The sequence below is a fragment of the Podarcis erhardii genome (genome assembly GCF_964252035.2).
Source record: "Podarcis erhardii genome assembly, chromosome: 11".
Lineage (NCBI taxonomy): Eukaryota > Metazoa > Chordata > Lepidosauria > Squamata > Lacertidae > Podarcis > Podarcis erhardii.
In genome coordinates, this window is record NC_138501.1 from 47,616,182 (window position 1) to 47,904,539 (window position 288,358).

A 288,358-nucleotide genomic window follows, 5' to 3' on the forward strand; every position below is an offset into this window, starting at 1 on the left:
CATGATGTGCTGCAGCCAGGCTTTGTCCATGGAGTTTTCTTGGCAGGGATACTGGAGTGGCTTGCCAGTTCCTGCTCCAGGTGGATCATGTTTGGTCAAAACTCTCCACTATAACCTGTCCATCTTGGGTGGCCCTGCAAGGCATAGCTCATAGCTTTTCTGAGTTATTCAAGCCCCTTCACCACGGCAAGGCAGTGATCCATGAAGGGTGGGGTGGGGAGCAGAGACATCACCTTGCCATATACTGTAGTTAAAGCTATGGTTTTCCCACTAGTGATGTATGGAAGTGAGAGCTGGACCATAAAGAAGGCTGATCGCTGAAGAATTGATGCTTTTGAATTATGGTGCTGGAGGAGACTCTTGAGAGTCCCATGGACTGCAAGAAGATCTAACCTCTCCATTCTTAAGGAAATCAGCCCTGAGTGCTCACTGGAAGGACAGATCCTGAAGCTGAGGCTCCAGTACTTTGGCCATCTCATGAGAAGAGAAGATTCCCTGGAAAAGACCCTGATGTTGGGAAAGATGGAGGGCACAAGGAGAAGGGGACAACAGAGGACGAGATGGTTGGACAGTGTTCTCGAAGCTACCAGCATGAGTTTGACCAAACTGCGGGAGGCAGTGGAAGACAGGAGTGCCTGGCGTGCTCTGGTCCATGGAGTCACGAAGAGTCGGACACGACTAAACGACTAAACAACAACAAAGCCAGGCTTTCCAGGTCCACAGAGTGCGTTGCAGTAGTAATCCAACCAGCAATACAGTGGTACCTCGGGTTACATATGCTTCAGGTTACAGACGCTTCAGGTTACAGACTCCGCTAACCCCGAAATATTGCTTCAGGTTAAGAACTTTGCTTTAGGATGAGAACAGAAATCATGCTCCGGCGGCGCAGCAGCAGCAGGAGGCCCCATTAGGTAAAGTGGTGCTTCAAGTTAAGAACAGTTTCAGATTAAGTATGGACCTCCGGAACGAATTAAGTACTTAACTTGAGGTACCACTGTATAAGGAGAGGGAGGGGCGGGGCTTCGCGGAGAAATAGGACTTCGGTCACACCTCGCTCTGCCTCTAGTGTCATGGCCCCCTCGGTGGAACGTAAGGAGGGAGCGTGCGACGTCAGCGCGCCACGTGCTTTCCCATTGGAGCTTGCGGAGTGACGTCGCGTTCCTTTTCCGGAAGTGAAGAGCTCCCTCGGCCGGCACTCAGTTGGACGTTGGAGATCCGCGCAGGTAGGTCGGTTCGATGTCGGCGCTGGACGCGGCTCTCGCGGGCGGGCAAAGCGGGGAGGAGGCGGCCGCTGGTTTTTCCCTTTCCTGCCTTTCTCTCCTTGCTTCCTTCTCCTCCCTTAAACGTCCCCGTTTTCTTAGATCGAAAACAAGTGGCTCATTTGCATATGCTAATTCACTTATTGATTTTTAATTGGTTGCTTTCAATCGCGTGAGTTTCCTCTCTCTCTTTAAGGACAGGCTTTCTATTTTTTATTTAATAAAAGAAAACAGCGTTAAGAAAAATGCAGCGCAAGTGTTTTTAAACGACCCCTTTCTGTGAAAATACTTAATTGATTGATTTTGTGTTCATATACTGTACAATGCGTCGCTTGCTTGAAAAACCAGAACAACCACAGCTCCAAATGGCTTGCGAAAAAGGTAAAACAAGAAAAATCCAGGGGAAATTCGCAGACCTCCTTTGAAAGACAAAGGTTAAAACACCGAAACATTTAAAAAAATCAACTCAGCTGTCTAAGTATCTGGGTAGGCTTGTCAAAAGAAGAACGTTTTCAGCATTAAAAGAATGTGCAGGTAGGGAAAAATGTGTTTATTTGCAGTATCTGAGTACTGTCCAATAACTGCATCCTCTGGGCTTTAAACCATAGGACTTGGCATGTTTTCGTTTTTATGCAAGCAGACAAATAGTGCTAAGAGAAACCGATGATTTTAAAAATTGTCATTTGTGTGTTTTGGCAGATCTGTCCCCAGTCCTGTAAACTAACTTCAGGGTCTTCTGCCTCCACTAAATTAAAAGCTGTACCTTTGTGTTTGTTTAAGCTTTGAATTATAAACGTAGTAGGTATGTTCTTGGCTGATTTGTCTGTTTATGGATAGGTTCACTAATTCAGGCCACAGTGTCAGTACCCTATTTGAAAGCGAGTCCCTTTGAACAAATTGGGACTTAATTTAGAACAAACAACATGCATTGAAGGTCATTCTTCTTAACTAAATAAAGCAAATATGTTCTAGTATTTTGCAACAGCAAAATCCTAACCTCACTTACCTGGGAGTAAGCCCCATTTAATTTGATGGGATTTATAAAATGTGTGATTTTTGTATCATTAGCGAAAACCTGTGGGCAGATCAAGCCTACTGAGGTAGGGTGGGGGTTTAGGAAGAACATTTGTGGGAGGAAGCACACCAAATCTAGATTGCTGCTGGGCTTTTTCCTTCTGGAAAACTCTGATTGGTAAAAAAGTGTAAAGTAGTGAACACTTAACCCAAAAGGGCAGAGGGTCTCCCAGAATCCAGCTTCTTGGTCCATTTGGAGAGCAACACCTGTTTGCTTCACTCTAGGAACAATATTTTTGCTTTATCAATAATATATTATTGTAATTTAGACTATTGGTTTGGAGTTGCCAGCTCTATGAGACAACTTAATGGTAAGCTGCCCCCTAGATGAGCCAACTACTTGCTGTGCCTTCTCTCAGACCTTTTCCTGCTAACTCCTCATTTAATTTGTCCTGAAAAGTTTGCTTTCACAGTAACAAGTTCTGAAATTTCCCTGAGTCTACTGAGCAGGAAATCCTGTTTAAAATCCCATGAGATGGATAGACTGTGCTTAATCCGAGTCCTTCTCATTTTGGCAGTCTACCTGATCCAGTTCTGCAACTGGTCCAGTGGACATCTAAGTGACATCATTGCATAGATCCATCAAAGCTTTCTTTTTGGTTAGCTAATCATTTGCACCATTTTCCCCAGTAGACCCTTCCTCCTTCTCTCCACCTCACCCCTGAGAGCACCACATTGCAATACTAGGGCCAATTGCTTAGAAAAATGAAACTTTATGGTATCTGGGAGTGTTGGTATAGCTTATGTAGCCGCACTCACACCCGTTCTTGCTGATTGTCTGTTAAGAATAGTAGGCAGAGAGAGGTTTTGGTGTGTTGCTGCTCATTTTGCAGTACCTGGATTTTTCAGAATTGCTTTATGAACTGATAACTTCCAAAATTTCTAGTGTCCCGGCTGCTTTTGTCATTTAAGGCTGTAACTGTTTTCCTATCTAAACTGAGACTGACATGTAACTTGAAGGACTGTTCAAGGTACTGTTCTGAATTAGATTTACACTGTCAAATTGGTACAGCATATATATTAATTTGCACACATTCCCAGATCCACTTATTTTCATACGAAGAAAAAGCCCCGTGCTTTGCTTTCCTATTTGTTTCCCACCATTCTTTACTGCCTGCTAACAAAACCGAACTGCCGGGAAAGGAGAATGCAGTATTTACAGACTCGTCGTTCCATGCCAAATTGTGTTGATTGTGCAGTTCTGTGCTTTGTTTGTTTGCTTGGAAGTATGTCCCACTGAGTTGAGTGTGCACAGGACTGAATGTGCACAGGACTGGAGTTTTAAGCTCCTCGCAAGGTGCAGGAGCCACGGAATATGTTCCCCATTTGCTAATTATTTTTCCTGCTGTGTTTAAGCCTTCCAGGACGTTTCTGCCGCAGGACCTGAAAAGAACAATGGTGTGCATTCCCTGTATAGTCATTCCTGTTCTGCTGTGGGTCTATAAAAGGTTCCTTGAGCCGTATCTTTATCCCATCATCTCACCTTTCATCAAGCGCATTTGGCCAAAGAGAGCAGTGCAGGAAGCAGCAAAGAAAGACCAAAAAGGCAGCACTGAAAATAGGCGTGAGTTGTACGACTCCATGGATGATTCTAAAGTAAGCACTGGCAAAACTCTGTATGTGTGTTGTTTGTGTACGCCATATGAAGGACAAGTTGATCATGTGGTTCTGCTAGCTGAAACATTTCTAGGACACCAGTTTCTAGGATGCCTCATTCTAGATCGTACAGCAGAAACAGCTGCTGATCTGTTTTCTATACCACAGCTGTAGCCATGCATTCCCTAGAGGGAACTTCTGTGTCCCAGAATAGTAATGGGAAGTAAATATACTATTCATTTTGAAGTTAAAACTTGTTGACTCAGTCAAAATTTAAAACTTGTTGCCTCAAAGGTTTTAATGTTTTAATAATAATAATAATTTTTTATTTATACCCCGCCCTCCCCAGCCAAGGCCGGGCTCAGGGTGGCTAACAAGCAATAATAAAAACAAGTTGAATGGATACAACTTAAAAACAAGATTAAAATATTGAAACATTAAAATATTGAAACATTAAAATATTAAAATGCAGCCTCATCGCAGGAGGAGAAGGAAAAGGGGGGGGGGAGAGAGAGAGGGAGGGAGGGAATCAAATTGGCGCCAAGCCAAAGGCCAGGCAGAACAACTCTGTCTTACAGGTTCTGCGGAAAGAAATCAGATCCTGCAAGGCCCTGGTCTCATGAGACAGAGCGTTCCACCAGGCCGGAGCCAGAGTTGAAAAGGCCCTGGCTCTGGTTGAAGCTAATCAAACTTTCTTAGGGCCCGGGACCACTAGAGTGTTGCTATTTATGGACCTTGAGGCTCTCCGTGGGGCATACCAGGAGAGGCTGTCCCGTAGGTACAAGGGTCCTAGGCCATGAAGGGACAGGTAAACTGGTAAAGGACCCCTGACAGTTAAGTCCAGTCGCGTATGACTCTGGGGTTGCGGCACTCATCTTGGTTTACTGGCTGAGGAAGCCGATGTTTGTCCGCAGACAGTTTTTCTGGGTCTTGTGGCCAGCATGACTAAGCCGCTTCTGGGGAAACCAGAGCAGCGCACAGAAACGCCGTTTACCTTCCTGCCAGGGTGGTACCTATTTATCTACTTGCACTTTGATGTGCTCTCAAACTGCTAGGTTGGCAGGAGCAGGGAGCGAGCAACAGGAGCTCACCCCGTCGCGGGGATTCGAACCGCCGACCTTCTGATCGGCAAGCCCTAGGCTCAATGGTTTTAGACCCTCGCCACCCGCGTCCCTCTGAACAAATATTTAAATGTATTTTCTCTCTGTGTGTGTTTCAGACTGAAAGCAACGGCATCGCAAATGGATTTGCTGAAAGTGATCCACCAGGGGTTTCAGAGAAAAAGACTGATTAAGTAAGCTTATGCTGTGGGATCGTGGTGGCTTTAAGAAAATGAGCTGATGATGGTGTTCCCACTTGGAAATTTAATTGCACTTTTTTTTCTGAAAGGAAACTTGGAACCGGCATACACACAGGCAGACACCTAGGAAAATTTAGGATACTATTTTCTTTGTAGCTGGAAAAGATTTAACATGTTGTCTTGCTCTGCTTGACTTTCTCAGTACAGGAGAACCTTTTCCAATGCAGTGCAGTTTATGGTGTTAGCATTTTAGGCTCCAGTTTTTTACACTGCTGTGTAACTGTCAAAATTGTGACTTGTTTCAAAGAACTTCCTGGAACTCAACTTCCACACAACTTCTTATACACTTGTCTTTAAAAAGCTAGATGAGTTATGTATTATAGCTGAAGAGAACAGCACTGTAAATACTCAAGACACTAATAATTAATATTAATAGCTGTTCACTCACTTTTTCTCAAACCATCCCTGCAAAACTATGCGTTGTTTGGCATTCCTCCTGATTTTGCAGATACAATAAAGCAAACTTTGTGTGAGGTAGCCCTGATATGGGAAATATAATCGTATTCCCTGCCATTAATTAAGACCAGGCAATTTGCCCTTATTTCTGAAGGTGGAAAAAGAATGTTTTTCTTAAAATAATAACAATATTAAAAATACATCTGTGTGCAAACTGCTGTGTTTTGGTTGGCAACATTGACATTGGATTCAGAATTACTCTAAATAAAATCTAAAGGTTTTGCTTTTACAACTGAAGGCTGGCATTCTTATTAAGACATGTTTCCTATGTTCGTGGATCTAGTTTTGCCCTTCTTAGAGTTGTGTGAATGGGAGATCAGGGACTTAATGACACACGTCAAGAGAACCAAAGAGTCGCATTGCAACTACAATGCACCATAAAAATAAAAACTGAAATAGTTATATTACTGGGGGCGGCAAGGGGCAGGCAAGATGGGCTTTAGATGACTTCTCCTTAAGTGGCTCCTGCAAAAGGCCATATGGGTCTTGAGCCTGGCAGACATGGGCCCAAATCCTAATTCGGCCCTGAATCCATAAATCAGGGTTGACTAACCTTTGGCCTGCCATACGTTGTTGGACTGAAATTCCCATCATACCTGACCATTGGCCATGTTTGGTAGAGGTGATGGGAGCCCTGGTCCAACAACATCTGGAGCAACATAGGTTTCCCATCCCTGTTCTAATAGGTAAGGTTGGCATCAGCAGAGAAACAGTATGTTCACTGTTGCTGATTTTCTCCACAATGCAGAGTTATCTAAGAGGGTGTTAGGTCTGTTCCGGAGCCTGTATTTGAGTTATGTGAAATAATAGCAATGCTAGAATAGTCCTGGGCATGGACTTGAGAGGGGGTTTTAGAACATGTTCCAGATTTCTCTGTAGTGTGTAGAAATTTCTCAGCAGACTGAAGTGGAAAGGAGGTACTCGAATCTGTATTTCACTCCCTGTGTTGGGTATTAAGGAGATGAGGATTTGAAGCCCTATGCCCAGTAAGGAGGTAATAGTGTATTCAGTTTTTGCACGAGTCAGTAAGTTCAGAAATTGCAGTCTTAAGTTCTGCAAGTAAAGACCTTCCTTTCTCTTTTGGTAAAGTAAAAGTTGTTTCTTTTATGCAACCAAATTAAGCCCTCAATTTAGGTTACTGAAAAGGTTATGAGGGTCAGTATTGGGACTAAATTACACAGCTCTGGCTGGAGAATTCTTTCAACCTGTATTTATTTGATTTGCTGTAAGCACAAATGACAGTTCAGTAGGCCCTTCTAATAGGAGTTGAGAGGTGGCAGGCAAAATAGTATTGTGAGAGTTTGATAACTTGTCACATGCATAGTATAGCCCAAGTTAGAATTGCAAGTGTTTGGTCTCATACAGGGGTTGAGTAAAATGGAACTCTGAGACCCAGGAAGGAATGAGAAGGTCTTCAGAGTATACGTAATCGCAAGTGTCAGGGAACTGCCATCAATACTGGAGGGAGAGCACAAAAGCCAGAGGGATTCCAGAGAGCGTCCAGAGATCGAGAGAAGCAGCCCATCTTCTGGGGAAGAGAATCAGCGTAGCACCAGTGGAGAAGGGGGGCAGATGGGGGAAGTGGCGAGTCGGTCCCATGACTCCTTGCCTGGGACCAGTGGGGAGAGTAGGGGTCCTCCGTTGCCCACGCCCTCCCTGCGCAGAAGGCTTTCGCGCAGAGAGGGTAGGCGGAGACTAGGCGTCAAAGAGCTTCTTTGCTGGAAGAAGTTTAAGAAATGCCCACTGACGGATTCTGCCAGCGACTGAGTCAGCCACGGGCGAGTGGCGGTCAGGACAGATGAGGTTCACTTTGGCAGCCCAGCCAGGTGTTTGCACCAAGCCAGGGAGATAGGCACCTGCTTACGCACGAGCAACCCCTTAGAAACCATTACAGCAAGTCAAAGATGTTCTAACATAATTCCACACAGCTTCCATACTGGAGAAGGAGGTGGGCTTTGGGGGGGGGGCGTATGTGTGTGTTTAATCAGCCTCTGAAGGTGGCAACTGGACCTCTGAAGCATCTGTAAACTCAGATTGTGAAGTGGGAACCCTTTCAACAAAACGTTCTTCCATGAAGTGAGCTCATATCGGATCCATGTAACAACCAGAGGGAAGGGGAGAAATCAAAGGCCTGTGTGGAAATGAAAGGAAGGCCTGAGCTTTCCCAGTGCCTGGAGTAGCACTTGCAGGTCTCATTTAAATCCCCATTCAGACCACGATCAGGATACTTGGGCTGCAATTCCAAAACATGGTATTTATTAAAGCTTGCATATCCCACCTTTTGTGCCACAAGCGCTCCAAGGTAGCCACAATTCAAGCATACGATCCAAGAGAGTCAAATAAGCAACAGAACAACACCGAAGAAGAAGAGAAGAGTTTGGATTTGATATCCCGCTTTATCACTACCCGAAGGAGTCTCAAAGCGGCTAACATTCTCCTTTCCCTTCCTCCCCCACAACAAACACTCTGTGAGGTGAGTGGGGCTGAGAGACTTCAGAGAAGTGTGACTGGCCTAAGGTCATCCAGCAGCTGCATGTGGAGGAGCGGAGACGCGAACCCGGTTCACCAGATTACGAGTCACCACTCTTAACCACCACACCACACCGAAAGCAGCATCACGGATAAAAAGAGAGAGGTCTTGTCCTTACTCCAAGGGTTTCAGAAGGTCAAGCAACAACACTGTCTGCCTGGTGACAGACGTTTTGACAGATAAGGGCTGGAAGAAGTATCCTTAGGAAACAGAATTCAGCTGGTAAGAGTGTTACTACCAATTCTGGACTGTGATAGTCTGCCCAATGTCGTTCAAGCGCTGGTGACTTTGAGATTACTGCAATAATTCACCTGGAAACTGCAGGTAGTGTGAAATGTGGCAGCTTGGCTACTATGCTATGTTATGGTACTGCTAAAAGAATTGTACATGCTGCCAGTTGGCTACTGGGTTCAGCTCACAGTGCTAGTACTGGTGCATGAAGTCTTACATGAGTTGGGACCAGGACAGCTAAAAGAACATCTCGCCTTTTATATACCCAACGTATCACTGTACTTAGCAAAGAAAGGGCCCACTGCAGATGGACCTTCTCATCAAGAGGTCCATTCCGTACAATGTTGGAATTGGACCTTTACTGTGGTGGCCCCTCTGCTTTGGAACTCCTTCCTGTTCCTGCATATCAGGCGCTGCCTCTCTTGTCTTTTCAGTGCCTTTTCTCTTTCACCAAACCTGCGAAGGTCAGATCTTTATCTCGGTGTCAGCCTTGGATTTGAAATTGTGTGTGTCTGTGTGTATACATGCAGTTTTACATGTGACACAGTCAAACCTTGGCTCCTGAATGCCTCCGTTTCGGAACATTTCGGTTTCCGAACACCAAAAACCCAGAAGTAAATGCTCCAGTTTTCGAACGTTTTTCGGAAGCCGAACATCCGACACAGCTTCCACTTGAGTGCAGGAAGCTCCTGCAACCAATCAGAAGCTGCGCCTCAGTTGTCGAACATTTTGGAAGCCGAATGGGCTTCTGGAACAGATTACGTTCAGCAACCGAGGTTTGACTGTATTGTGAAATGCTTCATAGGAGGTTCATAAACAGCAATAGTATTAATACAGTACTATGCCTAGGATCCGTTACTGAAACTACCATCATGAAACTAACCTTTGCTCATAAGCAAGAATCTCAGAATTTGTTTGTTGATTAGCATTCACAACTTCAGAGATGGGTGACAGTGTGGACACATGCATCCTTTTATGACAGGACTGGCATGAGAAGTAATATTGAGAGTATAGTTTTTAATTAAGTCTAGTTGATGCAACTGCCTTTTTTGGGTAGACTTGGCCCATTGTCAACATTTTGTTACAAACTGGTAGCAGCAGTAGCACGTTCTTCACAAACCGCAGCTGCTGTTTTTCTTTCCTTTTTGCATACATTTGCATACGATTAAAATTTGACTACTTTAATATTAGAATAGTTCTGTTTCCACCCAGAGGCTATTTTGATTATCTCATAAAAAAGGAGGGCAGAATTATCCAATTCCAATTCCAATTCAAACCTTTATTAGGCATTATGCAAATAAAACCATAAAAGAGAAAATAACATATAAAAACCTTGAAATGTATATAAAAAAGGCAGCAGATGACTACATACATATATATATATATACATATAAAATCAGTGGTTTTCCTTGTTAACCTGCTCCTTGGAGGACTGCTGCCAAAAACTCAGCTACCCCCGCCGTTACCCTTTGGTCAGCGTCGGATAGGTAAAGTCCCACACATTTACCTTGCTGGGGTTCCAGACCACCCGAAAGAGGGGACAGCACGCGTTGACGGAGCGTACTGTGCAATGGGCAATGAAGGAGAATATGCTCTACAGTGTCCGGGACATTCATAGAGCATCTGCAGAATCTCTTGTTTCTAGGAACGTTTTGATATCTTCCCCTGACAAATGCTGAGGGAAAAACATTTAAACGGGCCAGCATAAAAGCCCTACGTTGGGCTGGGATTATTAATTTAGTGACGTAATTGGCTCTACTATCTAAGATATTTAAATCATAGAATGTGGGGGAGCAAATTTTGTTTACAGCTGCCATAATATTTTGTCTCTCGACATCCTTTAGTCTAGTTAGGATATTATGAAAAATGTACTGCTCATTAGAATTGTACAGGGGCTCCAGCTCGAATTATTCATGCTTTGGTTTAATTTAATTTTCCCTTAATGTAGCCATTTGAATTAATGGAAACTTGATAAAACTGTAAGATGCAGGGTAAAAGGCACAGAATTATTAAGTATGTTGAAGCTCAGAACAAAGTACTACACTTAATAAGGCCTGTGATCTATCTTGACACTTACGGTAAATTCAGGCCTTTCAGACTCCGGTGCAGAAGAACCTACTCTCCAAAGCTAGGATTGTCTGCAGTGCACTTAGAAGCCCATCCTACTACATAGAATCATAGAATCATAGAGTTGGAAGAGACCACAAGGGCCATCAAGTCCAACCCCCTGCCAAGCAGGAAACACCATCAGAGCACTCCTGACATATGGTTGTCAAGCCTCTGCTTAAAGACCTCCAAAGAAGGAGACTCCACCACACTCCTTGGCAGCAAATTCCACTGTCGAACAGCTCTTACTGTCAGGAAGTTCTTCCTAATGTTTAGGTGGAATCTTCTTTCTTGTAGTTTGGATCCATTGCTCCGTGTCCGCTTCTCTGGAGCAGCAGAAAACAACCTTTCTCCCTCCTCTATATGACATCCTTTTATATATTTGAACATGGCTATCATATCACCCCTTAACCTCCTCTTCTCCAGGCTAAACATGCCCAGCTCCCTTAGCCGTTCCTCATAAGGCATCGTTTCCAGGCCTTTGACCATTTTGGTTGCCCTCCTCTGGACCTGTTCCAGTTTGTCAGTGTCCTTCTTGAACTGTGGTGCCCAGAACTGGACACAGTACTCCAGGTGAGGTCTGACCAGAGCAGAATACAGTGGCACTATTACTTCCCTTGATCTAGATGCTATACTCCTATTGATGCAGCCCAGAATTGCATTGGCTTTTTTAGTTGCCGCGTCACACTGTTGGCTCATGTCAAGTTTGCGGTCAACCAAGACTCCTAGATCCTTTTCACATGTACTGCTCTCAAGCCAGGTGTCACCCATCTTGTATTTGTGCCTCTCATTTTTTTTGCCCAAGTGCAATACTTTACATTTCTCCCTGTTACAATTCATCTTGTTTGTTTTGGCCCAGTTCTCTAATCTGTCAAGGTCGTTTTGAAGTGTGATCCTGTCCTCTGGGGTGTTAGCCACCCCACCCACCCCCAGTTTGGTGTCATCTGCAAATTTGATCAGGATGCCCTTGAGTCCATCATCCAAGTCGTTGATAAAGATGTTGAATAAGACCGGGCCCAAGAAAAGAACCCTGTGGCACCCCACTAGTCACTCTTCTCCAGGATGAAGAGGAACCATTGATGAGCACCCTTTGGGTTCGGTCAGACAGCCAGTTACAAATCCACTGAGTGGTTGCATAGTCAAGTCCGCATTTTACCAGCTTCTTTACAAGAATATCATCTTTTCCTGAAAGTAAATCTCACTATGATGTTTACAGTATTTGAATATATTGTACATGAAAAATCCAGGATAAAAGCCACTGCACCCCACTGCCACCAAGGAGTCACTCAAGAATCATACAAATATAGAAGCTCACATAAAAACAATTATTCAAGTAAATGAATAGAAACCATCAGATTGCTACTTAACAGCAACCCAAACATCTGGCAGCGTACTGAAGGGGTACAGTTAGGGTTACCCCAGAAAGCCCTGAAAAAACCTGTTTGTGAATCCCCCCCCCCCCGCCAGGCCTCGGCGTACGCATTTTGAAAACTGCATTTTCCTCTAAGACAAAAAGCGCGAGCTAAGCAGTCCTCTGTAACAAAAACGCTGTAACAAACCCATAGCTGAGAACAGTAAAAGCTTTCGCTTCCCAGATCCCAGATAACCTGGTCCTGGTACATTGATTTGCAACATACTTCCGGGAACAGAGCCAGAGAACGAAAAGCGACATTTCTATGTAAGAATCTGTGAAGGGGGAGAGGAAAAAAAGGGGTTTGAAAAAAGGATAAAACCTGCTTGTAAAATGTTTTCGCTGCGGCCTGTCTTTTGTGAACTGAATCACACAGGTGCCTTCTGCCCCCCCCCCCCCATGGCAGAATAAAAGGCTCTTTCTCTGGATTAACCCCTTGGTGTTGTTTGACTCCTTTTGTCTCTGCTCGGGTGCAACAATTATTCCTACCCATGGATTAAAAAGGCTACAGTACAAAAAACCAGGAAGAAATGGCATAGGGGTGGCATCATTGTGGCGGTATATTTCCCATCAGGGAAAAAGGTAAGGTATAAATAAATATTTTATTTTATTATTAACAACATTTATACGCTTCTTTATTGTAAAAAGCAAGCGGCGTACAAAAAGATAAAAACGGGGGCGGGGAAACAATACGCTAAAGCCTGACAAATTGTAAAAAATACCGAAACGGATTAAAATTCACACCAGCATTTCTAAGCAAGCAAGCACGCCTTCAGCAGGCTCTCAAAACAAAACAGCGGAAGTGCCTGCTTGATGTATCAAGAGGCAGGGAGTTCCAAAGCCTAGGGGGCGGCCACAACCTCCCCTTCCTAGAGCTCATACCTAGAACTAACTTAGTTGGTCTTTAAGGTGCTACTGGAAGGAATTTTTTTATTTTTGTTTCCCCTTCCTAGAGTCGCCTGCGTAGACTCCTACTTAGGGGTGGGACTACATCTCCCAGCATGCACTTCGGTCGCCTCCAAGCCCTCTTTCGCTTCTTCGCCGCTTTGCAAAAACGAAGCGGGCGGGGCGGAACTCGGGGAGAGGCGTGGCCAGCGCACGTGACCCATTCCGTCTCCTCCCCCCGCTTCTCTCAGGCGACGGCTGCGACGACGTGGAAAGATGGAGGCGGTTTGAGTTCCGAGCGGCTGACTGACTGAAAGGTTCGCTCGCGGGCGCGCGCCCGACTGCGTACGTAGCCCGCCCCCTCCCACAAATGTAGAAGAGGCGGGGCCGCGCTTTCTCTCTCCCCCCCCCCTCACGCGAGCGAGCCGCGGAGGCGCGCAAGCAAAAGAGTCCCTGAGGAGAATCCCGCGGGGCGCCGGAGGGGAGCGTCAGTTTCCGTCCCCGCACTCCCCCTCCCCACCCAGCCCACCCCTTTCTCGGAGCCCGGAGCCGGGTGAGTCCCCGTCGCCGCCTCCTCCCTCAGCTTCATGCAGGGCTTCCCTGCTTAGCATCCCCTCTCTGAGGCCCTTCGTGTGTCGCAGGGATGAGGGGAGGGGCCCCTGTTTGTAGCCATGACAGTTGGTGGGGAGGTCAGGTGAGTTTGGGGGCACGAGGGGTCAGGGGGGGAGGGGAGAGAGGTGGCTTATTGATATAGTTAGATGCTGCTATATAGATAGACATTTGCCTCTACAGTGGATCCCAACCTTTGGGGGGGGGCTGTACCCCACCCAGTGGCGTAGCGTGGGTTGTCAGCACCCGGGGCAAGGCAAGTAATTTGCGCCCCCTAACCCATGGATTTGCGCCCCCTAACCCGTGGATTTGCGCCCCCTAACCCTAACCCCCAGATGTTGTGACCAGTGCAGCCGGCCCCCCCTGCACCCCCCACGCTACGCCACTGACCCCACCTAAGCATCTCTAAAATCCTGGTCCCCACCCCCAGTGCCAAATTTACATATCAGCTAAAACAAGCTGTAGCTTAGGCCCCCACACTCTTGAGGGCCCCAGAAAAAAATTAACGGGGGGAAAAAAGTGTTTCTAAAGGAACTTTTGTTATTGCCAAATGTCAATGTGTTTGCATTATTAATAAAATAATAATAACATGTTATTTATATCCTGCACTCCCCAGCCAAAGCCAGGCTCAGAGAGGTTAACAACAGTAAAATGACACAACATTCTAAAATCATTTCATTATAAAGTTTGTTATGAATAAAAAATCATTTTAAGTTGGAGCTTAATAATTATTTCATTATTAATATACTTCTTAATTGCATTTCACTGTTAATATACTTCTTCTTAATTGTATTTCATTTCAACAATTACTTTGATAAAATACATATTTTGTTATGTGCAAATGGCTTTAGATACCTATTAAGTCCATAAATTACCATATAGCATATATTCAACACACAAAACAGCTACAATTTGTTGCTGACAAAGGACAGCTGGACATATAAAGGGCCCCATTACCTTCAGTAGCTGAGGGCCTCATCAAATCTAAATCCGGCCCTGATGCCCCCTCCACTGTGACATACAGTTCTTATTATTCAAAAAGTGAACTCCTATTCACGTGGAGGAAGCCTAAGAAGCCATTAACTGATAATAAGTCATTCTCGAATTGCCCCCCCCCCCCCACCATCAAACTGCCCCACATTGGGAAACATGGCTCTCTACAGGAAGTGTTCAAGCTACCAGTAATTTAAAGAAGAAGAAATGCACAGTTGAAAATGAGCAATTAAGGGCATTCAACGTTTAAAGGTTGGAAACATGCCTGCAGCTGCGTGCCTAAAGAAGGCTGTTGTTTTAAGGGATAGCTTGGTCAATAAAGCACGGGGCTCTGTCGCTCTGAATCTCAGGATTGTGGATCGAACCCCATGTTGGGCAAAATATTCCTGTGCTGAAGGGGGTTGGACTAGATGACACTTGTGGTCCCTCACAACTCTACAACAGATGTGGATTTAGGGCAGCGTGACTGATTCCGCCGTTGCACAGAGTGCTGAGCCTAGTGGGCGCTGCTATGACATAGAGAATTGAGAGGCAGGGGGATGCCGAGTTTTTTGACTCTCACAGGACGCTGCTGAAATTTGAAAGACCAAAGCCTGTCCCTGTCTACAATTTCTATGGATTGGTGCTGAGGAATCAGAATTGTAGAGTTGGAAGTTACCACTAGGATCATCTATTCCAACCCCCCTGCAATGCGGGAATATTTTGAACCCACGGCCCTGAGATTAAGAGTCTCATGCTCTACCAACTAAGCTATCCCAGAACTTCTGATGGCGGTGATGGCTAGGGAATACCCAACTCAAGAAGGGGAACTGAATAAGTTTCCCCTGCACACACATATATACCTCCTCCCACTTTATATAGTGCACACAGCATGTTTCTCTCACACACTGATAGTCTTATGCAGGCTTACTCAGGAGTGAGGTCCTCCAGTGTTAAGTGAGTCTAGCTCTTGGGTAAATGTGCACCGGCTTGTGTCCTGTGTTAAACTAGAGTTTTGTAGGCTTCTCTTGTATGATTCTTTGCTTTAGAAAGAAGAAGTATCTGCTTTTGTAGCCATTCTTATTGTAAATATAACAAGGTGGTTAAATAGACTGTATCTGTACTAACTGCTATTGATCTATCCTCTGACCATCTGGGTAGATAGAGCATTAAAAAAAAAAAATCCCTTTGTCAGCTTTAACATGTATATGAGCAAGGTGAGTGGTGGGTTAATTAATAGGGAGTGCAGTGGGTTGGTTTGCTTTTTTAAAGTACAGTGGTACCTCGGGTTAAGTACTTAATTTGTTCCAAAGGTCCCTTCTTAACCTGAAACTGTTATTAACCTGAAGCACCACTTTAACTAATGGGGCCTCCTGCTGCTGCCGCGCCGCCAGAGCACAATTTCTGTTCTCATCCTGAAGCAAAGTTCTTAACCCGAGGTACTATTTCTGGGTTAGCGGAGTCTGTAACCTGAAGCGTATGTAACCCAAGGTACCACTGTGTACCTCATTTCTTTCATCGTGAAGGGCAAGCATAAATGGTGTTCTTAGGTGGTTGCCCATCCAGACGCTAGCTAAACTGCAGACCTAGCAGTTCAAAAGCACACCAGGTACCGCTGTGTCAGGAAGGTAAATGGCGTTTCCGTGTGCTCTGGCTTCCGTCACAGTGTTCTGTTGTGCCTGAAGCGGTTTAGTCATGTTGGCCACATGACTCGGACAGCTGGCCACATGCTGGCTCCCTCGGTCTGAAAGTGAGATGAGTGCCGCACTCCATAATCACATTTGACTGGACTTAACCGTCCAGATAGAGACCTGTTTTGCTTCAGCAAGGTATCTCCTTCAGGTACCTTCTGACCATACCTTGGGTGTATCCTTGATTATGCCTGCAGGACATGGTACTGTAATCTAGCATAATTGTAGAAACGTTTATGAGGCAGAGAAAATGGGGCTGATAGCAAACTGCTTTCTTTTGGAAGAAATAAATTTAATGGTATCAATGATAGTTGGTTCACTGCTAAATCTGGAGTCTGAGTAAGGTAGGGAGTGTGGACCTAGGGGAAAACCTTATTGAGGTGCCAAATATGATGAAGTTTGAGAGTTTTTCAAATGCTGCTTCCTCATCACAACATGCAGTTAAATGGAAAAGCATCAGTCTGGAGATGGAGGCTGGTATAACAACTCCTAAAATAGAATAACTGCTATTGGGTTCATAATCTTGATTTATGATAATTTCTCTCACGCATCCCACTTGCAGATGAAAATAGACCTTCATGACATTGTGTTCTTTAGACATGGGTGTGCAAAACCTAGTTTCCAATCCTAGTTGTAGAAAGGTTTGCTTAACTGCAGTTAACATTGCTACCAGTATGAAGTTTAACCATGATTAGGTTTAGACCATGTCTAAAAATATTGTAACATTTCAGGTTATTCTATTTTCACCTAGGTGTGTTGATGTGAAGGGCAATGGGTGTAGAAGTGCTAATCACATAACAACACTCCTTAGTATTTCCTTGCCTGAGTAAGATACATCTCATTCCATGGTCTGCTTGGGTTGTGACCTGTGTTCCAGCTATCTTATTTTACAGCTTCTGTTCCAGATAACCTTACAGAGCCATCATACTGATAAGAACAGACCGTTACTTACTGTGACTCTAAAAGTGAATGGATTCAGAGTGGTGTTCTAGAGCACTGTTCATGTTAAAGTTCTGTTGTCTATAGTGTGCTTGATATGACAGAAGAAGAGACTGCAAGACACGTTTGCAGCAACTGTTTGGTCGTGGAGCTTAGGTTCTTGACCTTGGACCAGACTTAGTCTCTCCATATCCCCTACTTACTAGGACATTTGTGAGAACGTGTGCAAAATATTCCACCATATATATTTCCCTGAGTTTCCGGGAGGAAGGGCATTTTGTAAACATGGTAAATTATGAGAGAGAAACTATGACCATTCTATACAAAGTTCTTGAATCCCTGGCTTTAATTTCCAGCACCACCACAGTAGAGAAGTTCCAGTTATGGTGATAGAGTTGTTACTGGATTTGGGATTTCAGTGCTTTGTAGACAGTGAACACATTGTGAGTTGTGCATATGGAATGGTCATTGTACACAGCTTGTACACTGAGTAAGGAGCATCTAAACTGGCCTACTGTTTTAGAACTGGTGTATACTGGGGTGAATGTCCACAGCAAGCTGTATTATTTGCCTCAGTCTTTCCTTCCTTGTGGGTGCTTATTCTGAGATTTTGCACTTGAGCTTGCATTTGCTTCTTTCAGAATGTTTACTATGCCAGTGCTAGTCCCCACAGTGTTTCCTCAGAGACTTAAGCAGTGTTAGAAACTCAGATATGTAAGCTAATCAGCAAATGGCATCTTAAACCTAAGTTACAGTCGCCACAACAGTATGTCTAGGCACCTTTATATTTTTCACAATGACATTTTTAAATTATCATTATTCATTTTCATTTCTATACTTTTATATTTTAAAGAAAAAACATCTCAAAGTGGTTTACAACACATTAGAACATCAAATAAAACAATCCAGGATTAAAACAAATGAAAGCTTCAAGGAAAATATTTCAGATCCTTCTCCAAGTGGCATTTTGCTTTCCCCATATTTGTTTAACTAGTTAATTTATATAGCTGCCCCATAGTAGAAGAAGTCTAGGAAGCCAGTGTGGTGTCGTGGTTAGTGTGTCATGAAGCTCACTGGGTGACAGTCAGTCACAGCCTCTTAACCTACCTCGCAGGGCCGTTGTAGGGATTAACTTGTGAGGCGGGTGAACCATGTACCCATTGGAGGAAAAGGTGGGGTATAAATGCAATAAATAAGCTCTTCTGCTTAACTGCATAAGAAAGCTGATGGGGCCAGCCAGATGGAGATGTCAGGTGCCAACCTGGCATCCAGAAATGCCCATGTGGTCGCAATTGGACCCGTCCCAGTAGCAAAACACACCTGGACATAAGATATCCTGGTAGGGTGGCTGTCTTGCAACTTTCTTTTTTTCCTTAGAGTAAATCTCTTTCTGGAGAATAAGATCATAAAGAACCATTTTCAGTTTGAGAGTGCTTCATAATGTTTATGAGTACTGTAGTCTTTTTTGTGCCTTTTCTAGTTTTGTAGTTTACTAGCAATGTGACTGAGGAGATAGTGACATCTATTTCCAGTTCTTTTCTACATCCAGATTAATTTATTGTACACATTCTCAGCAGGGAAAGGAAACAGTTTAATGCATCTTAAATACACCTTTCCTGAACAGTTTGTATAAACTTGCTGGATACTTGTATCCTTTACTAGTCCATAAAATACTCAAAGCATACACTTGCTCATTATGGAGGCATACTGTGTATATGGTGTCCTGTAGCACTATGGTAATATGACTACGTAATTCACAATTTCTGTTCAGGCTCCCAGTAACTTGGTAGCTTATATTTCCATTGTCGCTCACGGTGCTCTTAATAGGTTATCTTGCTAGCTCATTTCCAGATAGCAGAACTAACAGTTTATTGCCAAAGGCCAGCTGGTAAAATGTGTATACCGCTGTGAAAGGCTTTACAATTTCTGCATTTTTGTAGCCTGAGGTGCTCTTCATAGTTTTTTAATTCGGCAGAGAAGATTTGATGGTGTGTCTTGCCTTTTCCTCTAGGGCTATATATGCTACAGTGAGCTTGACTCTCTGAGTCTGTGATGGTCTTCTAATTGCTTAACTTGTTCCATTCCTGCAGACTTGCTACTGGAAGAATCAGAAACTATTTGACTTCACTATTCCTTTATGCACTTGGGAGCAAAAGTGTTGCATCTGCTTTGTAGTGTTGGCGTAATGGTTTTATTTGCTTTGCATTGCTTGACAAATTATATTTTTTAACTTTGGTATTCAGGGCTCAAGGAAAAAGGGTAGTAAATAAAAGATGCTTAGAATGAAACCCTCATAAGCAGCAGCAGCATTCACACTCATAACCCAAAGGTAAAATGTATATTAAGTCTGAGAATCCCACAAGCTTAGAATGTGTCAGGTTGCTTTTGCCCAGTACAGTACTTATTTCCAGAATTTTAGGGCCTGTTCATGTTCTTCTCCTTAGGGCAACATCCTCCCTTGTTCCCCTTATTATGTGTCAAAGTTGTAAACTAAACCATGGAATCCCTGTACGGTGGTACCTCGGGTTACATACGCTTCAGGTTACAGACTCCGCTAACCAAGAAATAGTACCTTGGGTTAAGAACTTTGCTTCAGGATGAGAACAGAAATCACACAACGGTGGCGCGGTGGCAGTGGAGGCCCCATTAGCTAAAGTGGTACCTCAGGTTAAGAACAGTTTCAGGTTACGAACAGACCTCTGGAACAAATTAAGTTCTTAACCTGAGGTACCACTGTATTTATCGGAATGTGGGATCTCTCAGTGCCCTTATTTTTTTCTACCTGTGGTGAGGGTAGCAAGTGTAGGTATACAATCCTAAAGGCACAATCCTACTTGCTGCAGATAAAATTTGAGGGCTCAACTAACTGGCAAAGGCTGCCATATATCAGTCTGAGAACCATATCTACCTTCGTTTCCAGGGATACTGCACTTGCCTTTAAGCTGCTTTCCAGCCAAATTACGCTGAAAAATTTGTGGATACAACAGTTTGCTTTCCATACTGAAGAGATAACACTCCAAAGGAAAGGAGGTGGACAGTTGTGTTGCTTCTGTGTCCTACTTTCTTCCATATGTTTTATTCAGGAACAGCATGCAATCTTATTTTCTCACCGCCAGAATCTTAACAGTCCTTATAAGCAATTTCTAGTAAGGTAGCTGTCTTAGTTTGTTGCAGCAAAAAGAACAAAGAACCTTGTGGCACTTTAAAGACTAACAAATTTATTATGGCGTGAATCATAGAATTGTAGAGTTGGAAGGTACCCTGAGGATCATCTAGTCCAATCCCCTGCAATGCAGGAATATGCAGCTGTCCCACATGGCGATCAAACCTGCAACCTTGGTGTTATCAGCACCATGCTTTAACCAACTGAGCTATCCATAGGAGGCCTTGAAACTTCACTGGGCAGCCTAGACTCAGTTTGTATCCTGGTTTCTCTACACCAAACCTTGTTGAGAAGATAAAATGTGGGGTGGGGAGGGATCCTTGTTCATGCCACCTGAAGGTCCTTGCAAGAAGGAAGGCAGAGTAATAGACATTGGACAGATACTGAGAAATACCTTGCACAATTACAGTTGATAGGACAAAGTAGAATAGCATTTTGGAAGTGGTTGTTCTATGAGCATCTGTTGCCTGATTTCCATTAAAATCCTTTTTTTACATGGCAGATGTCATTATTTTTGTGTTCCTTTCTACTGCCAGGCCCCCTGTTGCTCAGTCTGGTTTACAAATAAGTGTATTTTGTAGTATTTCTTCAGCTGTTCTCTATATAACACCACTTAAGTTCTTCAGGTCTGCTTAGTCAGAGATGTATGTCTGGTGAAAACACTTCAGGGTGTTCCTGATGTTAGGTGATCAAGTCAAGCTGAATATTATCTAGAGATATGTACAATACAGTTCTCAAATGTTCTGTCACACTCTTAAGAGAACAGTCCTATTTAATACTGGGGAGGAAGGCTGGATCTACACTGATATACAAAAAATGCTAAGAAGAAAAGTTATATAGCTCACAATGCAATTTTCCGTTTACTGCTGTACAGCGCCCCCAGTGTCACATTTTTTTATAATGTATTTATAATGTTCTACAGTAGAACCTCTACTTATGACCGCGTCTACTTGGGCCTGATCCAAGTTGCAACCGCGGCAAACCCGGAAGTAAATATCGGGTTTGCCACGATTCACGCTAGTGCAGAAGTGTCTTCTGCCATTTGCGCACGTGCAGAAGTGGTTGCCACTGTCTGCACATGCGCAGAAGCACACTGCTACCAAATGCACCTGTGCACAACGGTGCTTCTGCCAGCAACCCAGATCGACTTATGGATGGACCTCCGGAACTGATTACATCCGTAAGTAGAGGTTCCACAGTAACTCACCAGTACTGTATATATTAGTTCTAAGTCTCATTGAACTCAGTGGGACTTTCTGCTGAGCAATCATGTATAGGATTGCCCTGTAATATTATCAAGAAGCAGAACCTAGCATTGAGTTATGTGTTAAAGAGTAGGTTTTGTTGGTAGTGACCTGGAGCCAGTTTAGCCCCATAACTCCAGTGGTGTGTCTTGAGTGCACCCCTTAGTTTCTTCCCATTCCCCACCATGGGGGCGAGGCAGGCAAAGTACTACATTTGGGAGTGGGGGCACTGTTGCATGAGGGTCCATAATTCAGTGCTGGAGCATGGGCTTTGTATGCAGAGGTCCCTTGCTTCAGTCCCATCTCCAGTGCAAAGAATTTCAGCAGGGTCAGGAATGACCTGTGCACGAGTCTTAGGAGAGACTCTACCAGAATAGATAGAACAAATTTAAATGGAGCATGCTAGGCAACTTCATAGGAAGGTGAAAGCTGCCTGCATCATGAAAATGGATGGCCTGATCCTGTGTGATAGGTATACCACAGGTACATGTGCCCCTCTTCCCAGAAGACCTTGCAATGTAGAAACCCTCCCTCCTTGTGCATCCGTCTCATCATGATGATCAGTATTTTCCTGTCAAGTCATAAACATATCAAAAGCAAAAGGATCCATATAACTGGGATATTGTATGTCTGTGTGCATGTGCCAAGATATTTAATAGGTATTCTGGAAAAGTAGTAGCAGCCACAGGGCATGTCATGGTGGATTTGCTCAAGTTTGACTTTAATGATTTTTGACTATGGATTTGGAAGTTTACCATTTGTTGTAACTTGTCTTCCTAGCTTATGCCCTGACAGTGAGCAGAAAGCAAATAGGATGGGCAGCTTTCTAACTTGTATGGCTGAAAGTCAAAGTGATATTGTTAAGAGTTTTACATGGCAATGATCCCTTTCTACTCATGACTTTTTCCTGCTATGTCATAATGATTAACTTTTAGGGTAGCTCATAAAGCAGTGCAGAAACCTGAATTTAAAGATGTATATGTAGGTGAATTCCTAAGGTGTAGGAAAACAGGATAGTTTGTCAGTCAATGGAGATGCATAAAATGAAGGCATCTGGCTTGAACATTTTTGCTACTCTAGTGCAGCATCAAAATAATGAAATCTCAGAATATCCAAGTAGACCTTACATAGAAGCTAAACATTAAACAAACAAACAAAAACAACAGCAAAGGCACCACCCTGGATTAAAATTTCAGATAAAATGTATTCTAACATCATGCCATAGTATTCTGTGACAACTGCTACACTTTGCAAACTTGCAAAAATGTGGTACTGGTTCATGGTAATTTAAAATAGGTAGTGATGCATATGGCAGGGTGAACTTAAATGAATTGATAGGGAATTTAAATTACTGTAAATATACAGTGGTGCCCCGCAAGACGAATGCCTCGCAAGACGGAAAACTTGCTAGACGAAAGAGTTTTCCGTTTTGGAGGTGCTTCGCAAAACGAATTTCCTATGGGCTTGCTTCGCAAGATGAAAATGTCTTGCGAGTTCCTGCGGGTTTTTTCCCCTCCCCCCCTTTTTCTAAGCCGCTAAGCCGCTAAAAGCCGCTAAACCGCTAATAGCGCTAATCCGCTAAGCCGTCAATGGGCTTGCTTTGCAAGACGAAAAAACCGCTAGACGAAGAGACTCACGGAACGGATTCTTTTCGTCTTGCGAGGCACCACTGTACTTTGTAATGTAGAAGTGGATGGGCAGCCACCATCCCCAAGCAACATTGTCTTTGCAGAAGACTTGCATTATAACTGTAAGCATTTGTGGCAGACTTTAGGCAGTCATTTGGTTGCGGAATAGTGTGTTGCAAAACATTAGGTTAGAGTTTCAGTTAGTGTTGGAAATGTCAGTTTCAACTCCACTTATGCTGTAGACTGCTGTAACTGCATGAGAAGTGTAGATAGAGCGGGGCCACCGAGTTTCCTACACTATCCTGGTGCTGACTCGTTGACCCATTGAACTTCCTTCAGTGTTAGACTGATTCTCTTAGGGTTGCTGAGCTGACCTCCCTTCCTCCCTTCCCTCCTTCCTCCATGCTTCTCTGCAGAACAGACATACTTGAAATGAAACAGCAAGCATGGCTTTTTGCATATGCTAGATAGGAAAGACCTATCAAACATGTATTTTCTGTAATAAATGTAGTTTTCTTATTTTCCAAACTCTAGAGTCTCAGTGGTATTGCATCCAGAAAGTGTGCTGCTCCAATAGGAAATCTGGGTTAAGTTCAACTTCTGCCAAGCATTTAAACCCCAAGTGCCATCAATCGTAGCCATTCAGCAGCCAGTACAGCAGTTTTTGGATGTAATGTTTGTATAGACTTAACAATTCTCGAAGTGTTGTTTCAAGAAAAAATATAAAAAGAAGAAAATTCCTGGAGGCCAAGATCCAAGTTACGGGCAAGTACTATTTGTTGAGAGAACTCCAGCAGAGATTTAAAATCACAAAATAAGCAGCAAGTTAAAGTGTGGAAATATAGGCTGTAAAACCTTCTATGTAAGTTTCACAATTTCTCCCTTTAAAAGTTCCTTCCAGACTTTCCCTCTTCCCCCAGCAAATGAAAAGACTACATGTTTGATAGGTTTACTTACAAACCCTGAGGATCATCTAGTCCAACCCCTGCCATGCAGGAATGGCCATCCAGTCTTTGCTAAAAAACCTCCAAGGAAGGAGAGTCCACCACTGTCTGAAGAAGTCTGTTCCACTGTCAAATAGCTCTTGCCTTCAGAAAGTTATTCCTGATGGAATCTCCTTTCTTGTGACTTAAAGCTTCCCAAGCAGGAGAAAACAAGCTTGCTTCCTCTTCCATGGGACAGCCCTTTAGATATTTGAAGATATTTATTTTCTAGGCTAAACATACCCAGCTCCTTCAACCATTCCTTATAAGGCTTAGTTTCCAAACCCTAGATCATTTTGGCTGCCCTCCTCTGCACATGTTTCAGTTTGTCAATATCCTTCTTAAATTGTGGTGTACAGAACTGGAAACAGTATTCTAGGTGTGGTGTGATCAAGGCAGACTGGAGCGGTACTATGACTTCATTGACCTGAACACTTTCTGTTGATGCAGCCTAGAATAGTGTTACCTTTTTTTTGCTGCTGCACCACTCTGTTGACTCATGTTAAGCTTGTGGTCTATTAATATTCCTATATTCTTTTCACATGTACTGTTGGCAAGCCAGTAGTGAGATTCCTGTGTCTTTCCATATATCACTCACAAAAGCTGCACAGGCAGTAAAACCTAGCTTAGTTCTAGAGTGGTAAAAGTTCCTAAACTATTGCTGTAGGAATGTGAGAGAGGCTTGCAAAAGCCATGTGGCTGGAGCACTGAGCTTAGACCTCCTCACACATTGAGTTCACGGGTAGACTGGGAGGGAATAAAGGCTTGATTACCTGTTTCTAGAGCTGGACAATATATTGGTAAATTGTCAGAAACTTGTGTGGCGTCCAGATCGTGAGAGCGTTTTCAGACATTTTGAGCTGGCAATACATTGCTCCAGCTGAAATTGCCTGCAGAGACTTCCTGCCCCCGAGCTGAGTAGTTTAACGAAGACTCTATGGCCCTCTGGCTCACAGTTAAAAACAATTTTTCGGTTTTTTTGAAAGGCAATTAAAATCAAGAATTGCTGAAAAGAAATAAAGCGCACATAACCTCTATATGTCTGGATGGGTTTGTTAGAACAAAAATATTTTAAGGATGTGCTAAAAAAGAGTAGAGTGAAGGTGCTTGCCTGGTGTTAGTAGCCAAGGAGTACCAAAGTGTGAGTGCTAGCATTCTAAAACAAATTATTACAAGTGTGAAATGAGAATTATGTGGCATCCATAACAGTTTCAGTTCTGTACATCAAAGTGGTTGTGTGGGCATATATTGGGCAAGATGATCCCACAAATAACCTGGTTCCAAGCTGTTAAGGGCTTTGTATAATAAATGTAACAATTTGACCTTCTGGGTTCACATTCTGGGAAAATAAAGATAGTGGGCAGCCGCTGGCAAGTACAGTCGTACCTTGGATCCTGAACGCCTTCTGAGTCTAACGTTTTGGCTCCTGAATACCACAAACCCGGAAGTGAGTGCGAATGTTCTTTGGAAGCCAAACGTCCGACGCAACTCCCGCAGTTTCTGAATGTTTTGGAAGCCAAACGGACTTCCGGAATGGATTCCGTTCGACTTGCAAGGTACCACTGTACTTTATTTTGAAGCAAGCCTTGCCAGGATTAAAAAAACAGAACAAAAACGCAGCAGAGGCACAATTGTCTGGGGATATTCTGGCACCAATGGGCACAGCGTAAGGGACTGCAACTTTAGACAGTGAAATATAAGTAAGTAAGTAGTGAAATATAAGTAAGTAGAGGGTAATATGGGGGAGGGAATTAAATATTGCCATTAATAACTTTCAGATCTTCTAGTGTGCTTTCCCACCGCTGAGAGAAAGTTCTTTGACACCTGCATAACAGTGGCTTGATGGTGATGTTTGCACTAGTTATTAAATTGCCATGAAACAGGATGCATTAGTGAGTAAGAAAGGGTTACAAATTAACTTCCTAGTAACTTACTGGATGAGGTGTGTTCCATGAGGACTGATTCTCTGTGTGTAAATATGCCATATGAGTGAGCAAAAAAGGAAATCTTGTCACTGCTGCTTGAATAACTTTGTATTTTCTATATCTTTCATTTTGTAGCGGCTGTTGTGCCCTATCTAAAGGGAACATGAGATTTGCTCAGCAAGACAATCAGAAATTCTAAAAGTAAGTAGGTCTTTTGGCACACAGAAACTTTAATGATATTCAAATGCTACCTTTTTTAGCAGAGGGTTTCTGTGTACATGTCAGGAAGGACTTTCTGAAGGTAAGAGCTATTTGACAGCAGAAAAGTTAAATTGGAAAAGATTTTGTTGTCCCCTTTTAGATTAAAGTACAGTGGTACCTCAGGTTAAGAACTTAATTCGTTCTGGAGGTCTTTTCTTAACCTGAAACTGTTCTTAATCTGAAGACCACTTTAGCTAATGGGGCCTCCTGTTGCTGCTGCGCCACCGCCGCACGATTTCTGTTCTCATCCTGAAGCAAAGTTCTTAACCTGAGGTAATATTTCTGGGTTAGCGGAGTCTGTAATCTGAAGCGTATGTAACCTGAAGCGCATGTAAGCCAAGGTACCACTGTATTCATAATTGACAGCCAAGAATCTGAGCTGCCTGTTCCTTGTTCAAAACTACTGCAACACTGATGGTGAAAAGGCAGCACATTGATTTCTGTCAACATAATGCTAAGTACATTTGGCATGTTCCACCTCTGAACATAATGTGGTCCTCTTGCATCTTTGTTTCATTCAATAAGAGTGAAGTCCTATGCATGTCTTCTTAGAAATGTGTCCCACTAAGTTCAATAGGACCTACTTTCAGGTAATAGGATTGTGTATGCTTACAGCTGGAGACAAGGATTCAAAGTTCAGCATGTTCAAGTGGGCTTTAGGATTGTGCTTCTTGGTAGCAGCCCTTGCACTGCAAACCTCCTTTGAAATGAAGAAGGCCTTCCATAAAAGGTTTCCTATATGGGTTCAGTTTTTTGTTTTGGACATCATTAAAAAGATTCAGCAAAACTATTTTATTTTCTGTAGCACTATCTCCATACAATATCAGATTATTACAATTCCTGAACAGTTGCATTTTCTGATCATTCATTTCACAAATCAATAACTTTTGGTCTGGTTTAATTCTCCAGTTTTGTGGGTGGGGTGGCATGAAATTAGTATTTTATTTCTCTCTCATATTATTTTGTGTATTCTTTGCAAAATAGAAGTGTGCTATTAGTGCATTTTAACCCCCCCTCCATTCTTTTCATAGGTTTTCCTTCAGTGACATGAAATCTTAAAGTGCAGACCAAATAATAATAAAATGGGAGCAACTAGCAGCAGCGTCAATGAGCTTCCGGAAAACGAATACTTAAAAAAATTGTCAGGACGAGAGAGAATCTCTGAGAATGACCCATTCTGGAATCAACTGCTCTCTTTTAGCTTTAATACCCCAACAAACAGGTAAGGCGTTTAGTAAATGTGTAAAAGATTTTAAGTAGTCTGAAGCTCTTGGGTGGTTGTGACTTTCATTTGCTTGTATTTTGCAGCTAGGTGTTTCTAGCCCTCTGCCTGCAGATGGTGCCTCTTTATTTGAAAAGCTCTTCAGCCCAGATACAGTATGCAGCCACTGTGCTTTTTGCCTACCCTCATTCCTTATCTGCTGTAGCAAGCAGGATTTTGCCTTTCAGCAGGTGAAAAAAAGGGATTGGGTGAAGGGAGTGATAGAATAGTGGAAGGAGGGGAGACACAAGTGCCGCATTTCAGTGATTTAGCAGCCCTACCTAGTGACAGTAATCGCCATTCTTCTTTCTGTTATTTGTGGATCAAGGTACTTCCAGGTGTCACGAAGGGAGTTGAGGTAAGTTAAGATGCTTGTCATGAACTCATTCACTAATTTGTGGATGTCTTCTTAGACGCTCAGATGAAAAAGCATATTCCTGTTCATTCTTTACAATAACTATCGGTGTAAATATAGAAGATCTAAAGAGCTTAAAGTGTATTTATTTAATTGTTGAAGTCTTTCTATGAATTCAGCCATATTACTGTATTATTTGTGTATGCCAAGTTCATTTTCAACTGAGAGTTACTTGAGTGTCGTGATTTTGGGTTCCCAAGTGGTGTTTTTTAATCAAAACCATTATTCATTTGCAACTGAGAATGGATTAAAAATGCACTATGTTGTGCTTAGCACTAGATGGTGCTGCTGCATGAGAGGAGAGCAATTGAGAGAGCATGCAAACACTGTAGCTTAATGGACACTTCAGATGTAAAGTGTTTTTTACATAAATAGAATTTCCAGGCAGAAAATGGATGCAAATCACATAGACATTATCAAGTGTGTGATGATATCTCACCTGTCTTGTTTTACTATTTGTTCTTACATGAAGAAGCTGTGTTTGGGTGCAGCTTCCCAGCACACACAAATAGATATCCACGCACACTCTCCTCTCCTCTTCCTTTCACACACTCTGATTTTCCTTTAACAGATATGACCATAGTTTTCTGTGACTTCTGAATTGACAAACCATGGTTTGCATAAACATTTGCTTGCCTGCAAGCCAGTTCAGACTGGTTTGCAGGCAAGCTATAGTTTACCACAAAATACCCTGTGTATCAGTGTTTGCACAAGCCTAACTCTCCTAGCAGTAAATCATGGTTGAACCAGCCAGATTTTATTTTAATGTCTGCATTAATACATTCTGCTCTTCTGCAGCTCTTTACCAGTGAAATAACTTAGCCTACAAAACTTGAGTGCTTGAGTGCTTCACAAGTTAAAAATAAGGTTGAACTCTTACTCATTTAACAATAGTAATGCATGATTTGCTTTACAAACTCCTTCCCCCCATCAGTTCTGATAAATACCACAATTAATCGTGCATTTTACTGAACAAACACCACTGCTCTGTTCGCCAACTCTTACGGCTGCTTGGCACATAATGTTTCTTCTGTGCATGTATAAGTAAAAGGCTCCATGCAGATCTGTGTTCATTGCTGCCACTTGCCCCTTCTTAACATGTGCACATGTGTGCTGTCTTCATGACCAAACACATAGTTTATTTCTCCCGCTAACTGTACCAATGTGAGCCCATATAGGGAAAATGATGTGTAGAGACATGGAGTTAACTTTCAAGCAAGTATGTTCAGGATTGCAGCCTTATTTTAATTCCCAGTTTGATTCAGTTACCATTTGTGCGTGCTAAGTGCCTTTCCTTCATTCAGCTACTTGCTTGTTGGGGTGCTTGCCCCTCTCCTCTCTAGCACCTATACTTTTGTGGTCTGGTACAGGCAGCAGCCATTTTCGGTGTGCCCAATTGACATGTGATCGCCGATGCGTGGGTCCTTTTGGGAGAAGACAAAATGGGCCATGGGGGCCAGGAATGGAACCCCTGCATTAAATGATCACCTCCTGTGTTTGTATCTTGGGGGGTTAAGGCTACTCCTATGGGCAAGGAAGTAATAAAACCCTTCAGCATGTAGATTTCAATGAGCCTCCAACCTGCTTTTATCAAAATAACATACTGTTTCAAACATGTGAGCACATTTTTCTATTTGTACTCTTTCAAAATGCGTTTTGGACTGTGTTCCCACTCTGTTTGGTCATGGCTAATTTTTACCTGCTGTTCCCTCACTCATCTGCTAGGTTGGCCTAATACGTAGCCTATTTTTTCTAAAAAATAATGGAGCTGCATCTGTGGGTGTATATGCACTTGTTCAGATACCCTGACAGGCAGCATGAAGAAAAACTGAAATGAATGTTCAGGGACTCAGCTATGCAGCTGCGAATAAAACGTTTTGAATGTGTTGTAAATTGCAATATACAGTTGTGACACTAGATGACAACTGTGAGCTATAGCAAAATGATTTTAACAAAAAACATTTTCAGATTTTTAACGTGAAGTCACTCAAGTCACCGTTTGTAGTGTTCCTTTTTGTTATTGTTAACATGTCAGTTCTGCTATTGTGTGCAATTGTTAAACAGGTGTGGTTTTAAAACTATTTTAGTGGCCTTATCTAGATGGGTATGTGGGGAGAGGAAACTGGTATGTACAATGTGGTATGTCTAAATAAAATATCATTTGAAAGCTTTTCGCAATCTTCTCTCCATAAAGCAATACTTTGTGTGAGTGGTCCTGTACAAGCTGAGGGGTACAGTGGTGCCCCGCAAGACGAACGCCTCGCAAGACAGAAAACCCGCTAGACGAAAGGGTTTGCTTCGCAAGACGAAAATGTCTTGCGAGTTCCTGCGGGGTTTTTTCCTCCCCCCCCCCTTTTCCTAAGCCCTAAGCCGCTTATCAGCTGATTCGCTGATAAGCCGCTTATCAGCTGATCTGCTAAAAGCCGCTAAACCGCTAATAGCGCTAATCCGCTAAGCTGTCAATGGGCTTGCTTCGCAAGACGAAAAAACCGCTAGACGAAGAGAATCGCGGAACGGATTCTTTTCGTCTTGCAAGGCACCACTGTACATCTCTCTTCCCTGATCCATGGTTAATTGCCCTTGGTCTGTGGGAGCTAGGTGAAGTTCACAATCAGTACAAGTGTGACTAATGAACAAAAATATTCATATGCATTTCCTTTATGTGGCTTTGATGATAATCTGTGGTCCTGCAGATGTTGGAAGAAACCTCCCATTGCCCCTGAATATTGGGTATGCTGGCTGGAGTAACGAGTGTTGAAGTGCAACAATATTTGGTGGGCCACAGGTTTCCCAGTCCTTCTTTAATCCTTCCTATCCTCACCAGTTGTCCTGCCTTTCCCTACTGAATGCTGTTTTGTTCAGTTTGGCCCTCCTTTAATAAGTTGGAAACCATCTCCTTTTATTGTCTTTTTCACTTCTCCATCTCCCACCGTGAAAAAAAAAAAGAAAACCATTCTTCCCTATCCCTAACTAGTCAGTCATTCTGTGCTCTAACTATAGGTAAGCACTTCCTTGTTTATTTCTTATTGTTTGTTTAAGGGAATATTGATCTTGGCATCCTTGCCATTTGTCTTGGAGAGACCCAAGTGTGCAGAAACAGCAGTGATACTAGTAATATTCACTATTGAGTCCTGTAGTATAGATGGAAATGGTTCTGGTTCCTTAGCTTGGTAGCAATAGGAATCTTGGTCACTGTCGGTGCAGGCTTTACCTTGACATACCTAGCAGGTGTAAACTTGTTGAAACCTTTGCTCCAGAGTCCTTCACTTCAACCTGGAGAATGTGGTTTAAACCTGCAAGGCAGGGTGAATTTTCTTTGTCAAGCTTATAAATGTTGCTTGACTTAATTTAACATCACTTCGACTGTGTAGTCACTTATTATTGCCATTGTTGTGAAACAATTAAAATTAAGTAGCTGTGTGAGATAATTACCATGGATTGTGCAAAGTTTTCCCAAGAGTAGCATTGAAAGCCCATCAGTTAAAACTCAGATTACTGTTGATAAGTATCATTCTTTTTTTTAAAACATGTAGGGAATATATGCATCATTTATGGAAAATGTCTTTTTCTCCTATCATCTTTGGTAAACAATGGTTAGCACATTGCAGATGGGTACTGAGTACTAGCTGTTCCTTGAAGAATTAATTCATGGTATTTCTTCTGGTTATGCCATTATGTGAGTGTTGGTTCCTGACTTCATACTGATGCCTGTAACATTCATTGTTCACTTCTGAGTATTTGATCTTACACGTAACACCAACATATCTTTAATATTCTGTGAAACACAGTGCTTTTCAGTGCAGCCAGTTCTCATATTCAGTTGCCAATCATCTAAGTATAAATATGTATTTGCATGTTTGAGCCCAACTCTGAGGCAAATCAAGTCTTCCTTTGGTATGCTAACTGTCTTCTATCCCATGGTAGATAGGTAGGCAGGATTTTTTCAACCTCACAAGCTATTTTTCAGACACCTATATTTTTTTCTTGGAGTATAACTGTGGATCTTTGGTTTGTAACTAATTTTTACAGGGACCATATTTTCTTCTGAGCAAGTGTTTGAAGAACCAGTAACATTGGCTACTTCCACATCAGTCCAAAATGAGGCAAAGAGCTCCTTAACCCTGTCCAAAGTGTGAGCAGCAAGAGATGCTTGGGTGAACAGGTTAAAATTGTCCTCACCAGAGACCAATAGAATCTTAATGAATTTATGAAAGCTCGGGTGGGATGGGGGTTCTAGTAGGTAGAGCAAGTGACCCTGTTGAAGCCCTTGGTATATCAGGTAAGGAAGGCCAAAGAAACAGGCTGGATGGCTGCTGTAGTGCAGGTGAAAGATGTGCTGTGAAGCTGACTAAGCAGATCTGACAACATAACTTTGCCTACTCTGTTATGGTGAGAGCAGTGAAAAAGACTCACTTATTTGCCTCTATTACATCCTCAAGTGGCTGTCCAGTGGAGCTTTTCAAATTGTCCGACATCTGTTAACATCTACCCAGGACATGGAGTTTTAGACCCTGTATAGCAGGGGTCAGCAACCCTTTTCAGCTGTCCACTGTCCCTCAGACCATGTGGTGGGCCACATGGGGAAATGAACGAATTTCTGTGCCCCACAAATAACCCAGAGATGCATTTAAAATAAACGCACACATTCTACTCATGTAAAAACACCAGCCAGGCCCCACAAATAGCCCAGAGATGCATTTTAAATAAAAGGACACATTCTGCTCATGTAAAAACATGCTGATTCCTGGACCGTCTGCGGGCTGGATTTAGAAGGCGATTGGGCCTTTAGGTTGCTTACCCCTGCTCCATAGCAATTTTGACACAACATCCACATTCACTGCAATCTGCAGTGAGCAGGCCAGTGCAAAAATTTGCTGCAGCATCTTGGGATCAGTTCAAGGTGCTGGTTTTGGTGTACAGCTTGGGACCAAGATATCTGAAAGGAGTGTTCGAAACTCAGATATATAAACTAGGCACCACATGCAGCCTTCAGCCTAGGTTACGGTCAAAGCAACGCTACCTGAAAGATAGTCTTACCCCTTATATAACCCAGTTGATCAGTGCACTTTGTAGGTGCAGGCTTTTGGAATTCCCTCCTGTGAAATTTTAAACAGATACCCTCTCTGTTGTCTTTTCAGCACCTACCAAGACCAAGCATTTTAAGTGGATAACTTTCCCATTCTGCCAACTGTATTGGAATTGCTTTTAGATGTTTCAATTGTAGATGTTTCAGTTGTTTTCTTGTTTGTGTGCTTGCTTGTGTGATAATATAATAGACATTTCAGTTGGCCACTGCCACTTGTCTTTGTCTTAGCTTGCGCATAAGGGGAGGGTTGTGCTTAAGGCCTCATGGTGTTCACCCTGCAGATTAAAATGATTGAAAGAGACATAACCCATGTTTCATCTTGAGAGAAAGTGCCTGAGGTGCATATTGGTGTGTGTGTGGTCCTTTGGAGAAGGAGGTCCTGCTTGGCTGGATTTCGTTTTAAAAATTCCAGTTGCCTGTCCTTACTGTACATGCATGTGAGATAATCTAACATTTTATTAACACATTGCATTTTAAGCCCCAAATCAATGTTGCTTAAGTCTAGTTTAACAGAATCTACTGTATCTTTAAGTTCAAATTATTGAACAGCTATCGGTCTCCTAAGTGAACTTTTACTGCCTGTGAAATAGCAGGTCCTCCCCCAGGTTAGTTATTCAGAATCGGAAAGCAGTTTGAAGTCTAACAGTGCCACTCTGTGGGCTAATGAAAGGATCCATACTAGAAAACTGTGTTTCCATCTTGGTGTTCATTCATTCATTTTTTACTTGAGCAGGACTTCCGTAAGGATTGTGGTGCAAAGCAAATGTAATAAATAGGTGGTGTTGGTGTTCCTGCTCCTGTGCCACTTCATGAATCTGGGCTGATGACATGCGTGTGCATTTTCTGTGCAAGTAGGTAGAATAGTTCATCTTCTGTCGCCTTAACAGAAAAATTATTTAGGGAATTTTTCCACCATTTGTGGTTATTCCCCCCCCCCTCCCAGAATGTAACTCTTACTGTTTATATGACAGTTGCCTCTGCATTTCCTTGGAAGGCTTGTCATAGCTTCCTGAACGACTTGTGTATTGACACCCTCTTGGAGGTCTTAGGTATATAGATTTCAGTAAAGGGAGAATGTTAAAATTATTCACTGGGACACCATCTTAGATAAATTAGTGAAATACCTTTTTGTTAATGAGTACTCGGGTGAAATAAATAATAGTTAATAGATGAATTTTTCAGTTACTCAACCTGGGAAATTGTGGAAAAAATTGAAAATGCCACTGATGGATAGAAAAGAATCTGGAATGCGGTTGCATTTGAAAGATTCGGAAAGGAGTAAAGTCTTGTCATTATGAAGACAAAATAGTTATAGGTTGCAGCCATCACACTCCAACATGTGCTGCTTTGGAGGGCAGGGGAAACAGGTATGTAGAGCCAGGCAACAGTCAGGGAATTATGGACCTTTAACCAGGGTTTAAAGCAGACTTGCAAAACCCTGCTAAGAGGAATCTGGCTACTGTTTATCATAGCTAGTTAGGAACGCGGGTGGCGCTTTGGGTAAAACCTCAGTGCCTAGGACTTGCCAATCGCATGGTCGGCAGTTCGAATCCCCGCGGCGGGGTGAGCTCCCGTCTTTCGGTCCCAGCTCCTGCCCACCTAGCAGTTCGAAAGCACCCCTAAGTGCAAGTAGATAAATAGGTACCGCTTTCTAGCGGGAAGGTAAACGGCGTTTCCGTGTGCTGCGCTGGTGCTGGCTCGCCAGAGCAGCTTCGTCACGCTAGCCACGTGACCCGGAAGTGTCTCCGGACAGCGCTGGCCCCTGGCCTCTTAAGTGAGATGGGCGCACAACCCTAGAGTCGGACACGACTGGCCCGTACGGGCAGGGATAGATACCTTTACCTTTAATCATAGCTAACATTAGTGCAGATACAATCCTAAATGTAAGGGGTGAATGACATTGTGTGATATAAGGGAACACGCAAACCTGCGGCCCTCTTATTAATTAAGCATGGTTAAGAAATTGACAGTCGTACATCTGCACAAAACCTATTCAGATTACCAGGCTACACCTGAAAACCACCACTTCTCTTATTTCTTTCTAGTAATAGAATAGTACTGATAAAATAACAAGTGCTGCAGTTGGCAATTCTTTTTTTTTTTTTTGTAAATAAATTTATTAGTTTTCATCCAGTTATACATTTTATATCGAATACAACATATTATACCTGTTTTGAACTACCTTCAGCGCCTCTGAGATCATTCATACTTATACCTTTAGTACACATTCCCTTTTTCCATATTGCCATTATTCCTCCTTATTCCCATTTTTTTTTTTTTATAAACAATACTTATTTGTATTTTTACAGTGCCTCTTGAAATCCCACTAACGTTGTGTTTATACCACAAATGTTTTTCAGATAATCCACCAATTTTCCCCAGTCCTCGATGAACTTTTGGTCTTTAGTATATCTAATTTTCCCAGTTAATTTGTCCAGTTCGGCATAGTCTATCAATTTTAATCTCCATTCTTCTATCGTCTGTATCTCCTCTTGTTTCCACTTTTGGGCCAACAGGATTCTGGCTGCCGTTGCTGCGTATTGGAAAAGCTTATAGTCCTTTCTTCTTATGTCCTTTCCTACAATACCTAAAAGAAAAGCTTCTGGTTTTTTCACAAAAGTATATCTTAATATTTTTTTCATCTCATTATAAATCATTTCCCAAAAGCTTTTAACTTTCTTACATTCCCACCACTGATGAAAGAACGTCCCTTCTTTATCTTTGCATTTCCAGCATTTGTTATCGACCTTATACATCTTCGCTAATTTTACAGGAGTCATGTACCATCTATAAAACATTTTCATTACATTCTCTTTCAATAACGTACATGCCGTAAATTTCATATTCTCTTTCCACAGTTTTCCCCATTCATCGAATTGAATATTATACCCAAAATCCTTTGCCCATTGTATCATTACCGATTTAACCTCTTCATCCTTAGTGTGCCATTCCAGCAATATCCTATACATTTTTGACAGAGTTTTATACTCATTGTTTATTATATCCTTTTGGAAAATCGATTCCCTTTTCACATAGCCTTTTTCCTTCAAATCTTTTTTAAATATTTCATTTACCTGACGATAATGCAGCCAGTCATACATAAGCATTTTTACTTGTTCATATGGCTTCATTTTCCATTTCCCTCCTTCATTAATCACCAATTCACCATACGTACCCCATTTTTTCCTCATGTTAGTTTTTTAACACACATTACCTCTAACGGAGACAACCAGTGCGGAATTTTGGGTTCCAATATATTTTTGTATCTTTCCCATACCTCTATTAAAGAACCCCTGAAGATGTGATTCCCAAATCCTTTGTGAACCCTCTTTTTATCACACCAAAGATACGCGTGCCATCCAAATCTGTTATCAAAACCTTCTAGATCGAGTAGTTCATTGTTTTCTAATTTTATCCATTCTTTTATCCAGCATAAACATGCTGCCTCATAGTACAGTTTCAGTTGGCAATTCTTGTCATTCTAACGATTTAGAAACTTCAAGATGGAGTTTGTTCAGACTTACCTTTCTAGAAATATATACAGTGTAGATAAGGTGGAACCATATTTTTGACATATTTGATACATTTATAAAGGTCCTTCTTTTTATTTGTTTCTCATCTTTTTCCTAATTTACTTGGTAAATATATTAATTGCATAAATATATTGTTTCTGCAAAAACATTATAAAAATGCGTAGGTTTTTTTTAGTTTAGTTTCTAAATTGTGCTACCTCTATGCCAATGAAAACAAAACAGTAAAACCGAACTGCATTGTGGTAATCATCTAATCTAGTGGAAGTATATCTTCTGCCAGCAGGATGCACTTGGCTCATGACCAGAAAGTTGCCATCTTCTGTTCTACAGCGTTTAGTTCCCAGCCCTGTTACGTTACCCATGTGGGCGTACAGCACAGTTCTCATGAGTCAATTTCTCTTTAAAACAAGGTAGGCTGCTGTTATGGCTGCAAAACAGAGCACTCAGACCAAGGTCTTCAGAACTAGAGGTTATTGAATGGCAAAGAGCGCTTTGCATAGCTATATGGTTTTGAGCAACCATAAGCCCATCATGCCACTTGAAGGCAACACTTTGTTTTCAAAAGGGAAAAAATAAAAATTTGAAAGCTTCTCACAGAAGCTTGTTAGCAGATCTGTAGCCTAAAAACATTCTGTGTCAGGAAGTGATATATCTTCATGACAAGCAGCCAGCTGGACTGCTTTAAAATGTGGGGGAAATTTGGGAAGTCCTGATTTTTCTGATTGAGAGAATTGTAATGGGTGTAGATTGTGAAGCATTCGTTCTTCCTTTTTCTTCTTCTTACCATTTGTTTTTAATTGTAGCTGTCTGTTCCTTGGACTGAGAAAAGGGACCACCTAGGAGATGAAGCTTTAACACTTCTTGCATGTAATCAATAGGATGCTTTGGACTTCTTAGCTTTGTATTAATAACCTGCCTCCACTGGCCCTGCTCTGCTTGCGTGTGTGAAGTTATATCTGGTCTATATTGTAGGTTGACTTGTGTGCTTGTATGATAGGGCGCTGCTGAAACTATTAGTGGTGACAATATTTGTCATGATCCTCAGGAGGCATTTCCAAGGTGTAAGGCACACTCCTAACTTGATTGACATACAATAAGAGTGCATAAAGTTGTGACCCACCAAATGTACCCCACAAGGTGTGCTTTGTGTCCTGCCAGGTGGCTAACAAATTGGGGGCAAGCAGGAAAAACAGCACGTTGAACCCCCAGGGGTCTTTGTTCAGCCTGGAGGATGGCAAGTTAAGGAAACCTTTCTAAGCAATTACATGGAATAACTTTGGATATAATTCCAGATTTAGAGCCAGCAATTTTTGTCTAATGTGATGTGTGTGTTTGTGAGAGAGAGGAGGAGAATCCCTTCAGTGTGAAAAAGACAAAACAAAATGCAAAGAACCTGGTATTTCAGTTATTTTGTTACACTTTTTTTAACACATTAAATGTTTTACTATTAAGAACATTTTTAAGGTGTCAAATGCTTGTCAGTCACCCCATTATAATTGTGCTCATTGGTCAGAACTCTGGATGGTGGAAAGAGGTTGACTTCCCAACAAGTTGTATAGAGTATGTCTGCCTGTTTTCGCTTGTATCTCAGCAAGCAAAAGAGCTAGAATCAATATTTGTTGGGTTTTTTGTTTTAAGTTTAAGCGTTGAATCTTTGAGGGTAGGGTCTTGAATATCCCTGGGGTTAAAGGTATAAGGTAAAGGTACCCCTGCCCATTAGGTCCAGTCGTGACCGACTCTGGGGTTACGGTGCTCATCTCGCTCTATGGGCCGAGGGAGCCAGCGTTTGTCCGCAGACAGCTTCCGGGTCATGTGGCCAGCATGACTAAGCCGTTTCTGGTGAACCAGAGCAGCGCACGGAAACACTGTTTACTTTCCCGCCGGAGCGGTTCCTATTTATCTACTTGCACTTTGACATGCTTTCGAACTGCTAGGTTGGCAGGAGCAGGGACTGAGCAATGGGAGCTCACCCTGTCGCAGGGATACGAACCGCCGACCTTCTGATCAGCAAGTCCTAGGCTCTGTGGTTTAACCCACAGCGCCACCCGCGTCCCTCCATCCCTGGGGTTGGGCGTGTATAAATCTGTAGAAATCATTACATATATTAAGAGTTTCAGAATGTAATGCTGCATTAAAAATGCTGTTTTACTGATTTTATTAAAATAATAGGCAAATGGGTATTCACTAAAACACTGATGTGTTGCCTAATATAAATGCCATTTGTGGCTATATGTGTGATTTAACAGGAGAGAATCATCGGGTAGGAAGGATGGGGATGGTGTTGTGCCTGGTGACTTTCCCAGTAGATGCTGCTACCTCATCTGCGTTCATTCTGCGGTTGAATCTCAGATGGAAGGAAAATGACAAATAAAAATGGCTAGGGGGGATTTGAAGGAAATAATTGGTTGGTGAGAAGGATACTTTTTGCTCTCCTGTCCCCCATATTAATGTAACATGTAATTGTTTCTCGTGGGTGGCTGCTAGGCTCTTGTTTGCACATAACACTAAGCTAAACCATAGCTAAGCATGGACGATCTAGTGTACAAAGTGAAAATAATGGCTTGTTCACTTCTTCCCTGATCTTGTTGTTGCTGCAGTATCCATAGCTAAACCATGATCTGGCTTAGTGTTATGTGCAAAATTAGGCATGTGGGTTCAAATTTAATTTAAATTTGTTCTAGTGTTTTAACTTTTGAATGTTTTAAAGTATGTTTCTGCATTTTTCTCAATCTTACTGTTTTACATTCTTCTAAACCGCTTTGAGGTTTTTGCAGTTTAACAATAAGCCAGTTTATTGAATCTTATCCCCATAATTCTTAATTTGACTTGAAGATGAGTGGGAAATCCAGAATTCCCTGAAATGACTTTGCTTTACATAATAATCCCCTGGAGAGATTGGGGCTTCAGCATGCACCTCTACTACTTCTAAAGTGAGAAATCCCTTTGACAACATGTGGGGAGGATATATAACTATCCCGTTTTTAATAGCAACGGCAAAGGCATTATTGCATGAGGAAATACTTGAGCTTCAGGATAGCTCTCAAGTGGATTTCTGCGGTAAGCGCAGTTTGACCTTCTCCAGATTTTGTTTACACAAAGTGGGTGGTGAACAGCCTACTCTTAATTTTGGGAAGAAAGGAATTTCCAGAGCATCTCAGCACTGGCTTATCCCTGATGTCCACTCCCCTTAAGCCATGGGTAGGCAAACTAAGGCCCAGGGTCTGGATCCGGCCTAATCACCTTCTAAATCCGCATAGCTGTCAACTTACAGATTTGAAAATAAGGGACCAGCAGCCTTGAAAATAAGGGACCAGCAGCCAAAATAAGGGACCTGCAGCCTCACCTGTTCCAGGCACTCCAGTCTTCCTGTCCTCCTGCAGTCTGGTCAAACTCATGCTGGTAGCTTCGAGAACACTGTCCAACCAACTTTGTAACCAGAGGTTCAACTGAATAGAATCTGAATCACATGCACCACAAGGCCTATGCAGCCTCAACTTAAGATGGCTCCCCGGCCTGGCTTTGCACTGCAAAGTTTGCAGCAGCACGTGCAACAAAATGGCGTCCAGCATTCAAAAAACCCCTCAGCTTGCATTAACTAGCCACACACAAGGCATGCAAGCTCCAACCCCCCAGTCGCTCTTAGACTTCTTATTGGGTGAGCAACACAGCCAAGCAACACAGTTGGAGCCTCCCTCCTCCCTGGCCGGCAGGGAGGGAGGGAGAGCAGCTGCTTCCTTTGAAATTTAAGGGACATCATTTAAGGGACATTTAAGGGACATCTATCAATAAGGGATAGCAGCGGGACATGGCCCTGGAATAAGGGACTGTCCCTTCAAATAAGGGACACTTGACAGCTATGTAAATCCGGCCTGCAGACGGTCCAGGAATCAGCGTGTTTTTTACATGAGCAGAATGTGTCCTTTTCTTTAAAATGCATCTCTGGGTTATTTGTGGGGCATAGGAATTTGTTCATATTTTTTCCCCTTCAAAATATAGTCCGGCCCTCTACAAGGTCTGAGGGACGGTGGACCGGCCCCCTGCTGAAAAAGTTTGCTGACCCATTCCCTAAGCATTGTGTAATGCTGAATGGCTCGATGCAGTTACTTTAAATTTGGCATTTCAGCATGGGATTCAGCATGCTGAGATTCTTGGCTTTCATTTTCAAAAGCAAATTTCTAGGTTTGAAGGCGAGATTAAAAGTGTGCAGGGAAATGCCTGGTAGAACCTGAGAAGCCAGGTGAGGGCTGAGCAGCATCTCTGGTGTTCATGAGCAGAGCTTCAATACCCTGCATGACTGTTTGCTTTTTACTAAGACTGGCAAAAGCAATATAAATAATGCAAAGTGATCAAATGTATGCAAATTCGGCTTTTGGAGGCACAAGACTTTGATTGTAATTTAAAAATAAATTAAACACCCCTCTCAATATAGTGAGTAGCGCTCTACTACCTGCCATCCTTATGTCTTGCCTGCAGTCTGGAAACGATAAGTTGTGGGAAGTAAATAATGTATAGACCGGGCATTGAGCATAATATTCTATTAGGTTATTTGAAGTACAACTAGCTGGAAACTTAATAACAGTAGCAAAAATATTAATTGCCACCGAAAGGTGCGCACAGAAAATTCTCACGGAAAAAGCTGGTTTAACAAAACACGATGTGATGTTGTGGTGTCCAGACTTGCCAAATGTTCACAGTTATTTGTATTTGAAACATTTTGGTCAACCTTTATTACAGTGGTACCTCGGGTTAAGTACTTAATTCGTTCCGGAGGTCTGTTCTTAACCTGAAAATGTTCTTAACCTGAAGCACCACTTTAGCTAATGGGGCCTCCTCCTGCTGCTGCGCCACCGGAGCACGATTTCTGTTCTCATCCTGAAGCAAAGGTACTATTTCTGGGTTAGCGGAGTCTGTAACCTGAAGCGTATGTAACCTGAAGCATATGTAACCCGAGGTACCACTGCAGTTATAAAAAACAAATAGTTAATTTGTAATTGTTTTGGAGCTTTCTCACTCCTAGAGTAACAATATCATAAGAAAATAGAACATAAATTATATTTTTATATAATGCAATAGATTAAAATTAATTAAAATATTAAAATTATCTTGCAAATATAAGCAACCCCTGATTTCCTTAGGGCTTGCATGACGGTGGAGCACGCATAAGCCCGCCATGCCCCATTACACCGTGCCTCCATTACTCCCCCTTTCCGGCCACTTTCAGGTCACCGCAATGCACATGTGTACAGTCACACATCAGTTGGATGTGAGTAAATCAGTCAATGCCTGAATTTTTTTGTGCTTTTGTATATTGTTAAATAAGTATAAAAAGTGTAGTATAATATTTTTTTTAAGGTGGTGAATGTAAACATATGTATCCATTCCATTGGTTTGGGGTTTCTACCATGTGTGCATACATCTTTAAAAGCTGCATCATATACTTTTGCAATGTGTGCAGAAGTCCTTGAATTCTTACTTTTTAGGGCAGAACTCATTTCCATTTTTTTAAAAAACCCAAAATCTAAGGTGGCCATTCTCCACCAGCATATTTCCTCTTATGAGCATTTCTGCAGGCCTTTGATTTTAAGCCTGTGGACAGGCCTTGTGCTGTTCTTAATTTATATACAGGCCCTAGATCTTGAGGGACTGTACTTTTGCAGGCTTGCATGTCTCTAGAAGTGATAGGTACACAGAGGCAAGCTTTAGTAGAATGAGCCATGCTTCTAGTCACCCATACGGTGGCATTTATGTATTTAAATGACTTCCAGATGCTCCTTGGTCCTACAGGGAAGTAGGGGCATCTGTTTTAAAAGTTTACATCAAAGCCTCCTGATGAAACCTGGGCATAGACCTGGGATATATTTACGTGTTATGCTTTCGTTGTACATTTTTAAAGTAATTGTTTAGTGTTCTTATGAGCTGCTTTATTTGTGGGCATTATTTGGAAAAGCAACATCTAAATAAACTTGATTATAGGTGTGATCAGTTCAATCCCTTGATCAGGGTCACTGTTGGATTATGCTGGAATGCAGAAATCTGTGAGGGAAGAGGGAAAGAGACAGTAATAATGCAACCACCATTTTTTATTCAGACACATATAGTTGCAAGATGACCCGGGATCAAGCTCGACTTTAGTCACAGACTCACTGAGTGATATTGAAACACTTGTGTGTTCATAGATTTGCCCATTGGACATATTTGGAGACAACCCTATGGTCACAATTGTGCTCACTTACTATCCTTACTAGTATTCTGCTTATATATACTGAGGACATGATTCAGCACTGGAGACGCATCAGTGGAGGCAGTTCTAAGTGATGTTGATGTGCGATTTCCCCACTACACATTGTTTGTGCACCTGCAGTAGGGATGTCGAACCTGTGGCCCTCCAGATGATGTTGGAGTTCAGTTTCCATCAGCCAAGGCAGCACAACCAATTCACAGATATGACGGGCAACATCTGAAGGGGCATAGATGCCCCACCTATATTTTTAGAGGGATAGCCTCTTACATTTCCACTAGTAAAAAGGGGTGAGATGGGAAGCTTTCATGCAGACATACCTTTAAAATTAGAATAGCACCTTCACTATAAAGGCGAAATTCTTCACAATTTAAACATTCTGGGTAAATGGTGGTTTATAGCTATCAAATGTTGTCAGTGAAACTGTTAACATGCTCTGCCGTTCTGGAAGCATAAGGTGAATTTGGATTACGGTACTTATTGTTGGGGTACTGCCAGGGAGACAAAAGCCATCATGCCCCCACGCTGTCTCCGGACGTCCATCGACCTCCCGTAGAAACGCAGTATCAATCAATTAGCGACATGAGCTCCAGAAACAGCTTGCCACATTCCAGAGCTGATGCACACTCTATCAGCAGAATTCGCACAGCGAAAGATGCACGCAGGAGAGCATTATTTACAACTTTATTCAGCGTTGGTCAGAACAAAGAGAAAACATGACTGCCTGCTTCAATGTCTCAGGCACAGAGAGAGAACGAAAGCATAGACACAACAGAAACATCCTTGTGAACAGGAAATATGCAGGCTGTGACAAACATCCTGCTCCCTTTTAAGGTGGAACGGAAATATCCTAACACTTATGTCCCCTACAATGTATGGGCCCATGGAGAAGGTTCTGTTCTTAGTTCAGGTGATGTAACATTGAGCTCCAACAGGTGCGGCCAGTATCTAACAGGAGCAAAATCTGGGTCCTTTATATACACAGAAAAGATGGCAAATGTTCCCTAAGAGTCAACAGCTCAGGAGCTAGTGGCCTGTCATTTAATGTTATTCAGATGCAATGAGGTAGCCCAAGAAGGTAAAGTAGTGTTTGCATGATGTCATGAAGTCAATAGAATGCACATATTCTTGCTCACTTGCCTTGCTGGCATGCTAGCTAGCCATTTCACCAAAGTAACAAGCTACCCATTGTTAGCTACTTTCTGCAGGCCTGGGATTCCAGTGTATGCTATGGGGTTATTGTGATTGAGTAAATTATGTAGCACTTCCAAGTTTTTATTTATTTGGCCAAGAGTAAATACTCTCAAAGCAGACAACAATGAAATACAACACAGTACAACAAAATCATCAATAAAAGCAGTAACCATGCTAATGCAACAACATCCAGCCCTAACAGCTACAACAAAAACCACCAGCAGAATAATAATAAAAAAATAAAAAGCTAGAAAAAAGCAGTTCAAAACATGTGAGTCTTTAGTTGGCGTCAAAGAGACATTGGGTGGTTTTTAGTTTGCATTGTGCTATACAGTACTATAATTCATGTTTTTTTATTGTGTTTATATTTTTATTTTCACTTACTCTTGTGTTTTTGATCGGAGGTCTAAGAATGCAACGCATAAGAACAATATGTTTCATAGTAACAGATGTTAGTTGCTTTCCTTTTTTAAAATTTATGATTATGTCCTATTAATTACCAGAATTGGCAAGCTCATTGACTGTTGGCTCTAAGTAATTTTTCTTTTTTCTTCAGTGCCGAGTTAAAGCTTTTGGAAGAAGCTGCTGTCTCGGTCTGCAAGTCTTTAGGTAAGAGGCTATTTTGATTATGGCATTTATTTCCATGTTCTTCGTACTGTCAATGTTCCTAGTAAATCGCACTGCTCTATATAAACCTTTATATCTGTGGTGCATTTAATATCTCCCATCTGTGCTCTGTACATGGGTTTTTTAAAACCTCGCTTCACTCCCAAGGGTATATGAAGACATATTGTGCCCGCATGTGCTGTTTGAACATAAAGTTTTCACAGGTTTTTGCTTTATTTTGTGTTCTGTCACAGGAAGTGGCTTGGGTACAGCTTTATTAAGATGTAGCAGAACAGGTTGTTTTTCATCCCCTTTTTAAAAAAAGAAAAGGATTTTAAAGCACTGTTTTCAAAGGAGAATATGTGTGGGAGATAAAGCAGAGGCGGAATACATAAAATTTGCAATCAGTGTTAGCTGCCTTTTTTGAAATTCTGATGTTTGATCCTATCTAGAACATCTTTTGAATTTAAGAAGTGTCTTGATCAGAGTAGGCATACTGGAAATCTTAATTATGAATTTTGAAATTTCTGTCCTGCCACATGACTTCAAAGAGCTGTTAGACTGGCTTATAATATAGATTCTGTTTAACCGTCATGGCTACTAGCTGGACATGGCAGAACTGGATATTATGGGAGACACCCCAAATGGCAAATCTGTTTTAAATTCTCCCCTCCCTCTTTAGAACATATAGGAACTACTTATGCTATGATGCTTCCTTACCCCTTCTCTATTCACATCATGGGTCACCACTTGAAGTTGTAGAAAAATGCACAACAGCATGATCTCACAGTTTGAGAGTTTACAATATTTTAAAGTGGTTGTAACCTGTTCAGATTTTACCTGCAGTTCATAAATTTAACATATTGATGATGATAAAGATGATAAATGTTACAGCTGGGGTAGGGACAACAATTAAATAAGAAATGCTGGTTCGACTTTGTGGCCTCTGTGCTGTCTCACATATAGATTCTGTGGAAACTTCTAAATTTGGGCTAGATTTAGACGAACGGCCTCCATGCGTTTGCATAAAGTGGTGTGGTGCTCTGCTTCCACTTAGTACAAATCGTGAAGCATCTCTTTTCAAAGGCACCATTTATGCCCCCTAATATCTACTTCCATGAAGCCAATGAAGAACACTTAACAATTTGAATTTTATAGAATTTTATGAATACTTGTGGGAGGCATATGTGGGAGGCTACTCCTGGAAGTTCTGCTATGATCATGTTACATGGGCTCTCCAAAAAGGTTTTCCTCAAAGCCTGTATTGGCCCTGATCTCCAACTCATGGCATGGCTCCCTTGCTTGCTTACCCTTCAGATACTGGATTTTGCCCATATGCAGTTTGATTCTGAGCACATTTGTTAGGAAGTAGGTGCCACTGGGCTCAGTTTGGCTCATTCCTAGGTCAAGTAAGTATACATAGGATCACAGCTGTAATGTTTGAACCTGAAGTGTAACCTGTACAATTCTTCCTCCTAGTGGAGAATAATCCTCGAACAGGAAATCTAACAGCGCTGATTAAAGTCTTCCTTTCTAGAACCAAAGAGTTAAAAATTTCAGCAGAATGTCAAAAGTAAGTGCAGCATGTTTGTGGGTTTTGTTCACCTTTGCTTCACCAGCCTGAGTACGCACTAGGGAGCCAGCTGGTAAATTTTATTGTACTCAGAAATCAGCAATGTGACTGGCATACTACCCATCCTAACTGCAAGTCCGGTTTTGAGTATTTCTAATAAACTGAAACTCTCGTGTCAATAAATATTGTACGTTGCGGGTTCTGAGACCTTGTAGTCAGCAGCCCTGGCTAAATAAATCAAGTCCCATTCAGACCTACACAATTGTAAAATGAAGGAAGATAGATTGGTAGAAAGTTATTCCCTTTTTATCCGTGAGTGTGCAGAATCATTGAATCTTCCTATTAGATAGATTTTTCAGAAAGAAAAAAGTCTTCTGACAAATAAGGGACTTCCCCCACTGTGAATAGTTAGCTAAAAGTAGATTTTTTTATATAGGTATCACACATCTATACCAGATCTGAATAGCACACAGACTATTTTTCCGCCCAGATAGAGCATACCTTGGTAGGGTAATCAAGGAATACGCAATCTACATTTCAGTCTGTGCTGGAAATAGTCTGGGAGCTGTTCAGATTTCCCATTACCTTAGGGATCCCTATCTCATGTTTATAGTGGGTTTATTATGAAATTTCACGAGAGTACTGTATCTTGATTTATGACCATTTCCTCACTTGCATGTCACTTTAAACCATAGTTAAACTAAACTCTGGTTTAATGTGAACAGGTACACTGCTGAAATTGTGGGCTCTTTGCTCTTCCCCTACTCCTGCTGGGAAACCAGCCACATTCTAGTTTAGTGTTGTGTCTGAACCCAGACTTGTGGTTTGTTTCTTGCCAGACAAACCATGAGTGGTAAGCAAGAACGAAGTCGTGGTCTGCTTGGAGAGAAACAAGCAATGAGCCCAGTTTTGGACGTAATGCTGAGCCAGACCATGTCTTAGTTCCTGGCAATGTAGAAGCAGCAGGAGTGGTGCAGCAGTGAAGCACCTGCGATTTCAGCAGCTTGCATGAAAACGCTGCATTTGAATGTGATGTGCATACCAAACCAATTAGGTTTTGCCCTCTGTTTTTTGGTCTCCCTTCAGCAGGTCACGCTAACTAGTTTGCAATGCATCCTGACATCAGTAGCTGAAAAGGTCAGACAGTCGTTTTGCATTGTGTAACTAGCCCATGGCGTTGCCTTCTGTTTTTATTGGCTGCTGTCTGGCTCAGTCTGCTGGCAAGGCCGATGAAGTTGAGCAACACAACATGGTTGCCGACATAATGGTAGATTGTAGAATGTAGGTTGCTTGAACGATATCCACCTCAACTTTATGGAAACTTCTTCCTATGAGTACTATGTGTCTGTAACATCAATAGAAGCTGAGGTTACACTCAGGGATATATTTTGGGGTTGCAGATATAGTCAGCAAGGTATCCTGTGCACTAGATGTCTTTAATCTGATAACTTATTTCCAGTTAAACTGCTTTCATGTCTTATAATTGTGGGGATGAGGTATAATAATGTTGGAAAGCAGCGGTTTCTTAACAGACTTTGTTGCTTGTTGCACAAGAAATATTTGCTTGCATAAGGTTGTATTAATCCTTACACTCTGTGTACCCCTTACACAGAGTAGTGCTGTCCCAATTTTCGCTGAGGGTGGGGAAGGGGAGACAATAAAAATGGCTTCCCAATGCTTCTTTCTTACATTTATAGTCTGTGACTCAAAATTCCTTGGAGCTTAGTGTTTAAGATAATGATTTAGCAATTATTTTATGTGCGTGTTTTTTCCATCTACAATGTAGCAATCGCTTCTAATGTTGTGCCACCAGCTGTCTGGTTTGCAAAATAAACATTTGTTTTTCAGCTTAAGTGATTATTTTTAGGAGTATTTACAAACCAGCTTGATGAAGCTTTGCAGTTAAACCTCAATTTGTCTTAAATCCTGGGCATTATCTCTTGAATACACTACATTAGGATAGGATAGAAAATGTGAAATTCCATTTCCCCCGTTTTCTCCAACAAAATGGAATTTCTTGCATTGCTGAAAAGTGCTTCATTCTAACATTTCATTATGCAACTGGTGTAGAGATTTTTATTTTGAGCAGAAAGGAAGAAGTTCAAGGTACAGACATATCTAGAAACTAAATAGGACAGGAAAGACCTGAGACCGAACCGAACTCATGTTATATACAATAGTGATTCTTAGTATTAATACTGTTATTCTTCATGTCTGTTCAAATATATCTATCACCCTTTTATTGCATATTTTTGGCTCACACAATACCTTAGTTTTAATTCATACAAGGTGGCTTACAGGAGCAGTCCTTGGCTTGCTGCAAAGTAATTCTTATAACCAAAATTATTGATGTGTTTGAGGTATGTACCATTGAATCTTCTGTTTCTCTTCTAGCCACCTCTTTATCTGGCAGACTCACAATGCCCTGTTCATTATTTGCTGCTTGCTCAAAGTGTTGATCTGTCAAATGTCAGAAGAGGAGTTGCAAGTTCATTTCACCTACGAGGAAAAAACACCAGGCTCTTATGGTAAATGTTTAACAACTTTAAGGGAACAAATGGCGTCTCGCATATGCCGAAGACTTCTGTTAAAATCTGTCATAAAATCTGTCACAACACAGTAGATGTTGGGAAGATAAGATGGATCTATAGACTTTACAGAAGATAGCCATCTGTGTTTTTCTAGAATATAGAGTAGTAAAGTTTACAGGAACGGGGTGGAAGAGAGTGACAACTTGGACTGAAATAGCTGCAGAGCCTTGTGAAAACTTTAATTATATGGTAGAAACCTAGCTGCATGAAATACCTACTTCTAACTTAGACAAAGTTATAAACATTACATCATAATATAGCAGACAGGAAGATGGGGCTGCATGGGCCTCTCCATCTTGTTAGCTGGGAGATCAGCTCCATCAACCTTTTCCTTTCCTTGAGCTTTTTCCATTCCACCTGGTCATTACAAGAACTTTTGCAACTAAGAAACAATGTCAAGTACTGTGTGCTTTTTTCATCCTTTCTCCCAGTCCCTTTTTTGCTACAAAGAGCCGCAGTTGATCTGGAACTCTGCACATGCTCAACGTCTTGCCCTATGAGTATGTGCTTAGTATGTCTTTGCTCTGAACAAAAGGCATGGTGATAGTACAAACCAAGAATAAGTTAAGCTGAAGCCCAGTATTGTTTTATTGGGGTAAGCCACAGTTGTTACCACCAAAGATCCTCCCCAGGGTGGCTGCTGAAGAGGGGAATAATCGATATGTATAATGAATCATGTATGGGTACACCTAATTTGTCCCCTGGAAAATTTGTTCCTGAGAAATACAAGCCCAATTTCTGCAGCAGGCATAGTAAGACCTCTTAAAGCATGATCTGATTGACTGAGGCTCCTTTCATTATTCTGTGACAAATTAGTGATGGGAAAACAATTGTTATGGCTAATGTCAATTCTCTCACTCTCTTTTGTCAAATTCCTTCTACCCAGCCCTGTCCTTAATGAGGTTCCCCTCTATGTCAGAGCCCAAGTTTGTTAGTATGTCCCTTTCCTATAATTGTGAACACCTTGGTCCCTGACTTGTTTAGTCTTATGGGTTTGATGCTGGCCAAGCTGCTGCATGTCATTCTTTTCCAAGTTTTCTTCAACCATGTTGACCACTATGGAAATAAGGGTTTTTCTTTTCATAGCTATGCCTTTCACCCCCTTTGCTTCCTCTTTCCATTCCTTGTCTCTAAGCAATACTTGTTCTTTCCAAGGTAATCCTGTTCCTTGCAATAACATTTGTGGTGGGCAGTCATGTCCAGGAAGGATCCTTAAATTAATAGTTCTGTGCACACAAGTGTTAAGATGACACGTGTATGTGTGTGAGAGACATAAGCAGATCTGAGATCATTTTTCTTGTCTTACCTTTAAGATTCTATGCCTGTGGGTAAAGCCTTGTCTTAATACAGGCTTAATAAGACAGGGCCACTCTGGAAGCCCATTTTTGGCTTAAGAGCAGGGGAAAACACTGTAAACGCTTCTGGTGGCATAATCTGTAATACTACAAAAGCTCTACGACTATGTAATGTAGCTCAAGGCATTATATAGAAGTTACGAGAAAAAATGGCAACAGAAGCCAGGTTCTCACAATCCACGTACAACTTCCTGGTCTCTCCCCAGCTGTGTGAAATTCAAAATCTCTGGAACTGTTGCCCAAGTAGCAGCCAGATTAGCTTTGTGGGACCAGATATGCACAAAGCTGAATTCTGCCACTAGCAGCTCTGCCATATAGAACACTTTTTTAGGGGGAAAGGTTCTAAGAGCCACCTTTCTCAGAATTGTCTTCTCCCCCAAACTGCATGTTTCTAGTAGAGCCCAACATTCCTTACACATTAAGGGGAGAAAAAATAAACAGTATTAGAGAATGATGCAGGATGCCATATGAGTTCTCTCTTCTAACTTCCTTTGCTTGATGAAGTGCGGTGTCATCAATATTTAATATTATTTTAAAGTATTTTTAACCTGCTCTGAAGCTAAAAAATCTAAGCTAAGATAGTCCCGGCCCTCAGACTTATAGTCAAAAATAATTGACACATAAGGGGAAAGGGATGAGAAGGGAAGAGGGCAGGAAAACAACTCAGATACTGATTTTTACAGTTCTTATAATTTACCAGCTGAAATGCAGAAAGTTCATGTAGCCTGATGGAATGACTGCTACTTGGTGAAAGTTGGGGGATGACTTATGCAGCTGGTCTCAACAGAGGTGAGAAGTCTGGGGCTAGATCAGGATAGGGAACCTGTGGTCTTCCTAGTCTTGTTGAACTCCACTCACATCAACCCCAGCCATCATCGACCGTCATCATGGATGATGAAAGTTCAAGTCCAGGAAACATCTGGTGGGCTACAAGTTCCCCATCCCTGGGCTACGGGCCGCATGGTATTTTTGAATAGGGAAAAACGTTTACAAGTATGTACCGTAAGCAGAATATATTGGAAACTAAGATTCCTATAGTATGTAGCACATCTTCTAATTATGCATTGAATTCTCAAAGAGCAGCTGTTTGGGATACCTCAAGCTTCTGGACCAGTTAAGCTCTCAGCTCTCTGTTCCCCCCATAAAACTCAGTGTAACTTTCTCTGCCCCACATGCTAGTTCTGAGTGTTCAGTATAATATTCCAAAGGTGAAAGACATCTTGGGCATTAAGTAAAGCACTACTAGTCATTAAGGAACATTAATGTTCTTTTATCAAGACCCTGACTGCACATTAGTATGTCAGACAAAACCTTAGAGCTGGTCCCATTCATGCTAATGAAGACAGCAAACTTTTTAGTAGTATGTTGGTTGAAGAAAGTGGCATTTAATTGCTTTGTTTAATAGACAGCATGACATCTTTAAAAAAGAAGGTGCTTGTGTGTGGTCTTGTTGGTTAGGAGCAGGGAACCAGAAGCCAGGAAATTGGAGTTCCTTCTTGGTGGTGATCTCTGCTTCACTGTGATCTTCTGCCAGCTGATTGTTTCCTGCTTTGGTTTACCCCTCTATAAAACTGAGATAATTTCCTCATTTGGAATGCTGAGACTTTAATGATGATGGCACATGATGTCCCTTTGTGCCAGTTCTATGAACTCATGGTTTATAAAATTCTCTCAAAACATATGTATATTCGTGGATGCAAATGACTGACATGTCCCCAAGTAAACATAATGGAAGTGGGGGAAGATTCTTGTTGCCTTTGGACCCTATGAAAGCAATTACATTTTAAAGTCTTTGCTTAATGACTGTATTTCAGAAAAAAACCCACTTCCCACCACTTATTTTCTCAGCTGTGCAATGCCGATAGTAATTTTGTGAGGAAGCACTAAATTGAAAGAATTGTTAATTGTGTCTCAGTTGGCCTGTTTTGCCCATTAAGGTAACTAAACTTGGTAGTCTTTAACCTTTTGAGATCCAGTGCCTTTAATCCCAAACAGAAACATAGGACCCACTTTAAATTTTGCTTTGTATATGTTGCTTCCCTTTCTCTCTCTCTCTCTCTTCCTGTTTTTCCTCTATTTATTGTTGACTTTCACTTCCTTTCTCTTACAAAATCTTAAGCAACAATGACAACCACAAGAAAGGGGCAACGATGCCATTGCTGCAACACATCTTTGGTTGGGGCTTGACTGCCAATGGATGAATGAATTGATCTATCTACAAATGCAGTTCAATTCAGAAAACTTTCAGTAAAAATTACACTTTTATCTCTTGAATGCCAATTTTTATTTTCTGCTTGCCCTCTCATTTCTCTTGAATTGCTCAAATGATGCTCAGCTGAGGCGGGAGACATCTCTGCTATATATCTTAAAAGTTAGATGAGCTTCTCATGCTGCTCTAGATCTGTGGTTCCTCAGTCTAGTAGAGTGCTGGGGTTCAAAACATGAAACCAATACAGAACAGAGCCCCAAAAAGCCTTAATATCTGTATAGCTTGAAACTTTAAAAAAATTGTATGTAAGTATTACAACATTTAAGTCTGAAGAATTAAGCATAAATAATTATTCAGAGGACGCAGGTGCTGCTGTGGGTTAAACCACAGAGCCTAGGACTTGCCGATCAGAAGGTCGGCGGTTCGAATCCCCGTGACGGGGTGAGCTCCCGTTGCTCAGTCCCTGCTCCTGCCAACCTATCAGTTCGAAAGCACGTCAAAGTGCAAGTAGATAAATAGGTACCGCTCCGGCGGGAAGGTAAACGGCGTTTCCGTGCGTTGCTCTGGTTCACCAGAAGTGGCTTAGTCATGCTGGCCACATGACCTGGAAGCTGTACACCGGCTCCCTCGGCCAATAAAGCGAGATGAGCGCCGCAACCCCAGAGTCGGTCACGACTGGACCTAATGGTCAGGGGTCCCTTTACCTTTAATTATTGAGAACTAATGTGAACCAGTGACCAGAGTGTTGGTCTTGTAGATCAGAGTCTGAGGATGAGTTCAGCTGCTCCCATAGACAAGTTTGGATTTGGGCAAGTTAGTCTAGATTCCCTATTTTGTAGACTAGGAATAAAAGTCACCTGCTTTGGGTAGTTGTGAAAGGCAAGACATACAAGGGATTGCCAAATTGATATGTCTTCTCAGTCTCTTCATTTCGCCCCTCTTCTTTCCCCTCCTGTTCTCTGCTGTCTGCCTGTCCATCAGTTCCTTCCATTCTTTCCTCAAGACATAATTCTACTGAAACACAGGATTCTAACCACCTTCCAGAGAAGCTAGAACTTCTGTGCTTTTAAGTTTGTTCCCAGCAGTAAGAGTGAAAATCTGAAGGCTCAGTTTAATTTTGTTTGAATTTCACAGGAAGCCCCCTCCCCCAAGATTTCAACATTACATTCTGGATTTTTTAAAGGCTTTTCATGAGGGGTACAGTGAGTTTGAACTTCAGTAAATGGGAATCAGGATGAAAATGACGAATTTTCTCTGAAGGAGGGAAAGCAGATCATTCTTATTCTTACTAGTAATTACATTTGTATACAGCCCTTCATCCAAAGATCACAGGGCAGATCACAACATAAAAATACAAAATGAGAACACAAAATAGATTGCTAATATCAAAATATCCAGCAATGGTACTTTTCTTTGTTTTCTTTCAGGATCAGAATGTGAAGACCTTATGGAAGAGTTATTGTGCTGCCTCATTCAGCTAATTGTTGAGATTCCGCTTTTGTAAGTAAACTTCATGATAAAAGTTATGGAATGTCTGTTTCAGTTGCCTTCTGAGAAGATATAGTAAAATCACCAGCTAACAGTTTTCCAGTTTTATAATAGTTTTACAAAAATAAAAATAAATGGTGACATTTCTTTTGGACCAACTGCTGTTTGAAATGCCAGGAGCAATCTTTTGGGTATGGGTGAAGGTGTGGCAATAGGTCAGTGTTAGGCAGCATGGTACCCCCATACCCTGCAGATGTTGTGGGCTACAACTGCTCACCATATTCAGCTTCCTTGAATGAGACTGAAGGTGGTTGAATCTCCTTCATTGGGGTTTTTAAAGCAGAAGTTGGATAGCCATCTGTCATGGATGCTTTAGTTGAGATTCCTGCACTGTGGGGGATTGGACTAAAGAACCCTTGAAGGTCCCTTCCAACGCCACAATTCTTTGATTCTATCTTGAGCACTACTTGATGCAAAGCAATAGAAAAGTTTTTTAAACCTAGCTTGCATATCAGAACTGGGACTTCTCTCTCTTTACTTATCCTGCTCTGAGAAGGGCTTGCTACATGGCTATGGTTTATAAATACGTTTAATTTAATAATTACTGGATGTGGTTAAGCAACCCCTCAGAAGCCAGGAAACAAAAATAGTTGCCTTAGCATTGCATTTCTAAAAAGGTCTAGCAAATAATAATGGAAGCTCAGAGATCTCCCCTGTTGCCACATCATTCTGTAGCTCTCACCACCCACTCTGCCACAATCCTAGAATCCTAGAATCCTAGAATCATCCTCTTTGCTTCCAGCTCTGTATCCACTTACTGCCTCAGTTGTACACATTGTTGGTACCTCAGCACACTGTGTTTGTTTCTGCTTGCCGTGGGTGGAGGGGGGTGTTAAAAATATTTCAAAGTTGTATTGTTGCATTGCTTTCAAAGTTGCATATTTCTTTGCTTTCCTTTTGTACGTTCTTTATTCCAAATCTTTTGGTTTAAATTGGTGTTTTTTTCTTCCTCTAAAGGTGGATTTGTTATGAGGCTATCTTAATTGGCCTTCCATTTAGCTACCTCCTTATTTTTATGTATTTGTACTGTCCAGCCCTGAAAAATGTCAGCAGAACTTGTTTTCTGTCTCTTTTAGATTAGCCGTTGAAGTTCATGTTTCTCTGTTGGAGCCTTTTCATTTTTCACATTGCTGATTTCTTTTTCACTTGGAATGAGGCTAGCCATTTAGTATCCCGATAAAGGCACAGCTGTTTTCTTTGGAAACCTCACTGTCATGAAACATGGTCCTGCCGTCATTATATTAATTCTTGGGCAGTTGCTGTCTAATGAATTTGTGGCCTGATTTAGAGAAGTGATTCTGATGATGCAAAGAGGTATTGTTGGTACTTCCTGGAACACTGATACTTCTGTCTGGGGCAGATTAGAGGAAATGCTGAGAGGTGAAAGGACAGAGTAATAGATAGATACACATTCATAAATCATTCTCTTTGTTGGAAGCCAGCGTGCGGCCGTATGGAGACGAGTGATAGCCGGTCACTCCATTTGAAAACAGTCTGAAACCACAGTCAAGCCCTATAAAAATCAATCACCAGGATGCAGAGTTGCATGCATCTAGTTCCAGGAGCCCAAAGGGCAGAAGATACGCATTTCTTGAACAGCAGCAACCTCATCCCCTAAAAAATGTGGCATGGTAGTAAAAGACCTTTGAAATAAGTGTCCAAAGTAGTCTGTGATATGGAATGGAAGAAACAGCATCTTCTGTTAAGATACCTCCCTGATGATTGAAGTGAGAATGACTTCTGCACACGTCAGAGACCATTGAAGCTTTTATTTGTTTTATTTATTATCTGTCCCTGCTATCTGGGTGTAGGTAATATTTAAAATGCCAGCCAGTCAAAATTATGAATGATTTTTATTTTATTTTTAAAAGAAAAGGTTGCTCAACACTTTAAAGACCCTTAAGGATGATGGGGAGTGGAAATGTTTAGAAAAAGTTTTGACCTTTTCAAATCTCACAGCTGCTCTGCCTGCTCGGGTGAATGGGCATTAGTGGACCCCCTGCCAAATTATATATATTTTAAAGGGCATGTGTCAAAACCTTGAACAGATGAAATTAAGCCTACAACTGCAAAAGCTGCTTTGGTATGTTAAATGATAGTGGAGCGCGATGTGAATGAAATGCAACAAACCTTAGGCCTGAATTCATCCCATGTTGCTGAAGGGAGGCACTCGGAAGCTTTCATTTCCACTTCCGAGTGACAAAATGTGGCTAACGTTAACTGTGATTTGTTTGAAAAAGCCAGCTTGAAATCACTGAGTCTTATTTATTTCATAAAATTTATACACCGCTTGGTTGTATAAACAAAAACCTCAAAGCTGTTTACAAAAAGATAAAACAAGAAAATCAAGACAAATTTACAATACTTTAAAAGCAGAAGTGAAAGCTTCTGAACGCCACCCAGCTATGCAGAAGGAAGAGGAGCATGCAAGCCTGGGGCGTGCTACGTCTCATTTCAGCTCATTTATGTTGAAGGCATCTAAATTATGGTTTAGCATAATGTTTGGGCATCTAAATTATGGTTTAGCATAATGTTTGAATGTGACCTGTGCTTGATTCAGATGTAATGACAATTCAGCTTTTGCTGCTATAAGTATGAACAACCTTGATCTTAATGCACAACCTTGATCTTAATCCACTTCCCTCTATATGTAAAGGGAGGAGATTAGAAATTTCCTATCTTGGTGAATGTCGAACTATTGTTTGCTGTTGCTTCCAAATGCAACAGAATATGGTTGCTGTGTTTGGATGCAAAAGCAAAGCATCATTCACTGGTTTGCTATTATGTCTGACTTCAGCAATAAGAGTAAATCAAGTCCAGAAAAATCATGAAGGTTGTTTGAGGGTTTTTTGGTTGGTGGTTATGCAGTGACTGGTGCAAGGATGCAAATATCCTTCATTTAGAATAATTCAATGAATGTTTCATGATAATTTTTACTTTTACGGTTGAATTGTAGAGCTATAGTCATGTTAAGGGTGAGTTGATTGATTTGCGTTCCACTAGTATGAGAAACACCAATATGAGAAACACGACTGGACCCTAACGGTCAGGGGTCCCTTTACCTTTACCTTTAGTATGAGAAATGGTGGTAGTGGGGTTAGTTCTGTGGCTGCTTGTTAGAAAACAGAAAACCCTTAACACACAACATATTAAACTGAAATGTTTTTTGTTATTTGAATATAATGGTAAGTAGGGACTAGAAATCAAAATACTGACCATCTGAAGCTTACCCAGAGGCATGAAATGACTCGTAAACAAGGCATCTTAATTCCCTGTTGTAGCTTCTGAATGCACTCCCTTCCGTTCTGTGGAGGTGGGAGAATTAACTGGAAATATTTCCTGTTCTTTCCATGGAGAAGAGGGTGGCAGAAGAGGTCACGGTTGCTTTCAATTATTTTTTTTTTAAAGTACATTGAGAAGCTTCCCAAACATTTATGGATGGCTGTAACTAGTATATTCTTTGCATGCATGTTTGCCATTAGTGGGCGTTAATTTTGGGAGCTATGCCAAGAGGAAAGATCAGGTTCACATTAAGTTCTTGTATTCGTACCCTGAAAAGGATAATTGGATACTCAGCTTGCTTTGCAGTGTTCTAAACTGACCTATACTCTTTGGCAACTCCTCTTTCACCTTTTCTGATAGACCCTCAGGAAGTATGGCAATCAAACCCTGTTCCTGTATTATTTGAAACTTGCAGTGTGGAACAACCAATTCTGACAATCATAATTAGTGATTTCTTTTATAAAAAAACTCTTAATGCTTCCAGTGAAATAAGTTAACTGAGTTAAAGTTGAGGTGCAAGAAATTAGAATGGCTTAAAGACGTAAGGCTGGCCAGTGTATGGGCAGCAAGCAACTAAGAGTAGATCCACTGAAATTAATGAAAATGACTGAGGTTCATGAAGTTCAGTAGGTCTACTCTGAGTAAAACTTAGTTGAATACCACCCTAAAGGCGTACTTTCCTGAACACCTTGGCCATCCTGGCAACATATATCAGCAAAGCAGAAAATACAGGCTAAAGTGAAAATTATTAACCATACATGTATCCCTTCTGTATCCTGTATTCTATATGCTGAATGTAAGAATCAAGTACAGTGCTACCTTGGGTCACGTAACTTTCGGGTTGCACACGGATCCCCGGAACGAATTAAGTTCATATCTGGAGGGTCCACTGTAGACTTGTTTATTAAAAAGTGTGTAATACAAGGTGACACTTTATGATGTTGCATGTAATATTTTTATACTCTCAGGTGTTCATGAAAACACTTTAGTAGAAAGCAATTTATACATCTTAGGGGCTCTTTTGTTACACCTGTCATGTATGTGGTACTTTTTCTCGAGCAACTCCTGCTTAGCTGAGATAACATTCAAATAATTCTTTTTAAATGGGAGTTGGCTGAGTGAGTCTTTCCCAATGACCAGCACCCAACTGGTGATGCTGATTTCATTGGTGGGAGCCCCTGGCTACAAGAACTGGTCATTCAAACATCCTAGCCATACGGTATAGGAGCTGGGGTTTTTTGCACATCTCCTGTCTGCCTGGGATAACTTTTAAAGACCAAAGCACAAGGATGCAGATTTCAAAAGAGAGACTAGAAAACTGCGTAAGGATGGTACACAGATTTGTGATGCATTTCTTTTAAAGGAGATACTAGAGAACATCTATTTAATAGTAGAAACATGCCAATTTCTTGTTATATCTAACATGTTTCAAGTACAACATCAGAGGCAATTCCTTTGTCTTTAAAAACTTGCTCGTAACACATCTCTTGAATAATAACAAGTTTATTTTTCTCTTAAGAGAACACTTATATGGTACATCACTTAAATATTTTTTAATGTTGAGCTGTTTAGAGCTGTTTAGAAATGTTCTAAATAGTATACTTAGTGTTCCTTGTCTTTTGCTAAGGTATTCCTTATCTTTTGTTTGGAGCTAAGCATGATGCACATGTACACATTATACTGCGTGTAGGATCACTTTCCCCTTGCTGTAAGTCATGGAAATGTTGTGTCTCCACATCTGCCACTGCCAGATAATGATGTTTGGTGGAGAAGCACATGAAATAATGGCACAGGGCAGGGCAAATGCTCCTATATGTTACATGGAGGTAATGTGACACAGGGACATAATTTTTGGTGGTGGCAGCTGGTCTCACATACTGTATAGCTCAGGGGTAGCTAATGTGGTACCCTCTTGATGTTGATGGACAGCAACTCCCGTCATCCATAGCTAGCATGGCCTATGATTGGGGTTGATGAGAGTTGTTGTCTGACAGCATCTGGAGGGCACTACGTTGCTTACTGCTGGTCTAGCTAAAGGTGGGTGTTTTATAAGTAGTAGCAATGAAGCCTCATATGTCAGACAAAGCAAAGCAAATACATTAGAGACAGTGTTGAGTAGTGGTTAGAATGTTGGTTGGATTGGGGTCCGGGAGATCTCTGCAGGAGTTCAGATATCCACTTGGCCATGAAGGTCTCTTGGTGAAATCTACCTTGTAGGACAGTTGTGATGATAAAATGAGGTGAGGGGAGAACAATGTATGATACGTTGTACTTCTTGGAGGAAAGGCGGATTGTCAATGTAATAAATAAAAACAAATGATAAATGGAGTTCCATTTGATTTGTTAAGACAAAAGATGGGTGTTGGAAGCAATGAGGGAGCTAGAAATAGGACAGTATTTAATACAGTGGTACCTCGGGTTAAGTACTTAATTCATTCCGGAGGTCCGTTTTTAACCTGAAACTGTTTTTAACCGGAGGTACCACTTTAGCTAATGGGGCCTCCCACTGCTGCCACACCGCCACCGCCGCACAATTTCTGTTCTCATCCTGAAGCAAAGTTCCTAACCCAAGGTACTATTTCTGGGTTAGCGGAGTCTGTAACCTGAAGCGTCTGTAACCCGAGGTACCACAGTAGTGTATTCTTGATTCATTTCATACATCTGGAAGAGCTTCTGTGACATTGTTGACAGGAGCTGGGGCCCTTTCCTTATTCTCAAGAGCTTCCTTGCTCTAGGCTTGTTGCAAACACATTAATTTCAAGTATTTGCTCATAATCGAAAAATTCAGCTGTCAAATATATATTTATTGGTTTTCATTAATCCTCTTACTATTTTTCTTTGCAGAGACATAACATACAGCATTTCTCTAGAAGCTGTGACGACTTTTGTTGTTTTCCTCTCCTGCCAACTGTTCCACAAGGAAATTCTGCGGGAAAGCATCATTCATAAATACCTCATGCATGGTCGATGGTATGTTCAAACCACAATGCTGCTTTCTATATAGATTGTTTTCATTATTGGAGTTCACTGAGTTCTTGTATCTGCCGCTTCAATATTATAAATGCTTTCATTTAGTTGGGATGCCAGAGTATCTCTCAAACTCCTAGTGAACTGAATCTTAACAGCTCAGAGAGATGAGAAAATATTCAGCTCATCTAAATAGAAGTGTGTCAAGGCAGAAAAAATAGAATGCTGACTCTAAATGTGAAATAGTTTGCATGTGGGTGTGTCTACATACAATCCCACTTTATAATACATATGCAGAATCCTGTTGAATATAGAAAGTTCAGCCATTCTATATATTTTTTTTTTTAAATACAGAACTTTTTTCAGAGTACAAAGTGCTTCACAATTCTTACTGCATCTCTTTGCATCTGACGCACCATTTCTCAAACTGTGTGACAGACCTCCTGTGGGTGGGGTAGGGTGGTGGGCAGTTAGCTGAGAAATCCTTCAGCGGTTAGGGGCTTAGGCATTGAGGATTATCAGAGGCAAGTACAGAACCCATTGATCCTGTCCCTGCTTCACTGAAAAACTAATCTCACCACACCCTGGGATACATAACATCTTTTCCAAATAAATAAATAGACCAGCCTCTATTTTTTTAGTAGGATTTTGATTAACTGTGCACAGAATGCAAGGTCGTGACTCCCTTTCTGAATTTTATTTTAAAACTGATGTTTTTTAAAAAATAAATGTAAAGCCTTGGGGTCATAGTCAAGGAGACCTGTACGCTCACCCAAATTATCTAGGATTTTTTCAGATTTTCTTTACAGCTATAACTTATTTATTCATATTTCTGGATCCCACTGTAGATTGGGGTTCTGCAGGGGTGGAGTGTGATTAGAAGGTAGGGTCGAAGTCAAAAAGAGTTTGAGAAACTCCTTGCAGGAAAGTTGGGTTGTGAGACAGTGAGCTTTATGGATAAGTGAGGATTTGAATCTAGACATAGATAATCTCTCATGTGCATGTGCAACCATGTGTCTCTTGCACAATATTCACAGCAATGCTTTTCCAAAGATATTTAGTGGCTTGCCTTCATTTATGTTGAACATGCCTTTTTTTGCCACTAAAACACAGAGAAGAGAGTAATATATAGTCTCTCATAGTCACAACACCATATGCCAGAAAAATATTCTTGTGTGGTCAGTATGTCAAGGAAGCATATAATCTGATGGTTATTTCCTTTCTGTGAATAAATACATCCTGCATAAGTCAGGGGATGGGGAGTTGGAAGTTTGATGCTTAAATCAAGATGATGATAATGTCAAATGTAAACCATACTTAACTAATCTGTTGTCTGAGACTGCATTGACCTAAAGGACTTTACAGAATCCTAGCAGACAGTATCTCCTTTCCATTTCTGAATGAAGTTATCTCTGCTATTTCCCTCCAATTTAAACAGTTGAGACATGTGCAAGTTCAGCTGATTATTGATATTATTGACCAACATGTGCAGTGGAGGGGAAGGCAACTGCAAGGTTTTCACTTCCTTTATGGAGTGGTGATAAATCCAGTTAGAATAATCTTTAAATGGGCCTGGACAACCTGAACTACTACATATTTTGCAAAAAGTAAATGTAAGCACTCTTGCCAGGATTAAGAAAGCAACTTCAGGCAAGCAGATCCAGAGAATTGTGCACACCTTTTGAAATTTTCGGCATTTTTCTGTTGTTCAGCAAATCCCTCCCCCATCGTACCACACCATAAATTGTTTCAAAAACAGTCTGCCATGTGGCATGGAAGACTGCTGTTTGAAAAGAGGAAGCCTTAACCTGCTTTTGGTTACTTGTGTTGCACTCTAGGTTCGTATTTTCACATCTTTGAAAGCATTGTGGGGTTAAGTGTCCTTCAAAATAGAGGCTTTAAAAATGTCTAGTTATATGGTTATTTAGATTGCAATGTTCTCACATGTATCTCCTGCTGACCCACTGCCAGTTAAGGGGGAAAATCTGTTTTAAACCTGGCATTTCATGTAATTGCATAGTACTGCCATCCATCCCAGTGAGAAGGATGGTGAGAGAATGAAATCTGAATTTTATTCTAGTGCCATCCCAAATCATTCTAGATTTCTGGCTCTGTTTTGCATTTTCAGTCTCCCGTATACCAGCAGACTTGTGAAAACATTGCTATATAACTTCATCAGACAAGAGAGAAGTCCTCCCCCGGGGACACACGTCTTTCAGCCAGAGTCAGACGGAGGAGGACTGCTTTATGGAATTGCATCAGGAGTAGCAAGTGAGTCTTTATGTACTGGTGCGACCTATGTATTTGTCCATTTCTCGTTTGAGGGTTTGATTCTACAGTATCTGTGGTTTGCTTGCTTTTCTGCAGGAATGTTGTTTTTATGGGGGTAGTAGGAAAAACGGAAGTGGACCAGGACTTAAGCTGTGCAGAGTGCAAGGGATTGTGCTGTAGGTTTTACTAAGACTGGGGGGAAAGCCTTGCAGTAATTAGATGGCATGGAAATCTGGAGACTCTGTGTGTTGTTGCCTTCAGTGCTTCCACTTCAGTTTACATACAGATTCTTCTAAAATATGCTCTTTTGAGACTGGTATGACCTTTATAAGAACTGGACGGTAAAGGTAGTAGCTTTCATTACTATCTGTTTCCACAGACTATGTTACCTAAGTAATTTCTACTCGATCTGTCTCTAGGCCATTGAACTTAAGCCTCACGGGCATAGTTACAAGTGTGTCTGATTATATGTCCAACTAACACTCTAAGCCTCTTGGGCTTGCCGATCAGAAGGTCAGTGGTTTGAACCCCCGTGACGGGGTGAGCTCCCGTTTCTCAGTCCCAGCTCCTGCCAACCTAGCAGTTCGAAAGCATGTCAAAGTGCAAGTAGATACATAGGTACTGCTCCGGCGGGAAGGTAAACGGCGTTTCCGTGCGCTGCTCCAGAAGCTGCTTAGTCATGCTGGCCACATGACCTGGAAGCTGTACGCTGGCTCCCATGGCCAGTAAAGCGAGATGAGCACTGCAACCCCAGAGTCGGCCACGACTGGACCAAATGGTCAGGGGTCCCTTTACCTTTAACACTCTGATTGTTCCATCCCGCTGGATCATGGACCCATACCTGGAGATGCAAAGTGAGACTAAAACCCTCAATTTTGGTTATGTGAAGTGTCCTAACTACTTTTGTACCACATCTCTGTACTAAGATTTTTTCCAAATCATTCTGAAGACATTAAAAGCAAACAGTTGTGAGCACAGGCAGTTATTTTCATTGCCATGGCAGTTACATGTCTCAGTACTGAGTACCGGCTTAGTTTCTTTGCCATATAATTGCACACTACCCAGCCTTCTTTTTTCCTCAGTTTTGAAGTGAATAGATTTGCCTTCTCTTCTCTTCTGATAGGAATCACTTTTTGGTACACCCTGCCTCTTTGGGTATCTGTTTTCAGCATGAATCAATTCTGTGTCTGTAAGGAATGCTGACAAGTTCTAACCACAGTACTGTGTGTGGTAGGAAGGCTTTCATGTGCATTTTATTTCCTCTCCCCCCACTCCCCTGTCTGTAACTCTTCTGCAACAAAAACAATTAAAGCAGATTGTCTGCACTTCCTCCCTGCTAAAGACCCCACGGTGAGCAAAATGTTAATCTTAAACATACTAGCAGTTTTCATTATTGTCTCAAGCCAGTAGAGAACAACAAAGAGTTGGTGAAGTGTCTTGGATGTACTGTGATGCAAACATGATACTTCTGCATGAACTAGAATTAAGCTATTATTGCGTATAAGGCAGTTAATGGAAACCCTGTAGCTTTGGCAGCAGAAGTTTTGTTGAAGAGGGCTGTGGCTTATGGTTGGGTGCTTAGAGCATATAGATTTTTTTCTTTTGTTTTCACCTGCTTGCTAGAACCAGAATTAAGGCTTTCACCTGTTGGCTCAAATCTCACAAATCTGATTGGAAGCTAAGACTGTTGCCTTAACAGATGTGCCCCTTGATCAGCAATGATGTAGAGTGTTACAAACTGTGTGTGCTTTCATCTTACCCCCATGCACCCATACCTTGCCTTTCTTTCTGGCCCAAATCCAGATGGGGAGACAGGGTGCCTTGGGCCAGCCAATATGTCCCACTCTAAAAGATGCATTTTTATCAGCTATAGAATTTGGGGACTTATAATGCCAGGACCTCCCCCCCCCCCCCCGTTCTGCTTAACTAGGCATAAGCAAACTCGGCCTTCCAGATGTTTTGGGACTTCAACTCCCATCATCCCTAGCTAACAGGACCAGTGGTCAGGGATGATGGGAATCCGAGTTTGCCTATGCCTGCACTTAACTAAGCCCCTTAAAATAATGTTTGCTTTGCTTATATTTCAGCTTTCCTCTAAGGATCTCAAGTTGCTTTATGTGGTTATTTCTCACTCTGTTATCCCCACAGCAACCCTTGAGGCAGGTTAGAATTGAGTATGTGTGACCGGCACAAGGTTACCCACTCATTCATTGTCAAATACTCTGGCAACTACACCACACTGACTCTCACTGTCCTGATCTGTTCATTCACAACTGGCCCTCTTTCTCACCAAGCTGGTTCTTACACATTTCCAGTGATATTTGGAGTGACCATTGCCTACAGGCTCTCAATCTATAGGGGCGAGTGCCCCTGGGGTTTGGATTCCAATACAGTGGTACCTCGCAAGACGAAATTAATTCCTTCTGCGAGTTTTTTCGTCTTGCGAATTTTTCGTCTTGCAAAGCACGGATTTTGGAAAAGCTTCAAAAATCACCAAAGTCTTCAAAAACCTCAAAAAAGGCTACCACACCACGTGCTATGAGTTGCTCCTCGAAGTCAAGTCGCAACTGCACCCCCTGAATGCACCCTGGGTATTAACGGTTTTAAGAAAAAGGAAACAAATTTGCAAGACGTTTTCGTCTTGCGAAGCAACTCAAAAAACGAAAAACTCTTTCGTCTTGCGAGTTTTTTGTCTTACGAGGCATTTGTCTTGCGAGGTACCACTGTATGGCTATCATCTCTACAAAGATCACCATGTGCTAATATGTGGAAAAGACACTTTGTGCTGGGTTGGGGAGGGCAGAAGGTACAATCAGTTTCAGAACCTTGGGAAATGCTGTGACATTAACTATATATGCATGTTATTCCTCTCCCCATACCCATTCCCTCCTAATGATGAGGGCTGTCAGCCTTTGCAAAGAAGTGGGTAATCTCGTAATGCGGAGTCTTCTATTTTTACATGTAAAATCTGTGCTGGAGCTCCCTTGCCAAGCACATTAAAAGTAGGCTAATTTTTACTTGCTCGGAAAGTTTTCAGTCAAGCCCATGACAGTGCAGCTGATTCTCCTCTTGGAGGCAGTAAAAGAGCATTTCTTTGTTGTTTGGAATAAGTGTACAGTACACAGCTGATAGGAAAGAGCCAGCCTCCCACAACCCCTCTGGGCTCTGTTGAATTTACAAACATGTATCGACTTGCCATGCTAATGCTGTTCTTTCAGACATTGAATAGTAGTTGTTTTCTCTCAAATCACTGATAAATTGCTTAAATTGTTCCAGACGGGCTTTTTAGAGATTCCTGACAATGCAGGAATTTCTTCCCTCCTACTTTAGATAGTGGATTATTTCTCTGGCAAGTGTATCAAAGTGTTTAAGGCATTTCTGCCACATAAAGAAAGGTGAGATTTGGTGTATAGGTAGTCAAGTGCAGCTTGATTCTTGGGAAAACAGAAAGACGATGCACTTTTTGCTTATACTGCTCAAAATTCGCAACGTTAACTCCAGCTAGTGCTGTAGCATAGAACAATCCAACGCATGTATGAGATTGAGAATGTGGATTTGCTTCGTCAGCCTGGAATGTAACTTTGAAAATAGAACAAGCCACACTAAAGGGATTCCCCCTTCACACATCTGAACCATGGTTTATTTTTTACATTTATTATTCCCCGGAACGCTCAGAGAAGCTTATGTTGGGTTCCCAGTGGTACCTCTTCCAGGCACCAGTCAGAGCCACACACACTCAGCTTCAGTGATGCTACAGCATTGGGCACTCCCAGATCATTCACTATGTGAGTCCTTGCGTTTATTCTCCCAGTCAAGAACATATCTGAGTCTGCTAAACTGCAAACTCTGTTTGCTAGTAAAGGGTAAAGGGAAAGGGACCCCTGACCATTAGGTCCAGTCATGACCGACTCTAGGGTTGCGGCGCTCATCTCGCTTTATTGGCCGAGGGAGCCGGCGTACAGCTTCCGGGTCATGTGGCCAGCATGACTAAGCCGTTTCTGGCGAACCAGAGCAGCGCACAGAAACTCCATTTACCTTCCCGCCGGAGCGGTACCTATTTATCTACTTGCACTGTTGTGCTTTCGAACTGCTAGGTTGGCAGGAGCAGGGACCGAGCAACAGGAGCTCACCCCGTTGTGGGGATTCGAACTGCCGACCTTCTGATCAGCAAGTCCTAGGCTCTGTGGTTTAACCCACAGCGCCACCCACGTCCCGTATTTGCTATTTGATAGTATCTCTATTTAAAAATCCCTGAGCAGGTAGGTTCCTACATGACAGGGTTGAGGAACCTCCTGCAAGCAAGCATTATTAGGCCTGGCATGGGTCCCAGTTTGCTCTGCAAAGGTGTCTTCCTCAAGCCATGTCCACCTGCTCAATGCCTGACATCGAATGTCATAGGAGGTGTGGAGCAAGTTAGAGGTATAGCTTCCAGTGAACAATTGGGAACCTTAACGTTTGCCCCTAGTTATTCCTTGGCAAGCAAGACTTGCTGTCAGTGCTGATCAGTGACGGAATGCCCGCTGGGCATAACTGTGCCATAGAGTTCTGAGTGGGGAACTCATAGCGCAGCTGACCCCTTTCCCCAAGCAGGGCTTGCTGTAAGCACAAATATTATTTTACATCACTGGCTTGGTGATGGAAAGGATCTTCCTCTGGTGGTGCAGCTTGAGCTGAGCCCACAAAGAAAAAATATTGCTTTGCGTCATCTGATGTCATTGTGATGCCAGGTAGTTGACTGACAGGTACGGGTGGTCCTGTTACAGTGCCATTAAATCATTGCAGCCATCGGGAGGGAGCATGGGATATAATTTAATTCATTAAATAATAACCTATGGATCCTTGCCTTAATGGCATGCTCTCTGAAATGATAAGATAACAATTAGCACTGAGTCAAAGTGGAGGTTTTACATGGGGGAAAATCTTCCCCTATGAAGCGTGTTCCTCTCCTCATTACAGCGGTTATTAGGAGGTAAGCAAATTGGAACAGACATCTTCTGCTGTTTAGAGTGAAGAGGGGGTATTGTCCTCACTCTGATTTGGCTTGGAGATGTTTTCATTGTGCCAGAGTTCCTCTGCTATGGGGACTTTATAACTCTGGCAGTGTATGATATCTGATTGGATAATGTAGTCTGCAGGAAGTGCCATCATCATCAAAGCAGCATCTGAGAAGAGCGGTGAACAGAAGTGGGAAAAGCAAAATTTTAAAGATCTTCCGGGCATTCCAGGCCTTCCAAATTTTTTTAGCTGTAAAATATTTGCCCACAACTTTTGCTCTGCCCCAATGAAAACACTGTACGCTTGTGTTTCCCTTCTGAGAGAAATGGGCTTCTGATGTTGAGGTAGCAACCAAGCAACATGAGTAAGCTGCTTCCTTGTGGTCTCAAAGCTGACATACCACATGGAAGAATTTTGGAATTCTTAACCTCAGAATGCTTTGGGCAACTTTTTGTTGGAAGGCCAGCCAGTAAGTGCCACGAATAAATAAATGTTTACTTTCTGATAATTTAGAAATCATATGTTTAGGTATTGCATTCATATACAGTTTTTACTGTATCCTGCAGATCTAACTCCCAAATATTGCATCCTCTAGCTTAGAGTGTGGTGTAACACTCAAAAGCCTCTGATCCTGTGAATCTGCCCAAATATACGCAATGTCTCCATGCCAGCTTTGCACATCTCTGTAAGCCCCCACTATGGATATGCAGTTGGGCTGATTCAAGGATGCTTGGAAGCACTGTGCTTGCTGCATGGAGGGCTGTAGCAGAAAAGTGCTTTTCGGCAGCTTCCATGTGGGCATGTTAATTTTAATTGCCCCCCTCCCAATAGGACCAACATGGCAACAGATGTCAATATTAAGGAATCTGTTCTGACAGAAGTTGGGCAACAGCCATGGCAAGTAAGGATATTTGTCTTAATTTGCCTTTTTGGATCTGAAGGTTGAGAGAAGTTTTCTTTTACTTGTCCCATTTGTTTTTTTAGACATAAAGGCTGGGTTAAGGATGTAGGAAAGTTTCCGACTTTGACATTTATTTCTTTTAATTTAGGCCAAGCTGTTAACGGGATTATAACAAACAACATTATTTTTTCAGTGAACATTTTAAAAGAACCAAGTCTAATGAAATATGTTCTGCCAAGCTTGAGTTTCCAACACAAGTATGAGATTTTTTTTTTTTTTACATAACCTCTGATAAATGGCTGTTTTTCCTTTTGAACAAGCCATCAAAAACATTTTCCTTCTTTCTGTGAAAGTTTGCCCAGCCAAATTATAACAAGACTAAAATAGTGTTTCTGTGCTTAGCAAAATAACAGTGTGTGGATAAAACTAACTACTTAGCTGTCACGGATTAAATTTAATTGCCTCCTTCCAGTTGGGTGGTTATAGATGAGTTGATTTGGGGCTTTGTGCTGCTACATTTGGGCAAGAGTAGGGTGACTTGTGGCATATGAATCTATTGGCTTCTTGAGTGTCTTGTTCAGGGTGACTGATTTGGAGGAAGAGCAATGCCGTTATTGGGAAAAAGTGGGATTAAGGCGAAGAAGCACTGATTAATAATGGTTGTCACTGTTTTACATAAGGCCACTACTGGTCTAAACCCTTTTGCCAGTTTTGCAAGCCATATCCTCTTTCCCTTTTACGCAAGATATTGGGCAGAGCCGAAACAGAGCCGCCTCCTCTCAGGAACCCATAGCACTGTGAGAGAATGACTTCTCTTGTGGCTCATAGTTGGGACAGTCCTGCATATGTCATGCACCTGGTTTGTATTAAGAAGGACTAGTGATAGGAATTGTGTACTGCAGAGATGGAGAAGCCCATGCCCAGGGGCCAGGCCTCTCTGTTTGACCCTCTGAACTCTCACCAGACCACATCCTGCCCCCCACCCCTGACCATGGCCTCCTTGAGTGTTTTTACTTGGGTGGAATGTGTCCTTAGGCAGTATATGGTGTTTATTGGCCTAAGGTCTTTGACACTGTAAATCGTACTGTCCTGAAAATCAGCCGCCCAGATAAATTTGTGAACATCCTTCGGCTCCTCCATAATAATATGGCAGCAACAATCGCAGATAACAGTGGCTGTCAAAGTGAACCATTCTCAGCGGGATCAGGTATTAAACAGGGATGTGTTGTCGCCCCAACCCTATTTATTATTTTCATTGCCGTGATCCTACACACTGTCGAAGGGAAACTCCCCACCGGGGTAGAAATCATATTTTGAACAGATGGAAAGCTCTTTAACTTGAGTAGGCTGAAAGCAAAGAGTAAGGTTACCATAACAAAACAAATTCCTTCCAGTAGCACCTTAAAGACCAACTAAGTCAGTTCTTGGTATGAGCTTTCGTGTGCATGCACACTTCTTCAGATACACTGAAACAGAAGTTTCCAGACCCTTCTATATAGTGAGAAGGTGGGGAGGGGTATTACTTAAGGTTACCATAACTTCCATCACAGAGCTTCAGTATGCTGATGACAACATAGTGTGTGCCCTCTCAGAGGATGACCTTCAAACCATCCTAAATATCTTTGCAGAAGCTTACAAAAAGCTTGGCCTATCACTCAACATCCAAAAAACCAAAATGACCTTCAAACCATCCTAAATATCTTTGCAGAAGCTTACAAAAAGCTTGGCCTATCACTCAACATCCAAAAAACCAAAATGCTGCACCAACAAGCACAAAACAACCCCTTTGCAGTGCCACAAATCCAACTCAGTGGTGGAACATTGGAAAGTGTTGATCACGTCTCCTACCTGGGCAGTTATCTTTCCACAAGGGCCGACATTGATGCTGAAATCCAATATCACCTGAACTCTGCGAGTGCAGCTTCCTCCTGACTGAAGTGCAGTGTGTTTGAGGACCGGGACATTCACGGGGAAACCAAAATGCTTGTTTACAAAGCTATTGTACTACCAACTTTACTGTATGCTTGTGAAACATGGACCACTTATAAATGCCATCTCCACCTCCTCGAAAGATTCCATCAGCATTGTCTCCGAAAATTTTTGCACATCACTTGGAAAGACAGGCAAACTAATGCCAGTGTACTGGAAGATGCAAAGATCATGAGTGTCAAAGCAATGAGTCTTCAAGATCAACTTCATTGGACTGGTCATGTTGTGCGGATGCCTGATTATCATCTTCCAAAGCAGTTACAAACTTAAAAATGGAAAGTGTAATGCTGGTGGTCAACAAAAGAGGTTTAAAGACTCTCAAGGCATATCTAAAAAAAAATAGCATAAACACCGACAATTAGGAAACACTGGCCTCTGAGCACTCCAATTGGAGAACAGCCTTTTCCAAAGGTGTTGTGAACTTTGAAGACACTCAAACTCAGGACGAAAGGGAGAAACACACTAAGAGGAAGGCACGCTTGGCAAACCCTCACCATGAACAACTCCTGCCCAAAAACCTATATCCCCACTGTGGAAGGACTTGTGGATCCAGAATTGACCTACACAGTCATTTACGGACTCACTGTTAGGACCGTGTTCCTGGAAGACAATCTTACTTAGCTACAAGTGATTGCCAAAGAGAGAAGAAGGATCCTGGAAGGCCAGAGAGGAGTGTGTGTAAACCTCTGGCATTTGCCTGGCTAAAATGCTACCTATTGTACTAAGCTAAATTACATTCATTGGTCTGCACATTTTTGGATCAGGCCCCATTCACCACTGGTTTGTGCCAAGACCATCAGCAATTTTGAAGTGGTCCATTTGGGGGAAAGTATGGGAACTACAGTATTGGAGTTTTTTCCAAAAGAAGTGTAATATGACCTTTGACTCTTTTCCAGGTTTGAGGGGTTGCTCGACAATGTTCTCTCCAGTGGGCTTTATTTTCCATTGGTGGATCTGGTGGTTTTTTGTGGTGGTGGTCAAGCAAGTGTAGTCATCATTTCAGTTTCCTACAAAGCCCCTGGGGATAGTGTCACTCTGGGGCATTGTGGAAAATTTAAGTGGCAGCTAGATTAGCCACTTGGCACTTTTCAGCATACTGACTTGGATTTTGTTTTAGCAAAGCTGGGACATAGGCCTGAATGGTGGGCCATCCTAGGTGGTAGCCTTGGCAGCTGCCCAAGGTGCTGATATTGGCCTTGGCTGGGTGTTTTTCATGCAGAAAGGTAGGTAGGCATAGGAGTGTGTGTGCAAAAGAGAAGTGTGTTGCTTCAGAATATTGCTGCATCAGTGAAGATGGCACCATTGTTTAAAAAATGCCCTGTGCTATATTTTAGCTTTGGAGAAACTGCTGTCTTGAGGTTTTTCTCACCTAATTATTTTCAGTTATAAAAGAGAATTCTTTGTTTAAAATAGCCTTTTCTTTACTCTAACCCGTCCCCCCCTTACCGCTGTTGCATTGTGAAGTTCTTTTTGCAGTGATTTCAGTAAAGTACTGAGTATATTAAGCATTATTGAAAATCTCTTTGAAGGTTTGACTCTTGGTGTCTGCAGAGGGCTGCTGTTGCAATGGCATCCTGTGATGTTTTCAAGCTTCTGAGCTCTGATGCTTGGCACTGTTCTGTGGCTACATTTTTGCAATCGGGAGAGGGCAGCCTGGTCCTGCTTGTGTTGACTTTGGATCCACAGTTACTTAGCAAATTCCTCATCTGACTCATGAACAACTCTGTATAAGGCAGATGAACCAATGTAACATCTGGTGGGAATCGTTTCCCCAGTGCAGTGGCATAGCAAGGAACTTTGTACCTTTGCAGCCATGCTTTCTACTAAGATGTAATTAAACTTCTGAAATAATCTTTAAGCTCTGGCCTCCAGCTCATTTGGTCAGGAGCACAAAGATGTCTTTGGAAACTGCCTCTGAAGATGGTTCAGAAACATCATCTGGTGCAGAATTTGGAGCTAGGTTGCTCACTGGGGGAAGATGGTTTGAGCATAGTTTTGGCTTATAAAGCCGTAAACAGCCGAGGACTGCAATACTTCAAGGACTGCCTCTCCCCATATGAATCAACCCATACCATGCGATCATCATCATATGAAGTAACAGAGTTAGGGTAACAGAATAATCACTTAGCATTGCCTCTGTTAATATAGATAATCCATCTGGCTTGTGGGGGGTGGAGCTGACTCGGATGGTCCCTAGATGATCTTACCATTGCTATGGTTGTGTGCAACACTATTGGGTATTTATCGAGGAGAAAACTGATCACAGTTGGTGTGAGAGCATATGCTACTTCTAATGTTATTATTCTTATTTATTAAATTTATTAGCTGCCCTTCACTATCGAGTCTCACTGCAGCTTACAACAATTTAAGATTCGATATTAAACTGTTTCAAACAACTTAAAGGAATATGGTGGGTCCTGAAAACATATCTCTGTGGTTAAAGACCAGTATATAGTGGTGTATTTTTGGTGTGCAACAGAAACTATATTGAAGGTGCCAGATGCGCCTTTAAAGGGGGGCGGGTTGTACAACCTATCACCTGCCACAGAGAATGCCCTATCCCAGGCCATCACTGCACCCAACTACTGAGGGTGCTAGAGCTACCAAGAGGGGCCCCTCTGTTGATCTTAACACTCAAGAGCTTCTGTAGGGAAGAGGTGGTCTTTCAGATATTAGGGACCTACGTCATTAAGCTCTTTTATTTGAACCATCTAGTCAAGAAAGGTCATTGAAACTTCTTAGAGAATATATTTCCTTTTGTATTTTTATCTTTGGAGCTTTAATAGCAACCAAGCACATCTGTTTCTGGTTTCAGAACTTTTCCAGCTACTCCCCAGTATGATGACACATCACCTATTCACAAACAAACAAAAATTAGTAAAAGTTCCTGTGTCATTGCACAATAATACAGATAATATTGTAGTTAACAAAGCTGGACTTCACTATATTGGCCAGCTCCATTGAAGGCCAGCTACATTCCTATTAGATTAGTTGAGGGACCAGGAAACTCTCTGGGTGTTGCTGCAATGGGAATTTAAACTTGTGAACCAGAGTGAGATGGCAACATAACCTTTCTTTATGCTGCAAAAGAGGCCTTAGGGAAACTGATAAATTTCTTGGAAAAGTCAATGGATGAGCACTTCCCCTTATTGGCTCTCCCCTGTGGCTGAGTGTCTGAGAAGGTTGAGCAAGAGTCTCCCCAGATTACCCTGTAACATTATCACATTTGGTACCCTCCATTGATTTTTTGGCAATGAACAAACCATAAACTATGCAAGCTGTCGAGATACAGCACTGATATTTGTTTCAGCATTATGGGTTAAAATTTGAGGAAGGGTAGATCTGATGGTTGAAGCATCTTCGTATCTATTGCTTTTAATAAAATTATTATAGATTAATTTACAGAAAACTGAATAATACTTCCATTTCAAAAAATAAAATTCTGGAATTATTGTAAATGCTTAGTAGTGAGTTTATTTCTGTTTTCTGGTTTTTGTAAAGAATCTATTGTGTAGAATTCAAAATATGCAACAGGTAGATATAGGGAATTTATGCTAAGTGGGCAACTTAAAATTTAAATGGAATCCTCAGGGCTCGTTACTGAACCCACTGCTGTTCATTTTTTAAGCTTGGACATTTTCCCTCTCTTCCATCCCATTTGTTTATTGCAGGGGTATCCAACCCTTTCTTGATAGAGAAATCCCTATAACATGTTGTGATATCCTGCAGAATCTCAACCACCTATCTGCCCCCCAACACAAAATAAAAATAATTGCATACACGTACATGCATCCTGATAGAGACTCTTAAGTCTGCAAACCAATACACATGTGATCTGAAAGTGAGTCCTATTGCACACAGTAGGACTTACATTTGAGTAAACATGCTTAGCATTGTACTGTTTCCTATATTTCAGGCACCTTTGTTCATGGTATTTTATATACTACTTTTCAGGTTGACCTTACAAATGGTGTGCAAAATATTATCACATCAATAAGCATATTTGAAAAATACAATAAAATGGAAATTTTACTGTTTGTGTGAAGCAGCAACAACGATGACAATAAAATCAGTTCATGGGAAAAAAAGATGCATCTGTTTAATTTAGCATGGGCAAACAGACAATCATAATGACATCAGGTGAACAGTTCTTGAGAACAAGTTCTAAAGAGAGGACACATTTGCCGAAAAGACCATCTCTGTGCTGGCTTATCCATTTGATGGCTGGGATAAATCAAACTATGTGAATGGCTGATGCTTTGCATCAACATTGACTATCAATTCAGCAATAGCCCCTCAAGCAATGTCTTTTTTGTGTGTGGTGGTGGAGGTGGACCAGTGCAGGTATATTTAGTTCACCATAAAGTTCTTGATGGACAGTTCCCCATGCTTTCTCCCCATTCCACTGGCTTCACCAAATAGTTTTCTCTCTGTATTAGCTGGTGAATGCAAACAGATTTTGTGGCTGACAAAGAGGAGTAGATAAACCAGTCCCTGAGGGCTTAGAAAGCTTGAAACCCTGAGAAGTAACGGCCTCTGTTGATATTACGGATAAACCAATATATCTCAGTGTTGCCTCATGTTCAAGTCAGTGACCTACTCTTCTTCACACTTACCTAGAAGGGTTGTGATTTTCATTTCTCCCATCTCTGCTTAAATATCTATGAACATTCCAATCACCATGATCTGGTGCCTGTTTACAAATGATGGCCTAATTCCTTTCACCCTCTGTCTATATTCAGCAGGAGTGATGTAGTGGCTTTAGTATTGGGGTGGGGAGAGACGTAATTGATGATTCAGGCAGCAATGAAGCAACAAAGGCAGTAGCAGCAGTCACAACAGCAAGTATATACAGTGGTGCCCCGCAAGACGAACACCTCGCAAGATGGAAAACCCGCTAGATGAAAGGGTTTTCCGTTTTGGAGGCGCTTCGCAAAACAAATTTCCCTATGGGCTTGCTTTGCAAGACGAAAATGTCTTGCGAGTTCCTGCGGGTTTTTTTCCCTTCCCCCCCTTTTTCTAAGCCGCTTATCAGCTGATCCGCTAAGCCGCTAAGCCACTAAAAGCCTCTAAGCCGCTAATAGCGCTAATCCGCTAAGCCGTCAATGGGCTTGCTTCGCAAGACGAAAAAACCGCTAGACGAAGAGACTCGCGGAATGGATTAATTTCGTCTTGCGAGGCACCACTGTATATGAATTGCAAAATGACCACAATTACATGAATATAAAATATGGTATAACACAGTTTTGGTTGGGGGGTTGATTTTCCTTGGCATTGAAAATGACAGTGGACCTCAGTATTTGAAATACACCCCATATACCGTATTTTTCGCTCTATAGGACGCACCGGACCATAGGAAGGGGGAGAACAGGAAAAAAAAATTTTTTTTTCTTGTTCTCCCCCTCAAAAACAAGGTGTGTTCAAGGTGCGTTCAAGAGCAGGTCCCGAGCTTGTTGGGCTGGTGGTGGGGGGAAGCGCTGCTTTCCCCCACCGCCAGCCTCAAAGATCCCTGAAGCCTTTGGGGACATCCTTTGTAGCCTCCGCAGGCTACAAAGCACCCTGCAGAGGCTTTGTGCAGCCGTCCCGAAGCTAGAACAGCGAAACGGAGGGCTGCGCAGCGCCCCGTCTCACTGCCGGGTGTGGTCTCTCGCCGGGTTCCGCAGGCTTGCGGATAGCTTCTTGAAGCCTGGAGAGCAAGAGAGGTCGGTGTGCACTGACCCCTCTCGCTCTCCAGGCTTCAGCGAAAGCCTGCATTCGCTCCATAGGACGCACACACATTTCCCCTTCGTTTTTGGAGGGGGAAAAGTGCGTCCTATAGAGCGAAAAATACGGTACCTTGAATGCTGTTTTCTGCCTTTTGGGTGAAAAGGTTAATTCCAAGTAAAGCATTCATCAAGATAGACACAGAGTAGTTTTTAAATATGCTTGTTAGCTGGGAACGAGGTTAAAATAAAAGGCTAAATATGCTTCTCTTTGATGCTGAAAAAGCCAGGCTTGAGTCGGAATTGACACTGAGAGCATGTTATATAGACAGCTTGTCTTGCAGCAAATGGGTTTGAGTAAAGCAGTAACAGTTCAGCTAAACAGATTTCCCCCCCCTTTTTTTGTTATTCTCTCCCCCTCCCTCAAAATGGGTGTGGGTGCGTGATTTATGTAGAACTTAGCACCACCGAGGATGCTGATGACTGACTTTGAAAAACATTTCTTCTTCTCAAGGTTATTGGTCTAGAGAGGAAAAAAATTCTCAGAAGAGGCTTTTATTATGAGGCAACCAACTTAAAGAAATGCAGTTGGGTCAAATGTCATCCTAATAACAAAGATACCATTAAATATTGGGAGGATATGGGTGTTTAAATTTATGGAGCCTGAAATTATGTGTTAAAAGTGACTGGGCAAACAACCCATTTCGACAAATGTGATTACAGGGGCAAAAGCGACCGGCTGAGCTGAGGAGAGAAAACACGGAGCAGAGTTGGCTGGTTAGCAAATATGTCCCGTCAGTCAGGAAGCAGTCATGCCAAGGCTCAGAAGCTGGAGCCTTGGTCTAGCCTTGCTGGTGCCAGCGATGTACAGGGGTCGGTCACAAGACCTTGCTAGCTTAACTCACCCTGTCAGCTCTCTGCTCTGACTTGGGAAGCTGCTTGATGGAGGATGCTAAATTCAGGTAGCTTGGCAGCGATATTGGTTAATCCGTTATTTTGCATGCTGTTAACTAAAAATGACAATTTTACAATTGTCACATGCACATAAGGAATGAAGGTTGAGGATTATAATTTTTTGCTATGAAGTACTGTACATGAAAATATTTCTGGTGAAAGGTATGCTATTTTATTCACTGGGGAAACCAAGTGGTGTGTTGCATTTGTTTTTTAAAAAGTGACTGAATTGCAAAAAGTACATAAAGATTATATATAAGAGTGAAAGGGAAGTTGGATGCATGAGCACAGGGAACCAGATGTCAACATGGTTTGGGAGTTTTCCACCTTGTCTACAATTTCATCATTTCCGCAGGTGGGGACATCCCACAATACGTAAGGTGTCCCAAACTTTAAGACAGTAAGTCCACTCAAAACATTTGACACACAGGACTCAGCTCATGCCCACAATATGGTGGCTAATACCTCGAAAACAGCAAAGGGTAAAATATCAACGGTGGCTACAGAACCATTAAAAGAGGTATTGCAGTTAAAACAAATCTGCAAAGACCTAGTGGAAGAATGGCGTTTGGGGTTTCTGTCCCTTGAAGCCTTAACTGCATAGATCAAGTAAATAAGGGTATGTGGCTTTGGAAGCTCTGGATCTAGGGATTTGTCATAGTAAAAAGCTGCAGTGGTTAATTCAATCTCAGTGGAATCTGCAGTAAAGCAAGATTACCTGAGAAACTATGGTCAGCTGACTGTGAGAGTCTAGAATTGGTGGAAGGCAATGGCATAGTGAGTTCTCTGCTAGAATGGTGGACTGCACTTTTCCCAGACCTAGTGGTAGATCAAGCTGAGCCAGAATGGGCATATCACAGTGTTGGCCCTAAACCTAAGACAACTGCATTCCCCAAGATGACATAATCTCATTTTAAAAGTACAGGACAAATTAATGAAAGTTCTGTGAGATAAGGAGGATGTGGCACACAATGGGAAACCTGTAATGTTTTTGCAGAACCTAATTTAGGATACTTTTCTTAGATGGAAGGCAGAGAAATTTGAACAGTCCAATGTACGTAATTTCATTTCAGATAGTAGTGGTAGATGGCATGGCACATACAGCTGTGAGACACATTGTAAAAATCAGGACCATATATTTAAAAATCCTGCAAATTTTACTCAGTATATTGTTGTAATTTTAAATTAATATTATTAATAATTAAATATGCATATGGCCCTTCATCTGAAGATCCCAGGGCGGTTCACAACAGAAAAATATAAAATGAGAATGAAAACAAAAACCCTCCAGAAAGTATTTATTCCATCCCAATTAAGAAGACTATTAGTATGCAAGTGTTCACATTACCCAAAACTCTTCCCCCAACATTACATTCTTTGAAAAAAAACGGACCTAGTTCTTAAAAGTGCTAAAGGGGGGGACACACCCTCCATTCCTGCTTCATTGCAGCATTCTTCTGTGTAACCCAAGATCTTAACCCTAATTATGGCTGCAATCCCGTGCACACTTTTCTGAGACAAAGCCTTGTTTTAATAGCCAACAATTCCACTTCTTATATAGGCATAGAATTGGTCTTAAAGTCTAAGAGTGTCCTAACTTCGTATTTTTCGCTCTATAAGATGCACCACACCATAAGACGCACCTAGTTTTTGGAGGAGGAAAACAAGAAAAAAAATATTCTGAATCTCAGAAGCCAGAACAACAAGAGGGATCGCTGCACAGCGAAAGCAGTGACCCCTCTTGCTGTTCTGGCTTCTGGGATAGCTGCGCAGCCTGCATTTGCTCCATAAGATGAACACACATTTCCCCTTACTTTTTAGGAGGGAAATAGTGAGTCTTATAGAGCAAAAAATACGGTAGTTTAGAAACACTGAAATCATCTATAATCTTAGAATGGTACCTGAGGGGATGCTGAGCCTCGTTGCTATGGCTCTTCAATGTCCCTCCCCTTCCACCAAAATTTGTTTGGGCCCCCTTGCCATTATTGTACTAGTCTTGGATTTAGCATGGTAGAACCAAAACGTTCTGTGTTATTTCGTTGCATTTATGTCAACCTTAAATAACCTTTATATTTGTATCTGCTGTGCCTGAAAACTTGTCATGTTTTAATACGTCAAAGCTAAGCCAATCTACGGTAGTTTTGAATACTTGGATGCTTTATTTTGTTTTGCCAGACTTTATGTCGCCTAGAAACGATCCTTTCATAATTAGTTTTCAGTAGTCTTTTCTTCTGTGTAGCATACTAGTGTTGGATAATTATCTTAGTCAAATGCCATTCACTGTGTTAAGCTTGCATTCTAAATTACACACAGCCTGTAAAATATTGGTGAGAAATTCGTGCATTTTCTTATATAGTGTGTGATATCGCTGTCAGTCTTCAGAGTCTATTATCTAATTGTCTACTGGAGCAACATGTTTTCTTATGCCAAAATATTTAAGAATAATGATTCACATTCCACCAAGCATTGAAATTACAAGCTACTTTTTAATTGACCTATCCAGTGCCCTGTTAGTTTCCATGCTTACCAAGCCCATATGTCTGAGCTCTAGGGACTTTGGAATTTAACTGACAAATTGGGTTAATTCAGGGAGAGTTTGTGTGCCTATGAAGTGTGTTTTTTAGTCTCTGTGATTTGGCAAAACTAGTCAGTGGAAAGATAAGAAACCAAAGGGGTCGTTGGAGTATTTATATAGTGAGGTGGTATTATATTGTTCCCCTCTTTTTGTTGATCGGTTCTCATCCAGCTTGTATAAGAGTAAAAAATTAAATCAGTGTGTGTGTGCGCGTGCGTGTGTGCGTGCGTGCATACATGCATGCATGTATCATCAATGTGCTAGGTCCAGTTGTGGCCAACTCTGGGATTGCGGCGCACATCTCACTTTATTGGCCGAGGGAGCCGGTGTACAGCTTCCAGGTCATGTGGCCAGCATGACTAAGCCGCTTCTGGCGAACCAGAGCAGTGCTCGGAAACACCGTTTACCTTCCTGCCGGAGCGGTACCTATTTATCTACTTGCTTTCGAACTGCTAGGTTGGCAGGAGCAGGGACTGAGCAACGGGAGCTCATCCCGTCACAGGGATTCGAACTGCCGACCTTCTGATCAGCAAGTCCTAGGCTCTGTGGTTTAACCCACAGCGCCACCCGCGTCCCTTATTTTACTCAAGTAGACCTGTTGAAATCAGTGAACTTCACTTACTTATGTTCATTAATTGGCCATTTTCATTAATTTCAGTGAGTCAAAATTAGTTGAATACTACCCAGTACGAGGTTGCTTCCATTGTATGTGCTCAGACTTAGTTATTGACTTAGTTACATGAAGGAGTTGAGCCAAAGGCTTCACTGGAAAGGTTAGTTTTGCATGTATTCTGCAGCTTAGTAAAGAAAAAGGCTTTCACAATAGTGCCATACTTATTTATTGCACTGATACAGATAAAAACAACCTTCCTTCTTTGGCTTTGTAAATTATTATTTTTTGTGCACAGCAGATGCAGGATAATTTAATTTTGTTGCACCTACTTCTTGTCTTTGTGTTGGGTAGCCACATTGGCATAAATTCATAGTTGGGCAGTTTTATGCTGGCACAGCTTCCCAATTTGGGGCACAAGCTCATCACAGTGTCTAGCTGAATCTAGGGAGTGGCATCGCAGCATAGTACCATCAGATTGCATGTGGATATAATTTGCGTGACTCCTTTTAAAAGTTCTAACCTATTGGAGTGAGCTGCAGATAGGACTGCATATCAAGTCTAGACCTCTAAAATGTCTTAATTTGAATCAGAGTTCAATATACAGTTCATACAGGCTAGCTGCAAAACCTAAATCAGATATCCTTGTCTTCCATTTAGCTGGCCTGTGGACAGTGTTCACATTGGGAGGCGTGGGCAGCAAGCGTGCTCCTCAGCAGGAGGAGTCTTCACCTCTAGCTAATCAAAGTCTTCTGTTGCTACTTGTGCTAGCAAATCTGACTGATGCACCAGATACACCAAACCCTTACAGACAAGCTATTATGTCCTTCAAGAACACCCAAGGTATGTACCTTTTTAAAAACCTATCCATCTGTCAAGAATCAAAGAGAGAGTTGAACTTGGGAACCTTGCAGTAGAATCTTAGTTTGATTATGGGCTTGTTGGCATTAAGAGGATCCAAAGTAGGTCATTACAGCTGCACTATCACTCTTTTTTTAGAATTAGGGTCCTCAAATGCATGTCTGGGCTAAAGGTGGGTCCATTGTCTGAAAAGTTTGAATACTGTTGAACTAACCCTTGAAGACTCACCTCACTATGGGGAAATCACCAAATCAGTAAGATGAATACCTTTCAAACTGTTTGTTTTCCCCCCCTCCAGATAGCACTGCTCTTCCTTCACCAAATCCTCACACTTTCCAGATTAATTTTAACAGTTTATACACCACTTTGTGTGAGCAGCAAAACTCTGATCAAGCAACCCTTCTTTTGTACATCCTTCTGCATCAGAACAGCAATGTTCGAACATATATGTTGGCTCGAACAGATATGGAAAATCTGGTAAGTAATTTACTTATTCCACTGCTTTGCCGATCTAATACAGTGGTACCTCTGGTTGAGAATGGGATCCGTTCCAGAGGCCCATTCGCAACATGAAAAGAATGCAACCCGCAGCGGCGTGTCTGCGCACGTGCGGGTTGTGATTCACCACATCTGCGCATGCACGTGACATCATTTTGCGCTTCTGCGCATGCGCGAGCGGCGAAACCCGGAAGTAACCCTTTCCGGTACTTCTGGGTCGCCACGGGATGCAACCTGAAAGAATGTAACATGAAGCAGACGTAACGTGAGTTATGACTGTATTCAGCAGAGGATCTTGCTTGTGAAAAGTTTGTTCATGTACACCATCACAGATATTCCCACTCTTGGGGGAGGAAAGTGTATTTAAATTGTATGCAGAATGCATTTACTTGGCTATGGATGAACCAAGCCCTGGTATCCACTTTACCCTACTTCAGCGATTATAACACCATAGCATCCCTCAATCTTCAAAAACCCATGTGTTTGCTCGTTCCTGCAGTTTAGCCATTCATTGCTGTGAAAGAGATTGAAATAATTTGCTGGATGGGGAGAACCCTGCAGGATGTTTTTTCTTAAATGGAAGCAGCAAAACTGTCTTAAACCCATGTTGGATACTATTAATGATAAAATATCACACTCAGTCCACTTTACCTGCCAGAATGATGGAATTAGATGTATATTATTATTAGCTCTGTCAGCTCTAGAAATTTAGAATGTGATGATCCATCATAAAAGCATTGCCAAGAGTCTTGTTTATTAGGAATTGAATTTTATGTTTCCTCATAGGAGTTTATTTAACTCTCCCCCACCCCACCCCCGACTGCTTTAAAAACACATACAAACGAAAGGGAGTTAAGAATTTTTGGTTAGTTGTGTGTGTTTTCATCTTCTTTTTCTGAAGCTATTAAATTACTAACAAAATGGTTATGTAAAATCAGAGGGATCTAAAACTGTATGTATATGTTTGTTTTGGGAACTTTTGAATACTAAACTTCTTCATCCCTATTTTTCTCTCTTCAAGGTTTTGCCAATTCTTGAGATCCTTTATCATGTCGAAGAAAGGAACTCTCACCATGTTTACATGGCTCTGATAATTTTGTTAATCCTTACTGAAGATGATGGCTTCAATCGATCCATTCATGAAGTGGTAAGTTTATGAGCTATAAGAAATCAATTTAAAATATAAATGTGCTTCTGTATAATGATGAATTTGGGTTTTTTGTTGCCAAGTTCACTCTGATGGTGGTTGTCATGTCAGCATAGCTGATTTTTATGCATTCAATTTGTTCCTAAGCATTTGAGATTCTCTAGTCTTTTCCCATATGTCTTAAGCCTTTTATACTGAGGCTAATCAAGAAACACTTATTGCACCTTGAGTTAGGTCCATTTTGGATGACAAATTTGAGAAATATAACATAACTGATTTACTTTACACAGTATATAGAGTCCAGTGAGTTTTTGGCTAAGCCTGCATTTTAACTGCAATTGTGATGCAGTTCATGAATAGATTTCAAAATATTAGGCTGGGTTCAGACTGTTATTTCCACTGAAATTACTGTAAAAGGTTTGTCATGACTATCTTAAGTTTTTTTTTATTTCAGAGGGACCTTAGGTTGGATCCATCCAACTATTTATAAACCACTTCTTTAAACCAAATGATGGAGGCGCTCTGACCTGATCATTGAGTTTTGTTTGTCTGTTGACACTCTTCCACCCCACACTCTCCAGTTTATATGCTTATTTTGAATATTGGAGCAAACTTATCTATAATGAGAAAAATTAGAAAATTGGCAGTCTGTAGATGAAATAAAGCATAATAGCTAGGATTCGTGGAACTCAGTTCCTAGAAGAAACTTGTGGTAGACCAAAGGAACATTCCCCTTCTCCCCCTTTAAACATCTTAATTCTCCCCACTCCCGACTATATTGCAAACTGTTTCTGAAATATCCCTCAGCTTTGAAAGTCTTTTCATTCAGCATGGGGTGGGGATATACTTTTCTAAACATATTTTTTAAAAAATATAAATTGAAAATATATGCAACAGAAATATTTTGTAGCCATTTTCAAGAGGGCTTCTAAAAAACTATGCTAGTTTATTTTAGCAACTTTGAAACTTTGGAATACACAACTTTTGTCCTATGCTTAAAGATCAAGAAGATAAAAATAATAAAGACATTTTGCATCATAATGGGCCTCCCATCCTGTCCTTCGTTGCACATCTTCCTTTTATAGCCGCATTGCCTTTGCCAATCTCTGTATGTATTTTCCTTTTGTGGTGTTACACCCACAATTATTTATTGATATTTAAGATTAATTTTAGTAAGTGCCATTTTATAAATTGCTGATTATATAGACACTTTCCTGGGTTCCCCCAAAGAAGCCGCAAAAGCTTTCCTGTCTGGTTAAAAGATTTTTGTTTGAAAAGAAAATGTGGTTTTGGCTTCCTTGGAAAGAAGATCAAAAATAAGAGATCTTTCTGCCATTGGCTTCAGACAAGCAGCTACCTATGCCTGTATTGAGTCCAGTTTTATTAATAATGAAAACCACAACTGTTAAGTAAACCTAATATGACATCCACAAGGGCAACCAAGACCTCAGTGAGCTTGTCTTTGTGCACTTCTGATCCTGAATGCACATCTCTCTATATATTGGCAGCCAGTGCAGTTCTTTCAAAATTAGTGTTATATGCTGATAGTAGGAGCTGCTGATAGGAACTGAGCTGCTATATTCTGAACTAGCTGCAGCTTTCGAGTCACCTTCAAGGGCATAGAGCAGGGGTCAGCAACCTTTTTCAGCCATGGGCCTGTCCACCATCCCTCAGACCATTTGGTGGGCTGGACTATATATATATATTAAAATGAACGAATTCCTATGCCCCACAAATAACCCAGAGATACATTTTAAATAAAAGGACATATACTACTCATGTAAAAACATGCTGATCCCCAGACCGTCTGTGGGCCGGATTGAGAAGGCGATTGGGCTGCAACCAGCCCACGGGCCTTAGGTTGCCTACCCCTGGCATAGAGCATGTTACCCTAATCCAACCTCAAGGCTACCAGCACATGGGTCAGAGTGGCAAGACTCTCTCTCTCCAGAAATAATCATAGCTGGTGAACCAGACATAGCTGGTAGTGATGTGACCACATGGTGTGACATGATTAGATTCACTCGTAGACAATATTTGTCTCAGGTCTGAACATATTTCTCTATATAAAGTCTGAGCTGCTGAAAAGATTGATTTTATTTCATCATTCATTCATTCATTCAGTTTATTTATACAGCTCAAAGCAGTTGTAAAACTAGACAAAAACAACTTTGGAGTCCAACCTATATCCTTTGGTTGCATCCACTTTAAAATTGCCATGCATCAAACATGAAGATTTCTAGTCTTTTCTTTTGGATGGAGGGAACCATAGTGCAGAGAACAGCACTATTATATTTGTTTGTTTGTTTATTTGTTTGCATTCCACCTTTTTCCCAGACCAAGACTTAAGCTGTCTTACACAAATTAAAATAACATAGATAAAATTTAACTGTAATAAAATAAAAATTATATAAAAACAAATATATTAAATTACTGATAATAACAGGCAGTGGAAGACAATCAAATATGCTCTTTCCTTTCTTTATTTCAGATATTGAAAAATATTACTTGGTACTCAGAACGTGTATTAACAGAAATTTCCCTGGGCAGTCTCCTGATACTAGTAGTAATAAGGACTATTCAGTACAACATGACACGAACAAGGGTAAGAACTGTATTTTGGGCTGATTTCATGTAGAACGGACTTGATCAACTTTAATTGCTAATTCCTCTCCACGTTCCCAGACTGGCCCTTCCTAGCACTGGAGACACAGACTGGAGACAACACCAAACTTTGGTTTGGTGTTGTTATTTTAAAAGCCTTTAGGAATTCCCCCCTCTTTGTTCCCCACCTGCCATGTTTAGAAAAGGGAAGCTGCATTATTACAAACCTTTAAAAAAATAATATAAAATAAAAATTAAGGACTGAAGAAGAATAAAAGTTGTTCAGCTTTGTTTCTGACCAGGGTTAAATATATAGTCACACTCTAAAAATATGCAGTAACAATTCCTTAAAAGACCTAAGTATATTGAGCCACGATTGCACAAGTTGTTGCTAAGGCTTATCCCTAAAATCAGAGCACAAGTTGGGTTTGTCTTCATTGCAACTTTGCCTCCGGTAAACGGATGTTAGACTGGTGAGTGATTTCCTTTTGACAGGTCTTGCTGTATACAGAAAGGATAGTTTGATGTGTGTGTTTTTTCCCCTCCTCATCTCCAACAGGACAAATACCTTCATACAAATTGTTTGGCAGCTTTAGCCAATATGTCAGCACAGTTCCGCTCACTTCATCAGTATGCCGCTCAGAGGATCATCAGGTAAATACAAGCCTTTTACAAAATATTTAAACTAGCTTCAACCTAAATTCCGCAGGATAGATACTTGAATTTCCTATTGCTCAGATTTGAATATGAACCCAGGTAAATTCTGTTCAGCTTCATGAAGTCTAGGTTAAATCTTAAACTGCAATACAGTGTGCTCCATTTATACTTGATCTGCTTGCTAATGACGTCTGCCTATGCCCGCCAAAAATGGTTAACTACATGGAATAGGTGGCCAAAAGGCTGCTCCATAAGGGTGAATGGGGCTCTACCCCACCAGTCACAGGGCTTATCCAAATTTACCTTTTCCCCTGCACTTTCTCTGCTTTCCTGATCTGTGTATGAATGGTTTTTCCCTTGCCGCTTTTGCTAGGAAAACCTGAACTTTACCGCTGAATTGGAGCAAATGGCAATTCGAGTTTTTTCAGTTTGCTTTGATTCAAGCAATAAAGAACGGGTTTTCACAGGGAAAGCAGCAGATCTGGGGCATGCTTGGACACCTAGAAAGCCCAGACCTGTGCCTAGAAATGTGCAGCAAAGGTAAGTGTGGAAGAGCCCTGGTTGTCTTCTTAGTTGCATGCTGTCCAGTGGGGGGCCATATCTGTCATCTTCCTCCTCCATCTCTGTGTTGTTCTTGTAGACCACAGCAGGGAGGAGATTGGGGACAGACGGACTAGAATTAGTTTTCTGTGGCTCCCATTAGCTCAGGCTCCACCTCCTCTTGGCCTCCTTTCTGCCCTACCACTCCCAATGGGCAGCCGCTGCCACTGGCAAACACTAATATTGCCTGTTACTGCTGACACACTAGGGAAAGTGCTGTGTAATCTGTTTAGTGAATGGCATGGGACAAATAAATATACTGGTATGTTAGACCAGTATGATGATTATATATTTTTGTGAAGTCATGGTCCCTCAATAGCAGAGGTCACTATGTAATATAAACAGCCTCTCCTGTATCTTGTACTTCTTTCCATTTTTGATGGCACAGCAGAACTTCTGCTTGAATCTGAGCTCTGTTGTCCCAAAATCTTCCAAATCAACAACTTCCCTGCTAGTCATTTTGCCCTCATTGTACTTTCTGGGGCTTTCCTTGGGACCAGTTGTGACCCATTAAATACATCTGTTTTCCGGAATTCCTTCAAGGACGTTTGTTACATTACGAGCTGATCCCTTAGATTCTGTTGTTTTTCCTGTGCTTAGTTTTGCTTGGTTTTAAGTGTGACTTGGGTATTATAATATTTTATTTTTCTCTTGGGAAGGTTTTTACTCTGAAAGGTGAGGACTAAATATTTAAATAAATAAGGCTGCAATGCACACACACCCTAATCTGTCACGTTTGGAGCAGTGGGAACCTCAAACAGTTCTGCCGGCATCACTCCTTTGGTGTAGACCTCTCCATTCCGCCTGCAGGATTCCCACCAGCAGTAGCTTACATAAAGCAGATGGGGGAGAGGATGAGCTAGCCTGAGATCTACTGGTCCCTCTGCATCAGACCCACTTCTGGCCCAACAGCTATGCCAAATTTCTGGGCTTCCCCACCTTCTACTCTGCCCTGTGTGTGTAGTTATGGGTGTGGTGGTGACCCAACTGCTGTCCAGTTGGTTTTCAGATTGTTCTGCACCATAGTTGTCCTCAAGCTTTCCAGACCTGGGATCCATCTTCAAACTTAACCTGCATATTGAGGCACCTATTTTAATTTGTTGTTGTTGTTGTTGTTGTTGTTCTTATATTAGTTTTTAGCTCCTCCTCTCCCCTTTTTATCCCTCTCTTAAAAATAAATAAATCCTGAAATAGAGATTGGGAGGAGAATGGTGCTGGCCTTGTGGTACAACAAGTACAGCCCACTCTACCTCCAAGCACAGTCTCTTGGTGGATCCTGTTTATTCTAGTTGGAGATTAGTGCTGTAATACAGTTATCATTCCATCTAAATAGATGTTTCTGACTTTCCAGATTGCTAGTTGTTTCTAGCACAAGGAACCCTTACATGTTAAATAAAATTTAATTCCAATTTAATTTTGAAAGCACTTCATTTTAAGAAAATTGAGGATGTGGTGACAAATACTATATTTATTTTCTAAAGCAGCCAATTCAAGAAAATGTAGCTTGGATTATTACCACAAGCATTGCCTTACTTTGGGAGTGGGCTAGGAAGAACTTTTGAGAGACAGTTACAGATAGGTAGCCGTGTTGGTCTGCCATAGTCAAAACAAAACAAATTCCTTCCAGTAGCACCTTAAAGACCAACTAAGTCAGTTCTTGGTATGAGCTTTCGTGTGCATGCACACTTCTTCAGATACTTCTTCAGATATTGAGAGACAGTAAATGTGGTGTATAAGTTTTCAGTAGACCTGGTCGTGGAACTGAGCAACAAGCATATTTGTATGACTATGATGAATTATTTTAGGTGAAGTAAAATCAGCAAGTGCAACTTTAATTTTATTGCTTTAGGAATTCTCAACTCAAAATCTACTTAGCTGTACAGCTGACAGAGCACAGACGGCCATAATTCAAGATTCACCAGATGCTCTAGTAATTCCTTCCTTAATGTGAGAAGTAATTCAACTTCTATGGAGGCTTTTTAAAATCCTCCTATGAGTACGGACTGCCAATAGTTTTAAATTATGAAGACTATTGTGGATTAAAGGTTGAACTGAGACTTGTCATTTATAGCTCAACCAGGGCCTCAGTAAAATAGAACTTTATGCCACAGAGTAATTGACACATTCTGCAGTCATTAATGTTGACAGATTTGTGTAAATGATTTCCTCACGCTCAGCTGCTAGCAGTGAAATTAGATGTAACAGATTGCTTGGATGGACACTGCCACTGAATTTAATCATTATCAGAATCATCCTTGATTATGTAAGAGCAAATAGAGTCCCAAACTATAATGCTATTTATAACATGTAGATTACATTTCATTTTTCAATATTTAAAGAATGTGCTGATGCAGAAAGGCAGATGATTCTATAAAAGCATTATTACCTTGCTAATTACCTTAGTATAGGCAATCATGTTCATAAGATGGCAAAACAAATAGTTTAGGACTTGGAGGTAAACTAGCTGTTCTGGTAGGTTATTTGCTTGTTTGTTTATAAGGTTTCTTATCCACCCTTCACCATAAGATCCCAGGGTGGATTACAACAATATACAACAATATGCATTTAGCAAAAGAGGCAACTCCCACAAAACAAAATAACTATCAAATTCTGGGGTAAAGAGGTATGTCCGCAACATATAGCAAAAGCTGTGCAATGAAGATGCTCAATGCACCTTTCTGGATACATAGGATATTTTGAGAGCCCATGTGTAGAAAAGTGACACATGCACACTATTGATCTTGGATCCTATTCAATGACTTAATCCAAGAATTTCCAGCTTCAGTTTTACTAGCTGAACCAGGCAGGTGCCTATATTATTTAAAAAGAGAAGAGTTATCACAGGAGCACCATATCTTAAATTTGAACCTAGGTGTAGAATGTAAATCTTGACAGTACGTTTAGGAAACAGAGATCTATCCCACTAGAAATTGAGTTCTATGCCCACGGGACACTGGGGCACATTTTTTCCAGTTCTATAAAGGAGAGAATTAAGAGCTAACAGAACTTTAATTGAGGAACCTGCCTTGTTGGATAGGGGTTTGTCTCAGCTTCGCTTTGCGCCTTGGAGTGACATTGCACTAGGAAGTGGAGAGTCACTTTGGTTCATTTTTCAAAGCCTCTGACATGTTGACCACAGTGAGAAAATCAACAAATGCCTATAACATTTAAGCAAAATTGGATGAAATTTGCAGGCACAGTAGCACCTTCTGAGGTGGTGAAGCCAGCCAAACCTCTGGCAAATAGGTACAGTGGCAAATAGGTACAGGCAAATAGGTACAGTGAAGGAGTTATGGATAAACAAATATTTTTATCTTCTGCTCAGTTTGCCCCAAAGTTACAGAAAGTGCAAATGTGATTACGACAGAGCTGAGTGTTTTGTTAGTGGGCAAGGCTCTGTTCCTGTGCCCTTTCTTTGTTGTGTGTGTTGTATGGCTCTGTGTTCTTTATTGTGTGACTGAACAGTGCAGTCCTATTCATAATTATCAGAAAGCCTACTGAGTTTAAAGGGGTTTTCTCTCAGGTAAGTGGTTACCTTAAGCATACATATATACAGTTACCAAACATTACTGTAAAACTTGCCCTGCTGCAAAAGCTTTGAGGAATTATTTCAATTTTAATTAACACTATCGTTTCAATTCACTACCAGTGCTTCACCATAAGAGTGAATATTAAATATTTAAACAGTCTAAAACAAACCACAGTCACAAGATTAGGGTGCTTCCCCAAAAACATACATCTCAGGTGTTAAAGGCCAGGGTAAAGATTCGCATCTTCAGCGTATGACAAAAGCTGTACAATGAAGATGCCAGATTCATCTCTGTGGGGAAGGGAGTTCCACCACTTGGGAGCTGTCGCAGAGAATGCCCGCTCCCATGTTGCCACCCCTAGAAGGGGGTGGAATTACCAAGAGGTGCTGCTGAAATGAGCACAGCCGTTATGTGTGGGATAGCACCTATTCAAAGGGATGCAGAAATAATGCTTGGCGTCCTGAGAGGCATAAACGAAAGAAGCATATGCCAGTGGTATTAGCAGTAGCGTGATGACCTAGTTCAGCTGTAGTGAATCTTATAAGCTGATTAGCTACCCCGGTTCTGGGAGGTGTCACTGCAATTAGTGGAAAGTATTGTAACAAGATGAGGAGCCTATTCAGATTGAGGGCAGAAGTTTGTATTGGTGAATGATCACAGTGGAAGAAAAGGTCTGAAAAAACCAATCTACTTTAAAGGGATTCTGCATGAGTTCTTTTATATAATACCAACCACATCACTCTGCCTTTACATTTGTTACAGCATTAATGGTTCCCCTGTGAACTAAGTTCTGCTATTTAGCTGCATCGTCAAAATGACAATTGCTTCGTGTCCTGGCGTGTGGAACATATGGAGTTAAGGTTTTAGGCTAATAACTATAGTTTCCAGTATGGAAAAACTGTTGAACCCTGGTTAAGCCTGATCGAACCTTCTGGGGATTCAGAAACAGGCACCTGGTAGGATATTAATACACTCATTATCCATCTGGTGCAAGTATCCAAGTGTACTGAGTTCTATTAGATTGGTGCTTGTGAGCCAGGAGGGCAGGGGGTCACAGGTTAGACAGATTGCCTAGATGGGCGGCTTACCAGCGTTGGACTTGGATAGCTACAAAACCTTGTGGAATATTTTCTGGCAAATATCTAGACTCTGAGTTCCGCATCTGGCTTTGAAATATGACAGCAACTATGACTTTGGTCTGGACCAGTTGCCAGCGCTTACTTATGCTCTCTGAAATGTATTAATGCTTAACATGCCTGTAATTATTTTTTTTGTAATTTCCATGTGCCTCAACTTTTTTTTGTACACTTAATGGTCACCCTGGGAATGGGACTCAAAAAAGCAGGAGCAAGGAAATGCGTTGCCTACCCTAAGAGGAGCCTGCTGGAACAGGCAAAATGGCCCATTTAGCCCAGCATCCTGTTCTCACAGTGGCCAGCCAGATGCCTGTGGGAAACCAGCAAACAGAACATGAGCACAAGAGCATTTTCCCCTCCTCTGGTTTCTATCAGCTGGTATGTAGAGACATTTCTGCCTCCAGTTGTGGAGGCAGAGGGTAGCCATCATGGCTAGTAGCTATCAATAGCCCTCTCCTCTGTGAATTTGTCTAATCCTCTTATAAAACCATAGGGACATGGGTGGCGCTGTGGGTTAAACCACAGAGCATAGGACTTGCCGATCAGAAGGTCGGCGGTTCGAATCCCTGCGACGGGGTGAGCTCCCGTTGCTCGGTCCCTGCTCCTGCCAACCTAGCAGTTCGAAAGCACGTCAAAGTGCAAGTAGATAAATAGGTACCACTCCAGCGGGAAGGTAAACGGTGTTTCTGTGCACTGCTCTGGTTCGCCAGAAGCGGCTTAGTCATGCTGGCCACATGACCCGGAAGCTGTACGCCGGCTCCCTCGGCCAATAAAGCGAGATGAGCGCTGAAACCCCAGAGTCGGCCACGACTGGACCTAACAGTCAGGGGTCCCTTTACCTTATAAAACCATCCAAGTTGGTGGCCATCACTGCCTCCTATCACAGCGAGTTCCCTAGTTTGACTATGTGCTTCATGAAGAAGTACTTTCTTCCAACATTCAGCTTCAGTGGATGACCATGAGTTCTAGTATTATGAGAGAGGGAGAAAAACTTTTCTCTGTCCAGTTTCTCCATGCCATGCATAATTTTATAAACCTCTGTCATGTCTACTGTTACCTACCTTCTCCCCAAACTAAAAAGTCCCGAATGCTGCAACCTTTCTTCAAAAGGGAGTCACTCTGTCCCCTTGATCATTTTGCTTGCCCTTTTCTGAACTTTTTCCAACTCAGCAATACCCTTTTTGAGGTGAGGCAACCACAGTACTCCCAAAGTGGTCACACCATAGATTTGTATAATGGTATATTTTTGTCATTGCTCCTCGGACTACTTGGGTTTTATCTTCTAAATGCCGAAATATCATTTTTTCCATTTGCACTCACTTTGTCCTATTCTTGGTTCAGAGTTAAGGTCTCTACTCAAACACACTGAGTTAGTTTTTTCAGAGGTTTAAAGTGATACTGGAGAGCCGTTATTGTGGTTTGGTCCACTCTGAACAAGCTATATTCTCTACAGTGAGGTTGTCTCTCCTCCTCTTCCAGGTTTCTGTAGCTATGTAGAAACATTTGCTTTCTCAATGGTGCCATAAGGGAGAAAGCTACTCCTTTTACCAGTCTACAGAAATGAGTGCTTGTACACAGCCAGAAGATGTGTTGGGAAGAAGTGATGGAAAGTAGATGAGACCTTGAAATGCGGAATTGCCATATGAACAGTGGGTCCTTTGCAGAATGATTAGCCACAGCAAATACCAGTGTCTGATCAATTTGCACAGATTGTTGATTTGCAGAGGTCACTGTTAGTCTTAGTACAAACAACTGTAGAAAGCAAGTCCTTTAATTCCACTGTAGTGTTTCTGTATTACCAAACATGTGTCTAGCCAAAGGATAAAAATAATACTAAATTTTGATAATATTGTTTCCTAAGCTGCTCTGGCTACTTGCCCTCTAAATAACTGGTGTATCTGGGTGATTAATTTTTTTATGTGCTTTGTTCTTGCCTGTTGATACTGTAAAAATAACTTCCCCTCAGCTCTCTTTTTACATTTCCTTAACATGGTTCAGCAGCTCTTTGTCTGGACATAATCTATATATCTTCTTTGGCCTTCCTTTCTATGACACTTGCTTTTTCTGGAGATATAGGTTTGATCCCATATAATAACCTCCTTTTTTGTAAAGCCAAGACTCAAATTTTATTTTAATAGGGTTAATAGATAAGATGTTTTTCATTTCTCACTTCCTTCCTTTTTCTTTAATATCTGTAGCATTTAACATTGGCAATCTTCCATGGATAGAAGATTGGACCGATTGTTCTTACGGAATATTCTGCACATGGGTTTTTGTAACCTATAAGTATAAATTCTTTCATCTAAAATTTAATTTGTGTGCTGTCCAGTTCAAACCACAAACACTATTTAGATTTGTGTATGCCAGGTTAAATAATAGCATTCCAATGCTCTCTAATATCTGAATCTATCTTTAAATTTGGTGATGTTTAAGGAATTCGGGTTCAGAAAAGCATAGGTTTTTGCACCTGTAGTCATTTGTTTAATATGTTACAGTGACAGTGCAATTCTGTGCTTCTCTACTTGTAAGTCCTGTTGAATTCATTGATGTTTACTCTCTAGTGAGTGCATACAATATTAGTCAAATTTTGGACATTCTGGCTGCAATGTCAGCATTCAAGAAAGAGTACTGATAATCTCAAATTAATCTGATGAAAAGAGATCTGTTTCTCCACTATTTGGACATACACAAGTAAATGATGACAATGATACTTAGGTGATTGTTAACATCACTTATGTTTGTTTGATTTTTGAAATATCAATACTATTTGTCTGGGATTTTCAGATAATGCATGTGAGTTTGGTCATTCAGCAAAGAATGAATGGTTAGCCTTTTTTTGCTAAGTAATGCCGTCATATTTTCAAACGAGACTATGTATTTGTGTCTATTAATTGTGGGCATTAGAAATGTGCAAACTAGATAATAGTCATATTTAAGTTCAGAAGCCCTTGCCTGCATTGAAGCAATATTTTATTTAGGCAACTTCCTTAAATTACTCTGTGCTTCCTTCAAGCACCCTGCTATGCTCAGAGTGATAGTAACTAAACAACAATGTGTTTTTAGGACCACATAAGCATGTGGATGATAGAGGACTCGAAAAACCCACCTTGAGCCAGAGGATTGGGGAGGGGCACATATATATTTTTTTCTTTTCAAAAAGCAAGGTATTATTTAAATAGAAGCTGGGATGAATTGATTCTGCAGGATACACCCACTCACCTGCATGCTGAGTACATCTAGGAAACCATGCAAATAATTGTATGTACTAAAGGGCCCAACTTGCACACAGGGGTTCTTGACAACTGTGTCACCAAGTTGCCAATGCCCCCTTTGGGGGAAGGTGATAGAGAAGATGATGGTGCCACAATTGCTGGCACTATTGGATGTGACTGGTTTTCTGGACCTATTTCCATCCAAGCTCAGGCTTGGTTCTGATTCTGCTCTGGCAGAGCAACAGGAGGAATGTGACCCTGTTTGTTCTCCTTGGTCTTTCAGAAGCCTTTGTCCTGCTAGATCAGCTCTGTCAATTGGGAGCACTGTATCACAGTGGTTCTGCTCTTATCTACAGGGCTGATTATAGAAAGTAACATTGGGTGATTGCCTTCCAGCCTCCTGAGATATGTTCCATGGGGTGCTGCAGAGTACTATATTGTACCCGGTGCTGTTCAACATCAATACAAGGCTGTGGGGACTAGTCATTAGGAAATTTGGAGCATGGTGTCATCAAGTATGCGGATGACACACAGCTCTGTTTCTTTGTAACATTGAGTCAGGAGATGCTGTGCAAGTCCTGAACCAGTGCCTAGACTGAGTAATGGTCTAGATGAGTGCCAATAAACAGCAGCTGAATCCCATCAAGACAGTCTCTGTGAGTAGTTCTCTGGTTCTGAGTAGATTCTGGATCGGATTGCGCACGCATCTGAAAGAACAGGAGCATAGCTTGAAGATACTGCTTTATGCAGCATTGTCCCTAAAGGTTCAGGGGACCTCTGTCTCTAGGAGTGGCTGTGGCTGTTTCAGCTGGTATGCCAGCTATGACCATTCCTAGAAAGGGATAGGTTGGTAACAGTTTTCTACACGTTGGTAACTTTTAGACTTGGTTATTGTAATGTGCTTTACGTGGGGGGTGCCCTTGAATTTGATTGGGAAGCTGCAGCTAATGCGAAACTTTGCTGCATGGTTGCTCTTTGGGGCTACTTATAAACAATATGTGACACTCCCATTAAAAGCACTGTTGTTGTTGTTGTTTAGTCGTTTAGTCGTGTCCAACTCTTCATGACCCCATGGACCAGAGCATGCCAGGCACTTCTGTCTTCCACTGCCTTCCGCAGTTTGGTCAGACTCATGTTTGTAGCTTCGAGAACACTGTCCAACCATCTCATCCTCTGTCGTCCCCTTCTTCTTGTGCTCTCAATCTTTCCCAACATCAGGGTCTTTTCCAGGGAGTCTTCTCTTCTCATGAGGTGGCCAAAGTACTGGAGCCTCAGCTTCACAATCTGTCCTTCCAGTGAGCACTCAGGGCTGATTTCCTTCAGAATGGAGAGGTTTGATCTTCTTGCAGTCCATGGGACTCTCAAGAGTCTCCTCCAGCACCATAGTTCAAAAGCATCAATTATTCGGCGATCAGCCTTCTTTATGGTCCAGCTCTCACTTCCATACATCACTACTGGGAAAACCATGGCTTTAACAATATGGACCTTTGTTGGCAAGGTGATGTCTCTGCTTTTTAAGATGGTGTCTAGGTTTGCCATCGCCTTTCTCCCAAGGAGCAGGCGTCTTTAATTTTGTGACTGCTGTCGCCATCTGCAGTGATCATGGAGCCCAAGAAAGTAAAATCTCTCACTGCCTCCATTTCTTCCCCTTCTATTTGCCAGGAGGTGATGGGCCCAGTGGCCATGATCTTCGGTTTTTTGATGTTGAGCTTCAGACCATATTTTGTGCTCTCCTCTTTCACCCTCATTAAAAGGTTCTTTAATTCCTCCTCACTTTCTGCCATCAAGGTTGTATCATCTGCATATCTGAGGTTGTTGATATTTCTTCCAGCGATCTTAAATTCCGGCTTGGGATTCATCCAGCCCAGCCTTTCGCATGATGAATTCTGCATATAAGTTAAATAAGCAGGAGGACAATATACAGCCTTGCCGTACTCCTTTCCCAATTTTGAACCAGTCAGTTTTTCCATATCCAGTTCTAACTGTAGCTTCTTGTCCCACATAGAGGTTTCTCAGGAGACAGGCACTCCCATTTCTTTAAGAACTTGCCATAGTTTGCTGTGGTCGACACAGTCAAAGGCTTTTGCATAGTCAATGAAGCAGAAGGCATGAAGCAGATGTTTTTCTGGAACTCTCTAGCTTTCTCCATAATCCAGCGCATGTTTGCAATTTGGTCCCTGGTTCCTCTGCCTCTTCTAAATCCAGCTTGCACTTCTGGGAGTTCTCGGACCACATACTGCTTAAGCCTGCCTTGTAGAATTTTAAGCATAACCTTGCTAGTGTGTGTAATGAGTGCAATTGTGCGGTAGTTGGAGCATTCTTTGGCACTGCCCTTCTTTGGGATTGGGATGTAGACTGATCTTCTCCAATCCTCTGGCCACTGCTGAGTTTTCCAAATTTGCTGGCATATTGAGTGTAGCACCTTAACAGCATCATCTTTTAAAATTTTAAACAGTTCAGCTGGAATATCATCACTTCCACTGGCCTTGTTATTAGCAGTGCTTTCTAAGGCCAATTTGACTTCACTCTCCAGGATGTCTGGCTCAAGGTCAACAACCACACTACCTGGGGTGTATGAGACATCCATTTCTTTCTGGTATAGTTCCTCTGTGTATTCTTGCCACCTCTTCTTGATGTCTTCTGCTTCTGTTAGGTCCTTACCACTTTTGTCTTTTATTATGGTAATCTTTGTACAAAATGTTCCTTTCATATCTCCAATTTTCTTGAACAGATCTCTGGTTTTCCCCATTCTATTGTTTTCCTCTATTTCTTTGCATTGCTCATTTAAGAAGGCCTTCTTGTCTCTCCTTGCTATTTTTTGGAAATCTGCATTCAATTTCCTGTATCTTTCACTATCTCCCTCGCATTTTGCTTGCCTTCTCTCCCCCACTATTTGTAATGCCTCGTTGGACAGCCACTTTGCTTTCTTACATTTCCTTTTCATTGGGATGGTTTTAGTTGCTGCCTCGTGTATAATGTTACGAGCCTCCATCCATAGTTCTTCAGGCACTCTGTCTACCAAATCTAAATCCTTAAACCTGTTCCTCACTTCAACTGTGTATTCATAAGGGATTTGACTTAGATTGTATCTTACTGGCCCAGTGGTTTTTCCTACTTTGTTCAATTTAAGCTTGAATTTTGCTATAAGAAGCTGATGATCTGAGCCACAGTCAGCTCCAGGTCTTGTTTTTGCTGACTGTATAGAGCTTCTCCATCTTTGGCTGCAGAGAATATAATCAATCTGATTTTGATGCTGCCCATCTGGTGATGTCCATGTGTAGAGTCGTCTCTTGTGTTGTTGGAAAAGAGTGTTTGTGATGACCAGCTTGTTCTCTTGGCAGAACTCTATTAACCTTTGCCCTGCTTCGTTTTGAACTCCAAGGCCAAACTTGCCAGTTTTATCTCTTGACTCCCTACTTTAGCATTCCAATCCCCTATAATGAGAAGAACATCCTTCTTTGGTATTGTTTTTATAAGGTGTTGTAAGTCTTCATAGAACTGGTCAATTTCAGTTTCTTCAGCACCAGTGGTTGGTGCATAAACTTGGATTACTGTGATGTTAAAAGGTCTGCCTTGGATTCATATCGAGATCATTCTATCATTTTTGAGATTGCATCCCAGTACAGCTTTCGACACTCTTTTGTTGACTATGAGGGCCACTCCATTTCTTTTACGGGATTCTTGCCCACAGTAGTAGATATGATGGTCATCCGAACTGAATTCACCCATTCCCGTCCATTTTAGTTCACTGATGCCCAGGATGTCAATATTTATTCTTGCCATCTCATTTTTGACCACATCCAACTTACCAAGGTTCATGGTTCTTACATTCCAGGTTCCTATGCAATATTTTTCTTTACAGCATTGGACTTTCCTTTCGCTTCCAGGCATATCCGCAACTGAGCATCCTTTCGGCTTTGGCCCAGCCGCTTCATCAGCTCTGAATCTACTTGTACTTGTCCTCCGCTCTTCCTCAGTAGCATGTTGGACGCCTTCCGACCTGAGGGGCTCATCTTCCAGCGTCATAACTTTTATATGCCTGTTGTCTTTGTCCATGGAGTTTTCTTGGCAGGGATACTGGAGTGGCTTGTCGGTTCCTGCTCCAGGTGGATCACGTTTGGTCAAAACTCTCCACTATGACCTGTCCATCTTGGGTGGCCCTGCACGGCATAGCTCATAGCTTCTCTGAGTTATTCAAGCCCCTTCGCCACGGCAAGGCAGTGATCCATGAAGGGGAAAAGCACTGTACTGGTTGCCAATTTGCTACTGGGCCTGGTTGCCAATTCTACAGCTGGTGTATAAAAGTCCTATACAGTTCTGAAGCAGAGTAACAGAGAAGCCCCCCACATCTCAGCCCCATTCACTTAGACCTGTGAATGAAGATATGATGATGGTGCCACATGCCCCTGCAATGAAGCCCACTGTGAGTTCAGCCCAAGCTTTTAGCACTAATTCTTTGGAATTCTCTTACCCAGATGTTAAGTAAGTGCCAATGTTGTTATATTTTCTCCCTAAGTCTTTGGCAGAACAAACCTTCAGTTATCAGCAGTTGTACGCCCTGGTTTTAAAAAAGATGGTTTTGTGCCAGAACTCTGTGCTTCATAAAAGCAATAACCTCATTTCATGCTACAATACTGGCTTGGTTTCACCTTCTAAATCCTCAAAGGATTCGTCTGTAGAATTATAGTATCTGCATGTTAACTGAATCAAAGTAGTTGCACATTAGCTGAATCAAGTTGCATTTTGTAGCAGCAGCAAAAACAACAACAACCACAGAACTTTTTATAACTAGCCATGCCATATTTTTTTGTGCTGTAGAACAGTTCTACTTATATCTAACCATCTTTCCACACCAAGTATATTAAGCAGTGTAATGGGCCACAAAAATAACTTTACCCTTTCCAGGTAATTTATGGTGTATGTCAGATGGACAAAACACTAATATAGTACTTTCTAAAGGAAAAGCAAAGTGATTTGGAGGTATGAGAGTTAACTCCGTAGGAAATGACTGAAAATGGGAGTCCAAGAAATTTTGTACCAATTAGGTATCTCTGAGCAGAAATGGAGAATTATGGGTGTCATATTCTAAGCTAACCACATGTTGCTAGTATATCTCTGGGCCAGTATTCCTGTTGCTGCCATTGCTACTGCACAAGATAAGTTATTTATATCACACCTGATAAGGATTTCAAACTTCTGTTTTGCCAGCTGGCCAATTAAGGATCCTAGTGTTTCATGCAAAGAAATTGCAGTACTGTATACCAGTGCGAAATCATTTTTCTGTTGGCATTTTGTGACAAAGAGGGAACTTGAAAAACCAGGTAATAACAAAATCAGGGACTCTTAAAATCTACATAGAGGGAGAGACACTCTGGGAATGGTGATAGATTTTCATTGAGACCAGAATTCAAAGCCTCACTCTGCCCTGAGGCTCTATGGGTAACAATGTAGCCCATAGTCTGCTCCCTGCGTAACCTGCCTTCTTTTATTGTTAATATAAAATAGAATAATTCCATCTATGAGGGACGCGGGTGGTGCTGTGGGTTAAACCACAGAGCCTAGGACTTGCCGATCAGAAGGTCGGCGGTTCAAATCCCCGCGACGGGGTGAGCTCCCGTTGCTCAATCCCTGTTCCTGCCAACCTAGCAGTTCGAAAGTATGTCAAAGTGGCGGGAAGGTAAACGGCGTTTCCGTGCGCTGCTCTGGTTCGCCAGAAGCGGTTTAGTCATGTTGGCCACATGATCCGGAAGCTATACGCTGGCTCTCTCGGCCAATAAAGCGAGATGAGCGCCGCAACCCAAGAGTCGATCACGACTGGACCTAATGGTCAGGGGTCCCTTTACCTTTACCTTTAATTCCATCTACATTTCTGTAAGTTCCTTGGAAGAAGGGTGAGATTAACAATTTCACTCTTAGTAATGAAGTTACAAAGCTGTCTCATGCTGATTCAGGCTGTTGATCTCTCATAGTATGGTTTGCTCTGACTGGCCAAAGCAAATCCAAAGCTCGTGTCTTTATTAACCCTGAGGTTGTTCTAACTGGAGATGCTGATACCCTGGGGGCTTGTGCATTCTTGCATTTGATCTACCATGTGCCTCTACCGCATTTGCATCATGGGACGCAAAACAATAGAGCGTATAGGGCAGAACTCAGATAGGTTTTGTTAACCTACACGCAGGAAGATAAAACTCTGAACACATTGTGAGAGCTTGCCCTAAATGATGGGGTAGAAATAAAATTTTAAAATGAATAATGGTAAGCATTACATTTGTAGTTCCCAATGTAGACAGCCCTGGGCAAGGATTCCAGTGGCCAGGCCATAGCTTGGCACAAATGTTAGTCTCTCTTCAATCCGCATGTCCTTAATCTTACAAACTTCTTTATATTCCCTATCATGCTTTTCTACAAGCTCTCTCTCTCTCCCCACCCCCACTGCCTCCGATCTGAAAAATGTTGTGTTTGGCCTCAAGGAACTGGTTGCATGGTGAAGAACTCGCCCCATCACTGCCAATTACGGGACTTTTTTTATTGCTGCTCCTTTTTAAACATCACCATGGGTTGCTCTCAAAATGTGGGTTACCACAATACAGGGCAAATTGAAAACCTCCACATCTGAACATCACCCACCCTTTGTACATATGTGTGCAATTTGCAAGCATTCTGCACATTAAGTATCTTCTAAAAGTCCCTACTTTCACTGTGGTACTTTACGAAGGCATAAGTCAGGTTACATGTCAACCTGACAACTACGTTTTTAAGAGGACCCAAAATGTTTTGCATAGCAAACAATTTGTGTGTGTGTGGTGGTCTGACAATTCAGCTGAAACAATATGACCTAAATATTATGATCAGGCTTAGTAGAGACTGAGTTTTTGTGGCTCTTGTTTTCAGAGAACTTCACTGAGCTGACACACATGGCATGTATGTGCAGAAGACTTGCAAATCAAAACCTTACTTTTTATGAGTACAGTTCTATATATGCTACCCTCGTGTTTCCTCTCCCCAGCATGCTAACTATTGAAAGACAAGTATTTGAGATTTATTAATAATCATTCTTAACATTTGCATAATGTTTTCAAGCTTTCAAATTCTTCACATGAATTCATTTAATTGTACAACAACTCCATATTGCAGGTGTGGGGAGGTGGGGTTAGGTAGACAGTGTGGCTTAAAATTTGTGACAGGATTTGAACCAGGGGCTTCCAGATTCATCAGCTCATTGTCTTCAGTACTTGAGAGCAGCTTGAATTTCCTGCTGCTACTGACATACGCTGTCTGAGGTCACTATCGTTCAAAAAGGAGAGTACTGCAAGGGTTGCATTTAATATTTTTTTTTACACACTAAGTGGAGTTCTTACGCTGGTGGTTTGGAAGCTGCAGTATTACTACTATTTCTCACACCACCTGGTAAAGTGAGAAGCCTGGGGCTGTGCAAGAGGAGCCAGTGTTGCAGCTCCTCTCCACACCAGGGTTAACCCAAGTGGCTTGCCTGTTTCAAGGGGAAAAGCACAACTGATGCTCTTGTCAGGAAGTGTGGTCTCTGAACTTCAAGTGACTTGCTTGGCCATGTCATAATGGTCCTCTTACTTTGTCAAATAAAACCCTTGACTAGGGAGCGGGTGGCGCTGAGGTCTAAACCACAGAGCCTAGGGCTTGCCGATCAGAAGGTCAGTGGTTCGAATCCCCATGACAGGGTGAGCTCCTGTTGTTCCGTCCCAGCTCCTCCCCACCTAGCAGTTCAAAAACACAACAAAGTGCAAGTAGATAAATAGGTACCGCTCCGGCGGGAAGGTAAACGGTGTTTCTGTGCGCTACTCTGGTTCACCAGAAGCGGCTTAGTCATGCTGGCCACATGACCCGGAAGCTGTCTGCAGACTAACGCTGGCTCCCTTTGGCCTATAGAGCAAGATGAGCGCACAACCCCAGAGTCATCCGTGATTGGACCTAATGGTCAGGGGTACCTTTACCTAGGGAGCGCCAGAAGAACTTGGCAGACACCCTTCCCTCTGAGAAGAGGTTGTGGTGTTCCACTAATCAACTTAGGTATGTTTTTGCCACTTAGATCTCTGTGTGAGAATTGTAACAATCTTCTTGAATCTTTTCAGAATAAGTACATTGATTACTCAACTGCTCCTCATCTTAGCTGCCTGATAAGTGTACTTCTCACCACATTTCAAACAATGACACTTTTTTCTTTAGGCTTCACAGAGCCTGATCTCTCTATTAGAAATTATCATGTTTGAAGGGACCCTTAGTTCAATATTTTTAAATTTTGAGTCTGAGTAGCTCTTCTAATAGTAGTAGTTTGCTTTTCCTCCCAGTATTTATTCATTTATTAAAATGTTTATATCCCACCTCCACTCCTAATGGGCAGCTAACGACAGTTATTTGAAACATGATCCTCTAAAACTTAAAAGGAACACCACAGAACATCAGTGTTATGTCCATGGAGGAAAAAGAATCATTCCACATTATGTCAAGGATCAAATGTCTACTTGTCAGTGTTGTTAGCTTTTGTGCTAAGCATGTATTCTGCTTGTGCCCAGAGTGGCTTGCAAAGGAAAACACATAGCAATAAATAGTGGTTTTTCAGAAAGTACACTTAAAATAGTGAGACAGCAGCACCAGAATAGAAACAGCACATGGAAATCATATAAACACCTCTCTCGACAAATTGCCCTTTAACACACCAGCTGAATTTAGTGGGAGGGCATTCTGGTATATGGGTGCTATTACTGAGGAAGCCCAATCCCATATATTGGTCCGCTGAATCTCTAGTGGTGATGGGTCATAGAGTAGGACATCTGCAGTTGATAGCAAAGTCAGGGCAGGTTGATTAGTGATAATGTAGTTCCTGACATAGCCCAGTCCTTGGACTTTTAGAGCTTCGAAGGTTAGCACTAGCACTTTATCAACTGAGCCAAGAACTAAATAGGCAGCCATGAATCTTCTATAAGATGTATGTTATGTGGTCTGGGCTCCAGTCAGTATTCTGAGAGCTACACTTCCAGCTGCCTGCAGTTGCCACATTGTCTCTAAAGGCAGCCCAATGTAGAGAGAACTGCAGGAATCCTACTTGAATGTCACTAGGGCATCAGTGACCAGTGCTGTACTCAGTTTCACATGAAAAGGTAAACCAGCTAAAGCTGCTTGTAACCAAAAAGAGGGGGGGGGACCCCAGAGTATTGTAGGAAAGCACTAGGTCCAGGGAGCACTACTAAGTTGTTTACCTGATCCTCAAGAAAATATAACTCTATCCAGAATAGGCTATGCAACCAATCCTTAATTAGCGGAACTCCCACCTTGCAACACAACCATCTTGTCTGGATTAAATTTCAGCTTGCTCACCTTTGTCCATTCCTGTATTGATGCCAGATACTGATTAAGTAACTCTACTGCCTCCTTGGAATCAAGATGGAAAGAGGTAGATTTGAGTGTCGTGAGCATATTGGTGACACTTCAGCAGAAAAGCTATGCATGGATTCCCCCAGCTGTTTCTTGTAGATTTAAACAAGTATGAAAGGTGAGAGAAGGATAAACTGAATAGAAATCCACATTTCAAACAAATGTACCTACTTAACAGAGGTGCTGTAGATCTCAAACATGTTCTCTCTGTATGGCTTTATCCCTTTAAGACTACATGAATGCATGTGCTTGAGTAACTGGTGTGTGACTGACAGACTGGTTGCACTTAACTCAGTCTCTGAAAATAGTGGTCCTAATATTTTAAAATTGTTCTCTGGAGATTTTATTTTCATATTGGTTTGGCTGTGCATTTCTTGGATCTTATCTTTGATCTCATGGAGTGGTAGTTCAAAAACATAAAGAATTTTGATACCGCTTTGGTTTAATAGAACAGATGATAATATTTTATTTTCTAATAACTCTTCAGATTTATACTGCACATAACCCTGGAAAAATTTTATACACTAAGAAGGCGCTAGAGATATTTTATTGGTTTCATTATCTCCAAAAATGGCAGAGTTTCATCCTTAAGTAAGAACAACTGTTTTCAATAGGAAAACTCCAAACCACACTTGTTGATTTCCCAGGCTCCAGTTACCCAGACATTCCAAACGCTAACTTTTTAGATGGTGATATCAAACATTTCAATGCTTTACTGCCACAGAGCTGGGAATTAATTTTACTGTTTGCAAGAGGAAAATGTGTAGCCTGTAGTCTGCTGTGTGTAGCACATGTCTCCTTGCTGCATCCTCTTGGTTGGTTTGGGAGTTAAGAAGAAGAAAATGCTTCTAGGAAAGTGCCTTTTATTCTTTAATAACTTCCTTTTCATAAATTTTAGTAATAAAATGCAGGAATTAAGTACATAATGTTCTTTCAAGAAGCAAAATAATTGGTTGTTTTAAGAAGCCTTGCAGAAAGCCCAGACACATATTGAACCTTGTGTTTGAACCCAGCCTATATTTTATTCTTGAGAGAAGTAAAGAGAGAGAGAGAGAGAGAAGTTTTGCAGTCAGGGCAATCCCACCAAGATAAATATGACTTCTTCTGGCTTCAGTGCTGGCTTCTGCATGTCATGAGGGCAGCCAGAGGGGTAGAGCAAAAGACCCAATACGGGCCTTGATTCCTGAGGGTGTGGAGAAGTGTTGCCTGACCGAAACACCAATTTCCATTTAAATTGCTAAACCTAGGGACTAACTTCAACATTCCACTGATTATAGCTCCAAACTCACAAAATATAACTAGGGGGGTGGGGAGCCTAAACCGAAGTTTGGGGGCAATCAAATACCGTATTTTTTGCTCTATAAGACTCACTTTTTCCCTCCTAAAAAGTAAGGGGAAATGTGTGTGTGTCTTATGGAGCGAATGCAGGCTGCGCAGCTATCACAGAAGCCAGAACAGCAAGAGGGATTGCTGCTTTCACTGCGCAGCAATCCCTCTTGCTGTTCTGGCTTCTGAGATTCAGAATATTTTTTTCCTTGTTTTCCTCCTCCAAAAACTAGGTGCGTCTTGTGGTCTGGCGCGTCTTATAGAGCAAAAAATACGGTATTTTCCATAGCTCTGCCTATGTGATGTGATGCTACTTATTACTGAACTATTTTTATGCCTCCTTTAAGGGTAAAAGTCCTCTTGAGGCAGCTCACAAGATAAAAACATGCAACAAAGCGCAATAAATAAAGCTAGTAATAGATCAAAAAGCCTCCAAAACGTCAAGATAATTGACAGAAAAGGGAGAGAGAATCCCAGTCCTGTCCCCAACCTCATTACCAGCTCCACTACAACAATGTCCCAACCCCAACCCCAAGTACAGCACTTGGCTTTTCTCCATAGGAATGAATGGCTACCATTCTCCTAGATGGGTAAAAGTGCAGGACTATACTTGGAATAAGAGCCGAATTTCTCCCTGGTTATCTCAAATCCTGATGTGAGAAGCAGGTCCTCCTGTACTTGCCTCTCAGCTGTATCTCATGGAACTTAATGGGAGCATTGAGGACCAAGCTGACCTTGTTGGCATAGCCCTGCATTTTTCATCCTGAGAGGCCAGTATCAGCTTGGGCTAAGTCACACAGGGTCAAATGCAGTGCTTTTCTTTTCTCCATAATTAGCAGCCAGTCGCTTATGCGGCGGAAGGGCTGTAGCTCAGCGGTAGAGCTGTTCTGGATGCAGAAGGTCCCACGTACAATCCCCAGCATCTTCAGGAAGCGCTAGGACCCACTCTTTTCGAAAGACCTGGAGTGCCACTGCCCGGTTAGTATAGATTACCTTTGCTAGCCCTATCACTCCAAATGTTTGGGGCTGTAGCTCCCATCTGATACAGTCCAAAACATCTGGAGAGACACCATGTTGGCAAAGGCTGATGTAGACAATACTGATCTAAATGAACCAGTGATCTGATTTCCTATAAGGCACCTTTCTACATTGGTTGGACAGTGTTCTCGAAGCTACAAACATGAGTCTGACCAAACTGCAGGAGGCAGTGGAAGACAGGAGTGCCTGGCGTGCTCTGGTCCATGGGTCACAAAGAGTCGGACACGACTAAACGACTAAACAACAACAACACCTTTCTACATGGATGAAATTAAATGAATACAACTGGGCTGGGATAACAAATGAATGACGTTACTGGGCTGGGAGTTAAAGCTGCTCCCTGAACATGACCTGGCTATTGAGACTTGTGTGCTCCTCCTATCTATATGCAGCCCTCCTTTATCTGAATAGGCCCTCTCTGGATTCTGTTTCTTGCTTGTATTACAGTGTGACAGATCCTGGGAACTGGAAGAGTATGTGTGAGGGAGAGATCAGTTACAACAGAGTCAAATGTCTGAGTGATTTCCCCCAAGAAGCTTCTGTTTGTGCAGCAGGAAGATAGAAGCGGATATACACTGGAAAACAAAACAAAACTCTAGAACTTAAAAGGCAATACTAAGATGATTCACGGACTCTAGGACTCAGCAGCCCCATAACTCCCTAACGGTTGTGGCAAACTGGGTTATTGTTAACTGCTAAGTTTCTAAAAGCTGTTGTGAGAACCTCAAAGCATTCACTCAGCAATGAGCTCAGCCTTTTCGTTCCTCTAGTTGAAGATGGCAGTTTGCGCAAAACCACACAAGCTGTGTGACTGTTCCCATAACATTTTATATTACATCTTGGCACAAGAGCATTTGTCTTCAAGTCTCATGAAAAGGTGGTTTGAATTTTTCCCGAAAAGTAAATCCACAAACATTGGTGTGTTTACACACAACCTCCCTGCCAAAGCCGGCAACCTCCTTTGCGTCACTAATGAAATCATCCTGGGTTGTTGTAGAGACTACCCACCCTCTCTGCCTTTGCAACTTTATTTTTGTTCTCTAACTGCTGCTTTGCTCTTTGACATCTGCCACTGACTTGTTTGGATGTAGCTTTCTTAAAGGAAAATTCCTGTTTCTTTTTCCTCCCCACCCCTTTTCCCTCCCTTTACCCTTGTCTTGCAGTTACACCTGCCGCCACTTGCGGAGATATGTATATGTCTTGGACAAACTATATTTTCCCCACTCCCACTGCTCTACGCTGCAGCATTGCTTCTCGAGCCTCAGTGACAATGGAGAGGAGCTGCTGTCTTTAACTTGTTCTCACATTCTCAGATCTTATGCTTCCAGGTTATTAACCTCTGCTGTCCATTTACTGCATGCTGCATGCACCGTGTGACTGGTCTATGCATGTTGAAGGAAATAAATTGGGGGGGGGGGTTGGTTCTGGATCACCAGTAACTTTTTACTAACAACCCCCCTTTATGTCTCCATAATACATGGGATACAAATTGCAGATCCAACACGGGTTCACAATAGAAAAGTATAAGCTGTATTTTCCATAAGCTGAGCATGGCTTTACATACAGGATATGTAAACGTTTTAGTAACCTGTGGAGCCCCTAGCATAGCAGAATATTCTGTCCCCAAGTTCATTCTCGGGTCATGGAGGGAGTGGGCCTGTTAGGCTTCACCATCACCATGTGTGAACTGGTACAATGCAGCAGAAAAGCAGTGGTTTGCAAATTGTGTTCCGGGGTACCCAGAAAACCTCTGAAAACCTCCAGGGAGTTCCTGAATGGGAAGATGAATCATTGCAGAGAAGTTTGCCTGAACAGGGTTTGCCTATCACGATGTAGAACGAATGCAGACATTTTGACAGATATGGAGCTACTCTTAAAACAGCAGCCCCAGATATATGCTTCTCCTCCCACAATATCTAGGAATACGTTTCCTTGCTCCCATGTTTTGGCTGCCACCTGTAGAGGAAGGGGAGGTCTCTATTTGACACCACATGATGTGGTTGAATCACACTAGACAGCTGCCACTTTCACAAGTGGAACGGAAGTTGTCCCACCCCAAGAATTCACCCTCTTATTGGTGCCCGTCACATCCTGCCCTGTTATGTGAGCAACTGCTGAAACATTGCTGCTCCTTATCATGAATGGCTAACATGTGAAAAGGGTGGGACTAGGGATACAGCCCTGCTTTCTACACACGACATGCAACATGTGAAGTGGACTAGTGTGAGAAGAGGGGGAAATAAGATACAAGGCTGCCATTGTTTTACAGTAGCCCCTGCACCATGTTTTCCTTCATTGAACTAGTGGAAAAATACCAGCAGTCACAGCTGGATTTAAGTGGTTAGGCAGATTTAGAACTTGGTTTAGGCTACCAGGTCAAGTTTAACTGCCTCTTTTTTCTGGAGCTCCTAGGGTGCATGTTTCAGGTAAGGTGAAGTCAGGGGTGCGGAGATTGATTGAGCAAAACTTGTTGCTTGTTATATATTTTCTCATTCTGCCTCTGGAACTTTTCTATCTCATAGTCAAGTCAGGTGTGAGGTAGCGGTGGCATTAGTTGGGATAAAACCCTAACAGCATTTCTGAGTTGCCTCTCCAATTTGTTGAAATGCTGAAGGCAATATACATAGGAGCCTACCCCCAAAGAACAATTTAAATAGTACATTTAATTTCATGCTACACGAGCTTTACACATTCTTTAATGTTTTGTGACCAGTGCCAAAATTTTGGGGGAAACATGGGGAAAATTGCATGACAAAATTTGAACAGAACATGGAGAACATCCAGAATGGAAATAACAGTGTCCTGGCTATGCAAGCATATAATGGCGCAGAGACCATACAGTAAACATAAATAAAACCAAAAAAATTCCTTCCAGTAGCACCTTAAAGACCAACTAAGTCAGTTCTTGGTATGAGCTTTCGTGTGCATGCACACTTCTTCAGATACACCCTGAAGTGTGCATGCACACGAAAGCTCATACCAAGAACTGACTTAGTTGGTCTTTAAGGTGCTACTGGAAGGAATTTTTTTGTTTTGACTATGGCAGACCAACACGGCTACCTATCTGTAACTATAAATAAAACCAGCTTGATTGTCAAGGGAGGAAAATGTGGCATGCAATGTTAAATACTTTTCCACTCTTAGAACAGAAGGAACTGTTGAGTAGTCTTCTAACCGAAGATGAGAACCTAGTTTGCGGGAGTGATTTTATTTACTTATTTTCAGATTTTGTATGCCACCCCAGAAAAGAGTTCTCTGGGTGGCTTACAGTAAAGGGAATAAGACTAAAAATAAGAGTAGGAAACTTTATTCAAAGAAGCATTCTTGAGGCTTGGATCGCAGGCTTTGCTGCATCAGGAGGCAGAATGAAGACCACCTCTTGCATTTAACTACCTGGGCAGAGAGCAGATTGCTTGGAAGGTGAGCTGCTGAGAGGGCAGATCCTGACACAGCTGTGTGCTGTCATAACTGCCAGCCAAAATTCTGGTTTCCAGCAAAAGGAAAAGAACAGAGGAAGAAATGATGGTGGGATGGCTAGGAAGAAATTTTTCAACCCATATTTTGATAGGCAGTGCCCAGTATGGGGATGAAGAAATGATAAGTGGAGCAACTTTTTCTTCCTGGGCCTCCTTAGGAACACTGGCCGTTCCCTGAAGAGAGTGTCTTGTAAGACATCCCAAATGTAAACTGTCTTGCTCAGTGCATATACAGTGGTGCCCCGCAAGACGAATGCCTCCCAAGATGGAAAACTCGCTAGACGAAAGAGTTTTCCGTTTTGGAGGTGCTTCGCAAAACGAATTTCCTATGGGCTTGCTTTGCAAGACGAAAATGTTTTCCCTCCCCCCCCCTTTTTCTAAGCCGCTAAGCCGCTTATCTGCTTATCCGCTAAGCCGATAAGCCACTAAAAGCCGCTAATAGCGCTAATCCGCTAAGCCGTCAATGGGCTTGCTTCGCAAGACGAAAAAACCTCTAGACGAAGAGAATCGCGGAACGGATTCTTTTCGTCTTGTGAGGCACCACTGTAGTTATAGCATTAAGATACATGGAAAACGGTTGGATATAAACTTCTTTCCGGTATCAAGCATTAGAACTTACCCGAAGGTACTAGAATATCCAAAAATTTCTATATAAATTGAAGATATAGAACCTTGGGACAGAAATACAAAATAACTGGGCAGTGGAATTTCCCACATGTACTTGAATCGGGCAGATGTACTTGCGAGAGTGAATGAGAAAGAGGAAAAAGATGATAAAAGTTTATAACAACCATTCTTACTTCAAATGTCTCCCAGCCAGACTTCCCTACTGTTTAAGAGCCCAGCATGTTGGGGAGGAGTATCAAAAATGCTTCCCCCCAAAATAGCTACTTTCACCTTATAATTGACTAATGGGAAAGAGTTAACCCTAACCCTCCATTAGCTTGTAAGTAAAACATGGAACATGACAAACCATGCTTACTTCCTGCTTCCTGGTTCCCGCCTTACTTTATAAATAGTGAATAACACTAGGAAACGTTTGATAGGGGAGCCAAATGCCTCTGCTGATTGCTCACATTCAGAATTTCAGGAACCAGATAAGGTTTCACACCTTCCCTTTCAGTGATGTTATCTTGTGTCATACGAATAAAAGCATTGCTATGTGTCTTTTGCTTGTGCACTTTTCCGCATTCATTGGATGATCTGTTTTGATCATCAAAGGTAATTAGCCTCTTTGCTTGTTTGATCACAGTACAGTGGTGCCCCGCAAGACGAACGCCTCACAAGACGGAAAACCCGCTAGACGAAAGGGTTTTCCGTTTCGGAGGCGCTTCGCAAAACGAATTTCCCTATGGGCTTGCTTCGCAAGACGAAAATGTCTTGCGAGTTCCTGCGGGTTTTCCCCCCCCTTCTCCCCCTTTTCCTAAGCCCTAAGCCGCTTATCAGCTGATCCGCTAAAAGCCGCTAATAGCGCTAATCCGCTAAGCTGTCAATGGGCTTGCTTCGCAAGACGAAAAAACCGCTATACGAAGAGCCTCACGGAACGGATTAATTTCGTCTTGCGAGGCACCACTGTAGATGGAGTTACTGACATTGTGGTGCATGTACTTGTAGGAGGCAGCTCACAGGAAGTTTGCTATAAAATCAGTTTCCTGGGTGCTCTGTATTTTGATACAATTATGTGAAGGGTTATGTGAAGGGGAGGGTACAGCAATTCCCCCAACCTTTCAGCTGTCCCGTTCCCCAATCCTCCAGAGTGTGCAACGGACTTTAACAGGAGGGGGGAGTATTGCCAAAAGCCCATCCCTACCTCTGCTTACACCAGTAGCAGGATCCCCTGAGCAAAGTATCACTCTGTGATGCTCCTACTGGCAGTAGCAAAGTCTGGATCCAAGCCAACATTGGCCACAGTTCAATGCATAGTTACGTACAAAGGTCCTGTACCAATCTGTTGTTCTTAAACATAACTGTGTGCTTGACTGCTTATATTGTTTCAATATTTGCAATAAATATTTCAAGGATTATATTGCTCAACCATGAGCCCCTTTATTATATGTACATAGCATATAGCTATGAATTACAATATTCTGCTTCCTATCTTTAGCTTGCAGTCTTCATTCTGTACTGCAGTATTTGCCTGAGGCTGGATACTAAAATTTGCTTTCGCAGTGCCTTGTAGGTACTACCAGAAAGAAAGCAATGGCATCAAATTACTTTCACAATGTGACTTCCCTTAATACACAACAGATTCAGTCTCTCAAAAAAAAAATTCTTTGAGTAATTCAAACATGATCATGCCAAAGGCAAGGTATGAGGCAAGGTTGCATTTTTTTAAACGATGTTACTAATCTTGTGCTTTGGGGCCACAGCATTTTCCCTAAAAGGGGCTTGTTTTAAAATATGTGCTGAGCATCATTTGTCTGGCCATCTATTCACTTCAGGCATTTTTATAAATCCACTTAGAGGTTTGTTTGTTTTTTTAATTGTATGAGGTGGTATAGAAATGTTATAAACTTATTGCAAATCTTGGGCATTTTGAGCAGGCTAGAAATGATGATTCTGTGCAAAAAAATCCCTTTTGCATACAAAACTGATTTATACCCCACCCCATCCCAAAGACTCGTGGTAAGTAACAAAAAGAAGAAACATCCAAAGCAAAGCTAGAACCAGTTAAATCACAGATTTAGCCTTGTTTATTTTAATATACTTTATTATTTGTTGATCAGCTTGCATTGATTACTGAAATTGATTCTACCGCTTTTGATGTTTATTATTAACCAGCAAAATATCCTTCATTATGGCAGGTTGTGCTGGCTGGGACTAGTAGGGGTTGCAATCCAAAACACCTGGAGGGCACCAAATTGAGGGGAAAGCTGATACTGCATACTCATATAACACTAATCTGTAGTTTGTTCTGCAAACCGTGAGCCAACAGAAGAGCCAACAAGGTTGGGATGGCCAAACAAACTATGGTTAAGCAAGATTGCTTAGTTTGAACATAATGATAAACAATTATTACAACAAACAGTGTAAACCAACACAAACATGGCTTCACATGGTGTTCTGTTGGCGGAAACAACCCACAGTTCTTCCACTGCATGGATTTGCACGTTCAAACAAAGCATGGTTGGTTAGACTTAACAAAACATAGATTAGTATTAAGTGTGAACCAAGCTATAGACTGAAGGTTCTTAAGCACCAGCAGCTGAAGCACAAACAGAGTTTGTGTGTGAGGGATTTCAAGTGAGCCATAAAGTATCTTCTGGCAGTGCTTCCTATTTTTAAAACAATAGCTCTTTTGTTCCAAGTTAACATGAATATTTTCCGAAAAACAATTCTTTTCTGAAAATTGAAACTAATTCAAGTTTGCATGTTAAAGAGTGTAACAAAGACTGGTGTCAGTTCAGAAACTCTTATTTTCAATACATTGCCCAGGATTATATTTGTGGGTTGGCAGTCTCCATTAACATATTCATTTCATATATATATTTAAAAAGCTATTCAATCCAGAAGTTTTACAGAGAGGCAAATTTCATTTTTTTAAACAAAATCTAAACTCCACTTAGTTATGAGCAGGCTAGTTGTCATGTAAACTCTTTGCTGTGAGAAGTGAAGCTCAGGCATGTAGGAATCTTTGTGGATTGTGTTCACTAATGTCCTTAAACTAAACATTTTAATATGAAATGAAATTCTGATCTCTTTATTAAGGGGGAAAATGGTATACAGCAAAACGTTTGGATTGCCAACATGACAGCAGAATTCAATCATTTGTGAAGGTTCACATGATTCTCAAAATAAAAGCTAGACTTTCTAACTCAATAGACTCAACAAAGAATAATGTGGTTTTTAAAAGCACTAATAAACCAAAGTATTCATATTACAAGAAGTATCCATATGAAATGCAGTTGTGTTGGGACAGCTGCCACAAGGAAAGGCTTGCACATTTTGAGCACCTTTGCACCTTCTAATCCACTGTCCATGCTTTATTAAGGCAACCTGGGCTAGGTTGGGCACAAGGCATTTAGAGGTCTTCAGAACTAGAGTCCTTCACATAATAACTAGGATAGGGGTTGGGTATGGTGTGGATTTGTGGGTAGACTTAGGAGAGGGTAGCATCAGCCGAAACAGTGCTGTGACTGAGAGGTGGAGCTAAGCCAGGTAGAACCTGATCACCACTGATGACATAATCAGGTGTTTAATTGGTTCAGAATCCCTCCTCATGCCCCTGTGAACCTCCTTTTTCAAACCATGTACCTCTGTACATGGAAGGGGTGACTGTTGTAGTGACGACTGTTGTAGTGACAGGAAGGGGGTATTTCTCTCCCTCGCCCCCTTCCCCGTGTTGTCTGGATTGCAGCTGTTGCAGCATTCCAGGCACCAGGGATGGGTGAAAGGAGAGCAAGAGATAACTTGAGAGGCCTGTAATTCACCTCTACCTGCTGTCAGTATCTGAGGGAGAGAAGAGTATATATTTTTGGCTTGGATTAAAATCTAAGCAGAATACTATGTCAGGAATCATAATAATCACCTTATATTTAAGGTTAGCATCACATTTTATTAAGCGTTATAGTCCATGCCAAGAAATTATGAACTCTGGTGTCAATCACTACATTTTCTTCAGATTATTATTTTGCACACACAGCCTCTTGTTTCCGACATAGATTTTGCACAAAATATGGCAGGAGCAGTCCATATTCTGCCCAGCTTCAGTATTGTAAGACATTGTACTTTAACATGTTAAAAACAAAGAGAAGAATCTTGCTAGAACCACAGAGAAAGATGAGTGCAAGAGGAAAAGAACAGCTAGTTAATAGAGTGACTAATCCAGTAGACTTTGAAATAATACCTTTCTTGTGGGATTTAGGGCAGTGGATTCATGCTAGTTGGGTGTGAAACACCGTTGAATGTTTTTTGGTTTATCAACTGTATCACATAGTAGCTAGCAAGAATCTTCACCCTGGTGCAGCTGGGCAGAACTGTACTGCAGGACTTAAGTCCTTCAAATGGAGTTTGGTTTTGCTTGCCCTGCTTTAGAAAGGGATAAAATGACAGCCTATCTGCTCTAGAAAGATAGTCTTATTTGTAAAGAATAAATACTAATACTGCAGTACAAATGTGTTCTCTTTGACCTTACCAGTGTATCTTGAAGAGCAAACTTTCTAATAGAGCCTTCTTTGGCCATGACAAAAGCTTCTGCTTGCTTATTCCCTGAATTACGTACTTTTTATTTTGTAGGGTCTCATCAGCCACTGAGGTTAGCTGCTTGTTCATGGGGACTAAATTTGCCTGATGAACTTGACTTCAATTGCTACTTGACATACATACATACATACATACATACCCCTGTTTTACCCCATCGCAGAAGCCCCCTTCACTCAGTGAATTCTCCTTAAAGGGTACAAGTAAATGTAAAAAAAGAGGTGACTTCTTAAATACACCAGGGGTCTAGTAAAAGATTAGGACAAACAGCTTCAGCCTCAGCAAGATCTTCAGCATCCTTTTGACTATTTCTGGCATCTACCAGTCCCAGCAGAGGAAATACCTCCTTCCCCCTCCTTGACTTTTCAAATCTCCGCCATAGCTCCTTTATCTGTTTCTTCCCTTAAACATTGAACCCGGCACAATCTCTCCCTCTTTCCTTTCAAGATAGGTATACTGTTTTCCTAATACTTTGCTCTGTTGGCTACCCCTAGTTCCCAGCGCCCACAGATTTCTTCCAGCCTCCACATTCTCGTTTCAGATGCCTCCTCCCGCTTCTCCAGTGCAGTGATTCATCTACATCACATTATTGAAATACATAGTCAGAGCTAGGTCTTAGCCTTCTTTCAGATAAGATGTTAAGCTAAAAAGCTGGAATAAAAATCCCCACACCCATGATGTTTTTCCATATAGTTTTCATTGTTGGTGTTTAAGTTTGGTTTATGCACAGTAAATTGAAGCTGTGAAATTTGTTCCCCTTCTAACCAGTTTGATTTTCAACCTGGTAAGGTTGCTTTACACAAACATGAGCCTCAAACAACAGAGGCATACAGAATATAGTTTTTGGGGGGCATTATCCTTGTATACTATTGTGAATTAAGCAGAGAGTCAGTAATGGGGCATCTAGGGGCCATTAACTTTCAAGACCATGATACGTATGTGTATGATCTGGAGCCCTATTTTGTTTATCATTGTATGTCAACACTGACACCTAAATCCGCCTTTGATTCCTATTGATGTATTCTTCTTGAAAATTATGATAAACTTTTACATAGGTTAATTTAGTTTGCAAAAGAGAAACTGTTTTTTGTTCAGTGATTTATTTCAGTTTTTCAAAGGCTGTATCAGGTTTCGTCTATGGAACTGAGGTTAATTTCCACATAAATTGAAAACAATGTAAATCTAATTAGTGTGCTGCTTGGGCACCAGATATTTTGTTTTAAAGATCATGGTGGTTTTAAAGATGGAAAAACTTGCACAGCCATTCTAACACGAATCAGGACGCTGTTTTGGTCTTTCTGACCAGCTTGAATTTTATCAAAGGGGCACAAGGCAAATACCAACAACAGCAAAAACCTGTTGAGCTGAAACTTGGCATACATGAGCTACCTAGTGGGGTCTACTACAAATGTGACAAATATCAAACTGATCCAGTAAAAAATGCCATATCTCCATCATGTTAGAAAGTGCTAAATATTGGCACTTTAACTCTTTTTACACCACTTGTTAAGCAAGTCGTATATTTCCTTCCGATTTCAGTGAAAGCTATTGATGTAGGCTTGTTGAGGATGACAGTCATTCATTGGTTTGGTGAAATTCTGAGCATCAGTTGGAAAGTTATTAAGGTGTTCCTGCTCTATTAAAGTATGGCAGCATCTACTGAATAAATAATGCAGGGGTGTACAGATTCATTTTTGAAGTGAGCATTTTGCCAGGACTACAGTGTTTGCATAGGGAACAGATACTGGATGCCATGTGCAATGCCAATCCCTTTAGTTATGGAATATGATAGTATAGTACAGTGGTTAAATGAGAATTTGCCAGCCTTTTTGGGTGTGTGGACATATTTGTAAACTTGAGAAATTTTCCCAGTGGACAAAACCCCACAATGGCATATGTGCCACCCCCTTACTGTAACCCCTTACCAAAGTGCCCCCCCCTGCTTTTGTTTGCTCTGTTTCCCAAACCATTGGGAGGACACTAATGCTTCATAAAGCAATACAGAAAAACAAGGGGCTTTTTTCCTTGTCCCAGACATTTCACCAACACTGTCTGGATTTAAGCCTGAGAGTGGATGTATTGAGGGTAAGTTGCAAGTAAGCACGATTTGTGACATTGCACAACTTCATTACTGATCATGGGGCATGCCTTAGCTTCCAATTTCCTGGCTTGGTGGAGCATGAACCAATATAAAAGAGCGTCAACCAGCATGTTTTTTTAATCATTGGGTGCATATTTGGTTGAAATACTTTTTTGCTGCGTTCTCTTAGCACTTTTCTGTTCTCATACAGAGCAGCAAATGATCTGAATTGATTTTGGCCACTGCAAGTGGCTTTTTGTTTAGCTAACCGCCTGCCTATTGCTTCAGTGTAAACACTGACCATGGTTAGCTGTTTGAAGGAGATAAAAAGCTGCCCCATGGTTAACTTTGAAAAGAAAAGGAAGAAAGATGGGTGAACCCCTGGCATACTCTGGATCTCCTAACCATGGATAGGCAATTTGGGAATGTTACATCTCCCTTGCACATCTCGGAGGTGTCAGGACACAAAACAGAAACTGACCAGGTTTTTGCTATGAAGAAAAAACTTCAGCCTTTAAACCTGACCGATTCAGCTCTTGAAAGTGTCTTGGTGAGCTTGTAGCTGAGCCAAGGGTGCCCTTTGCTGTTTAGCACCCACAGAGAGCCTGCCATGAGAGCTTTTAACTAACAGATCATATCTAAAGCCTGTTAGAGACAATCTCCTGTCTTATCCTGGTGCAGGTGCTCATGTTGCCCTCAAGTTGGAAGTTCAAGCCTCTCTGGGTCTCAAATGTTGTTTAGCGTTGACTTAGTAATACTGTGGCTTACTCTTTAATAGTTTTATGTTTATAGATCATGTGTTGCAATAACTGTTTCTTGTGACTTAGGGGAGGACATAAGTTAAATAGATCATTTTACTTTTCTTTAATTGCAAAACATACTGGTTAAGGAATAGGTGCTTATTTATATCTAGAACTCACTATATCTAGAAAATTAATTGCTAGAAAGGCAGACTTCTGTGATCAGTCACTACTGAATTACATGAAGGATTTGTAGAAATGAATAGCCCATAAATTATAATGTCAGTGTTAAGCCCCTGAAATGCTGTGCACATTTCACAATGGTGCATGTGGAAATTGCATTTGTGGTTTGAGGATATTATTAGGCCTGGGGTTTTTTAATGTTAGATCTTTATTTAAACTACAGTGAACAAAGAACTAAATAAAACATATCTCTGTCTTTTGGAGCTATATTGTGATATATAGATCGTAAGAAAGAGAATCAAAATCTATAAATCAAAAATTAGAGAACAATCTCAGAGCTTCCATTCAAGTCTCTGTGGTATTCAGGAATACTCTAAAGAGTGTGGTTTGATAAAGTGCAGCCTGAGTAAGAGTGTGTGCAGAAGTGTGATGTATTTCTTGGGTGTGTAAGTAGGGTTGATAGTATTCATAGTGATGCAAGTGAAACTCTTGGATCCAGCTTGGCACCTTGGAGGGTCTTGTAGCAGTGATGGTCAGCAATGCTTTTTACCAGCATTTTATAATCCAACTGCACCCTTTAAACAAACAAACAAACAAACAAACAAACAAACAAACAAACAAACCTGGCCTCTGTCATTCATATTCTAGTCGCCTCCAGATTACAGTGGTGCCTCGCAAGACGAAATTAATTCGTTCCGCAAGTTTTTTCTTCTTGCGAGTTTTTCGTCTTGCGAAGCACGGTTTCCCATAGGAATGCATTGAAAATCAATCAATGCGTTCCTGTGGAGACCGTCCGGGGACAGAGGGGAAGCGCCGCGCGCCTTCCCCTCTGTCCCTGGACCTGTTTAAAGCAAGGGGCGGCGGGGAGAAGATTGCTTCTCCCCATTGCCTGCCCCGCAATCTCCGGAGACAGAGGGGAAGCGCCGCACGCCTTCCCCTCTGTCCCCGGACCTGTTTTAAAGCAAGGGAAGGGGCAGCGGGGAGAATCGCTTCTCCCCGTTGCCGCCCCTTGGTTCAAAGGCGCGCCTTCCCCTCTCTCCCCTCTTTTGAAGCAAGGGGCGGCGGGGAGAAGATCTCTTCTCCCCGTTGCCGCCCCTTGGTTCAAAAGGGGTCCGGGGACAGAGGGGAAGGCACGCACGCCTTCCCCTCTGTCCCCGGAGATTGCGGGGCTGGCAACGGGGAGAAGCGATCTTCTCCCCGCCGCCCCTTGCTTCAAAAGAGGTCCGGGGATAGCGGGGAAGACGCGCTGCGCTTCCCCGCTATCCCCGGAGCTTGCAGGGCAAGCTTCATTTTGCGAAGCAAGCCCATAGGGAGATGCGTCTTGTGAAGCGGCTAAGAAAACGAAAAACTCCTTCATCTAGCGAGTTTTTCGTCTTCCGAGGTGTTCGTCTTGCGGGGCACCACTGTATGCTACTCTAATGCATTGCACATGGAACAGTCTTCTGAAGACAATCTAAGAGCAACAATTGGTTCCAAAAGTGGCAGCCAGAGATCGAAATGGAACCAGTTGGTCAGATTATTTTACACCCATTTTGTACCAGTTTCACTGGTTGCCAGTTTGTTTCCGGGCTTAGTTCAAGGTGTAGTTTTTGAACTTTAAAGCCCTAAATGGCCTGGGACCTGGAGAATTGCCTTCCTTCATTTGAGTCTGCTTGACAACTTTGCTTCTCTTATGTGGCCCTGCCTTGGGCCCACCCGCCACCTGAAATACGGCAGATGGGTACCCAAGACAGGGCCTTTTGAGCTGTGGCACCCAGGGTGTGGAACCATCTCCCAAAAGGAGGTCTGCCTGGCCCCATCAGCACTCAGTTTTATTCCATTGAATTTTTTTTTGCAGAGCTATCTTCGTAGGCTGTTGCTGTACTCACTTTAGTTTTGAATTGTTTTAACTATTGATGTTTTTGTGATTATGCTTGTGTATTTTTATTTCTGTTATGAACCACCATGAATATGTTATAGGAAGATGGTATACAATTTTTAAAATAATCAATAACTAGTGACAGTTGCTTGATAGTGTTATCTTGAAGATGACTCAAGGGATTCTTCCCTGTTTCCTCTGACAAAAAAATACTTGCTTTAGATCTTTACATCGTAAATATCATATTCCCACGAAATATAAACATATAAATCTACTTTGAAATAGCATTTTAAATAGCTGTAGCTATGAGCCAGCATTATGTTACATCTACATCAGTTCTTAGTGGTTACTTACTTACTCTTTTTGGTTGTCAAAACAATGTCAGTTTTGTGAAAAATGTTCCATTATGAAAATAAGCCAGTCTGTTACTGAATTCCATTTTCAATTCATAAACTTTTTTTAAAAGTTGCCTACGTACAATACAATTTAATTGAGTCACTTCTGAATCGGCAGTCTTGTTTTATAGAACCCTTTTTAGAAATTGACATAAACATGCAAATGATCTTTTCTTCTTCTTCTTCTTCTTCCCCAGTTTGTTTTCATTGTTGTCCAAAAAGCACAACAAGGTTTTGGAGCAAGCCACACAATCCTTGAGAAGTTCCCTTGCTTCAGATGACTCTCCGCTTCCGGATTATGTGAGTACCAAACTTAGTGATTAAAGGAACAGGTCAAAATAGCATCTCCTAACCCTGCAGAAGTCTATCAAAGTGTGTGACAACCTGGCAACCACCAACACCAAAGTATAGGAAGCTCTGCTGGTGACATCATGTCTGAACTCACTGAGAAAATTAAAAAAAAAAGCACTTGCAAATGGCAAAATAAAAACCACAACTATTCGTAGCTGAGACATTTACTTTAGTCTGACAGCTTGCAATTTTTGAATATTTGAGTTTGATTGCCATTGTGAGGGAGGGGGTGGGGGGTGGGATTTGGGTTGGCTGCCTTTTAGCCCACATCCATCCACACATAGCAAAAACAATTTGGAGTAACCTCTTACATAGGAAGATTTTATCTGTTGAGAACATTGTCAGATAATAGCCATATTCTGTTTGCCATTCTTCCTCTGGATATGCCAAATGTTTGGTGTACAGACCTGCCATTACCAGAATGCTGATGAGAGCTGGAATATTGAGTTAAGAATTTAAATTATGATCTGTGGAGTCTCCAATTCAAATCTCAGTTCAGCCATAAACTCACAGAGGAGTCCTATGTAAGCCACATTAGTATTAACCCTTTCTTGAAATATGGGGTTGTATATAAGATAACAAAGTTGAAGTACTATATATTTTTTATTTTTAAAATACACATAATTTTTAAAGTATGTATCTCACTGTTTAGACCTTTAAGATCACTCAGATCACCTGGGGAAATTTTACTCACAACACCAAACCCTACAGAGCAGGGCAGTGTCTCAAAACCCAGTGCCTAGGGTTTCCCTGACGTATAAAATATAAAACTAGATCCTGCTTTGCATGTTTGAATTGTCTGAATTTTTGTTTTATATGCTTTTATGTTGTTTTTAAAATATTGCTGCTTCTTTGGCAATAGGTTGTGTTTTCATTTAAATTATATATCTATTTTTAATAAGAATATTATGCGGTTTATAGAAGTGTTTAAATCAAGTAGATAATAAATAGATGCTCAAAGTGGGATATGTAAAAGCAGTTATGAAGCAACAGCAATAAGCCAGAGTCAATTAACATAAAGTAGTGCGATCAACTGTATGAAATAGATTATACTATTACTGTGTATTTGTTCACATACATATGCATGTAATTGGTTTTCATTTATTGCCCTTCAACAATGGTTAATTTGAATTATTGATGTCAGTTGCCGGGGTAGGCGAGAAAAGGGGGGGGGGGACACAGGGCTTCTGCTAACAGGACTCAAAAGGTGAATCCAGCTCTGGGTTCCCAAGTTCTAGTTCCCAAGTTCTAACCAAGGCTTTCTCAAATTTAGGTCCCTAAATGTTGTTGGACTACACCTCCCATCATCCATAGCTACCAGGACCAGTAGTCAAGGATGATGGGAGTTGTAGTCCAACAACACCTGGGGACCCAAGTTTGAGAAAGGCTGCAACCACTATACCACACTGTCTGACAGTGGATTGAGAGAGCTCTGAGGTCCTTTTGGCCAATAAGCAGTACAGTGGTACCTCGGGTTAAGTACTTAATTCCTTCTGGAGGTCTGTACTTAACCTGAAACTGTTCTTAACCTGAAGCACCACTTTAGCTAATGGGGCCTCCTGCTGCCGTTGTGCTGCCAGAGCACAATTTCTGTTCTCAACCTGAAGCAAAGTTCTTAACCCGGGGTACTATTTCTGGGTTAGCAGAGTCTGTAACCTGAAGCGTATGTAACCTGAAGCATAACTACAGAATTCCTTTTGCCATGTTGTGATCTTTTAGTATTATTTTAAGTTAGAACCCATACTCTCCCTTGCAGTAGAAGGGAAGAGTGGAGAATGAACTTTATGATGCAATGAAATTATAGTAGCAAGATCAGTAATGCCTGCAACAGAAAAATGGCTCATGAGAGTTTGCAGTGCACCTAAATGCCGGCGCTTTGAGAATTTCTGAGGCACAGTGGATCCTAAGCGTTACTACTGAGAGGTTGATCCATCTGAGCTCAGTGGAACTTCCTCCTTAGGCTACAGTCCTATGCAGGCTGCTCTGGAAATAGCTTTCATTGACGGGTCTTCTGTTTTTATTTACAGTCATACTTTGGAAGTCGAACGGAATCTGTTCCGGAAGTCCATTCAACTTCCAAAACGTTTGGAATCCAAAGCATGGCTTCTGATTGGCTGCAGGGAACTCCTGCAGCCAATCAGAAGCCACGGAAGCCCCATCGGATGTTCGGGTTCCAAAGAACGTTTGCAGACCAGGACTATCATTTCCGTGTTTGTGGCGTTCAAAAGCCAAAACGTCCAAGTACCAAGGCATTTGGGATCCAAGGTACAACTGTATTTTTTAAAGGTGTATACTACTTTTTCTTTTGGAAAAACTCAAAGGGACTGAGAGCAAAATCAGTTAAAAACAGTAAATTTTAAAACAATACAGCAGCAAATATAATCAAATAAAAAGGCAACGCCCCTTCAAAACACAATGTCAGTAGAATATCTGTTTAAAAGGGTTGGGAGGAGGTTAGCCCTCTCCTAATACCAGAGGATGCAAGCAACAAAATGGAGTCACACATAGGATTGGATTGTTAGGGTAGGAAAAACTCTAAAAGTTCATGAAGATTTGTTGTCACATTGCTGATTTTTTGGAAGTTTAAAAAAATAGTTATACAATATACATGCTTTCCAATTGTATAATAATAATTCTGTTTTCCGCTATTAACTTTAGCTTGTCGAGTTGTAATTAAGTTATTGAATTCAATAACAAGATTTTTTTTTAAAAGGAAAGCCCCTGCTGAATTTCAGTTCCTATAGATTCCCTGCTTTAAAAGCTGGGCATGGCCCACGATCCCCATACCTTCATAGATACCACAAGTGTACACTCCTTGTCTTTTGCCCCACTAAAGAGGTTCCACAACTAGCAAAATGAGCTAGGTCTCAGTTAGATCATATGACTGCCCAGTAATGGACATCACATGACCATAACATGAGGCTTCTTCTAGGGGGTGCAGAGGTATATACTCTTATATCTGAAAATCCAAAGCTTTATCATGATGTTTCACCCCAATAAAATAGGTTTCAGTAATAACTGAGGTGTGAGAAATTTATCCACCTCTCAAACTAAAGTGGACATGTTAAAATGGTGAACAAGAGTCCGCTTATGATAGATCTCTGACCACAGTTAATTTCCTTCCTGCCAGAGGACTGATTTTTTTCTTATGTACTGTGCAAATCTGATTGGCAGGCCCAGAACTCTTGATGTAATTCACTATCCTCCCCTTGATTAATAATCTAAATAACCCTGTTATGTAGTTGCTGGGTGAGATGCTTCTCTCTTTCCCTTTCTTTCTCAGCTAATGCTCCATAAAGGAGTCAAGGAAGGCCCCAGTTTTGATTCATCTTATATTTGTCTATGGTAAATAGAAAGCAGCTGCCAGTTTAAGCATCTAACTCTTGAAAAACTATACCACACCCCCCCCCCCAACATCATCTGGAAATAATATAGCTAGTAAAACAAAGCTAAGAAGAAAAAGAAATGTTTGTTTTATGTGGAATGAATGGCTTCAGTTGGGGTCCTTCTAATTTGGCCATTAGGTGGGTTATTAAAAAGTAGTATTACAAAGGTGGTTTCAACAAAAAGATTGTTTTGGTTCTATCTTGTTATTACATTTGATTATAGCCAAAGCAGTAAGTACTATATAAATAGCCCTTCATTTCATTCCTCCTGCAAATAAGCAAAAAACCAGTAATCTTACTGTCTTTATGCATTGGTAGATGCTAAATTACTCCCTTACATTATTTTAGTTCCTTAAAGCAACTTGTGTTTTAGAAGTCATATTTAATTTCCGCTTACATGGTTTGACATGTGCGGTGTGTTTCTGAATGATAGCATAAAGGTTAGTCATCTTTTAAGCAAACTAACAATACTATAAAAGCATGGATTTCGGGAATGAATGCTCTCCTCTTTGAGTTTACAGTTTTCAGTATGCTTAGGTTCTAGACCACATGATACAAACTCCAGCCTTTATCAAGGCCACAGTCCAAGGCTCACCTACCAGAGAGTAAGCCCTGTGGATCCCAGTGGAACATTAGAGTAAGGATGTATGGAATCAGGCTGTAACAGTGGTCTACTTCAGGGTGGAATGGGATTGGTTTGGTGGAAATTCCTAAACATCACAATTTCAAGAGAACATTTTAACAGAATGTAGGCAGTTCTTTTGAGAGCACAGATACGAAGGGTGTGTAAGGGCCTGTTTTATACCGAGTCTTCACAACTTGTGATCCATCAGGAGAATCTCTGACCACTATTCATATATGGTGGCTTAGTAACAGGACAATAATGTTCCAGTATTTGTTGCCTGCTAAGGACTTTAAGAATGGGTGGTGGAGCGGGTTGTCAAACACACAGCCGTCCATAGTACATAGTCAGATAATCAATTTGGCTTGGCCGATGTGCAGACCTGCCTTGTACTGTTTTAGACCTATAGTCCATCTAGCCAAATAGTGTTAACCATAACTGAGAGGATATTCCTTAAATCTTTTCCTTGGAGTTGATGAGGGTGGTGATTTAGGAACTTCAGCCACCTACAAACAGAACATGTGGTGAAACCCTTCTTCATAGTCAAGGAGAAGGCTTGGGCAAAATTTCCTGTTTCCTGTATAGGAGAATTTCTATACCCTACTTTATGCCCCTTTCCAGGACTCTTGAATCTTTGTCCCCTTTCCTGTTTTTGTTTTTTTTTTAAAAAAAATCACTTTTTGAGAAGAGAAAGCATGCTATATATTTATGCTAAATGAGCTGTGCATTGTTAAACAGGTCTGCACAGAATTTCACAATTTGCATAATATAACCTGAATAAAATTGAGTCTCTCATTGCGCAGGAATTGCACATCCCTGATAGGTAGTGTGCATAAAAATGACTGCAAAGTTTGTCTCAGTATCAATGTATTTTCCTTTTTCTTTTCATGTCTAAATGTGCGTTAACACATATCTCTTATATAATGTCTATAGAGGGTTTCTCTTAATTTTATTGTTTATTTCATCTGACAAATCAGAGACCAAAATTGTACTGTGGCAGCATTTATTCTTGAACTTAGCTGATGTTGTGCTTAGCTGAAGAAGAGACTCCAAAAAGTCTGAAGCAAGTCCGCTTTAGTAATTTTCCAGGCATGATGTGCGAGCCTCGTGCTTTTCTAGATTCTTCTGCAAAACAAGGAAGGGAGGCAGACAGCAGCATTCTCTGGTTTGGGGACGACCACATCTTCTTTGCATCTGTTAACAAGATAAAGCATTATCAGTCGGTTTGTCTCGGTGGTGTTTTCTAGAAGTCCCATCTTAACTTACCCATGATGTCTCAGCTGAGACTATCCATACGTGACAGTTTGAGACAGTGGTTTTGTGGACCAGACACTATTTGTTCACTAAAAGTGAAACCGGAATGATTTTCATTTTCTCACAGTCTACCAGCTACACAAATAGCTTTAAGTAGCCACTTGTGGTTGAGAAGCAAAGGTTTGGGGTCAATTTTTCTAATATTTTATTGGGTGAAGGGGAGGTTGGATGAGTAATAGCCCACAAGGTTTGTGCCTGAATAATAACTCCAGTATTTTCACCTGATTAATAATGTAAGTACAGTGGTACCTCGGGTTAAGTACTTAATTTGTTCCGGAGGTCCATACTTAACCTGAAACTGTTCTTAACCTGAAGCACCACTTTAGCTAATGGGGCCTCCTGCTGCCGCCGCACCACCGGAACACGATTTCTGTTCTCATCCTGAAGTAAAGTTCTTAACCTGAAGCACTATTTCTGGGTTAGCTGAGTCTGTAACCTGAAGCGTATTTAACCCGAAGTACCACTGTAATTAAGCACAGTGTATGAGAGGCCTTGCTACAGAGAGTACATGTTGCTTGTCTCTTCCCGCTCCAAATAAGAAAAAGCAGGTGCAAAGATTCAGCAGGTGTTCAAACTTCATAGAATATCATACTGTAAATACACAGGCTATATTTCATTTAGACACCTCAGTGTTGAAAGGAGAAATCACATCACATCACATCTTTTTGGTGCATCTTTTTTGACCCCATGAAAATGAGTGTAGTGGGTGGGGATAAACCTGGAGTTTGACCTTGAAGTGCAGAAGTGGCCTGAACATACACAAGTCTCCATTGCAGCATGTATTGCCCCAGCCTTGTGTCCATTAAAATAGGTGTAAGTTATCGAGATACACAGTTGAATTTGAGGAGTATTTATTTATTTTATTTTACCTTCATCCTTTTTGTCACATGTTCAAAATAAGTAGGCAGTCCTCCAGTATAGTCCTCCAGGAAGCATAGGTGTTCCCATTCTGTTACCAGTTTTCGTTTTACATTTTTACATCTTGCGAACACAGCATTCAGAAAATGCTTCAATGCTCAGTGTTTCGGTAACCTGGTACCTACTAGCAGAGTTGTCCTATCCTCTTGTGCCAGTCTAATTAGGAGCAATGACTATCTACAGGTAATAATAATAATAATAATAATAATAATAATAATAATAATATATTATTATTTATACCCCACCCATCTGGCTGGGTTTCTCCAGCCACTCTGGGCGGCTTCCAACCAAATATTAAAAATACAATACAGCATCAAACATTAAAAACTTCCCTAAACAGAGCCACCTTCAGATGTCTTTTAAAAGTAAGATAGTTGCTTATTGCCTTGACATCTGCTGGGAGGGCGTTCCACAGAGTAGGCACCACTACCGAGGTAGTTTTAAATAGTAGTAGGTTCAGGTTTAATGAACTGTACTGGTACTGTGGGTGTGCCTGTAGCTGTTCTTGCTTGTTCCAGGCATCTGACGCTTGTAAACCAATGTAAACAGACCCTTCTGCTGAGAGAAAGTGTATCCTTTAAATGCCCTGCTGTTCACTGTCTATTGCCCACTTCTATATTGTTTGGGGTATCAGTTTAGGCTTATATTTGTCAGCCACAAATATACAAAGTATTCCCTTGAAATACTGCGAATGGGCTTTGGTGCCTGTTTTGCCACAAATTTATCTCTAACTCTTACACTTGTTAGCAAACATATTTTCTAGCTTCCTACTTCAAGAGTTGTTGAAGAAACTTCCATCCATTACTATATGAATGAACAAAGTGGCATTCACATTTTGAAAAGAGAGTTTTGCATCTGCATCTCAAGTTTTGCAAGCTCATGAAGAATACACGATTGAAAATGATTTTGTTTGCAGCTCCAGCTTAGCCGTTGGAGCTGGCTGCATTTATTTATCCCGGAGGAGAAAATCTCATGTTCTCCCATTCTGAATCATTAGTAGGGCTTCTCCCACACTGATGTCAGTTTCTAGCAATGCTGCTGGCATGAAGCATGTGAACTTCTGCTGCCAGAAGGAGCAGCCTACATGTGGAATGGACCTGAAGGGTTGGGTTAAAGAAAGGTGGAAGAAGAGGAGAAATGCTAGATGGAGATAATACAGGCCTGGCACCAGCAGCCAATGAGGTTGGGCACTGGGTGAGTTCCCTAGGGCTCAGAAGTCCCCCTCACAGGCCTGACACTGCTGCTCTCTCACTCACCAACTAAGTCCTGGGCTGGATGAATTTTTGAATGGGAGGAGAGCAAGCTCAGCTGCCATTCCCTGGGTTGTTGTCCACCTCCCTGCCTTGCCTAGACTCTGAGAAAAGGCCAAGGTGGTCCTTCTTCAGAGCCAGGAATTCCGGTCAGAGCCTAGGAGATTGCCTGTTTCACAGCTGCAGTTTCAGCTACAGTGGCTGAAAAGTCTTCTTAAACTTCGAATTTTAAAAACCTTTGTTTGAGTTTCTTTTTAAATTCTGTATCTGTGATTGCTCTCCCCCTTTTGCTTCTCAAGGCATGGCCCTGTCCATTTGTGACCCCCCCAACTTATTATTGGACTTCAGTTCCCATCATCCCTTGCCATTGATGGTGCTGGCTGGGGCTCTAAAGAATCATGCACACAGACAGCTAGATGTCTATTACTTTATTAATAACAAATTTATAATGAGGCGATGGCCATAGGGGACCACATTGGCTACTTTTCCAGACAGTGGATTTAAGTGGCATTCTGAATTATACAGCCTGCACAAAGAATTACTATGGCAGATACATCAGTTCTGTTCCTTAACTCTTTCATTTTTATCATGTTATGCAGACATGTTTCAGTGGCTTCATTCTATATGTTTTCTTTTCTCACATGCCAGCAAAACATGTGTGCTTTTTTGTAACTTTTCTAAGTGTGCAGGAAACATTGCATTTATTTTAATTAATTTACTCCCCCATCCCAAGAGATTCAGGTTAGAAACAATATGTTAGTCATAAAACCCCAAGAAAAAAACATTAATCTTACTGTGATCTTGGTTATCTTTTTGAATAAAAGATACCTTTCACTTGCTTGGCTTTGGTGAGTCTCGAGTGGAATTCCTCAGAATCGTAGAAATGTAGATCTGGAAGGGATCCTGTGGTTCATACCCTTGCTATCCCAGCTTGGCATATAGATGGTAAATATAAGAAGGTATTTCTTAAAGCTTGTGATGGCACATAGAGGTGATCCCCATTTATATAAGTCATCACTGGCACCTTGAATCAAGCCCTTGAAGAAGAGAAGAGTTTGGATTTGATATCCCGCTTTATCACTACCCAAAGGAGTCTCAAAGCGGCTAACATTTTCCTTTCCCTTCCTCCCCCATAACAAACATTCTGTGAGGTGAGTGAGGCTGAGAGACTTCAAAGAAGTGTGGCTGGCCCAAGGTCACCCAGCAGCTGCATGTGGAGGAGCGGGGAATCGAACCCGGTTCACCAGATTACAAGTCTATCGCTTGAAGACAATGGGTGTCATTTCAGGTCTAATATATTCCCAATAACCCACATGTAAGCACAAGAATGTGATGAATCTTTAAAATTCCTGGGCCTTCTTAGCCTTTTCGGGCTTTATATATATTTTTAAAATAAACAACAGCAACACTTTGAATTGTTCCTGGAAGACATACATGTGAGTGAGCATTGGTGCGATATGCTGTTGACAGCCCAGCTGAGTGATGAGTACACAAACCCTCTCTATGATGCATGTTCCAGCGAACACCCAAGTTAGTTACCATTAGTTCACCTTGCTGGCTTCACCCTTAGTTAGCTGGAATGCCTGAACTCTTCTACCAGGGCCATTCCCTGGGTAAACACTCCAGAACTTTAGTGTATATGAAAAGGACAAGGTACAGCTTCCTTTAGCAGTATAAATAGTATCAGCTGCTAATAACTTCCAATGATGTTGCCAAGTGTCCACATATGTATGTTGAACAGACAAGCAGATTAGAAAGGATAGGAACTGTTGCAGGAAATTATGAGAAGTCCAAATCTGGTCAGAGCTTTGCCAGGAACAAAAGCCATGTTTGGTGGAACCCATGTTCTAGAGCTTGCATTCTCAGACTTTATCCTAGTAAGTTTAAAGAAGAGCAGTTCAATTAATGGAACTCTTTTCTTATCTGGAGGATAGACTAAAGGACAAGCGATGCAACAGAGCTGTGCAGACTTGTACCATGTGCTTCAGTGTATGAAGAGGAGACTCAAATCGCAAGAAAAGAATAGTTATTTCAGTGTTTCTTTAGCACGCAGCAGTAACCAGCCACAGTATACACTCTGGCCTCCCCTAATCCAAATACCACACAAGAACTGGCCTGCAAGGTTGGGGGATAATCACAGAGTAGGTTGTGCCTCCATAAGAATGCCTTCCTCTCACACTGTGATAATATTGTTTCTAGAGGAACTAGATTGACTTATAACTTCAAGAACTTAAAACTGGTTTCTAGCATTTTTAACTTTTCTCTTTTACTTGCGCTGGGGTGGGGTAGGCCACAGGCTTGCTACTTTTGCCAACATACTCACAGCCTGGGGGAAATAAAGAAGTGGTCATGATCATGAGTTTTTCCAGTTCCCACACTGTTCTTTCTGCTTGCTTGTGTATCGGAGTCATAGAGCAACTCATGTTACACTGCCCTGAGGGAGAAAAAAACTTAATTGGATTTTCCTGAAATATGAAGTCCAGTCTCTTTGTGTGTTTTGCATTGTACAGTTCATCTCTCTTTTTCTCTTGGCTCTTTCTTATTACAGTTTGTTAATTAAGGTTCTTCAGAAATCTTAGCCTTGAGTTGTTGCTTTTAACTTTGGAGTTAACAACCATCCCAGACTGACATGATTATTATTTTTTTAGGGTAATTAAGTGGCTCCAGTGTGGGTATGCAAAATGCAGTGTGATGGTTTTCTCTCACATGTACAAAAACCACAGAGCTCAGCTCTGTTGTCACTTTAAAAAGCATGTCTGCTAAGGTAGGGCAAGATCGCCACAACATCCCCCATTGTCATTCCTTAGCATTTCATTTATTTTCCCTGTGCAGCGAATTATAAACACCTGAGTAGCCATCAGTATGAGAGACCATGAGTGTCTTTGAACCTCTTTATACTCTTGCACTCCCCCCCCCTCAAACCTTAGATCTCTTCTCATTTTTGTAATTTCTTTCACTTGATGCTATTGCCTTAATGCAGGCATAGGCAAACTCCGGCCCTCCTTGTGGGCTTAGAGCCGAATAAAGTATTATCTATCTATCTATCTATCTATCTATCTATCTATCTATCCGGCCCTCCAAATGTTTTGAAACTACAATTCCCATCATTCCCTGACCACTGGTCCTGTTAGCTAGGAATGATAGGAATTGTAGTTCCAAAAATCTGGAGGGCCGGAGTTTGCCTATGCCTGCCTTAACGTCTTGGATGTCACAGAGGGCCTTTTGGTGTAGTGGTTAGAGTATCAGACTAGGACCTGGAAAGACCAGGGTTCAAATCCTCACTTGGTCATGAAGCCAGTCACTCTCAGCCTAGCCTACCTCACAGGGTTGCTCTGAGGAGTAAATGAGGAGGGGGAGAACCATGTACGCCACCTTGAGCTCCTTGGAGAAAGAAGTGGTATATGAATGCAATAAATAAATGATTGGGAACTAGTCACTTGCAAGCTCTTTTGTGGCATTGGAGGGCCTGGCATGCGTCCAAAGTACCACAACTCTCTGGCTGCGCATTGGCTCAGCTCCTTTGATATGGCAGAAGGGTTTGCAGCATTGGGCAAGGTAGGAAAAACTCTTAGAATCTGAAGTCCAGCACATCCTACATGAAAATAAATAATCTCTCCTGTGGCAGTCTGCCATGACCTTTCAAAGGACACTTTTTGAGTGCACGTTAGTTGAATGGTCTTAGAGTCTTTTGCCAGAAGGAGGTAGCCCATTCTTGCCGCCGACAACTTTTTCTATCTTGAAACTCCCTCTCTCACGATTGAGGATATTTGGGATATTTTTAATACACAAAATTGCTCACAGTTGGACTGGCACCATTATAGGTGCTGATGACTTTGCTGGACTGTGCAGGATCTAAGAAAAGGGGGCGGGGCGAAGCAACTGTGAAAATCTGGCTCTACAAATAAAGACTGGCACAGTGGGTTGATGTGTTTGAAATTAGATCAGTAAAACCAAGTGAATTTTTTTTGCTTGGAAAGGTGTTGTGGTTTGTTCAAATTACTGTTGCTTGGGAAATCTTGACTTTATTCAGCATGGGTGTGTAAAGTATTAATGGAAAATGTACATTGCTAGACATTCAGAGATGCTCCATGGTTCGTATCCATTGTATCAGTTCCAGACTCTTGTGTACAGTAAGTTTTTATACAAGAACAAATCAGCTGGTGTATAGACATATCTTGAATCCTATTCTTGAACAATGTCATTTCCAGGATATTTTATTTCACCTTTTACAATTTAATAATACTAGTAGTCTGCATTCACATCATTACCTGGCTAGTTCAAGTCAGTGGCTACATTAAAACATCACAATACATTGTAGTTTATCAGACAGGAATGAGCTGTGGCGTGAATTGGACTTTTGTGCTCTCATTCTTTCAACGGAAGCCACGAGGAGATCAGAAGTTTTCACTTCCATTTTCGATTAACCACAGTTTAGCATGTCATCCTGAACTAAACTCTGATCAGTTTATCCATGGTTTGTTCAGATTGTTTTCAAATATTATTTGTTGTGCTGATTGAGGTGATGGGAGTTGTTGTTATAGTGCCACCTGGAGGGCACTAGGTTGGGGAAGGCTGACTTAGACAATAATAGAGACTTTACCATCACAAGTGCAACACATTTTCCCCCAGTGTGTATTTGTGGGAAAGGTTTGTTGGGGTGGGGTGGGGGTTGGGATCCCAGCCAGATTGCATTAGGATAGATAAGGTAAAGGTAAGGGGACCCCTGACCATTAGGTCCAGTCGTGACCAACTCTGGGGTTGCGGCGCTCATCTCGCTTTATTGGCCAGCATGACTAAGCCGCTTCTGGTGAATCAGAGCAGCACACGGAAACGCCATTTACCTTCCCGCCAGAGCGATACCTATTTATCTACTTGCACTTTGACGTGCTTTAGAGCTGCTAGGTTGGCAGGAGCAGGGACCAAGCAACGGGAGCTTACCCCGTTGCAGGGATTTGAACCGCCGACCTTCTGATCGGCAAGTCCTAGGCTCTGTGGTTTAACCCACAGCGCCACACGTCCCTACCTGATAAATCCCTAGGATAGATACTTGATAGACACCTGATAGATAGATTAGGATAGATACCTGATTCCTTTTCCAAAGTGTCAAATATGGTTATAAAGGAAAGGATGTATCAGAACTGTTCTTATATCCTTCCTTTTGGGGGGGGGGGACATTTTTTCCACAGTTTATCCAGTCTTAGTTTCTAACTCTAGACTCAGGAAGTTGAATAGCCTGAATCTGCATTCAGCTCTTATCCAGAATCTTGAGGATAATAAGCTTTAAAAATAAGATGGAATGTCATAAACAACAACACTTAATCTAAAACAATAGTTGTGTGTCCCTGCTATCACAGCTTTCCCAAATCTGCCCTAACTTTCCCTTCCTGTTTGTACCTTCAACCGCTCTATTGAGAGAAACCTTTAAGGGAAGGCATAAATGCTGTGTGTGGATTTTTTTTTTGTCCGTGTATACACTAAATGACAAATGGTAAAATAGAGGGACAGTCCTAAAGATAAGTACTTATGCCTTCAAAGCTAGATATTATAAGTTTAAAACTGTGCCATTCATTCAATTTTGTACAGTATCTTGCTCTGTTTGTGTTTCTGCAATTGCATCCTTAAAATGCTGTATGTCTAAATATTATTTAATTTTATTTACGACTTGATACACTTGGGGAGGATACCCAAAATATCGTCACATTTAAGTAGAATTCATTCTAAAACAACCAAAACCTATACTGATGTATTGTTAATATAGACAATTTAAAATGAAGAATAAAAATGATTAAAACTACGGTATTAAGTAGTAAATACTTTGCAGTTTATTAAGCTCTTTAAGTGATGGCCAGATAACATTTTCTTCAAGAAATGCATATACAGTGGTACCTCGGGTTACATACGCTTCAGGTTACATACAGACTCCGCTAACCCAAAAATATTACCTCAGGTTAAGAACTTTGCTTCAGGGTGAAAACAGAAATCGTGCTCCGATGGCGCGGCGGCAGCAGGAGGCCCCATTAGCTAAAGTGGTGCTTCAGGTTAAGAACAGTTTCAGGTTAAGGACGGACCTCCAGAATGAATTACATATGTAACTAGTGGTACCACTGTATATAGAATACTCCCGGTCCCAATTGCAAAGTTAAGAGTGCTGAAGTCCATTCATATCAGTGGTTATGTGAGTACTTCAGCCTGTGTTGGATTGTGTGCACTGGCTGAGCAATGGTAAAGTAGATAATTTTTCTAATTTAACCCCTATATTGTATTTTTAGAAGCTGATATTGAAACAGTTTTTGCACACAAACACTTTTCACTTCTTTACTTGTCATTATTACCTTTCTCATGTTTGATTGAGCAATGTTTTGGAAGTAACTAACCTGATTGTTCATGGTCTTTTAAAATTTATTATTATTATTATTATTATTATTATTAATAATAATAATAATAATAATAATAATAAATTTATTTATACCCCACCCTTCCCAGTTTAAAAACTGGGCTCAGGGCAACTAACAGCAAATATAAAACATTGATTAAAATGCAACTTAAAAACAGCATAAAATACAACATAAAATGCAGCATCAATATAAATAAAATTCAAAAAAAAATTTTTTGGGGGGGGGAGAAAATAAAAGCTTTCCTGTAAACTTTCCAGGCATGAGTATGGAAAAAAATATTGCTGCTCAGAGAAGTTATATTCCTAATTGCTGGAAATGGTAAAGCATGAATTAGAGAGAATACTTGAATTTCCCAGTCCCCTCTCCCTGGGCCCCAGAATACAACAAACTTTTAAAGGCCTCAACCTCCACACATTTACTTAATAGGAGCTACTTTTGAGTTGACACACGTAGGCATGTTCTGCTAGTTTCATAAAACATGCTTTTGCTCCCCAACTTCTCATTTATGTGTGGTTTGTCTACATTGTTAATGCTGATCATATCTGGCAGAGGAGTCTTAGAATTGCTGATCCTTGTGTACCAAGCACATCAAACACTCACCCGCCCCCCAATCCCATTGCTGCTGAGAATTGGACTGGCCTTCAGTGTATTCTGCAGAACGCTGTCTCATATTATTCCATCTCCACATGGAATTAAGGATTCACATATGATCATTAAAAAAATGCATTCTGTTGTAATTCAGCTTTTTTAAAATGCTTGAAAATTGAGATTGCCCATGGAGAACTCCATCAAGTCATATTGAATCATTTCTCTTCTGCAGCACTAATCACCCAAAAATCTTTTAAGTACATATTTAAGTTTGGATAGTCTTTCTTTCTTTTTCTTTTTCTTTTTCTTTTTCTTTTTCTTTTTCTTTTTTGCAGTGCAGTCCTCCTGTCCTACATTAGTTGAACTTGCTCTGGCAGCTGATGTGTATATAAATCCTTGTAGCCACTAAGAGGTTTGCAGTGGGTACTGCCAAACCTTAATGGGGTCTGCAAACCTGCCACAACCATTGCCATCACCGCCATCTTGCTGATTCGTGTATGCTGGAGCCTAGATATATACACATACATATGCATGTATATATAGTTTCGCATCCCAAGGCCTCTTCAAACATTTGCTTCCACGCAATCGGCTTTAGAATCGTCCCCATGTGGAAAATATGTTGTTGGAATTGAAAATCTACGTGGATTTCCCAGGGAAGGTCTCTAATAGGCGATGGCAGGAATTCAGCATCCTGCTCATAGTTCATTCCTGGAACATTCTATGTGTGTGTCTCTCTACTTACAATGTAATGTTTTCCAGGTGTATTCTTTCATAGGAACCATTCCCAAAGCGGTTGTGAAGAGGAATATATTGTGTCAGAATTAGTTCTCACTCCTCAGTTTCCTTGACACTTTTTGTCTGTTGAAACATGATTCCTGCAGTTGGATGCAGAAATGCCATGGAATACCAGCTGATGGAAAACAACTGCTGAGTAGGAGTATTGCCATTATGTCCCTCTTGTGGACCTTCCAGAGATACTTGGTTGGCCACAATCTTGGCTGGGCAAGATGAACCTTTGGTCTGATCCAGGAGGGCTAGTCTAACGTTCCTTTGATGTGTTGTTTTAATGTGGTCATTGTAAATAGAATTGGTATGAGGCAATATTGTCCAAAGACACTGGCTGGTGGGCATTAGTCCTTACTCTTCTAGGATAATCAGAAAGAATGTGTGTTGATGGTCCACTAAAATTAATACAGATTAAGGAGGCAGGTCCTACTCATAGTTGCAAAACAAATGGGTTCAAAGGGGATTGTAATGGTTCTAGGGGTAAGTCGCCGCCACACCTGGCTGGGTTACCTAGGTGAACCCTTTCTGTCCAGACAGCCACCCATCCGTGGCTGCCTCAATCGCTGGCAGAATCCGTCAGTGGGCGTTTCTTGAACTTCTTCCAGCAAAGAAGCTCTTTGACGCCTAGTCTCCGCCTACTCTCCCTGCGTGGAAGTCTTCTGCGCAGGGAGGGTGTGGGCAGCGGAGGACCCGTGCTCTCCCCGCTGGTCTCCGGCGAGGAGTCATGGAGCCTCCTCACCGATTCCCCCATCTGCCCCCCTTCTCCACTGGTGCTACGCTGATTTCCTTCCCCCGCAGATGGGCTGCCTCTCTCCCTCCTGGGACGCTCTCCGGCATCCCTCTGGAGCCCTCCCTCCTCCTCTGGCTCCGATGGCAGTTCCCTGACAGGGATGATGGTTATTTTAATGTCCTGTCTTTAAGTGTGGTCTGGAAGCATTATGTACGTGTGTCAACAAATCTGTAACATACGCACAACGGAGCTCTTATCACTGAAAAGTTGGCTTTGGACTTGAATTCAGCTTTCTGCGCACTTCCTTTTTCTTCTTTCCTCCCCCACATCAGTTTTGTAGGAAGGTTTTAGTTTCTTGTTAAAAATGCAGGAAATTCAGGAAATTCTTGGAAACTTCCCAGAATTACTGCAAACAGAATACATATGCTTCTCTCGTAATAACCCAAAATAAAGGAAACTATCTTATACTTACTAACTAGACCAAGTTTCCTTAAAAGTTGAACAGAATGTCACTTTTTTAAAAATTATATGCACTGCTAAATGAAGTTGGGCGAGAAATGGAACACTGGATGTGAACCATTAGTCTTGCTGCTCCGGAACAAGTAGTTTAAGAATATCTGGATGTGATTTCTGATAGCTGTAGCACATTTTCCCCCGGGTTAAAATTGTAAGCACACTTCACTCTTTTATGCTCTCAAAATGTAAAGGTGTGTGTAAGAATTAGAAGCTGTCACAGGAGACAGCATTTTGGCTTCTCTGTTTCTTGCTATGTGAGTGCCTATTCTGAGTTTGCCCTTTGATTTGATAAGACCAAAACAATGAATTCTGAAGAAATAACGCAAGAAGGCTGAATAAGTGCTTTGGCCTCACAAGAGTTTGTTCTTGTGGCACACTACTGTGACTCAGAGTGTACAGCTCAAGGTTGTGTATGTTTTTCCTCCTCTTCACCTTTTCTATTTGCAACAACCTTGTGAGGTAGGCTAGGCAAAGTTAATATATGTACATACAAAGCAGTTCTTGTCAATAGATGGTAAGGGAGGAGTGGGGTGCAGGAGTACAGTGTACTCAGTACAATGTACTGAGCCCAGGAAATGCTGGTGGCATCCCTCTGTGTGTGTGTGTGTGTGTGTGTGTGTGTGTGTGTATGGACGCGGGTGGTGCTGTGGGTTAAAAGCCTCAGCGCCTAGGACTTGCCGATCGAAAGGTCGGCGGTTCGAATCCCCGCGGCGGGGTGCACTCCCGTCGCTCGGTCCCAGCGCCTGCCAACCTAGCAGTTCAGCGCACAACCCTAGAGTCTGTCAAGACTGGCCCGTACAGGCAGGGGTACCTTTACATATACACACACACACACACACACACACACACACACACATATATACACACACACACACACACACACACATCCTAAAACAGCCTGTGAACTTCTGGGGTGTATGCCCTGTTGAGGTATGATCTGGAAAAAGATTCTTTTTGAGAATCTTGTCTGCATACTTCTGGCCTATTGTGTTGTCTTAAAAATCAGTAATTGACTCCAAGAATGGCTGCCAGCTAAAAAAAAATTATAGTATCTTGGGATATTTATCAGCACTGGTCTCAATTATTTCAGAGTTAGAGGGTTCAGTAGTTTTGGGGGGGGGGTTCCCAACTGTTACAAAAGCCCAAACTATGTGATGCAAAAATACCAGTTTAATTATATATCTTTCTGCATGGAGAGCAGCTGTTACATTGGAGAAAAAGGCTTTTAAAGCATTTCTCATTTGAACCATTGTCTTGTCTTAGAGAAAGAGAGAAAAATCTGTTTCAATTGTTTTGAAGCTGCTGCACAAGTTATTACACAAGGTGATGAACATGAAATGCTTTCATAACCTTGTTTATATCTGTCCTGATGTCATGTCTAGATGTAGAGGTGTCTGATGTATAGAGAGCAATGAAATGCAGTTTTCCTTCATGTATTTCACCTTTCATCCACTTACTGTCTTTGACTTTGTTTGTGTAACCCCATCCCTTTCCCAGAAGCCCATTGTTTAAATTTACCCCAAGTAAGTTTTTGCATGTAAGAACTTGGAGCGTTATTTCATGGTATTTGTATTGGGGTATAGCTCAGCCTTGTAAATAAGACCATGAAACAGAGTGCTCTTCCTGTGTTCTGAGAGAATTCTATTTTGTCTGTCACTTGGTATTATGATCCATTCTGAGGTTAAGAGTACCATGCAGACCTGTTATTAAATAACCATTGACCAATTTATTAGAATTCTGCAAGGAGAGAAGGCTTTGAGGAATGGGTGTTCATACCACAAAGGACATGAATTCATGGCTCCTCAAGTCCTCTACCTTTTCATTTAAGAAGGAAATTACTTACTTATAACTTCCTAATGTGCCTCTTCGCTGAGGAAGCTTACAACATTTCCATGCATGTTCTTATAGCCTCAGTGTAATTTGAGTCATCTTGAATACATGGGATTAAAAATGTAGAGGCGCCTACACCATCTGCATAATTTCCAAAGTGGTGCCATTATAGTGATCTGAAGATGGTTTCCAGAATGTCATAAAATAATTATTAAAACACAGAAAATAACAGATCAGCCTGAAAATACTGAAAGCAGAAAGTGGCCTCATTGGTTCACCCCAAACGCCTTGAAAAATAAGAATGTTTTTGCTTGGCAGCAGAAACTCATCAGAGTCTCTGCCACCAGAACTTCCAGAAGCAGAGCCAAAGAAAGGTCTCTTGCATGTCATCCCACAGGGCCTGAGACAGATGATATGGGAGAGGAGGTGTTCGACAAATAACTTTATCTGTGTTCTATGACTGCATGCTGAGGTACTGTCTGTCACCCTACAACAGTGTTCTGTACCAGCAGAGGCCCAGAGGGCAGCAACATGAGAACGGGCCTTTTCTGTGGTGGCTCCCCATTTGTTGAATGCTCTCCCTGTGCCTTCATTACATTTCTTTAGGTACTAGGTGAAAACATTTCTCTGTAACCAGGCTTTTCTCTGATTAAACATACTAAGGCCTTTAAAGTGTGTTTGAGTTTGTGGGAGGTAGTTGGGTATTGGTTTGTTTTTGTTCTTGTTTTACTATATATTTTGTGTTCTCATTTTTGTATTTTTATGTTGTGAACCACCCTTTGATCCTTGAATGAAGAAAAGTGGGATGATGATGATGATGATGGGCTACAAGATTGTAGATCAGCATGTCTAGACTATTCTTATCCAGATATTTATTTGATATTTCTCTTCAACTTTGACCCAGAAAGATCCCTACAGTGGTTTACATAAAATAATAACATGTACTTTTATCAAGCTGCTTCTGACCATTTTAGTTTGTCTGCCCTTACTGATCTTATCACTGAGGAACACTGATAAGCTTCCCAGGAGCCACAGAGTTTCCTGGAACCCAGACAATACTGTCTGCCCTAGCTGGCACTAAAGTTATTCATGACAGAGCATAGTGATTTTTTTCTTTTTTAATGGTAAAATAATACACTTCATTGAAGTATGAAGATCCACCTTTTGAAATGGAAAATTTTCAGCACTGCTGCCGGATAGACTAGTTGGGCTGAGATGTATTGCCATATTAGACCCACAGAATAAAGCATGGAAAATAAGTAAAGGTGCTAATTACATCAATGTAAATTGGTCTGCTAAAAGGTGCCACTACTTAGTTAGAATCTACAAGATTAAATACAGTCTGTTTGCCTGTGGATAATCACCATTGGAAACCGTGCCTGGATAATATTTTTTTTCTATTCTGCCTAATAGACATCTACTTGTTTCTTATAGGCACAGGACCTGAATGTGATTGAAGAAGTCATTCGAATGATGTTAGAGATAATCAACTCTTGCTTGACAAACTCACTACATCATAACCCTAACTTAGTATATGCACTGCTTTATAAGCGGGATCTCTTTGAGCAATTTCGAACTCACCCCTCTTTCCAGGATGTCATGCAGAATATAGATCTGGTAAGTAAAAATAAACTCTTACGAACTGATCTTCTACAATGCCCTTTATAGTAAAAGATAAAGGTAAAGGGACCCCTGAGTGTTAGGTCCAGTAGCAGACGACTCTGGGGTTGTGGCACTCATCTCCCTTTATTGGCCGAGGGAGTCGGCGTACAGCTTCCGGGTCATGTGGCCAGCATAACTAAGCCACTTCTGGCGAACCAGAGCAGCTCACGGAAACGCCGTTTACCTTCCCGCCGGAGCAGTACCTATTTATCTACTTGCACTTTGACGTGCTTTTGAACTGCTAGGTTCTTAAACTCCTTTTTGTAGATGTGGATCTTGCTTTTACAATTGTTACATTCATTGTGGAAAGCCATTTGTATTTTTATTTCATTTTTGCACAGATGCATGTGGTTCTCACATCATACACACAGGGGGAAAGTGGTTATTTATGTATAAAGCATCTAAATCCTGTGGGAATTGTACAGAAATTTAAAAAACAACAACAGATAAATGCCTGCAGCATTATATCCAAACACCCACAAAAGGTTGGAGAGGGGAGAAGAAAATACGCTATTCAGATTCAAGGTCATACATACTTGTTATGAGGACCAGGTAGCCAAGGCAATAGTTACCCCTGCTGTCTCATCTCTCTGTCTGATGCTACCTATACTATGGTAGTAAAGCATAGCACACAGATTTTACCACTAGACAGATGTATGATTACAAGAATTTATTTTTTAGAGATCCAGAGATCTTAGATCTGTCCAGAGAAACATTTACAGTGGTACCTCGGGTTACAGACGCTTCAGGTTACAGAAGCTTCAGGTTACAGACTCTGCTAACCCAGAAATAGTACCTCGGGTCAAGAACTTTGCTTCAGGATGAGAACAGAAATCGTTCTCCAGTGGTGCAGCAGCAGCAGGAGGCCCCATTAGCTAAAGTGGTACCTCAGGTTAAGAACAGTTTCAGGTTAAGAACGGACCTCCAGAACAAATTAAGTTCTTAACCCGAGGTACCACTGTATAAGATCTGAGCTCTTTGTGACAAAGTTCAGGGACCTAGTGGCTTGCCAGAGTTAATTACTAAGATGCACAAGGTGCAAACAGCTGACAAGTGACAAAGCAGCTTATCAAACTGGACTGGCAATGCTATCCAAAATATAATCCCTAATAGATGAACTCCTGAATCTGATAAGGACTGTGGAGGTAGGATAGTACCTGTAAGTTTTTCATTTGAGGGCCAAACAACAGCATGGGGAGTGATACCCATCAGGAAAAGAGTGAGAGGTTGTTTTGTTTTTTGTTTTGTTTAAAATAATAATAATATGTGCTGTAGTGCACATTGAATTTAGAGGGTCCTTCCACAGCTTTTATTACAGATCTGCAGTCAGAGATGTCGCAGTGTCATGGTTAGTTTGACTGCAGGTTAGAAATAAGCAACTGGGAGCCTCAGAACCAAACTCGTCCCCTGCAGGTTGCCAGCTGTCCCTCCTGGAAAGTGTACAGAAGGAATGATGGCAATGGAATTTATTAGCCTTCCACCCAGCCTTCCCATTTAGATAGTCCTATGGTGAACAATTGTGTTTCTGAATTGATCAGTTCAGCTGTTCAACAGTTCAGCACTAAAGTTTAAAAATGTTTAAAGTTGCCTTTGTTTTTTTTATACTGTACTTCTAATTCTATTCTCATGAGCCCTTGTGGAACTATCAGGTGGCACAGAACAGCAGCTGCAATGAAAAAGGAGGTTTTTAAATATATCATACTTTTCTTGAAGGCTGCTGTGGTAAGAATATCTGCTTTTCCTCTTGCAGAGACACCAGACAAGACAGGAGGTGGCAGAGCAGACACTCTGATTACTGCAGGAGAGATAGATTTATTTATTTATTTGCTTGTTTTAATCAGTTATACATTGCATTCTCTGCCAAAAAGGGGCACCTGAAACAGCATATTTTAAAAAGCTAAAAAATGTCTAATTAAAAAACTATCAGCCAATGAATCACTAATGCTTTATCCAATCCCCCAACCAAAGCCTATATAGGAAAATAATAATCTTCAATGGCAATGAACAAATACACCCATTCTTATTTGTGCAATAAACGTCAGATAAATTGTATAACACATGCCAAAAAAAAGTCTGAAAACCCTCAAAAAAGCAGAATCTGAGAGCCAACCAAAAATATAACAATAACTGGAAAAGGCTGGATCTACACTAAACACTGGAAATCACAATTTATTAATAACTGTCTAGCAAAAATATTTCAGTAAGGCAGTCTGTCAAATGTCATTACAGCCATTATTTGATAAACTGATTTTATAGAAATATTTTGCCAGACATTTCTGTTTAAAAAAGAAACAAAAAGCCATTCCAATCTTTTCAAACATATTTATTTAAGATATTTTCCACCAGCCTTTCCATCTACAGGCGTGTTTTACATCAAAATAAGTGTGTGTGTGTGTGTGCGCGCACGCACGTGTGTATATTAAAATAATCATACCAGAGTTGCTGAATATATAACTTTAAAACAATTAAGAAAAAGCCAGAAGATCAGCTGTTCTGCTTTCCCATACATCCTATAAAACATTTACTGTTATAGAATCATAGAATTGTAGAGTTGGAAGGGACCGCAAGGATCATCTAGTCCAACCTCCTGCTGTGCAGGAATCTTTTTGCCCAAAATGGGGCTTGAACCCAAGACCTTGAGATTAAGAGTCTCATGCTCTACCGTCTGAGCTATCACTTTTCTCTAGTTGAAGTGGATGTCAGTATTCCCTGGTGTTGTAAAAGAGGGCAGCTGGAAGATTGCGCATTACGCTATAACTGTCCCTGGAGGTTTGGCTGGGACAGAGAAAAAATACCTACACAAATGAGGTATGCTGTGCTGCTCATATTCATAAACCTGGGTATTCGTACATTATTTGCATAATATAAGAATAATTCTGCCTGGAGTTGTGGGACTGAGCTACAACTCTGATTTTGTGCAGATAGGAAACATATGGTTCACTTAGCAACCAGGAATAGAATGATTTCTGTTTTCATTTACTGCTCAAGCCTGTTCCAGAAGTAAATGGATTCCCATTTTGAGGGATGTGATATGCACTTTCTTACTGGTAATTGTCAATGGTGTACTGATATCCTAAATGTTACACAAAGTTGGTTACTTATTTTTTTGTTGTTGTATTGAGGATCTTCCTGCAAGATGGGTAATTCTTATAAGGAACTTGAAAAGCATTTCAAAAAGTGGGGGGAAATCAAACAAGTTAAGAATGACTACAGCTGTTTGCTGCAGTTGCTAGCTGTTGGCTCTTAAGGATGTCTTTGTAGGCAGGGTCAAAACAAAATAAAAAAATTCCTTCCAGTAGCACCTTAAAGACCAACTGAGTTAGTTCTAGGTATGAGCTTTCGTGTGCATGCACACTTCTTCAGATACACAGTGTGTATCTGAAGAAGTGTGCATGCACACGAAAGCTCATACCTAGAACTAACTCAGTTGGTCTTTAAGGTGCTACTGGAAGGAATTTTTTTATTTTGTTTTGACCATGGCAGACCAACACGGCTACCTATTTGTAGGCAGGATGTTAACTTACTGTGAACACAGATTTGTTAATTTATGAGGACTTAATAAGACTTGTTGCATTAAAATAAGGAGTTACTTGCGATTCCTGAGCATCCGATACCATTAGAGAGTAGCTTTCCCATGACTGATACACTGAACACTGCGAAATCTGTGTATGTGGGTCTACCCTCTACCTTCTTTTTCATGGGCTTGCATTGTTATTTTTATTTATTATTCTAAGAAACTTCCAACACATTTAAAATTTAAACGCAGCTACATTCTACATTCTACAAAACAACCCCAAAACAGTCACAGGAAACTTTGTTAGTGCACTAATAAACATCACTTTTACCTGCCACCAAAAAGATGATGATAGTGAGAGCTTGTATAGCACTGATGAATGAAAAGTCCACTGTTCAAATCTTATATTTGCCATAAACTCAGTAGGTGGTTTTAGGCAAGCTGCGCTCTGACTCAGCCTCCCTCTCACCACAGCTTGAGGATAAACTGACATACCTTGCAAATACGTTGTTGGATTACTATGATACTGTATGTGAAATGCTTTAATCACTCTAATGGGAAGGAGAGAGGTAGGGAGAAGAAAGAGAATGGAGGTGGTGAAAAGAAACTAGGTGGCCTCATCCATCGATGTGCTTTGAATTTGTTGGAGGTGTAGCCTTCAAGGAAACAGCTCTGAGGATGCTCAGAACAGAAGTACTGACTCACAGGTCTACCAGAAGGGTAGATCTGGTAAGGTTAAGGTTTGTGGTAATTAAAACCTTTACAAGATATTTGCTTAGGATTTGCAGTTGACGGTAATTAGGATCAGCAGAGCAGTTATTTCTTTACAGGAAGGGATGCTTTTCTGTTGAATTTTGCTCACTTTCTACTTTAAGCATATTCTGAAAAGCCTTCTTTGCAAGCCTGGCAGGTCTCCCTACTCCAAAAGAGAAGTAATGTCTGTACTTGCCTGCAGCAACAGTATGTCTCATTTGAATCCTGGAGTAATCAAACCATCAGCTCTTTTGTTTTACTAATAGGTTGTAAGGGCCTAATTAGGCTTAACAGCTTCAGTTGGGTGCCAAGCTCTGCATTGCAAAAGCATCCCAAGAACATTATTGCCATGCAGTAAACCATTTCCTAGTCCTTGTCTACGATTATCAAAGGAATGTTAACTGCCTTCAATGACATGGGCATTGTTTCTCTTCTTAAGATAGGTCTACCTAACTTCTCAAGATTGCATGTTTAGAGATGTGTCAGCGGCATTTCTAGATCTACCTTCCTTTATGTGATATTGCAAAACATTATCGTATAGGCCTTGGTGTGTAAGATAAACTGGCCAATGTAGTCTTCATGGTTCTGAGAATTATCATGAAGATTAAATAAAAACCCAAAGCAATCATTACTCCTGCGATTTCCTGTTTTCTTAGGAAACTTTGTTCCTGCTTCAGTAGTCAAAAAAAGCCATGTGGCAGATAGCAGAAGCTGAAAATTCACTGAACTTTGCGGTCTTTAACTGCTATGCAGTATTGCTGAAATATTCATATGTACATTTTTGGATCATGGTCATAGTGCCTAAATTACCTGGAATACAAATGCTAAATACTATTTTTAATCTAGCATTATACCTGACAGTTGAAGAATCTCAATTAAGAAATGTCTCACTGTCATAAATCAGCTGGGTAGGTTTCTATAGCCTTAAAAAAAAAAAAATCTAGTTGACAGATACCCTGACATTGTTTAACCTGTGCCTCCACTTATTTACAGACAGAAGTATATGTGTGTGTATATAATATATATTTTCCTGTTCCATTCCAGGTGATCAGCTTCTTTAGCTCCAAAATTGAGCAGGCTGGGACTGAGCTGTCTGTGGAGAGAGTTCTGGAAATCATCAAGCAAGGAGCTGTTGCTCTGCCCAAAGACAGGCTCAGGGTGAGTGCTAACAAAACCAGTCAATGTGTAGCATGCCACAAAGCAGCACTTTAAGGATAATTTTCTTTCTTTAGGTTACAGCATTGCCTGCTGTAGAGTTCTCCTATATTTGAGTTCTGGGTGTTTGCATGGATTATTAATCTATAACGGAATGTGCAAGCATACTATGAAAAAGAACGAATGGCTATATAACATTGGTGTAGAAATTACCATTTCTATGATCGTATGCTTCTTCAAGAACCCTAATGAATTATATGCACATGTTGCTACTAGAGATGTCTTGTGACTACAGTGGTACATTGGTTCCCAAACTTAATTTGTTCCGGAGTTCTGTTCCAAAACCAAAGTATTCTAAAACCAAGGCATGTTTTCCCATAGAATGTAATGCAAAACGAATTAATCCATTCCAGACTTTTAAAAACAACCCCTAAAACAGCAATTTAACATGAATTTTACTATCTAACAAGACCATTGATTCATAAAATGAAAGCAATAATCAGTGTACTATACTGTAGAAAAAATAAGGCAGTATTGTAGATGATAAAAATTTAAAATATAAATATTTCTTACATGCACTGATGATAGTCATTGTTTGGATGGGGGACTTTTATCCATTTCTGCAGTCACACAATCAATCAATCAATCAATCAATCAATCAGTAGCTGAATTGTGTTCCACACAGTCACAAAAACAAGTCACAAAAACAAAGTCACAAGCCACAGTCACCAGTCAGTCCCATAAAATGAAGAACAAGTCATAGTAAAAAAACTGAAAAAGCCACACAAACAAAAACACAAAAAATAGCAAAAACAAAAGCTCCAAAAATCACCTCTGTGTTGTGTGGGTGCTCAGGACTCAACAGCTGACAGACTCAACAGGAAGCCTCTGATTAGCAGCGGGGGACTCAATTTAATACTCCCCCACTGTCCATTTTGACACCACCGAGACTCACCAGTTATTCACCTGCTACCAGGTTATTCAACATTAAAGGAAGTATTAGGAGCATATTTTAGGGCAGGGGTCTGCAACCCGCGACTCCGGAGCCGCATGTGGCTCTTTTACACCTTTGCCGCGGCTCCGGGGCGGATACTAGGGAGGGGAGGAGGCACATTGTGCGCCCCGATACTCCCCACTGTGGCGAGCGCTGTACTGGCTGTGACGTCGCATGGGGGCAGTGCGTGCATTAGTCACGCACTGTCCCGACGTCACCTTCCCGCCCACCCGCTACATTGTAAGGGGCATGTACGCTGGTCACTGTTTTGAAGGGGAGTGAAGAACACACACACAAAAAAAGGTAACTTGTTAATTTAACGTTTATTTCTATGAGGAGGAGTAATTCTGAGGGGTCAAACAAAGAAATAATAAAAAAGTGACAAAAAAGTTATTTTTATAATGACGAGTTTTGTGGCTCCCAGTTTTTTTTTTCTTCGGAAAGGGGTCCAAGTGGCTCTTTTTGTCTTAAAGGTTGCAGACCCCTGTTTTAGGGTATACTCCCAGATTCATCTTTTGTCGCCTTGCAGCTGGGCTTGAATTCGAGCAACACCAAGAAGTGAAGACTCAAGTGCACACTCTAAATTCACGTCTAACTCCAGCTGTAATTGGGTTGTGTCTTAAATTTGGTGACAGAGTGTTGTATCCCATGATAGTCATACTCAGCATAGAGCCTTTGTATGTTGTTCAACTGAGCTTTACTCAGAGCAAACCCACTGCAATGCACTTATCTAACATAGTCATCGTATAGTTAAAGCCATGGTTTTCCCAGTAGTGATGTATGGAAGTGAGAGCTGGACCATAAAGAAGGCTGATCGCCGAAAAATTGATGCTTTTGAATTATGGTGCTGGAGGAGACTCTTGAGAGTCCCATGGACTGCAAGAAGATCAAACCGATCCATTCTGAAGGAAATCAGCCCTGAGTGCTCACTGGAAGGACAGATCGTGAAGCTGAGGCTCCAATACTTTGGCCACCTCATGAGAAGAGAAGACTCCCTGGAAAAGACCCTGATGTTGGGAAAGATGGAGGGCACAAGAAGAAGGGGACGACAGAGGACGAGATGGTTGGACAGTGTTCTCGAAGCTACAAATATGGGTCTGACCAAACTGCGGGTGGCAGTGGAAGACAGGAGTGCCTGGCGTGCTCTGGTCCATGGGGTCACGAAGAGTCGGACACGACTAAACAACAACAACAACAACAACATAGTCATGCTTATTATTTTTTCTGGGTCTGCTCTTGAGTAAAACTTCATTGAATACCACTTGAGCTTAATGGACATGACTGACTTAGCTCCATCAGTTTCAGTGTGTCTGTTCTGCACAAAACTTGGTTTGGTACAACTCAGGAAAAGGTTTCTAAATTCAGAAGGCACCAAACTGTACCTTTCTTCATATATAATATGGCCTTGCACCTGATATTAGATGATGTGCAGGTGGATGTGGCTTAGTGACAACTACACATGGGACAAATGGAAAGGCCTGCTAGGTCTCAGTAGCCTGTGGGCCTGAGGTTCCCCAATGCTGTTTTACTTCCTGTCACCCCTGAAAAGAACAAGTTTTTTTCCTTCTCAAATTTGAATAAAAAGTCCTTCAGAAACTATGTGGGTCATTTTACAGAATGAAAATAACAAAATAAAAACCTCAGAGGCAGAACTGTGTTAGAAACTCTGTTATAAGAACAGAAGGCCTCCTAGAATGTTAACTCGATTTTCCACTTGACATTTTTGGAGATGGATCCATCATTATATCCCAACATGAATCTAGAATTGTGCTCACTGGCCTATTCCTAAAAGTTAGATAAAGAGCTGATCCCCAATATCTCTACGTGTATGTTCTGCCGGGTCTCACCAAGGACCACAAAACATTGCATCAAAATGAACAGAATCCTTCAACAATTGGCAGTTCAGAAAAACAGACTATCCTCCCACACGGAAACACACTGTGAATTAAGATAACAAGGATTTGCTGCTGTTTGGATAATTGAGAAGAGAGCATTTATACTGCAGATGTAACTAAATGCATTTGTCAGATGTTTGTTTGTTTTCCCAATGAGCACATGTGATATGTGTTTGTCATACACTTTGTGGAGTAGGCAGGCCCCAGGCTACATAGAGGAAGATTAGATGCCAGGCTAGTAGGCTTAGTGCTAGGCTAGTAGGTGAACTCTTGGTTTGGATCCAGTCAAACGTTTGTGGCGTTCTGTCGAAGGAATCTGGTGTCAACGTGAACCCTGCGTAGAGACGCATCATGGCACACATTGGGGAGGAAGAGGGCGGACGTGTTTGACAGTCAAGTGTCTGAGAATTGGAAACTCCCTTAGCATCTTCACCTGACTGCTGCTCAAGATAAGCGTGATTATAATTAGCTGTTGCTTTAAAGTGTCTGCTCCTGGCCATGCGCTATGCAGGGTAGGGAAAGTCCATACTGGGTAATTAGCCTTCTTAGAAGATTCCAGCAGAAGCTGGGAGATAAAGTAGCAGGTGTTGAAATAACCAGGTCTTGGATTCCTCCCTCACCCTGTGGAAGGAGATAAATGAAGCTAATGCGCCTGGGTCTTGAGGTGGAAGCCGCAGCCTTCAGAGATAGAGCTGTCTCCTTTGCAGACAGGCAGCCCACATTACAGGCTCCTTGTTTTATTGCAGAAGATTATTATTAAGAGTAATTTAAAGATCAGAGTGATAACTGAAAATTGACTTCAGTGTCTACCCCACCCCCACCCCCAAGTACACAGTCTTTTTTTTCCCCCTCCCTCCCTTTGGGTGAAATTATCTGTAGTTTGAGGATTAAGAGCCTGAGAGGAGTGAGACTGTGTCTGGAGTCTGGAAGTTATCTCAGGGTTTTCAGGGAAGTTAGCCAGAAGATAGCTGCACTTTTTTTTTAAGTGGGAAAACCTGTTCTGAATGCCAGACGTTATTAACTGGAAGCTGACATTTGAGTTCATAGAATGAGCAACATTTAAGAGATCACATTTAAATGCTTTTGAAGGAAACTTCCCGCTGGTAAGCCATTTGAAGAGAAAACATTTATTTTACAAATGGTTTTCCTCTGTTGAATTTCCCAGTTTTATTTCGCAGTGTGTTGCCTAGTTTTTTACTCCTTCCTTTTCTCTTTCATGTCTCTAACATGCTTGCCAATATGTTCTTACGTTGCCCCTTGCCAGCATGGCATGAAGTATGTAGTATTTATTGAAACTTGTTCTGCTTAACAGAGCACTAAAGCCTTCTCTTTAAAAATAGGGCCAAAAGCCAGGGCTGGGGGAGGAATGGGGCTTTTCTAGCCCATTCCTTTGCAGATTCTTTTTGTCTCCAGCAATCCAAAATGCTGGTGTGTGTGTGTGTGTGTGTGTGTGTGTGTGTGTGTGTGTGTACACGTATGCACAGCCTGGTTTCCCTGCTTGATGGCTTCAAAGTGTACCTGTATTTTATAAGAAACCATTTCTTTGATGTGCTAAAGAGATGAATAGCAAATGGAAGCAGCATTATAGTGACAACTAACAAATACATGATCCCAATATACAGGAATCATGCCAGCTCCAAGAGAGAATTTTCTCAGAAAGCAAGTGAAATTGATGCCATCAGGAAAATTAGTTCATTGGGACACAGATATTTTATTAGGAGCTACGGCTTCTCAGTGGGTGATGCTTGCCTCTCTCAAGCTGCTTTGGGGTTGTTGTTTTTTTAAAATCAAACAGTATGTAAGTTCTATGGGCAGGTGACAAGAGAAGCAAGGCACCAATTGCATCATAAATTGATTTTTGATTTTTGATTTTTGATTTTATTGTTATTTACTCTTTATACCGTATTTTATGCTTTTTTTTGTAGCCTCAATTAAGTGTTTTAAATTTGTTGTTAGCCGCCCTGAGCCCGGTTTCCTGAACCGGGAAGGGCGGGGTATAAATAAAATTATTATTATTATTATTATTATTATTATTATTATTATTATTATTGCTGGAGCCAGTGTGGTGTAGTGGTTAAGAGCAGTAGTCTCGTAATCTGGGGAACCGGGTTCGCGTCTCTGCTCCTCCACATGCAGCTGCTGGGCAACCTTGGGCTAGTCACACTTCTCTGAAGTCTCTCAGCCCCACTCACCTCACAGAGTGTTTGTTGTGGGGCAGGAAGGGAAAGGAGAATGTTAGCCGCTTTGAGACTCCTTCGGGTAGTGATAAAGCAGGATATCAAATCCAAACTCTTCTTCTTCTTCTTCCTGTGCACATAACCCGAAAATGGTCTAACAGAGCATAGAAAAGCACTGCACTGGACACCTCAGTTGGAATTGCAACAAAAGTGGCATCCAAGGCACTATTTGGTGCGCATTTGCCCCTAAAATCTGACTCTGAATCTTTACCTCTGGAATTCTTCAAACAAACATTCTGAGAGGAAGATTCCTTAAGAGCCATTGCTGTTGAGAATGAATTTGAAATACTATTGAGAAGTTCACCTTTACCACCCTGGAAATTGTTCTGTCCTCCACAAAACAGTCATCAGCACCATAACTTTCGTGCTTAAATCTCATGTAGCCAAGCTAAGAGCAGCCACTTCCTCAGCAGCCAGTACAGAAGCCAGTCAGGGGTTCTGCTTTGCCTACCCAGTGGCCAATGGTTTGCCATCCCAGTCCCCTTCCATGCTGCTGCTGAAGAAGTGAAGGGACTTGAGCTAGTGAAGCAAGACCTGGACACTCCACTGAGCCAGCCCCACCAGCTGTCTTTCCAAGCTGCAAGGCAAGAAAGAGAAGTCCCTTTCTCACATAGGAGTATGGAGAAAAACTTGTGAGAGGGTGGGAGGAATGGAGACACAACAGTGTGTGCATGCTTTGCCCCATCCATTCAGGACTTTGGCCTCACCCACTGTCCTCCATGCACTTTCCCTCAGAAGAACAATGGCTCCCCAGTCCTGGAGTAGACAATATTGCAGTAGATGGACTGGGGGCCTCACCCTGTACAAAGTAGCTTCATATGTTGATATGAAGTTGTTGGTTAAGAGAACAAATTGTTGTTGTTTAGTCGTTTAGCCGTGTCCGACTCTTCGTGACCCCATGGTCCAGAGCACGCCAGGCACTCCTGTCTTCCACTGCCTCCCGGAGTTTGGTCAGACTCATGTTTGTAGCTTCGAGAACACTGTCCAACCATCTCGTTCTCTGTCGTCCCCTTCTCCTTGTGCCCTCCATCTTTCCCAACATCAGGGTCTTTTCCAGGGAGTCTTCTCTTCTCATGAGGTGGCCAAAGTATTGGAGCCTCAGCTTCACGATCTGTCCTTCCAGTGAGCACTCAGGGCTGACTTCCTTAAGAATGGATAGGTTTGATCTTCTTGCAGTCCATGGGACTCTCAAGAGTCTCCTCCAGCACCATAATTCAAAAGCATCAATTCTTCGGCGATCAGCCTTCTTGATGGTCCAGCTCTCACTTCCATACATCACTACTGGGAAAACCATGGCTTTAACTATACGGAACTTTGTTGGTAAGGTGATGTCTCTGCTTTTTAAGACGCTGTCTAGGTCTGCCATCACCTTTCTCCCAAGCAGCAAGCGTCTTTTAATTTCGTGACTGCTGTCACCATCTGCAGTGATCATGGAGCCCAAGAAAGTAAAATCTCTCACTGCCTCCATTTCTTCCCCTTCTATTTGCCAGGAGGTGATGGGCCCAGTGGCCATGATCTTCGTTTTTTTGATGTTGAGCTTCAGAGAAGCTATGAACTATGCCGAGCAGAGAACAAATTATTAAACATTATTTCCATGCAGCAATCCACAATGCTGAAATCTGAACTTTTTTTAAAAAAATAAAAATCTAAAGTAACCATACATTGGCTAGTTGTTATAGAACGTTCATAGACTAAAATAATAGCTTTTGTGTTTTCATTTCTTGAAATTTTTAAATGCCACCAACACACCCAGTAAAATACCTTCTCCAGTAAACCTCTGAAAGGAATTATTTAATTGTTTCTCATTCCAAGGAACGGTTTATTTTGTTCTTATGAAGATACCGTAAGTCCTTTTCCCACATAAGGTCTTGGTTACGTTAAAATACAATATTGGTCAAAGGATTGCTTGATGTTACAGCAGCGGTGTTTATCATGGCATCCACAACCTATGTGTGACTCTCCCAAAGAGAGCTCATTCATGTTGTAACTGCAACCTTATTTATATATTACTCTCAAAATTTGAAAAGGAGGACATGCACTCCACCTCACCCCAGGTATCGCCTGAGTCTGAAAATCAACATATATTAATGTAGACTTCAGGGAAGGGGTAGAATCCGTAGAAGGGCTGTAGGAAATTCATTTTTCAAATATGGCTAAACATGAGAACCCAAGCCCCTGAGGTTTGCTTTTATACTGTAGCTGTCAGTTAGTTCTAGAGTTTAAAACAGCATTTCTACCTCCATTTGGTTGAAGGCCCCACTGTGGGATTTGTCTTATGGTAAGGCGATGTCGGGGGGGGGGACGGGACATCTAGGTAGGAGAAGAATTAAGACAACTTACTAGCATTGCTGACCTATGCAAGAAAGAAGGAGCAATTTTATTCTGCATGCCATTTTGGCATTAAAGCTATAAAATGCCCTAATGCTTTTCTGGCTCTCCCACTGAAAAGGAGTGCAAACATCACTTCACGATTGCAACACAGGAAAATGTGCATTAGCAAGATGCACTTGAATTTCTGCCACTGAAACTCCTTGAGATAATATCAGGTTTTTACTGTAAGCATGCCACAGAGTTCTCCAATGGAATACAATTATCTGGCTTTCCAACTTGCAAGGCAAGGAGCCCCCCCCATAAAACATTTTCTTTGTAGACCAAGAGTAAATAGATCTTCAACCCTGTTCCTGTCCAGTGTCCAAGAATGTGAGGCGTCATTGCTTAGCATTTCAAAGAACTGCAGCTCTTAAAGGTTATGAGCTACACTAATTGTTTTCAGGGTGTACAGGAGTTTGATCTTGAAGCAAGACCATTCTTCTTAAAAAGAAAGACTTAAATAGTTGGATCCGTTTTACCTTAGGAGAGAGAGAAAAGACAGTTGCAAAGTAGTTTTGAGAGAGGTAACCATGTCAGTTCTTTGCAGCCAAAGCACCTTAAAGATGAGGTTTTGGCATTAGGTTTGTCACATCTAATGAAAAGTATTTGGCTTACAAGAGCTTAAGCTGCAATATATGTGTTTATAAAGTTCCATGAGGTTCTTTCTTGTTTTTGTAGGTTAGAATGCAGAAAAAAATATGGGAGGGAAATGGGGAAATCCATTAAAAGAAACTGATAAGCAGCACAAAAAAATTCCTTCCAGTAGCACCTTAAAGACCAACTAAGTCAGTTCTTGGTATGAGCTTTCATGTGCATGCACACTTCTTCAGTTTAAGCAGTTTAAGATAAATAAGGACTTCTTCGCATAATGTGCCATCAACATAGTACGTAATTAATTGTGGTGGCAGGTAGCAGCAATGCATTTTAAAAGAGTTGTGGTTGAATACAAGGTGGGTAAGTCTGTGTCTGCTAGCCATGATAGCTAAAAGGGGAACATGCATGTTCAGAGATCGCATACCTCGACTACCAAATTCCAGGGTTTTACAACAAGTGATTGATAACACCGTCATAACCTGCTTATAAAATTTCTAGGACATCTGTCTTGGCTACTTGCTGTTGACCAAATGCTGTAGATCTGGAACTGCCATGGCAATTCTCATATATCAGTTTAGCACTATGGACTAAGTACCGTATTTTTCGCTCTATAGGATGCACTTTTTCCCCTCCAAAAATTGAGGGGAAATGTGTGTGCGTCCTATGGAGCGAATGCAGGCTCCTTGGCTTCAGCGATAGCAATGCTAAGCCTCCAAAGTGCAGAGGGAGCACTCCCTCTGTCTGCACTCTGGAGGCTTCCCGTTGCTTTCGCTGAAGCCTGGAGAGCGAGAGGCGTCGGTGCGCACCGACCCCTCTCACTCTCCAGGCATCAGGGATAGCTGCCTGAAGGCCTTCGGAGTGCAGCACACGTTCCTGCTGCGTTCTGGAGGCTTCAGGTTCCTTTCGCTAAAGCCAGGAGAGTCTTGCTCTTCCAGCTTCAGCAAAACGAACCTGAAGCCTGAGGAGCGCAGCGGGAACTTGCGCTGCGCTCGGAAGGCTTCAGGGATAGCCGCGCGCAGCCCCTCTGGCAGGGAGAGGCTGCACATGGCTATGGCTTTTTTAGCCTCGCACAGCCTCTAAAGAGGAAGCCAAAACAGTGAGCGGGATCCATCCCGCTTGCTGCCTTGGCTTGTGCCATAGCCGCACGCAACCCCTCCGGCAGAGAGAGGTTGCGCGCAGCCTGTACGCAGCTCTTTGGGGCTGGGGGGGAAATAAGATTTTTTTTCTTGATTTCCCCCTCTAAAAACTAGGTGCGCCCTATGGTCCGGTGCACCCTATGGAGCGAAAAATATGGTACATCGGAAATGAGCCATGAATTTGCATGTAAACTGACACACCAGTTAAACCAAGTGGTGGAAGCCAGCAGTATTCTTCTGTTGATCTTACTCCTAAATAATTACACCCCAATTATATTTGTTACATGGCTGGTAGAATAACCAAAGATGCTAGAAAAAATGTGTTCTATATGAATCGTGCACACAGTTTTATTGGATGTGCCTTTTTATAAGTAGAACAGTTTATACTTGTAAATTTGGGAATTTTTCTAACTTGAAGGTTCAGCTAATTAACTGCAGATTCAGCTAGTAATCTAGCCTACGAAGCCCAAATGTACTTGTGTTATGAAGGGCCTGAATTTTATAGGAAGTTATTTGTTTTTACTTTATATCTTCTCCTTTTCAGGGATCATCAGGCTCATACACATACATACAGAAACTGATATATCAATTATTGTTTTTGAAGGTGAGGTTTTGTTGTTTGAGAATCTTTGTGGATTTTGCAATTAAAGTAGCAACCTACCAAGCAATCCAGTTATCTGTTGCTTCAAAATCAATAACTTTGGACATCTTTTCTCTAGCAAAACATATATCCAAATGTACCATCTCAGAACCTGCTCCCAAAATACAGGGCTTATATTTTAAAATGAATAATGAGCAATAAAGCCAACTAAGAATGTTGTTTTATACAGTCATGCATTTCCAGTGCATTCACTTAGAACGACACTATAGGAAGTGCTACATCCTTTTTGTATTCTTAAAAAGCTACCACACGTGTGTGAAGTGCTATTGCATTGTCCTTCAGTAAGAGCTCTAAATGGAGTCTGGCAGTTGCAGTGTTTTGCATGGTACTCTTTGGCTCAGCAGTGATAAGCAATAGACAGTCTGGCTCCTTCAAGGAGTCCTTCAGCAACGTCTGAGCCCTCAGCAGTTCCAAAACTCTCTGGCTGACTTTCCCCAGTGGACCATTCATTTATCAGGAAATGAAATTGGTTACAGGATTCCTCATATTGCCAAACCTCACTGACGAAATCTGGTTTATTGCTAGCTTCAGAAACTTCAAGAGTACATTAGCTGGCTTAGTCTTGCTCTAAGTTTCTTTCTGACATCGTCTGAAAAGAAAACCTGTTCTGTTTAGATTGTAAGGATTTAGGACTTTTGTTTGAATATCTGTATTCTCATGATATAAACCAATTGATAATTCCATGTCCCCAACAGTTTCATCCCTGAAACTGGGAATCCTTTCTTTCTTACATATTTCTTCTTCAAAGCTGAAAATCTTTCACCTGCTAATACTTTTTTTTTTTTTAGTAAATGTTTATTAGAGTTTCCAATTTAATACAAAAAACAAAAATACAAAATACAAAAATACACAATCAAAATAAAAATAAAAAAACAAAAACAAAACAGAACAAAACAGAACAAATATAATTTCCAAAACTTATTTCTATTACATTGTTTCTCGAACCTCCTCTCACCTCCCCCTTTTGTATTCCAGTTCGAATCTTAATTCAGCAAATCCTTATTGTAACTTCTTGTAACTTATTTTAGCTTATTACTCCACTTTTACATTACAGCTGGTAACCACTTAATTTCTGTCCAACAACATTCTAACATTCATTGATTTTACAATATTTCTGCAAATAATCTTTAAATTTCCTCCATTCCTCTTCCGCTGACTCTTTTCCCTGGTCTCGGATTCTGCCAGTCATTTCTGCCAATTCTTTCACCTGCTAATACAGTCTGTTTAACAGTCTTAACAAAATTTTGTCGCTGTAGATCAGATTATGCACACAAAAGAAGAGGGTTATTGGGGGCCAGGGGGAGGATGACGCACACTATTTTAAAGCAGGTAATCTTGTTTATATGTTTGTGTGTGATTGATTTAATAATTTTTACCTCAGCCAAAGAAGCTTTAAGTGGCTTACAAAAATCAGTGGTAGGACAATCCCTGCCCTCAGCTTTACATTTTAAAAGTCATGACACACAGAGACAAAAGGATGTGGAGGGAGGAATAAAAGAAAACAAGCTCACACACAGGTTCTTACAGTTACAGATAGGTAGCCGTGTTGGTCTGCCATAGTCAAAACAAAACAAATTCCTTCCAGTAGCACCTTAAAGACCAACTAAGTCAGTTCTTGGTATGAGCCTTCGTGTGCATGCACACTTCTTCAGATACCTTGGTATCTGAAGAAGTGTGCATGCACACGAAGGCTCATACCAAGAACTGACTTACAGGTTCTTACAGTTACAGGTCTTGTGACCAGGTGAGAGAGAAATCATTCAGGTAGCCTGCTGGAATGTCTGCTACTAGGTGATGCCCAGGGACACCTGGTCTCTCAAAGAGGCATTTGTCTCTCTAACAGGGACACAGGTTGTTGGGAGATGTACATTGAGTAACCATTGTCATTTTCATCATTTGGAGAGTGGGGGGAAAAGAGATCCGTGGTTGCTTTTTAGCCTACAGATATTCTCAGTTACGCTGAATCTGATAATGCTGTTTTACAAGGGATCCAGTAAAAGGGTCTGGATGCCCCTGATTCTGCAGCACTGCTAACCTAAAGCAGGCGTAGACCTGTTCATGACCACTAGGATATCCATGTAAAAACGGATATAATTAATTATGAAATGCATTGGAAAAAAGATTTACAAACATGAGTCTCGAATTTTCTAAAAATCACAGCTTTTATAAAAATGCTATTAGCTGAGGGGATGGTGATTATTATTTATTCCATTTGCATACTGCCAATCACCCATAGATCTCAAGGAGGTTCACAACATAAAATTACAGTTAAAAAAATACGTAAGGGGAAAAAATAAAGAAATTTAAACGGGCATCGGGTATCAGACAGCCAAGGTCTGATAGAGTATAAAGAGTATATCCAATTCCATACACAATATTTTCTATTTAGGAACTGTTTCGTAGTACTAAATACATAAAGAGAGTGTTATTCTTCAGGAGCACACACATGTATAAATTTGTACCAGGCTGATTTTATGCAGATCTGCACCGTTTATAATGTGGCAGTATTTGCTCATGAGAGATATATTTCCAAATACAAAATGCCTGGATTAAAAGATGTGCATCTTTTCTTGTCTTAAAGCACAGCATGGACATGAGGCTGTTGGAATAGGTGCTGTATGACCTGCATAGATACCTAAGGTCTTTGAAGCATACACTTACAAATGTGCAGTTTAGACCTCTAATTGTCTGAGGAACCTCTGTGCATAGAGTACTTGTCCGCTTAAGAACATTTGCCACAAGATGGTGGCAGCAGGGGCAACTTTGAGGGCAGGCCTAATGGGTGGGCCCATTGCCATGTGATGTGGATCTTTTTCATGTGAGTAACACCTGGAGAGGGCTGCAGTTTTGTCTTTATTTGACTTCTCCCTGTGTCCTAATTTATTGCATTAACTTCTCCATTATTAATACAGTGGTGCCCCGCAAGACGAATGCCTCTCAAGACGAAAAACCCGCTAGACGAAAGGGTTTTCCGTTTTGGAGGCGCTTCGCAAAACGAATTTCCTATGGGCTTGCTTCGCAAGACGAAAATGTCTTGCGAGTTCCTGCGGGGGTTTTTTTCTCCCCCCCCCTTTTCTAAGCCGCTAAGCCGCTTATCTGCTAAGCCGCTAAAAGCCGCTAATAGCGCTAATCCGCTAATCCGTCAATGGGCTTGCTTCACAAGACGAAAAAACCGCTAGACGAAGAGACTCGTGGAACGGATTCTTTTCGTCTTGTGAGGCACCACTGTAAATCCCAAACATTTTAACCCAATCTCCCCATATTTTTTTATTTTTTTATTTTTTGGTCAATTTTGTGTGTTTTGCTAACTACTTACAGGAACAACTTCTAGCTTCTTCCTTAATGTAACTAATAGTATTAGGGGTTCAAAATATAGCTTGTATCTTATCATTTTCATAATGTCAGCTCACATGAATTCCCCAAATTTTGCAAAAAATCCCCCACCCTTAATTAGTTTTCATCTGGTATGTGATATGATCCAAAAATCAATATACTTTACAGCCATGTTGTAGTTGTTTATTAGGGATGACTCAGTGGATAGTTTAAGAATCTCATCCTCTGTCTGTATACTTCAGCCCATCTTCCTAACATTTGCTTCTGCAATCAGCTACCCTGTGACCTGCTGGGGATGTTTGGCTGTCTAGTTTGCAGTTTCTGAGATTTACAGAGTCTCACAAGACCAGTCCTTGTCTGGTGCCAACTAGTGGCCTTGCTCATTGTCTAGACCCTACAAGGATGAAGCCATTTAAAATAAAGGCTAAATAAGTGATTCGGTCTTCCTGAGTAACAGTTAATCACTGACATTGTCAAGAATTCTATAAAATCATGTTTTCAAAGCCGCCACAGCTGTTAAAAACAAAATTACAAGCCTTGTTAATATAGCTTCTTCCCTTTATTTGAAGGGGAAAAATTAATAGCAGAATTCCTGGAGATGAGAAGCTTTCATCAAAAGCACAAAAAGGTCACACCGCCTTCTTCCAACTCCACCTTTATACCTCAGTTTTGTCAAGCCAAAAGTGGTTTCAGTTTAGCTTGCTTTCTGTTAGAATTGGATTTTATTATTATAAATTTTCTATAAATCTTGGGGTTCGTTTTGCTTTTAACTGCCCTTATTCACACAACACCCTTGTGAGGCTTCATGTAAATAGCTCAATTTTTAAAGATCATCATTATGTATCTGGCAGCTCTGGCTCAGATACCAAGTCAGCCAGTAAATTCATTGTTTTGTACCCAAATGACCCTATAATTCTTGCAGGGGGTCATGTTCTGCTGCTGCTGCTGCTGCTGCTGCTGCTGCTGCTGCTGCTGCTGTTGTTGTTGTTGTTGTTGTTGTTGTTGTTATGGATCCTCATATTAAAATGAATTACTTCTGAACACACTTGAGGGATTTGTACCAAAGTACCAAGGTTGCCCATGGTATTTCTGCTGTGGGTGAGTGACTTTTACTCTGCTTTGAGGTGATTAAACCACATAGTCACTCCAAATGCAGAAATACAATGGAACAGTCCTCCATCAGAAGAGACTGCCTATTGCATTTGTGCATGGGTTTTTGCTCTCAGCCTTCCTTTTTCCAACCAGGAGGCAAGCCCAGAGCAACGACTCCTACAGAAGCATGGCAGGCTCTTCTACGCACTAGAAGTAAAACTTCTCAGGTGTAAGAACAAAACATGCATTCAATTTTAATTTGGATTCATCCATGTATGTTTAGCTTAATAGCACTATGGTATCTGCTCTCACTTAACATCTTGCACTAGGTTCTAGATGCCACTCAAAATTAAGTCCCGCATCCTTGCCCTTCTGGTTGGTTCCAAGATCAGCTGCCCTAGGACACAGTCATTCAGGGTGTCTAGAATTTTTCACCCATTCGTCATGACTGGAACACACATATAGCCAGTCTATATGATAATAGTTGAAGTCACCATTACAGTACTACATTTCCTCTTTTAGATTCTTACTTGAATTGATGCTTCTCAAGATCTCGCTGAGAATTTTGATTAGAGGGATGATAGCACACCCCCAATATCACCGCTTCCAGCCGTTCTACAAAGTATTAAATAATTTTGCATTGTCTTGCATTGATTGGTCGAGCATTTTTTTAGGAGGGGGTGATTTTAAGTGTCACTAAACCCTTCTTTCGATCTTGCATTATGACAAGTGGGTCGTTATCTGACTTTTTCGGAACACAGGGGAACATGCAACAATTTTGAGCAAATGGATTTAGGTTCTACACATTATAAAAATTAGTTCAGCCTATTGCAATTTAGAAAAACTTGGTTCTCCAGCCCTGGGTTTTATTAAGCAAGTACTTTTGATCATGCAGCGATTCAAGGGAAATTATGGCGAAAAGCAATAACAATGTCACTGTAAATTACAGTGGAATGAAAGGTAAATGCATGAAATGAGGAATGGTTTTAGGGTATTGAATTTTGTTCAGGCTTGGAACATGGTGTCTCAATTTCAAAATTATTAAAGGTAACTGCTTGCCGTGTTATGTTTTGTGTAGATAATAACTTGGGTCTGTAGGTTTCACAAAAGTATTCTTGCTCAGTACAGCCACCTGATCATTCAAACCATGTCTCTTTTCAAAGGTAATTTAGGTATTTCCCCCCCTTTAATAACATGAGAATCAGAAAGTACTGTTGGCTTGGTAACAGATTGGAACTATTCCAAAGTGGCCAGACTTGATGGAGGTAGAACTTCGACCCGTGAGCACACCAGGGCAAAGGAAGTAGAGGCACATGACATTTTCTTTTGAGGGCTTTTAAGTGATAGACTTACGTCTTTAAGGAAGGGAGACATCCTCAGCCATCAAAGGACTGAGGTTTCCTCCTAAATCCTTGCAAAGCTGCTTAGGTGATATGGCCCATAGGTCACTTCATATATCACAATAACCCCTCCTTTTGTATTTTTTAAAGAAGGCAGAATCCAGTGGGAAATTTTCTTTCTTAAGCAACGCAATCAGGAATGGGAGTCAATTGCACAAAGGTTTAGATCTGGAGAGCCACAGACTTTAGTTTGCTTCAGCACCAGCCATTAGTTGTGCTTTCTACTGCCATGGCCGTACCTCCGGACGTAGACATTTGTTCATGCCAAGGGACTTGGGGAGAATTGTGGAGTGTCTCGTTATGATGGCCTATGAAACAGGCAGAAAGAATGCAGTTGTCTCCTATTTCTGCTGCCTGCCCCAAATCTCAGTGCAACCTTCCCTCAGACACTTTTCATGGGGATCCTGAGTGAGGACTCTGTGTAATGCCAAGTGTTCTGCCTTGGATTTGTGGAGTCGCAATTAGTGGTTTAATGACTTAAAATGTGCCCCCAAATTAATCAGGCTGCAGTTTTTAGTTATTTTTCAGATAAGCCACTTACAAAAGAAGGCAGGTGCTGACTTTCTCCCTTCTCTCTACCCCTAGAAGGGCGGATTCAGCCTTTTAAGATGGAGGCTGCTGTGACACATGCTGGCATCATCTAAAAACAAATAACGAATGCCTTTTTTCCCTTTCCTATTTTTATTCATAGGCAGATTTGACTGATTAATCAATTATTCAGTTAAGACTTCTCCAGTCGGGTGACAGTCCTTGTAAAGTTCCTTATGGGGTCAAAGTGAGTGTAATCCTTGTAGGGCTGGGTCCTGCAGATTGGGCAAGGCAGGTCAAAGCAGGAGGGAATCCGAGGTTATTGGGCCAACAGGTAGACAAGCAGTCTGGTGAACCAGCAAGGCAAGCAAATCACTAAATCAGCAAGATATACAGTAGATCTTTCAGTCTTGGATAACAGCAAAGAAGACAGAAATGGAACCTAGTGAAGTGATTTGCTGAATACAGCTCAGTTGACAGACTGCTCCACATGGTATATTGTAACTAGGCTTTCCCTGCTTCAGAGAATGGATTTGTATTGCCTGAAATTCTCTTCCTCGGACCATGGCATGCAATCCTCATTGTCTAATTATTCAGCTAGTTATACCACCATCTTGAATTGTAAGAACAATGACTACCATGCTTACAACTCTGAATAACCAGTGGAAAGTGAGCATTATTGGTTGTGATGCCTCTCTGCAGTAGGCTAGCAAACTTGTAACTTGTAACATTTGTTCAGCCACTTGGGATGCATGTCATTGTCCTGAAAGTCATACTCACAGTTTGTAGCTAAGAAAGGAGTGGTATTGCCTGTGATGAATGCTAGAAGCTAATAGCATGCAGCAAAAGTAATCTAATGTTCTCGGCGTTAGCTGAATTCTGGAGACCTATCCTTGATTCTGATTTGAGACTTGCATGGCCTCACTGATGCATCCCTGTTCTTCTTTCCCAAACCGCCTGATTTGTAAAAGGTGTGTGTTTGTCTTTTAAATTTCTACACTGCCCTTCATCTGAGGATCACAGGGCGGTTTACAATATAAAAACACAAAAATACATACAGTACCATAGTAACTAACAAAAACAATGACACCCCACTCCACACACACACAGGCCTGGGAGAAGAAGTATGTTTTTCTAGGCATCTAAAGATATGTAAGAAAAGCACCAGGCAAGACTTCCTGAGGAGAGCATTCCACAAGTGGGGAGCCACCACAGAAAAGGCCCATACCTGTGTTGCCACCCTTTGGACCTCTCGCAGTGGAGGCACACAAGAAGGGCCTCAGATGATGATTGCAGGTTGGTTCATACTGCGGTCCTCTGTTGTTTAAGGCTTTATAGGTCAAAACCAGCACTTTGAGTTGGGCCCAGAAACTAATTGGCAGCCAATGTAGCCAGGCCAGGGTTGGCTTCCATGCTCAAACCATCTTGCCCTGGTGAACAACCCAGCCGCTGAAATCTGCACCAGCTGAAGTTTCCAAACTGTCTTCAAATGGCAAAGAAAATCCCAGTGCATCGTTTTCCAAAAACAACTGACCATGAACTTATCATGATCTTTTCACTGCTTGGAAAGGGAGAGCAAAACATACAGAGAGCTCATCATTACTTCAGTCTTGTTGGCATTCAGTTTCGTTTAGGCTTGCCCACATCGAGTCCCTTTTCATGGCCAGACACTGAGTCATCTCAGAGGCTGCAGGACCTGGGTCATACAGAAACTTAATAGAAAGTTATTTGTCACTGGTCTACTTCATAGCAGCATAATCCAAACATTCCCAGAATCTTTTGCAGCAGCCTCAAATGCACACTGATCAAGGTCTGAAGTACCAAGAAAAAAAGCTGTCCATTTCCTCAGAGCTGATCCCAGGAAGATAAAGGCAAGAATCTGTCTTCCTTTCCCTAGGAAGAAAGCCAGATTGGTGTAGTGCAGGGTTTCCCAAACTTAGGTCTCTGGCTGTTGTTGGACTACAACTCCCATCATCTATAGTTAACAGGTCCAGCGGTCAGGGATGATGTGAATTGTAGTCCAAAAACAGCTGGAGAGCCAAGTTTGGAAAACCCTAGTGTGGAGAATCAAATATTAATTTAGACACCATAGCAAACTTTTATTTGTATTAACCATAATTAAGCACTTGCATCATGATTTGAACTTCCATAAATGCAGTAGGGAAATCATGGTTTAAAGTTGCTTGTCGTCTTGTATTTTCCATCTGCTCAGCACACCACTTTGTGTATGTGAGGATAATAACATCACGGAACCCCATGTGTGCTACTCTGAGCTCTTTGGAGTAAGGTCAGGATACAAATGCAATAATAATTGATATTGTTCTTGTGGTGGCACATCTGGTGCCGATTGATTGCGCTTGTGAGTTGGCATGCTCAATTGCTCAAGGAGCTCAATTGCTCAGGCAGCCCAGCTTTTGAAAGGGGAGAGAACATTGTCAGTTTGGCTCAGACTTAAGACCACACAGGGACAAATTGAAGACTGGGCATATGTCCTGGCAAGCCAAGGGGCAAGGAGTCCTAGAAGCAGGAAGGGAGCAGACTGCCTACTAAAATTGAGGTGCCTGAAGGAAAGATAGAAGAATGAGGCTTGCAGGAGACGGGAGGTATGGAATTGAGGTGTTGTGATCAAGATATCGGGTACAGCATCCTGGACAGCAGCAATGGTTCCCATTGGAGCTAAATAAAAGGGAAAGCAAGGATCTGAACTAAACAAATGCATAGTGGAGTCATGAAGTAGAAGAACTGAAGAGCCTCTGATGAGGGCAGAACTTCACACAAATGGCTGTACACAAGTGGTGTGAAGGAAATGAGCAGACAAGGGAGGGTTGGGAACCTGAAGGTTGTAGGGCAGGGAGCCACAGGGACATAGTGCTGGTAGGCCAGAAGTATGGACCGTGATGGGGGAATACTGCATTCACTGTACAGTGGTACCTCGGGTTAAATACGCTTCAGGTTACATACGCTTCAGGTTACAGACTCCGCTAACCCAGATATAGTACCTCGGGTTAAGAACATTGCTTCAGGATGAGAACAGAAATCGTGCAGCAGTGGCGCAGAGGTAGCGGGAGGCCCCATTAGCTAAAGTGGTCCTTCAGGTTAAGAACAGTTTCAGCTTAAGAACGGACCTCCAGAACGAATTACGTATGTAACCAGAGGTATCACTACTGTACTGCTCTGACCTGGCAACTCTTAAGGTGCAGATATTGTGTGGGGCGGGGTGGGGGGTGGGGAACCAGTTTGAGGGGACTGAACTTCACATACTGATTTTAAGTAACTAGCTACATCTTGGGCTGCAAACTCCCAGTAGCCATAGGAATGAGCAGAGGCACTCAAGCTATCTCATGAACGACTCTCAAGTTATTCAGTTGTGATCCAGCACTCCTGATCAGCTGTGCTAGAAAGCCATAGAAAGATATAATGACTCCCTTATCTGGGCTTTCAGTAGGCCGTGATGGGGAGATACAGAGGTAGAACAAGCCACCCGTAAGCAACCTTGTTAGCATCCCATGACTCTCCACACTGTGGCTCTGGAAAGATGCAGTCATCTTTAAGCAAATAACTAAACCCGTTCCACCCAGGGTGTGATGCATGTTCTTACTCCATCACTATTCGCCTGTCTCCACTTTTCTTTCTTCCTTTTTCTGTCTTGGAACAGTTGAACTTTCAGAGACTTTGCTGTTGCAATACATCTTCATTTCTCTGAACAGGGATATGAATTTGATTTTTCTCCTGTTTCAGTGTCTGGCCTTCTCCACCCGGATTACAGTTCTCTGAACACTTCTGAGACCTCCAGTTACTTAAGAAGGGAGTAATGTCAGGCAGCCACGTACATTTTCCAATACACAAAGATTGTGGAGCCAAAGGTCTGCTGCTTCAATAGGGGTGTTAGTCAGCATGTCCTGAACTAAGACAGATAAGGACCCACTTCCTAGGCTGCCCTGATCAGAAAGTTAACAGCTGGTGACAGTAAGTCTGTCTCTTGTTCTTAAGCGATTGTTATCATTTTGTAATATTTACAGGTCTGGCTTTCTCAGACTAAAACGTACAAAATCAAGAACTTTATTAAGAAACTTATTGCCACTGCTGGACGCTTGTTTTGCCAAAGCTACGCCACCCCCATTTCAATAAGCAAAAAGGGGGGGGGTTTACATGCCTTCAGGCATCGTACATAAGAGGTCACAGGACAGGGGTTGATGAACGGTTTTAGCTGCATCTATGTGCAGAAAATAGGGACGTAGGTTAAACCACAGAGCCTAGGACTTGCCGATCAGAAGGTTGGCGGTTCGAATCCCCGCGGCTGGGTGACCTCCCGTTGCTTGGTCCCTGCTCCTGCCCACCTAGCAGTTCAAAAGCACGTCAAAGTGCAAGTAGATAAATAGGTACTGCTCCGGTGGGAAGGTAAACGGCATTTCTGTGCGCTGCTCTGGTTCGCCAGAAGCAACTTAATCATGCTGGCCACATGACCCGGAAGCTGTACGCCGGCTCCCTTGGCCAATAAAGGGAGATGAGCGCCACCCCAGAGTCGGTCACGACTGGACCTAATGGTCAGGGGTCCCTTTACCTTTACTATGTGCAGAATTTTTTTTAAAGCAGGTTCTATGGAGTTCTGTTTCCGTTAGGCACCAGTCTGTTGGGAGGGATGGGCTTGGGAAAGAGTTTCGGGGCTTTTGCTCTGGAGGTGGCTGGGCAGATGGGGAGAGAGAGAGAGGCCCCATTGCCTTCCAGCTCCTGAAACAGACCAGATGTGGTAATGGGAATTGGTGTGCTGGGTGTGACCTTTACCCCCACTTGCCCACAGCTTGTCCTTTCTGGCTCCTTAGGCCTTTTTGCAATGATATCATTGCTTTGCTCCACTTCTGGGTGAAAGCATGTCTGGAGCCTCTTCTTTAGAAAAGCATGCAGGCTGACTCATGCTGCCATTCCTTTTGCCACTCTCCGCATGAAAAGGATTTTTGTGAAACCAAAAACGCAGAAGTCTATTTTTAAACAAGGAAGGGGTTTTTCACCTTTTAGGAGCCCCGTCTGCTTAATCTCTGCAGTTTAAATGTGGTGAAACTGGAACCATCCATGGCTACGCCGAAGCCAAGTGCTGGTTCATACTGTACAATTCAGAGAATGGTGGAGACAAATAAGAATGAACGCCACCACCACCACGTCTTTCCCCATTTCCGCTGTAACATGGGAATTGTCATAAATCTTCTGGTTATTGAGGCAGACAATACGAAAGGAGATTGCAGTGGGGATGGGGAAGGAGTGTGTGTTAATCAGGACCAACTTCCGTTTTGCATACCTTGATCTCTGTGTTTGAAACTCCCATCATTCGAGGTGCAAGTTGCAACAGGGAATTTCATTAGTGTGAGCAGTTTCTGAGCTCTGGGCGCAGTACTGAGCGTAAGATTTCAGATTAAAACTGGGTTCTTGTTATAGAAAAAGAGTGCCTAGACATTCCTTTGTTGCGCCCATAACCTAGGTTTAAGGTCGCCAACTGGCTTGTATATCTGTGTTTCTAACACTGCTTGACTTCAATATGCTGTGGATCTTCATTGGCAGTTTCTTAAATATCTGTTTACACAATTCCTAGATCCAGTCAGGAACTTTCTGCTGTTAAAAATGTTTTAAAGCCTGGATCCCAATGTAACATGTTGTCATTTTATGTATGCATTATTCAATTTATGTCTGAAGGTTTCAAGTAGATTACAGAAGTGGCCTCCTCTCACTTCAATAGTTAGCTGGGGCATGTCTACACTGCTAGCTGTAACTGGCTTTAAGCCTATTTAAACAGTATGATTTTCAAATAAGGCATCTTAGCATTATTGTTCCAGACAAAGCCTAGAGATCTGGGTGAGCATTTTTAGAATCCTCACAAGACTACAACGATAAAGGTTCTCCCAGAGGAAATCACCTAAACAGTTTACCAATCAATTTAAACATTGGCTTCAGTATGTAATACAGACATATCCTTAGTCCCAGTATTATTATGCAGTGAAATTGGTTTCTCTATTTGATTGCTGTAAATCATTAAGATTGCTATGGTGGTACAAGAATATTTTGGAATGAGATACTTGATTTACTCTGCCTCCAGAGATGAGCTATGTAACTATTATTGAAACATTTTGCTCTCTAAACACCATGAATCATTTTTAGCCTAGGCTTAACCCCTTTTAACACTAATATTTTATAATGAACAAATAAGCAGTGGTGAAAAATAGAACCTATGGAATCTTTTTATTTGGATACAAAAACAGTTTCATGACTGATAACTATGAAATTTCCTATGATGACTTGGTTGTTAAAGTAGAAGTTTTTTAACCATTTATTTTTCAGTATTTTAGGTGAGACATAACATTATGCAACTCAAAAGTTAAATATTCCTACCTAAGCGTAGAATCAAATGTTGATAGTTGGATTATAGGGTCCTCTACTTTTTACTTTACAAGTAAAATTATATTTCCTTGCTAAATCATGAACAACAATTTTTTTCTTTTAAAACAAATGGAAGAGAAATTTAAATTGTTACATAACAGAAAATGAATTAATATGGATATTTAACAATGTCCCAAAAAGGGAAAACTATTTTAAAACAGTTGATCAGGAGTATTTAATGCCAGACATGTCTCCAGAACCTAAAATAACTTTATTTGGTAATGTAAATATTATTGTAAATTTTCCTGTTTTTTAATGAAGTTATTTTAGGTATTGAGTCGAGAGGTTTATAGTCATTGGGTTGAATTCAGATTTCTGAGACAATAATTTTCATACAACATACAACAATCTATAACTGTCTGTATTCAAGTACCATGGATGGAGCTCCATGCATCTCAGGACTATTCCATCCTCCAGTACCAAGGACTGTTTCATATACACTTCTTGGTGGAACTTCATGTGTGCACAGAAGCCAGTGGATTGGGCTGACAAAGGGGCCACCAGCCAAGCTTACAAGCAATGAAGTGGAGGTTCATCTCAACAAAACTGTTAAGAGTTTTACTTAGTAATAGTTCTATGGGAGAAAGTCAGCACATTGTCATAGAACTTTGTTTTGCAAAGGAAAGGCAGGAGGCAAAAATGCCCACGCTTGGTTTTCATGGGGCTTGTTCACTGTACTGTCACTTGAGCAAGCAAAATGTGCTGGCTTTTGGGGCAAAATACTTGTGCTCAAGTTTATAGCATGTGGTATTTCTGGGAAAGTACAGACCTTGGATGGGTATGTGTCAGGGATGTTTTGGTTGTGACTGCAGGGAGTTGGATTATATGAACCTTGGGGTTACCTTCCAGTTCTATAATTCTGTGATTCTATGAGCATAGGGTGTCTACTCTGGTACGGAGGGAGGTTCTCCAGGGTCTTGGGCACAGGTCTTTTCCTCTTTTGCTCCCTGTGGTCCTTTAAACTTAAGAGACACCAGTGATTGAAACTGGGACTTGGTGCAGGCAAAGAATTTGTTTTGCCATTGCTCTCTTTGGCGCTTCAGGTGCTTAATGTACAGGTTAAGGCACTAATCATCATCTACCTTGTAAAGTTTTTCATATTTAAATGAAATAAGAAGACGTTTTAGCTCTAAAGCTCATGCAGTGCTTTCATGGCATGTCCAAAAATAGCCTCCAGCTGATATGGGTCCTCTTCAAATCCCTCACCAGGAAGCAATTGATGTCCATTTCGTGTCAGTGAGGGTTGTCCCCAGTAGCTCCCTAATAGGCTCATCTCCTTTTGTATGGCAGGGCAAGATGACAATATGCAATGACTGCGTTAATGCAGGTCTGGGGATTATTCTGTTTTTCAGTTTTTAATTCCCCAAACTCAGAAACATACAAAGGGATTTTACTTATCTGTCTGAGCAGTCAATCACTTTGTATGCTTAAATGGGGTCACAAATGCTTTAGCAAGGTCAGGAAGTAGAACCGTTTTATGGTTGTTGTTTTTTAGTCAGTAGTTTATTGCTTGCTTGTTTAGAGGGATCTTGTCATTTTCCTCAATTGTTTCCCAATATGTCTGCCTTGAAACACTTTCCTCGTCAACCATTTCTGTCACGTAGTGCATAACCCTCCCTTGTCTGTCTAATCCCATTATGAAATCATTTCTCATGCCCACGTAATTCCCTACATAAAAAGACAAAGCACCTATTTATTTCAGGGAGTTACCCCCATGGACCCAAATGAGTATTGTACGGTGTTAACACCTCTTTCTCCATTTCCCAGATTGTGTACACTTTAGTCTCCGTTACATAAGCACGTAATTCTACTTTCCATGCTTTTGTTTAGAAAGGGCTTTTATCCATATTTGTCCCAGAATATGAAGGGCACACAGAGTAGCAAAGGTGATCTCTGTTATTGGACTGCCTTGTATGTCTTCCCAGTCCGCATCCTGCAGAATTTTGTGCATTTTTAAAGTTTGTTTGCTCACGATCTAGTAAATGGAATTGTGTTTTATGTACATATCTCCGCCTTGTGAGTTGGAGCAGATTTAAGAGTGACTTTTTTTACAGATCATTTTTTGTTGCTCTTCAGAGATGAAACAAGCAACACACTATTCTCTGTTATGATTATTCTCATCTATTTCTTGTCTGAAAAAGAGCTGAATGAGGCGTTTCATTTCAGCATGTTCCAGCCAAACTGAAACACTTTTTACTCCTATCAGTTTCAGTGGGACAAAGGAAAGTAATGTGCTTTAACTCTCCCATTGAAATAAATGGCACTAAAAAGCATGTGTTACCTTTTCTGTCAACCGTCTGATCCTGTGCCTGGCTAAACAGAAGTAAATCCCCATTGCATGCCATGGGGCCTTCTCCCAAATGTCCACTGAATTGCAGCAATTGTGACCTTTCATCTTAAACTACTCTTGACTTTAGTTCTATAAGACCAACATGGACGTAACAAGCTAAGCCTTGTGTGTTTTTTCACCCACAGTCTGCCTCTCTTGTTAATGTCTTCTCTGCCATCTTGAAAATGCAGCCCAAAGACATAATTTAGACGGCACACTGTAAAAAAAGGGGGCAGGTTCATAGCACTAGACTCCTTTCCAATTGTTTCATGTCTGTAACTTGACAAATATAACTAAAGCATGTCCAATGCTATAAATAGCTGCATCACATACTTATCCAATATTAATTCCTAAAATATACAAAAGGGGTTTGGCTGATATTAAATGGGGGTGGAAATTATCTATTGTCTTCTTCCCTCCTTTGTCCTTTTCCCTCTGGTTTGGGGTTAGTTGGCAAAAGTGTCTGTGCCGCTGGGTAATTGCCTCTACTTCTCATACTAGCAGAGAAACTGAGTCATACCTTGCAAATTATCATCATACCCTCTACTATAGTTGAAGGTGGCCTTGTATAATTACCTGATTATTCTTTTTAACCAGGGATCTGTTTGATGGGGTAAGGTCTTAAATACTGTTCCAATTCCAGATGTTTCTGCTGTGGGACTAAAAGAACCAAACCGAGTCAGTCTGGTAAAGGACATTTTCTTAAAACCAGTTCCTTACTTGATACATAAATGAAATATCCTTTCCTATATGTGTGTGTGTGTTGTAGGAGAGATGCGTGGTGTTAAATTTCTTACAAGATTTGATACTGTTATCCACACAAGTAAGCAGCAGATCTGCAATTTGTTTCTTTAGTTGGACTACCTCCATATAGCTTTCATGAGATGGCTTGTCACACTTTGGAGAAGACTTGTTTATTTGCATTCCCAGACTAGTTGTAGTCCTGTGAACTGGGTTCCGAGTTCAAAAGCCAGCCCAGTAACTACCACAATTGGGAAATTCTCATGTGGGGTTTTAGGATATAGTCCTAGAAGTTCTCATGAAGTTGCCGCTGAACATTGAGGGAACTGCATATTACCTAAATAATCTCTTGTCTGGGATTTGCGATCATGTTCCATTGATCTCAGCTGCTGTGATCCAGCTAATAGGATTTCAGCTTGAGAGTGCTTGATTTTATAGCCCTTTCCACCATAGCATGAGTTTTGCACGGTGGATCAGAGTTTGAACCTGAAAGAGTCTGCATGCAAAGATTAGCTCTGTTACTAAGCTGTGCTTCTTTCCATGCTAGGATATGGTGCCAAAACTACCTACAGCTCAGGCTGGCACACTGAGCACCATTATGAGCCATAAGCAACTTCTAGGGAGCAATGCAAGAGAGTACCGTGTATATGTGAGAAATGGCCACGAGGCTGGCTCTTTAAACTCACTTAGCATTAAAGCTCTAATGAGCTTTATAGTCAAGGCATGCCTGCAGATGAAAAGGGACAAAACTTGCTTTGCCCTGTAAATTTCCACTGGTCTGCTTTGTCTCTCTTGACTGAGAGTTTTTCCACAGTTGATGTCTCTTCTGTAAGTCCAAAAAAAGGCATAAAGATACTATCAGGCAGACTCTGCAGCTGCATACCATGTGGACACTTCAACCGAATCACATCCCCATTTTCAGCCGATGCAGGTCGTGGCGACTTTCTGTCGGCAGCAAAAGGAAAGCAATGCAAACAGTGCCAGTGGAACCTGAAAAGGGGGGTGTACTTGTGAGGCTCCGGGGGATCTCCAACTTGCCTAATACTCCAGAAAAGACAATGGCAAGCACCGCTGCAGACAGCCTGGGCAAGAGAATAGGCCTTCAAAGGAACAGCTTGCTGTTTGCAAAAGTTTGAGTTTATTGCTTTCAGTTCGTTTTGCACAAATTGAAACCATTTAAAGTACATAAAATATTACAGGTTTGTCCAGGGCGCTTAAACTTTCTCCATATAAAAGCACAAATTATTTGTCTGTTGTAGCAGAGGAGGGCATAGGCATCTTGAAAGCAGTGAACACATCTTGCATGTTGTACTGAGATTCACTGTGGTGCCTTAACTGTTCAGAGTTGAAAGCAAGCGGGACAGTGGAAATCAAAGACATGGGATCTTGGGACCGTTCCACATAAGGATCAGTAATAAACTCATAAGAACATAGGAATGCCAAAGGCCTACCTAGTCCAGTATTCTGCCACCACTGTGACCAAGTGCACCAGGGAAGCCTATAAGCAGGATATGAGCACAGCAACCCTCTCCTTGTGATCCCCAGTAACGCGTTTGCCACTAAGTGCAAAGCTCAGTAGGGAGCTTTAGCCAATAGCACAATACACATGGGTCTGTACACACAAGTTTGTCATGTTCAAAGTATACGTTTTTAAATGTGAATATAAAAAAAGCTACAAGATGCATCAGCTTTTATGACCACTTTATCCCCCATGGGGATGAACAGGATCCAACTACCCTTCACGTGTTCCTCCTGAACATGGAAGTGGCAGGATTGTGACCACTGACCGCTGCAAGTAAGTAAGTAACTATAGTGAAGGTTCCCTGTCCGAGTCCTGTGCACGTACAACCCCTTTCTCATTAACATCAAGCATGCAGGCACATTGGCACATGAGAGGCATGGTGAGGGAGCATGTTCCTGCTGTCCCTCACAAATTCATTAGCACTTTCTTCTGTTTTTAGACGTTGGCCTCACATTTTTTAAGCCCCCCTTTGTCTTAACAGCCATGGCCAGACTAGTATGTCTGTTTCTGCAAAAAGATGATCTTGCCATAATTATCCAATGCCTTGGTAACTTCCAGATTAGATTACTGCAATGGATTGTATGTGGAACTGCCTCTAAAAACCAGTTTGGAAGCACCATCTGATTAGAAATTCAGCAGCTGAGTTCTTAACTGGAACTCACTGCTTTTATTTTATTTTATCTACAATGGTACCTCGGGTTAAGAACTTAATTCATTCTGGAGGTCCGTTCTTAACCTGAAACTGTTCTTAACCTGAGGTACCACTTTAGCTAATGCCGCAGCACCGCCGCACAATTTCTGTTCTCATCCTGAAGCAAAGTTCTTAACCCGAGGTACTATTTCTGGGTAAGTGGAGTCTGCAACCTGAAGCGTCTGTAACCCGAGGTACCACTGTATTTGAAAGATTTCTAGACCACCAAACTGTGCCAAACATCATAATAGTATATAACAACAATAAATTACAACAAATAAAAGCTGATAAAAACAGTTTCCCAAAGAGAAATCCAATGCTATCTGGGGGAAAGCCTGTAGAAATATATATTTAGGGAATATATGTTTAGGGAAGCTTCTAATGTTTGATGCATTACTGTATTTTAATATTTTGTTGGAAGCTGCCCAGAGTGGCTGGGGAAGCCCAGCCAGATGGGCGGGGTAAAAATAATAATAAGTAGTAGTAGTAGTAGTAGTAGTTGTTATATTTTTGGCATCTGGCGAAAGGTGAACAACATTGGCCATTATCTAACGTCAGTGGACAGTATGCTTCACAAGACAGGTGCCACTACGCAGAAGGATCTAGCCTGAACTTAGATGAATCAGACCTCCAGCACAATGTGACACAACAAGGATGGCCTTTGTGCTAGGAACATATCACTCCATTGCTCAAAAATCTCCAGTGGCTCCCAGTTGGTTTTCAGGCAGAATTTGAAGAGATGGTGTTGACCTATAAAGTCTTGAACAGCCTAGGGCCAGGCTACCTGGAAACCACTTTCTCCCATATCTATCTGCCCATTGGCTATGGTGGTCATCTGACACCCCGCTCTGGTGCTCCCACCTTTTGAGGTTTGATGTGTGGCTTCTCAGTCATGGCTCCCAAGTTGTGCTGTGCTCTCCCCAGAGATGTTGACCTACTCATCTTTTCTTTTATTCCTTTTCTTTTCAGCATCAGGATAGATAGATAGATAGATAGATAGATAGATAGATAGATAGATAGATAGATATTTAAATGAGCTTCTCTTTTAATACAGTGAAGTTTTAAAAAATTAACTTCAGTCCAGTTTTTGTTCTGATCTGTTTTGTATTTTCTCCCCCTGAACTGCATTTCTACACTAGCTGTCTTGAAGGCTGAATGGTGGAAGGATGGCAGAGAAATATTTTAAATATATAAATACAGTGGTGCCTCGCAAGACGAAAAACTCGCTAGACGAAAGAGTTTTCCGTCTTTTGAGGTGCTTTGCAAGACGAATTTCCCTATGGGCTTGCTTCGCAAGACGAAACGTCTTGCGAGTTCTTGCGAGTTTTTTTCCTTTTTTCCCCTTTTTCTAAGCCGCTAATAGCGCTAATCCGCTAATAGCCGTGCTTCACAAGACGAAAAAACCACAAGACGAAGAGACTCGTGGAACGAATTAATTTTGTCTTGCGAGGCACCACTGTACTGATTAGCAGGAGGGCACTGCAAAGCACAGGAGGTCCTTGGTGGAGGCTGTAAGCTGATCTTTAATGTACTGCAGTGGCCTCTTGATTCTGAGTAGCATTTAACCCTCTGGAGCAAAGGGTTATGATCTTCTCCTGCTATCTGCATGATCTTTTGGGCGCCTGTGGGGGTTATGCACTAAAGTAGCAGTGAAACTGCGCCTCTTGCATCTGTTCATAGGGACTTCCCGTGGTTTTGCATTCTATCGCAGACTGGGTGGCTCAGACAGTCTGGTAAACTTTGGACCCGTCTAGCTACATAGTCCTGTTCCAGCCACCAGCTCAGACTCAGCTTTTCTCGGGAAGGAAGGACAGGACTTCTTGTGGTTGTTTAGGCAAATAATGTTAGCGTTACAAGGGCATGGGGTGAGCAGGCTTAGACCGGACTGAGCAGTTTCATTTTGGAGAAAAGGCACCACAAGAAGAGGGCTTTCCCTCCAGGGTTAGTTCATGTGACAGTGAAACTGAATTGCCTGCAGTGAGTTCTTGTTGCCTGAGCAGCCGGGGACTCCTACGTCTCCTGCCCAGGCTTGTGTCCCGGAGAAGTCACTTGGGTGCTGCTAATGCTGCAAAAACATCACGGGAAACAGCAGTTACAAGTTATAAGCACAACCTTATTGGCGTTAAGTATGAGATGAGTACTATGGGTTGCTTTTCTTGCTGGGAGAGCCCCTGTATTGGTCTCTAGAGTCACACCAGGCACTGAAACTCACCAGCAGTTTGACTTTACCCCTGATGGTGCCCTCTTCCATTGTCTCTCAAGATGCCAACACTGGCACCTGCCAGCACCTGGCTTGACCAATACAAAGAGGACAATTGCCTGGAAATATATAAGGTGGCCTCTTGGGGATCAGGATGGATAGCCTGCTCAGAAGGTCATCTGTGAGTTAGATCCAGATTTTGTCATAATTAGACTGCTGAAACCAGTGGGACTTAATTTAGTCATGACACAAACACACGTGTGCACACACCGTTTGTCCACAATGTATTCATCTGACAGGAAGACATTTTTATTACTTTGCTTCATTGTTTAGGGAAGGATCCAGCATGTGACTAAATCTTTCCCATTGGAATTTATGGAACTTTGAAGTGTTCAACTGTGCCCATAGATAGCCTCTTTTATATAGTCAGCAGTTCCAGATTGCATGCTGGTCTTTGGGTCTTGACTTTTACATCCTGGCCCCTGTGCATGTTTACTCAAAAGCAACTCTGGCGCAGCATGGCAGGTTTTTGTCTGTCAAGCACAGTGTCACCCACCCTCACAGCAGGTGCAGAAGAAGGCATGAGTTGGAGATAGGACTCTGGCCACATTTAATTATTATTTTTTTAATTCGATACTGCCCTTCATATAAAAAAAAGAACACCTCAAAGCAGTTCGCAATAACAAAAATGAATACCGAATTTTTCGCTCTATAGTACGCACCAGACAAGAGGACGCACCTAGTTTGGGGGGGAGGAAACAAGAAAAAAAATTTCTGAATCCCAGAAGCCAGAACAGCAAGAGGGATCTGGTTTCTGGGATAGCCCCTTGCTGTTCTGGCTTCTGGGATAGCCGCTGGGATAGCTGGGATAGCTTTGCGCGAAGCCTCTGCAGGGCACAGGAAGCCTTCAGCCTTTGCACAGCTAACCCCGAAGCTAGAACAGCTGCACAGCGCTCCCTCTCCCTGTTCTGGCTTCTGGCTTAGCTGTGCAGCCTGCATTCACTCCATAAGACGCACACACATTTTCCCTTACTTTTTAGGAGGGATAAAGTGCGTCTTATAGAGTGAAAAATACGGTACTAATTTATTGAAGCACAATAAATTGGAGGACTTGTGAGAGGAAGCGACTGGCCTAAGACCGCTCCGTAATATGGGATCCAGCCCCCAGGAGACCAAGTCTTTGGCCTTTGCCTTCTCTCACTGCCCGTTGTTATTTGCCAGCCTCGCTCTGCTTCTGTCACAGTGCGGCAGTTTGTACTTAGCCTTGCCCGCATCATTATAAATAACGAAGTGGGACGTATTTTATCTTCGCTCGAACTGATGGCTGAAATGTGGCTTTTGTCTGAACTCCCGCCAAGCCCTTGACACAGGCAGTATTTATAAGTCAGTAAAAAAACAAAAAAAGGTAAGGGGGGAGAGCTCATTAATTTTTGTTTTTCCCCTTTAAGGGCATCCCAACATGAAATAACATGTGTGGCTCTTGCATGGCTCTTCCCAGGGATGCCAGAATGCAGGCAGCTTCCACTTCATACTAAGCATGTCTTTGGCCAGGAGTGATGGGATTTGTAGTTCAGACTACTCCAGTTCAGACTGGAGGGCACCAGGTTGAGGAAGCCTGGTTTTGGCTGTAGCTGCAGAATAAATACCAAGGTGGGGACTGTAGAAAGTGACTGCTGGTCCCAGATCCAGCAAGGAGCATGGCAGGAAGATTCTTGATGCTTTTCTTCCGAAAGGCTAATACGAGCAGCGGTATTGAGTGCTTCTGCAACTGATACATTTTGGACAATGCTTACAGGACAAGAGGGAGGGAAGGAGCTGGTTGGGCAGAACGGAAGCAACGCAGAAGACCCAAGGCCGGCCTCCTCCTCCTCCCACCTCCCCCCATAAACTTTTATGGGAAAGTATTACGAGGAACAAAGGGCAGCATAATTGCCATTCTCCCACTGGAATGTGCGTTCTGAACATTGGGTAGATACAAAACATAAGAACCTTGGAATCGAGCAGCTGATCTGTGTTCCCAGAAAGCAAATAGCTTGCCGGCTTCCTCGACTTGCTCCTTTTAGGCCTGAAAAATTCATTCCTTTCTCGCATGTTGCATTCACCAAGAAATGATTCGACTTCTCGGGTCTCCCTCAGGCTTTCACGCATTCATTCATTCTCTGCTTGTCCTTTCCTTTCCAGAAATTCCCAGAGCTGAAGTTTAAATACGTGGAAGAGGAGCAACCTGAGGAGTTCTTCATCCCTTACGTCTGGTCCCTCGTGTACAATTCTGCTGTGGCACTTTACTGGAGCCCACGAGACATCCAGCTCTTTACTATGGATTCTGGCTGAAGGGGAGACATACACATGGCCCGCCCGCCCCCTCCCAGAATGCATCCCTTCAACCTATGGAACAGGAAGTTTGTTACTAATGTACAGCCTCGCTGCCATTTTCAGGGGGCTTATTAGGAACCAGAATAATAGGGGAACTCTCACAAGATTGTATGCTTTTATTTATATATTTGTAAAAAAACGAAAACAAAAAAAACCAAGAGATTTTTTTCCAGCGGCTCTGAGCTTGGGGGTGATAAAGCAAGATGTTAGCAATGAGCAGCTTTTTAAAAAACTTAAGAACAAAAATGTAAAATGGGAAAGTGGGGGGAAGTATTTTGATTTGAGGTCAGCATTTGCAACCTGGTTTCCTTCAAGATTTCTGGTTGTGCTTCACTTTTTTATTATTACTTCTTTTTTGTTGTTGCTATTGGCTTCTCATCTGATCATCAGAACAATCTCCCCCCTTTAACGTTGTATAGAACTGAAACGTCTGACTGATGCTATTTAAAAATATTACAGCATTAATGCTATTTCATATTGAGGCAGGAAGGATAAATCCTTGATTTTGATAAGGTTGACCCCTACAATGAGGGAGGATTTTCAGCGTGATTTTGATAAAGCACTAAAAGTTTGTCTTTCTGGCCACTAATACTTAATGAAAGTTTAACAGAATTAAGAGCAGCCCACAAGGAGGGCTGTCTACAAAAAATAAATATAAAAAATGTATCCATCTCAATAAGGGTTGTGGATCATGCCCATTCATTTCCAGAGTTTTGGTGTTGTATTTCACACATTTTCATGGACTCCTTGGAAGGGTGCAGGGAAGTGATCAAAATTCAGCAGAACAGAGGTGTGCCTACTGTACTTTCAGGTTTTTGCCAGAGATGTGCAGTTATGCGTACATCTCTGAATGTTTAAAAAGACTATCCTACAATATACTTTTTCATTCTCCCTGGTTTAAAGGGAATGGGCAAATGCTGTGTTTGCCAGCAAATGGGGGAGAAGAGAGGGAAATGTTTAATGTAAACTTTTCACATGGAATGTGGGCTTATGGTGATTACCTTCAAATGCACAGAACAGCATGCCAGGCTTCAGAGAAAAAGGAACTGATGACATACATTAGTATATTACCTTGGTAAATGTGGCACACACTTTATTATGTATTGGAGGGAGATGGTGACACACCTCTTTTTTATGTGGAATGTTTTGCTCTTTTTTAAAAAAAAAAAACCCACAACCTCCTGACAAATGTTAGAATCGTGTGTCCTTCCACCTTAAGCAAGGTCCTGTATGGCATTCTGCACAATTGGAACTTGAAATCCTTGTCATATTTATTTAAAATTGCAGATGTAGAGAGACATGCATAGCATATGAGTTCATAGGACTTTGCACAGACACAGATTTGGGGAAGAGGCAATATGAAGACTGAATTATCAACGTTTTCAGTGTAACATTAAGAAAATTGGAAGGTGATTGAAAATAAGAGTAAATAGGATTTTATGCTGTGCTTGGGCTTTTCTTTGTTTTTGATATATTAGTCAAAGGAAGGTGAATTCTTTGTAATGTTTTTTGCAACCTTTAAATAAAGGACTGTTGACTGCACAACTGCACATCTTGGGAAAACTCAATGTTTTGAAAGTGTTCTTCTAAGTTAACAAATTCTGAGAATTGCCTGGAACAGTTGGATTAAACTACAGTGAGATATCTAATGCTGAAAGTCGTTGAACACTCTTAATTTTTCTGGCCTTGTCGCTTATTGAAAGTAGTCAGGAAATCCTCACCATTACATCCCTAGCAAGACCTGCTGGCTGCCTGAAGAAGTGTGCATGCACACGAAAGCTCATACCTAGAACTAACTCAGTTGGTCTTTAAGGTGCTACTGGAAGGAATTTTTTTATTTTGTTTTGACCATGGCAGACCAACACGGCTACCTATCTGTAACTCAAATTACAAGGGTTTTCTTTGTGCTGTCTGCAAGGGCCAATTAAGAAAGCAAGTTGTTGCAGTTCAGGCTGTCCCATCCTGATGACACTGAGCTGCTGAATGTCACAAGACAAGGAGCATTTTGACTCTTGAGCTTTCTTTTCAGATTTTAAATATGGGTCAGCAAGCCTAGAACTGGAGGAGCCATGATTCACTGCTGAAACAGCAGAATAGGCCCAAGACAGGAGATGGTTTTATACTGAACTTAATCCTTGTGTGGTTGACTCTTTTAGGCACTATGAAGGTCTATTGATGTCCTGGAGACTGCAGTCTGGTACATCCATCAATACTCCTTTGTGTCCTCCAGATCTATAAACTACCATCTTTGGAAATCCTTTTCAGTACTTGGTGTGGAAAAGTTACCATGTAGTAATAAAAAGGATGGAAAAGCACCATGCATTGCAGTGTTTTGCGTTTTCTGTAGTCCTTCCCTTTTCCCTGTAATATTTATCACTTTGGCAAACGCCAGCGAAATCCTATTTCAAAATCAGGGCTCCTGTTCAGTGCCAGAAAATGGCTATGAAGAAGAAGAAGAGTTTGGATTTGATATCCCGCCTTTCACTCCCTTTAAGGAGTCTCAAAGCAGCTAACATTCTCCTTTCCCTTCCTCCCCCACAACAAACACTCTGTGAGGTGAGTGGGGCTGAGAGACTTCACAGAAGTGTGACTGGCCCAAGGTCACCCAGCAGCTGCATGTGGAGGAGCGGAGACGCGAACCCGGTTCCCCAGGATTACGAGACTACCGCTCTTAACCACTACACCACACTGGCTCTGTGTAACCTTCTTCTACAAATTACCCAAAACAGAGAAGAGCAACAACAAAGTATTAAAACAATCCAAACAGCAACAAAGCATCAGTTAAAATCTGGAAACAATGTAATAGCAACAGTACACTAGCAATGATACATCAGCCCCATCAGGAAAAACTAAAGCTCTTCCTGTCACAGCAGAAAGTAATAAATCATGCTTGACTATCGACATCTCTGAAAGGCCTTCCAAAAACAGTATATAATATACCTGGTAATGAAATGCATACAATGATGGGCCCAGGAAGGTTTCCCAGGGAGAAGAGCGGGAGTTTCACAGCAATGGAGCCAAGGGTGCAAATGACCTGTTCCTATATCCTGCTTTTGCTCAGAAAGCGGCTTGGTAGATAGAAAAATCCTCAAGCAGAGGGTTTCTTTCACTAGGCAAAGGATTTCCCAACCCTGTGATTTTATGAAGTGCGGCCACCAGCTTCTCCCACCTTGCTTTTCAGTTTGTCCTGCTAGCTAGGAATGATGGGCTTTGTAGTCCCAACAATAACTGGGGAGCCAAGGTTGAGGAAGGCTGGCCTACCAACTCAAGGTTCAAGAATCAGCGTCTTCCTATTTTCACCTATTGCCAAAACGTTTCCAGGGAGGTGAGGGGAAACTCGACAGCCAGAGGAGCGGGGGGGGGGGGGGACGGGACCTTTCATTTTTCCAAAATTGCATTTACTGAAACAAAGGCTTTTTTCAAAGAAGGAAACAACTTTTACTGAAAGCTGGCGATTTTAAACTAGAAACATCTGTATGCTTTCTGCCAATTCTTCTGTTTTATGTAGTAAGAAGTGCCGGCGTTCCGCCTATCACTTGGGAGCGCTGGGCTGTATTTTCGGCTTGGAGAACGTCACAAGGAGAGACTTGCAACATTTAGGCCAGTGTTCTATCCAGCCCAGCAACATCAGACTCGCCAGCCCCACCTCTCTGGTTGGTAGTTACATGGGCACCATTTAGGTAAAGCCCAGGATGTTAAAATAAATAACTCCGAAATAACCATATTTCAATATTTGCATTTGGTCAGATCAGAAACCCAAAGCGGGGTGTTTTTGCATTTGTCTATGAGTCAGGACCATAGCCATGGTGAAAGGGAGGGGGGATTCTGCAGAGGCCTACCCTTTTCCATGATTTTTTCAGCTTTCTCTTTTAATAGTGAATCTCTAGCCTATTTTTGAAGACAGAGGGCACGGAAGACATTCTCCCTAGTTGCTCATTGGGAAGTAAATCAGCTGTTATCAGTATGCTCAGAATCCCTCGTGTGACTGAAAAGCTTAGAAGTGTACCTCACTGGTTCTGATCCGGCAAAAATTAGTCGTCACTGCAATCCTATACATACCTGGGAGTGAGTCCAACTAAATTCAGTGGGACTCACTTATTAGTATACTCTATGGGACTGCGCTGTTAGCTCAGTTGAAACCCATGGAACCAATTGATTGCAGTTGGAGTTAATCAAGACTTAACTTTAGCTGGATTTGAATCACCAGCTAAATTCAGGCATCTTATTTTTGCCTTCCAAGTGGTTTGCTCTTCCCAGATAACATTGGACCGCAGTGTTACAAAGCGTTGGTGTTTTATTAAGATTTTCTAAAACTGAGCCAGCTATGCCAAGAGTGGAGCTGCTTCAGCCAAAGAGAGCCCTTTGAAAAGCTGAGCTCAGCTCGGCAGATGAATGCACAAAATTAGCTAGTTATGCAAAACACTTTTTAAAAAACCAACCAAATGTATTGGGACTTAACACAGAGAGCCGACTCAAAAAAACTCAGCATTTGATCTACTTTTTAGTGATGCACTATGCAAGGTAATCTAAATGAAAGCCCTCCTGAACGTTTTCTGGGAAGCAAATGAGATTTAGTTGAATGTAACTGGACATTAGGGTCACTCTGCTAAAGTTATAGCACCTATGGTAGTTGTATTGGCATTACTTTTAATATTGCAGACATTCAAAATGTCACAAAATTCATGTTTTTAAGTAACTGATTAAAACACCCTTAGATTTAAAGAGCACAAGAGTATCTTTGCTGAATCATAATCCAGTAATCTGAATCCAGACACCTCTGAGAGTTCACAAGGCATGGATCAGAAGTTCACAAGCAGAAATAATTATCTGGGTCTCTTCCGATTACAATTCTAAGATTCTGTGATTCTCTTGTTTGTGCATTGTATAGGGTACTGAGAGGTCTACTGCCTCTGAGCATTGAACTTTTGCTTAGCTATGTTGATAGATGTATTCTTAATGAAATTTCCTAATTCATCTGAACTGGAGCCCATTTTAGGGAACTCCATAAAAAGTTGTTTCATTGCACGAAGGAACTATCCACTGGATTTTTCTACTTGTCCGGATGACCCCCTAAATTCCAGGATTGTGAGAGAGGAATGTTTATCTCTTCTCCATGCGCCGCTATACCAGGAATAATTTTATAAACATTTATCATGCTCCCTTCCTCCTCCCACTTTTTTTTTTTTTTTTACTAAACCCCAAAGCTTTAACCTTTATTAATTTATTAGTGCTCAAGGGGAAACAATCTTTTAGGTTTGATGCCTGCTGACAACATCACGACCCCAAAACAATTTGTACAAATGTCTTCAGCTGATCTTGTTCAGGAATCACTGTCTCCATTTTGTCTGTATCCCAAATAAAGTGTTTTTGGAATCATTCTGTGTACAGAACAAGAGGTTGTCAAAGTAGGTGGGTAAACAGTAACTATTTATGGAATGTCTGCCTTGAGCGCCAACCAAGTTTTAAATATACATAATATTGTGGGGAAAGGGAGAGGCTATAAATAGGCCCTAGCTCTGTGGGAGGTTTTTGCAAAGTAGGTCGAATAAATGGTGGGAATATAATGACTCTATAAAGGCATGATGGCTCCTCGTTGTGTTTTCATAAGGCATTTAGGTTGCTGCCTTTTTGACTCCACCAATTCAGGGCTGCTGCTGCTGCTTTTGCTTCATGGGGCCAGAACACAGAATCGAGGTCCAGTTATGCATTATTGTTTTATGTTGTTCATTTTATTATTGTTGTTTTATTGCATGGGTAGGCAAACTAAGGTCCGGGGGCCGGATCCGGCCCAATCGCCTTCTAAATCCAGCCCACGGACAGTCCGGGAAACAGCATGTTTTTACATGAGTAGATTGCGTGTTGTTAATTAAAAATGCATCTCTGGGTTATTTGTGGGGCATAGGAATTCATTCATTTTTCCAAAATATAGTCCAGCCCCCCACAAGGTCTGAACGACAGTGGACCGTCCCCCTGCTGAAAAAGTTTGCTGACCCGTTTTATTGCATTTATATCCTGCCTTTATCAAATTTGATTGTGATATCCCCCCCCCAAAATAATCCAAAAAAGACTTCCACTCTTCTGTAAATTGTCTATCATATTGATCACTTACTTTTGCCATTAACTTTGCAAGTTCTGAATAGTCCATTAATTTTAGGAGCTATTCTTTCAATGGACTTGTCTTTCTAGTTCTGTGCGTGTAAGATTCTGGGTGTTGTTGTTTTATACATCAATGATTTAACCATCTTCTTTGAGACCTCTGACCCAACTAGATCAAGGAGATCAAAGTGGTGTACCTGGTTCCCCTCCACCTCTTCATTTAATCTCCATAACTACCCTGTGAGGTAAGTTAGACTTAGAAGCAGTGGACTGACCCAAGATCACCCAGTGAGCTTGCTGACCAAATGGGGATTAGAACCCTGGTTTCCCAGGTCTCAGTCCAACATTCTGTCCTGGCTCTCAATTTAGTTAAGGGACCGAAAGCCCAGGTTGCCAGATAGTGCTGGAGGACATTGCTACCCGTGTACATCTCTTGCTCATTTTTTCACCCCCAGAGTAACTCGTAACTGCTTAGGGAGGGTGAATTCTATCAGGAATGTCCTCCGACAGCACCTTCAAAAGGAAATTAGTGGTACGACCAATTTCCATCTTTCCATGTTTGCCTCAAGGTGTTTTAGTGATACGTGATACTTTGGCGTGTGAATGTATGCACGTATACATGGCTCTGAAGAACTTGCCCCGGTCCCAGTCACCGAGGTCTTCAGGAGAGTCACTGCTAGTGGCCCCCCTTAGCTCGTATCCACAAGGAGCTGTGTTCAGTACTGGAGGTCCCACTTTGTGGAACTCCTTTCCAGTGGAGGTCAAACAAGTCCCCCTCCCTGCTGAACTTCTGGTGCTTACTGAAGACCTTTTGTAAACGAACTGTAAGGTTGGAAGGGACCATGAGAGTTACCTAGTCCAGCCCCCAGGAATGCAGGAATATTTGAGTGGAGAACAGTCTTATAATCACAGAATTGTAATGCAGTACTCTTTTGCTCAAACCCATGACCCTACGCTTAAGAGTCTCATGCTCTGTCAACTGAGCTGTCCAACAGCCTTTTTAATTGAACTCTGATTTTATAGTTTTGACTTGGTTTTAGTTTCCTTGTATTGAGTCTCCTGTACGCAGCTTACATATGACAGTGATTGAGGCTGAAGGATGCATTTACAGTGACCGGTCTTGCTCAACAATCCAGCTGCTACATTTTGTAGCTGTTGTAGTTTCTGAACACACAGGGACAGCCCCACACACAATGAATTACAGTAATCACGCCTGGATATTACTTTATATCACTGGCTAGGTCATCTCCCCCTAGCAAGGGTGCTGTGGTGAGATGTGCTGCAGAGCTGTTGATACCATCTGAACACCAGTAGCAATCTAGTGCATACATGCATGCGCACACTTGAAAATGTGGTCCTTTGGGGAGTGAGTTCCCATTCAGAGCAGGCTTAAGTTCCACTTCCCTGGACCATTACCCAATTGTGTCTCTGCCTTATCTGGATTGAGCTTCGGTTTATTAGCCCCATCAAGCTCTGGTGACAAGGAAACTGCTCCTACCTGGCATCAGGTATACTGTATGCTGTCTCTAAAGAGGAATTTGCAAATGAGAGGATTTTGAACACAGCGTGCTTTATATAAAAAAAAAGAATTTAAGCTTTGGGTGACTGATCTGTTGGGCAGGACCATCTCAAGGCATTTTGTTGCCTGAGATGAAGATGCAGTTCTCCACCCCAAGCCAAAGAGAACCCAAGACTGAGCAAATTATTTTCACACCTCGGCCAGAAAATCACACAAATTATTACACATTAAATAATTGACAATTTGCTGCCCAGCTGAGCAGCTGCCTCTACTGCTCAATCCACCTACAAGGGCTTATTTAATTATTTTGGGATGTTATGTTACTCCAATAGGGACTTAAAATGTTAAATATGACCTTTACTTCCAGCAAAATCTGCCCTTATTCCCTTATGGGGTACACAAGAGCCCTCATAGAGTCCTTTGTAGGTTCTCCATCGGTAGGAGAAAATAACAGAGGCCAACCAGAGAATATTGAGAAGCAAAGCAGCTAGTAAGCCTCATCTTTATAGAACTGTTGCAACAGGGTGCTCCCCTCACACGCAGGAGAAAGGAGGAGGACCCAGAACAAAGGTGTGCCTGCCCTTACATAGAAATTTTAAATTGCCCACCCCGGAGTCCAAGACCACCCCCAGAAACCTCATACATAGATCACAGAAAGGGTGCAGCCCAAGACCACCCCCCAGATACACCATACTTACATCACAGAAAAGGCGGTCTACAACAGAAATTTGAATGTTGTTTTTCCTGTCTGCCAGGTTATCTGCTAATGCCTTATCTGATTGCCTTTTCTGGTAGTCTGGCCATTCCTTTGAGCTGGTGATCACTCAATTCCTGAGACAATGGGAAGGTTCCTTCACCCCCTCCCTCCATGCAGAGAAACATTTGGTCAATTTTGGGAGTCAAAATGGTTTCAGGACTGTCTTCCTGTGCTGCTCCATACATGTGGTTTATATATTTATGTACGTGTTTGCTTGGTACATTTATGAGCATTTATTATATATATATGAGACCTTAATTTTTTTTTTATTACACGCAAGTAGGTAGCTTTGGCTTTTAAAATTATGTTCTCGCATTTGCATACCCAAAAAGATACCTATGATTTCAGTTCTCGTCATATGCACATGTGCTTAAACTGAGTTAAACATCTGATTAATCAGCTAACAGGCAAGGAACAAATAAAATAATATGCAAGCCTTCGATAGCACGTGAAACTTATTGCCATAAGACTGACAAAAAGTCCAGCGTCACCTTAAAAGACAAAGGCTGGTCACCACTGAGCATTTTTAAAAGAAATGGTATCTAACTGACCTGTGATTTACTTATCCCAGTGTCTTCAGTGAGGTTTAATCGCAGCTAGCTTGAGTTGGAATGGGGGCTAACAAATCTATTGTGACCTTGTTTAAAATAAATCACCTGTGCTTCTGATGAACTGGGTGCTACTCTGGGTCGTCCCATCACCATCTTCAGCCGACTGCAATAGCCACTAGATGGTGCCCTGTTTTGATTAGTGTTGGAAGACATCTCACTTAGTTTGGGACATTAGCTCCTTATTGCACATCTGAAATCAATGGGTTAGCATACAGATTCACACTGAGTCAGGCCACTGGGTCATTTAGTATTCCCCAAGCTGGTGCTCTCCATAAGTTTTGGACTACAGCAAGGATGGGGGAAAGTTGCGGCCTTCCACATGTTGTCCAACTGCAACTCCCATCCCGCCAACCACTGGCCACGCTGGCTGGGGCCTGTGCGTCCAGAGGTGCACATCTTTCCAACCCCGGACTACAGGTCCCATCATGCTGGCCATGCTGCCTGAGGCTGATGGAGGTTGCACTTCAGAACAGGAGGAAACCATCAGATTGGGGAAGCCTGGCATTCACTGGCTGACAGAAGCTTTCCAGGGTTGCAGGTCTTACCCAGTCCTGCCTGAAGATGCCAGGGACACTGAGCCTGCAACCTTTTGCAAATGAAGCATGCATTCTGCAAAATCCAGAGAAGTGCAAATTTCGAAGGAAGACTCTGTCTTCCAGCTGGAAGTGCCCTCTAATGCAAATAATAAGTGTTGTGCATCTCTCTTGGAGGTCACATTGCTAGATTTGGATCAGAACCTTAGAGCCATTTATTTCACACTCTGAAATATTTTACCTAACTATGTATTTTTACGTGATCTTAACAGTTTGTTACTGAGAAATATTATAGCCCACTAAGTCACTATAGGGTGGTGCTGTGGTCTAAACCACTGAGCCTAGGGCTTGCCAGTCAGAAGGTCAGTGGTTCGAATCCCTGCGACAGCGTGAGCTCCCATTGTTCTGTCCCCGCTCCTGCCAACCTAGCAGTTCAAAAGCATGTCAAAGTGCAAGTAGATAAATACCTTCCAGCGGGAAGGTAAAACGGAGTTTCCGTGCGCTGCTCTGGTTTGCCAGAAGCGGCTTAGTCATGCTGGCCACATGACCCGGAAAAACTGCAGACAAATGTCGGCTCCCTCAGCCAGTAAAGCGAGATGAGCGCTGCAACCCTAGAGTCGTTCGAGACTGGACTTAACTGTCAGGGGTTCTTTACCTTTACCTTTTTAAGTCACCATAAGGGGGAAAGGCTGTAGTGCACCAGAAGTAGTCTACAATCCAAGCTTCCAAGCTTCAGACTTGGTGGACCTACTTTATTGTTTTACTAGAACCCCAAAATCTACCAACTGGTGCCAGGTGCAAAATACATACATACAGTTAAAAATTAAAGAGAGACGTGTCTCTGAGCATATGCTGAGCCTAGGAATTTGTCTTCAGTACAAGAGCAGAACTGAGCTCATGGTCTTTTTGCAAGAAACTCCACTCCTGATTAACTTTCTTAACCATGTAAGCTTAGGGTACATCTGCACTATGCATTTAAAGCACCATCAATCCACTTTAAACAGCCATAGAATCCTGGAAACCATAGTTTGTCAAGGGCGCTGAGCGTTGTTAGGAGGCCCCTATTCTCCTCACAGAGCTACAAATTCCCAGAGCAGTTTACTAATCAACTCCTCTTCCCAGGCAACTAGGGGAATTATAGCTCTGGGATGCAAATGGAGTTTCCTAACAATTCCCAGTGCACATGGCACTGCAGTCCTGGGAATGGACGGCAGCTCAGTAGCTCCTCTCAAAGTAGTATAAAATAAATTAATAAGCTCATATGAAGCATATCAGAGGAGCAACAAAAACCCTTACAACCCCCTGTAAAATATTCAAAGCAACAGCCTAAGAAATATTAATGAAAGGCTATGGCAGGGGGCGTTCCATCCTTGAAATTTCTCCTGTGTTCCGTAAGGGACAAAAGGGTTCTTAACCAAAATCTCTATGGAGTGAGGGGGTTACTCCATCAGTATCCTAAAAGTGTGTTGCAAGGAGAAGCTTTGGTGCACTTCCCTGCCGCCGACCCCCCCCCCCCGCATTCTGGAGGGGGCTTAAATAGCTCACAGTCAGGAAGCTCGTAAAAGCAGCCCTGCCAACAGTCACGGGGACCCATGAGCATCTTCAAAGCCCAGATGAGTTTCCATATCCTTTGGGCAACTTTGGTTGAAGTTTCCGATTTTAATAGTGGTGTGTTTTGTCCTCTCTTCCCCCTCCCCACCTACCCCCCATTCCCCCTGCTTGCAGTGGGCTGTATTCCCGCAAAGCAAATTAGATTAACCCATTTGGAGACATTCGTCCTTCTTAATACAGAGAGGCTATAAAAGGAAATAACTACCACACAAGCTACCTGCTAATGTCGAAATAAGAGAGCAAAAGATGAATGTTCTGCGCATGCATCCAAAAGAAGGAACTAAAATAAAATAAAATAAATATTGTTGTTTGTCTGTTTGGGGCTCCACTGTGAGATTCTCCCTAAATCTGGACCCAGCATTGCACCATGGTCTGATCTAGAATCTAACAAAGTAAATGGGGCATGTTCTGAGTTGTCTAAACACACCCTAAACTGGGTCAGTCTCTGCCTTGACACTGACAGATGATGTCATTGATTATTTCCCCTTCTTTTTCCAAACAGCCATTTAAAAGCTCTTCAATAAAGTAAAGGACAGGCGACTCCACCATTTAACACTGAATCAATTGTCCGGGAACATTTATAGTCACCCTGGCTTATAATGGCATGTCTTTTGCAGGGCTAGACCTGGTATAAAAAAAACAGTAACCGGTGATTAAAGGTGCCAGTTTGGCAAGCCTGTGCAATGCCAGCCATATGAAGAAGCTCCCCACAGGGAATTTCCAGCTCACAAGCACTATTATTAGCTATCGGTTTCAAGTGCTTTCAAACGCTGGGCAGCTGCTCAGGTAACAGCGAGGAACACAAGGCAGGTGAGGCGTAGGAATCCGCTTTTATAGGCCCTGCGCCGAAAGACAGCGCCAACCCATGTCTCGGTCTCACTTGTTACCGTTTCCAGCTCAGAAAAGGCATTTATGAAACAATTAACAAGTCAGCGTCACCACAAAGGCCTCCGCTGCCAAGGGCACAGGTGAGAGGGAACAACAGGCACAATTCACCATGGTACTTAGTGCTCAGAGACACTCAGAACCGCAGAACACTCGAAACATTTCAGACACACTGGCTGATTTTGAGCAATGAGTCCCCTGCTTACAGCTGGGGTGTCGATGAGCTCAATGCTCCAGTGACCCCACTTTGCTCTTCCCTTCACACGAGGGGTGAGGGAACAAGCCACAAAGCTGCATTTAACCATTGTTGTTGCTGTTTAGTCGTTTAGTCGTGTCCGACTCTTTGTGACCCCATGTCTTCCACTCCTGTCTTCCACTGCCTCCTGCAGTTTGGTCAAATTCATGCTGGTAGCTTCGAGAACACTGTCCAACCATCTCGTCCTCCATCGTCCCCTTCTCCTTGCGCCCTCCATCTTTCCCAACATCAGGGTCTTTTCCAGGGAGTCTTCTCTTCTCATGAGGTGGCCTAAGTACTGGAGCCTCAGCTTCAGGCTCTGTCCTTCCAGTGAGCACTCAGGGCTGATTTCCTTCAGAATAGATAGGTTTGATCTTCTTGCAGTCCATGGGACTCTCCAGAGTCTCCTCCAGCACATAGCTTTCCATAATGTGCATCCTGAGAAAGTCTGGTGGAAAAATATATATGGGGGGGGGGGAACCCTGAGGGAAAGAGAGCATCTTATCAGGAAGTCCATTCTGCACAGTGTAGGAATCGGGACTTTAGTGTTGTGGCTCCTGCCCTTTGGAATGACCTCCCCTTGAATAGCAGACAGGCACTGTCTTGGCTGAATTGGGGGGGGATATTTAAGTTCTACCTTTCCCAACAAACCTTTTAAGGTGAGATCTTTCCTAGTCTGCATCTCAATTGGAATATAACAACAACAACAGCAGCAACAACAACAACAATAATAATAATAGTTTTATCACTTGTTGTTTGCCTCCCTGGGATCCTTAGGGAAGAAGGGTGGGACATATATTTAGTAAATAAATAAGCTCCCCTCCCCACACAGAGGAGTGAGGGCTGAGCATGCTGACTTATCAGGAGGGAAACTGGAATATCAGGTGGAGGTGGAATGGAATGTGGGGCAGAGCTGGCTGGCTGAAACCTGAACAAGGGGCACTCCATGCTGCAACTTTTTATTGCAGGTCCTACTTAATAGCAATAAAGAACAGCAGCTCAAGGGGGAGGGATGGGACAGGAAGCAGGACTAACAAGGAAATGCAGTTTCACATGCAGTTTTCTCTTGTTTGGGGGTGAAGACTAAATGAGGTTGTACCTCTAGAGCACTGTTTCCCAAACTTGGCTTTCCAGCAGTTTTTGGACTACAATTCCCATCATCCCTGACCACTGGTCTTTCTAGCTAGGGATGGTGGGAGTTGTAGTCCAAAAACTGCTGGAGACCCAAGTTTGGGAAACGCCGCTCTAGAGACTTCATAAAAATAACAGGTTTTGAGTATGATTAGCCTGGGAAAGAGGAGACAGGGAGGAAATATTTCAGCCATCCCCAAATATCTAAAGGGCTGTTTGACAGTGGAACTGCCTCCCTTGGGAGGAAATGGACTCTCCTTCAATGGAGGTTTCTAAGCAGAGGTTGGATGGCCATCTGTCATGGATGCTTGAGCTGAGATTCCTGCATTGCAGGGGGTTTTGCTAGATGATCCTTTCCAACTCTACAATCCTATAATTCTATGGTTCTTGCTCCTGCCACTGCTCTCCATCTTGGAGAAGGCAGGCAAGCTGGCAGCAATGGCAAGGAGAAGGTGTTCCTGCACATCTGGGGACGCGACAGAGCATCTGCTGTGTATGCACAAGCTCCAAGCTTCGGTCCCCAGCAGCATCTCCAGCTAGGATTGGAAAAGGCTCATTTTCCAAGCACAATCCAAAGTGTTGGTGCTGACCTTTAAAGCCCTAACCGGCCTCGGCCCAGTATCCCTGAAGGAACATCTCCACCCCCATCTTTCAGCCCAGACACTGAGGTCCAGCTCCAAAGGCCTTCTGGCGGTTCCCTCCCTGCGAGAAGCCAAGTTACAGGGAAACAGGCAAAGGGCTTTCTCGGTGGTGGCACCCGCCCTGTGGAACACCCTCCCACCAGATGGCAAAGAGAACAACAACTACCAGACTTTTAGAAGACATCTGAAGGCGGCCCTGTTTAGGGAAGCTTTTAATGTTTGATGGACTACTGTATTTTAATATTTTGTTGGAAGCTGCCCAGAGTGGCTGGGGAAGCCCAGCCAGATGGGCGGGGTATATATAAAAAATTATTATTATTATTCCCGCCTGAGACCCCAGAGAGTCGTTGCCTGTCAGTGTGGACATTGCTGAGCTAGATGGACTGATGGTCTGACTCACTACGAGGCAGCTTCTGATGTTCCTCTACATGGCCAGGGGTCTCTGGGGTTGGAAGTGGACCCACTGGGGTGATGCGAGCCTTGAGAGGCACCCAGGGAGGCCAACCCCTAACACCAGCCCTGACGCAGGCGGGAGTGAAAGCAAACAATAGAGGCTAGCTAGAGCAAGGACACAAAGCACTTTAAAGGTAAGGACAAGAAGTCTGTGCTTTGCTGTATGTTTGTTGGCAGAAAGATGAGACACAATAAATAACTATCTTGTGCGCACAGCAAGAGGAACAGAGAACATGGGGCGTTATCAAGGGAATATGTTCAGGGTTAGATCTGGGTGTGTGGCTGTGTGTGTGTGTGTGTGTGTGTGCGCGCACACACACACACACAATCCCTATATCCTGGGAAATTGTGTACAATTCTCCTTGCCCCTCCCCCTTTCATGTTGGTCATTTGTCCCACACTTGCTGTTTGTAGAGGCTGGAGAAGATTGGCATCTGTAAGCCACAGGACCAGGAGACAGGAAGTCTGCATTTTCTTCCTGGTTGTGCTATGGGAATGATTCCCAGTCTTTATTACTGGCTCCCTTGTCGCTGGCTCTCGCTCTCGGTCAGCTCAGATAAGTCACGTACTTTCTCCCTGGCCCCCATAAGTCTAGGGCTCGAGCGTAACGGGAACTGCCTCAAAGGGCAGTCAGGCCAGAGACGGAATCAGAACCCGAGTTCAGAAAGGGAAGCAAGCTGTTCATTCAGTTAGGAAAATGGAGTAGGGAGGAAAGGGACAGAGAACATTTTAAATCAAGGACAGCCTTCCCCAACCTGACGCCCTCCTACTAGTTCCAACCAGGAGTGCCTCTTTATTGCCCTTTGTGTGCAATATAAAATAAATTGCACACAACTCTTTTTTAAAAAGGCTTTCTGAGACAGACCCTTGGGGAAGGATGGACAAGCCTCTCAGAGTAAACTCTCAGATCTTGGGGTTCTTTAGGAAGTCTCTCTTAGCCTAGAACCCAAATGAATGTCATTACCCAAATGAATGCCTCAGTCCTCGGTCCAGTATACCTGAAGGAGCGTCTCCACTCCCATCATTCCAGCTCCAAGGGCGTTCTGGCAGCTCCCTCGCTACGAGAAGCCAAGTTACAGGGAACCAGGCAGAGGGCCTTCTCGGTAGTGGCGGCTGCCCTGTGGAATGCCCTCCCACCAGATGTCAAAGAGAAGAACAACTACCAGAATTTTAGAATACATCTGAAGGCAGCCCTGTTTAGGGAAGCTTTGAATGTTTAACAAACTACTGTATTTTACTACTTTATTGGAAGCCGCCCAGAGTGGCTAGGGAAACCCAGCCAGGTGGGCGGGGTATAAATAATAAATAATTATTATTATTATTATTATTATTATTATTATTATTATTATTATTATTATTATTACAGGCCCTAAGCACTGAAAAGATTACTGTGCTCCTCCCCAGGAATTTCAAAAGAAAAACAATATTAAACCATAAAATAACATGTATAAACAAACAAACAAACAGATTTACTGCAACACATGACAGGATCTTATTTCCTTGCATTATTTTGATCAAAGTTAGCAGGGCATCCAGAGGCATACCTAGGCTCCCTTGCACCCTTGGCAAAGAGCTGTATCATCAAGGAGAGGTGTGATTTTTGCAGGGGGCCCACCCAGGCCTGTGCCCTTGGCCGACCCCTAGGTACGCCCCTGAGGATATCCCCTAGTTTAGGTGAAGATAAGCAATAAAAAGATAACAGAAACACGGGGGAAGAGTGTGCAGTGGAGGGTTCGGAAGTCTAATGAAGTTATGGTGTTTCCCATGATTACTACTGTCAAATGTCAATTTCTTTAAAAAAGAAAGGTCTCTCTCCCCCCCCCCCCGGTGTGTGTGTGTGTGTGTGTGCCTTAAATGCATGCTTAATCTGTATATTGGTTAATTCAGCACTGTTGACACCCAAGAGATCAGTAGTAGAATGGATCAGATGTTGCAGGCTGCCCTGTGATCTTTGGATGAAGGCAGTATAGAAATTCAATAAATAAGAAATAATAATAACAATCAGATGGGAATCTAGTTCCACCAGCTTTATCATTGGAGGAAACCAAGGATCTGTTGGCCTTAGTGGGTTGAAATGCACCCCACCCCCTCCAATTGCATCTCGAGCCGTATTTGTACAAAGCTGTTCACATCAGAGGTAGGTTGGGGATGTCTTCAGCTGATGCGTATGGCCTTTTTGGTTTCCGTGCCCCTGCGACATCCCTCTGCCGCCAGAACTCCTATTCATTAAGCTTCCATCTGCACTTCTGCATTTATCTGTGCCTGAACAATGGCTGTTAGGGTATGTTCAGATTACTACTGACCCCACTTTCCAGTTTTCTAAAAAGACTGAAACTGGCTTGGGGGAGGGATGCATGCAGCAGCAGCAGTATTTGCCAAGGAACTGCAGGATCAATATGGATTGCGGTTAGGGTCATGCGGAATGCGGCTTCAGAAATTAGCAGTGGGAGCGCAATGTGAGCATCGCCACAAGGCATCCTATATCCACTTACTTTGGAGTGAGGACCATTGAACGCAATGGGATAGACATGAGCGGCAGGGCCAGAGCCTAAGCGTGGCCCTCCAGCTCTCTCTCTAGGCTGAAGGTAAAGGTAAAGGGACCCCTGACCATTAGGTCCAGTCGCAGACGACTCTAGGGTTGTGGCGCTCATCTTGCTTTATTGGCCGAGGCAGCTGGCGTACAGCTTCCGGGTCATGTGGCCAGCATGACTAAGCCGCTTCTGGTGAACCAGAGCAGTGCACGGAAATGCCATTTACCTTCCCGCCGGATTGATACCTATTTATCTACTTGCACTTTGGTGTGCTTTCGAACTGCTAAGTTGGCAGGAGCAGGGACCGAGCAACTCTAGGCTACGCCTCTCCCTAGGCTACGCCTCTCTAGGCTACACCGAGCAACTCTAGGCTACGCCTCTCTAGGCTACGCTGACCCAAAAGCACCACTGCCACTCCCCAGCGCATGATCCTAACCAGCTCTCTTGGGCATCTCTCTCTTGACTAGGTGGAGAATGGAGAGATCCATGAGGGTAGAAACCTCTGGCTTGCTTTCTCTCTCTCTTGACTAGGTGGAGAATGGAGAGATCCATGAGGGTAGAAACCTCTGGCTTTGTTGTGGCTGGAATGTAGCTTAAGGATCCTATCAGTTGCTCCCCAACCTCATCCCATTTATGCCTCTGGCCCTGCCCACCACTGGCATGCAGTAGGAACGCAGCCCTCCAGCTGGAAAAAGCTTTCTCACCCCTGATGTATAGGATTGTGCTGTAAATCTTTCCCGAAATTCCCCACTTGTCTTGAGCAGCAAGGACTCTTGAGGACTGGGGTGGGGGAGAGAAGTTGCCACTTTGATTTAAAGATCTGCCTTGCTCACTCTGCCTGAAGGGCTTTTCTACTGAGCCACTGAATTCTGCCCAATGTTTATTGTACTCCTGGTATCTTGGCCAAAGGGAGAACGGATCAGCTTGGGATGTGATAAGCCTTGTGGTTTCTGCCGCTGCTCACCCACCCACAGCATGCAGAGTTAAGGCTCAGCCCTTAACTGTTAAGGCTGATTATTTAGCACACAGATGCAGCAGTCAAAGGAACAGAAAGCAAAACGTTCTTTCTTTCTCGCTTAACGCTTTCCTAGGGGAACATCACAGGCAGACTGCCAGGAGCACTGCTGGTGTCACGTATCGGAGATCAGGCTAAACGGTGAATCAGGGAAATCCCCATTTTTGACTCTCACTTCAGCCACATACTCAGGCAGGCCCTCCGTCTCTTTGCCTCAGACCCACACCAACAATATGGGGAAACACCGACCCACCTCAAGGGATTGTTGCAAGGAAGAAGCACGAAATAAACGGGTATAAAGTGCTTTCAGCGTTACAAAACCATTGTGGAAAGGCTGAATATTAAAATTGTAGAGTTGGAAGGGGTACCGAGGGTCATCTAGTCCAACCCCCTGCAATGCAGGAATCTCAACTAAAGCATCCATGACAGGTGGCCATCCAACCTCTGCTTAACAACCTCCAGTGAAGGAGAGTCCACCACCTTCTGAGGGAGACCGTTCCACCATTGAACAGCTCTTTCTGTCTGAAATTTCTTCCTTGTAACATGAAGCCATTGGTTTGAGTCCTGCCCTCCAGAGCAGGAGAAACAAGCTTGCTCCATCTTCCATGGGACAGCCCTTGAGATATTTGAAGATGCCCATCATGGCTATCCATATTATTATTGCTTCCTTTGTTACTGGAGATCCATAGCAGCAGTTTCCAAGTCAGAAACAAAAGTGTGTTTCTGCCTCTTTGGCAGGCATATGCATCACAAAATTCAGGGAGCAGAGCTTTCACAATCCTCAGACTGGAGGCAATTTACAAACTGACCCACTGAATTCTTGTAAAGCTGAATGAAATCCCCAGTTTCACCTAACGCTGCCCCTGATACCTGCTCTTTCATTCTTCCCTCCAGAGTCCTGTTTTTCCTAATCATTTCCTCCTTTATCCCCTGGCTTTTAAAAGTGGCTTTTTCCTTTCGTTGTTGCAGTTTCAGGGCAGTGAGCATCTTATTCGATAAAAACAAATTGATCTTGGAGAAAGTAAGACACCACCACCACCAAGCTGTCTGACAACAAACTAGTAAGCTTCTACTATGTTTGTGATATATTTCATACTCACTAGCAGCCTTATACCCAAGAATCCAAAAAAAGAAAAAATCAGTGCAGTTTTCAATGGTTCAGTCTGCCATCTTGATTCAAAATGGCACCTAACAGGATCCAGGCACAGAGAGAAACCCGCTCCTTGATCTCAGGAACTATCGTGCAAAGCTTAGTTGCTGTTGTGCTTTAGATTAAACTGAATCTGGCAATCCCAAATCCACGCCCAGGGACAATCCAAAAAGCAACGTCTGGTCACAGTCTGAAGTCACAACAAAAGAGGCAAGGTCCTGAAACGGTCCAATGTCAAAACACTGGGAATTTCCATCGTCAGCTAGATCACAAGGTACAGCAGGGAGCCGCTGCAAGGACAGCCAGCAATCTTTGCCAGGACCTGGACTGAGCCTTCAGAGCCCCACCCAGGCAATCTGGATTGCTCACCTTCTCAATTTAGAGTAACCCCTCCACCTATAGCCTGGAAGAAGGGATGCTAAGGCTATCCGCAGCTACCAACCACACTGGCTATGCTCTACCTCCACAGTCTGTGGCATAATGCCTCTGAACGCATAATCACAATTGAGGAGGATGCTTTTGTGCTCAGGTTCTGATTGTTGGTTTCCCATAGGCATCTGGCTGGCCTTTGTGAAAACAGGATGTTGGACTAGATGGGCCATTGGCCTCTTCCAACAGACTCTTCTTATGTTCTCATTCTGCTGTAAACACTCAAACCCAGGTTCCCTTGGGGGAAGAGTAGTAAGTCTTATAACCAAAACATAATGAGTGGACTTCCAAGAATTGGAATTGGATAGTTGGTTAAAGCGTGGAGCTCATAAAACCAAGGTTGCAGGTAGAATCCCTGTAAGGGACAGTTATATATATTCCTGGGACTCAATGATCCTCCGGGTCCCTTCCAAGTCTACAATTTTAAGATTCTGTGATTCTACAAACTGGCTTGCTACTCATATTATACTTATCTGGAGGTTGCCTAGTCTATATAGCCTGTATAGGGAAGCAAAGGGCTGTCTGCAAATTCAACTGAGAAAACTGAAAAACACGCAGTGAAAGCCATTCAACTTCCGAGGCGCGTTGGAAAACAGAAGCATTTACTTCCAGGTTTCCGGTGTTTGGGTTCTGAAATTTTCGTCAATGGAGAACCTCGAGAAACGAGGTACCACTGTATACTGTAAGCTGCCAGAGTGGCTGGGGCAACCCAGCCAGATGGGTGGGATACTAATAATTAATAATAATAATAATATAGGCACAAGCAGAACACAGATTATTAGAGCTAGACAAGTAAACACAGCAGGGGTGACAGCTTAAATAAAATATTGGCGGGGGGCTGGTAAGCCCCACCCTGAATAATCAATCACAAGATGCAACACACACACACACTTGAATGGAAATGCCCATCAACTTTGGGCCCCCCTGGCCTCATCAATTATTTTAGGGGGGGAGAAAAGAGACCTCAGCCCTTAGGAGTTGGCTCCTATGAAACAGCATATTCCTGTGCGGCAGGCAGGTTTATTATCTGCCCAGTCTTGCCCATGTATATCAGTGGGGACCACACAATGCCCTTTGTGCACAGCCGATCACATCCCCCCTCTCTGCTGCTAACATACTTTGCGCACAAAACATGTGGACACCCTGTACAGTAAACAAGGATTGGAAGATGTGTTTGCCATGCTGCAGATAACTAAATGAAAGGTTCCCACAGAAACGTGAAAGCCAAGAAGGTAGGGGGTGGGTGGGATTAATTTGTTTTGCTTGGATGCGATTTAAATATGTCAATATTAGAGCAGTATAATTACCATCCGAGTCATTCCGGCAAACAAGCCGGTAACAGAGACAGCTTTAAAGGAGACACGTTTCCTCCTGGCACCGTTCTGAGACAGGAACCAATTGAATAAAATTAGCTCTCCTGATGTATGTTGCTTTGTCTTCAAGACCAACTCCAAGGATACCTCGAAACCTAAAAGGTGGAAGAGGCCAAAGCCTGGTGGAGGTAAGCTGACAGTTGCCTTGTTTAGCAGCTATATTGAGACAAATCTCCTGGCAGAATCCATTCATTCAAATCATTGACATTTATAGGTCCGGAAGAGGTCAAAATAATGAAGTCCTGCCTGCTTCCTGAAAGTAGGATCTTCCATGCATCAACGGTACCTTTGAGATACGTCAAAATTAACCTTCATGATCCAGAAAGCGGTTAGTCCCAAGCAAATCAGCAGGAATTAATGAGTGGCCTTGAAATACAGGTGACTCCAGACCGCTCAAGCAGGTGTGCCAAGCCACAAACTACAGCTTCCCATCGCTGCTAGTCAAAACAGACTCCTAAAACAGTTAACAACCTGATCCCTATTTACTCAGAAGACAATCTTACAGATTTAAATTGTGCTTATGCTTATGTTTGAACTGTTATTGGGCTTGGGTTTGGGCTGTTCTTCATTCAAGTTAGGAACTATCAATCACAGCAGGCCTAAGTGATATTACATTTTTGATGTTGGCATCCGTCTGTCTCAAGAGAGAGTGGAGTGCAACTATGAAGGTGAAAGTCAAACTGTTGTGTTTGCAGCACCAAAGTAATCTCCCCAGGGCGCAAGCCTGGACAGCATGTGACAAGACACCCCCCCCCCAGCCTGGCTGATGTGGTCCAAAGGAAAAGAGCAATACATTTGGCACCAGCTTGGCTGTAGGAGTTGCTGGGAAAAGGTGTGCAAGCTGCCATTCAACCCTCTTAGGGACTCCACTTTGGATTTGTGTAGGGTTTACTTAGTGATTTTTTTCTGGGGGGGACGCAGGGGTATGCATACCCCGAAACATTTTGTGTATCTAATGGGAGAAATTTTTAAAATGAAAATTATTATTTTTTAGCACGGTGAATCGTCAGTTCCATTGCTACCCCTGATGGCAGCCTCATTTCCTGTCGCGGTGTTTCCTGATTCTCAGACGGAATGACAGTACCCCTAAACATTATTTTTTTTAGGAAAAAAAGCACTGGGTTTACTCCTTAGGCTTTTCTTGAAGAAATCCCACAAGGCAGTGGAAGTATAGGACCAGAGTTTTCTTTCTCCTGGATGAGCTACCTTCCCAGATTGACGAGCCCCACCTGCCCCTCACTTCCCTCTACAAAAACGAATAAAAGGTCTCTTCTTTACCTTAGTCAGGCCATTGGTCCATTGAGCTCAGTATTTCCTATGAGCTGGCTCCAGCCACACAGGCGCCTCCTAGGCCAAGAGGTCTACTTGTGAGTAAGCAGGGCTTGATATTCCTTCACTGCCTGCAGCTGCGGTTTCAGAAGCCAGCCCATAGAAGGCCTCCCCCTTGAGCAATGCGATTCCTAGGCCTCCGGGCCCTTGGGCCTAGTTCCCGAGTACAAGCCTCGGCCTGCCTTGCTTGTTGTGCCCTTTGCCTGTGCCACGGACCTTGGACTGCTGCCTTACTCCGCTCCTGGGTCGGGTTTGGGCCTAGGCCGAATCTCTGGCTGGTTTGGGCACCTGCAGCCCCACTATCTGTGCTGAGCAGTTTAGGGAAGGCTTTCGTCTTCGCCTCACTGGGGCCCCTGACATGACAGCACCCTCGAGTGCCCATAGAAAGAAGCTGGATGATCCAAGTCCCTCGTTCTCAACAGGATTGCAAGCAGAAGGCCACGGGTTCAATCCCCAGCATCTCCAGGTACGGTCTTGCCTCAAATCCTGGAGAGCTGCTGCCGGTCAGGGTAGACCATGGGTAGGCAAACTAAGGCCCGGGGCCCGGATCCGGCCCAATTGCCGTCTAAATCTGGCCTGTGGATGGTCCGGGAATTTATTTTTGCATGAGTAGAATGTGTGTTTTTATTTAAAATGCATCTCGGGGTTATTTGTGGGCCCTGCCTGGTGTTTTTACATGAGTAGAATGTGTGCTTTTATTTAAAATGCACCTCTGGGTTATTTGTAAGGCATAGGAATTCGTTCATCCCCCCCCCAAAAAAAATATATAGTCCAGCCCCCCACAAGGTCTGAGGGACAGTGGACCGCCCCCCTGCTGGAAATGTTTGCTGACCCCTGGTGTAGACAATATGGGGCTAGATGAGCCCAACGGTCTGATGGCAGCTTCCTGTGTTTCTTTGTTCCTGCAGGGCCTTTTAAAAGTGTGCTGCCTTTGCTAGTAAATAAAAACGAAGTAAATGCCAGTTGGCTTTTTTCAGTAGCCTAGGGTTGCCGTATTCCGAGCAGCAAAAATCTGGACAGAAAAGTTGATGAGCTTTTTTGGCAAAATCACACACACACACAAACTTGATGTTTTTGAGCTGTCTTTAAGGAAAATCAGCAAAAACAACGCTGCCGACCTGGGTTGCCATGCGCCCAGATTTTCCTGGACATTTTGCTGATATCCGCCAGGACACTGCAGTATTCCAGATATGTCCGGGAAATTCCAGATGTATGGCCACCCTACATTAGCCTGATCAGGAATTTTGGATTCTGCTGAATTTGCTGGGTCCCAATGCTGGATTCTTTGACAGAATGTGGTTTTACTTGTCAGAGCACTAAAAAAGAAGAAGCAGCCTTACAACAATCATTTTTGTCTTTTTTTCCCTTGTTGCCTCTTGACACGGAGAGTTCCCACTTCCTTTAACTTGCATAGCAGTGCCAATAAAACCAGGTCTGGTATTTTAATAGCTGCATTCAGTCAAAGCACATTTCTACATGGACATTAAAAAAAAAGGCATAACCATTAACAGAGCCACATTTTAAGGCTGAAGGGTAGGCACTGGTTCATTTTTATTTTGCTTTGCTTTGCTTGTGATTTCTTCATTGAATTGACTTGTAAGTCAACTTTTGCAAAGTTTGTCTTCAGGGTCAGCTCCATGTTTGAGGGGCATCTGGGCAAAGTGGTCTCTGGTGATCTCACATGAGACTTTCCTCATGGTGGTGGTGGCAGCAACACACCAAGGGCAACTACCGGTTTTAGTTTTTCATAATGCCCCATTGCGCCTAATGTAGTGTCACTCCAGGGCATCGTGGGAAATTAAAATTGAAGTTCACAGAGCCAGCTTGGAGTACCAAGGGTCAGTGTCAGCATATTGGTGAGTCCTGCAGGAACCCTGGCACCTGCCCTCAGATGCCAAGTAGTTATGCTGAATCTCATACCCCACAAGTGTCCCAGAAAAAAAGGGACATCCCATTTTTCTCTGCAAGAGTATGGCAACCCGTTTGGCTGCTGTGATATCGCATGACTTCGCACTGAGATCTTGCCCTGAAAAAATGCGCTGGGGGGGCATCATCTCACGTGGCATCCCCAAACAATCATTTTTGGGAGCTGTTACAGCACGGTCCCAATAACAGCACATATTTCAGACTCCATGATATTGCATGGGTCACGTGATTTGGGAGCACAGATGGAAAGATGCACATTCCCAGTTTTGGTACTCAATAAGTTGGAGGGTATGGGATCTGCTTGTGTTGTTTGGCTCAAGTAAGAGCCAAAGGTTATGTTTATCCTAGCTGATAACCCCGTTCAGACATTAACTTACCTTGAGTTCAATATACACGAGACCTAGGCCTGCTCAAACCACACCTTCTCTCTTATTTTCATGGCATACCACAATCAAAGACTTCCTGGGTGAATTAACTATAGTTTTCCATACCACGTTTTTGATGTCTATAGGGGCATTCTTGCTCTATAGCACAACTAAAGCAGGACATTTGTGGCCAAGAAAAGTTTGTAGATTATCATAAGCAAGTTATGGGATGCACACTGATTGGAAATGAAGTGGTACGTCTGCCCAGAAACCTTTGCAGGCATAAACAAGTACTGAAAGCAGGATCACATATAACTGCCCTGAAACCATCATAAATACACAATAAAAAAGACATCATGGGGGTCCTTCGCATGCCTGCTTATTCCCTTGTATATGCATATGCTGGACTTCAGCCACCCTCTTGTAAATGCTTTAAATGCCTCCCTTGATTATTCATTGGGACAGGATTTACAATGCTCCAGCTGTGGGGAGGACTTCTTATATTACTGTATTCATATGGTTAAAATACCAGCATCCCAAGAATACCTTTAAGGACAGAAGTGGACTTTTAGCTTATCTAAAGTCTTTCCTGCTGACACACGTAAAAATAATAACATTAATAATTCTTAACACTTGCCTTCTCCCTCTTTAGCTGGTTTTGCTCAAGAGTTTTTTGGAGCAGCTTTGAGTTTAGCCATAAATATAATTTCCAAATCCTGGCTTCGGGTAAGATGATCCGAGGCACCATTCCAGTGTCACAAAGATTTTGTTGCCCATCTACAAAGAAACAAACATTTCTTGGAAGGCGACAAGCGGGAGCTCTGTTTGTGTCCGTTCCCTGAGGGCAACCCAGTAATCAGTAAGGCGTTATTTTTAGGAAAATGAGATCCAATGCAGATATCAGTTCCCCTTAAAGCTACTTTTGGGCCTGCACTATTTATCTATTTTGGTGCCACTTCTGATGGCAGCACTTGCAGAGGCCCTCTCAGCTTCCATCAGAAGGACTGGCCCAAATGCCTGCAGAAGAATGATGAGCAACAGTTCGTTTCGAGGCCCAATTCAAGGTGCTCATGTTAGTGTTTAAAGCACGTAATGACTTGGGCTCCAAATATCTGAAAGACCGGCTTCTTCTCTACAGAAGAAACTTTCTTTTTACCAATCTCCTCATTTGGGAAAAGTTTGCTCTTTTGAAGTCAAAAATGGCCATGTTGGGTTTGCTTGGTGTTTGGTCGTTTGTTTACATGTATGGTTTTCCCAGTAGTGATGTATGGAAGTGAACGCTGGACCATAAAGAAGGCTGATCGTCGAAGAATGGATGCTTTTGAATTCTGGTGCTGGAGGAGACTCTGGAGAGTCCTATGGACTGCAAGAAGATCCAACCTATCCATTCTGAAGGAAATCAGCCCTGTTGCTCACTGGAAGGACAGATCGTGAAGCTGAGGCTCCAAGACTTTGGCCACCTCATGAGAAGAGAAGACTCCCTGGAAAAGACCTTGATGTTGGGAAAGATGGAGGGCACAAGGAGAAGGGGATGACAGAGAACAAGATGGTTGTATAGTGTTCTTGAAGCTACCAGCATGAGTTTGACCAAACTGCAGGAGGCAGTGGAAGACAGGAGTGCCTGGCGTGCTCTGGTCCATGGGGTCATGAAGAGTCGGACACAACTAAACGACTAAACAACAAAAACAACAAAATGTTTAGTTTAATACCACCATGGTCATTGCTCTCATGGTTGGCTTACAACACCTACATCTTGCAGCAGGTACTGTGCACCACTCAAGATTAGGTCCAGGGTTTCTGCCATGTCTAATTGCTCTTGGGCAGAGTCAAATGGAATATCTAGAAATTGTACCTCTTTGTCATGACTAGAACACATATGTAGCCAGTCTATGTGCAAGAAGCCTTGTCCCCAGAGTTGCTCAGGAATTCCAAGAAACCAACAAATCAGTGCAGTTTTGAAATCAGTGGCTAAGGTCAGTTTTGATCAGGTTCATTCCACCACCATCTTGATTCAAAATGGTGTCCTGCTATATCCAAACACAGACAGAAAATGGCTCCTTGATCTCAGCAACCATCACCAAAAAATTGGTTTTGATATCTTAATAGGTGTCCAAATGAACGAATAAACACACAGCTTTCCCAAAATATATAATGCAAGTGGATGTCACTTGGCTGGCAAAAGCTGTAAAATTTTCTTCCATCTGGTAACATGGAAGCTTACCTTTCAGCAGAATCTGCTGAAACACCTACCGTATTTTTTGCTCTATAAGACTCACTTTTTCCCTCCTAAAATGTAAGGGTATCTTGGAAAGCGTTGCAGCTTCAATTAAAGGCTCCATTTCTTTACATGACCCTGATGCCTATATTCTGAAATTCCACATGGCAGTATTTTCATTGTGAAGAAACATCTTTCCTTTCTGACGCACCAACTTCTTTGTGAACTGCCCGTTCTCACTTTGGATGTGTTCACAGATACAATGGAAGTTCCATCATCAGGCCATCCTGAAGTGACTTATAAGAGGCAGGGGGTTCTTTTCAGTGCCAGGAAATGTAACATTATTGTTGTCTCTGAATTGGTGCTCTCGCAAGTTGTTAAATCCTTGGCCCCAAATTAAAAAGAGAGACAGAAGTAAAGAATTATTTATTTTCTTCCCGGGCCAGGGGGGAAGGCGGGAGGGAAGAAAATATATCAAAAGAAACGAACACAGTTACACAACCCTTTCTCACCTACTATCAAGCCTCATCTCTGTTAGCAAAAATATCATGTTACCTATTTTGTGTCTTTCATTGTGTGGGACCAACAAAAGTACAAATACTGAGATCTGCTATGGTGGATATCAAATGTTCCAGCCTGACAGGGTAATTTTGTGATCACTGAAAGAAGAAAGTTAGAGCAGAGTGTTCTCTAACTGCTACACAACTAGTAAGGCGTAAGGTCTGGCCTGTTTGTCCAATATAGAGAGCTGAAGGACACCCCACAATAATACTACAACCAGACCTAACGCGGACACTGGCACCAGAGCCTGCAATAAACCCAGATGCCAACTTTGCTGCCACATACACCCGGACAACACCATTACTGGCCCCAACAACATCACACATACCATCTCGGGACTATTTAATTGCTCATCGTCTAACATTGTGTATGCCATAAAATGCCAACAGTGTCCTTCAGCTCTCTATATTGGACAAACAGGCCAGACCTTATGCCAAAGAATAAACGGGCATAAATCGGACATCAGGAATCACAAGACAGAGAAACCAGTAGGAGAACACTTCAATCTCCCAGGACATTCTATACAAGATCTCAAAGTAGCTGTTTTACTACAAAGGAATTTCAGAAATAGACTGGAAAGAGAAGCTGCTGAATTACAACTTATCACCAAACTTAAAACCATGGAGAAACCTGGTCTGAACAAAGACCTTGGATTCTTATCTCATTATACATGACAAAGCCATTTTTCACCTTTTCACCCCTTGCTTTTTCCTGTAAGACCTATTGCAGTCGTTAAGAGTCGTCAACAGGCTCATCACAGCTATCTGCCAATCACCCATTCCCACCACCCTTCTGAGTAATACCCCTCCCCACCTTCTCACTATATAGAAGGGTCTGGAAACTTCTGTTTCAGTGTATCTGAAGAAGTGTGCATGCACACGAAAGCTCATACCAAGAACTGACTTAGTTGGTCTTTAAGGTGCTACTGGAAGGAATTTGTTTTGTTTTGCTACACAACTGTGTGAGACAATACATTATACTGAGCTGACTCGACACCACAGGACCCTTGCAGACTTTCTTTTTTTGTTGTGCGTTTATGATGATTCGTGCTCGTGACGGTATTGGGGCGGTTATATGAGATCCTGCTTTCATCACTGTTCGAGACTGCAGAAGTTTTGATTTGAATATATTTCCAATCAGTGTATTACCCTGAAGTAATGCTGGAAACCTGTAACTTCTTAGGTCTCTATGTGCATCAGTTCCAGGTAATTTTTTTCCTGCTTCTGCTGCACTGTATTTTGAGAGTGCCCCTGCAGGCAGCAATAATATGGTGACAAGGTGGAAACATCACACAACTAATACTGCAGAATGTTGGACGGGTGGTCTGGTGTAAGTCCATCACTTTTTGTATCAGTTACATGTTGCAGAATGCACCTGCAAAAAAAAGAGCAGTTTGGAGAGAGCCAGAATCTTAGCAACCACTACGTAAGCAATTTGCAAGCTTTCTACATTCAGGAAAAAACTTTCCCATTAACCGCTGACGAACCGCTGTATATTTGTTGAATTGCCTTTTTCCCATATAGCCATCCCAGATGGGGGATCTCTTCTTTTTCCATCAGCTCTGTTCATCATTATACCATCTGTATGGCATTGCAAAGCTGGTGTTTCTGCTCTTGTGGCTATTAAAGCAAAGGTGCGACAGACTGGCTGTTGAAAGTGACCTGAGATGTGGCAAGCATGGCTCATCCATTCTCACATTAATAATAATTGAAGGCGCCTTTTTGAAATTTCATATGGGTGGTGTTTTTTTTGAAAATTTGCATATATATATTGGAATATAAATACTTAGATTTACTTTTATTATTATCCCAAAATTATTATTTGACGTTAAAAGTATGGGAAGAGTATGGGATTTTTCTGTTGGCTGAAAGGGGGCATGGGTTAGAAAAGGCTAAGAAACAACGCCCCAGCAGAACGAGTGCACTGGATACTGCCCGATATCTTTTACCCATGTACACATAAAAGCATTTTGCGTGTGTACGTAAAAAGTTAACGGTGAATGGTTCCAAAATGAAAATGGAAACCTGACATAAAGGCCGCAGGTCTGTGCAGCTTGACTCCTGTTACTCAACCTGATGGTGAATCCATACAGTTTATGGATTCTCTAGTGAATCCAGGCGGTCCGTGTTGACCTGAGTGAAGCTTACTTCTGAGTAGACGCCCCTGGGATGTCACTGTTAATTGTCCCCTTTGGAAGTGATCAAGCCTTACTGAATCTGAGTTGGAAAGTGATACGGTGCCAAGCGCAGGGGCTCGAGGCAAATGATGACATATTCAAAGCTGTTTGGGGACAGAACCTCCGTTATCCCCGCTCTGTTCCAAGAACATGCCGCTGTTCCAGCAGCAGACTGGAAGGAGAGGCGCATGTTGCAAATACCGGGTCTTAGCAGCAGCCCAGAGCGGCTGAGGGTGATGACGGGAATGGGATATAGAGGTTGGCGCAGGCAGATGGGGCCTTGATACATCTCTATAGCAAAAAGGACCACTCCTCCTCCTCAGCCCTGTGCCTTTTAAATTTAAAACGGGCCCTGCCAAAATGCAATCCGATTTATTTACAGCCGGGACAGAATCTGTGGCCTTTTTTTTTTTTTTTTTTAAATATTTATTAAAGTTTTGAAAGTTACAGAAAGGAAAAACAATAAGAATTAAACATAACAAAACCATACAATACAATACAATACAAAAACAAAAATATTACATATACATAACAAAAATAAAACAAAAACAATTAAAAAAGAAAAAGAATACTTTCAATGTTATTAACTTTCTTTTACTTGTTTCAGCGACCTCACACCTCCCTTTTTTTGTATTCCACTTCGATTAATTGTTTCAGCAAATCCTTTCCCTCTTCCTCAAACTTCTGTCCTATCATTTAACTTAACAAATTCTAACATTATTTTTTCCTTTAATCCAATTACAATCTATTATACTTAATTCTTTATAACATTTCTGCTAAAGCCATGTAACTTCATTCCAACATCTTTCTAACATTCCTTAATTTTACAAGATTTCTGTATATAATCTTTGAATTTCTTCCAATCTTCTTCCACCGACTCTTCTCCCTCAGAATCTGTGGCCTCTTGACTTCCTAAGAACACAGCTAGCGACCAGGGCATATCAGGAAAGGCCTGGGATTCTGTTCCCTCTTCAGAAGCGAAAAGAAAAGCACCAGAGGTTCCCCTCCTTCCTCTTTGCAAGTCCTTTGCACTCCCTCCACCGATGACTGATATATAAATGCAAGGATATCAAATGGGCTGGTCCCATTTCACAAGCACGCCCTGGCTGCCTTACATCTTGGCCCAAGATCGAATCTCACAAGATACTCTGCAGTGATTTACGGGTGACTCTCAATTTGTCACTGGCTGTTGCAGGAATTAAGGCTGTGTTTTGCATGCTAAAGCCTTGCTTATTTTTCTATTCTTTCTTAATCTATTTGAATAACACTACCAGGGTGCTGTTTCGTCTGGAGCATTTCCCATTCAAATAGTTATTGCTTCACTTTCTTCGCTCTTTCATGTTGCCACAGATATGGCAGATCTGTGTTGTTTGCATGTTCCCTGTGTCGTGTTGCAGACCAAGCCACAACACAAGATTTAGGTAAAGCAGATTTATGGCTACAGTTTTGTAAACTCCTTTGGGGAAGGGACGCAGTCGTAATCGCTGCAAACGCTTGTTCTTTCTTTCTGCTGGCGCCATTGTTGTCTTTTTCTCCTTGCAACATTATTTTTCATTTCATTTCTATAACACTTTATATTTTTTAAGAACAAAAATATCAAAGACGTTTACAGCCTACATTAAATCATCAAATAAAACACCCCAAAATAAAACTCTCCCCTCACAACCTCACAATGCCTGTGATAGCAACGTTCCATACCAGATGTAACCTATGGATAGGACTCTGAACTGAAAACAGAGATGTTTTATGTACCTTTGTTATCCATGAAAATCATTCAATAAAAAGAATTTTAAAAATACAAAATATACATTCAAAGCAACAGAAGAAGAAACTAAAATACAATCTTTTGCACAGAACGCCATCTGCTGCAGTTGCTGCCGCTACCAGTGATTCTAAGTCAACAGCCATGCTCAGGAACACACAGCCATCATCTTCCAGAAAATCAGGTGAGTTGAGTGTGATGCTACTTCTTGCTATTCTAATTTTGCCCCAGGAGTGTTTTGGGCCTTCTTGTTGTAAGTAGTAGTTGTGGGGCGGTTGGGAGAGCAAGCTTCCTTTGGGCCCTGGTATTCAAAGAGGATGTGGCAGATGCCAGGAGGGCAGTTCTCAGAAGTGTGCCCACTCTTAACACCTGGTCTTTCAATAGCAAATATGACATCGTTGACTGTGATGGTCTTCCAGGGCTTCAAGAGTCTGCTGACAACAGCTTCACAGTTGTCAAAGGGAATTCCCACATGCCAAAGAAGAACATAGGCTGCCAACTCAGATTTTATTCTATAAGCAATGGAGACTAGAGTGTTTGGGGTCCCCCCCCCCACGTAGTCCACTCACAGTTTAGATCTGTTACAAAAAAATTCGCCCCTGAAAAGCTGCTTCTTGAGAAACCCGTGTCATTCAGAAAATAAAAGCTCATTGCAGGTTAATTCTGTGCTATCCTGCAGTTTGAGAACAGATGTATGTGGTGCCAGCCATCAGGAGGGTGATTATCCAGACCTGTCCAATTGACACTCTACCAAGACCTGTAATAGGCACTTCCTTCTTCATTTCTCAAGTCAGGAGGAAAATGCATTGGATAACTTAATGAAGGCAAGGGTTTTCAGATATGTTGTGAAGTTACTATATCTACCCTTATGGGTGGCATGATCTAGCATGTGGAGGATGAGCATGGATCATTCCAGATTGAGAGAGACGACATTTTTTATGTTACAAATGGGTTTATTGCGTAAGCAGCCTTGGATTAGCCTCTTTTGCTCAGTGGCTAGAAGAAATCTATACTGCGATAAATGCACGGAGGGTGATGTTCTGCTGGTGATTGTAATAATGAAGCTCACATCCACACTATGCCTTTAAAGCACTATTATATACCACTTCACGAATCGCGACTTCTCCCAAGAATCCTGAGAACCATATTTTCATCAGAGTGGTGGGAATTGTTAGGAGACCTTGAACCAACTATAGCTTGCAGGATTATTTGGGCGGAAGCCATGCCTCTTAAAAAGTCTTACAACAATGCTTTAAATATAGTGCGGATGTTTGCCGGATTTTTCGATGGGTTTCAGTTATACACAATTTCGCCAACACGCATAGTGACTCGGAACGTAACACGGGGAGTGGGGAGCTGCCTGTACTTTTGTGAAACATTTTCCCACAAGACCCCCCGGCCGTTACGGAAGATTATGAGGCATCTCCCAGGATACTCAGTAAATTGACTTGGGAACAAGACAAGCCTTTTAGGTCTGGCCATAACTCTCTGATGGCTCATGTGGTCTGCCTGCAGATGACTGCGTGTTAACTCCCTGCCATCTCTCGGGTAGCAGCTAGAGCAGATAATACTGATCTAAATGGTCCAGTGCTCAGCCAATTAAGCTGCTATGTCATAGTTCCAAACTATATTTCGTGTTATGGGGAGAGATTCTCCAAACAACTCCAGTCTGACTGTGGTATCAGTTAATACATTCCAGTAAGTCTTAACCTTAAAGGTAAAGGTAAAGGGACCCCTGACCATTAGGTCCTGTCGTTGCCGACTCTGGGGTTGCAGCGCTCATCTCATTTTATTGGCTGAGGGAGCCAGCGTACAGCTTCCGGGTCATGTGGCCAGCATGACTAAGCCGCTTCTGGCAGTGGCGTAGCGTGGGGGGTGCAGGGGGGGCCGGCCGCACCGGGCGCAACATCTGGGGTTAGGGCAAATCCACGGGTTAGGGGGCGCAAATCCACGGGTTAGGGGGCGCAAATTACTTGCCTTGCCCCGGGTGCTGACAACCCACGCTACGCCACTGGCTTCTGGCAAACCAGAGCAGCGCACCGAAACGCCGTTTACCTTCCCGCTGGAGTGGTACCTATTTATCTACTTGCACGTGCTTTCGAACTGCTAGGTTGGCAGGAGCAGGGGCCGAGCAATGGGATCTCACCCCGTCACGGGGATTCGAACCGCCGACCTTCTGATCAGCAAGTCCTAGGCTCTGTGGTTTAACCCACAGTGCCACCCGCATGCCTGGTCTTAAGCTTAGGAGGTTTTTTATTTTGTTTTATTAATCATACACTTGAACCATCCTCTCCAGTGGATTGAACCCAGGGGTGGGGAACATGTGGCCCTTGAGATGTTGTTAGGACTCCCAACTCCCATCAGCCTCAGCCCGCATGGCCAGTGGTCAGGGATGATGGGCGTTGTAGTCAAATAATAGTTTAGCCAACCCTGATTGAGCCAAACTTCACAACAGAAGGTTTAAACCTGTCTGGCCCACAGTGTTAGATTATGCAAACCATAGGGTTGCATCCCACACAGGCAACCTTGGAGTGTTATAAAATGGGATTTGCAATTAGATTATTTTTTTAAAGAATATATATAAATATGAATCTCCTAGAAAGACATTTAGGCAATGCAAAGTTTGCATATTTGCCCTGTCCAAATCCCACCAAATTCATTTCTTTCTTTTTTTAATAAAAAAAAAATTGCCCAACAAAATGAAAGTCAGGCTAGTTATAGCTTCTGCTAATAGCTGTCATGGTGACTGGTCCTGTATGCATACTTTGAACAGGTGTAAACAATACTTGTGGTGGTAACCCACTGTGTCAGAAATGGGGCCTGGGCGTTCAACTAAGGGTGTATATTTAAGATCACTTAATTGAACTTCTGCATATTGTCTCTCTGCAGTCTGGTATGACCCCCAAAGTGTTAGGATACTTAAAATACCACTGTGTCCTTCTGAGAATTTGCCTCTTAAGCCAGTCCCATTAGAATTTATTGGATTTTTGTATTTTTATCTGGAAACGATAGGAGGAGACATTGATATATGTCTTTCTGCCATCCGTTTCCCACAAGGACTAAAAAGAAAAAAGAAAAGAAAAAGGCAGTGTACCTTATTTTATGATCAAGGGGTCATTCATCTAGAGCTGCTTTAAAGCCACAGTAGACTTTTTGCCAATCGCTAATAGAAACTAAATAAACACAGCCAAAACAGTGTCATCTATCTGTGGGTGAGTAATTATGAAGGATTCCTCTTTAAATAGATGTTTAAGTAAATATAGAAATATCGTTTTACAAATGCTGGCTCAAGACGAGAGGCTTGCTGGACTGCACAGCAAGGGCACTCTGGTGTGTGTGTGTCTGTGTGTGTGTCTGAGTGTGAATAAGAGGCCCAATTTACATGTTATCGACATGGTGCAACAAACAAACAAACTCCCATCTCCCTGTGGTCAGGCTCCATGCCACATTTGTTATGGGCCTCCAGGCAAGATGCCTTCAGTTGGCTGCCTCTCTTTCTGACCCAGTAGGGCCTCCTACAAAGTCAGAGCACATCCAATGCCCTTTGTGATGGCACAGCTGAGGGTCAGCAATCTTTTTGGGCCGGTGGGCACATTTGGGAATTTGGAGAAAGCCGGTGGGTGCCGGTCACTAAATGGTTGCCAGCGTGTGCATGCTCTAGTTATCTCTCGCTTGGACTACTGCAATGCGCTCTACGTGGGGCTACCTTTGAAGGTGACTCGGAAACTACAACTAATCCAGAATGCGGCAGCTAGACTGGCGACTGGGAGTGGCCGCCGGGACCACATAACACCGGTCTTGAAAGACCTATATTGGCTCCCAGTGCGTTTCCGAGCACAATTCAAAGTGTTGGTGTTGACCTTTAAAGCCCTAAACAGCCTTGGCCCAGTATACCTGAAGGAACGTCTCCACTCCCATCGTTCTGCCCGGATGCTGAGGTCCTGCTCCGAGGGCTTTCTGGTGCTTCCCTCACTGCGAGAAGCCAAGTTACAGGGAAGCAGGCAGAGGGCCTTCTCGGTAGTGGCACCTGCCCTGTGGAATGCCCTCCGATCAGGTGTCAAGGAGATAAACAACTACCTGACGTTTAGAAGACATCTGAAGGCAGCCCTGTTTAGGGAAGTTTTTAATGACTGATGGTTTAATTTATTTTTAATCTCTGTTGGAAGCTGCCCAGAGTGGCTGGGGAACCCCAGCCAGATGGGCGTGGTACAAATAATAAGTTGTTGTTGTTGTTGTTGTTGTTGTTGTTGTTATGCCATAATACAAAATGGCTGGAGTGGGGTCACGGCATATTGCAAGATGGCTGCCACACCGGAAAGACCAGAAAATGAGGCAGAACCACAAAATAGCGCAGGTGTGCCCTCCTATGAACTGTCTCCACCGATGTGGGGCGGGAAGGCACCTATACCAGCCACTATTCCACGCACTCACAGAGAGTAGTTCTTCAGAACAGAAGAGGCCCCATGTGAGCATGTTGAAAGGGGCTCATTCAATATCAAAATAAAGAGCAAGCCATTTTTGTAGAATAAGCTCCCCAGAAACAAGCCTTCTGGATCGTGGTCTCCCATTGCACTTGGCTTGGCTAGATCAGAGGCTATGCACGCTGTGTATGACCTTCCCAGAGTCCATGTCCGCTCAAACTGAGAGCCTCTCGCTGTTGCATAACATGAGACGCAGCCAGGTCAGAAAATCAGATTCAGCCGATCTTGGTAATCTTACTTGGTAGGCCTTAGCAAATGGTCAGCCTTGTGGGCTGCTAGGAGCAGCAATGACTGCTTGTTGTGGGTCACATATTTCTTTTCCTTTTTTATTATTTTGTTTATGCATTTTTACAACTTACATATACATCATACAGCATTCATCATTATCTCTTATCCTCGGACTTCCCAGTCCATCTCCCCATGGCATTCTAGATAGTCTTTTGTCGGCTTTATAATCTATTATTCCACCCATTTTCATCTCAAATCATCTTTTATTTAATGTTATCTGCTGCTCATGTGTTCATTCCTACTTGTAGGTTAAATTGACTATTATACCTTCTAAGATACTCTTAAAAGCACTTCTACTCGTCTCTTATCCGTGACTCATTCTTATTTCTTAGTTTCACGGTCATAGTTACTAATTCTGTGTATTCTATCAATTTATTGTCACATTTCTTTCATGGGTACATCTTTTTCTTTTCTTTGTTGTTGTTGTGTGTGTTTTTGCGTATACTACTCTAGCTGCGGCAGTCGCATTTTAAAAAAGAGATTGGGTGCATCTTTCGGAATACCATCACTTGTTATCCTTAACAGAAATGCCTCGGGCCTTTTGGTAAATGTGATCTTAAGGATCTTTTCTAATTTTGTATGAATCATCATCTCCCAGTATTCACTAGTATATTTACATGACCACCACATACGGATTAGGGTTTCCTCTACCTTGTGGCACTTCCAGGATAGATTTGACCCTTTTCTGTACATTTTCACCAGTTTGCTGGGTGTCAAGTACCACCAATACATCGTCTTTTGTAATTTTTCCTTAATAAGGTAGCCCATTTAATCATTGCCGCCTTTACCATTTCATCTTTAGTCTCCCACTCCCAATAGCAGTTTAATTTTCCCCCCCATTCCAACCTCACACCTCCATAGGACCGCGGCCTGGCAGATAATGTGGCCAAACACCCCGCACCACACACACACACACATGTGCACGCACACAGACACATTGATTGGTGCTTTTATGAGATTGCTGCACTTAAGAGGCTAGTTGCACAGAAGCTGGTTTTCAGGAGCCGGTGCTCTGCCTAGATACCCTGCAAATTGAGTCTTAATCAGCTTGATTAATTAGCACATAGCAGATGTGCTTTTTATCTCCCCACGAACTCCTCACTCCTGTTTTATAAATGCACCATCGGTGACTGATACACTGCATGCCTTTTATTGTCATGATTTCAGCACCTCCATTCATTAACAAGAAATTCATTAGGGGTTTTCACATTGTCTGAGAATCTTAATTTCTCAGGTGGGGGTGGAAGGGGAGGTGAAAATCTTTGTGACATGACAAGCTTGTGCAATGTGAAGAAATGCCGTAATGTGCTTCCTTGCGCTTACATCCCGTCTGCTTATGGCTGTTAATGATCCAATAACTCCTTTTTGCAAGCGTAAGGGTGTTAACCAAGTAGCCTTTTCTGGCTTGAGGCCAGCACAGGTAAATTTGTTCTCCCTGTAAGTTTGTAAATTCACTGAAACTCAGAAATGTGAATTTACATATTTATCTCAAGTACTTAAATCCTGCCTTTTCCAGTGGCAAACAAAAAATCTTTTTTTTAAAAAAAAAAGCAAGTAAAACAAAAAGCACAAATGGACAATGTTAGAAATTAAACTTGTTAGAAATTAAACAATATTAGAAATTAAATATTCTACAACCACATTTAAAGTAGCAGGTGTCATCATTAAAACAGAGCACCCCCAAAATGACAGCGAAAATGTCTTAGTTCTCTGCTGGAATGTGTGCATGGATAGGCCAGAGGTGAGTCCCTTAGGAGAACGTTTGACATTCTTGACACCCAAACAAAAAAGGCCCTGTTGTGTTGCTCGTACCCCGAGTAGGTATCAACAGTAGATCTCAACAGGAAGAGATCCTTGATACCCTCTGAGCCCAGGCTACTTATGGCTGTGAAGGTCAAAACCAGGACTTTGAATTCAACTTGAAAACGGGTTAGTAGACGGCGTAAACGGTGCACAATTGTTATGAGTTGTGGCTTCTGGATTGTGCTGATTTAACGCAGGCCACAGTGGTTGCGTGCTAATTCACCATGCACCTTGCTTGCAACCCAAGTGCATTTGCTCTCACCATCTGCCATACTAATGGTACATACGCATTAGCAGCTAAAAATGCAACAAGCTTATTTCCCCCTTCTGTGTTTCAAGTCCTATGTTACTGGGCACGTCAGCAAGGGGGTGAGGATCTCTTCAATCAATGCACATTACCTGACTTGTGCTTGCATTCCCCAACTCTGCTTCAGGGGATCTGTCATCTGAGCATGTGCAACTGATCTTCAAAACGTACACACCTCAACTTAACGGCAGCTTACATTTTCAAACCGGATGGGAACTGATTTGAGGGGAAACGCATCAGACAGCACTATTTCTCAAGGAAATACAGGATACATATGAATTGGGATTAACATTGTGTGTACTTGATTTCCAACACCATCAGCATGAGCTCACTGGAGCCACGATAAATGGTAATGTGTACACAACCTGAGCGGAATCTTTTTTTTTTAAAAAAATAATTTTTATTAATTTTCATAAACAAAAAACACACAAAGAAAAACATTCACAAACAACACATGACTTCCCCATACCTCCCCTTCACTGCACCCTTGTTTCCAATTTTTTAGCAATCCTTCATTCCATTTCTATATTTAACTTCCCTCAGGTTCTCTTAACTTAAACATTTACAGCTATAATTCTCTGTTTCTTACCCCTTGACATTTTATCAGTCTGAAATTTTACAGCAGTTCTTAAGATATATTTTAAATTTTTTCCAGTCCTCTTCCACTGTCTCTCTCCTCTGATCACGGATTCTGCCGGTCATCTCTGCCAGTCCCATAAATTCAGTCACCTTCGTCTGCCATTCTTCCAGAGTAGGTAATTCTTGCATCTTCCAATACTTTGCCAAGAGAGTTCTTGCTGCTGTAGTTGCATACATGAAAAAAGTCCTATCTTTCTTTGGTACTAATTGGCCGACCATACCCAAGAGAAAAGCCTCCGGTTTCTTTGCAAATGTCCACTTAAGGATTTTCTTAATTTCATTATAGATCATTTCCCAGTAGGCCTTAATCTTTGGGCAGGTCCACCAAAGATGGTAGAAAGTTCCTTCACATTTGTTACATTTCCAGCATTTGTTATTGGGCAAGTGATATATCTTTGCAAGCTTGACTGGGGTCATGTACCACCTATAGATCATTTTCATTATGTTTTCTTTCAAGGCACTACATGCCGTAGATTTAAGGCCTGTGGTCCATAACTGTTCCCAGTCAGCAAACATAATATCATGACCTAAGTCTTGTGCAGATCATAGCTGATTTAACCGTTTCATCCTGTGTGTTCCATTTCAGCAACAAGTTATACATTTTAGACAAATTCTTAGTATTGGTCTCTAACAGTTCTGTTTCCAATTTTGACCTCTCCTTCTGAAATCCTAGTTTCCTGTCCTGCTTAAAAGTCTCATTTATCTGATAATAGTGTAACCAGTCTCGAACTTTGGATTTTAGTTTCTCAAAACTCTGTAATTTAACTTTTTCACCGTCATATTCTATGATTTCACAATATTTTGGCCAATTAGAATCCATATTAAGTTTTTTCACCGCTCTAGCTTCCATTGGTGACAACCATCTGGGTGTTTTACTTTCCAACAAATCCTTATATCGATTCCAAACATTATACAAAGCTTTCCTGACAATATGATTTTTAAAGCCTTTATAAACCTTTGCTTTGTCATACCATAGATATGCATGCCAGCCAAAATTATTGTCATACCCTTCCAAGTCTAAAATGTCTGTATCTTCAAGAAGTAGCCATTGCTTCAACCAGCAGAAAGCTGCTGCTTCGTAGTAAAGTCTTAAGTCCGGCAGAGCAAAACCCCCCCTATCTTTTGCATCAGTTAAAATCTTAAATTTTATTCTGGGCTTTTTGCCCTGCCAGACAAATTTGGATATATCTTTCTGCCACTTCTTGAAACAGTCCATCCTATCTAGAACTTGCAATGTCTGAAACAAAAACAACAATCTCGGCAATACATTCATCTTAATAACAGCAATTCAGCCTAACAAGGATAGTCTCAACCTAGACCATATGTCAAGATCTTTCTTAACTTCCGACCAACATTTCTCATAATTATCTTTAAATAGATTCACATTCTTAGATGTTAAATTCACCCCCAGGTATTTCACTTTTTTTGTTATTTCCAAACCAGTTTCCCTTTGAAAACTATATTTTTCCCCCGTCGTTAGATTTTTTTCCAGTACCTTTGTCTTCTGTTTATTTAATTTAAAACCTGCCACTTGACCAAATATTTCAATTAGTTCTAAAACTCTTTTTGTACTGGCTTCTGGCTGTTGCAAAGTCAGAACTAGGTCATCTGCAAATGCTCTTAACTTATAATGTTTAGCTCCGAGATGTATTCCTTCAACCAGCTGGTCCCTTCTAATCATATTCAACAACACCTCCAGGACCGATATAAACAATAGGGGGGATATTGGGCATCCCTGTCGTGTCCCTTTTTCTATTGGGATCTCGTCCATAACCACACCATTCACAATTAATTTAGCTTTTTGCTCAGAGTATATTGCACCTATACCGTTTTCAAAATTTTGGCCTACCCCCATCCCCTGGAGATTCCTCTTCATAAAGCTCCAAGAAATATTGTCAAAGGCTTTCTCCGCGTCCACAAAAATCAAAACTGCTTTTCTATTTATATCAGTCTCCAATAGTTCCAAAATATCTATAATGTTCCTTAAATTGTCTGACATATGTCTCCCTGGGAGAAAGCCTGTTTGGTCCTTGTGAATCTCCTCTAACAACACTTTTTAAAATCTTTTTGCTAAAATGTCTGCAAAAATTTTGTAATCCACGTTTAAGAGTGATATAGGGCGGTAGTTCTTAACTTGATGTTTCTCAGTTTCTGTCGTCGGTATAAGTGAGATAAATGCTTCTTTCCACGATTCGGGAGCCTTTTTCCCCTCCAAAATTTGGTTGCAAACTTCTTTAAATGGTTGTATTAGCCATTCCTTCATTGCTTTGTAGTATCTCGCCGTCAGCCCATCTGGTCCTGGTGATTTTCCCAGTTGCATATTCTGGATGGCACCCTCTATTTCCTGGTTCGTAATTTTCTCATTTAAAATCCTTTTATTTTTTTCCGAAATCTTTGACAGTCCATGTTTTTTAATAAATTCTTCTATCTCTTGTTCATTTTTTGGCCCTTGTGCATACAATTTCTTGAAAAAACTTTGAAAACAATTACTAATTTCATTTGGTTTATTTATAGATTTTCCATCTACCTCGAGAAATGTCACAGTATTCAACTTTTGTCTCTTTTTCAGTTGCCATGACAGCAGTTTCCCACATTTATCTGCTGATTCAAAAGTCTTTTGCCTCATTTGTTTTATTTTCCATTCTATTTCTTGGTTCATCAGTTCCATGTATTGGGTCTGGTGATACTTTATTTCTCTTAAAATCTCCTGAGATTTAGGTTTTGATCTCAGTTTCTTCTCTCCTTCTTTCATTTGTTTCCAAATTTTTTCTTTCTTCTCATTCTGTTGTTTCCTCTTTATCGAATTCTGCTGGATTAGAAAACCACGCATCACGGCCTTGCTTGCATCCCATATTATTCTTCTTTCCACATCTGTTCTTAGGTTTATTTCGAAGTAGTCTTTCAATGTCTTTTGGGCCTTTTTATAAATTGCTTCATCTCTAAAAAGGGTGTCATTCATTCTCCATCTGAAGGTTCCGGCTGTTGTCAATTTCATTTCCATCTTTACTGCATTATGGTCAGAGCAAGTTTTTGGGCAGATTTCTGTTTTTTTAACCCTTGGTGCCAGATTGCTAGAAATCCATATTTGGTCAATCCTGGTCCATGTCATTTTTGCTTCAGAGAAAAAGGTCCCCTCTCTTTCCAGAGGGTTCCTTGTTCTCCAAATGTCAATCAAGTCCATTGTGTCAGTCAGTTCGAAGAAAGTCTTTGGTAGTCTCCCATCCTTAGAAATTACTTGTCTTTGAGCTTTATCCATATTTGTGGAGACAACTCCATTCATATCACCCATCATTATAATTTTATAGTCCATAAAGTCCATTAAGGTCTCATGCAACTTCTTGAAGAACTCAGCCTTCCCCTCATTAGGTGCATAGATTCCTACAATCAGAATTTTTTCTCCTTGAGTTTGAATTTCCACTGCCAGAAATCTTCCTTGTTCATCCTTAAAGATCATTTTTGGTTCCAATTTTTCCTTGACATAGATCACCACTCCTCTTTTCTTAACTTTATCTGAGGAAATAAATTCCAGTCCTAATCTCTTATTTGTCAGAAGTTTTCTGTGTATCCTGGCAATATGAGTTTCTTGCAAGCATATTATGTCTAAATATTCTTTCTTTAGTATATGAAACACTTGGGCCCTTTTTCGGGGATGGTTAAGACCATTGCAGTTCCAACTCAGAAGTTGCAGAGACATTTTTGTTACTGGGTATCTTTTCCACCGACTGCTCCAAGTTCTTGTTCCTGATCGGTCGGTGCTGGAGTCAATCCAAATGATAAGTTTGCAATATCCGGTATTTCCCTCTCACTCACAGTTCCTTTCTGAAAGTCCTCAAAATTTCTCTCCAAAAAGTGTTCTTTATCTTGAATTGTTTTTATTTTGATTTTCTTCCCTTTAAAGTTAAAGGACAACCCTTGTGGGAACTCCCACCTGAATGGAGTGTTGTTTTGTTTCAATAAATCCACTAAATCTTTAAATTGAGTCCTCACCTCCAAAAAATATTTAGGAATATCTTTAAAAATCTGTATTTGAGAATTCTTAATAATCAAAGCCTTCTGGAAGTGTAGGTTCAATATTTTGTCTCTTTCTTCCTTGGATCTCAAAGTGATTAAACAATCCCTCGGTTTCTTGCCTTGCTTCCTGCCAATCCGGAAAGCTGTAGTTATTACAAATTCATCTTCTTCTCCTTCTAGTTCGTCAGTCCAAAATTCTTGAAACTTATCTGTGAGAAATTCCCCAAGGTTGCCCACAACCTGAGCGGAATCTTAAGCAATGTGGACTCGGTTCTTAGCCAGGCACCTGGTGGAGCAAACACATGTTTTCAAAACTGCACAGATCACTCACTACGACCAAACGCTCAAGTCTGGTTGTGTGCATTGGCTTGTTGTGGCTTTCATTCATTCATTGTTGGCTTGTTGTGGCATTCAGTCATTCATTCATTCATTCATTTTTACAGACAGAGGCTTTATTCTGAAATGGATGCACAACATGCAGAGCTGGACAGGGGATGACTTTTCCAGTGTAGCCTTATTGGAGTTCACCGATCGGGTCTGCTTTGCTCCGAGACAGGAGGAAGGAAGTCAAATGACACCGAGTTGGTTCAGAGAAAGAGTTTATTCTGCTCTCCGGATAGCAGAAGGCACTTGTGTGATCAAGTCCACAGCAAGTCCAAAGAAATGACAGGTTTCATGCCATTTATATATCCTCCAGGCACCCTCTCACTCCTCCCTAGGAGCCCAACCACGTCGGCCTACGTACGCAGGTTGACATCACATATGTTCCTGCTCTGGTACTCTCAACCATGAAAGGATCTTCCTTCCTGTACTTCTAACCATAAAAGGATCTTCCTCTTCCTACTCTTATCTGGGACGAGGTCCACCATCTCCGGGAACACGCTTTTGGCGTTTTCCCCAGACATCAGTCTTGCGCGTATTTTGTGGTCAGCACATAAGATAAAGTTCTGACGTGTTTTCTTTGTTCCCCTAGAGAGCCAAGGCCATCCCTTGCCATGACTGATAAAGGAGAGAGCTTGTTTATGTTTTTGCTCAACAGCTCAAGTTTTACGCATTTAAAAGTGCTCTCTTTTGAAAGAACAAAAAAAGGGGGGGGTTGAGTCAGTTTTAAACTTACTACACAGAAACGCTTTCCTTCACCAGGACTGAACAGATGTGAAAGGGGGCAGGCGCACCTGCTGAAGTGTTGCCACTCCGTGCAGCTGTTGAAAGGTACCAATTCATTCTCAAAGAGCAGCTGCTGCAAAAACAAACAAACAAGGAAGAGGCTTTTGGCATCCCACAGACAGACAGGTTTACTGTGACATAACTTTTCACATCAGCAGTTGCATCTGATTTAAGTCGGCTCCCAACCGTGAAATGTTGGCATCTGTCTGTCTCAAGAGACAGTGGAATGCGCCTCCAGTGGTGAAGTCAAACCACCGCGTTAGCAGCACCGAAGTGGCCTCCCAGGGGCGCAAGCCTGGGCAGTGTGTCTGCAGGTCCTGGGCTGCCCAGACAACAAGACCCCCCTCTCAGCCTCGCTGATGTGGTCCAATGGGAAGCAGAGCAATATGTTTGGCACCAGCTTGGCTGCAGGAGTTGCTGGAAGGAGGCATACAAGGCACCATCCAACTATCTTAGGGACACCACTCTGGACTTGTGTGGGGTTTACTCCTTTGCCTTTCCTTCTCCCGAAGATATCCTGCAAGGCAGCAGAGGCTTAGGATCAGAGTTTTCCTTTTCCTAGATGGGCTCCCGTCCCAAGGTTGACGAGCCCCATGTGCACCTCACTTCCCTTTTTCGCCTTCTTGACTGTTGCACCCACTATGGGGTTTGAGCCCCTAACTCACTGAGGGTTTGAGCCCCATGGGGTTTGAGCCCCTAACTCACTGAGGGTTTGAGCCCCATCAACTTTCAGCGGCTCATTCTATAACGCAAGCCCCATTGAAAGTACCAGGTCCCTGATCCAAGACTATCCCCTATACAAGATGCTAGCACTGTCAGTGGTTTTGAGATCAACAAAGCAACGCTATACGATGTGTACTTAGAGTACACTCAACTCCACTGAGTTCAGTGTTTGAAATATACTCAGAGTCAAGTGTGAATTTCATGCTCTTTATTCAGCTCGTAGTAGCAATGAGTGAAACTTTCCTCAAAACCTCTAGCAATATATACATTATTTACACAATGGGCCCCGCGTGATTGGCTAATTCCAGGCTGCTCCTGTAGGCCAATCAGGTTGCTGGTTCACTTTATCCAGGAGCCTGATTGGCTGCCCCTGTAGGCCAATCATGTCGCTGATTCACTTCCACTTGGAGCTGGATTGGGTAGCTCCTGCGGACCAATCAGATTGCTGCATTCTGGATCCTATTGTTCTAGGATTCAGCTCAGTACATAACAGTGTTGCTTTTACTCCTAAGCAAGTTCTGCAGCCTAAAGGACTTGATTCTGAGTGGATTCCGCAGTTGTTAATTTAGAACACCGTTTACCTTCCCGCCGGAGTGGTACCTATTTATCTACTTGCACTTTGAGGTGCTTTCGAACTGCTAGGTTGGCAGGAGCTGGGACCAAGCAACAGGAGCTCACCCCGTCGCGGGGATTCGAACTGCCAACTTTCTGATTGGCAAGTCCTAGGTTTAACCCACAGCACCACCCGCGTCCTACAGAGTAGGGTGCACCTATTTACTATTTATGCTGCTGCCCATCTGCAAATAATCCATAGGAGGCTTACACTGCAAGAAGCATAACAAGATACCATGTTAAAAATACACTTTGCAACAATTCAAAACAGAGAGCAATGATAATTCAGCATAAAATTTCGTAGAGTGATCTCCTTCAGCATCTGCTTTAATAAAAGTTTCTAGTCCTCATTTCCACAGGGAACAATATTTGAGTGCTGTATTTACTGAAGCTCAGAAAATGAAAGGGCCCTTTGGCCCCTCTCTGTTTTCTTGGGAGTCCTAATTCCAGTAGTCCCAGTCCTGGTCAGAAAAAAAGCCTCCTTAACAATGCAACCCTATCGACTCAGAAGTTGTTAGTTTCATTTAACTCAATGGGGCTTCCAGGGAAGGAGGTTAGGATTGTGGTCACCATCCTTCCGAAAATGTCCCAAATTCTACATCAATCGGAAATAACAACTACACGGTTAAAGGAGTGCATGCAAAGCCTTTTATGATTTGTTCCAATATCTGGATCAGACGGTTACAAATCTTTCCTTTAGGCAAAGAGGCTTTCCTTTGCCCTGCCCTGCCTAATCTCCGCACATCATACAAATTCTTAATATTTACATGGAACCATTAAGTATGCAAAGCACCTCTCAGATACGACACGACACCCCTTGCGACATCCGCGTAAACGTAGGTAGGTCAATATGATGATCAATTTTTTTTCAGGGCTGCTGCTGATCTCATTTTACTAATCAGGAACTGAAACCGAGATGCTGATACGAGACATGTCTGGCGCAAGGAAGCTGAGCCACAGCTGCTGCCCCTACCTCAGAGGTTGCACACTGAGTCGCAAGTCTGCATTTTAACAGAACCCGGGACATTTCTTCATTCGTGGAGTCATCTGCAATGCAATCGTTCATTGCCTCTTCTGGTTGCCACGTCTGGATTATTTATTAATTTATGCATCCTGCACCATCAGCATATATCAAAATACGAACAATGCAATCAAATGCAAAGCTAGATAAAGCAGTCACAAAACAAATCAGCAGCAAGTGGGGGGGAAACAAAAAACACCAAAGCTAGATAAAAGACTTGAGAACTTGCTCTTTTCAGTTATTATTACATTTATATTCCATCTTTTGTCCAAGGAGCTCAAAGTGGCATACATGGTTCTCCCCCTCCCCATTTTACCATGACAACAACCCTGTGAGGTAAAATCTCAATTTTTTATTTCCCCCTGTACAGAGGAGGCACTCACATGTGATGGTCACATAGGCCTGTTTCTCTGAATCTACACATGACAGTGTTTTCACACTTCTTCCTACACCAAAGTACTGTTCTTAACCTGAAGCACCAGTTTAGCTAATGGGGCCTCCTGCTGCTGCCGGAGCCCGATTTCTGTTCTTATCCTGAAGCAAAGTTCTTAACCTGAAGCACTGTCTCTGGGTTAGCGGAGTGTGTAACCTGAAGCGTATTTAACCTGAAGTGTATGTAACCTGAGGAATCCACTTATTTGGCCCTGGTGGGTTGTTGTTGTTGTTTTTACGGGTGTATTCTGCAACCTGTCATAGCGCATCCGTGGAGGATCTATACTGAAGCATCCACACACCATTCTGCTTTGTTAGTTGTTTTGTGATGCTTCCCCAACAGTGGCATAGCGTGGGGGGTGCAGGGAGGACCGGCCTCACCGGGCGCAACATCGGGGGGGGGGGCGCTCGCCGCCTCCGGAGTCGCCGAAGAGCCTCGGGCGCAGGCTGTAGCAGAGCCCCATGTCTCGCGGAACCGACGAGCTGTGCGCGCGTCCGGGCTGAAGGCGTCCGGAAGGCAGCGGCTCTCAGCGCTCGCCGCGGTCCCCGCGCGTCAGGGCCGCAGAAGGCGCGCCAGGCAGCCCCTCCTCACAGCCCCGCCGCCACTGCAGCTGCTGGGCCATGTTGCATTTTCCTCGCCTCTCTGCCCTCCTCCTCCTCCTCCGGGAAAGCGGCGTCATTTGGGCGGCAGCGCCAGCGACAACTCGCCTCAGATCACCTGACACGGACCCGCCGCCGCCGCCGTGGCTACCTTACCGTAAATACCCCAGCCCAGGCAGCAGCAAGAAGAAGCTGGCAGTGGCGGCAGGTGAGGGGCGCAAATTACTTGCCTTGCCCCGGGTGCTGACAACCCACGCTACGCCGCTGTTCCCCAATGCCAGAGGTGTACCTAAGGGATTGGTGAAACCAGCCTCCGCTGGGAGCGCAGTTGCCCCAGAAATGAGTCTCCAGCTATCCGTGTATAGTTGTGAGATTAGACAAGCTGGGAGCTGAGCAGTGTGAGAACTGGCAAGGCAATATGAAGTAGACTGCTTGAGACTATGGGGTGTATGATGCATATGCCACCACTATCTATATCACAGCAAGATCAAATGTGAGATAAGTTGCTTTTTGGCAGGGAGGAAGGAACACACTGATACAGCTCCTTGCCAAGGGTGCAAGGGACCCTAGAGGAAGTACTGGGGTTTCTTGGGTGGGTGGGAGCCGATACAGCTCCTTTCCAAAGGCAGAAGCGACCCCAGGAATGCCCTGCCCAACGCTCTTGACACTGCTGCTGTCTGCAGGGGCACTCCAACACTACAGAGCGATAAAAGTGGGAAAACCCTCCCTCCCAATATTTGCAGTGTAAAAAGTTAAATAATTTCAGCAGGAAGTTACAGAACATGCACTGATTGGAAATGAAGCCGTATGCCCACCCCAAAACTGTTGTGGGCCAAACAGTATTGTCCATCTATAAATCGCCCCGAAACCGTCATGACCACAAATAATAATGAATGCCCTTGCAGTAGAGCAGGCATGTCCAAAGTCCGTTTTGGGGGCCTAATTTGGCCTGGCGGTCGGTTTAATCCGGCCCCTGTGGCAGTTGATTTCCTTTTTTTTTTATATAAATATTTATTAAGGTTTTTAAATATAAAACATAATAAACAATCTTACTTCTTTCACAACAATTTCATCACTTCTTTGGGCTCCCTCACGTCTCCCGCTCCCATTTACATCGTTAAAAAAAAATTTTCCAAACAAATTATCAACTTGTTTACAATCTCATGTCCACTCACACATATAATCTAGCGCTTCTTCCAAAAAGTTTTATATTTTCTTTAGTCTCGCTTATCATCAAATTTAAATCTAGTTTAGTGGTGACCAGTTTTTTATAATCTAGCATCCTTCTTAACATTCAACCAAATTACAATGTTTTTGTAAATACATCTTGAATTTCTCCCAGTCTTCCTCCAACTTCTCTTCTCCCAGATCACGGATTCTGCCGGTCATCTCGGCCAGTTGCATATAGTCCATCAGCTGCATCTGCCACTCTTCCAGTGTGGGTAGATCTTGAGTTTTCCAGTTTTTTGCGATGAGAATCCTTGCTGCCGTTGTTGCATACATGAAAAATGTTCGATCCTTCTTTAACACCTTCTGGCCGACAATGCCCAGAAGAAAGGCCTCTGGTTTCTTTGTGAAGGTATACTTAAATACCTTTTTCAGCTCATTATATATCATTTCCCAGAAGACCTTCACCTTAGGGCATGTCCACCAGAGGTGAAAGAATGTTCCTTCATTTTCTTTACATTTCCAACATTTATTATCAGACGAATGGTATATTTTGGCAAGTTTAACTGGGGTCATGTACCATCTATATATCATTTTCATAACATTTTCCTTCAGAGCATTACATGCGGTGAAGTTCAGCCCAGTAGTCCACAACCTTTCCCAGTCCTCAAACATAATGTTATGCCCAATGTCCTGTGCCCATTTTATCATAGCCGATTTAACCATTTCGTCTTGTGTATTCCACTTTAGCAGCAAGTTATACATTCTAGATAATACCTTGGTCTTTGGTTCTAACAATTCTGTTTCTAACTTCGATTTCTCCACCTGGAACCCTAACTCCTGTGGCAGTTGATTTCCTGGGGGTAAAATCCAAGAAAAAGCTCAACAACTTCAATCCTTTAAAAAGGTCAACAACTTTGGTCGGCCCTTTGGTCAGCCCTAAGCATGTTCACTTCATCAAATCTGGCCCTCTTTGAAAAAAGTTTGCACACCCTTACAGTAGAGGAACCATGGGATAAGTCGTTTCTTTATTTTAGAAACGACAAATCTGTGGTTTCTTGAATGATGGGAGTGGAGACCCTCCTTCAGATATGTAGGCCTGATTGATCCTCAAGGTCTCTTCCAACTACAGTTCTGTGATTTTATGACCCAAAGGTCAGCCCCCAGGAGTGAATCTGTGAAATTAGGTGGGTTGTTTGGGGGGAGGTGACCCCAGGTGGTTCACTTCACACATGTCCACGCTGAATTGCATTCCTACCTTACCACCCATTCACTCAATTTGGAGAGATCCTCTCGGAGCACTTCCAGATCCCTCTTTTAGTCCTAACCACCCTGAAAAGTTTAGCAGCATCAGCAAACCTGCCCACCTCCGCCACTCACCCTTAAATCTAGATAATTTATGAACAGAACAAAAAGTGCAGATCCGAAAACGAATCTCCACTTATTCCTTCTCTCCGTTTCCTATCTATGTATCCATTTCTTGATCTACAGAAGGAGCCCTCCTGTTATTCCATGACAGCTAAATTTACGGGGCGGGGGGGGGGGGGCGATATCTCAGAAGCAAGCTGAATATCATCGTGTTCTCCCTCTGCAGCGCAAAGCCAAGTTGAAGTCTCTGCGTGCGAGGCCGGCTTGTGCTGCCTTCCCTTCTCCCTGCTGTAGGTCGAGGGGCCGCGCGTCAGGCAGGCCGCCCACCGGCCCAGGAAGGAACCCGGCGCTTTCTCCCCCCTGGCCCGGCCCGGCCCGGCTCTCTAGCTGCCTCCGCCTCCCGCTGGGCTGGAGGGCCCGCCGCGGCGCCAGGCGGAACCGGCTGCGAACAATCGGGGGCCGGGCGGCGCCTGCCCGCTTGGGCCGCCCCCGGGACTCCAGCAGCAGGGGCAGGAGCCGCGCGCCTCCTGGCTGCTGCGCGCTCGCTGCCGTGCGCCCTTGGCCTGGCGTGGCCCCGGCTGCCTGGCTGCCTCGCCCGCCCCCAGGGCTAAGCCATTCCTCGCCCGAGCGGCGGCGGCGACTGCCGGGCTGGCATTGCACAGCCCCCGCCTGAGTCATCATCACAGGGGCCGCCGGCAATGGAGCAACGCGGGGCGGGGAGGCAGCGCAAAGGCCAGGGCGAGGGCGGAGAGCCGGGTGCTTCTCCGCGGGGTCACCGCCTCCCTGGCTGGCTGGCTGGCTGGCTGGCTGCTGCTGTTGCTCTTGCGCCGCCCGGGGACATCCAGCCCTGCCCAGCCCGGCTCGGGGAATCCCTCCCCCTGCCCTGGCTCCAGCCGAGCAATTGCGGAGTCGGGTCACCGAGTGCGCGCCGCTCCGGAGTGCCCGCCCAAGGCGGCGAGGCCACGCCGCAGCCAACCCGGCAGCTCGCGCAACCAGAGCGCCCGCGGGAGCCAAGGCGGCGCCGGGCAAAGGCGAGCGCCGCAGCCAAAGGGCTGGTGGGGACGGAGGACGCGCAGCCGGGGGGGGGGGGGGCGCTGGGCCAGGAAGGAGCAGGTGGCAGGGATTGCCCGGGACGCTTCTGTGGGTCAGGCCGAGGCTGCCCATATTCGAGGAGGGAGACAACGACGCTTGAAGTGGCGGGAAAGTGGCGATAGGCAACCGCGGTGCAATGGCTTCTCCACTCTCTCTGCTCCACGGCTTTTACGCACGAGGCAGGCTCTGCCGGTGGTGCGCTTTGTACACCGCTTTGAGCGCTTTTGCTTGACAATTCAGCGCTCTATAAATGTGGTTAAAGAGATAGAAGGCTGGTGCTCCCTTGAACCTTAGGGCTGCTTTGGCTAGCTGCCAACCTGTGGTGGAGGCAGTTGTTGGATCATGTTCACCCCCTCTCCTCCTGCCTTTTGCGGTTTTAGCCCACACATAAAACTCCTTCCAGTTGCCATTGCGACCAGATGCAGAAATAGCCACACATAGCTGTGCCATTGGTTAGGAAAAACACGCCAACATTCTCCGTAGCTGGGATCCCCCCCCCCTTTTATTAGAGCCAACTAAAAAGCCATAACTCCTGCCAACCTAGCAGTTCGAAAGAACCCCTAAGTGCAAGTAGATCAATAGGTACCGCTCCGGTGGGAAGGTAAACGGCATTTCCGTGTGCTGCTCTGGTTCGCCAGAAGTGGCTTACTCATGCTGGCCACATGACCCGGAAGCTGTACGCCGGCTCCCTCGGCCAATAAAGCGAGATGAGCACCGCAACCCCAGAGTCGGCCACAACTAGACCTAATGGGTCAGGGGTCCCTTTGTCTTTTAAAAAGCTGTAAAGTTGTGTGCGAGCTTTCGAGTTTCCCAGAGCGGGAATTGTGTGTGCATTTGCATCGCGCAGGGGGTGTGGGGGTGAAGGTCTAACTCTAGGGGCACTTCCGGCCCATTTCTGTTTCAGGTGAGATTAAGTTATTGGCAAATTCAGGTTGCCGGGTTGATTGTGAGTTTTTGCACAACAAAATCCGCTTTGCAATAAGCAAAGGGATAGGATAACAAGTGCCTGATGCAACACAGTCTAGCCTCCCCATAAACAAGTCAGAATGAATGCTCATCAAATAGCTAGCATTGTCTAATCGCCTTGCAAGCAAATCAGGTTGCATTCTCAGTAAGGTAAGATTACACCATATCTGAGTAAAGCAGGCAGGCAGGCAAGCAAGGGGATGTGTTTGAAACATGTCAAGAAGGCAGCCTCTGTATGTGCTGTAAAGGGCTCGTCAACCTGGGAAGAAAGCCCATCTAGGAGAAGAAAAACTGATCCTAAACTTCTGCTGCCTTGCGGGATATCTTTGGAAGAAGGAAAGGCTAAGGAATAAACCCTACACAAGTCCAGAGTGGAGTCCCTAAGACTGTTGGGTGGCGCCTTGTACGCCTCCTTTCGGCAACTCTTGCATCCCAGCTGGTGCCAAACGTCTTGCTCTCCTTTCCTTTGGACCACATCAGTGAAGCGGGGGGGGGGGTGTCTTGTCGTCTGGACAACCCAGGACCTCCAGACACTGCCCAGGCTTGCACCTCAGGGAGCTCACTTTGGTGCTGCTAACACAGCGGTTTGACTTCACCAGTGGAGGCGGACTCCATTGTCTCTCAAGGCAACAGCAAGTCGAAACAAAATATATATTAAAAAAAAATATTTTGTTTTGACTACGGCAGACCAACACAGCTACCTACCTGTAACCAACAGCAAGGATAGGGGACTATTTGCAGCCCAAGGGCCACATAAGCTTCTGGGGGCCATTTGCCAGTGGTGAGTGAGATAATAAATAATAATAATAATAATAATAATAATAATAATAATAATAATAATAATTTATTTTTACCCCGCCCATCTGGCTGGGTTTTCCCAGCCACTCTGTTCGGTTTCCAGCAGAATATTAAAATATCAATCATTAAATACTTCCCTAAACAGGACTGCCTTCAGATGTCTTCTAAAAGTCCTATAGTTGTTTATTTCTTCGACATCTGATGGGAGGGCACCACTACCGAGAAGGCCCTCTGCCTGGTTCCCTGTAACTTGGCTTCTCGTAGTGAGGGAACCAACAGAAGGCCCTCAGCGCTGGACCTCAGCGTCCGGGCAGAACGATGGGGGTGGAGACACTCCTTCAGGTATACTGGAAGCAAAAGTGGGCAAAACAAAGAACATTAATTTTACCTTTGCACAGTAGGCTAATTTCTTACATGCAGACATGCCTCCCCCCCCCCGAGTTTCTGAAAAGTGCATCATCGACAGACGCTGAGTACACAATGTAGGAGCAGAATGGAAATAAAAGATAAGAGTTCCCAGTGTCATCAGTATACATTGGTGGCACTGAACTCTATGTCTTGCGCATGCAAGGCAACCTTGCTGCTGATGTGTCCTTGCAAGTCAAAAGGAGATAAACATTAATGCCCACCCAATCACCCAGTTGGGGAACAGAAGTATAAAGGTACGAGCACAAGAAGAAAACTGAGGAACGTGCACATCAGAACAATTATGTTAGTAAGAACAATTCGCCCACCAAGAGTAATCTCTGTATACATAGATGATTCATATATAGATAAAGGGTTTGCTAGTCCCTGGCCAACCCCAGGGAGTGTTACATATCAGTGATGAGGGAGCAACAAGTGGGGACCAACACACACACACACACACAAACACTTTTGTGTGCACATGCAGACAGTTACCAGCCAAGGAGAAGGCTATTATTATTTTAATTTATTACCCTCCTTTTACCCTTAGGTCCAAGGGCAGGTTACAACAATTTAAAATACAGCATTAAAAACAGTTTTAAAAATCACCCCAAAACAGGGTGCGTCCTAAAAACACACATCTCTTGGGTGTCAAAGGCTGTTCACTGAAAACTAGAATGGAAGCTGCCAGATGCAGCTCTGTGAGAAGGGAATCCACAATTTGGGGGCTGCCAGAGAGAATGCCAGAGAATGCAGGTGGCGCTGTGGGTTAAACAACAGAGCCTAGGACTTGCCAGTCAGAAGGTCGGTGGTTCGAATCCCCGCGTCGGGGTGAGCTCCCGTTGCTCCGCCCCTGCTCCTGCCAACCTAGCAGTTTGAAAGCACGTCAAAGTGCAAATAGATAAATAGGTACCGCTCCGGCGGGAAGGTAAACGGCGTTTCCGTGTGCTGCTCTGGTTCACCAGAAGCGGCTTAGTCATGCTGGCCACATGACCCGGAAGCTGTACGCTGGCTCCCTCAGCAAACAAAGCGAAATGAGAGCCGCAACCCCAGAGTCGGTCACGACTGGACCTAATGGTCAGGGGTCCCTTTACCTTTAGAGAGAATGTTCCTCTCTTAGGCCACCTCTCAAAAGACTTAAGAGGATGGTGGAACTACCCTCTGCTGTGCTTAACGACTGAGGGTCTGTAGGGAAGGTGGTCTTTCAGATATTGCGCCTGAGTCATTTAGCCCTTTAAAATACCGTTGTGAACTTCTTGGATTGGACCTGGAAATGAAGTGTCAGCCCAAATGAACTCCTCTTTGCTTATCAATGGATTCAGCTGATGCATTCCATTGATTCAACAGAGAAGGCAATCTGCATTTCCATCAGGGTGCTGGGCCCCTAGCATCTCAGTGCAGTCTGGCACATGTACATACTTCATTTACAGTTTAGTTTCCAGTCCAAGCAGGGAGGCATCGGGCACACTGCGGAGGAAAGTCAACCTCAACTCCTGAAATATATGCAATCAGTCTTTCAGTCACTCCACAAGCCAAATTACCAACCAAGGAGGTAGATTGGCACACACACTTCACATATTTGTGCAGATAAGCATTGCTTGCAGAGAGCAGAAGTACACTCTGATGCATAAATGCACCCCTGCAGAAAGAGGTGGTTGGGGAATTGCAAAAGTAGATATATACTAGTAGACCTACAAAATCAGCTCCGCTGGTGAGAGAATAATAGTACCCAGAGTGTTTCAGTATTCCTTACAACCGCTCTGTTAGGTCATCCAGAATTTTGGATGCTTCCAGAAAACCTGTTTATCGAGCATTCGTCCTGATTTGTTTGCAGTCGAGAGTAGGTGATGTTGGCTATTCAGTGGACATTTGGGAAGCCTCAAAACAAGTACTCTCCCAATGCATTTCCCCCTCCCTTTCCTTATCACAAAAAGTCTGGTCATCAGAATATAAGACTAGCCTGCTGGATCAGGCCAGGGTCCCATCTAGTCCAGCATCCTGTCCTCACAGTGACCAACCAGATGTGGGAAACCAGGGAGCAGAACACAAGCACAAGAGCAATTCTCCCATGGTTTCCAGCAACCTCCAGTCTTTCTTTGGAAAGCAGGCTTGTCGCCCAGGACATCCCGATCAGCTTTAATTCTGCAACCTGAATTTGTTGGTGTGTGACTGAATCCTACCTGGAAGTGGCTTGCCATTCCCATATTGAGGACATGGGGAGCCGTGAGGCTGCAAGCCACTTGCTTAAGGCTACCTAGAAAAAGAGGATTTGATCCAGCAAACTTCCTGGCCTACAGCTCAGTCTTTTCATCCACAGTGCCATACTAGCTCTGAAGAAGGCACACAGGCATAGGTTGTGGGATAAGTGCAAAGCGAGTCAGTCTTGGATCACACGCCCTTTCATTCACAGCTTAGGACTGCGTTCTTATGAATCACATACTTCAGTCAAGAGGTGTACAGGAAGGCAGACAGCAAGCCAAGAAGTATTCAGTCACGCACACCCACACACCAGCCTGGGAACGAACACATCCCGTAAAGAAACGGATATAAATACTGCTACAGTCAGCCCATGTTTTCCGAAATATACCTCCCGAGTCCTCGAGTTTCTGTTCTAAACTGACCAGACATTAATCTGTTTCTAGGCTAAGGCTTACAGATGTCCCTTTCCTGTTAAGATGCATTAAGTCCAGTGCTAAATCCTCTGCTTTGCAGAGCAATCCTGTCTTCATTGGGGCTTACTCGGATGGGAGCTGTAGTTGGAACATCTGGAGGCCACATCTGGGGAAGTGGTGGCTAGGACTGATGGGGGGTTGTAGTCCAAAATGTCTTGGGAGTGCCAGACTGGGCGTTCACCTGTTGGAATACTTTTATCTATGTTGGGATAATTCAGAAGTGAGGTTGCAGGTTCAAAACATCTGAGAAATGCTATTCATATATTTTCATTGTTGGGTCTCTTTTCTATCTGTGGCTTGCAATGTAATTAAAACAGCCAGCCAAAGACATAAATAGTTTGAAGTCTAAAAACGTCCCTCCTAATGTTGTTGAATTCCATCGCTTTGGCCACACTGGTTGGGGCTGATGGGAACTGGAGTTCAACAACCTCAGGAGGTTCACAAGATCTCCACCCCTGCAATAAAGTCTCAGTCAATAGGACACAGATAAGAAGAAGAAGAAGAAGAAGAAGAAGAAGAAGAAGAAGAGGAAGAAGAAGAAATTATACCCCGTCCACCTGACTGGTTTGCCCCAGCCACTCTAGGCAGCTTCCAACATGAAAGCACAGCAAAATATCAAACATTAAAAACTTCTCAATACAGAGCTACCTTCAGATGTCTTCTAAAACTCAGATAGATGTTTCTTTCCTTGACATCTGATAGGAGGGCGTTCCACAGCACAGGCGCCACTAGCGAGAAGGCCCTCTTCATGGTTCCATGTAACTTCACATCTCGCAGTGAGGGAACCACCAGAAGACCTTAGGAACCAGCTCAATGTGGTAACTACCAGGTGTTAAAAGCCCGCTGGAACAAAGCAGCAGCAAAACCCAGTGCAAGCAGAATGGAGCCTGGAACATCTTCCGGGGAAGAGGGAGTGTTCCACAATCTAGGCACCACCTAGTAGTTTATAGAAAGCATTCTTGGGATAAGGTTTGGGCTTGTCATTGGAGAAGGCCTTGCTGTGGCTAGCATGAAATATATTGCAAATGTCCTTAAACCAGGTCAAACTCTTGGTCCTTCTAGCATGATATTGTCAACTTGGACAGCTCTTGAGGGCTTCAGGCAAAGAGAGAGTTTCCCATCACCTATGGGGAAGCGGGCTGTAGTTCAGTGTCAAAACATCTGCCCTGCAAGCAGAAAGCCCCAGGTTCAAGCGCTGGCAACAGAAGGACCCCAATCTGAAACCCTGGAGAGCTGCTTTCAGACAGTGCAGACTGTACTGAGCTCGGTAGACCAGTACTCAGAAGCGCCCTTGACAGCCTCATCCCCCAGAAGTGAATTCACCTAATTCATGGTTTTTGAATGGTGGGGTTCCTGGCCTGGCGCTTAGCTGCTATGCAACACTAGCGGGTGGTGCAAGCAAGTGGCTTGTACAGTGAGATCAATGCATTGTCCTTGCACTATCCTTCATATTTTAACTGAAAGGGTGCAAGGACTTGATATATATATATATCTGCCACCCTGCCATCAACACAAGCCTAAACCAACACTCTGCAGAATCTTGGTGGAAAGTTGTCAGCAGGCTTTTGTGCCTGCAGCCAGCACTTTTACTTAAAATAGGCTTGATGTATGGAAAACACCACTGTCCTTACCAGTTTCCAAGGCTCCAACATGGGCGTTATACCAGCCTAGTCTAGACTTAAAGTCAAAGGGATTTGCAAACATACTTATTAAGGCCCAAAGGGTTTTTATAAAAAAACAACAACCAAAAACTAGTTTGCTGAAGTTTAAAAAGAAATGATTTTCCCCTTCCTTTTTTTGTTTGTGTGTTAAAGAATCTTAAAATAACTTTCACTTAAACAAAAAATCCACCTTGATATTTCAAGCAAATGCAGTTGAAAATAAGCAAGATCAAGCTGTTGCTGCTTTTCTGGCCTCACAAACTGAGAAACATACAATAGGTGGAAGAGCGGGAATCCAGATATTTCATGAAACCAGGTTTATTGTTTAAAAATATTTTTCTTTTGTCGGTTTTCAGATTGCATCAAACATACCGGTAAGTGATTTTGGGGGAGCAGGAGGAACTCAGAATAAACAGAAACAGTTCAGCAATGTAATTCCTTGCACTCAACAGCTGCTGAAAATGTTTGCGTGCAAGCTTTTGAGCCATACAGAATGTTTCTTGACCTGGACATTCTGAGGAAGAGTTCTGTGTGATTCAGAAGCTTGCTGTATGCATTTTAAAACAAAAGGTGTGGTGGTGGCGAGGATGACAACGACAACAATAACAACATCCTCTTCCCACTGGCTCCCTGTTGCTTGTTAATTAACAAGGAAAATCTCTGGTTGACGATTCATTTACATTAATAGGAGCCCTAACATGAAGTGGTGTAGCTCCCTTTTAATTCCAGTTGGCTTACACTGGATAATTTCTTGGTGGGTTATGCTATAAGAAATAATATTCTGTATTCTGGCATATTTGGATCACACAGGTTTACTGAGAACGGAATAGTTTTCTATGGCTGCTACAATCTTTACACTCACCTTTAAAATTATTTTTATTATTATAACTAATATTACTAATAGCCTTTTAAACAACTGCCACAAGGCAATTTATACATAAGATAATTAAAAACACTTACTTGGCAGTAGGCCTCAGTGAGATTTGCTTCCATGTCAACATGCAGAGAATTACAAATGTGTACAGACCTAATCAACCATTTTAATCGACTAAAACTCATGTTATTAATTTTTCTCAAGAATAAGTGGGTGGGCTTCAGTTCCAGATAGAAGAAGAAGAAGAAGAGTTTGGACTTGATATCCTGCCTTTCACTCCCCTTAAGGTGTCTCAAAGCGGCTAACATTCTCCTTTCCCTTCCTCCCCCACAACAAACACTCTGGGAGGTGAGTGGGGCTGAGAGACTTCAGAGAAGTGTGACTAGCCCAAGGTCACCCAGCAGCTGCATGTGGAGGAGCGGGGAATCGAACCCGGTTCACCAGATTACGAGTCCACCACTCTTAACCACTACACCACACTGGCTCAGAATACGAAGTTTCAGATAAATGTTTGCAAACAGTAGAGCAGAGTAACGGGGGGGGGGGGGTGCACCAGATGCAATGGCTACTTGGGGCAGAGTTGAGAGGTGAAACAGAATGCCTTAATTTGTCCCACTAGGTGACCTGAACAAAAAGAGGCGGCAGGGAGAGATAAGGCAGGATTTTTTATATGGAGTCAGACCATTGGCCCATCTAGTGCAGTACTGTCCACATTGACTGGCAGTAGATCTCCAGGGTTTCAGACACAGGGCCTCTCCCACCCCTACCTGGGTTGAACCTGGGACCTTCTGCACGCAGAATAGATGCTGTAGCCCTGATCCTACTTGAAAGGCTAATGCAAATAGATCAGTGAAGAGAGGGGTATACCTTTTAGAAATAACATTTAGAAATGAAGGATGGGTTGAATCTGAACTTAGTCATGCTTCCATGTAACACAAGTCTTCAGTGGGTCAACTCTAAGTATGACAAACTTCTTTGGCGATCAATCGTAGCCAAGTAAGATTGTCTTTCATAAACACGGGTTTAAAAGTGAGTCCGTAAGTGACTGTGGAGGCCAATTCTGGATCCACACGTCCTTCCACAGTGGGAACATAGGTTTCCAGGTGGGAATTGATCATGATGAGGGTTTGCTAAGTGTGCCTTCCTCTTAGCGCATTTCTCCCCTTCGACCTGAGTTTGAGCGTCTTCAAAGTCCACAAGACCTTTGGTAAAGGCTGTTCTCCAAACACCAGTTGTCGTTGTTTATAGTACATTTTTGAAGATTTGCCTGCCTTGAGAGAGTCTTTGAACCTCTTTTGTTGACCACCAACATTACGCTTACCATTTTTAAGTTCGGAATAGAGTACAGTGGTACCTCGGGTTAAGTACTTAATTCGTTCCGGAGGTCCGTTCTTAACCTGAAACTGTTTAACCTGAAGCACCACTTTAGCTAATGGGGCCTCCTGCTGCCGCCGTGCCGCCAGAGCATGATTTCTGTTCTCATCCTGAAGCAAAGTTCTTAACCCAAGGTAATATTTCTGGCTTAGCAGAGTCTGTAACCTGAAGCGTATGTAACCTGAAGCGTATGTAACCCGAGGTACCAGGATGGTAATCAGGTATCCACACAGCATGACTTGTCCAACGAAGTTGATGTTGAAGAATCATTGCTTCAACACTGGGGATTTTGCTTCTTCTAGTACACTGGCATGAATTCAGCTGTCTTCCCAGGTGATGTGTTAATTTTTTCGGAGACACCGTTGGTGGAATCTTTCGAAGAGGTGGAGATGGCGTTTATAAGTGGTCCATGTTGGTAGTACAATAGCTTTGTAAACAAGCATTTGGTTTCCCTGCGAATGTCCTGGTCCTCAAACACTCTGCAGTTCAGTCGGGAGAAAGCTGCACTCGCAGAGCTCAGGCGAGGCCCGATTTCGGCATCAATGTCTGCCCTTGTGGAAAGATAACTGCCCAGTGTTCTTTTGTGGAAAGAACACTGCGATCCCAACCATGTCTACTCAGAAAAGTCCCCATTGAATTCAGTGGGGTTTACTCCCAATTAAGTGGGGTTAGGATTGCAAACTATGTCTGGATACAAACCCACCCAACCCAGACACTTGATGTGCCTTTAAAAAGTGTTTTTGATTTGTTGTTGCTTCTGTTTGGAGAGGGGACGCGGGTGGCGCTGTGGGTTAAACCACAGAGCCTAGGACTTGCCGATCAGAAGGTCAGCGGTTCGAATCCCCGCGACGGGGTGAGCTCCCGTCTCTCAGCTCCTGCTCCTGCCAACCTAGCAGTTCGAAAGCACGTCAAAGTGCAAGTAGATAAATAGGTACCGCTCTGGCAGGAAGGCAAACGGCGTTTCTGTGTGCTGCTCTGGTTCGCCAGAAGCAGCTTAGTAATGCTGGCCACATGAACCGGAAGCTGTACGGCGGCTCCCTCTGCTAGTAAAGCGAGATGAGTGCTGCAACCCCAGAGGCGGCCACGACTGGACCTAATGGTCAGGGGTCCCTTTACCTTTACCTTTACTGTTTGGAGAAGGAAGTCTAGGAAGACCAGGCTTGCTTTCGGGTGTGTTCCAATGGCATCCTGTACTTGCTAGGCAATCTCTCTTGAATCCTAAAACACCTGGCTTGTAAACGTCGAAATTTCGCAAAGGTCTGTTTTAAGAACGCAATTAGGAGTGGAAATTTCACCCAGGACTCTTTAAGTGTTCCTGATGCTGAAGAATGATTATGGGCAGCTCCTCACCCACGGGGAAGCGTTTCCCCAAACATAGACAACTCCCCTGTCCAAACTCACTGCCTTTCTCCTAAAAGGAAACCTGGACGTCACCTTTAAATGACTGAACCTGGGAATTAAGCTTCACAACCTTGTTGGGTACAAAAGACAATGGGCTACCTTATTCAGGTCTAGTCAGGCCTGAATATTTAGGGCTGTGCCATTCACATAATGGGTTATAAAACTGGTTGCATCCTTAAAATCAAATGACAATTTCTGGGTGAAACCTCGGATGAGGTCATTTCATGGAAGCTGGCTGGCGTGGCCATTGCTTCATGGGGCAGCATTTACGTTTGCTAAATGGCTTGCATGTCAAACCTTGAAGTGTTAAGACATGAGTCCTGGCGTTTCAAATCCCCTCCACAAACGCCTTTAAATGGAAAGGAGGTGGACTCTGTCCTGCAAACTTGTTCCAAATAAGGGCCACTTCATATGCCATGGGGCAACAATTGTCCCCTGTGTGGATTGCAGCTAGGAAAAGGGAAACATTGGAAGCTGCCATATGCCAGTCACAGCTCTGGTTCATTTGTCTACACTGAATGGCGGTGGCTCAACAGGATTTGAGGCAGGACTCTTCCCCCACTGACCTTACCTTAAGACACCAGAGATTGACCCTGTGGCCCTTGCCTGCAAAGTCCACCACTGAGCTATGGCCGTTCCCCAAATAAAACATGATGGACGCAAGTCAGCTGTATTTCCAGCTGTCACCCAACAGCTGATGACCCTGGTGATCCAACCAGCTCAATGGAGTTCAGATGAGCATTGCACTGTAGGATGCAGGTGAATCCAGATGTGCAGTGCATTTTCTACAGGTTTGCTTAATAATAATAATAATAATAATAATAATAATAATAATAATAATAATTTATTATTTATACCGCGCCCATCTGGCTGGGCCTCCCCAGCCACTCTGGGCGGCTTCCATAGAAACCAAAAATACAGTAAAATCACACGTTAAAAACTTCCCTGAACAGGGCTGCCTTAAGATGTCTTCTGAATGTCAGGTAGTTGTTTATCGCTTTGACATCTGCTGGAAGGGCGTTCCACAGGGCGGGCGCCACTACCGAGAAGGCCCTCTGCCTGGTTCCCTGTAGCTTGGCTTCTCGCAATGAGGGAACCGCCAGAAGGACCTCGGCGCTGGACCTCAGCGTCCGGGCAGAATGATGGGGGTGGAGACGCTCCTTCAGGTATACTGGACCATGCCAATGATCTCCCTTGCTGGATCAACACACATAGGTGTGAGATCAGTTAGAGGGCCTCAAACTTCAGCTTCACTTGAGCTAAAGGAAAATCTCCTGGTGGAAACAGTTCCATTGTTGGAAGCTGCAAGAGGCTTGCTTTCTGTGTGACTCGGGGTCCCAGGGGCAAAATCATTTGATGTAGATTAGTTACTGTGTCCTACTTAGCAATCCTGGAATCAAAAGTTGTACAGGGGCTCTTCTCCCCCTTTCTGCAGATGACTCTATTATAATCCACGCTAGGGATGCATGTCCATGGAGTTTTCTTTGCAGGGATACTGGAGTGGCTTGCTGGTTCCTGCTCCAGGTGGATCACGTTTGGTCAAAACTCTCCACTATGACCTGTCCATCTTGGGTGGCCCAGCACGGCATAGCTCATAGCTTCTCTGAGTTATTCAAGCCCCTTCACCACGGCAAGGCAGTGATCCATGAAGGGATCACTGGAAGGACAGATCGTGAAGCTGAGGCTCCAATACTTTGGCCACCTAATGAGAAGAGAAGACTCGCTGGAAAAGACCCTGATGCTGGGGAAGATGGAGGGCACAAGGAGAAGGGGATGGCAGAGGACGACATGGTTGGACAGTGTTCTCGAAGCTACCAGCATGAGTTTGACCAAACTGCGGGAGGCAGTGGAAGACAGGAGTGCCTGGCATGCTCTGGTCCACGGGGTCACGAAGAGTTAGACACGACTAAACAACAACAGGGATGCATGGGGTGTTAGGAGAGGGAGGGGTGGTGCCTGGGGGGATGACGACACACATTGTGCTCCTTCTGGGTTAGTTTGTCCCTCTTTGACCCCTACCTAGCACTCAGCCCTCACCTGTGGCTCCTGTGTTCCCATACTCTGCCAAACAGGCTAAGCCAAAGATGCTCTCTCAGATAGGCTAAGCTTCCAAGGAACAACTGCAGCGTTATTCAGGAGGGACTGGGGAACTCCTTGCAACTCCCGTAAATTTATTTGGAGGCACAACATAGGAGCGGCCTTGGATATCCAAGCTGCAGACTACACAAGCCAGTGCAGACAAGAGAGAGCATAATAGCAGTGATGATCCAGGTCATCAAAATGCTTAGCGCTTAATGACAATGGTGGTTAAGGATGGGCTGGGTCATTTAAACGTTTGTTTATGGGCTGGTGATATCACTTATTCCCAGCAAGAGGTCAGCAGCTCATATTTCTGAATGTCTTTAGGAGGTGGTAATTATCTGCCCTTTAATCCCACCTTTCTCTTTTTAAAATGTTCCTGACATATTTATTTTCCTTTCTGCCCCTCCTCTTCCTCTCTTGTTCTTCTTTTAGAAGCCCAAACTGTTTGCTGGGCCTCTGAGGCACCTCCTCCCCTTTATCCACTTCATTTAAAGACATTTTCTCCTTTCAGTTATAGCTGAAAATTGGGGTGTGTGTATGTCTTTTTTTTAAAAAAGTATGTTCAAAGTGTTTTCCTTTTCTTTGCTGCTCGTTGAGTTTTTAATAAGTAGAACCGCCACCACGGTTACCATTCCGTTTCCTTTTAACCTTTTGCTTTGAATGTAATTGATTCCTTCCCTTAAAACAGAGCCTTGAGGGTATTCAGAATAAATGTATCTGTGGCTTAATTACGTGTTCCTCAATAAAACTTGCAAGGAGTTAAGAACACAAAAAGACGGGGGATTTTGACAAGAGGGTAAGAGCATTAGGGCGCTCTAGGGTGTGGGGCAAGAGGGAGAAATTTGTTTATCTGCTTATTTTTCTGACTCATTTGGATAGACAGATTGGACAATGGCCAGTCTTTATTGAGCTGATTTCTGTGCAAGGAGGTTATACAACAAGGAGCATCCGAACTGAATTCATCCAGCTTTGCTTGCAAATTGCTTAAAAGTTGCCATCACCTGGGGAAGACTTGGGTGAGAAGAGAGAGCCAGTGTGGTATAACCGTTAAGAGAGCTGGAACATGGTCTGGGAATCCTGGGTTCAAATCCCCACTCAGCCATGAAGCTCGCTGGGTGACCTCAGGCCAGCTACTGCCTCTCCGCCCAACCTACCTCACAGGGTTGTTGTGTGTGAGGGGGGGCTGGGAGGAAGAGAACCATAGAATCATAGAATCATAGAGTTGGAAGAGACCACAAGGGCCATCGAGTCCAACCCCCTGCCAAGCAGGAAACACCATCAGAGCACTCCTGACATATTGTTGTCAAGCCTCTGCTTAAAGACCTCCAAAGAAGGAGACTCCACCATGTATGCCACCTTGAGCTCCTTAGAGAAAAAGGTGGGATATAAAGGCCATTGTTAAATAAATAAATTCACCCCACACTTTTCAATGCATTTGATGCCATTTTCTTACCTGGGAAAATTCCATGCCCCCCCCCTTCCCCGCCAAAGTGGATTTCTTGCAATAGAGGTAACCGAGTATTTTGATCCACTACATGAACCTAAATGCCCCACATGCGCTTGCATCCATCTCCCACGAAATAATGGCGGCCTGGGGGAGATCTGTGCCACTGTCATTTGGTGGGAGAAACGGCACAAACTAGAAGAGGTGGGAAGAGACTTCTTTGGCAGGCAAAGAGGACGAGTCCTAGACAACCCCAGCTGCCTGAAGCCTTCTCAAGATAAGCATGTTTTGCAATCAGTGCTTCTGACTGAACTGGCAATGGTTCTGGCGAAAACAAGCAGAAAGCGTTGTTGGCACCAGAATTCTGAAAACTAAGAAGAAAAATTGGGGCACGCTCCATTCAAAGCCGCCTTGTGCACAAGCCCCATGGTGCAAACATGCGCAACAGCATAAAGGTACACTTGTACAGGTGAGGTCCTTGGTAGATTGCATCCTTCATGGAGAACTTGTGGTCTTCTAGGTGTTGCTGGAATCCAAACCCCATTGTCAGAGGCTGGCTGGACCCTAAGGAGCAGTGGCTGGATGCTGAGGAGTGAGCACTTAGAGAAACTGGCTTGGAAGAAGGGATCTGTGATCTGGAGGAGCCTGTAACAGCCAAGAGACGAGAGTTAGAGACAGAAGAAGCTGCAGGATTGGAGAATGAAGAACAGGTGCAGGAGGAGGGAAAGATACAGTAGGCCAGGCTGTGGAGTCAAGGGCTTCCACATCTCCCAGGACCAGAAGAGGAATGAAGAGGGAGGAGCAGAAGCAGGATACATGCAGACATAGTCTTCACTTGCTTGCACGCAGCCCGGATGGTGGAGATACATAAGCCGAGGTCAAAGGTGGGCCCTCTCTGTTGCTGCAACTGCCTCACCGGTTGCACACCTAGAATGTAGGACTGGTAGACATGCCTTTTCCTAACTTGGAAGTGTACTTTTGACAATTAAGAGTGAATTCCTCTCTCTGGACATTCCTTGCCTAACAGCGCCATGACACCCATGATCCTTGGCTGCTGGGTCTGGTGGGAGCTGAAACCCACAATTCTTCCACACCAGAATGGAGAGTTATAACTGTGCATATCAGACCTGCAACAAAATGTCGCAGTGCATCCTAACTGCGGTGCTCCTGTTCTGGGTTCCACCTTGCCATGACTTCCTCCATAATACCTCATAAGGTACTCAAGCAAGCCAGTTCTCTCCCTGCCCCACCATTTCCCATTTCTGCTGAAACTCAGAATGGCTGTTGGGGACCATTGAGCATCCTCCCCATCATTTGTCTGTTTTTGTACAGTGCTGCCCTCCTCCACTTTCCTATGTTCTGTACTTCCCTTGTTCTAGGGAAACCCGAGATTCCTTGAAGGACTTATCAGTGAGTCTACGTGGTGTACAGGTTGGGATGTCAGATGGTTGGGGGAGATCTGTGTTCAAATCCACTGTTGCCATTGAGAGCCTTGTTCCTCTGCTGCTTGGAATATACCAAAGGTTTGTTTTTAATTAAGAAAATAACCTCTCTCCCACTTCTGAATCCTGCTGAGACAAAACCAGTTTTCCTGCCTTGACAAAATCAGGCCTCCTGGGTAAGTCAAGCTCAGTCTTCCCAGCATCTGTCTTCTCAACATTTGTGGTCACCTGCAATTGTGGTCCCTCGGTAGGGTTGCCAGACCTCCAGATCTTACCTGAAGTCTCCAGGTTTGCCTGGCACCCTGGGGGACTGGAACCTCTAGGTGGGTGAGAACGCCTTTAATGAAGAAAGAAAGATACTTAAGAAGACTGTGCACACTTGCCTGTGAGCTTCAGCCCAACAGGAGCTGGCTGCAAATTATAGTATAGACCAGGGGTCAGCAAACTTTTTCAGCAGGGGGCCAGCCCACTGTCCCTCAAACCTTGTGGGGGGCCAGACTATATTTTTTTTGGGGGGGAATGAACGATTTCCTATGCCCCACAAATAACCCAGAGATACCTTTTAAAGAAAAGCACATATTCTACTCATGTAAAAACACCAGGCAGGCCCCACAAATAACCCAGAGATGCATTTTAAATAAAAGGACACATTCTACTCATGTAAAAACACGCTGATTCCCGGACTGTCCGCGGGCCGGATTTAGAAGGCGATTGGGCCGGATCCGGCCCCCAGGCCTTAGTTTGCCTACCCATATGGTATAGACATTTGGTGAGGAGGGTTCTGTGCTTCTCTTCTCCTCTCTCCCAATTAACCTCTGTCTCCAGGGCCCACCTCTAGACTTCAGGTTTGGGCCCCGAAATCCCAGGGTCTAGTCTGTTCCTAACCCGGCAGCCCTATCCCTGAGTGTAGCAGGGACACCCTTTAGAAAGCCTTGAGGTTGAGGAGTCAGTCCTTTAAAAATCTAAGGAACACCTCCTGCCCTCAAAAAGCCTAAGACTCATGCCAGCAAAATGGTGGCGGGGGGGGGGGGGAGGAGCCTGAGACTAGCTGAGTATTATTACAGGCACAACACATTCTGTTTAACGGAGAGCCACCCTGCCTTCCCTCGTCCCTTTGGGCGTAGGTGTTCCAGCTTGGTGCCTCGTTCGCTTTGGGTGCTGGTAATTCCACGGGGGGCAGGGAGAGTTAGGTGTTGGGGCTTGGCTCCCTCTGAGGAAAGCTGAACCGCCACGACCTAGATTAGATTCTCTTTGGGCCTCGTGTGTGGTATGCACAGGAGAAAGGCGCAGGGTCCCGCTCCGAGCAAATGTTTTAGCCCGTTTTCTCATCTCTTGCACAGACTCCGAAGATCGCTGAGAAATCTGAAGAAGAGCACTGCCTGTGATTCACCTAATAGCCGTGGCTTTTCAGATACAGATCTAACCCGCACCCTGGGCCCCAGCCAATGGTTTTTAGATGACTAGCTAGAAAATGTTCTGCACTAAGCATTTGGCAAGTGGAGCAAGCAAAATGAAAGGTGGTTTTTGAGTTAAATAGCTCCGCAGAAGATTCAAAAAAATGGAGATACAGTACTTCATATTTTCTCATGGGGCTGTGAGCTTAATAAAATTCGCCAACCAAATTGTTTCGGTTCATACCTACGGGGGAAAGCACACTTGGGGATTAATTACAACTTGACTAAGCAGAATTTAATAAATGCGTCTTTGCACAAGAATCGGCAGAGAAAATAGGATTACTTCTCCTCCGTGCAGCGCACAGAGTTAAACTGTGGAACCGGATCCCACAGGAGGCAGTCATGGCCACCAACTGCGATGGCTTTAGAAGAGGATGAGGCAAATTCATGGAGGGCAAAGTATCCTCAGCTGCTAGCCACAGTGGCTATGCTCTGCCTTCGCAGCTGGAGGCAGAAATGCTTCTGAATATGGAAACCACAGAAAAGGAGAGTGCTTTTGCGCTTGAATTCTGCTTGCAGGTTTCCCACATGCACCTTGTTGGCCACTGTGAGAACAGGACTCTGGACCAGAGAACAGGATCCAACAGGCTCTTCTTATGCAAATAGGCATCTAGAAGCAGTAAAGGCAAAGGGACCCCTGACCATTAGGTCCAGTCGCGGACGACTCTGGGGTTGTGGCGCTCATCTCGCTTTATTGGCCAAGGGAGCCGGCGTACAGCTTCCGGGTCATGTGGCCGGCATGACTAAGCTGCTTCTGGTGAACCAGAACAGCACACGGAAACGCCGTTTACCTTCCTGCCAGAGTGGTACCTATTTATCTACTTGCACTTTGATGTGCTTTCGAACTGCTACGTGGGCAGGAGCTGGGACCGAGCAACAGGAGCTCACCCGATCGCGGGGATTCAAAACTGTTTAACTTCCCGCTGAAGAGGTACCTATTTATCTACTTGCACTTTGATGTGCTTTCGAACTGCTAGGTGGGCAGGAGCTGGGACCAAGCAACAGGAGCTCACCTGATCGCGGGGATTCAAACCGGTGACCTTCTGATCGGCATGCCCTAGGCTCTGTGGTTTAATCCACAGTGTCACCCACGTCCCTCTCTAGAGGTGGAGCCAAATGCAATTAGCGGTTTATGTCAGAGCCCACCTGGAGTCCTGTGTCCAGTTCTGGGCACCGAAATTTGAGAGGATCTTGACAAGCTAGAACATGTGCAGAGGAGGGCAACCGAGGGTTTGGAATCAAGGCTCATGAGGAATGATCCAGGGAGTTGGGTATGTTTAGCCCGGAGAAGAGAGGACTGAGGTGTGATATGACAGCCACCGTCAGATATCTGAGAGGCTGTCACAGGATGGCAGATGGAACAAACTTGCTTTCTGCTGCTCCAAAGGGCAGGACCTGAACCAATGGATTCAAATTACAAGAAAGGAGATTCCAACTCAACATCAGGAAGAACTTTCTAGTGATAAGAGCTGTTTTGACAGTGGAACAGACTACCTCAAAAGATGGACTCTCTTTCCACCTGCCTTGCCCCACCCTCCAACCCTAGGAGTCCTCATAAGGGAGCTGTTCCTGGAGGAAGAACTGTGAGGGGAGAGCCTCCATCAGGCAAGGCCTCCTTCCACCTGCCTTGCCCCACCCTCTAGTCTCTGCTGCTCAATGTGTATTGTATTGTTTTATGTACTGTGGCTTGCCGTTGTTTTCTTGATTATAAAGGTAAAGGTAAAGGGACCCCTGACCATCAGGTCCAGTCGTGGCCGACTCTGGGGTTGCGGCGCTCATCTTGCTTTATTGGCCGAGGGAGCCGGTGTACAGCTTCTGGGTCATGTGGCCAGCATGACTAAGCCGCTTCTGGCGAACCAGAGCAGAGCATGGAAACGCCGTTTACCTTCCCGCCAGAGCGGTACCTATTTATCTGCTTGGACTTTGATGTGCTTTCGAACTGCTAGGTTGGCAGGAGCAGGGAGTGAGCAACGGGAGCTCACTCCGTCGTGGGGATTCGAACCGCCGACCTTCTGATCAGCAAGTCCTAGGCTCTGTGGTTTAACCCACAGCGCCACCCGCGTCCTTTTATTGATTATAGTTTAGATATTACTTATTGTAAATGTTGAGTGGATTTCTGTTTAACTTTTATATGTTGATATTACTATTTTATACTATTCTAATGATTGTTGAATGTTACTTTTTTGCTGTAGGTTGCCTATTTTAAAGTTATGTTTTATTGTCACATTTTTGTATTGAATTAGATTGTTATCAGATTTCTTGTTTCTTCAGCTTGTAAACCGCCTTGAGTATTGCAAGATAGAAAGAGATATACAAATTCAAAATGATGACGATGGACTTTCATTCATGGGACGTTTTTGAACAGAGGTTAGATGGCCATCTGTCTGGGATTCTTCGGCTGTGATTCTGCATGGCACAGATGACTCTTGGAGTCCCTTCTATCTCTACAATTCTATGATACTGTGCTGTGGTTTACTTGAGGCCCATTAGCTGGTGCCTTTCCTAGAGGGTGCCACAAATCACTGGAGGCAGCTCTCTTGAAGCTGTGGAGGCACCTAGAGTGAGTGGAAGCGGCTGATGCAAATGCACCAGTCTGTGCTGGGCAGCTGGGCCCATTCAGCAGCTGCATGCCTATCTGATGTTCAGGCTCCCTTGGGCCCCAACATAGCTCAAGAGTGCCAACAACTGCCCCAGGGCCTCCCAGGGCCAGCCAAACGGGTTTCTGAGCCACCATTGAAATTTCCCACAATTGGGAGATGCATTTTTTTTTTCTTTCTGGGAAAGGGGTGGCAGCTGGAGGCTTAGAAGGTGCCTTACCAAGGTCATCTTCAAATCTGGGGCTGGCTGTGACAGCGACTGTGGAACATAGGAAGCTGCCTTATGCTGAGTCTGTGCAGAAATCCATCCAGTATTGTCTGCACTGACTGGCAGTGGTTTTCCAGAGATTCAGGCAGTGGACAAGGCCTGCCCTACTGGGGATTGAAGCTGGGACCTTGTGCATGTAAAACGGTTGCTTTATTCCCCCTGAACTACGTCCCTTTCCATTGCCATCTTCCTCCACCCACCACCTTGCCACTGCTGGCAAAGTCTCCTGATTGGTTCTGCGTCCAAGCCTCCCAGCGGACCAATAGGGCCGGCTGGTGGGCGGGGCTAAATGCATTTAAACAGCCGTGGCAGCCCTCTTCTCTCAGTTTCCTCCTGCTTTCTTCGGATCTCCCTGCCTCCCTCCCTCTTAGGTCAGCTTCTTCTGCATATTGACCTTGCTATGGACTTCGGTTGGTTGCCTTGGTTGCCCAAGGGGCCTGGTAGGACTTTTTTATCCATTTGACAAATTGGCACCAGCCACTTGGTTTTTTCACCTGCCTCGTAGCAATGCGTCACAACTTTCTGGTATTGGCGGTTAGGCATTAGAATATGTGTGCTGTGTTGGAGGATTGGGTGTGCGCCATCATCTACCCCTCCTCTTTTGGGTATTCCGTTAAAGGAATCCGGTGGTCGTGGATCCTGTCCGGTGCCCTGCTAGTGGCTAGGGCCATGGCACGACCCCCGGTGACATCATGGGGTTGCTTCCAGTTGTATTTGCATCAACAAGCTCCTCCTCGCATTGGTTGTTAACTCTGATATGACTCCCGGGTGAGCGGGTGGAGTCTTGTATTGCTGTTTCATCCAGTGCCTAAGCCAATACTACTCAGATGCTGTACCCAATAAAATTTGTGGCCTAATTTTGCCCATTAACCTAAAATAACGTGTCTGTGTGTCTTATTATAATCCTATGCGGGTGGAGGGTCCTCGACTCACAAATTTCCTTGCCTCTGCCTGAACATTGACTGTTGCACTCTTATTCCCCTCTCAAATGGAACGGGGGTCCATCTCATTTGCATCTCCTCCAAACATGACCCAGCCTACTCTCCTATGCTGCCTTCGTCCGCAGATCACCGCCTCCCACAGCGAGGCCAAGGTCTGTTTGCACCACTCCCTGCTGAAAATCTCTGCCAAGGATCTCTTGCTTTCAAAACTGTAGGCCGTATATAAACCCACTGGGAGAGCTGCCTTGCCTGCAAAGTCTCCACTGCAGGCCCTTCTGTTGGTAGGTAATCTCATCACTCCATCTTCAGACAATCTCCCTGGCTCCTGGTTCATTACACAATGACAGCCAAATTGTCCTCTTTTGCTCTGCTAAATCTCCAGGGATCTGCCCCAAGCCTGGGCAGGTGTCTTCTCTTTTTGCTGCTTTTCTCTCTGTCTCTCCTTGCACCACTGGCAACTTCCTGGTTCTTTTGTTTTGTTTTGTACTTGGTCTCCTTGCAAAATGCTGGGTAGGTGATAAAAGTGTGAGAAAACAGTGACAGGATTCTCCATTTCCCCCATTATCCTCTTCCATTGTCCCACTGCTGCTGATGGCGGCAGCTGTTCCTTTCTGCCTGGTATTTTCTGTTTTTTACTGGATGGATGTGATTTATTTATTTGACCAGACAATTTATAAGCATCACTCTAAACTCCCAAGGTGGCTGGCATATAATTCAGAGAATTTAAAAACAACAACTATACAATGAAGAAAGATTAAACCATAAAACACAGGGGCAACAGCAGCAGCAGCTGGCAATAAAAACCAGCCCGAACCAAAAAGCAAGCAATTAAAATAACTATTTGGCGTGCTGAATTGCCACAGCCGAGCAATTAAATAGGTGCAACAGGATATCAAAGCAGGGGCTGGGCAAGTTTCTTTGGGGAAGGCAGTGCAAATGCAAGGCTTGCACCACAACACTCCATTTGCCACTGTCCTGAGCTCAGATGCTGGTGGGATGAAGATTTTCAGGGGTCAGCAAAGTTTTTCAGCAGGGGGCCGGTCCACTGTCCCTCAGACCTTGTGGGGGGCCAGACTATTTTTTTTGGGGGGGGAAATGAACGAATTCCTATGCCCCACAAATAACCCAGAGATGCATTTTAAATAAAAGCACACATTCTACTCATGTAAAAACACGCTGAATCCCGGACCATCCGCAGGCTGGATTTAGAAGGCAATTGGGCCAGATTTGGCCCCCGGGCCTTAGTTTGCCTACCCATGGTTTAATACCTTGGTATCTAGAGCCCTGTGGCCCTACAAACACAGTGGAACCTTGGTTCTCAAACGGCTTAGTTGACGAGCAAATCGGCTCCTGAACGCCAAAAACCCAGAAGTGTTCCAGGTTTCGAACGTTTTTCGGAAGCTGAACGTCCGACGCACCTTCCACTTGAGTGTAGGAAACTCCTGCAGCCAATCGGAAGCTGCGCGTTGGTTTTTGAACGTTTTGGGAGTCAAGTGGACTTCCGGAACGGATTAAGTTCGAGAACCAAGGTACCACTGTATTCTTAGACTCCAACACTGGTCAGTCCCAGGCAGCAGTGCTGGGACTGGAGTCCATGTATATCTGGAGAGCCACAGATTCCCTGTTCCTGCTGTAGGCACTCCCAGTTAGTAACCTAGGAGCTGCATTGTACAAAATTATACATTTTGGAGAAGTCTCCGAGGGCAGCCCCATGCACAGTGAATTGCAGCAGTCCAGTCTAGGGGTTACGAGGCATGGATGACTGCGGCCAATCTTCGTCTGTCTGGAAGCTGCAGCTGCCACACCACTCTGAAGTGGGTGGGAAGTGCTGTGTGCTACTGGGGACCCTCCAATGACTATGTTGGATCTATCAGTATTTCCAGAGCATGCAGACACGAAGGAGCACATGCCTCTCCATGGTGGGCTGAGAGTGGGCAGTCCGTCTGCTATCCAGGTGTATCAAACTGTGAGCAACTTGAAACCCCCATTAAGAGACAGCTGCATATTCCTGCACTGCATGAGGTTGGACTAGATGATCCTCAGGGTCCCTTCTAACTCTGTCGTTCTATGATTCTATGATCCCGCTCTCCATTCAGACTTATACCAAGGAGCTCTAGGGTGGGCACACTTTCCTCTGTAGGGGATGAAAGTTAGGATACAGTGATGAGGAAGGATCTTAAGAGTTTCTTTCTTTCTTTCTTTTTTTAAAAGATATTTATTAAGATTTTATGTAATAGAACAAACATAGAACAAAAGAAAAGATACAGCAAAAAGAAAAAACACATCACAAAAAAGCATAAAAAGACAATAAAAACATAAACAAGAAAAGATCCATTTTTTAACTTATTGTCTATATATCCTTCTTTCTTGACTTCCTCACATCTCCCTTTTTTGTGTTCCCCTTTACACAATCAAGTTCAGCAAATTCTAGCCCTCTTTCAGACCTCATTTATAATTATATATTTCAACCTATAATGTCTCCAATTTTTCTTCTCTTTTCATCATCAAATTTTAGCTATTCTTTATAACTTAAGCCCTTGTGCCATTTTGTTTAAATTTGACATAATATTACTCTGATCTTTACCCCCTTTTTCTTTTAAGAATTTTTGCATACTCCTTTTAACTAGATCACTGATGCCATATTCTCTTTAAATCCAACATCATTTTAACATTCAAACATTTTACAATGTTTCTGCAGGTAGTCTTTAAATTTCTTCCAGTCCTCTTCCATCGACTCTTCTCCCAGGTCTCGGATTAAGAGTTTCTTTTTCTGTTCCTTCTTTCTTTAGTTTCTTTTCTTTATTTCTTGTAGATTGGTTTGTTTCCTTTATTGTACTGTAAAAACTTCAATTAATTCCAAAAAAGAGGCAGCTCTTCAAACAAGAGTTCCAAAGTAGGACCAGTGGTCACCCTGAATTTACCACAACTCAGCCCAGGAACTGATGAGGGATTAATAAATATTAATAATAGTAGTAATAGTAGTAATAATAATAATAATGTATCTATATCCCGCCCTCCCCAGCCAAAGCCGGGCTAAGAGCGGCTAACAACAATAAAAGTAACACAGTTAAATAAGCAAATGTTTTTAGGCAGATAAAGACTGCTTTGCCCCCAACGCAACAACCAACTCCCATAAATCTGGAGTTAGGGAGAAAACTGTCCTGGTTTGCAAGTTAAAAGGTTGCTGCCAGCTAGGCATGGCCTCTGATTTTATAAAAGCCTTTGCATTTTGAGCCCATTTGGAGGAGGTTGGCCATAAATAATAATAAATAATAATAATAAATTTTATTTATATCCCGCCCTCCCCAGCCAAAGCCGGGCTCAGGGCGGCTAACAACAATCAAATAATCCAACATTCTAAAAACATTTCATTATAAAAATTAATTAAAATCAAATTGATGGCAACCATTAAGCAAAAATTGTGTGCAGATTGCCAGAGGAGAAATGAAATGAAAACATTAAGTTAGGTTAAGCCCAGAAAATGTTGAGCATGCCCCAGTGTTGAAGAGAACAAAAGGTATGCAGAACAACTTGGTTCCACCTAAAACCAAGTTTTCTCCATGAATAACCGTTGATGAGCCTGTGCTTCTTCCTGACTCTGTCTGGTCTGCCGGAGGACAATTATGTGTCCTCTGGGGGATGGATGGAGGCACCAGCGAAATGGCTTTGTAGGGGGAAAGAGCCCAAGGAGCTAAAGCAATAAAGGGCTTTTTCCTCTTCCCATTTTTGGTGGTGTCCAGTCACGCTGCATAATAAGAAAAAACAGGATATCCCCACTTAAAAGGTAAGGTCAGGCACTGTTAGCAACATCAGCATTCAAAGTATCCGATGTACCTTTTGGATTTAATACAAAATGAGGGCAGCCGCCAGCACTTTTCGGCTTATTGTCAGAGCATCTCCTCTTGGTGATGTGTGGAAGGCGGTATATATTATGCCATCCTGCTGCATTGTGAGCCTCCATTTGTGCAGCCATAAGGTCTGGCAATTTAATGGGCTATTTAATATTTAAATGAGAGCTGCAGAAAATTGATGAGCATAGCCAGTGAAGGAAGGAAGGAAGGAAAGAAGGGGGATATCGGAGAGAGAAAGAGAGAGATTTGAATTCTTCCCTGACAGTCAATGGGACTTAAAAGTGCTTAACATTTGGTGAATTCAAAATAAAAAAATTCCTTCCAGTAGCACCTTAAAGACCAACTGAGTTAGTTCTAGGTATGAGCTTTCGTGTGCATGCACACTTCTTCAGATACCTGAAGAATTGTGCTGAAGAAGTGTGCATGCACACGAAAGCTCATACCTAGAACTAACTCAGTTGGTCTTTAAGGTGCTACTGGAAGGAATTTTTTTATTTTGTTTTGACCATGGCAGACCAACACGGCTACCTATCTGTATTTGGTGAATTGTGTGCCCTAGACTAGGGGTGGCAGGAGGAAGACTGGGATCTGCTCAGGTAGATCTCTGAGTGATTTGCAGGAGATCAGCAAAGATTCCAAGCTTCTAATTGTTTGACAATAGCAGAAGCAACCACATTTAATAGCTGCATGGAGGACACTTCCTAGCACTGCCCTTGTATTTGATTTCTAATACAGTGGTACCTTGGTTCTCAACGCCTTGGTACTCAAACAACTTAGAACCCAAACACTGCAAACCCGAAAGTAAGTGTTCCGGTTTGTGAACCTTTTTTGGAAGCTGAACATGTTCCGTTTTGAGTGCTTCGCTTCCGTTTTGAGTGCCAAACTTCCGTTTTGAGTGTTATGGTGGGGTCTGTCTGTTTTTGCTGTTTATTTTGCGTTTTTGCTTTTGCAGCTCTTTTTGTTTTTGTGACTGTGTGGAACCCAGTTCAGCTACTGATTGATTGTGTGACTGCAGTACATTGTTTATTGCTTTCATTTTATCTCATTAGATAGTAAAATTCATGTTAAATAGCTGTTTTAAGGGTTGTTTTTTAAAAGTCTGGAACGGATTAATCCATTTTGCATTACTTTCTATGGGAAAGCGCGCCTTAGTTTTGGAACACTTTGGTTTTGGAATGGATTAAGTTTGAGAACCAAGGTACCACTGTAGTTACTGATGTCTTGATGTTCTGTAGTGTGTGGTGCCACAAGTAGAATTTGTCCAGGTGATCTGAACAATAAAGGCTTGTACAGGTGCAAGCAGTCTTTCAGGTAACCTGATCCCAAGTTGTTCAGGGCTTTCTTAACAAGACTTTGAGCATGCCTGGGATCTGAAATTCTGGAGTATTGGGGCGGGGACATTCAGAGAAAGATGTGCTCCAGCACCAAAATGTTTAAAGGTAAAGGGACCCCTGACCATTAGGTCCAGTCGTGGCCGACTCTAGGGTTGCGGCGCTCATCTTGCTTTATTGGCCAAGGGAGCCAACGTACAGCTTCCGGGTCATGTGGTCAGCATGACTAAGCCGCTTCTGGCGAACCAGAGCAGCGCATGGAAACGCCGTTTACCTTCCTGCCGGAGCGGTACCTATTTATCTACTTGCACTTTTGACGTGCTTTTGAACAGCTAGGTTGGCAGGAGTAGCAACCGAGCAACGGGAGTTCACCCCGTCACGGGGATTCGAACCGCCGACCTTCCGATTGGCAAGTCCTAGGCTCTGTGGTTTAACCCACAGCGCCACCCGCGTCCCTTTACCAAATGTTTATCTTTTAAAAAATCCCACAGGCATCTGGTTGGCCACTGTGAGAACAGGATGCTGGACTAGATGGGCCATTGGCCTGACCCAACAGATTCTTCTAAATTCTCATTCTGCTGTAAGCGCCCAGACCCAGGTTCCCTTGGAGGAAGCCTAGTAAGTCTTTAAAAATAAAAAGGCCTGATTCACCCAGAAACAACAGAGCAACAGAGAAACGCCTCTCCTTTTTCTTGACCCACTGACTATTACTGGAGGAGTGTTAAGCACGAGATTAACTTCCTCAGTGAAATAAATGCAGCTAAACAAAATCACATCTCCGTTATCCTGCCAAAATTTCCTTAAAAAAGAAGAATGCAAATCATACATACTAATGATTTAGTTGTTCCTAATGGAACCAAAAGGTATCAGCTATGCACAAGAAAGAAGTATCAGCGGGTTTGCTGGATTCCCATTTGGTAGGAATGCAAACAAACAAACAAATAAATAAATTTGAAAGACTGCAGTGAAAACTGAGCAAGCACAGTGGCCAGGAATGCTGATAGACACCTGGGGGGCGGGGGTGGAAGAGAAATGATAAACTAGGAGAAGAGAAGAAGTGGAACAGAGTACAGTGGTACCTTCAGTTACGTAGTTGATTCGTTCCGGAGGTCCGTTCTTAACCTGAAACTGTTCTTAACCTGAAGCACCACTTTAGCTAATGGGGCCTCCCGCTGCCGCCACACCACCGGAGCACGATTTCTGTTCTCATCCTGAAGCAAAGTTCTTAGAGGTACTATTTCTGGGTTAGCAGAGTCTGTAACCTGAAGCTTATGTAAGCCGAGGTACCACTGTAGCTGGAACACTTAAGCTGGAGATCATAATGACATGAGCCACTAGATAAGATAAGAGCTTCCAAATGCAGAGGGGAAGAAAGGTATTGTGCAGCACAACCCTATGCAGGTTTCTTCAGGAGTAAAGTGCAATGATTTAGAGACGCAGGTGGCGCTGTGGTCTAAACCACAGAGCCTAGGGCTTGCCAATCGGAAGGTTGGCGGTTCAAATCCCCGCTATGGGGTGAGCTCCCGTTGCTTGGTCCCTACTCCTGCCCACCTAGCAGTTCGAAAGCACGCCAGTGCAAGTAGATAAATAGGTACCACTCTGGCGGGAAGGTAAACGGCGTTTCCGTGTGCTGCTCTGGTTCGCCAGAAGCGGCTTAGTCATGCTGGCCCCATGACCCAGAAGCTGTACACTGGCTCCCTTGGCCTATAGAGCAAGATGAGTGCCGCAACCCCAGAGTTGCTGGACCTAACAGCTAGGGGTCCCTTTTACTCCCAAGTAAGTGTGCAGAGGACTGCAGGTTTAACAGCGCAAGCAGAGGAAAGCAGAATAATCTTACAGCAGCTTAATGATGTCTGGAGTGAAAAGAGTTTGGGATTATATTTTTGGCATGTGTGTGTTTGTATGCCTTTGCTGTCACACCCTGGTGCCGTTAGTAAGACAATTAGTTTAACAGTTCCCTGTCTCCAACTGTCTGCCAAATGTTGAATTGCATTGCAAATTAACCTGAGTTTATCACTTGCCATTAACTCTTCAAAGGCAGTTGTGGAACAAGATTTCCAGAAACCCCCTTGGGAAGTGCAGTCTGGAAATACGGATTTGCATGAACCAGAAGCCTTGATTGTTATTATTTCTGCGGACAGCAGATCAGGGACAAAAGATTGTCTGGCTCCATATTAACCACCACCATTTTCCAGCTGAATACTATATACGAATGCTGATATAGAAGGCAGTGCCGTACAAACTGTTTCTGTTTTTTAAAAAACCGAGAACTGCGCTGAAAATGTTTTTAATCTGTTAATACTTTGGAAAGCTTTCAGCATTAAAAATATATATAAAAACATGTAAGGCATATGGAAACAGGTGTGTCTGAACTAAGCCGGATGTCTGTATCAGATAAAGAGAGGCGAAAGTAACTCTGTTCTCTTATCTAGGTCATTGAGCCATCATACTGATGAAAAAGAGTGAGTTGCAAACTGTTCAATATATTCTGATGCAGTAATGAGGAAGTAGGTCGGAAAGATTGTGGTCACCTTGGGAAAGATGCACAATCCCCCCCCCCCAATATATCTCCAAGGGGCTAGATCCCAGACTCTAGCACAACTTGAAACAGGAGATCTGCTGTTACCCTCAAGGCCTGGCTTACCTTCTGCTAAAGTCTCAGCCTCAAAGTTGTAACTGATTGATGAATTACAAAGTTAGTTTTCAGGTCTGTGTGCTGCTTTTCCACTAAAGGAAGCACTGTGCGGTGAACATTTTGACAAGTCCAAGGCACTAATCCTGCCAGAGTTCTGAATGGGTTCAGCTATTGAGCACATAGCCTGCATGCTTTTGAGTGCTTTATTGATTGAAATCTTTATAACAGAAGTATACAATAGATATTATAGGCAAAATGAGAAAAAAATAAACAATTATTCATTCTTTAACTAATGCTTGCTTTGCACATCCATTTGTTATTAAATTTTTCAAGACCTCCGATCTTCCCTTTGCATTCCCAATTTAAATTCCTTAAACACGTGCTTAAACTTTACTTTCTCCATATTTTTTGACTTACTATAAATTTTGTTTTGTACCATTATCCTATGGGGATATCCTATGGGGATTTCATTTCCTATAATTCCTAGCAGGAAGGCTTCAGGTTTTTTAGGGAAGGAGCATTTGAACATTTTCTTAAGCTCGTTATAAACCATTTCCCAAAATTGTCTGATCTTTTTACAGTTCCACCACATGTGGATCCATGTACCTTCAGCCTCCCTGCATTTCCAGCAAATGTTTGTTCTAGATCTGAACATTTTAGCTAGCTTAACAGGTGTTAGATGCCACCTGTAAAGAATTCAGTGGCAAAGAGTTCATGCTTCGTGATTCCCAGGGACTGGTAGCCCCCTTCTTTACAAATCAAGCTCTTGGTTTTATTGGATGAAGTTTGTAATTCAGACGGGTTCTTTGACTGTGCTTTGTAAGTTTTATGAATTTTAAACAAACCCTCCATCAGATTGCTTGATCTTTGGACGAGCGCTGGGTTGGGGAGAAGAGAGAGCCAGTGTGGTGTTAAGAGTGTTTACAATGTCTCTCATATTTCCCTCCCCCCATGTAACATTTTTACAAATCAGTTTCATTTGTTGAGACATTAGGAAGAAAAGGGGGAAGGAGGTGGAGGGGGGGAGAAGATGGGTGGGGGTGGGGTCGGGTGGCAATGTTTCTATTCTATTTACTATATGTAGGGTTTGGTGTCAGCATTGCTTGTGCAGGTTCTTTGCTGTTCACTTGTGTTCCTTTGGTGGTGAGAGAGGTTGGGGTTGGCCCAGGGTGTGGTTATTCATTTATGGTTGGCTGTGGTGGTCTTTGTTTTCATGTGTGAGCGGGGTGGGTGGGTGTTTTGGATCAGGTTAGCTATATTGATGTGTATGCTGTTGGTGGATTGTTGCTGTTGTCTTGTTGGGCTGTGTATGTGATAAAAGGGAGCCATACTGGGGTGAAGGTGTCTATTCTTCTATTTGTCCCTGTGTCAGTTTCAGTTTATTGGTTAATTTTTCTAGTAGGGCTGTTTCCCATACTATTTGGTACCCAAACTGCCAAAGGTCTTTGGGAAATACTAATGTTTTAAGAAGCAACCTAAAATTCAGCAATGTAGCCTGAAGAAGGGTCAGCATTCTAGCATTTTGTTGTCACAAATGAAAAAAGGAGTGTTTTGGACACTCGCCACACAGACCTCCTGTTCTTGAGGAACCTTCAACAAAGCCTTCTGAGATGGGGAGTTAAAAGCAGCACCTTGAATCGAGCTCTGAAAGAGTTCACACCCAGTTCTGACCTGCCAAAATAGCTTCCGTTCTCTTACCAGCTATTGTGCGGAGAAATATTCAGCAGGTAGAATTCTTCCTGCAGAAGCTACTCCTCTGCGGGTCAAGCGGCAGCTAAAGGAATTGAAGCCCTTCCAGACCAAAGCATTGGCAAACTTACATTTCAATCCGTTTCACTGACAACTGAAAAAAGTTCAAACTACTCATGTTTACAATCGAATTATCCATGAGATGGGTGAGACCCATCAGCCTTTGTTTGATCCTGTATTCCAGGGGGTGGGGAAGCTGTGGCCCAGCAGATGTTCCTAGACTACAACTTTGGCCATCCCTGACCATTGGGCAGGATGGGTGGGGCTTGTGGGAGCTGCGGTCCTTCAAAACCTGGAGGGCACATGTTCTCCACCTTTGCTGCACTCCTAGGAGCAAATGGTTATAATATAGCTCAAACTATTAATCCAGCCAGTCCAGTATCACTTACTTCTACTTGGAAGTTTCTCCAAAGCATAGGTGGAGGTCTTTCACATCACCTGACACCTTTTTGCCTAGAGAAGGACGTGGGACCTTCTGCCCATAAAGGATGGCCTCTAACACGGAGTGGTGGCACCTTGAGAACATCTTGCATTTCACCAGACCTACCAATGGAACTTCTTTGTGCATTGCTAAACAATCACAATGACTTATGCACAATCTCCCTGCTGCCTGGGCGTGTCTGACTTGTTTACTTCCTTGCATGATTTCATGAATGCATTTATTTATAGCACGAAAGCATTCAAGGCAAGCAGCTAGAACATTGGGCTTGGACTGAGAAGACCCAAGTTCAAATCACCACTTGGCCATGTAGGTAAAATGGGAGGAGCAGCACGTAGAACGCCTTGAGTTCCTTGAAGGAAATGTAAATATAAGAAATAAACGAAAACTAAAGGGAAAAAAGAAGGAAGAGCTGCATTGCGGGATATGGCTTGGACTTAGAACTGTGATGTCAATGCATTCAGGGGGAAAATAAGCTGAAATTTTACAGCAGCATGGAGCTGGGGGCGGTTCTGAAATGAAAGGCATCCATTATATACTCAAGGAAATTATGAAATAAGGAGATCTGAAATAACCTTACAGGAGAATTCTGCTGGATCAGACAAGGACCCATCAACATCCTGTTTCTTGTAGTGGCCATCAAGAAGTCTCTAGGGAGCCTACAAGCAGGGCATGAGGGCAACAGCCCTTTCTCATTGCTTGTGCTGGATGTCAGACATTCTAAGGTTCGCTGCTTGTGAACATGGAGGTTCTACACATCAGCTGCTGCTAAGTGGCACCAGATGACCCAACTTGCCTAGCCAGTTGCAGTTTCATTGCTGGTTTAGTTTGTATCCCACCCTTTCTGCCGGATACAGTTTAATCCATAAAAGCTGCTAAGGACAAAGCCGCTAAAAATGGCTGACGGAATATAGACAACTTCCTTACACTGAGTCAGACCACTGGTCCATCGAACACAAACTGGCAGCGGCTCTGTAGGGATTCAGACAGGACCGTTCCAAGATGTTTGGGACTGAACCTGGGATTTTCTGCGCACAAGACATGAACTGGACTTTCCATTTAACATAAAAAATCTTGACCAGTTGATCAGAGTTAGAAAAAGACTGTGCCTGGTAAACCTTCCTAGGCAGGGAGTTCCAGAGGTGGCTACTGCAGAGAAGGCCCTGCTGCATTTAACTATCAATCTAACTTCTGGTATATGAGACAAATGGAACCACTGCTCCCAAAAGCTTTCCCAAAGACATGTGGGATTTAAGAGATTTAGGGCACAATTCTATACCAGCTGATTTTCTGGGCATAAGCCCCATGGAACTCAATGGGACTTACTTTTGAATAGGATTGTGGTGTTATGTTTTAAATGGCAGAAACAGAACCTTGAGTTGTGCCCAGAAACTGAATGACACATGAGGACACCTTATTTTTAATTTCCACCTTTGGCACTGCCCTACCTACATTTCCCAAAGCAACTCACTTAACTGATCTCTTGGCTCCATAAGCTTTGTGAAAGCATAAATTACCACACTTAACATTTAGGAAGCCCGTTCAGCATGCACGTAAATGCGACTTTCAATAACTATTTGCCAGGCAAATAGCACAAAGCACTAGGAGTCAGGGCGTCTAGACTGCCCTCTCGAGCTCTCCTAAAACAGGCTTTATGAGCACGAGTGAGAATCAAGAGTTTCCCATGCCTCAATGTCCCCTCTATAAAATGGGTGCAATAGCAATTTGCACCACCACGTCGCCCATGGCAGGCCACTTTCTTTTGTCCAACTGATTGAGCTCATAGGGCTGAGATCCAAGAGACTTGAGTTTAAATGGCTGCAATATGCAAAAAGAGATTGCTGAATCCCAGATGGCATACACTGATAGAATTTGCATGACAACAACCTTGGAGTTGTTGGCTTGTTGTTAATGAGCAGCATGCTGCTACACACGGCTACACACTGCCTTCCTGCTAGCAAGTGCTAGAAATAAGACAGTTGATGTCCAAACCCTGGATTGTGCGGCTTATTTCTTGCTAACAAACCAGGATTTGTAAGCCAGCAGTAGAGATAGGGGCAGACTTTGGCAACCTTTCATAATAGAGTTCAAAATTTGGCACCCCAAAATGGATCTTTTCGATTACGGATCTTCTCAATTTTGCGCCCCCTGGCTTGGCACCCTGTGTGAGGGAATTGCTAGAGGTAAAGGTAAAGGGACCCCGACCATTAGGTCCAGTCGTGGCCGACTCTGGGGTTGTGGCTTTCATCTTGCTTTATTGGCCGAGGGAGCTGGCGTACAGCTTCCGGGTCATGTGACCAGCATGACTAAGCCGCTTCTAGCGAACCAGAGCAGCGCATGGAAACGCCGTTTACCTTCCCGCCGGAGTGGTACCTATTTATCTACTTGCACTTTGACGTGCTTTCGAACTGCTAGGTTGGGAGGAGCAGGGACCGAGCAATGGGAGCTCACCCCGTCGCGGGGATTAGAACCCCCAACCTTCTGATCGGCAAGTCCTAGGCTCTGTGGTTTAACCCACAGCGCCACCCGCGTCCCAAGGGAATTGCTACACTGTCCTAAATTTGGCACTGCTTAAGGCTTTCTTAGCCATCCTGGCTTGTGTGAACACAGCCAGTGGTATCTTTGAGCCCTAGATTTTTCTGCAAAAGGCCCACAACTCCAACTTTTAAAAATCATTATTATCATTTCACACATCCTGCTAATAATTTGTGGCACAAAGCTCAAATTCCAGTCCTGTGGCCTAGAGAGTCACACTTAAATTAAGCTCTTGGTGCACTGTAAACAGGGTGTGCAGGGAGCAAACACTTGCAGGTGAATTGGGCAAATGAGCTGAAGTAGGTGCTTCAAGGTATCTCTCGCCCAGTATCAGTGGACAGTCCGAGCTGAGAAAACCTGTCTGCTGGACCCTCCAAATCTCGGAGAAATATGAGCCAATCGTACCCAGGAACCTCTGTGGGTTGCAGTTCCATGACACTTCAGCATCCTATCTCTAATGGCAGTGGCGGTGTTAAATTCCACAGTGGGACTACTGTGGATGAATTTGTTTAATCGGTTCCCATAATATAGAATTCGCAGTGCCAAATGCTCATTTATTCAATAGACTTTGTGGATATGTCTAGGAAACTGGAGCCTAATTATTCTGAGTTTTCCCAAGTCCCAGTGAAGCCTACATGGGAAACCACAAGGATTAATTACCCTGCAACAAACCGTCCAGCCAGTTTAAAATAATTTTAAGTCCAATTGGTTTTAGTGGTAGGAGAGATCAGAGCACACCCATAATTCCCTCAGTGAATAAAAAGGGACTGAAAAGTTTATGGAACATTACCTAGTTACCTACAAAAACATTTGCACTTTTTTAAATTCCTGGTTTACCCACCCAAGGTGTAGACATCATCATCATCATCATCATCATCATCATAATTCCAGTTACAGATAGGTAGCCGTGTTGGTCTGTCATAGTCAAAACAAAAAATTCCTTCCAGTAGCACCTTAGAGACCAACTAAGTTAGTTCTAGGTATGAGCTTTCGTGTGCATGCACACTTCTTCAGATACGTATCTGAAGAAGTGTGCATGCACACGAAAGCTCATACCTAGAGCTAACTTAGTTGGTCTTTAAGGTGCTACTGGAAGGAATTTTTTGTTTTAATAATAATAATAATACTTCACACTTTAGTTTGGAGCACTTCGCATGCATTATCCTAAGATAGATTTGCTTTATTATTCCCATATTGCAGATGGGAATGTTGAGGCCAAGAGCACAGAACCTTGCATCACTCATAAATTCCTGCAGTCATATCCACACTTAGCTGGGAGAAGTAAGCCCCCTGAAACTATAACATCTTGTCTGAAGAAGTGTCCTGGTGAGCTCAGAAGCTTGCCGGTTATGTTGCGGCATTTACTTCACACAGGTATTATGCTACTGTCCTTCTGGATGTGATTTACCAGCCTGTACATGGTGGAATGTAAATGCTTTCGGGGAAAGGACTTGCCCTTTTCCTTATGCCAGCCCACAAAAATACAGTGGTACCTTGGGTTAAGTACTTAATTTGTTCTGGAGGTCTGTTCTTAACCTGAAACTGTTCTTAACCTGAAGCACCACTTTAGCTAATGGGGCCTCCCGCTGCTGCCACGCCACCGGAGCACAATTTCTGTTCTCATCCTGAAGCAAAGTTCTTAACCCGAGGTACTATTTCTAGCTTAGCGGAGTCTGTAACCTGAAGCGTCTGTAACCCGAGGTACCACTGTACCATATACATGGATGGTGCCTGCTATATAAACACAGTAAATTAACAGCAGTACAATATAGCAATAACAGCAATGGCTCGATTTGACGTGGAGCGCACTCTCATCTCTTTAAGCATGGCTCCCTACCTAATTCCCATTAGCCAATCTTGCTCATTGTGCAAGTAATAGTAGTTGAGGGTAATCCGTGCGCGCACGCCTGCACCTAACTTCTATTCCTTTCCTCCTCTGACACTTCCTCAAACCTTTCCTGCTTTTTCTCCCTTCTCTCCTCCTTCTCCCCCCTCTGCCTCCTCCCCAGACTTCAGGAATGAAAGAGGAAAAAAAATAGCTTTCAGAAACCCGATGCCTTTTTTGCGCAATACAATCACTGTGCTTTTTTTTTTTTTTTTTTAATAAAAAAGCGACAGGGTGTCTAGACGCCCACGTGATAAGAGGCGGGCGGCGCGCGCGGCGAGGGGGGGGGGGGACACGACGGGGACGACGACGGGTTTGCCTGGGCAGGGCAGCGCCGCTGCGCAGTCTGGCAGCCACCGAGGCAAGGCAAGAGATCGGGAAGGAGGGAGGGGGAAAGAGAGGGAGAGAGGGAGAAATAACCGGGGGAGGAGGAGACGGAGCCTGGCTCGAGCTGGCTGGCTGTCTCGAGAGGAGGGATCAGAAGCGAGAGCTGCCCAAGCGCGCCCCCCCCCTCCAGCCAGCCAGCCAGCCCGGCGGCAGAGGCGCACTGGGGCTCTCCGCTTAGGTGACCTCCCCTCATCCCTCTGCCTTGCAAAAAAAGCTCTCGCCCTCCCCCGGAGGTTTTTTTCCCCATTTTATTTTAAATCCCCCCCCCTTTTTTTTTTTTTTTTGCCAAATCGCGGAGCTGCAGAAGGAGAGCCGGGAAGGAGGAGAGTGGGGAAGGAGGGAGGGAGGGAAGAAGAAAAGAGGTGGAGGAAGAGCGCGAGAGCGCGCAGCCAAGCTCCGGGCTCTGCTGCTGCTGCGTTTCGGGAAAGGAAGAAGGGAACGAAAAAAGGAAGGGAGGGGAAGGCAAGAGCCAGCCCAGGCGAAAGGAACTGGGTGGATCGTAACCCCCCCCCCCCGCTCCTCGCCGCCGCCGCCCGGTTCCTCCTCTGGCTTTCTGCTGCGCGCTTGTGTGTGTCGACGAGAGAGGCGATGCTCCTGCTGGAAGGAGGAGGCGGAGGGCAAGCGGCGCAGGCAGCCGCCAGACGCAAGAGCTGAGAGCGGCATTGCCGGAGCGGCGGCGGAGGGGCTGGCGACACTTTTCCCGCCGCTGTCATTAAGAGGAGCGCCCTCGCTCACTTCTCCCGGATTCCTTTCGATCGCCGACGGTCCCCCGAGCCATCCTTCTCCTTCGCCCCTGGAACCAGAGGAGAAGGGGGGGAGGGCAAGGGAAAAGGTGGCGGTGGGTGGAGAGATCTTGTAAAGGGAGAACTTGGAAGGGGGGCCCCGGAATCCTGCCTTTTAAAAACTCTCCCTTTCTTGCTCGGAAAAGGAAGCAAACAAGCGAGGGGCCAGCCCGCCAAGGGAGCAGCAAGATCAAAGCGCGTTTGGGAAGGGCAGACGCCGCCAGGGAGCGACCGGATCAAGGTGCTGCGAGCTGATCCGCAGATCGGGAGAGAGCTGCTCCTGCGAAGCTCTGCTTGGAAGAGGCGAAGGAAAACAGACCTATCGGGGCGAAAAGGAACGGGGATCTTTGGATGTTTTACTGTGGATTTCCCCCCCCCCCTCTCGACCACAGATTTTTCTTCTTCCTTTGAAACGACCAGATCTAAATTATTGATTTTTTGAGTTTTGGGCTTGCCCCCATCCCCATTTTTGTAAACACCAGGTTCCCTCTTCCCCCTTCTGCACTTTTGGGCTGGATTTAGCACCTACTTTGATCACCTAAGGATCTAAAATCTTGTGCCTGTTTTTTGTGTTGTTGTTTTTTTTGCAACATTAAAGAAAATATTTTTTTTGTTTGGAAACGAAACTCCCTCCGCCTCACCTCGCCCGAGGGCTTCTCCTTTGAACCACCGCTGAAGAAAATACTTCCATATCCCGTGGAGTTTCTTTGGACCGGGGGAGGGGGGCGCAGAGGGCAAATCACCCCAGAACCCTTTCTTGGCCCCTTAGTGGATAATCCCCCCACCACGCGCACGCTTTAAAGAAACTGCCGGGGGTTTCTCCTTTTTGCTGTTGTTTTGGTGGCTCTAGAAGGATTTGCGAAGAGAGCGAGCAAGGCAGACTTGAACCCGAGCCTTTTCCCAGGAGACTGGCGCATGCTTCACCTTGCTTCGCCTGCGTCTCCCGCAGCAGGCAGCGCGCGGCGGCCGGCGCCCCCATCTCCCCCCGGCTCCGTCCTCTGTTTCCACTTCATCCCCATCATTTCAGGCTGCTTCTACTGGCTGCCTGGACTCGGCTCCCGGATTCTTCATGAGTTGCGGACGACATGCCCGTTTTTTAGCCGGGGAACCTTCTTCTCGTCCCGCATGTTCAGGACCAAACGATCGCTGCTCGTCCGAAGACTCTGGCGGAGCCGGGCGCCCGGCGGGGAGGAAGAAGGCGGCGAGCTTGGAGAGGGGGCCGCCGACAGCCGGGTGCATGGGGCGGGCGGCGGCGGCGGAGGAAGCCGGGGTTGCTGCATGGGCAAGTCGGGGAAGCTCGCCAAGGCACACCTCGGATCGGAGGCTGAACTGAAAGCGCTGACCCACTCGGTGCTGAAGAGGCTGAAGGAGAAGCACCTGGAGGGCCTCCTGCAAGCCGTGGAGTCCCGGGGGGGCACGCGGACCTCCTGCCTCCTGTTGCCCACCAAGGTGGACTCCAAACTGGGCCAGCATTGGTACTCGCTCCCTCTGCTGCTGTGCAAAGTCTTTCGGTGGCCCGATCTCAGGCACTGCTCGGAAGTCAAGAGGTTATGTTGCTGTGAATCTTATGGGAAAACGCACCCGGACCTGGTCTGCTGCAACCCCTATCACCTCAGCCGGCTCTGTGAACTAGGTAGGCACCGCTTTACAAATAACCCCTTACACCCCCACCCTCAAAACCCCTCCCTGAGTGCATCGGGGGGTGGGTGTGTTTTTGGGACGGTCAAAAAAAAAATAAGGGAGAAATGTCAGGCCTTTGCATTCCAAGTCTTGCCGCCTTCAAGTTGCTCTGGGTCTTTGTGGTGCATTGGAATTTTTTTTCGGGGGGGGGGGGACACAGGCTTGCATCATTCCCTGGAAATGTTGAGATCTGGAATTAAGGGGCGACCCATATTATTCGGCCAGGGACCCAGTTTAAGTAGGGTACCTCCCTGTGCCCATTCCAGCTTTGTTTTGTTTTTAAAAGTTGCAAGCTTTGATGCCCTGTCAAAGAAAAGCCCTGTGTTTTTGTTGTGCATCAGAGGCTTCCCATATATGTCTGTTTTCCTAAGTTAAAAAATAAATAAAATACCCAGGGAGATTTTTAATTTTAGGTTTGAAAGAAGCCCAAAGGGAATTTTCTGTGAGTAGTGAGAACAGTATCGGACCTTTTTTCTCTCTATTGCAAACCTGCCCAGTTCTGGGTTTTAGTGTTTGAAGTTCCTGTTGGACCTGCAATCAGGGGGAATGAAGAAAGCATGCAACAATGACGGAAGGCTCTCCCACCCCCCACATTCTGTAAATAAATGCATTTTTAAAAACCCAGGCCATTAGTTTAAGGTGACATCAAACATTCCTCTGTGTTTTCTTAGTGTAGATTTACTATTTATGCAAAGGAGCTGTAACGCATAGTGCAGGATCAAAGAAGTCCTGATTGGTTTTTGGAAAATACATCTCCAGATCCTCCGGTTTTTTAACATACAGATCTCCAGCCAGCCTGAGGTTTGCAAAAGTAATCCAACACTTTGCTGGCCAGCCGTCCCCAATATTCTCCCACTCAGCCCTCCTTCGCTGCTATAATATAAAAGACAACACACAATTTCCAGGCACCAATCTTCTTTCCTCCTCCGGGCAGGCTGCCTTTTGGTTTCCAAACTGGAAAGGTTGAAAGGGGGGGGGGTGAGAAGAGAGAAGAATCCTCAATGCAAACCCTTTTTTTGTGTGTGCTTCTGAGTGTAAAGTTCACAGCCTGCATCAAGTTTTGTGTATGTGAGTGAGTGAGAGAGAGAGAGAACTGCTTTGGTGGTATGTCTTAAGTCAGGCTAGCGACCCTTCTCTCTCTCCCACCCAAGCCCTCTGAAAACCGAGGCTGCAAACTCCCCCCACTCTGACCCCCTTCTTCCCCAAACCGCTTGCAAAAACTTTGGCACAACTTTTGAGCAGCGCAGAAGAAAACTGCCCAGTTATGCAGGGCCGGGAAGTTCTTTTGCTGCTGTTGTTCTTTTCAAAGTGGGAGGAAAATGTGAGTCTTGAATTCTCTGTACTTGTATCTCTCCCTTCTCTCTCTCTCTCTCCCCCCCCCCCCAGCCATCCCACCCGCCCTCTTTCCTCTCCCCACTCTCCCCCCCCCCCCCAGGCTTTCTGTGAAATGTTAAATGTGCATGCGGAGAGCTAGCCGGGGATTATCAGGGAGCCGGGATCAGTTGGTGATTTCCAGAGCTGGAGTGTTTCAGCCCAGCCAAGGAGGCCCCCGCTCGAGACAGCCAGAGGAGCAGATAGTGCGAGCGACTGGCGCCAGCCGGCCCCCTTTGTTTATCTGACAGTTAAATATCAAGGCAATCGCCGCCTAGCCTGCCCTGCCTCCAACCCCCAGAGCTAAGACAAACAGTTTTGCTACAAGAATGCCACTGTTATCATAAGTTCCTATCTTTCTCTCTCTCTCCCCCCTCCTCTCTTCTCATGGCTCTGCTTTTATTTTCTCTGTACTTTTCTAATTCCAGAGTCTCCCCCTCCTCCTTATTCGAGATATCCAATGGATTTTCTCAAACCAACTGGTAAGTAGACTTGTTTTTAAAACAAACCGAACATTTTTTGGGGGATGGGAAACTTGGAAACTTTTTTTTCCTGGGAAGGCGGTTCTCTCCCCACATTGCATGCTCATGGCTCTTACGATTGTATTGTTTTGTATTATTATTATTATTATTATTATTAAGAATCCATAGGTTTGTTTTGCTTTTTTCAGCTCTTGTTTGCTTTCCTAGCACTCCTACACAGTTAATCACAAGCAATTCTGCTTTAAGATAAGTGGGATTTGCTCCTGAATAAGTGTGGATTGTGGGATTTTAGCCTTTGTTCTTTAAACCCACCAGCTTTCACAAGAAGAGTCTGCCACGGGTTTTTCTAAGCTTGCCTTCCTTACTTGGAATAAGTTCCTTTCAAGTCAATGGGGTTTACTTCCAGTCTGATTGAGATTTAAGTATATTTGCATCTTAAGTCCAAAAGAGAGGCTGCAGAGGAACAAGCGTTCCTCACCTGTTCCTGCACATAATTTACTCAGATGTAAGACCAAAGCGATTTCAGGGGAGACAGACTCTCCCAACTTAAACCTGCAGTCCAAATCTTTCAAGCTCTTCCCTTAAAAACAAAAACAAACTTGGGTTTCTGTTAAAATGCAAACAAAAAGAGCACTGCTTCATGTCATCCTGACATTTCACCTGTAATGTTTTAGGAGGAGCAGAATGTGAAACAATAGAAAACTATTTATTTTTGATTGGTGAATAATGGAATGAGTGGATTTCGAGTAATACGGGTTTCCTGAAATGTCCTATTTGTTATTTCACTTTTGCTTGAAAATCCTGCTTTTGGCACAAGTAAGAGCACACCGAAAAAGAATTATGAAGGGGCACACAGATGTTTTTAGCACATTTCTCCCTGCATCCTTGGTTGCTTGTAATTGAATGGCAGGCTGCCAGGGCAGAAGCCCATTCGAGGCTGGCACCAAACGCTGTTGCGGTTGTCTGCATAAACTTTTGGCTGGCAGCAGGGCTCACCCTGTGCTAGATAAATAGGCTGGCATTGTGGAGAGGAGAGAGAGGGTTTAGTGAAAATCGGAAATGTGGATGAAACTGAGGGGGGAGGGAAATAAAATTCCACAAAGCCACTTCATATCTCTCCCAAACATTAATGGACCAAAATACAGATTGCAGAGCAGTTGTCTCTATTGATTACATCCTGATGTCAAGTCAATAGAGTTAGCAAGGTTTTTAAAATTGACTTCTTTGTAAAGGCCCAGTTTCAGGCAGTACCAGGAAACTAGTCTCTGCTCCACCGAAGTAAAACTTGTTACTGTTCAGTTCCCTGGACCTGTCTAGTTTGTCAAGTTTAAACATGGTTAATCCCCAGGGATGTACAAGATTGCAGTTTCCCTCTTCAGTGTTCCGGCCACTTTAGGCTGTAAGCTCCTTGCAGGCAGAGACCTTTATGAGAGCTGTTGTAGTGTAGACTGAGCTATGAATCAGGAAGTGCTTAATTCAGTTATTTGCCATGAATGTGGCCTCCAGCAAATCACTCTCAGCCTCAATTCCCCCATCTGCAATTTGGGGCCTAATAACACCCACATGCTTCTCTTCCAGGGTTTATTAGGATTATAGCTGGATATTGCTTGTGAAACACTTTGAACCCTTGAAAGCACTATGCTGCTGTTCAGTATTATAAACAACAACAATGATTTCTTAAAATACTAAAAGTGATTGAAGCACAGCCGTGGACACCCCTCCCCCCCGCTTTGTTATTTTTGTAACTTTATGTGTGTTGAGGTGTTTAGCTCTCTTTTGACCTGCAGGTCTTCTGCATGGAGTGAGGATCATTGAATACAGTGCTTCTTACTTCAGAGTAAACATGCACTGCACAAGGTAGTCGCGTCTTGCTGACATTTGTTTATGCCATGTGCAAGCAGGAGAATGGATTTGCAAGGGGTAGGAAACATCATTTAGATGTGCTCACTGAGATGACAATTAATGTCATGGTTTGCAATCCTTGCAACGCACAATTTATTACTTGCTTTAGCAAGCAATAGTGTGTGGTTTCTGATAGACATATGCCCACTCCAAGGTTGCGTTAGATGCTAAAGCATCTATCATAACAGGTTCCCAGCAGTCTGTCACATTGCAGTGTGACGAAGAACAAGAAATAACAGGTTCAAACCCCATGGCATCCTTAAATGCACCCATTTTAATTTTGCACTATATGGGTGCCATTCATTCCAAAGGAGGGAGAAGATTACATTTGGGGAGTCTGTTTTGCAGTGTTGCAAAAGCTGACCTGGCACCTATAGAAAGGGACTGCAGTTAGCCAGCTGTGCTCCAGTGGATGGCAGAATGGACTTGAAGCTGTGACACTTTGCAATCAAATAACTGTTCTCGGTGCAGCCTTGGGCAAGTCACCTTCGCTCAGTCTCAGTTTTTCGTTTGTAAAATGGTGGTGCTGTTTTATCTATCTATCTAGCCTTCTTTTCAGACAAATGCTGTCTCCCAAGCGGCTCACATCAATTAAAAAAACGAAATAATGACGAAGAGGCGGGCCCTGCCCCCAGGCTTGCAAACCGAAAAGACAAGACACACAAGGCAAAGGGGAGTGGAGGGAAAAGGTAGAGAGGGAGAGATCTTGGCTTGACAGCGCCAGACAGAACAATGTGGTGAGTTGTAAACAGGCGTTGATGTTCCGTCTCGGGCCAGACAGATCTTCCCTTGCTTGGAGGCCTTTGCTGCCTGGATAGAGGTGCTGGCAACTGATCCAGCAGCCCTGACTAGTGGCTGAGGCCAGAATGTGCTTCCTGCCACTTCTGCAATCCAGGGACACAACTGCCGGGTCCTTAGAGCTGAATGTTCTTTCTAGCAGGGAAGGGGAGAGACAAAAGTCCCCTGCCTCTGGTCAATGTCAGTGTTCGTTGTTACCTTTCGGGACTCGTAGTGCAGGCAGTATGAGAGGTGCCGGCAGAGCCAACAAATTCTGGTTTTGTTCTCAGGATGCTGGTAGCCAGTGCTGAGGGCAGACTGAGATGATGGGGCCATGGCCTTTTCGCCATAATGGTCCAACCTCTCTGCTGGTCAATGGACAGAGCTAGGCTGGCCTTGCCATAATGTTCTTCTTAGCAAGCAGAGGATACATTGCAGGAGTTCTTGGTTTTCCAGCTGGAGGATGGGTTCAGGGTCTTGCTGTCCCATTAAAATGTGCCATGTAAAAATAGTGTTGCTTTATCTTGCGGCCGTTTCCTCTGAACTAAGCCCTAGTGCATTTGATCAGGCTTTATCCCAAGGAAGTCTGCAGGTTCAAGAATGCAATTCTAAACACACCTGCTTGGACAAAGCCAAGCCAGGGAGACTTACTTCCAAGCAAAAGTGGTTAGGATTGAGGTGTCAGTGTTGTTATTTGTGTGTGTGTGTGTGTGTGTTTAAAAAAGCACATTTTTGTTTATTTACTGCTGATTGCTGTCTGTTGCAGAGACCCAGGGGAATTTGGGAAGAGTGGGCATATCTGGCAACACCAGAGCTGTTTGGAAAGAATGGTTAAGAGCCTGCCATTTGGTTTCCGGTAAAGATGCTAGGATAAATCTATTAGCAGGAGTTTAAACATCCAGCCGGCTGTTGCCAGGGCCTCATTTTCAGTTAGTGGAGTGATATATTTATTCATTAGCAAGTGTTGACATAAGGTAGCAAAACTGTGTGTAAACAGAAAAAAAGCCACAGAATGTGAACGTGCCGTTTTGAAAGGAAAAGTTCTCTGTATCGGCCAATGGGAAGTGATTAATGGACCCGGTCGGAAATGAAAAGGCCCCCCTCCTTTAAGTCCGCTTGGCAGTTGAACTCTGAATATTGTCGCACGTGGAGCATGGAGACAAAAATACTCCATAAGTCTGTCATTACAGGTGGTTATTACAACCTCTGACTCCCATTTGACTTCCTGTTTAATCAAGGCCATTGTGAGGATTGAGAGAGTGAGCAAAAGAGAAGTCAGTTGGTCTGTATATCATTTCTATGTTCTGCTATGATTTCCCCCTCTCCCTTTACTAAAACTGTTGTTTAAATACTGTTTGCTTGAGCCTCAGTAGACAAGAGTAGTCCTGGTGCTTCAGCTGGAGCAATTTGGGGACAGTGCAGATTGGAACGCACTGTGTACAGCACTCTAAATCAGTGCAGTTTCTCCGTTTGCTGATAGAGCAACTGTACTAATGAAAACATTGATTGTTGCCTTAGGATGAGGAACCTCTGGTCTTCCAGATGTTTTGCGGCTTACAGCTCCAATCATCCCTGTTCATTGGCCATGCTGTCTGGAGCTAGATGGGAGCTGGAGCCACAACAAGATGTGGAAGCGCCACAGGTTCCCCATCTCTGCCTTGCATCCAAATTGGTGCTTAGGAATGCAAAACTCTTTCCCCAGCCCTGCTCTTGGTGATATCACCTTGACAACAAGCCACTGTGCTTGCAGCACCAACATGCCTGCCTAGTTAGATTATTTGAATTGCCTTTGCTTGCGAAAGGGTGTTCCTCCTCGTGGATGTCTCCCAAAGCCTTTCTAAACAGGAATGTAGAAAACTTCAGAGCAACCTAATAAGATATGCAGATGTGTACTGTTAGTCCAGTTTTTCCAAAGAGGTTATGTGAGGCAGAGCAGAGTATCTGCAAAGCTATAGGCAATGGATGTTGAGTCAATACATGTTGAACAGCAGGAGTTTTGGTGCAGGGAAGAGAGAGACTGGTGCCATGTGTACCACCAAATGATGGTTCAGAGTTCCATTTTTGAGCTGCAAAGGTGAAGATCTTGAGAACTATATACAGTCGTACCTCCGTTTACGTAACCCTCTGGTTACGTAAACTTCGGGATGCACGCCCGGCAAACCCTGAAGTATTTTACCGGGTTTCGGTGCAGAAGCGGTCCTCAGGTTGCAGAAACCTCAGGATCTGACTGGATCTCTGGAATGGATCCCATCTGCAACCGGAGGTACCACTGTATATTCTATACTAGTTACTCTAGAATTGATGGCTGGTAGCTGGAAATGTGGACAGCTGACTTCAACTTACAGTTGAAGTTGTTTTGGCCTACAACTCCCATGATCCCTAGCTAACAGGACCAGTGATCAGGGATGATGGGAATTGTAGTCCAAAACATCTGGAGGGCCAAAGGTTGGGGGTGCCTGATGTAGAGCATGCATGTCACAGAGACACTTGCAAACTGTATATGTACATCAGAGAAAAACAACATGTGTGTTACCTATCTGCTTTTATTTATCTTACCATCTATCATGGTTGCAGCTGCCCTTCCAGTTAGTCCTGGGTGATGCTCATGGCAATCCTATTTTATCCTCCCAGCAGCCCTGTGAATGGTAGGTTATTACACTGAGAAATGATGACTGCCCCAAGATCACCCAGTTTGCTTGCTGATTGAGTAGGGATAGACACTCTAGGCGTCTGGTCCAGGTTCAAATCTCTTTCGCCTGCCACACCATGCTCTTCCAAGGAGAAACTATAGAGCGGGAATCATGATTATAATTTGTTTCAGCGCTTAGAAGAGCTGAATCGGATATTGGCATGTGTTGCATTTTAATCAACCCACAATGATAATAATAAAAAAGGTTTTGTGGATGCTCTGTATGTGGGGCAATGACCAAGCCTAGGTATTTTTGAAAGCCAACACCACCTTCACATAAAGCACTCTTATGCCACTTTATAACAGTTGTGGAGAATCTGAAGAACTGTAGTTTGGGAAGAGGGATGGGAATAATACACAACAGTTCCCAGAATCCTTTGGAGAAGCCATGACTGTTAAAGTGGTCCGATAGTGCTTTGAATGTACGGTGTGGAACTGGTGTTGAGTTTTAAAAATACCCGAAATATCCTTATCCTGTGTGCGAAGGCGTTGTAATTTTTTGCTGTCCTCATTGTGGGCCCTTTGCTCATTTATGTCTCCTTGGTTTTTGGAGACCCGTTGGTCCACATTCCTACCTGCTCCATGGCCTTTTCCCACTTTAGCTTCGGAAAATCCTCTCCCTTCCCTTGTTTTCCTAGAGGTTCCCGAATTGCAATGTGATCTCTGGTACTGAAAGGGGCATCTCAAGCCTCCAGTCTCATCATGACCCACAGTATTAAATCACACTGCTAATTCTGAAACATCAGGTTGGGAGAAACTGGGAAGGACTGTAGCTTGGTGGGTAGAAACACCTGCTTTACATGCAGAAGCTCCCAGGTTGAATCCCTGGCCTCTCCAGGTAAGGCCTGGAAAACCACCTGCTCCGAAATCCTGGAGAGCTTCTGCCAATCTGTTCAGATAATACTGAGCTAGATGAACCAGCAGTCTGTCTTTGTTTAAGGCATACTCCCTGTCTGAGGTTTTCGGGAAGGGCCATAGCCCAGTGGCAGAGCATCTGTCTGGAATGCAGAAGGTCCCATCTTCATCCTCAGGTGGGTCTGGAAGAGACTCTGCAGTTATGAAATCTTGGAGAGCAGCTGCCGGTAGCCACATATTGAGCTAGATGGACCAGAAGGTCTGACTCAGCATAAGGCAAAAAAAACTTGACATGAGCCAACAGTGTGACGCGGCAGCTAAAAAAGCCAATGCAATTCTGGGCTGCATCAATAGGAGTATAGCATTTAGATCAAGGGAAGTAATAGTGCCACTGTATTCTGCTCTGGTCAGACCTCACCTGGAGTACTGTGTCCAGTTCTGGGCACCACAGTTCAAGAAGGACACTGACAAACTGGAACGGGTCCAGAGGAGGGCAACCAAAATGGTCAAAGGCCTGGAAACGATGCCTTATGAGGAACGGCTAAGGGAGCTGGGCATGTTTAGCCTGGAGAAGAGGAGGTTAAGGGGTGATATGATAGCCATGTTCAAATATATAAAAGGATGTCACATAGAGGAGGGAGAGAGGTTGTTTTCTGCTGCTCCAGAGAAGCGGACACGGAGCAATGGTTCCAAACTACAAGAAAGAAGATTCCACCTAAACATTAGGAGGAACTTCCTGACAGTAAGAGCTGTTCGACAGTGGAATTTGCTGCCAAGGAGTGTGGTGGAGTCTCCTTCTTTGGAGGTCTTTAAGCAGAGGCTTGACAACCATATGTCAGGAGTGCTCTGATGGTGTTTCCTGCTTGGCAGGGGGTTGGACTCGATGGCCTTTGTGGTCTCTTCCAACTCTATGATTCTATGATTCTAAGGCAGCTTCCTATGTTCTGCCACACTAGTTGCAAAGCAACCGATGTCCCACTGTTGAGCTGGGTTTGGACATCCTACAAGACTGGTGGAGGAACCTGTGCCCCACACTTGCAGGGCTTCAGCTTCCATCAGTGTGGCCACTAAGGGGTCAGGGAATGGGGGAGATAGAGCTCATCAGCACCTCCAAGGCCACGTAGTCTTCACCCCTGAGCTACAGTTTGGGACTTGGCCATCATTCTGTCCCTTCCCTCCATACGTTCAGTAGCTCCCCTCTGCTTTTTCATACTCTTTGCATGGGTCTAGCTCTATGTTATCTGGGCTGTACCACTTGAGGTTGCCAAGGGAGGTTCATGCGGTGGAGAGTGGAGCATTCCGCCATGTCAGTTACCGCTGCTACCCCCAGGTCTGACCTGGTACAGCCCAGGCTCCTGCTCATACCTGGAGTGAGAATTAGGGCCATCTCAAGAACGAAGCATTTGAAGTAGAGCAAGAGGCAAAGCGTTGATGTCTCATTAAAAAAATAAAACAAGAGGCCGTTTCCTTAGAACGCTGAAAACACTGTACATTTAGAAAGTGTATAATATACAGTATTTCACAAGTAACTCAATTTCCTGTCTGCCCCATTGTTTTCAGTTTGATTAAGTATATCCTGTTAAACTGTATATTCCTGTTCAGGGTTATACTTGACTCTGATAAAATGAGATTACACAGTCACATACGCACACATACACGTGTTCCTGCTCTTATATTTTTCAGGAGTGAGTTCTTGGAAAAACAACTTGGAGGGATGGGTAGAGAGGGGTTGAAGGCAAAGACTCTGTGTGTTTCTGCATGTGTCCATCGCTGTGCTGCAGCTATTGCATGTCCTAACTTCATGTAGCCATAGGTCATGTGGACAGTTTGCCAGCTTGTCTTGAGGTTGGGCGCATCCTTAGATCGGCTTTTGATTTCCTTTATTTCTCCCCTGGACTTGAACCGCTTAGATTTGGATTTATGTCTATGAGCTGGGCTCCAGTTTTCCTCAGGCCCTGGTGGTGTGGGAAATGGTTGAGAATATGTGACTTCTAGACTTTTTTCACCCTCCTCTCCTAGAGCAGATCAAACTTTGTTTTGTTTGTTTGTTTTGTTTCTTAAAAAACAAAACCACAGAAACTCTTCTTTTCATTGCCAGGAACTTGAAAATTCTCTCCCCAACACTTGTTTTTCCGTAAGACTCTTTTAAAATGACATTACATAACAGTTTGTAGTAGGGTAGCCATGTTGCATCAAAAACACCATAGTCTTGTGGCACCTTAAAGACTAACAATTTTATGATGGCATAAGTTTTCATAGATGCATCTGATGGAGCCTTTTCCTCTGGTTGTCAGACATAGTTTGCCCAGACAAACTATTGCAAAGGCTGGTCATCATTTGGAAGATTCCTAATGAAATAATATGGAAACAAGGACAGTTTTTGTATTTTTTGAAAGGAATGCCTTTGGCAAAATGCCCCCCAGTTCTTCTTCAGTTTTGCATTGTCAACTCACTGCCTTAACACAAATCAGTAGTGCGCCAGTGAAAACTCCTTTTTGATCTTGAGCTTTGGCTTAAACATGGCAAGATGGATATTTGAATAACCAGTGACCAGCCAGAAAAGAAAACCAGCCAAACAAAAGAAGGGATGAGGGGAAGAGAAGACTATTCCAGCCAGTCTGTAATCTTGTGCTCATTGACTAATGTGATTAAGTGGCAGAGTGGAGCCTAGACATGGGTGATGAGTTAGGGTGGATGTATCATGAAGAATTGCAGTGTCTCTGTGCAGACAATTAGTAATAACTTCCTGCTAAACGCTCTGGAATGTGCTTCATTTGGCTGGAGACATTGTTTGCTGTGTGCCTTTCTCTCTCTCTTTTTGAAGTGGTACGTCATGCTTGTTTCTTAATTCATTTCCCTTTTCTCTTGCAGCAAGATGTCCAGACTCTGTGCCTTCCTCCACTGAGACAGGGGGAACTAATTATCTGGCCCCTGGGGGGCTTTCAGGTAAGAAACAGGATTCCATTTGTACCCTTGCTGTTGTACATTTCATAAACGTTTAGCAAGACTTTTAACATTCTGATCCGGCAGATGTCTGTCACTGTGGTTTGCCCTGTCGTGGCTGAAGTGGTACCCATCTCTTCTCTTGTGTTAACTGGTAGCACAGATCCAGACAAACACAGCCTGTTCTGTTCCCCTCTCATGAATGCAGTCATGCAGATGTTGGGAACTCGGTTGTCTGAAAAGCTCCAGTGGATGCCTTGAACTAGTTCAGCAGCAGAAAAGTCAGGTGTGTGCTTGCAAAAAATCTAGATCTTTGAATCCAACCTCAATTGTGGTTCCATCGAAGGATACAATCAAGACTATTTTAGGGACCTGTTGTACAAAGGGCTGAAGAGCCATTTCATATTTTTAGGGGTCAGCAGCCAGTTGATCTGTTGCCGCAGATTTTCTGTGCACAGGGGCCTTGCATGCAGAAGGCTCCATGTTCCTGGCACAGAGTTGTAGAGTTGGAAGGGGCCATGAGGGTCATCTAGTCCAACCCCCTGCAATGAAGGAATCTTTTTGTCCAATGTGGGTCCATCTTCAGGGGTGGGTGGGAAATGCTCCTGCCTAAAACCCTAAAGCAGGGTTTCCCATTTTTTTTTTTGTCTCCAGGTGTTTGTGGACTACAGTTCGCATCACCCCTAACTAGCAGGACCAATGGTCAAGGGTGGTGGGGACTGTAGTCCACAAACAGCTGGAAACACTGTGCTACAGAGCTGCTGTCACTCTGTGAACGGAGCTTGATGGACCAGTGGTCTGACTCTGTGTATGGCAGCTTCCTTTATACTTTTGTACCAGCAATTATTCAGTGTGTAGGTCTTTGCTGATGGTAGCTGGCAACTTGATAACCATAGTGCCTTTACATGCAAGTTACTCCCGCAGTGGGGAGCATCTCTTCTTGATTTGGCACCATACAACAGTTTTGTGTGATGCTGTAGCATTTGACACTTGGTGTTGAATAGTCCCAGGGCAGAATATTTCCTGGCTGCGCTGACAACACCAGCCACCTTTCCCTCGCATTATCTTTCTGGCCCAACAACCTCGCCGTCAACCCCCGTCGTTAAAAGAGCTGGTTGTGATCCTAGACAAAGACTGCTGCTAGGCTGGCAGCTGCAACACAGCAGTTAGCTGAGGGCATTGTCTGACTATGTGATTTATGCACCGAGAGTTAAATTATATACTGTCCACTGCATGGGTGTGCCAGATTAGGCTCCTGCTCCCCCCCACCAAAGGTTGCAAGTTTGGGCTGGCATTTCAGTGATTCTGGTTGGGCTGTAAGACATTTTGGTGGCCCAGAACTCTAGGGAATGGGAATGGCTGGGTCTCTTGCAAAAAGACTTGTTAAAAGAGCATTATGAGGCACCTGGTTTGGAGAGCTGTTGTCTCTCAAATATCCCTTTGACTTCTAACTTGCCTGTAATGTTTATGGCTGCAATCCTGAGCTGAAGCTCAGGGGGCTTGAACCTTGATTTTACTCAGACGGGCTTCTTTCAAAGCCTTCTTGTGCTTCCTTTTTTTTTTTTTTTTTTTTTTGCTGCTTGTGTAGTTCTGTTCCTTGAGATGCCCCTGATTTTTGTGTGTGTGTGTTTTTGCTAATGCCCCAAAAATACCTGTCTGGGCTTGTGAACCTTTCGGAAGACAAATATTCCTTGGCCAAGGAGTCCCTGCTTGATTTATGGTTTGTGGAATGGTTCTGCTCCTCCACTCATTAGCCCTAGACCGGAATGTCAGAAATATGTCGGCTATCTGGTTGTGAGTGTGCATATGGTGTGTGTGCCTTTCTCTCCAGGAATTGCAAGCAGCATGGCTATATTTAAGTGAGACTTGTTTGCTTTCCTTTTAGTGTAATACATACCCTGCCTGTGTTTCATTTGAGAGGGGAGTATTCTGTTTGTTCAAAGGGCCCTAATGAGAATTAATCAAATGAGCAGGAGGAGAGGGAAAAGAGAGAGAAGTGGGGGCACTTGCAGGTTAGCCTTTGTTTTTCCTTCCTTGAAAAAAGAGAGCAACTTGTGGTTCTAGTTTTTCAGCAGGGCCTCCTTCTGCAAAAAGCTGAACATCATATGTAGGGGTGGGGGGCAAAACGAGAAGAAAGAAAGAATCCGTACAACACAATAAGGATGCTAGGTGGTTTCAAAGAAACAGAAAAACATGCGTGAGTACGCGAGGGGGGTGCGGTTTAGTTTCTCAGGATACCACATGAAATAAGCAAAGGAAGTACTAGCTTTTAAAGGAGACTCTCTTTGAAAGCGTTTGCACATTGATAACATCTTGGTCTGTCTAGTCTGCTGCTGAAGGGGAGGGAAAGTGGGAGGGGGGGCGTTATGGGGCTGCAGGAAATAACATCGCTTGCCTGGTGGTGGAATGCTTTCTTAGTGGGCCTCACTAGGTAATGCAGGGGGAAAGTGGAAAACTGGTGCTTTCAGTGAGGTTTCCAGTTGCCGTCTTCCGCACTCGAAGCCTCATTGAACTAGATCTTATCCCTCTATAATTTTGGGGTGGGTGGGTGTTGGCGACTTCTGAGTTTTTTTAGCATGCCAGAGAGCGAAGTTCCCACTCTAAAAAGGGAATCTGTAAAAAATAAAAATAAAAAAGTGTGTGTGTTGTTTTTTAACTGGACATTTTGTAGATATTTACAGTTTAATGAGGAGGGGAAGGGAGTGCTTTAAGTCACAAAGGAAATGGCGAGCTCTGAAGCAGAAGCTGAATACCTGTGCACGAAGGAGCATTTGTTCTGAATTTTGCCTGATTTTCTACTAAATCCACTGGAAATCTCGAAGTGTGCCTCTGAAAATTCCCTAGGAGGAGGAGGTGACTGCAGTCAAAAAGGCAAAAGGGGAAAACACTATCTAGGCATAGCTAAGCGTTTCAAAAGTCCAGTCAGGAAATTTTAGCACATGCTTGACTCCCACCCATTGCAAACATTAGGGTTTAAAAGTGCTATTTGAACAGGGCTTTCCGTGAGCTATTATCAGGGGCATTTAGGATACTTTACGTTTATCTGCAGTAGTAATAACTTCTCTAGGTTTAAGTAGAGGATGGTTCGCTGAAAAGCACACATATTCTTCCTTTTTCCTATTGCCTTCCATGAATGAGCTAGGCCAGTTGCCTTCTCACTTTATCCCAAACAATTACGAAATGGGTTGTCAGAGTCATCTGTTTGTTTGCTTATTTTTTTATTAAATGTATGTCCTCCTTCCTCCCAAAGGAGCTCTGTTGCTCTCAACACACAAACCAAACAAACTTACCTGCCACGATTCTCTCTCAAATTCTTACACACACATCACATAGGATTTCTGTCTCTCTCGACACAGACCATGTCTGCGTACCCCCCCTCTTTCTCTCATAAGTATACACAAACCTACCTCTCGTTTTTTATTCTAATCCGCCATCTTAGCACCATGAGATATATATGGTGACCTGTCTACAGAACCTTTCACTGCTATGTGACTTAACCTTTCAAATGGTAAGATGTAAGATGACAAGTATTGTCCCAGCACAGACAAGCCTTCAGCTTTTCTTGGGCAGCTTCACATGCCTTTAAAAGGTGTACATCTAAGATGATCTGAATTCAACATTGAGCATTATGGTGAACGGAGTAGGTTCAGTCAGGGCAGACGAAAGCAAAGTCCTTTTTTAGGCGCAGAAACGGCAGTATACAGAGCACATGGTTAACTTACGGAATTCATTATGGGAACTTATGGCATTCATTTGCAGCAATGGCCACTAGCTTAGAAGCCTTGTAAAAGAAAGGCATTTGACAAGTTCACGAAGAACAAGATTCTCCGTAGCTATTAGCTGTATGAACTAAATGGTTCAGCGAGAGTGTATCTCTGCACATCAGAAGAGCAGCTGTTGCCTTCATACCTTGCTTGTGAACTTTTCAGAGGCCTTACCAATGCTGATGGCAGAATGTTGGGAGCAGATGGATCTGATCTAGCAATGTCGTTCTTGTTTTTGTTTCTTTACTTAGTCCTACCTTCCCAGAATGTTTTTCAGTGGTGTACACGATAGACCTCTTTAGGCAACACCCCCTCATGTAATCTCCCATCACTTGTGTAGCCCTGCCCCACTCTTGGGGGGAGGGTCACCGCTTCTGCGGCTTTCCACCTGCAGATTTTTCTACTCCCTACGTGATCTAGAACTTTAATCTCCTGGGGCGTTAAATATTCCAGGGAGCCAGTGACTTGATTCTGCTAGCAAAGAAGGAAGTTCCTTGCTTCAGAAGTTCAGGGGCAGCACTAAGGATTTGAGGGAGGGGGCCTTATGCACACCCCCTTGTAGTTGTGGTGGGGATGGAGGAAGAACATGGGGAAAGGGACATTGACTTCACTTTTAGCACTTCCATATTGTGAGTCTGTCATGTGAAACTGTTGAAATCAATGAACCAATGAGGTTAATTGGGGGCGCGATTTTTGTAATTGTAATGCCAAAGCAACCGTTTTGTGGATGCTTGCAATGCAGAGTGGCTGGGGAAACCCAGCCAGATGGGCGGGGTATAAATAATAAACTATTATTATTATTATTATTATTATTATTATTATTATTATGCCCATGGGCACACCGTTTTCCTAAAAACATGGCCCCAGAGTCCTCTTCCACATCCAACATGGAAATGATTCTGGCTTTGCCGTAGGGCATGCATGGTGTCTGTTCCTGAAGTGCACTCTACACTGTTTTTTAGGAGAGTATTAAACATTTTTTTAGCCAGCTCTCCCTCTCCCCCAGGAGTTGCCAGAATTCCCATCCCCACCCCCCAAAAATAATTATGTTGAGAAGGTGCTGCTGGGTGTTTTGCTTCAAGGAGAGCATCTTAAAACAGTTGGAAGGCAAATGATGCATTTTACATACACATATGTATGTATGCCTAGCTTTTGCCTGAAGAATGCAAGAAGGGCCTGGCTGTTTTCCTTTAAGGGATGCCTTTCAGAGCTACAAATACTCCTGCAGTTCTGTTTCATGTGGCTAAAACTACTCTCCCTGATGAATGGCGAAGGTGTGGGGGGAACGCACACTGCCCAGAGGATGTGGGAGGGTGACCATCATGGAAGGATGAGAGAAATTCATGGGAGAGAGCGAGAAAAGCAGGGTGGGGATGGAGAGAGACAGACGCCGCTGCCCAAAGTGTTTCCCCCTCGAAAATAACCAATCTGACTCTTTCACTTGCTGTGTTTGCTGTTTTTCTTCCTGGCTTGGACTGAGCTGCGGCGGTTCCAGCTAATGAATGAGGCTCAGTTCAGGGTGGGAGGAAGCCTGGGAGCCTGGAGCCAGTGACTTGATTCTTTTGGCAAAGGAAGAAAAAGAGAGAGAGAGAGGGAGACAGAAATATATATATATATATATATATATATATATATATATATATATATATATATTCTGGATTTGAAAACTTAATCCTGTGGGGGTCTTCACAAAGGAACTGGTTCCACCAGAAGTGACCTTTAATTCACTGTGCGCTGCCCTTTCATGTTATGTGTGGCGTTTGGAGGAAAAAAAGGATGAGAAGGCCGGGCCGTTGTAGGGAGGGAAAGAAACTAGGTTGGCTGGCCAAATTTTCTGGGACCTAGTTTAACTATGTTTTTTAAGGAACGTTCCCCCCCCCCCCTTTAAAGGAGGATCTTCCTAAAGGTTAAAACCTGAACAGGGAAACTTAGGAGTAAACATGTGGCTTGGATCAATTTCCGCCCTCCCCAACTTGCCTCTCAGTTAATCCTCCTCTCCTGAGGCAAAAAAAACCACCACCACTCCCTGGTTTTCTCTTTCCCCCACCTTCTCCATAGGTCTTTTGTCCATCTCGCTTTGTGACTCTCCTGCCCATTAGTTTCTTTTGCAGTAAATAAACTTAGGGAGACACGTGGTGGGAGTGGTCAAAGAAGCCAGACATCTGGTAACTGAAGGTCTCAGGTCCCAGCCTGCAAACAGAAGTGATGCTGAGACACAGCCATTTTTGCCAAGGCCGTTCATAGGATCACAGAACTGTAGTGTTGGAGGGGGACCATGAGGGTCATCTAGTCCAACCCCCTGCAATGCAGGAATATGCAGCTGCCCCAGACGGGGATTGAACCTGCAACCTTGGCGTTACCAGCACCACGCTCTAACCAACTGAGCTATCTAGACTGAACATTCATGTTGGAACTGGGTTGGCGATTGAGGCACAATCCATTTCTGTATCAATAGGAGGATACAGGTTACTTTTGGAATAAGTTTTGATGGGCAAGCTGCCTGTTTCGTGTGAGGGTATTCGTCTGTTTTTAAAGTGAGGTAGTCCACCAAAATCTCAATTGAATGCCAAGCTCTTGTTTTGAGCTTAGGCCAGCACCTTCACCTTGGCTGGAGACGTTTTCTGGGTAGATACGGCTGCATATTTTGAACGTTATAAGTTATATGTTGCATTTAACCCGATGTAATGTGAGAGAGGAAGTGGGAGGCGAGTTAGGGACGAAGGGAGGAGGTGGCAACTAATCTACCTTTTGGTAAAGAGGGGCAAAAGGTGCCGGCAGGTTCGGAGGTTTGTTGCAGTTTACTGGATTAGTCACATGGGTGATCCTACCCCAAAAGTGATCCTGTTATGAACAGGGAGATGATGTCACCTGAGGGCGATTGAGAGTGAGGGGTGAGTGAGTTCAATGGAAATGAATAACCAAACAGTGAGAATGAGAAAGAAGAAGAAAATCACTAAAAAGAGGTGTTTGGGGGTTGTTCTTTTTTAAGCACTATGAAAACTGCAGTTTTGGGCTCAGCTCTACGTATCTTGAAAGTTTGCACCTGTTTGTGTCAACGGAAGCTTTGGTCTCGAACAGTCATACTGTTTCTATTTCCGTTTTAAGGCAGATATTAGATTGTGCAAGTAAACTAGCCATAACATGAAGAGGTGTGGCAGTCAAATGCACCCCACACATGAGAACAGGCCTCGTGTTATTTGACACATATGTTCAATTCTACTTCAGTTCACCTTTTTACTACGAAAAGCTCCAAAGGAAAAGCTGGTGGCTATTTCATTGTGAAATAGGAAACGGCCCTGGTATGTTTCACTATGCCTTTTGATCCTCGCTGGTATCTGTGTCAGCTACGGAGAGGCGGAACGTAAAAAGAAAATAACCTAGAAACCCTTCACAATGGCAGAACCTGGTTTTGTTAGTGGCCAAATTTATCTTCTCTTCCATTTCCCTACATGTTAGGTGATAAAGAGAACAGGTCTCCTGTCAAGGGGGAAATTTAGAAAGCGACACTCGCAAAGCGCATACCTGTGGAAATCCCCTCTTTGATGCAAGAGTCTTGTTCTGTTCTGCATCTGACTACCCAACAGTTTGAAATCGTGCGTGGTGTTATTGAGGGCAAATAATACTAGGATGGGCGGGATAATTTTATTCATACAAATCCCAATTACATTCCAGTCCCCACCCCTTTAATATCAAATTTATAGCTGCAGAAGAAATGCAATTGTTTACACTTCAGCATTCCTCTTACAATCTTAAAGTGAGACGTTTCTCTGTAAAACCACTAGTTTCTACTACCTTCAATCTAAACAATTGGTAGTGCTTAAAAAAAAACACACATCAAAAAACCAACCCCATATACAGTGGACGCTCGGGTTGCGAACATGATCTGTGTGGGATGCATGTTCGCAACCTGCAGTGTTCGCAACCCACGTCTGCGCACGCACGGGTTGTGATACGGCGCTTCTGCGCATGCCCAACGGCCAAACCCCGGAAGTAACCCGTTCCAGTACTTCCAGGTTTCAGCGGTCTGTAACCCAAAAAAACACAACCTGAAGCGGCTCTAACCCAAGGTATGACTGTACATCATTTATTTATATCCCCTCCGCACCCAACATAAATACATATATTTCTCCATATATGGTTTCAAATGTGGTCCTGTGCAGCCTGTTTTCTTATTGCTGGATTTTTAAAAAAGAGGCGGGTTTTACAGAGCATTAGCTTGTACTTACGCCTTATTAAATGGCTTACCTAAAAACTCAGGTCTGTCTGTGCGAAAGGACAAGGTTATCAGGGGTTAATGCTAAGATGACAGCAATGGAGTCTTTGAAGTGAAACAGGCTGCCTGCCAGACTAGCACAGAAGCATTGCAGCTCTCCTCGCACATCATCTGACCAGAGCAGTATGTAGCAAACCGAGGAGACTCACTCTTGGCACCGCGTCCCGTGTAGTTTTTGGCCTCTGACGCTCCATTCTAGCTCCACTGCCCCCCTCCCTCCCGCTTTCTCTCTGTCCTCTGGGCTTTTACTTCCATAGGAAGGAGAAGCAACATTTCAGAAGCCTACAAAATGCGAGGGAGTCCGGATGCAACCCTCCTGTTCTGGATATGCATGTGCGCAGCTCAGTTGGTTAGAGTAGGGTGGTGATAATGCCCAGGTTGCAGGTTCAATCCCCGTATGGGACAGATGCATATTCCTGCATTGCGGGGGGGGGGGGGGGTTGGGCCCAATGATCCAACTCTGTGATTCTCTGCTTACTCTAAAGTAGACAGCAATGGAAGTTAAAGTCACAACTAAGTCTCTTTGCTGTCACTGGGACTTGGTCACACAACTAACTATAGCTGGATTGCAGCCATTAATAACAAAAGTCAACATTCCTTGGGCCTTTTAAAAAAAAGTTGGTTGCAGTGAAAAGGAAAGCATGTTGTTTATCAGACAGTTCTTATTATAAAAAAACCATGTAATTTTTGTGAGTGTTTTTCTAATATAGGGGGTTTCTTTTTCCTTCCCTTTCCAGTCTGCTACATTCCCTCAACAGTCCCCCCCCCCAATAATGTTTAAGTGTCTGCATGGCTTTCTGAGCCCTTTAAAAAAATAATAATAATGCGGGGAAGGAGATGAAGTCCCAACAAATATACAAAAGCACACTTTTAAAAGTCTAGTCTAACCCTAATGGCGTGAGCCTGTCTTTATTTATGTATCTGCCTGCTAAATAAAATTTGCCCAGAGGAAGTGGTGAAGGCTTCATCACGTGAGACGGTTTACTTCTGCATGTAAGAGTTGGCAATTGAGCCAGATGGGCAACTTTAAATAGGTGCGGTTGGAGCGAACAGCCAGAGAGTTTGCATGAGGGAGCTAAAAGAAGTCTCCACGTTAGGAAATCCTTCTGTCTGCACAACACCTCAAATGGCATTTCGCATTCCCCAGGACCCTGCTTATGGCGATAGATTATTTAAGACGCGGTTCGGACGCTTACCTGTGTAGCGGCTGCCTTTGCAACGTATAAGGGTGGGTATCTGACACTCTCTTGCACTACTCATGACATTAAGGTGTGATTTTGGCTGCTCCAAGGAGACGGCCTCCACTTTCCCTAGACAAACTGGATGGGCCGCCTCTTAACGCATGTTGCATAATGTGAGTGGAGGAAGGAAGGGGTAAAATGCACCCCGGTAGAGATCTGAACCGCTATTCCCTCGAGAGTCAGGGGGACTCGACCCAGACCTAAGAGCTCAAACACAGCTAGCTTTACCTCAGGCAAAATGGTTGCAACTTAACTGTACAGTGGTACCTCTGGTTGCGGACGGGAGGGCCATTCGCAACAAAAAAAGCGCGCAACCTGAAGTGTTGTATCTGCGCAGGTACGCAGCGTGATTTGGCGCTTGTGCACATGTGCGAAGTGCGATTTGGCGCCTGTGCGCATGCGCGAGCGGCGAAACCCAGAAGTAACCCTTTCCAGTACTTCTGTGTCGCCGCAGGACGCAACCTGAAAAAACGTAACATGAAGCAAACGTAACATGATGTATGACTGTATGAATGCAGAAAAGGCTTGAGCGAGACCAGCAGACTGGAAAAGGCCTGTGACCTTCTGCCACATCCACCCCTCTTCAAGTGGCTTCAGGCCTATTTTGCACACTGTTTCCTTCTGTTTCAGTCAGTGGCTCCATGTACCACCTTTGAGAGTCATGGCCTTTGTTTTCATTATACTTTATTTAGGTTATTCTTTGGGCTCTGTGGGGAATGGTCAGAAGGCACACGAGGCCATCATGCCCTTTCTGAAGCCAAGCCGCTTTGAGTCTGGCCAGTGTAAGGATGGGAGGCCACCTGGAAACCAATGGCACTCTGCCTCAGCTTCCATGATGGAATGAAGGTGTAGCGTAAGGTTAAGAAAAGAAACACAAAGCTTGAAAAGCGGGTGCAGCAAAGACATTCCACTTCTCTTGGTAAAAGTGTGAATACATGGACAGTGTGGGGTTTGTGTTTCGTTTCTCACCCCGTCCGTTAA

The 288,358-nt window shown here is 43.1% G+C and overlaps 3 protein-coding genes and 1 long non-coding RNA gene across 6 annotated transcripts in view; all 4 read left to right on the forward strand.

The window, feature by feature from the left end:
* The first annotated feature begins 1,137 nt into the window (after nucleotides 1-1,137).
* On the forward strand, nucleotides 1,138-5,672 carry LOC309352580 (UPF0729 protein C18orf32 homolog). Its single transcript, XM_081881134.1, has 3 exons — nucleotides 1,138-1,223; nucleotides 3,690-3,929; nucleotides 5,149-5,672. The coding sequence occupies exons 2-3, from the start codon at nucleotides 3,729-3,731 to the stop codon at nucleotides 5,221-5,223; spliced, it is 276 nt and encodes a 91-aa protein (XP_081737260.1). The 5' UTR covers nucleotides 1,138-1,223; nucleotides 3,690-3,728; the 3' UTR covers nucleotides 5,224-5,672.
* Nucleotides 5,673-13,151: 7,479 nt separating this feature from the next.
* On the forward strand, nucleotides 13,152-179,962 carry DYM (dymeclin). Of its 3 annotated transcripts, none has more exons than XM_081881455.1 (19): nucleotides 13,152-13,461; nucleotides 26,198-26,263; nucleotides 27,355-27,545; nucleotides 44,607-44,659; nucleotides 46,136-46,229; nucleotides 48,624-48,757; nucleotides 53,812-53,884; nucleotides 60,059-60,184; nucleotides 62,310-62,452; nucleotides 80,839-81,021; nucleotides 81,338-81,516; nucleotides 82,559-82,684; nucleotides 85,176-85,289; nucleotides 85,848-85,942; nucleotides 107,356-107,520; nucleotides 120,321-120,423; nucleotides 140,244-140,426; nucleotides 145,783-145,896; nucleotides 178,221-179,962. In XM_081881455.1, exons 3-19 carry the CDS (start codon nucleotides 27,406-27,408, stop codon nucleotides 178,368-178,370), a joined length of 2,175 nt encoding a protein of 724 aa, XP_081737581.1. In that variant the 5' UTR covers nucleotides 13,152-13,461; nucleotides 26,198-26,263; nucleotides 27,355-27,405; the 3' UTR covers nucleotides 178,371-179,962. The 3 variants fall into 3 exon arrangements, with proteins under 3 accessions (XP_081737581.1, XP_081737583.1, XP_081737582.1); XM_081881456.1 differs by having other exon boundaries at nucleotides 13,184-13,225; XM_081881457.1 differs by lacking the exon at nucleotides 107,356-107,520 and having other exon boundaries at nucleotides 13,152-13,453; nucleotides 26,197-26,263.
* Nucleotides 179,963-200,131: 20,169 nt separating this feature from the next.
* Nucleotides 200,132-258,048, forward strand: LOC309352914. The gene is made up of 3 exons (XR_014161474.1): nucleotides 200,132-200,214; nucleotides 209,809-209,900; nucleotides 257,421-258,048. It is a non-coding gene; the product is annotated as an uncharacterized lncRNA (long non-coding RNA).
* Nucleotides 258,049-264,536: 6,488 nt separating this feature from the next.
* The window catches only part of SMAD7 (SMAD family member 7), a 50,894-nt gene continuing 27,072 nt past the window's right edge, over nucleotides 264,537-288,358 (forward strand). Inside the window, exons 1-3 of the mRNA XM_081881564.1 lie at nucleotides 264,537-267,033; nucleotides 268,880-268,933; nucleotides 278,028-278,102. Of these exons, the coding sequence (XP_081737690.1) occupies nucleotides 266,316-267,033; nucleotides 268,880-268,933; nucleotides 278,028-278,102 (847 nt within the window). The 5' untranslated portion in view covers nucleotides 264,537-266,315. The remainder of the gene's footprint in view (nucleotides 267,034-268,879; nucleotides 268,934-278,027; nucleotides 278,103-288,358) is intronic.

Excerpts from the sequence above, each read along its gene's own strand:
- LOC309352580 (XM_081881134.1), top strand. The coding sequence starts at position 3,729 with ATGGTGTGCATTCCCTGTATAGTCATTCCTGTTCTGCTGTGGGTCTAT. Across the intron at positions 3,930-5,148 it reads ACTCCATGGATGATTCTAAA|ACTGAAAGCAACGGCATCGC; the intron begins GTAAGCACTGGC and ends TGTGTGTTTCAG.
- DYM (XM_081881455.1), top strand. The coding sequence starts at position 27,406 with ATGGGAGCAACTAGCAGCAGCGTCAATGAGCTTCCGGAAAACGAATAC. Across the intron at positions 27,546-44,606 it reads TTTAATACCCCAACAAACAG|TGCCGAGTTAAAGCTTTTGG; the intron begins GTAAGGCGTTTA and ends TTTTTTCTTCAG. Across the intron at positions 44,660-46,135 it reads CTCGGTCTGCAAGTCTTTAG|TGGAGAATAATCCTCGAACA; the intron begins GTAAGAGGCTAT and ends TCTTCCTCCTAG.